The following is a 287936-nucleotide window of genomic DNA, read 5'->3' as shown; positions in this document are numbered from 1 at the left end:
GTTTTTTGTATCCATTTATTTTCTCTCAGATTGTACCTATTCATTTATTCATTAATTCATTGATTGCTTTCCGGGCACCTTCTAGAGAACTACCACTGTAGCTTCCCAGAACCACAGCAATGAATCAACCAAGCAAAATTCCTACACACATGACTTTGCCTTTCATAATTATAAAGTGAACAAATACAAATACTGTGTCATTTTTCTGTGTGTGTCATGTGCAGAAATACCACTTCTTCAGAGCAGTTTGCTTAGGAAGGTTGTCCAGAGAAATCAGAAGACAAAGAACAGAAAGAGAGTCAGTTAAGAAACTGCAGCAGCTGATACACGAGCATGTGTCCTGGTAAAAATCTCTCCGTACCTGTGCCTATGTAGGATTGTGTTATCACAAATCAATGGCAAATATATCTCTTCTCCTCATTCTTCCTGTTCTTCGGTTTTTCCTTACTATGGTCAACTCCACAGACTCTGAAGGTGGCTTGAAATTTAGCAGATGCTGAGGAAGTAGGGGGCATTTCTACGCTCACTTAAGAAATTGTTAAATATATAATTTCTTTGATAATGTGAGGGTAAAAAACAAGATGAAAACATTTCATTATTTGATGGAAATGTTACATATCATAGATGTTTATTAAGATTTTTTTCAACCCCAGATTCAAAGTTCCAAAAGACCAGTCTGGCTTGAAAAAACTGAGAAAAAGTCTTAGGAAAAGAATTCTGACAAGTGACCCCACAAAAGTAGCCGTGACCTTTAGAACTTGCTACAAGGAACATCCGGTTTTGGCAATGTCAATAAGCTGAGATACATTAACCATGGGAAACTACCATTTTAAGATTAATTATAAATTAATAGTTCAACTGTCTTCCACATTTCCCCCAAGTACAAGTCATGGAGGCACAGGAGAAGACAATTAACAGGTTTAATAGAGTAAGAATTTTGAGAATGAATGTTTGACTCAAGGTAAACAAATCAACTTTATAAGTAAAAAAGCCTATTGCTCATTTTTCATCTCTTTGTTTGCCACCTTAATCTTACGCTCAACGTCATCTATAAAAGGCACCAAACTAATGCTTTTATCAATAGGACTACTTCAGTGTTATAAAGACATTGTACTGTATTTACTGTGATTATTTGGCTCTCAAAAAATTTACTCTGGTATACATCACAAACTGCAGTCTCTTCAGAAGCAATAATTTGCCCTAAATGGTACTTTTTTACAATATATTTTTATTTACAAGTAATAATCTTATTTAAATTTGATTTACTAGTTTTAGTAAAAGGAAAAAAAGAAGGAGTGGAGTAATAACTGGGTTTCATTAACTTTTTTTTCCTTTTGAGATGCAATCTCAGCTCACTGCAACCTCCACCTCCTGGGTTTAAGTAATTCTCCTGCCTCAGTCTCCTGAGTAGCTGGGGCTACAGGCTTGTACCTCTATGTCTGTCTAAATTTTGTGTTTTTAGTTGAGACAGGGTTTTGCCATGTTGGCCAGGCTGGTCTCAAACTCCTGACTTCAGGTGATCTGCCTGATCGAGTGACTGATATTCCAGTTACTGATACCCACCTCAGATCCTCACCCTTGTGCTGGCAACCTGTGATGGCACTTCTCTGTGTCACTGATTTTTGTTAGTCTCACTCCCTTCTCAGACCTCTCTTAAAGATTTATTTGTTCACTTTCTCTGTTTCACCTGAACTCTAGTTCCAGCTACAGCTAGGAGACATTGCTCACTCAAATTGAATCCAACCCAGCCAGACTAGCCACAGTCTTTCTGTCACAGCCGTAAACAGAATCAATCTGAATTTTTGCTAGTGTTAACACTGTCACCTTAGTGGGTTATAATTTTCTAAGGCTTCTTGTGAGGACCAGTCAGTATGGCTACCAAAATCTTAAAAACCTACTGACGTCATGATGGTTATCACTATCATGGAAATAAGAGCTATGATGCCCCAAGTGTATTTCAATGAGTACATTTTATAAAAATGTACATAGACAAAATAAACCCCTTCTCCACATGTGTAATATTCAAAAATTTCTTCTCATTTCAGCTTCTTTCTCCCTCCATAACAACCTTTATATTCTATAATGTATTGTAGAATTTTTAATGGAAAAGAGGAAGAGAGTATACTTGCCTATCTGGCTTTTACTTCAATTGTGGAGAGGGACAGAGGAATTCTTGGCACCTTGACAGCTATATTAATTGTTTACATGTAAGAGAAATGTCGAACTTACATACCTTTAATGCAAAGAACATGTTAAAGGATCTGAACTCTAATTCTAATCATCAAAAGACACTCTGAAAACATTCATAAGAAAATTTAAGTAGTCTTTGGAAGATACTCACAGTGAATAAAATACATAAAATGTTAGAAAGTTTTAAGAGGATTTAAGGAGGAAAAGGAAAGAGGAGCTCAGATTCATCTGAGTGTGGAATATCCCACAGCTTTGAAACTTTTGCCTTAAGCTCAGGACAAACACAGCTTAATCCAATTCCAATTGAGCATCGACTGTTTAAGGTTTTCTCAACAAATAATGCTGTGTGTTTGTTTGGCCAAGGGCCCTTCCAGGAGAACGGGAATTGATAGGGACAGGAGGCAGAGAAATTCTAGGCAGAAAGGGGCTGGTGAAAACGCCACCCTCAAGCTAAAAAGCCTGAAACCGTAGCCCAAAGTGAGAACTTGTATCCCTGTTTTCCCACTGGAATGTTGCCTTTCCTTAAACCACCCATGCCCAACTCATACCCCAAACTTTGCCTATAAATACACCAGACCCAGTTAGAGAGGGAAGCAGAGACTATGGCTGGATGTCAGAGAGAAGTGGCTGGGCTTCAGAGGGACAGCTTGACAGCGTAACTTTGGAGAAGAATCAGTTGCCATAGATGGTCGGACTTCAGGGGAAGATTACTCACGCGCCCAATCCCCTTTTCAGCTCCCAATGAGAGCCGCTTTCATTGCCAATAAAATCCCCAGCACTTACCATCCTTCAGTGTGTTGGTGCGACCTCATGTTTCCTCTGCGCCAAACAGGAGCTCAGGAGCCAGGAGTGCAGATGCAGAGGCTGTGACACAGGCCCTTGGCCCTTGCTGTCACAGGGCAGCCGACTCAGGCGAAAAGGCAAAGGGCCCGCTGAGCTGTTAACACTGAAGCCGTCCCTCCGGGGTCAGCAGACTGAAAAGGGTGCTGTGATATGCCCTCTGGGGCTTCAGGCATCGCAGGCACCCCCACCTGGAAAGTGTCGCGGGGCCTGGCAGGAGCGAACTCCCACCACGCCAAAACAGCCGGCTGGTTTAGGCCAGTTCCGGTAGGTCTCCTTTGCCTGCGCGCTCCCTCCTGGGAGGAGTTGAGAGCAGTGGGCTTGGTGAAGGAGGCACACCTGTCCCGAGTCCCGTGAATGGGTCAGGGAAATATCCTGCTTCCGTGTCAGGGCCTGAGTGTGGGCATCTCAGGGCCTCCTCCATTCTCTCTGAGCCCCAGGCTGCTGCCTCCAGTGTCCTGGGCTCCCGATGGAAGAATGCATGTGACACCTGGCAATTTCTATGACTACTTCTGGCTGAATAACTCATCTGTGGAGTCAGGAAGCTCAGCCTATCCATCTTTTTGGAGCTGGTAATAAGTATTTTCACCTGAGCATCTGGGCGGGCAGCTATTGTACACGTGGCTGAGCTATCACCCTAAATTACTAACCCAGAAAAGATCATTAGAGATTACTTAGGCCATGTCCTTACAGAGATGAAAGAACTGAAGCCAAAAGTAGTATAAGGATTCGTTCTCAGCAATCTCGTAAGTTAGTCACACTATGAAACTCACCTCTTCAAAGCTTATTCCACCACATCACTCTGCCTGCCTTATTTTTTCTTTTAAATGATCAGAGCAGGTTTGTTTCTAAAATAAAACTCTTCCACTAGCTGACACTTTAAGAACATGAAAACATTTAAGTAATAAAATATGACTAAAGCCCTCAGTAATGTGGCCTTATTTACACAAGAGCAATAGCCAGCGAAGGGTAATCTCCTCCCACTGCACTATGTTCATAACTTTATTAGACCATTTGTCATGCTCTATATAATAATCTTTCTCCATGTCAGTTTTTCCTCCTGTTAATGCTAGTTTATCAGGGGCATGCCTTATTCAGGCCTAAATTAATAATGTCCAACAGAAAAAAAGTGTAATACATGCATGGCATCTAAATGAATGAATGGATACCTATATGAATACATGGAAAATTTGACGAAGAAAGTTACATATGGAGGTGACTTCATGCTATAAGGAGCAGATAACCAGGACTAGATTTATGTGGACTTGTTATCGGAGTAAGGAATAGAACTTTGAGTTTGTATATGGTCTTGCATGACCATACAACATTGTATAACCTATGAATTTGACAGTCTGTTCTCACAGCTTGATGTGCAGCCAATAAAGTTACATATATCACAAGTTCCTTTTCCATACTGCAGGAAAACACCATTTTCATTTTCCATGTCTCCCCAATAAACATTCAAATGTCAACTAAGTCCAAGATGATGTGTTTTGTTTTTTAAATGTGAATGGGGACAGAGGACATGAACAAAGTAAAGATTGTGGGAAATTTCAGGATGACAGAGCGTTACTGTGGTGTGATTTATGGATGACTGTTGTGGAGAAAGTCACAGCTATCACAAGGAGAGAGGTCCTGAGGAGAGGTTGGAGTCATTTTTCCCAGTTCTGTCCTTAGATTCAGAAGATTTAAAAAGTGAGTTTTGGGAGTAGGTAGTAATGGAAGTGATTGATTGCGATACTGTCTATCACATCCTTCAAACCACTCCTCAAACCAACAAACACACATGAAATATATGGACTTTTGATTTCAGCCCAAAGTTGAGAAAACCTTCCACAAAAACACAGTGACCTTTTGGAAGTGGATGAATCTTGCAGAGTAGGTTTTGGTGTCCTAGAATAGGATCCTCCTCTGTGGCACTAGCGGTGGTATGCCACACTATAACGGTGACTGCTGGCTGAGCTTGTGGTATATATATATCTTCTTCTTCATGCAGAGGCAAGGAAGAGTGGGAGAAAAAGAGCAAAACAAAACTATCTATGAGATTAACGTTTCAATATTAATGAAGAGGTGGGAAAAATTCTCAGAAAGAAAGTGTATGACCAATTTACTCAACCAAGTCATGTGGCCCTATAGCAAATAATGATAATTTAGGGAGGAAAATAGAACTTAACTAAACCTTTATGAGTGTTCTATAGGAGAATCAAGATGCTCCTGCACTAATATCAGAACAACTTACATTGAGAAAGAGGCAATGCAGGGACTTCATAGTATTGATATAAGTCAACATAATTGAAAATCAACATAAAGTAAGGAAAAAGATTAGAATTTTCTCAGAACATGGTTAAAAAAAGAGATATGAAAAATTTTGGGAAAAAAAAAAAAGGCAAACAGAATCAGTCCAAAGGACCAACATCTCTCTACTAGTACATCCAGAAAAAGAGGACAAAAAAATTATATGGAGATTAATTGTAGCACACAAACAAAAATATGCTTTTTAGACTGAACAGAACCATTGAGTACTGAGAAATTACTTACTGATTATGATGTACATTATTTGGGTGATGTAGACACTAAAAGCCAAGACTTTATCACTACACAATATATGCATGTAACAAAATTGCCCTTGTACCCCCTACATTTATATAAATAAAAAAATGAAAAACAGCTGATACATGATGTTGAAATCAAAGTTCAAAATACCATGTATGACACTGCCATTTACTTACCATATTTGAAAACAGAATGAAGTCATTTACTTATCTCTCCTTCTTACTCAGAAGAAATTGAATTTGTTCAGATATCTAATGGGAAACAGTATCTTAAGATAAGTCTAATGCCCTTTCAACCACAGGAGATGAGCGTTAACTTGTTTAATGATGGAATGAACATGTTTGCCCCTTATGGTCAGTTAAATGAAAAAGGAAATCTCGCTACAGGAGATTCTGTGGGAAATATTTTTTTTTTCTGACTAAGAGAAAGAGAAAGGGAAAGAAGAGGAGAAAAAGAGAATGAAAAAGAGGATGAAGAGTAAGAAGGAGGAGGAAGAGGAGGAGGAGGAAGAATATGTTTATAGCCTAGAGGATTTCAGAAGAGTTGGCTCTAAACCCTTAAATACACCTCAGAAGCATCTATGTTTATATTTTGTTTTATGTGAAATGTATAAATACCTTTTATGTTAATTAAATCCTGTATCCTTTACTTGCATCTGTAAAGAACCTAACTACTACAACCAAGGCTAAAAAGAAGCTCCAAAAGTTTTGAAGCTGGAAGGGAGATGACCCCAAAGAAATTAGAATGAGATGAACATGATCCCTTTATTCAAGATCACTGGATATTTAGTGACAAAGAAATAGTATCTCAAAAGTTTTGTAATAAACAGTTTGAAACTGGGATTCTATAACCTATTAAACCATCAAATATGAAATTATGCAAAATTATTCTCTCTCTCATACATTTTTCTTGAAGTAATTATGCAATGCTCTATATCAGCAAAATGAAAAAGGAATCTAAGAAATGAAGATGAAAAATCTAAGTAAATTGGAGAGAAGTGAGAGAGAGAGAGAAAAAAAAAAGATCCCAAATGACAGCTGTGCAGCAGTCATAATAAGCAATCTGTACAAAACTGACCTTTTATCAAGAAGCTGAGTAATCCTAGTGCTGTGATTTTAAAAGCATGAACTTCTTCTCTCATTGAGATAAAGAAAGGCAATTAGAAATTCCAGAAATAACAAAATGTATTAAAAAAATATGATCCAAATAGCAAGCAACATGGCAAGATTTTTATTTGATGATTAAGTTTAAGAAAATGAATTATATTGAATCTTGGTGATTTTAAGATTCTCCTTTGAACAGCATAGAACTTATCACCTAGTATTTCTAAAATATGCCCCTTTTAATTTTCAGGAGAAATGGATTCTGACACTTGGCACTATTGGCATTCTTTGCAATGGGTGAATATCCAGTGTGATACTTGGCAGTCTCTCTGGCCTCTATCAGCTAGATGCCTTTAGCACGCCCATTGCAATGATCTCAAATGTCTCCAGTCATTGCCAAATTTCCCTTTGCAGTGGGGGCCTGGGAGTCAGAATTGCTCCCAATGGAGAATTGATTGCTACAGAAAAAAAAAAAAAGGACATCTTTTTAAAATCTGAAAAGATGATATAAATGTTCTAAATTTTGATACATAAAAGTAGGATCACAATTGAGAGAAGGTGAGTGATGATGTGTGAGCAAATAAGTAGAAGGAAGTAAAGGATACATTGTTTCTTCTTCCATAGAAGAAAGATGAGACACTGAAGTTCTTGCACTGATATAAATATCAAGATAATTCTTGAATTTCTAGACAATCATCAACAGACTAAAAATAACTATGTAAAATTTAAAAAGTCATTGGAGGAAGTAGATATAATTATAGGAAATGATAGGAGTTAAGTATTTTTCATAACAGATAATATAGGTGAAGAGTTTAAAATAAAGAAGTAACTGTTTTTGCATCTATTATAGAGTAATTACTACCCAAAGCACTAAATGTAAAAAGCCAAGTAAGTTTTCTCTACAGAAGAAAAGGTTTGACTTTCTACATTTTTGCTGTCTCTATTTATGTATGTATTTACATATACATACATTATTATAATTTAAAATTTCTTCTAAACAATAAATTTTATTTGCCTTTAAATATATCTCAGTATATGACCCTCAGGGACTAACTATTATAGTTTTCATGGTAAAGAAAGTGTTAATAGCCATGCACGGGATAATTTTCAAATCAATTTCTGGTACTTTTCCCTTTCCAGATTACCTGTGCAACATTTTTCTAAAATGTTTATTGAACATTGTGATTCAATTTCTTCTTGCCTGTTTGACCCGGATAACGTGTGATCTCTTTTTCTACCCATTTAGCCTGGCTTGACTTCCTGTCAATCAATTTCCAGGTGTCCGTGAGATAACCAAAACTTGGGGCACTAAAGAGCTCTTAAGCAACCCTGCGTGCTCATTTGACCCTCATATTAGGGGTCAGCAGTTCAGTTTAGAGTGAACAGGATCTAAGAGCTCAAATGAATAGGATATAGCAACAGTCCTTGGGCGGTCATTCTCTAATCTTTGCTGGCAGAGCCTTTAAAGACTGCTAGGAGAGTTAATTATGCAAATTAAATTGGTTGAATCTATTTACAGAAAGGCAGTACTGGACAGAGCCCTGGGCATAAACATTTGCTTGGCATCCCCTCCCACAAGCAACATGAGACCACTACAGACCCTCTGTGATCTGGATATGTTTGTCCTGTAATTAATAAAGGACAAGAAAGTTTATCTTGAATATGAATCACAGATAACTTAAAACACTAGACAGAATCAAAAAACAGTAAACCAGCTTTGTAATATTTAGTGTTTAGTGAATGCCAGAAACATTTCTGAAGCTCTGAAATACTTTCATAAAATATATATACACATAAAGGCATGCACAAACGCAAAACACAAACATACACTCACATTTGAGCTCATTAGACACAATTCAAAATAGACATATATTTGTATATATGTGAACTAACATGTATGTATATGTATACACGTTGTGTCAGCATTTATGATATATGCATATGTAGAGAAAGAGAGAAAGCACACGTTGGTGTTAGTATAAATTTTTCAGTTGTAACATCTCAATTCTTTTTTTAATACATAATAGCATATCTGTACATATTTTGGGGGTACGTATAATTTAACACATTGATATAAATTTTAAAGATGTAATCAGTATAACTGGGATGCTCATTACCTTAAATATCTGTCTCTTTTTTTATGCTAGAAACATTTGAATTATTCTCTTCTAGCTATTTTAACATTTATATTAGATTACTGCAAACTATAGTCACCCTACTGATCTAACAAACATGGGGTCTTATTTCTTCTATCTGTTTATTTATACCCATTTATCAAACTCTCTTCATCCCCCCTCCCAGTGTTAGCAAAAGTTAATCAATAGATTATCTAGTAGACGGCATGAAGTCATTCAGAGACTTTTTAAATGCTTATTTATTTTTGTAGTGTGTTCGCACTTCTAGAATTCTATCTTACAGAAATAGATTATCTACAGGTAGTTATGCATCAATATTCATCATTATTCTATTTGAAATTTTTAATGTTAGTGCCCATAATTTGAAAAAGGATAAAGAAGTCATAGTATATTCATAAACATAATAGAATGTAGTGTGTGTGTGTGTGTGTGTGTGTGTAATCATGTGGGAAAGTTTTATAGCATAAATTAAATAAAAGGTTATAGAAATATTAATTCTCATATACCCCAGCACACATCGACATGTATATACACACACACATAAATAGGGGGAAAAGAATCTGCTTTAAATATTAGCAGAAGATTAATGGTTGCTTTTATTTTTCTACAATTATTTTTTCCCAATTATTATACAATAAGCATATATCACTTGTGTAATCAGAACAACCATTATTATTTATGAAATAAGACTAAAAAACTAGTGTCTTTCTGAAGTATTTGGAGTTTTTTGTTTGCTTGCTTGCTTATTTACAACATGAAATATTTTTTAAAGAAGAATAAAATGGGAAATGTTTCCTATGAGCCACGAATACACATATTAAAGTAAATAAAAGCATGAAGTTTTGAATAGCTATTGGCAGTATTTTAGCAATTTAATCATCTTGTTTTTTTAGCCAGTTATTTTTTCCTTTGTGATGGCTCAGAAATTAAATGACCTTTTCTAACTAAACATACTCAGACATAATCACAGGTAATGATGGTATTATGTAAGTTCAGTATCTACAGTATACCTTCAAACGTGCATTCTATCAACTAGCAATTTTCCCAATCAGCTTTTCATTTGACTGTGCCACACTCCTTTAAAACCCCAATCGTGGAGGTGGCTCTTGAGAAAAAAACTTCTGTTGGAACTCAGTAGGGAATGGATGTTCCAGGACTGAATGTGCTTTCTGCTCTCAGTAGCACAGTGTGCTTTCACTGTTTTGCAGTCATTTTCTTCAATTCGATGCAAATACTTGTAATTTCTCCCAGAAATAAATGCTATTAAATGCCCCATTTCTCTCCTATATGTCAGAAATATTATAGCCCACAATAGGCTGTATTTTTGTCAAAACTAAATATCTACATTGTAAGCCACGGATAGACCCTGGATAACCAAAGTTGTGAGCCAGGAATAAATAAAACTTCCAGCATGCAGCAGATAAATTAGTAATGACAAGTAGACATTTTTGTATGGCAGCTACCATCCCCTTTCATCTCCACTGCTGTATCTGGTTATTTGAATTTTTTATGTAGATAAATAGCTTACCAGTAATCACCAATAGGAATCTAATGGAAACAAGTAGTATGATCACTTTCTAATTTTAATCTTCTCTAATTTGTGACAGCTTGTTCTAACTGCGTATACGAAAGTAGAAAATACAGCTTCATCTGTAAAGGACTATTGCTTGGATTTCCTCTATTTCAGATTGAGTGAAAATTGCATAGTGATTACTGGAGGCCATTGATGTGCCTTGGGATTTTTTTTTTGCCCCCCCCCACCCCTTTTATTGTTTTGTTTTTGTTTTGTTTTGAGACAGAGTTTCACTCTTGTTTCCCAGGCTGGAGTACAATGGCACTCTCAGCTCACTGCAACCTCTGCCTCCCAGGTTCAAGCAATTCTCCTACCTCAGCCTCCTGAGTAGCTGGGTTTATAGGTATGCACCACCACGCCTGGCTACTTTTTTGTATTTTTGGTAGAGATGGGGTTTCACCATGTTGGCCAGGCTGGTTTCGAACTTCTGACCTCAGGTGATCCACCTGCCTCAACCTCCCAAAGTGCTGGGATTACAGGCGTGAGCCACTATACCCGGCGGGACTTTTTTAGAGAGTATGAATCTATATTAGTTTGGGTGTTAACTGAATTAATACGTAGAGAAAGTCAAGAAAGAATAGATTGAGAAACTGATCCTAAATTAGAAATAATTACTTTTACAGTTATTTTACAGTTTTTATTACTCTTCAGAAATGAATGTAGTGTGACATTCTGAGCTTAGAGAAGATCATACACATTTATACACATAGCACATACAGGACTGGCAACTCCAAGGTGAATGATCTTTCTAACCAATGTATAGTAGATTTAGAAACCACAATCTAGTTAGGAAGTTCCATATCCCAGATAATAAAACCACTAGGTTGTTCCTACTCCTGATTTCAAGAGACAATAAAATGAATGAATGAAGAAAGACTTTTTTAAATGTCACTTTGATACAAGCACTTTAAATGCTTTGCAAATGTTAACTTATTTAATCTTTGTAACAACTTTCTATTAAAGATGAGGAAACCAAGACATAAAGAAGCTTAATAACTTAGGTGGTGTCAAGGTTAGAAAATAGCAAAGCTGGAATTCAAAACTAGGCAATTTGGGGTCCAAAGAGCCTAGCCTTTCTCCCCACCTCTGCACCACGCCACCTCCTTCACACTGCCTGATGGTTTCTATGTAGTTTCAGGGATCCCCAGCAGCTGGGGTTCTGTCTTGGAATATTGCTTTCATTTGCTTTAGGTAATTCCTTCATTAAATAAAGCACATACAATGGTGTAAAGTATTGAAAATCATTATTTTACAAAAGTTATTTCTTTTTGAGAAACCCAAAACCCTACATTGCATGCATTAATTCTCACTCTAGCGAGGTATTTAGAAGCACTACTAAATGTAGGCTTTTGGCTGACTCTAGGAAGATGGGAGGAGTGAAGAAGAGTGGAGGGATCTGAAATACCCTTTCATGATAGAATGCTCTTTTGTCCTTCAGATTGTTTTTGCAATTTTTTTTATAGTGGTGCGGTTGAGGTATTTGAGGTTAGGAGAGCTAAGGGAAGCTGGAAGACACTTGTATTTACGGGCTCTGCAGCCAAATGTCAGGCACTCGGTGTTGAGTCTGTGCAATGTCTCCCCACTGACACCAACACGAATCTCGATGAAGATAAAATAGGAAGGAGAGGCTGTGTACGCTCCATCCTTTTACATCTGCTCTTGGATTTTCATTCTCACTACTTAATTTCTTTGAGGTTTTGGCAGACTACCCATGTTTTACTTTTAGGCTGAATACAGAACTTTCTTAATCTATAGATTATGTGAATTCAAAGAAAATGTGCTTAATATTTGTCATGTACACAAACATATTTACATAAAATCTAGCTTTAGACCTTAGTGAGGCTCCCAAGTAAAATGTGACCTTAATATATGACATTCTTTATCTAACAGCCAGGCCTGAAAGTGGTTCATTTATATTATCATAGTAAACACTGTGTTGGACATACTCCAGAGTTGTCCAAATGGTTGTACAGAGAATGAGTGTTAATTTGTTTAAGGAAAAAAAAAAGTTGATTCAAAATAGACTGTTTTGTAATTGCATATAAACAGAACTGTACACTCACTTTCCAGATGTGATTTCTTTTTCCTGTCACCAGAATCATAAATAAACCACTACTTTAATATTCTGTTCAAGTTCAAATTATTTGTTTCACTGCTAGATAACATAATATTTCCCTTATGGTGCCCAATTTACTTCTAAAGAATAGATTGCCAGCTAATTTTTATTCCCATCGAGTCTAAAATGTACAGGGATGTTTATGGTTTTGAATCAGTGCCATTCTGTCCAGGGTTGTATTTCTGATGGGATGTTGGTAAAGGCGGTCACTGCAAGTTCTTGAGACTATTCCACAATGCCAAATTTAACACTTAATACAGACATACTGTTCTGCAATTACAGACGATAACTATATGGTAAGTAACAAACACATGAATCATCAAGTTAACATGCAGTAAACATATGACGCAGAAAAGAATAGAAGGTTATCACAGAAAAGGGTGAATTAATTATATTCACAAAACTTAAATTAACAAGAAGCCAGCAGATAACATGTGCAAAGATAATACATGCAACTGCTTACAGAAATGGCTCATTAAATGTTGAAAATGAAAGGAAGGTATCTGATTTAACTTGAAGTACCAATATATCCATCTGGTACAGGGGAAGAATGCCATGAACCACTGCATAAATATGTCAATTGAAACAAAACAGCTGCAGGGCAAGTTAAAGCCCAAAATATGTACCTCCTTATTGTAGTGCTCACTGTCCTTCCATGAATAGAATTTCCCACTAGCAAAGGAAAAAATGCCAGCCACGTTTCTTAAACTGCAGAACCTTTGAAAATAATCTTAAAATACAGTGGTTACAGTCGTCATCCAGTCTTGACAATATTTTTGCTGAAAATATGTTTAGCCTGTGTAGCTTATTATAGCAAGTGCTACAATTAGGATGGCATTAAAATAATAGCTATCTATTTGGGAGAATTATGTAATGATGCTCAAAGTACGAGAACATGACAACCGTCCTACTGGCTCTTGACCAAGATAGATCATAACACATACTGATAACGCAACGACCGTCTTGCTTTTCCCTGCATTGTGTATTTAAATGCTCAGAGAGAGCAAATAATCATCTCTCTGGCACCACTGGCTAATAAAGTCTTAAACTTAAGCAAGTTTCCCAGCCAAGCCGTGTATATATAATTCTTTAAGCCTTGATATTTGTCTGTTTAAAAATTATATTCACTTTTATTAAAATTTTCTCAGGTACATTTCCTATTTTCATGAAATTTTTATTATTATATTGTCTCACATTATACTCACACTTTTAGAAACTACTTATTTGGGGTAAAATAAAAACATTTCAGCCAGATTCTAAGGACTTCAGTGTATTATAGTGTCATAATTAAAATAGTTGGTAATATGATAACTGAATTATCAAGAAAATATTAAATTACAACATAGGCAATCTTGTTAAGGAGCCATATAGTATATAATTCATGTTAGAAAAGGCAAATATATTTTAGTAGCCTTTCTGATTTTTTTCTTTCTACTGGTGGGTATTCAGTCATCACTGTTCCCTGCTGACAGAGCCCCAATATCCAATAGGTCCTCCCATTGTTCTGATGTTCAACTTCAACTCTTCCAAGGAAGAACTGTTTCATGGGTCTAAAATAAGATTATTAAAGTGACATAATCATTAGTTGTTCTATAGTCTTTCCCATGGGGGAAGTTATACAAACAGAAAACACTAACTTTGCTTCCATTCTCAGTGGCCTTCTCGTTGCTTTTGGCATTTTAGAAATGTTTGGAAGGTGAGGTGAGTGGAAGCCTGCACAGTTACAATCACAATTATTAATCCAGGTCACGGCAGTGCCTCCGCTTTAGACACTCTGCTAGCTATATTATTGAAGAGGCATAGTACAAGACAATGAGGATATATGCTCAAGAACATATCTAAAACTGTTGATTTTAGAAATGTAAATTTGTAGATTGACATGATTGTAAGTAAGTTTAAGAGTCAGGACAAGAATTCAGACAGTATTAAGGGGCGAAGTACCTGAATGGCCAGGTCAACTGTTCCAGGTCCCTTATATAGCAGAGGCAAGAAGCATTTTGAGAAATTAAATACAAACCCTAATTTACAAAACAAACTATACTACAATTCTCAAAACTTACTGTCCCATAACATGCACAAAACCATAATATGCAACAAAATTATCTAAGCTCAGATTCATGTTCCCCAAGATAAGATTGGAGACAAACTCTGAATGACCTCATGTGCTCCAAAGTAAGACTACTGGCTATTCCAACGACTCGCTGAGTTTACAAATTCTGACTTTTCATGCCTAGACGGCACTTACTAGTTTCCATTCTACAAAAGTTTCTGTAATTAATCCCAATTCCCAAACCTTAGGTAGATCCCTTTCTGACTTCTTCTTTTGAGATATATTGAGTTCATCAAGATGGTGTTCTTCTTGCTCATACAGATTTACAGATTTCAGGTTTGTGTGATCAACAGAACCCTTGGTAGCCTCTAAGGTCTTTGACTCTTCATTCATTGATTCCTTTATTTAACTCTGTTGTATGAGATAAAGACTGAAAACAACGGTTCGATATTGCCACATAGATCTGATCAAGAAACTTGACAAGCAGTTTCATGGACTAGTGGGGAAATAGCCTCATTTTAATGGACTTAAGAGAGAATAAATAGTGAGAAATTGGAGAAAATGACCACAAACTATTTCAAAACACTTTGCTACAAAATGAAGTAAACAAAACAAAACAAAAAAAATTAGGGCAGAACTTGGGCAGGGGCATGTAATTTAGCATGTTAGTGTGGTGACAGAAGAAATTTAAAGAGAAAAAGTGGAAAATGCAAGAGAGAAAGGGGGAAATCTGAGAAGCAAAATATTTAAGGAGTTGAGAGAGACAAGGGTCAAATTGAGGTATAACCTCCCTTACAAAGGAGTATGAATTGTTCCCAGAATATATGGTTATAAATGCAGACAGGTTGGTTGCTTTGGTGCATGACCAGAAATTTCCCTTCCAGACTCTTTTTCTGATTTGTCATATAAAGAAAAAATTGTGAGTAAGAAATGGAGGAAAAATAACTAGGAACAGAATGATGTAGTGGAAAGATTGGGGGCCATGGTTCGAAATTTAGGTTCAAAGCAGTATATGAAGAATATACCTGTACTCCCTGTGCATGTTTCCTGCAGCACTACTCACAATGGCAAAGATACAGGATCATCCTAAATGTCCATCAACAGACTAATGGATAAAGAATATGTCGTATGTATACATAATGTGACACTATTCAGCCATAAAAAATAAAATCCTTTCATTTGCAGCAACGTGGCTGGGACTGAGGTCACTATGTTAAGTGAAATAAGCCAAGCACAGAAAGACGGTTCTCACTCATGCATAGGAGCTAAAAAAAGTTGATGTCGTTGACCTGGAGAGTAGAATAGTGGATCCTAGAGGCTGGGAAACAGGTGGGAAGGAGAATGAAGACAGGTGAATACAACACACGCTTAGATAGAAGGAGTAAGGTCTAGTGTCCCACAGCAGAGTAGAATGACTGTACAACTATGTTGTATTATATATTTCAAAGCAGCTAGAAGAAGGCCAGGTGTGGTGGCTCACATCTGTAATCCCAGTATTTTGGGAGGCCAAAGCGGGCATATCACTTGAGATCGAAAGTTTGAGACAGCCTGGCAAACATGGTGAAACCCATCTCTACTAAAAATACAAGAATTGGTGGATGTGGTGGGCACCCATAATCCCAGCTACTCGGGAGGCTGAGGGAGGAGAATCACTTGAAACCAGGAGGCAGAGGTTGCAGTGAGTCAAAATCAATTGCACCACTGCATTCCAGCCGGGGCAACAGAGCAAGACTCCGTCTCTCAAAAACAAAACAAATATTAGCCAAATGTATATAATATTTACCTTGTGCCAGGCACTGTTCAAAACATTATATATAAATGTATTCATGCCTCAGAACAAACCTATTGAACAAGAACTATAAGCATCTTCACTTTAGAATAAAGAGAACTGGCCGGGTATGGTGGCTCATGTCTGTAACATCAGCACTTTGGGAGGCCGAGGCAGGCAGATAATTTGAGGTCAGGAGTTCAAAACCGGCATGACCAACATGGTGAAACCCTGTCTCTACTATATATACAAAAATTAGCAGGGCATGGTGGCGGGTGCCTGTAAGCCCAGCTACTTGGGAGGCTGAGGCAGGAGAATCACTTAAGCCCAGGAAGCAGAGTTTGCAGTGAGCTGAGATCATGCCATTGCACTCCAGCCTGGGTAACAGAGCAAGACTCCGTCTCAAATAAAAGAAAAGAAAAGAAAGAAGAGAACTGAAGCAAGAGAAAAGTAGTGTGAAAATGTGATATACATACATATACAGTGGAATACTACTCAGCCATAAAGAAGAAAGAAATTGTGTCTTTGCAACAACATAGAAAGAACTGGAGGTCATTATTTTAAGTGAAATAACTTAGAAACAGATAGTTGAATACCATCCAGTCTCACTTATAAGTGAGAGCCAAATAATGTGTACACATGGACAGTGACATTAGAGACTTAGAAGGGTAGGAGGGTGGAAGGGAGTGAGGGAGGAGAAATTACAATGTACATGATTCAGGTGATGGATACACTAAAAGCCCCAACTTCACCACTATGCAATGTATCCATGGGACAAACTGTAGACTTCCCGATTCACTTATTATTTTGGAAAAAAAAGTAAAGAAAATGTTTGTGTTTTCAATTGTAGACTAGAAAGAAGGTAATAACTTTAAAAAGTGTTAATTTTAGTATACATGAATGGGGATATTCTCCTCCTCTTAGTCACTCAGGGACTTTGGGAGATGGAGGATCCAACTTGAGCCAAGCTTCCAGGATGACCACAGCAAGAAATGTCAATAATCATGCACACTCTCAAACGTAAAACATGACACCTCTGCTCACATTGTTTCAGCAAAATCCAATCATATTGTAAAGGGAAGCAAAAGAGTAAAAGCCTCCTATGTGCCAGACTGGAGAAGCTGCACAGTATTTGCAAACAGCTATAAGGACTACAAGACAAGGATTATAACCTGGTTCTGAACCACACAGCTGGCCCCCTGTCCCACTCGGATTCCAGCATGCCTTTCTGTGATGCTCTGACTCTACAAAACCAAGAGAGATGACAGCCTGTGACTTTACCTCCCAAACATTATTTTCTTCTTCGGAAAAATCTTAAAACATTTTTCATTTATTTATTATAGCTAATATGTTTTAGCCAGTGTTTTTAAAAACTGTGGATTCAGCAATAAATAAGATTAAATCCCTGCCTTGGGAGCTTGAAAGCTTAGAGGGAGAACACATAATTAACTAATAATTAGAATAAGGAGTCAAAACATTATTATGGATGAGAGCCTGGTACGCTGGCTGCCACTGCTGCTCTCAGTATCTCTGACCCAGTCTCCCTTTAGCCTCCCTTGTCTAGTTTCTAATGACTTCTAGGCAACTATAAAATTGAACATCATGTTAAATTTTTAAAATAAATCTATAGCTCAGTAGGCTGTGAATGAAAACCTGAGGGCCTCCCAGTGAATAAATTAAAACATTCCTCTTTTTTCTTACTTGCTTCTTCTTGGACAATTTTAGAAGATGCGACGTTACAGAAAAGGGGTCTCAATGCAACTCCAAGAGAGGGTTTTGGATCTCCTTCAAGAAAGACTTCAGGGTGAATCCATAAAGTGAAAGCAAGCTTATTAGGAGAGTAAAGGAATAAAAGAATGGCTACTCCATAGGCAGAGCCCCTGGGGCTGCTGTTTGCCCTTTTTTATGGTTATTTCCTAATGATATGCTAAACAAAGGTGGATCATCTATGCTTCCCCTTTTTAGACCATGTAGGGTAACTGTCTGATGTTGCCATGGCATTTATAAACTGTCATGGTGCTGGTGGGGAGTATAGCAGTGAGGGCAACCAGAGATCACTCTCGTGGCCATCTTGGTTTTGGTGGGTTTTAGCTGGCTTCTTTAATGCAACCTGTTTTATCAAGGTTTTTATGACTTGTATTTTGTGCCGACCTCCTGTCTCATCCTGTGACTTAGAACACCTTAACCACCTGGGAATGCAGCCTCATTTTACCGGGCTCCGACTTACGATGGAGTTATTCTGGTTCACCTGCCTCTGATAGCAGTATCTTTAACAAAAATGTCCTTGTGTAAGAGAAGTATTAGTATGCTTGTTTAAATCGTGTCCATTTATGCTTTGTCTATGGAGAATGAAATGCAGACTTGAGGACTAATTAGCTGGTTTGATGTAGATAACCAGTGGGGTTCCTTTACGTGCTAGGACAAAAATGTTTTACTCACATTTTCCACATTGGTTTTCTGCACCGAACAAAGGGATAACCAAGATATCTCTTTAGTTGGTGACAGACGTCTGTGTATTCAGAAATTCATTTAATTTGCCAGTTACTACTGTGAAAGAATGATATATCTAAAAAAAGGAGGTAAAACAAGCATCCTGAAGATATTTTTCAGTCATTGCCTGGGTGATTTTCCTTCTCAGCTAATGTGCTATTTACAGTGAGATGAAATTATTCAGTGTCGGTGGTCTGGATTTTCAAACCAGTACTGTTTCTTGCTCTGGAAATGGATTGATCTTTTCTGATTGTTTACTTTCTTTCCTGCCAACCACAGGTGGTGTGGGGGGTAATGTTTTAATCCTGCTAATGTTCTAATCCTTTCAAAAGAAAATTAGTCTTAGCTCAAAAGAAAATCATGTAGGGACATGGATGAATCTGGAGAACATCATCCTCAGCAAACTGACACAAGAACAGAAAATGAAACACCGCATATTCTCACTCATAGGTGGGTGATGAAAAATGAGAACACATGGACACAGAAAGGGGAGTACTAAACACTGGGGTCTATTGGGGGGAAAGGGGGAGGGCCAGTGGGAGGGGGAGGTGGGGAGGGATAGCCTGGGGAAATATACCAAATGTGGGTGAAGGGGAGAAGCAAAGCAAAGCACACTGCCATGTGTGTTCCTACGCAACTGTCTTGCATGCTCTGCTCATGTACCCCAAAACCTAAAATCCAATAAAAAATTAAAAAAAAAAAAGAAAATCATAAAAGTGAAAGGACTAGAGGCATGGCAGAGGCTCTCACATTTTGATTCTACAATGGTTATCAAGACCCAGATTCTCCTGTGCTTGTCTTCACCAGGCTTCCACTTGCACCAGTGACCCCTGGGACTGCACTCGGGTGCCTGAGCTGCCTCTTTGCACGTTTCCTTACGTCTTAGAACTCCTTAGTCTCCTTACCTCCTTAGTCTCTCATGCCCAGTCTCCCAAACCCAGTCTTCTCAGACTCAGGGGGAAAGGTAATGATAAAAGAATTCTTGCAAAACAGATAGCCACAGGTACACAGGAGCACAGGGTGGAAATCTACAAAATAGCACTCCTATCATTCCCATTTTATATAGCAAGTTTATAAAACAAACTATGCAATATTTTCAGTAGTGACTCTGAGTGACAATGACACATGACAAGCTCATGAACTCTTTAATGAGTTTTAAGTGCTGGTGGTGGTAAGGAATTTAGGACTAGAATGATGGTAGTGAAGAAAAAAGGAGAGTGTAAAACCCTTAATATTGACCTGACTTCTTCATTTATTTGGTTAGACAGTCAAGAATTCATTTGAAGAACAATTTGATGAAGATATTAGATGCTGGATGTTCAGTCTAGATGCCTTAATTTTCTCCTTTAACCTATCATCAATACACTTTATCATACAAACTCTCTTCAAATTGTCAAAAGCGATTTGCTATGTGAAGTATATTAATGGATTATAGAAAGTGAAAAAAAATTTTCTCTCTGTTGAAATTCAAAAGAGAAAAATTAGCTTCCTAGCTTTCCTGGAAATGAGAAATGGACTGAATAATAATTCTACATGATGACTTGTGTTCTTATTCCTTGATGTTAAAATAAACCTTTCATTTTGTGACAATTGTAGGTTCACATACAGTTGTAAAAAACAATACATTGATAATCAATTTACAGCATGACAGTGTGAGAAACTTCCCTGACCTGCTCCCCAGTGAAACTGGTGAATATCAGTCTAAAAGGCAACCTTCTAAAGCTCTTGAAACGGACGTAAGGGCAAACAAAAAACAAAAAAACTCCATTCAAGAAAACCTATGAAAAGTATTTCAAAAAGGCAAAAGTCTGCAGTATTTGAACCAAGACCACTCCTGCCCTTTCCTTTCCAGTTCAGTGTGATTGAAGCAACCAAGAACACAGGACTCACTAGCCCCACAGAGTTCAGTCCTCTGAAATGCACCTTTGACTATCATCTCAAGAGGAATAGGACTTTCACATTTTTCATCCTGCCTTCAGCTACTTGTCGCTTTAGCCAATGACGTCAAAAGTTGAGGGCTCTCTTCTTCCATCCAGCTCCCATTTGTGAAAGGGAGGTTCTGCCTGGTATCATATGCCTTGAGTACACTGGGATCTGAATTCACATTGTCTCAGTTTGGCATGTGGAAGTTCCATACTAAAGGAGGCGACTCAGAGACCTTTGGCTGCTGCCTCTCCCAACACTGAGTGATCAATCCTTTGAGTAGGGATGTCACTCAGACATCAGTTATCATACAACAAAAGCTTGCCATTGTCTTCCTCACCAGCCCCAGAGCTCAGCTCACAGATTTTTTACCTTGGAAAAGAAGACACTCCTAAAATGGATAGCTTTGACTCCTTCCCAAAGGAAATTAATTTATTTACAGTAGAGCATAAAGTTTAAACTTAGGAACACAATCAAATACAGTGGAGGTTATGGTGAAAGACAAAAGAAGGAGATTGGTGGATTTAGAGAAGATACATCTTAGACCTTAAGTGGACTATCAACAAAGGAGTCCTCTGTGGTCACAACAAATATCAAACTCTGACCTTAGAAACAGTTCCTTCAAAGTAGCCACAAGTTGATAGGATTTGTTTGTAGAGCTACTCATACTCCATGGCATTGTTGAAAATAATACAGCAATCAGCAAGCAATTAGTGGAGTTAAAAAGCTGTATGTAGCTAAGAAAAGAGAGTAAGAGAGCCTTACCAATACTATTGTCATCCCATAGAAACTGTTGACACACTAAGAACAATGTCCACCTAAATAACAACACCAGTGGCTGAACACTGTGTATATATTGGGCAGTGGTTGGGGCGGAGGGATAGAATTTACTAAAATGATCCAGCTGTCGCTAAATAAATAAACAAGCAAATAACAATAACAATTCCTGGAAGAGAGGGAGAAGGCTCCATAGTTGTTACAAATATATTGTCTAAGAGGTCTTAGAAAATTGTGAGGCATGAAGAGAAATGAAAACATAACCTGTGTGCCAGAAGAAGAAAGAAATTTAAAAATCAGACAACAGAAACTGCTTGTGAACATGACCAGATATCAGATTTAACAGAAAATGACATGAAAATAGCCAACATAAATGTGTTTACAGACTAAAGAAAAACATAATTAAAGAAGTAAAAGAAGTGATGGTGACGATGCCACATCAAATGGGGAATATCAGTAAAGGAATAAAAATGATCAAAAAGAACCAAACGAAAACTCTGAAGTTGAAAATATAATAATTAAAACTAAAAAATTACTACTAGAAGGAGATCAACAGTAGATTTGAACAAGCAGAAGAAAGAATCAGCAACCTGAAGGTACACACATAGGGATTTTGCAAGTTGAAGGGCAGAGAGAAAAAAGAATGATAAAAAAGGAACATAGTCTCAGATAAATATGGAACACCAACATATACATAATAGTAAGAGGGAGACAAGTAGAAAAAATATTTCAGGAAATAATGACAGAAAAACTCCCATATTTACAAAAAAAGAAACAAGAGTAAGCATTGAGGACTCTACAATCTACAAGTATGATAAATCCACAGATCTTCAATCAGAAAAATAATAGTAAAACTTTGATTATCAAAGATGAGAAATTCTTGAATGAGGCAAGAGATAAATGACTCATACGTTACTGAGAGGAGACAGGAAGAAACCAGTCAGGCAGGCAGTTAGGGTGGGTCCTTGGTTGAATTCTTTCAAAGCAAAGAATAGCTGGCTTTGAAAGAATTCAAAGTGGGGGGAGGGCTAAGATATGCCTACAGCCACACAGATAAGAAAGGCTACACAGATGATTTGCCCAGACATGCCCACTATGGAAAATCTGTCCCCTGACACATACACATTAAGAGGAACAGGGCAATATGGAGTAGCTCAAGCTAAGGGCCCACATATTCATTAGGAGGATGGGGTGGAGCTATCAGAAATTTGCACCTTATGCAAATGAGATGCCCAGCCTTCATCAGTTTCGTATAAAAGCCTTTGCATTCAACTGTAAAACAGCAACCCTCCTTTAGGCCCCCTCTTCACCCCAGGGAGCTTTCTTCTTTCACATTGAACTTTTGCTCCAGCCTCACCCTTTGTATTCATGTTCTTTAATTCTCCTGGTTGTGAGACAAAGAACTCTGGGTGATACCACTCAATGAAAGACTGCTACATCGTAGTAACATTGGCAAATCTGTAACATTACAAAGGAATCTCAGTAAGATTAACATTTGGCTTCTCAGAAGAAACAATGAAACCCAGAAAGCAGGAGGATAACATACCAAAAGTGCTCAAAAAAAGAAACTTTCAATGAAGAATCCTATACACAGCAAAGCTTTTTCTTTTTCTTTCTCTTTCTTTCTTTCTTTCTTTCTTTCTTTCTTTCTTTCTTTCTTTTTCTTTCTTCCTTTCTTTCTTTCTCTTTCTTTTTCTTTCTTTCTTTCTCTTTCTTTCTTTCCTTTCTTTTTCTTTTCTTTCTCTTTCTTTTTCTTTCTTTCTTTTTTTTCTTTCTTTTTCTTCTTTCTTTCTTTAATTGTACTTTGGGCTTTGGGGTACATGTGCACATCCCGCATTGTACAGGATTTTTACATAGGTACATACATGCCACGGTGGTTTGCTGTCTCCATCCCCCCAACCCCTCCTCACCTACATCAGGCATTTCTCCAGGTGTTATCCCTCCTCATCCTCCCTGCCCCCCCTGCTGTTCTCCCCTCCCCTCCACCACCGCACCTAGCCCAGTGAGTGTTGTTCCCTTCCCTGTGCCCAAGTGTTCTCATTGTTCATCACCCTCCTATGGGTGAAAACATGCAGTGTTTGGTTTTCTGTTCTTGTGTCAGTTTGCTGAGAATGATGGTTTCTAGATTCATCCATGTCTTTACAAAGGACATGAAGTCATTGTTTTTTATGGCTGCATAATGTTCCAGGGTATATATGTGCCACATTTTCTTTGTCCAGTCTATCTTTGGTGGGCATTTGGGTTGGTTCCAGGTCTTTGCTATTGTAAACAGCGCTGCAACAAACATACGTGTTTGTGTGTCCTTATAATAGAATGATTTATAGTCCTTTTGGTATATACCCAGTAATGGGATTGCTGTTGTCAAATGGAATTTCTATTTCTAGATCCTTCGGGAATCACCACACTGTCTTCCATAATGGTTGTACCAATTTACACTCCCACCAACGGTGTAAACGTCTTCCTTTTTCTTTCCTTCAATAATAAAGGTAGAGCAAAGACTTTTCCAAATAAACAAAAACTGAGAGAACTGGTTGCTGGAAGATCTACCCTATGAGAAGCACTAAAGGAAATTCTATAGGCTGGAAGTATTTAGTCCTTGTTCCAAATGGCAATCTGAATTCAAATAAAAAAATGAACAATACTGTAAAAGGTAATCATGTAATTATAAAAGACAGTAGAAATGCACATTTTTCCTTTCTTTTTAATAGATTTTAAAAAGCAATTGTAGGCCAGGTGCACTGGCTTATACCTGTAATCCCAGCACTTTGGGAGGTCAAAGCAGATGGATTGCCAGAGATCAGGAGTTTGAGACCAGCCTGACCAACATGGTGAAACCCAGCCCGCCAAAAATACAAAAATTAGCCAGATGTGGTGGCATGCTGGGGTTCAGGGGAGCCCTCAGCTTCCCTGAGTGGATGTTTCTTCAGGTTCTTGGTCTATCACTCCCCAAGAATGGGAGAGGAGACCATGGCGCAGTGCGCAGTAAGTGCTGGACTCAAAAGTGTTTGTGTTTTATTTAGGTAGAGAGAGAAAAAGGAGAAGGAGAAAGAAACCGCTAACTCTCATACTGAATGAGAGAAAAGACAAGCTGCTCTCACATTAAGTGAGAAGGGTTCCCAGAGGGAGAAAACCAGAGAAGGAAAACACCCCTCAAACTGAGTGAGAGAATCCAGAAAGACAGAATCCAGGAGAGGAAAGACAGCTTCCACATTGAGTGGAAGAGACTTGAAAGAGAGATGGAGTTTAGGAGGGGAAGACAGGCTTCCAGGAGAAAGTGTGGAAGGGGACTTCAGAGGGGAAATCCAGGAGAGAGAAAGATGGCTTCCATGAAGGGAGTGTTCCTGGAAAGAGACCCAAACATGGAGTCCGAAGGGGTGTGGAAGAAGGGGACTTTTCTTCCACACCCCTTCTCCAAGTTCTCTGGCCAATGAAAGGAGTTCCTTAGAACTTCTACTGGAGTGATTGACTTTTTGATTCTTCCCACGTCCCCCGAAAATTAAAACAGAAACTGTTATTTCTCCCAGATGGAGAGAGATGGGAGGGGGGGCATGCTGCTGGGAAGTTCTTGCCCTTAAAACTACACCCCCTTGTGGACCCGGAAACAGAACACATTCCCTCAGTCCCACCTTCTCAGGAGGGTGAGGTGAGAGAATTGCTTGAACCCAGAAGGCAAAGATTGCAATGAGCCAAGATTATGCCACAGCCCTGCAACCTAGGTGACAGAGCAAGACTCCATCTTAAAAATAGCATCCGGGTCAGGTACAATGGCTCATGCCTGTACGTCCAGCACTTTGGAAGGCCGAGTCGGGAGGATCACCAGAGGTCTCACCTCGTCTCTACTAAAAATACAAAAATTAGTTGGGCGTGGTGGCAGGCACCTGTAGTCCCAGCTACTGGGGAGGCTGAGGCAGGAGAATTGCTTGAACCCAGAGTGGCAGAGGTTGCAGTGAGCCAAGATTGCACCAATGCACTCCAGCCTGGACGACAGAGTTAGATTCTGTCTAAAAAAATAACAAAAACAAAAGCAAAAAAAAAACTAATATAAGCGAAGGGAGAAATTGGGAATTCCACAATAGTAGTTGGAGACTTTAACACTGCATTGTCAATAATAGAACAATAGAGAAAAGATCAGCAAGAAAACAATTCTTGAGCAACACTACAAAACAACAAATTACACAACTTAGATGAAATTGACAATTCCTACAGACACAAACTACTACCTTAAAAAGAAATAAATACTCTGAATAGAGTTGTAACAAGTGAAGAGATTAAAATAGTAATTTTAAAAGCCTACTCACTAAGAAAAGCCTAATGTAGAGAACTTCACAAATAAATTCTACCAAACATTTGAATAACGAACACCAAGTTTTCTCAGACTTTTCCAAAAAGCAGAAGAGGTAAAATCACCTTAATTTATTTTATGAGATCAATATTACTCTGTTACCAAAACCAGACAAAACATCACAGTAAGAGAAAACTACAAACCAGTATCTCTTATAAATATGTACACAAAAATCCTAATCAAAATACTAGCAAACGAAATCCAGTGACATAAAAATAGTTGCACACCATGACTAGGCTATGAAGTCAAATTTATCTAATATCAATATCAACACTCCTGCTTCTTTTGACTATTGTCTGCATGATATATTATTTTTCTTTTCAACATACCTTTATTTTTGAGGTGAGTTTCTTGTAGACAGCAGAGTCTTTGGTGCTTTTTAAAATCCATTCTCCCAATTGCTATATTTTAATGGATAAATAAACTATTCAAATAATATACTTATTGATATAGGGCTTAAGTCTTTCATTTTATTTTTTGTCTTCTGTTTGTTTTCTTCATTTTTAGCTTTTTGTTGTTGTTTCCCTTTTGCTGCTTTCCTGTGTATTTCTTGGATACATTGTATAATGCATTCTGAATTATCTAAAGTGTCTTTGAGTGTATCTTTTTGCCTCTTTTCTTTTTTTGAAGGGGGGGGTGGCATGTAGAACCAAGTCAGACTATATTATATTTTTTGCTTCAAACATCAATAATTATGTAGAAAATTTAGGAAAAGAAAAATTGTACTATATTTACCCATATTTTTACTATTTCTATTCTTTCTTTTTGATGTTCAAAGAATCTTTATGGTGTCCTTTTTGTTGACAGGAGTTCCATTAACTAATCTTTTAGAGTAGGTCAGTTTGTGGCAAATTTTCTTCATTTCCTTTTCATCCGAGCGTATCTTCATTTTCCTGGATTACTCAAGGATCAAGGGAATGGGCGGCAACCTTGGTAACTGCCTAGTAGGGGTAGGGGTTCAGCTCCTCCACTCAGCCTCCCCTGGTACCCAATGAAGATCATATTACTGCTTGGTGGTAGAGGTTTAGGGGAGTACCTTATCTCCTGGTGATGGTGAAAGCCTCATGTTTCTGGCATTGCCACAGCCAAGATATGTACGAAAGGTGGTACCTTTTACAGCAGAGAAAGAGAGAAGAAGTTCAGGCTTCCCTCCATCTGGTATCAACTGACAAAAGGAGATCCTGGAAAGTCACTGCCATCCAGGGATGCAAGACCTTCCCCCTGCTCAGCAACAGGTGTGGTAGGGTGCCTTGGTACAGATTCATTGTGCCAGAAATCTAAGTTCCTCACTCAGCCTTTGCTGGGAGTGTTGGTAGTAAGGCTAGTTTTTCTACGGTATTTGACTGAAGCAGATTCGTTATCCTCTAAACGTTTTCTATTTGGCTAGGCTACCCCTCTTCTGGCCCTTTTCCTAGAGAGAGAAGGCTTTTTTAGGACTGTTTTAGTCTGCACCTGTTGGCTTTTTCAGATTGCTGGCTTCTTCAGCTCCAAGTCTGAAATATATTAGGCAAGAGGTTAAACCCAAGGAACTCATAACTATTTTATTACTTGAGTCCTGAAGTCCCTGGCTGACCTATCATCTTCTTTAACCATATTCTTATGTTTATTTTCCTAATGTCCAGGTTTCTTAGTTATGTTGATAAGAAGCAGAAGTCTACCTTATACTTTCTTTAAAAAAAATAACCTTACTACTTTGCTTAAATACCCTTAATATCTTTTGAGTTTTCCCAGAATAAAGACCAATGAAATTGAATGCTTTCTAGATCTGGTCAGTGCTTAATTTTACAGTCTCATTTCTTCACTCTACCCTTTATATTCTATGCTCCAATAACACTATATGCTCTCTTTCTCCCTTAGGCTGGTTCCTCCATCTGAAATGTTTCTCTCACCCACTCTTAACTTGAAGATTATCCTGGTTTCTGCCTAGTCACAGATCCTCCTTGATACATAAACCCAACCTCTCCAGCATGCCTCCGTAACGTTCCGTTCTTACGTTTCTCAAAGGCCTTTGCACTTACTGTGTCCCCTGCTCAAAGTGCTCTTTCCATGGCATTCTTGTTTGTGTCATTCAAGGATCAGCTAAAAAATGACCTCTTATTGAGTTCTTGTCTGAATTTTAAAACTAACACAGACACCCAAATGGCCAGTTATTAGGACATCAAACCATTTTGCAACCTCAGTTAAAAAATCTAAGTTTTTAGATTTTATTTTATTGTTGAAGACTATCTGAGCCAATGTCTACCTCAGTCTCTAGAATGTCAACTGCATGAAGAAAGAGTCTATTATGTTCGTTGTTATGTTTCTAGTGACTATAAAAATGCTTGGCTCTCAGTAGTAGACACCCATTTTTATTTATTAATGTCATGTTAATTGAGTTTTCATTATATGATAGGTGCTTGGGATGCATCAGTCAACAAAAATAGACAAATATCCCTGCTAATGTTGAGTTTACAGTCTGATTTTATATTTGAGGATGTTATATTCATAATATTCTTACATTTTACCATGACAAGTAAATTATATTGTATATTAAAAGATGATAAAATGCTTTGCAAAAACAAAAATAGAGCGGATGACATCAGGAGTCTTATGTTGGGTGATATTAAATATGGAGAATTTCTGTGTGTGCTGCTGTAAGAAAATATCACAGCCTTTGTAAATTATAAATAATGTAAATTTATTCATGCCTGTTCTGGAGGCTGGAAAGCCAAAGACCAAGATGTCAGCAGGTTCAGTTTCCAGTGAGCACTGTTCTTCACCTGCATCCAAGATGGCACCTCATTTCTACAGTCTCCAAGGGGACAAATGTTGGCAGAAGGGACAGAAAGGAGCAACTGACTCCCTCATATCCTTTTATAAGGGCATTAATCCCATTCAAGAGGATTCTGCCTTCCTGACTTATTCACCTCCTAAAGCCCTCACCTCAATATTAACACATTGGCCATTAAGTTTCAACAGATGAATTTTGGGGAAGACATTCAGACTATGACAGAGAGCAACGTTTAATAAAAAATATTTTCATTTAACTTTGTCACTTAAACTATTTCATTTCAACAAAATAATTTAGCCATGCAGAGTTGAATAAATGTAGATGAATTAATAATGCAAAACATGTTTTATTTGTATTTGATAAAGATTTATTTCTCAACTTCTTTAAATAAATGCTATTATAATTGTTTTCAAATTTCTTTTCCATTTATAAATAACTTTTCATATTGGTTCAAAATAAATTAATTTGATTTAATTGGCTATATAACACACTAAGACACTAATATTGAATCTTTGAACAAGAATCATAATATCTGGAAAAACTATTTTCCAATATAATTAAAATACCTTATTATGTTCTATTAAATTATTTTTGACTTCTGTTATTATTCAATTTTCATCTCAGTGAGAGAATCTGACAGCATAGGTCAGAAACAATTACTCAAGAAACCTGACTTCATTTTTTTCTAATTATGGAAGTGAAAAATAAAAACACAAAAGAAAAATTATCATTTAGGCACAGATGTCTCAGTCCTTTTTTTTCTTATATGATTACAGAGGTTGAGAAGAAAAAGATACGACACAGAAATTCTTAAATAATTGCTATGCAGATTTTGAAAAGTGCATCTGAGGAAATCATGAGATTTTTGGTATTAAATTATAAAAACCAGCTGTACAGTTATTTAACACAAGCTGGAAGAAAACCAGGAATTAGAACATCGTCATATTTGGGGACCATATCCAGCTTACCTCACTGACAATAATACTGTATAATATTTTCCCCTGTAATGAGGTATCAGGCATGGCAAATTCCAGAATCTGGAACTGCCAACAAAACAACACTAAGAACCGTTAATATCCAACCGAAGCAACTTCCAGAAGGAATGGTGTTGGCCGGCGGGCATCTGGAAAAACGCTTACAGCAATCAGTTTTTTCATAAGACATAGGACTATGTTCAAACATATAGGAATGCAGTAAGCTAAAAATGTGATACGGCCGGGCGCGGTGGCTCAAGCCTGTAATCCCAGCACTTTGGGAGGCCGAGGCGGGTGGATCACGAGGTCAAGAGATCGAGACCATCCTGGTCAACATGGTGAAACCCCGTCTCTACTAAAAATACAAAAAAAATTAGCTGGGCATGGTGGCGCGTGCCTGTAATCCCAGCTACTCGGGAGGCTGAGGCAGGAGAATTGCCTGAACCCAGGAGGCGGAGGTTGTGGTGAGCCGAGATAGCGCCATTGCACTCCAGCCAGGGTAACAAGAGCGAAACTCAGTCTCAAAAAAAAAAAAAAAAAAAAAAAAAATGATACAATTCAGGAGACTCTGGGAGTAATCATCAAGGCAGAATAAAAAAACGTAATCTAAAATCTTAATAATGACGGCTTCAAGAATCACAAGAATCATGCACTATTGTCAGAAAAGGTAATCTAGGAAAGACATCGTAAACTGTAAAATTACCTTTAGTGTAAGCAGTAAATCAGGAATTAACATCTTTCTTTAAATCCATGTTCTTTAAACAAGGGAAATGAAGGGGGGATCTATTACTACAAAAAAACTGCATGACTTAACAGTAGCTGCTAAAATCATAAATAGATGGAAGAAATTTAAACAGCAATAGGTAACAAACGCACCACAGAAGTAACATTTTTATCAATGGGAATCTAGAATGAAGAAAAGACCAACTTTGAGATTGCCTTTTTTCCTAAATTTTATACAAATAAAAATAACTCAGAAGCTCAATCTATATATGCCCACTGGTTAATAAAACTTACTGAGTTTATTCTAATTCCTAAGGCAATACAAATTCATTGTACAAGTTTTGAAAAAATACAAAAAGGCATGAAAAAGTTATACCATCAACCAGAATTAATAAATGCTCCTATTCATATTGGATTAATTAACTGTATTAGTTCCCTATTGCTGCTATAAAAAGTTACCACAAACTTAGTGACTTAAAATAACACAAATTTACTCCCTTATAGTTTTGGGGGTCAGAAGTCTGAAATGGGTTTCACTGGGTGAAAGTCAAGGTGTCAGCACGGCTGGGTCCTTCTAGAGGCTCCGAGTGGTGAATCCACTTACTTTTTTCAGCTTCTCGCAGATGCCAGTCTTCCTCGGCTGTGGCCCCTTTTCACCTTCAAAGCACATCGCTCCAATCTCCGCCTCTGCCAACACATCACCTTCTTCTCTGACTCTGACCCTTCATGTATCCTTCTTATAAAGATCCCTATAATTATATTGAGCCCACATGAATAATCCAGGATAATCATTCTACCTCAAAATCCTTCATTTGATTGTATAACATCCTCCTTGCCATATAACGTAACATTCACCCGTTCCAGGGATTAGAACATGGTCATATTTGGGCGCTATATCCAGCCTACCTCACTGACAATAATACTCTATAATATTCTACCCTGTAATAATGTACCAGGAATGGGGAATTCCAGAAAGAATTCCAAAAAAAATTTGGGAATTCCAAAATTCTCTGCCAACAAAATAACACTAAAACCATTAATATCCAAGAAATGAAGACATGCTTATGAGATTGGTATAGTTCTTACATTTCTGAAAGAAGTAAGCAGATAATAAGTAACAACTAAGAGACTTATAAAGGCTTTTCAACTTGGAAGTTTGCTCCATCTCTGTTAATTCTCAGTGTTGTGTGTGTGTGTGTGTGTGTGTGTCTGTGTGTATGCCTGTGTGTAAATTCTTTTAATATTCTTTTAATGAACTCAGTGTTATTGAAGTTGTGGTTAGCACTTTGTTTTCTTAAGTATTTTAGACAAAAAGTAGGAATATTTGCATCAAGGATTATTTGCCAAACGATAATTTACCCCACATTTCTCTTGAAGCTGTTATTATTTCCTAAATAATTGGGTTTGTTCTGACCTTTAGAGTTTGAAAATTATTTCCCTTAAGAGCAATGTTGTAAACATGGTAGCTGTCCGTTATCATCATCTTTCCTTGTTGTCATTAACTTACACTAGTTTGCTTAAGCCCTGGACATATCACAACCCAGTTTGTTTTTTCTGTTTGCTTTGTTTTTCTCCAAATACAACTAAAGACACCTTTTACTGATTTTTACAACTCCTCATAAGCCAAAATACCAATGATTATACCTAAAAAGTATAATCTTTATCTATCTGTAAACAGATCAAGCAAATAAAGTGAATTATTGATTGTAGCCTTCTTCATAGTCCTTTCTTATATATTTTAATTTGCTCTTACTTTTAATATAATTAATATTAACTACTTAGTAATGGCTTGGAGCCATGTTTTGTGGGGTCTATAAAATTAACTTTACTTCCTATAAATCCTTCGACACTCAAACTTATCAGCGCTCTCCTTGTGCTGCCATAATAGATTTATGTGTGTACGTATTCATATTTATTTACTTAACACAATATGCATCTTTTGAGCATTATGACTGGGAATTCTTACATTTCTTTTATCTTAAATTCTTGTTGAGTGATATTATTTCTAGTCTAGTCATGAGCCTATTATATTTTCCAATAGCAAATTTTTAGTCTTTTTTTTAATGAGGGTTAGCCTCTATATCTAACATTGTTTTCCCTTTCTAACTATACTAACAAGATGGTACAGTCATTCCACTTGGCCATCATGAACCTAAATAAATACAAATCTCTCTGTTATTTTTTTTTCTGATTTGTGTGAGAAAAATTACCAAAACAAGTTCACAGTGAATCAAATGTTTTCCTTTTAGTGGAATGAACTTTCTTACCAATGTGAAAATTTTTGAAAGTCAAAACAAAGCCTGATATGCTCTTTAAGGAGGTCAATTATAGTCTAAACCAGAGTCCCTCCTTCAAAATTTTCATTTGGATCAACAGTCTGTGGAACACTTCCATGATGATATCGATCCCAAATCCCTTCCCCGAACTAGTCCTTTCTTTTTGAGTTCTTTGAAATTGCAACCTGGAATCCCAGAGTCCATAAACAGATATGTTCTCCTTAAATGCACTGTCTGAAATCTCAGTGCTCATCTACATTTTCCTTCTGCTTGTTGTGAGTTATCTTGTTGCTCTACTGAGTTGTTGAGACCTCTTCTTATTTGCAAAATCTGGACTTTCATTTGATTTTGGATGGATTCTAGTTTGTGACCATTCCTTGCTCCAATCTCACCACTGCTTGATCCTTGTTTCAAAGAATAATAGACTATGAGAGTTCATTGGAACCAGGAATTATCTGATGCAACTACAGTAGCCCATGGAAACTGTCCCCAATGTTTAGAAAAAAAAAAAATAATTCTTATAACACAAAAAAATGTTAACATAGATGCTAAGATTCTAAATGTTTTCATAATCAGAAAAGTTTCTCTAACAGCCCAAATAAATAGTGTAGAAATGGCTTATAAAAAGATGAGGATTGGACAATACCACCGAAACCTTCCTCTCTTGTTCATCTTAACTGCTTGCTTCTGACACTTTCTTTTGATGCCAACCACTGCTGCAGAAGGCAGCTGTCAGTGCCAGAAATACCCTGTGGTCTGAAGTCCATCCAAGAGCAGACTTTGCCACTTCCTTTTTTTAAGTTTGTAGTGGAAAAAACTATTACTTCACATTTTTATGCTGAACTCTGAGCAATAAGAAATGACCAGCCAGAATAGAATTGGTTCCTGCATGCATGTCTTCAAGTTTGTCTCTTACTTCTTTCTTTTTCCGTATGTTGTACCCTAGACACATTGCCCTTCTTTTCTTCACTCAAATATTGCGATTCTTTTTTTCCTGGCTCAGAGCATTTGTTCTAACTCTTCCTGTTCCTGAAGTGCAATGCCTGTTCTATACTATTACACAGGTTCAAACTCACCTCCTCCCTTAGACCCTGTCAGGCTACCCTATCTAAAGTAGTTTTTCACCTCAGTGACCCCCAATTTTAAGGCCTACTTTGAAAATTTTAAGCCTGTGTTTGCTTGCTTATTCTGTCTATGATTGTGAGCAAATAAGAGCAACAAAGGCCTGAATCTTATCTCGTTTGTCCAACATTGAGACTGTAGTGCTAGAATAGTACCTGGTACAAAGTTACCTACTCAGTAATGTTTGTAGAAGAAATATAGAGCCACCGGCACATACAGGACCATGAATAGGAATGATAGTCTTTCATATACATTTTTTAATGCCATTGGTTTCTTTCCTGCTGAACTATAAATTGCAGAAATGTTTCTCATCATTTCTCCTTTAAAAAGAAAGTATGAGATTTCTGTGATATGTTGCCTGTGTGTTTCTTTTATTTTGGTTCACTTATCACAGTTTCTTCTGAGAAACAAATTTCTTTCTACCATGCTGTCCATGTTTGATCTGACTCTCATATTTCAAGCCTCCACTGTTTAATTTCTTTTTCCTAAGGCAACAGGCTATTTGCTTGATCCAATAACAGTAATGCCACCTGTGACTTCTTTTTTTTTTTAAGCACACTGAGTGGACACCAGGTTTCCAAGATGAACTCAAAGTGTTACAGCTGGAGCTCAAAATGTTGATTTAATTGAGTCTCAGTGCTATATGCTGGGAAGCCAATGCCTGCCTGCAGATGTAACTGTTAGTGTCTGCTGCACCAAGAGGCAGGATACTACCCAAAGTCATGGAAAATAGATGCCTTGCAATGAATTGCTAATTAATGGTTTCAGTTTAGCTACACTATTAATTTGTTCTTTAGGAGTCTGAGAAAGAGCAGAATGCTGACACGTGAAGATTTCCTAGGCTCAGCAACAAAGACCTCATCTTGTGGTTTGGAATAATATGGAACTGTTAGGAAAAAGGAAGCAGTCTTCATTACTGCATCTTTTACAAGCATTGCCTTCTCAAGACTTTGTAATTAAAAATCAGTGCTAACACACTTATTTGTCTTACATAACCCACATCTGCCTATTTAACCCACCTTTAACCTAACCCAGGTAGGGTGTCATCTTCCCACAGAACTCCTTCCACATCAATATTCATTTCTACTCAGATGCCCATATATTGCCGTAACACCCACTCTTTTCTGCAACAAAGCTTGTTGGCATAATGCTCCCATAGGATGCTTATACGTTACAGATAATAATCAAAAAGCTAAAAGTAGCACTCTTATATTAATGACAGATTATAATTAAATATGCTCCCATTTCCATAAAGCTTAAAGGCATTTTGACAAAGACATTTAATGTGTCTTAATTCAAAGCCTTGATCACTGTGACCAAATAAGCTTGGTCCGGAAGATGCTTTGGAGAAGAAAGACACTCCTCTCTTCCTCAAGTCAGGCAATGGCGAGATTATCAGCATTTTACTAAATCTCTTGAAGAGAACAGGGAACTCTCACTACTTAATTTTAAATATTTCAAACATTGACATAATATTTTCTGTCCCCACCTCCCACTAGCCACTTTGCAAGTAGCACTTACGTAATATTAAAAATACACTCACACCATATGATTTCAAGTTTCCTAAAACCTTTCTTCATGACTTTCCTTCTGCCGGTAAACCCCTCTTGATTCCCTTTCCAAGGCCCTTTATTTTGGATCCACTCAGTTTATCAGCTCAGTCCTCTCATTTAGGTCTCCTCCCTCAGTTGTTCTACGTCAAATTGCACAGACATTGACTATAACAGCCATCAGGTTGATTAAAATGATGCGTTTACACACACGCCCATATACCTGACAAGATGGAACGCAATCGTTATAGGAGAGTGTCCTTACTTTATCCATCTCTATAGCCTTTACAATTTGAAGAGTGTTGGGAAGATATAGTCTGTAGAGATTTATAGAACTTCTTTGGGTTTATCCTGTTTGCTCAGCTTCTTGAATCTTTAGGTTTTGGGGATATCCCCCCCTAAATTTGGTGATATTTTAGTTCTTATTTCTTCATGTGAACTAGAAATCCCATCCTGTTGGCTTTCTCCTTCCGGGACTGATGATGTAAATGTTAGCCTGCACGTATAGTCTCACAGGTCCCCAAGATTCTTATTTCTGCTCTGTCTTCTCTCTGTTGCTCAAGTTGGGTAATTCCTATTTTTCCTGTTCTTTATTATTTATGTATTTATTTTTTTTGAGAGGGGGTCTTGCTCTTTCACCCAGGCTGGAGTGCAGTGGTGCCAATCTCGCCTCACTGCAATCTCTGCCTCCCAGGTTCAAGTGATTCTTGTGCCTCAACCTCCTGAGTAACTGGAATTACAGGCACATGCTGCCATGTCTGGGTAATTTTTGTACTTTTAGTAGAGATGGCATTTCACCATGTTGGCCATGCTGGTCTCAAACTCTTGACCTCAAGTGATCTGCCTATTTCCGCTTCCCAAAATACTGGGGTTACAGGCATGAACCACAATGCTAGTTTTTGTTTTTTTTTTTTAATTAATTTTTTTTTTTTGAGACTGAGTTTCGTGTTCTTGTTGCCCAGGCTGGCGTGTATTTTCAGTAGAGATGGGGTTTCACCATGTTGGCCAGGCTGATCTCAAACACCTGACCTCAGGTGATCTACTTCCCTTAGCCTCCCAAAGGGCTTGGATTACAGGATTAAGCCACCGCGCCTGGCCTTCCTATTTTTATACCTACAAGTTTACTGATTCTTTTCTCTGCTCCTTCTATTCTTGTACTGAGGTCATTATCCACTGACCTTTTAAATTTCAGTTACTGTACTTTTCAATTCTAAAATTTCCATTTGATCCTTCTTTAAATCTTCTATTTCTTTACTGAGTCTTTCTGCTTTCTCAGTTGTTTCAAGCATGTTCATGATTACCCATGGAAACACTTTTATAAAGGCTCACTTACCATCATTTCCAGATAATCCCAACATCCCTGTCACTTCAATGTTGAAATCTGTTGATTGTCTTGTTTTATTCAAGGTGAGATTTTTCCAATTATTAGTATAATAAATATTTTTTTCTTTAAACCTAATTATTTTGAATATTACATTATGAGACTCAGGACCTTATATAACCTTAAGTTGGCCGGGTGCGGTGGCTCACGCCTGTAATCCCAGCACTTTGGGAGGCCGAGGCGGGTGGATCACAAGGTCAAGAGATCAAGACCACCCTGGTCAACATGGTGAAACCCCATCTCTACTAAAAATACAAAAAATTAGCTGGGCATGGTGGCGTGTGCCTGTAATCCCAGCTACTCAGGAGGCTGAGGCAGGAGAATTGCCCGGACCCTGGAGGCAGAGGTTTCGGTGAGCCGAGATCTCAAAAAAAAAAAAAAAAACCTTAAGTTTTAGCTGATTTTGGGGGGACACTGGTCTGTCAGGAAAAGTATTACTGCCAGGTAGAGGTAGAAGTTCAGGTTCTCTACGGCAACTCTATCGACCCACGGCAGAGGAGCTCTTCATTACTTTTAAGCAGATGTGTGAGTTCTGATTCCCCCGTAGGCCTCTGATAATTTTCTGACTGAGAGGAGCAGAAGTACTTCACTACTTCACCTGATGTGGTCTCCACTGACACCACAGCACTGAACAGGCCTCATTATCTCTGGGCTCAGGTCAAAGTCTAACTCCTCACTTCTGACACCAACCCAGTGGGGAGTGTGAGGAGTGCCTAGTTACTGGCAGCTTGGTCTGGAAGTCCGGGCTCACTAAATGGTGTCTCCTGACACTGCACACTGGTTGGTGGAGGCATTCATTACTACCTGGCAGGGATAAAATCCCAGGTTCCATACTTCTCTGATACCACCCTGGTGGGAGGAGTCACTGCCTTGATACAGCCTCAGAGGGCAAAAGTCTAGGCTGTCTGCTTGACCAGTGCTGACATTGTGAAGGAAGAGCTGCAGTTGTTTTCAGTGGCAAATATTTGAAGTAGAAGGTTAATGTCTAAAAGTTCTATGTGTTGCTAGGCTACCTTTTTCCTGCCCTTTATACAGCAGAGTTTTATTGATTTTTTTTTTTTTATCAGCATCCATTGGCCTTTTTGGGTTTCTGGTTTCTTCATCCCCAATTATGGGATATAAGAGGCAAAAATAAAGCCCAAGGAAAGGGCCACCATGTTGTTTCACAGATCCTGTAACCACGGACCAATCTAGCTTTTTACATTTTCTTATGTTCATTTAAATATAATATCCAGGGGTTTTAGTAGTTCTGAATGGGAAAAATAGGGAAAAGTATGTTCCCAGACACAGGCCTTCCTGGCAAGTCTTTACAAATAAATAAAACACTTTAATTCTCAATATTACTAAAGTTTTAGACTATAATTCATTAAAAAAAATAGTTGTTTATTTTTATTTCCCTCTGCATTTATAATGACAATAAGAGAGTTCTTCAAGCCTGTAATTCCAGCACTTTGGGAGGCCAAGGCAGGTGGATCACGAGGTCAAGAGATCGAGACCATCCTGGTCAACATGGTGAAACCCCGTCTTTACTAAAATACAAAAAACTAGCTGGGCATGGTGGCGCGTGCCTGTAATCCCAGCTGCTCAGGAGGCTGAGGCAGGAGAATTGCCTGAACCCAGGAGGCAGAGGTTGCCTTGAGCCGAGATTGCACCATTGCACTCCAGCCCGGGTAACAAGAGCGAAACTCTGTCTCAAAAAAAAAAAAAAAAGAGAGTTTTTAATGTACTAACAATAATTTTCAAAGATCGGGGCCATTAATGATTATTAAGGCTGCTTTTTAGGGTATCAGCTTAGAAAGACATTTTTATGGTTCTATATAACATTCAAAATGAATACTCCCTGTGTATATTGCTGGAATTAAATTTGCCTGAAATCAATCAACCAAATTTTGTGAATTTATGTTACCTTCTTATGCACTTCTCATTTACACAATAATAAAGAACTAAAAATTACTTCAGAGAAAATTAGTCACACTTGGATTAAGTAATTCAAAAGTCAAATTAGGTTGTCCTGACATGAGTTTTTGAATAACTCCTTGTAATGTTGAAATCTTATTTCTCAAGTTTTCTGCATTTTCTTGCAAATAGTTTTGCACAAAACAAGATTTCTGTGTGAAATCTTTCACACAGAAACAACTCCTTAGATGACAAAAATTACATATTATTTGGTAGACATCAATTTGCACTCCTTACATTTCATGAGGAGATGCTTCATACAGCCAAAAATACTAAATATGAATTGTTAAAGCTATTCCTGAAGTTGACGATTTTCTGAAGAAGACACTTTTATCGGTATATTAAAAAACTAAAATATCAAATACAACAATTTTGAAGTCATAATTTCCTGATTTTCCTGTTCACATTATACAAATTAACTTTATTTTCAATTTTATTCTGCAGTCTCAACCTGAATGTCCTCATCATGGATGGTATTATAATTTTAATGAGTTTTTCCCATAAATGTAAATTATAATGTTTTGAACTTTTTCTGGCCTGTAGTAAATAATTACTTTAGAAAAAGGCAAAAAAAAAAAAAAAAAAAAAAAACAGGAAAAGAGAGCATGATTTAAAGATAATCAGATGGATGGCTCAGAAGTGTTTTTATTTCGAGACAGAGGTTATATAGTAACAAGATCCAGTGTGACACATTAATAAATTTCTAGGAGGTGGGTTGGGAGAACAAGCTTCTGTACAGAGGAGTGAATGCCCCTATACTAGGGAGGGAATGGGTTTGCATGAGTGGAGTGAAAGTAAAATTGATGGAATGGAATTAAAGGAATTAATAATAATTATTTGTAAAATAAAATTAAAGTGTCTCATGGACTAATGAGAGTGTCCACAAATTGACACATTTGATTGATCAAGCCAATCCAATTTTGAAAACATGAAGTGAAAGAGAAAGAGAAGAAAGGTAAGGAAGAGCAGATGGACTTAAGGAAGAAGAAAGGAATAAACTATGGAAGGAATAAAGGAGGAAGGGAGGAAAATCGCTCAACCTCTTTGCTCTACAGTTGAAGTCAATGGACTCGGTAAAGTTAGACAATTGCTTGGGAAGATGGTTCTCAAACTTTTGGGTGCATCAGGATCACCAGGAAGGCTTGTTAAACCAAGATGCTGATCTTCATGATCAGAATTTCTACTTCAGTAGGTCTAGGATAGGCTACAGAGTTTACCTTTCTAACAGATTCCCAGGTGATGCCAATGCTACCAGTCTGGTACCACTTTTACTACAATTGGTCATAAATAAATGGCAGAACTGCACTAGCAATCCTGTGTGGTGACAGTTAGTATATCTTAATTGTCCGCTTATCCTTTTATTTGAGTTATGATTAAACTTCCTAAACGTTCACATCAATTCACAATTTTAAGACTTGATCTCTATTTGTGTGTACTACATTCAAAAATATATTAAATATCATAATACTGAATTTTTCTTATTGTAAGAATTCTAATGGTTTCTTCCTGCATCCCAGTGGATTGATTACCTTGCATACAACCTTGACACGTATTATATTTTGGAACAAATCTCTGTAGTAGAGGTACACCCATTTTGTTTTATTCATCTTGATCACTGCTAAACAGTAATCTACAATTATTTTTAAGGTAGAAAAAATGACTAACTGGATGAACAATTGTATCACATTAAGAGATGAAATACAGGGCGCGGTGGCTCACGCCTGTAATCCCAGCACTTTGGGAGGCTGAGGCGGGTGGATCACGAGGTCAACAGATCGAGACCATCCTGGTCAACATGGTGAAACCCCGTCTCTACTAAATACAAAAAAATTTAGCCGGGCATGGTGGCGCGTGCCTGTAATCACAGCTACTTGGGAGGCTGAGACAGGAGAATCATTTGAACCCAGGAGGCGGAGGTTATGGTGAGCCGAGAATGCGCCATTGCACTGCAGCCTGGGTAACAAGAGCGAAACTCCGCCTCAAAAAAAGAGAGAGATGAAATACAATAAGAATAATTATATTTTGTTATCTAAGTAATTGTTTCCGTGTGAAAGATTACTTGCAAAACTATTTGTAAGAAAATACAGAAAACTTGAGGAATAAGTTTCATTACAAATAATTATTCAAAAACTCATGTCAGCACAACTTATTTTGACTTTCGAGTTACTTAATCCATGTGTGAATAATTTTCTCTGAAATAATTTTTAGTTATTTGTTATTGTGTAAATGAGAAATGTATAAGTGGGTAACACAAACTCAAAACATTTGATTGATTGATTTCAGGCAAATAATAGTATTTATTTTAGCCATTTCATATGCCAGAGACTACGTCGAGCATTCATTCATTGATTTATTTATCCATTTAATTATTACAAGATCATGTGAGGTAGCTACCACAGATGCTTTTGCAGATGAGAAAACCTAGTCATGCAAAGGTTAAATAAATTGACAAAAAACATTCATCTAGTAAGAAGGGGAATCTGGATTTGAACAGAAACATCTCAATTAGAGTCCTTATGCTCAACTGCCTGATTTTCTATGTTAAATTACATCTCTCTAAAATCTTGCTTCAGGTTACACACCTCATAGGTGACAGAACAGGGATTTAAACCAGAGCTGTCCGAATGAAGCGGCCATGCCACCAACTGTTACATTGTTTGTTGCTGAAGTAGAGGTTGTTCTGCAGTTTATTAGACAATATAGAATTTTCTAACAAATAAATATAAGGAATGATTTGAATATGGCAATTTTTTTAAATTTCAAAATTTTGTATTTTCAAAATTATGTAATACGTTGCTCTTAGAACATATATTTGGCTGGGCGTGGTGGCTCATGCCTCTAATCCTAGCACTTTGGGAGGCCAAAATGGGGAGGAGAATTACTTGAATCCGGGAGGAGGAGGCTGCAGTGAGCTGAGATCTTGCCATTGCACACCATCCTGGGCAATGGAGTGGGACTCTGTCTCAAAAACAAAAATAAAAAAACACACAGACATAGAGAGAGAGAGAGAGAGAGAGAGAGAGAGAGAGAGAGAGAGAGAGAACATATATTCCTCTAATTTGGTAGTCACAGTATGTCTACAGTTTTAATTGTGTACAAAATCAAGCAGGGTCTTCAGTTAATTAGAGAAAAGAAATGTAACAATCTCAGTGTTATCTTAATCCTTGTCTAACATGAGTTTTTGCATGTGATGCTAATTTCACCTAGAAGGTACATTTTTAAAGGAATACATGTGTTTCTTAGACATAATAACAAACTAACCTCATTTTATAGCAGTCACGTAAATTGGTGAAAAGCTTATTCAGGAGGAAGCAACATGGTCTGTTTCTTTAAAATTGATTGAGGAAGGAAGGTCAGGCTTTAAGTGACTGACAGCTCCTTCCTTGAGCTTGCTACCACTCAGGCTCTTTAAATTTGCATGACCAGACTGTAACTCACATATTAAATGCTCCTGAATATCCCCTAATACCTGCTTCCTTCCATGGGTACCAAGAGAATTGCAGTGAGTCCATATTCAGAACTTGGTCTTGTTTTGTTGTTCTCCACAGGGAGTAATGTCATTATTTCTGTGCAAACTCTAGTCAAAAACAAAATGTTTTGCATTTAGTGCATTTCCCTGGTGTCTGATCATGAAGTTTTTATTCCTAAAGAAATTAGAATATCTTGTAACTTCTAACTTTAACTCAAGAATATCGTAGAATCTATGACAGTAAAGATACAGACACATCCACAGGTTCCTGCTGAACTCCCTCAAAAGGCTTTTTAAAATATAATTTTTATAAAGCAGGGTTTTCAAAGTTAATATTTTTAAGTCCTCAAGATGAGATGTGAGTTTGCACTTGCTTTGTAGCACTAAGATTTATTTACAAGCCTGCAAGCCTGCAAAAGTAGCTATGAATGACTTATCTATTGTTGCTCATTATAAAATGACTTACATCACCTAAAATATTTATTATATTATATGAATATTAAAAAATATAAGCTTCGTAGTGAATCTGGGGAATTTGTTAAATAATATGCATATTGAGAATTTTGTTCTATGAGATAAAATGACTCTCAGGATTTGGTTAAACGTGCTATCGCTTATTCCATTTGGGCTGCTATAACAGAATACCATAGGCTGCTTATTTAATAAACAACAGAAACTTATTTCTCACAGTTCTGGAGGCTGGGAAGTCCAAAAGCAAGATGCTGACAGATTTTGTGTCTGGAGAAGACCCACTTCCTGGCTCATAGACAGCTGTCTTCTTGTTATGACCTCACAAGTCAGAAAAGAGGGAGGGAGTTATCTAGGGTCTCTTTTTCAAGGGGACTGATCTCATCATGACTTAATCACCTCCCAGAAGTCCCCACTTCCTCATATCATCACATTGGAATCAGGATTTCAACACACAAGTTTTGGGGACACATAAACATTCCATCTATGGCACTTATTTTGTAACTTAAGTTTAGAATAGGTAGTTCACTCAGGGATTCAAAGAAAAAAAGTACAAAAAGAGAAATAATGAAACTCTTTCTCCCATCCTTGTCCCCAAGTGTCAAGTCCTTGCATTGCCCCCAACCCCAAACACATGTAACAACTCTCTTGGTCCTTATGTGTTCTTAAAGTTCATCATGTAGTATTTCAGAGTTTCTCTATGCATATTCCCAAAAAAATAGTTACATAGCTTCTCACTTTTTCCTCTTTACTATCTAACAGTTTTATTCCTATAGGTTTCGGTAATTTCTTTTCAGTTTATTTCTATTCTATCCTTTTTGTTAATGTGTAAAATGAGTTTCCTCTTCCATCAGATGTTCTACTCAGATGTTATTTTATACGTGAATGCTACTGATTTCTGTACATCAATTCCCTACCTTACTAATTCTTTTTTTAAATAGGTAAGTGATTTTCTTGACTGTTCCCCGTACAATGACCATATTCTATACAAACAATATTTTGCCTTCATTTTTTAATTTTCTATACCCTTAATTTTTTCTTCTGCCAAATTGCATTAGCAATACCTATACCACATGAAATAGTAAGGATCGTGATTTTGTTGTTTATTTAAGTGTAAATGCATCTAATATTTCTCTTAAAAACATAATTCTAGATCTTGGGGTGAATCTGATGTATTTTTATTATGTTTAGGAGGTTTTTTTTGAAATATGAGTATTGAATTTTTCAAATTTTTTAAATTCATAGGTCTATTAACATAATGCATTAGTGTATTAGGTTTTCTAATATTAAATAATTCATAGCAGTAGAATAAACTCCATTTTATAAGTTAAATTTTGTCCCCCCCAAATTCCTATGCTGATGTCCTTACCTCCAGTACCTCTGACTGTGACACAATTTGGAAATAGGGTCATTTCACATATAATTAGTTAATATAAGGTCATAAACTAAGTAGGGAGAACCCCTAATCCAATGTGATGGATGTCCTTATAAAAAGGGGAAATTTCAGCACAGACATTCACAAAGAGAGAGCAGCATGTGAACATGAAGTCAGAGATTGGAATCATGCACTGACAATCAAAGGGATGCCACAGATTATCAGCAACCCACCAGAAGCTGGGACAGAGGCATGCAATCGATTCTCCATGACAGCCTCAGAAGGAATCCACTTTTGCCACACTTTGATCTCAAACTTCTAACTTCTAAAGCTGTAAGACCATAAATTGCTGTTGATTAAGCCACGCAGTTTGTGTTACCTGGTTATAGCTGCTCTAGGAAACGAACATACAATAATTGATCATTGTATGATTAGTATGGTATTTGCATTATGTTGCCTGATACTTTTTAAGGAGTTTTCACCAATATTCTTGCATACATTGAGTATGCAATTTGCTTGATTTATTTTGATGTTTTCCACTTCACAGTCTCATTGTATCCTTATGTATATGTGTCCTGTGGTGCCTTTTCAGTTCTGCCACCCCTGGGTCAGTGCTGTGTCCATTCTCCCCATAGCAGCTACTGTCCTGGTCCTTGTCTGCCATGTTGGCCATTGTATGTCACAAAAGATATTTGTCTCTTAGATTTGCTGAATTGTGAGGTTTTTTTTTTTTTTTTTTTTTTTTGTATTAACTTAAAAGAAATGATATCTGAGAGAAAGAGGAAGTTGTTATCTTATACAGCTATTTTCATTCTGGTCATACTAGCCCAAACTTTTAAGCCTTTAAGATGATTATTTTTTTCTGATAGAGAAAATCCTCCTAATCACCAAATCTACCACTTAATGATGTTAGTGGGCCATGCAAGATGATAGCTAACAGCGTAGGCCCTAATGTCAACTTGCCTTGGTTCATATCACAGCCTTCTACCATATATGTGTCCAGTGACTTTGCAGAAGTTATTTAAGCTCTCTTAACAAATTTTCCCCTTCTAAGGAAAAAAAAAATCATGCCCATCTGACAAACAGTCACCATCCCCCTACTCTCTTCATCAGATAGTTGTGAGGAACAAAGTACCTAAGGTGGGTGAGAAGCTTAGAATAGTGCCAGGGCCAAAGCGTGTGCTTCATAATTCATATTTGTCATTATCATCCTTTGTCTGTGTCACTGTGCTATGAGATTGATTACTGCTGCTGGAGCTTACCATGCGCTCATGTCACAATAGAAGACTGGGATCTTGTGTGCCTGGGACATGGGAATGTTTCTGAATTTCTAAACCTTTCTCTTGATCTTTCAAGTACAGTCAGATGACTGATGTGAGGGCTCAATTTAAAAAAATGTTTATAAGAAACTGACTTGGGTATTTACTTTCATTATGATGATGACCCATTATAATTTTTCATGTTGATGACTCTGCATGGAAGACTCACATAGCTGCAACACTTTTACTTTTCAAGACCCAACTCAAATAGCACGTTCTATGTGAAACCCATTTTTGTACAGTCACAGTTTGCCCCAGTAGTGGTCTCCTGGTATTTCAGCTGCATGCCATTCTGTTAATAGTATACTGAGTTGTCCAAATGACTTCCCTGCCCACCAAAAAGTAAGTTGCTTGTGGGACAGGGCTAAGCCCACTGGATCAACTTCCAGGATCAATTTTGAATGAGTGAAGCAGGGTGATAGCAACCTAGAGTTGCATTATATTCAATGTTGTTTGAAAGCTTGTTTTTTAGCTTAAGTTTACACAAATTAAAAAAGAAAACATGTTGGCTATCAAGTCCACAGACTCTGTTAGGGAGGACCAGTGAGTGGAAGTTTGTAAACTAAACAAAAATTAAATAGTTGCTAGGATTTATGTTACATATTTTATGACCATGGCAAAACATTGCATAAAACACTGGGTGAGTCTATTTTCCTGAGAGTTGTACTTAAATAGTAAAAGTAACAGATTAAGTATTCCTCATATAACACTTTTAGTGGTTCTCCAATGTAGATGGCAAGTTGATGGCCAAGTTTTCAAAACACAGTCTGGCCTACTTTTAATGTGTAAAACACCCAAATAGGAAAAATAAAATCTCCAAGGCAGTTTTTCTCAGTTTGTTCTATGAAAAACCATGATCTTGTGATGTCTTCAGAAGAACAGGTGGTCATTGGAGGTTAACAACATAATTTACGTGTTAATTATAGCATGAAGCCCTGACATAATGCAATGGGTTTAATTTTGTTAAACTTTAAATTTTCCAGACTTGTTTAACTATGAAACTTATTTTCCTTGTGGCACCTCATCATGTCTCATAGAACTAGAATTTTAGTAAAATCACTTTGGGAAACATTCTACAATGGGATTGAATACAGCTTCTTGACACTAGGAGCACCACAGTTTGATGACAGTTGCAAGAAACGTCTACCCAGTTCAATTATTTTTCTTTGATAAAGATAATATAAAAGATCAGTAGAGAACTCTTAGTAATAAACAACCCCAAACCAGTACATAAGTAGTGAATTGAGGCATTTACACACACACTTGCATATATAAACTATGTATATGAGAATGGGCAACATGGCAAAACAAAGAATACAAAACATTGGCTGGGCATGGTGATACGCACCTGTGGTCCCAGCTACTTAGGAAGCTGAGGCAGAAGGATCACTTGAGCTCAGGAGGTGGAGGTTGCAGTGAACCAAGATCGTGCCACTGCAACTCAAGCCTGGGCAACAGAGCCAGACCCTGTCTCAAAAATAAATAAATTAATTAATTTAAAAAACTATACCCATGCAACAAGTATATGCACATACATCTACAAACCTTCAAATACTACACAGAATTACTCTTACTTCTGGTTTTTCCTCACCACACAGATAGTTTTTCAACACCTCACCCTATTAGGAAAACAGACTGTTCTTATCCTTTTGAGATTATTCTTTTTGTAGACAGCAGTGTAGTGAAAAATTCCTGAAGAAAATTTCTGGATTAAAATTCTAGCTGTAACACTTGCATGTTGTATGACCTCAGACCAACCACTTAATATCTCTGTCCCTGAAGTCTCTTATCTAATGTAGCAGTGCCTATGATAGAGATTTTTGACGTATATGGGTACATTTAAATGTATAATTTCACCTGGCATCTAGTAAGTGTTATAAGAGTTTGCTGTTACTGTTTTCTTTCTTTGTAGTTTGCTTCTACATTGTCTACTAGCCACTTTCAGTATTATCCACACCAGGATTTGCTCTTCCTTCTTACCAAGATTTTTACTTTATTTGTAGAAAATTATCAGTATCTCCTTGGAATTGTTTATTCAATGTCTGCTATGGACCGGTAACTATGACTAGTTCTTGGGATACATATTATGGTGAACAAAAATGGCCTTAATAGAGTGTGCAGTCTGGCAAAGGATACAAACAGGTATGCAGATAACTCTCTTATGAAAGTCTTCATCAACTATGTGTATAGCTCTGGCCATCCATGTTCTTCATTCAAACTGGACCAATGTATTTCTAAAAACACAGAAAGGAGTTTCAGTCTCTTTCATCTACAAATTCCTTGATGCCACAGCCTATCACCTGGAAATGACTTTTTTATTTTTTTGCAGTGGGGATGACGTATGTAAACTGACTTAGTTTTGGAGAAGAAATACAGCTTCTAGGTTGTCATATCTGAAAAGGTCTTTCCACCTCTGAAGAAACTGTCACTTTGCTGGCTACTCCATGAAGTATAGCAGAATGAAGTTTTATGATAAAAAGAGATTTTAACCATTTGATGCCCACATGGTGTCAGACATTACTGGCACATGGAGTTTTCAGTAGTCCACCTTACATTTTGTCTTTATGAACTCCTTTCTGTGCCTCAATAATACCAGCACACTAGACTCTCTATTATATCTTAAAATTGAATAATCTTTAAAAACTTCTATTTTTTTTCTTTCCTAGTTGGTGATTGCATTGTTCTGCTTTTCATTTTATTTTTTATTCCCACTAGGATACGAGTAAACCCAAATTTCTTTTTTTTTCTATTAAATCACTCAGAATAAAAGTAAAGTCTGATTTAAAATGAGATTTACATGCACTGGAATGAGGTAGCCCTTGTATCTTTAAAGAGAAAAAAAAGACCTCATAGCTTTTCATATAAAATAGCATTACAGCAAAGAAAAATATGTTGATTATCATTTCCACAGCTCAAATGCAAATTTCTGATTGTAAACAATGTCTTCTCTTTTGGTGCTTAGAGGGAAATTAAATTTTGAAACTGGGTCAGGGAAAGCCATGTTTTTGTATTCATAGGAGACAGCAATTTTTGCAGCAGAGAAACAGAAGACAACAAGTACTACAAAGGGGCCAGCATAATCAGGTAGTTCAACACTGCCATGACAGGGGAGCACTTAGAATGCTCCTGCGGCCCAAGGGCATGTTTTAGGGGTGTATTTGTAGAAAAAAAAACATGGCTTGGGGGCTAAAAATTGAGGCTGTGAGGTTACGAAGTCTGTGCAAAATAATGAGGATGAAATAGATGCTGATTGCCCAAGTTTGTTAATTCTACAATAAAATTGGACATCAAGTAAAATATTGACCCGGATCACCAGCTACCAGAAATGTCTGCCACAGGCACTATTACATTAGATAAACACAACTACCTTTGTATTTACCTTTAACTTTTATGATGGATTCACTTGTAGGTTCATTGTTTGATGAGGGACAACTCAATGAGAGTTTCATTTGGGAATATGAAATTATAGAACAAGGAAGAGACTGTGGCAGAAAGAGAAGTCGAAGCACAGATTTGGGAACCATCTGCTTGGTGATGATAGATGAAGCATGTTATTCTCCAGGGAGTGAAGACATTGAGGGCTAACCCTTCAGCAACTGCAGGGAGCATCATCAAGGAAAAGAAAAGATAAATAAAAGAAGAAATCAGCAGAAGACCAGATTTTTAAAATTATTTCTGTCTTTGCTCTTAATTTAGTATATAAATAATTTATATTTATCTTTTTAAACAAGTATTTTTTGTTGTTTATCATCTAATATTTCTCTAATATGTTCCTATTAGATAGTGTCTTGAATAATCTAGTACAATAGAACTGTGTAAAATAATTTCCTAGAAAAAGATTGTTGTTATTTTACTGCTTAGTAAACCTGGGCAGAAACTTGTGGAATGTGCTAAAAGACATATAATTTTCTTAGAATTACTTTGTATAGAATTATGTTTTCAATTGAGTTAATTAGCTTTTATGATTGGAAAGAGACTTGAATAAGTCTTTCAACACTTTATATAAAGCTCTATATTCTGGAAGTTCTCTGTAATCTATGGTATATAACAAAAGCTCATTTGCTTCTATGTTAATTTAGTGGTGTAAACTATAAGCTGGGAGATTTTAAAAGGCTAAACTACAGATACCCCAGGGTTTCTTTTAAATGTAGATAAGTGCACAATAAATCTCGGCCATTTAAATGTTCTGATGTTTTTATTCAAAATAAATAGTTCACTTTAAATCTTATGTTACAAAGCTTACTTATGGTGAATTAGATAATCTCAAGACAATTATACTGGTCCAATTACTGCTGTGTGTGCTGCTTTTGAATTGTTATTTAGAGACTGGAGATCAGACAAGGACCATTGCTTTGTATGACAAGAACTAAACCATTATCCAATAAAAATTTATCTTCTGATTTCCTATTTACTTAGCCTAGAATTATTACTTATACCAAGCCACTCATCTCTTTTTTGAGTGTAAATGTAATTAGGTGACTATTGAAATATATAAAGAAGCATCCACAGGTCTAGTTATCTCAGCTGAAAATTCAGATCTATACACTAGGGAGAAAGACAATTCTGAAAATCCCCAGAGCAAATGACCTATACTACTGAAGAAAGCAAAGTGGAACTGGGCATGTGACTGTCATCAGTCCAGAAAGCTGTTTCACAATGGAAAGATTATTTAAGCTTTTGGTTTCTGTTTTTTGAAAAATAACCACTTTTCTTTTATCCACCTTATAGAACTATAACAATTATTTTAAGTGAGAAAATGAGTTATAGTCTATAAAACAGACAAGGAGAAACAACCTTGAGTGGATCCATCTTACAAATACTCATGTTTCCTTTATGCAACACTCCACAGGAGACCCAGCGGAGATAGAGTTAAGTAAAGTATTCCTTACTGTTATATTTCAAATCCAAACCAAAATTTAGTTTGAGACACACAGAGGGCAAAAATACTGATCCACTGGTCCAGGACAGACAGATTATGTTTGTTGTCCCTGCTCTTTTATTAGGACGACCCCCATTACACTCTCTCCTGTGCCCTGGTTTGGCTGATGAATCAGCACCCAAACACTTCTATGGCAATGAGGAATTGCTCTCAGGCTCTTTCCCTTTCCCCAGCAAATACTTCTGCTGCTTATCTTCTACAGCAAAGATTTGCAAACCTGGGTGCAAGCTGGCATTACCCGCTGAGGTTTTGTGTTTAGATTCCAGCAACTAAGATTCCCATTGAATTAGTTGTAGGTGGGGACTTGTCAGCATGACTTTTTTCTTCTTGTTAAGCTTGCCAATGATTCAGATGTGTAGTCAGGACTGAGATCCATTCTGATCCATTCTTTGTGGGGAAGTAGCCCAGAAAGATGGACAAGCAGAAGCTTCAGAGTTAGAAAATCTGCAGGGAACACTGAGAGCTTCCATTGGGCTGCTCTGTGGCTTCAAGCTGATTCTGGAACAGTGAGCCTCAGTTGTCTGAACTGTCTGTTGAGTGACAATGGGAATATCTTTCCTCCGGACTCTTCTTAGGTTTAAAGTAATATGTGTATGATTGGTGGGAAATAGGGAACATCAATAAATCCCAGAACCATCCTAGATGGGAGCCTGGCCCTATACAGGGAAGGGATAAAGCTCCTGTGGTCAGAGAATACTCCGGAATGTGACTCACATGTCACTAATCCACAAAAAAGTCTTCTTTTTCCTGTAAAATGACTTTTCTTGATACTCTTGACCTGGAAAGTGAGTTTGCATGTATCTGACTGCCTCAATTATTCAGAATGTCAGAGAAGAGGGAGTGTATTAGTTTGTTCTCATGCTGCTATTACATACATACCTAAGACTGGGTAATTTATAAAGGAAAGAATTTTAATGGACTCATAGTTCCACATGGCTTAGGAGGCCTCATAGTCATGATGAAAGATGAAGGAAGAACAAAGGGACGTCTTACATGGTGGCAGGCAAGACAGAGCTTGAGTAGAGGAACTCCCCTTTATAAAACCATCAGATTTTGTGAGACCCATTCACTATCACGAGAATGGCATGGGAAATACCTGCCCTGTGATTCAGTTACCTCCCACCTCCCATTCAATGACCTCTCCTGCGACACACGGGAATTATGGGAGTTACTATTCAAGATGAGATTTGAGTGGGAAAACAACCAAACAGTATCAAGGAGATTAACTTATGTTTTCCAGATATAAAGATTAGTCATCGCTTGTCAACAATTATTGAGCATGAGTGCATGATTAGACGATAAGAGACAGAGATTTTATCTCTAACAAGTAATAGAACTTTGAGACATTGAACTCTTCTCTGCATTCGTTTTCTCATCAAACTTAAGAGCCATATATTTTTTCTTTCTGGAGCTATATTTAAGTTTTTCTATGTACTCATTGCTATGTACTACAAAGAAAAATAGGAATAACACCCTCTGCAGACAAGAAATTAAAACTAAGACACCTTAAGGAGCTATAGCAATAGGTAAAATAATGACACTAGTAATAGAAATATGCTCTAGTAGAATTCACAACATAGAATTGGTCTTTAGGGAAAATGACAAGTCCACACTTGGTTTTGATGGATTTCCAGTTTCAGCTACTGGATAGGCTACAATCACTTATTTATTGTGATTTTGGGGGTACACTTTGTTGCCCTTGGCGACTTGCTTTAGTCTGTAGATTATTAAGCAACTTAAGGCAGAGTATAGAAAATGCATTTGCTGTTCCCTAGTGTAGACAATTTCCTATTCATTGAAATTCCACTTACCTCGTTTTTAGAGGTTTTCTGCTTTCTTGATTAACTTCTTATATAAGGATTTCACAAACAAGCTGCATTTGAGAAAGTAATATGATGTGAGATAATTCATCCAGAATGACTCATTTTAGAAATGTAACCTTAGGATCATATTAGCATGCTTTCTTATTTAATCACATTTTATCTTTTAATACTGCACTTTGGGACATATAGACGGGGCTAGAGGGGAGACTGAAAAGATGAAGAACATTAAATCCAGAATAGGGAACCCTCTGTTAGGAACCTTGTCTCACCCTTCCTCTCCCACTGTTGTGTGTTGTTTCCACACAGCCAGATTGAAAAAGCAAAACAATCGCCTCTTCTCGAAAGTGTTAGAGCACGTGAACAGGAAGGATAGCCAAGCTGAAGCAAAGGATACTGTTTATTGCAGTTCTGTTTTATTGCAGTTATTAAACCATTAACAATTAGATAAATATTATAAGTGAGATGCCATTCCTAAGTGTCACAGCTGTCATTTACTCTAGGTTCATAAAATAGACTAATATTTCATTTATTGCATACATCTAGAAGCACACCACAAACACCTACCCATTTTATTCACTTTAGGTATTAACCTAATAGAAACCATTAGTAAAAGCAACAAAAAAATTTCTTCTTGAAATAAATAGAAGAATCCTTTTATAGTCTAAATTAAATGTCACTAAATTGAGTGGATCAGATTATAAAAGGAAATGAATGAAAAAGCCAGGTTTTCTTAAGAGTCATAAAAGTGTGTCTCAAAAGCTCATTTTCTTAAAAGAGATAGCTTCAAAACATCCAAAAATAAATAATTATTGAGAAAAAATATATTGTAGGTTTGTTGATTTTAAAAGATGGTCAGGATTATGAAAAGAGAATGAAATTATTTGAGAGTAAACTGGGCTTCACTTCTGCAAGAGATAGTGAAGATAGTTATTCTGTACGGGAGGGCTTCCTATTGCAAAGAATAACCATTCCTCAAAAGGCTAATTACACCAAACCACGAAGCAGTCTCACCAAGGTGACCAGTAGCATCTTAGCAATCAATTCACTCTCTTCCTCCTCCACAGCTCCTCCTTCATTTAGAGCTCAGTTTTGTGTCATAATGGGTTTATGTAGGCTTTACGTTTAGTTCAGAACAATTAGATATTCCTTCCCTCCTTCAAACTATATTGATTTTCTAAGAAAATATATGAGAAAAAGTTTAGCTCCATTTTACTAATAAATGGACTGACATTGAGACAGAATAAATCACTCCTCCAGCAACTCATGCCAAAAGTTAATAGAAGTGGCAGTAGAACTAATATACTAATAGGCTTTGGAGTCCTCATACACCTTCTATTCCCACTTTTTGTTCCTTGGTTAATCAGTACTCCATTTCTTTTAAGTGGTGAGACCCAACTAACAATGGTTTAACAGAAGACAAAACCGAAATAAATCAACCAACACAAGGATAATGCACTGAATCACCTTCAGAGAAAGGGCAGATAGAGGAGCTGCTCTCGGGCTCAGATGGTTCCAGAAACTCAGCTGCTGTCTCCAATTCTCTCTTCCTCTTCATCTTGATCTCCATCATACATCACTACCTCTGTCTATCTCTCTCCATCTCTTCTTCTTTGTATACTGTTTCCAGGCTCTTCACTGAATATGGAGACCATTTCTTATACTAAAGACTTCATTGGTGCCGGGCACAGTGGCTCAAGCCTGTAATCCCAGCACTTTGGGAGGCTGAGGCGGGTGGATCACGAGGTCAAGAGATCGAGACCATCCTGGTTAACATAGTAAAACCCCGTCTCTACTAAAAATACAAAAAAATTAGCTGGGCATGGTGGTGCACGCCTGTAATCCCAGCTACTCAGGAGGCTGAGGCAGGAGAATTGCCTGAACCCAGGAGGCGGAGGTTGCGGTGAGCCGAGATCGCACCATTGCACTCCAGCCTGGGTAACAAGAGCGAAACTCCGTCTCAAAAAAAAAAAAAAAAGACTTCATTGTTTCCTCTATAAAGTAGGAAATAGGGCTATCTGCAGCTTTAACTGTAAATAATCTGAGTCTGGAAGCTTCAGATGACAGGGGAAAGGTCACTTTTACTACGTATAAATTTTAGGGAATGACTCTTCCAACTTGAGTCAAAAGCCCACATCTTGGTCTAATCATTAAGACCAAGGGTTACCTACTCTTCTCTATGTTGAACTGGTGGGCTTGGGTGAGTTTCTAGAGCTTGAAAGGGGGAAGAGCGAATTTCTTTTTAAGAAAAAGATAAATTGAGAAGGTAGAAAAGAACAGTTGTTGACCTCAGCCCTTGACTTTGTTTTCATTTTCGTTTTTTTTTTCCACCTATTCCAGGAAAAGACAGACTTTGTTTTTAAAAAGTAACTATTAGATATACTTTCTAAGTCCAAGAACCATGTTCGCATTTTTCACTGGCACAATCAAATATATAGCAATAATCCAGAGAATACAGTAAAGGAAATGTACTTAATGGCTTCCCACTCTACAATAAAACTAGAGTTTTGCCTAAACTCTGCTGAGTGGGAATCCTTCTTTACCACTGTGTAGCATTTTTATTTTTCAGACCTGTGTTAAGAATGCAAAAATTAATTACCAGAGGTTGAAATTCCTACTATAAAAAGGGAGTATTTGGTTACTTGCAGGAAATGCAAGAGTAGGAGTGAGTGGAGAATGATGCACCTATCCTTTCAGATAAAGAGGTTTGGTTAATGACCGTATTAGCTACTTTTATTGCTCATTATCCCAATCATTCATCCTTCCCATTGTACCCTCTGTCCTTTTCTATTTCTCTGGATATATTTTTTCTCTGCTCACCAAATAGTCTGTTCTTTTCTTCATCCTATGACATCTAAATTGCTTTACCCAGCTCATGTGCTTTATCTTGGCTAAGGATAAAGTCTGTGCCACTATGAATGACATCACAAACTTTCACTGGAATGGAAATCTAGATTCCAAAAGAAACCTTTATAATTATCACACTTCTAAGAAGGAACAAAATGTATTTTGTATGTAGACAAATGCTTATTTGTTATATTTTGTTGTTTTGATGCTTCTCACATTCAAAGGGGCTAATTTAAAAGGAGGAAAACAAGGAGTGAAATGATTTTGGAAAACAATAAAAGTCTGACCCTGTACAGAAGGATCAAGTCTAGTGTTTTCTTTAAGGGAAAAGAACAGAAGTTAATAGACATGTCTCCTACAGGAGAACCTCATGTACTTATGAGTCACCATGCTGATTCAAAAATACCATAGATCATGTTTGTCATAAATGGAAAACAAATGTAATAGGGAAAATGTAATTTTGTTAATAGGCAAATTAGTATCACTGAATTGTTTGTTAGTTGAATGTATTATTCTATAAAGCCAATATTTCTCTTTTAAAGTATTTCTAAAAGCCATTTGTACTGGTGGGGGAAATAGGGAGGCAGAGAGCAACTTACAATTATCCCAGGGAGCATACTACACATCTTTCGTTTTTCTGGTTCTTATTTCAAAATACATTCTTATTAAGGGATTCATGATAATCCACCCTGGCTGCAGAATGATTCTCTGTCTCTTGGCAACTTCCAAGTTTCTCTTATTAATTGTATTTTTGATAGAGTATTCCCTAACAATAACTCACCAACTAAGCCTATTTGTTGCTACTTTTGCTCAAGTATGCCCTCCCATTCAACATTTGCCAGATGCTTTTTTTTTTTTTTCAGTTAAAGCAATGGCCTCTGAGCCAACAAGTTTAATGATATAATCTTCGATCAGTGCTGATATCTTCTCAATTTTCTAATTTCAAGAATTCAACTCATGCCATTAACAACTTTTTAATTTTCAGAGTTACAAATAAGAAAATATTAATGGCCACAAAACATATTTCTTATTGTGAACCAAGAAAGTAGTGGAAATGCCTGATATGATAATCAACTCGATGTAAGCATAGGTGACACTGTGGAGAAAAGGGATGGATTTACATCTTTACCTCCCAACACCATACTTCCATACTGACATTTAAAAAGTGACAGACATTACTAAGATTACTAAATTAGAATAATCTATCAGCTAGAAAGAGCTCTGTGCTATTTAACCTCATATCTAGATTTTCTTAAAAGAGAGCCACGTATACAAAAATGTGGTTTTTTTATAAACAATGCCAAATAGTGTCCCCAAATACTGTCTCTTTATAAACAATGCTAAATAATTTAAAATAAAATTATTTAGTTATAAAACCAAATTAACATTAGTTCTGAAAACTGAATTGATTTACTCTTGATCATTATTCATTTCTCTGCCTGTTGGGGCTTAATTTGTGCTAAGTGATGAAATAGTGATCTCTCTTTTCTTGGTATTGATTACAATTTATTACGTTGCTGTTTTTTTTAACAGCTTCCACTTTCAAGAACATCTTAACATTTAGTGTAGAAAAAAAGATTTTCGTATCTATATTTCATAATCCAATTCAGTAACTTTCCATTAGAAATTATTTTGCTTGACTAATGTGTGTTGGTGTGTATTTCCAAAGAACTCCTCAAATATTGCAATTTCAGTGAAGACAATTGAAAGCATTATATTTGACACTTTAGCAAATTATAAATATTAAAAGCATTTTAACAGTATTAGTTTCCATATTTTAATGTTATCTATGAAAAGATAGCTCAGAGCTGAGAAAGAAAGAAGTTTTAGGTCACACTGGGAAGAGGCACTGAAAATTATTAAAACAGAAGAGAGGGATTCTGGGATTTGGTACAGAGTGCAAATTACATTCCCCATGCAAAGTCATTAATAACTGAGTGATTGCACCACACAGCTGGTATACTAGATACTAACGTCACATTTACATGGACCGTTCTATTTGGAGCTGTTGAGGTTTGTTGCTTTCAGTCCTCAGGGCTAGCAATTTAGCCTAATCTTTTCTTACTGCAGTCTGTAACCTAACGAAGCACATATGCTTTCCACCTGAGAATTGGAAGGCTCCATGAAGTGGGTGCATACACCTTCCCTTCATTTCACAGCTTTGCAACTTTGATCTCTATATAAACCATTGCTAGATTTAGTCACCCGTTCTCTTCCCTCATACAATTAATTAAAAGACGTTTATAAATCTTTGTCTTCTGTAAATCCTTGAAATAAATCTTACGCTTCTGTTTCCTTTTGTCATGAATAAGAATTAAATAGTACTACCAGAGCAGGTATCTCATGTAAAAAGAAAACAAGCTTTTATCCACAAGCAGGGATTTTATTATAAAAGGCTTTGAAGCTAGTTTTACTACAAATAATTTGAAAATCTTAAAATAAAATTTGGTACAGTAAAAAAAAATCATGTTTTCATCATGTTTTTAAATGAGATGTAAACTTATTTTAATGTAAGATAGCTATAAAATGTTATGATTCTGTATATCTTGTAAGCATGCTTCACTTAAATAATCAAAATTTTGTTAGATGCTATTACTCTCAAGTTATAGAGGAGAAACCCAAGGGATAGTAAATTTAACAAACAGGACAGTAATACATGTTTACTATACATGCCATAAACTAGACTTTGTCCATTCCAACTGACTTTATGGAAATAAGCCCTTGGTATCTTAACAAATAAATTTTTTTGGTTATTCAAAAGATATTGGCACCCTTTAGAAAATCAACTGTTTTCCTGAAAGTCAAAACATTTCATCAACTAAAGTAAACATAACATCCTTATGCATAATGACATTAAATCCATCTTCAGAAAAGGACAATTTCTCTTATTGCAGATGAACTCTTTTGGCTTTTCAAACATGTACTCTACCTCCTCCCAAACAGAACCAGTAAACTCTGCCTTTCAATGTGTATAACCAAATTTATACTTTCTCATAAAAAAAGATGCTTCAAAAGAAATATACAAAACATCAATGTAACATTTCTCTTCTAGAGAAGCTGAGGTGCTTTATTACATTGGGCTGCATCAAAAATTTACATCTTGGCAACAAGCATGAACCACTGTGCCTGGCCTTACTTTCCTGCTGGCACCAGGCTGTGACAAGACATGGCAGAAGTCACATTTGCTATAGCCAACTTGAACTTAACTCAAGGAATCCCTTCTTGAAAAGTGACACCATTGATCTGGAACCACTGTTACAGGGTCGAAGAATAAGAAAATGCATTAACTCAATGAAAAATCAGAATATATTTTATCTGTCATGTTCTTAAAGAGTTTCAGGGAGCTTTACTTACTAGGCAGGAGTAGCTAATTCTAGGATACATACAGATAAAGTATTTTCCTTTCCTCTCTTCTCCCCCTTCTCTTTCCCTCTCCCCTTTTCTCTTTTTCATAAGAAGCAGTACTATTTGTAACATTTTCTATATTTTCTCCAAAATGAATATGGAAACCATTGCGATCAGAACAACTCAAATTACCACCGAAAAGCACAACTACATACTCCACGCAACCCAACTAAATGTTTGTTTTATTTTCATTTGTATCCCTAAATTACAACTCAGAAAACATACCATAAACCTGTCGGAGTTCTCAAGTAGCTCTTTATGTCATGCACTGGAGGCGCTATGCTCTGAATATGTCTCTTAGAATTCATGTGTTGAAAATTTACTCCCCAGTGCTACACTGTTGGGAAGTGGGACCTCATGGCAGGTATTTAGATGATGAAAGCCGGGCCCTCATGAATGGATTAATGTTGCAGGTTCAAGTCACCATCTTGGAAGCAGAGACTCCAGGTTGTAACCTTCTAGCACCTTAGTCTTGAATTTCCCAGCCTCCAGAACTGTGAGAAATAAATTTGTGTTATTTATACATTACTCAGTATCAGGTACTCTGTGATGGCAGCACAAAACAAAAACGGGTGAGATTGGAGATTTTTTTAATGACCTTATTTTCATGAAAAATAATGAAAAGTATTATCTAGGAGATGAAAATTCATTTTAAATAATCTCGAGCAATGCAGATCATGAATGCTGTAGAACTTACTGGATCAAAGAGTCATCAGTGAGGCCAGGCACATTGGTTCGTGCTTGCAATCCCAATACTTTGCGAGGCCAAGGTGGGAAGGTTTTTAAGCCCAGGAGTTTGAGACAAGTCTGGATGACAAAGTAGACCCATCTCTACAAAAATTTAAGAAACAATTAGCCCAGCGTGATGGTGTGTACCTGTGGTCCTAGCTACTTGGGAGGCTGAGGCAGAAGGATCACTTGATTCTTTGAGTCTGAGGCTACAGTGAGACATGATCATGCCACTGCAAAGAAGGTTGGGTGACAGAATAAGACCCTGTCCCAAGAAACAAACAAACAAGCAAACAAACAAACAAACAAAAAAAAAAAGACAGAAGAAAAGGAGTTATCAGTGAAACAAAAATACAAGAAATACAATAGAGATGTGATTATTTCCAGGAATATGGCTCATAATGAAAGTGCTCCATAATATTGTGAATGTCAGCTTTACATAGTTAAAAAGCCTAATATATTTTTGTTTCTCTGTTTTGTGGAGATTAAGAGTATGGAATAAAAAGAATAAAAGAAAAAATCTTCCAATGCTATGTAATGGATTCTTCAGGCATAAGATAGACCTATTAGTGACAGTGTCACACATAGAATGCATCATGCATTAAAAAATGTATCTCCAAGAGTTTGAATAAAAAACAAAAATAAGGTTTTCTGTAAGCTATTTGATGATTCAAATAATGGTTCCAATGACAACTAAGAAACTTATTTTGAAATTACAAGTGAAGAGTTCGAAACAAGCTATTTCACAAAATACGAGAGAAGAAAGTGGCATTTCTAAATATTTTATTTTATATGATTTATAAAATTATTGACAGGTAAATTCATAAATTAAACACCGTAAGTAAATGCTTTTCAATTTTGTCTGTGTGATTTATATTCTAGTTGGTCAAAACAATTCTTTTCTAACAGGGAAAAATAGAGTTTTAGATTGTATTTAAGATTGTCATGTGTTTGGATCTATGTAATATTTTGGTCATATGTTTTTGAATACCTTTTTTTGCTAAATTGAGTTGGTAGACTGAGAATAATAATTGTTATAGTAGATATTATTTTATAAATGAAAGACTTTAAATTTAAACAATAATTAAAATTCTTAAGTTGATACAATTAGCAAGATTTGAATTTAGCACTACTGGCTTTAGTATTCATGTAAAATAATTAATATGTATTTTCTTGCCTTCTTGAGAAATTAACATCTACTGAGGTGGTAAAACACTTTACATATGACAAAATATGAACTCAGTAAATATCAAATGGATGAAAAAATTTAAGCTCATTACATGAAAATTCACAAGCAAAAGAAGCTATTTTAGGTTGGGGTCTGCCAACATGAAGTAAATAGATGGAGAGACAAATCTCCAAGCAAATGGTTTATTCGGGAATAAAGCATAAAAATTGCAGTTCAGAACACATACACATAGACCAGAGAGGCTGCTGATACGTCTGAAGAACAAAGGTAAATGTTGGCTTTTTACTGGGGGCGAGTGGAAGGCTGTGTAAGCTACGTTGTTTGGACAGAAAGTTGGTGCCAGTAGTGTCTTGCAGGAGGTAGAGTTTTGATTGATGAGTGGCAGCAGTTACTAGGTAAAACTTGCAATCTTAAAGTCCTAGCAGGCCATTTTGGTTTTGGATTGGGTTTGCATGACAGTTCCTGGAGTAGGTGTTTGTACTTCAGTGCTTTTCCCTATGCCCCTACAACTATTTCAGTTAAGTAGGAGGGAAAAAAAATGACTCCATTTTGTATAATCAATTTTCAAGGTTATCGACAAAGATGGAAGAGGCCCAACTGTCCTGATTTACCTACGACCCAGAAGTTTTCCCTATGCAAAAATTTCAGTCCTAAAACTAGGAATGTGTTGGGAAAACTGGGATAAGTTGTTGACTACAGAGAGGTGGAATCCAGCAGGGTGGTGATTCAGTCAACAAGAATTTGAACATTGTTTTAAGGGAAAGAGCAGAGAAATCTGTGTCATAATTGGGAAACTAAGAAAAGGATCTCATTCTTTGATGGTGTGTGCAATTGTTAGGAGAAATTTCATTGCTTTTGGATCAGAAGGAATAAAACAATTGAGGACACCCAGATTTCACTATGGGAAGCAGGGTCGATACACACACATAAATAACACACGTTAATAAGCCGGCTACCAGGACTGGCTTTAATGACAAATATTTGGTGATTGCTTTAGAAACACTGTGAACAGTTAACCTCCATAGCTTTATCATATGTTATAGATAAATACTGTGTCCCTTTTGTAAATAGAGCTTTTATTTTGCTTTCACTGGTTTTCTCTACTTAAAGAAAATTTATGTTCACACGAAAACTCTAGCAGTTGGGCTTGTTCATTATGCTCTGGATATCGTCCTTTCAGAAGCTCTTAAAGACAGTTTCCTGCACTGAGAAGAAGGAATAAAATTTATCCTTATAGAACTCTTTTATTGTGTTTTATAAATACCACCACACGTAATGCTCATAACAACAAAAGGAATCAAATACTATAAATATGTCAATTTGCCAAATGAAGAAACTGAGTCACAGAATGGTTAAGTTTCTCTTGCCTATGGCCATTTTCTTAGAAAGAGGTAAAGATAGGATTTGAATCCAGTTATTCCAATTATAGAGACCATGCATGTAGACACCATATCATGTCAAGTACCTGGGGGAAAAAATGAATGAATTTAAAACATTACATGAGAAATAATTCATAAAAGATGTGGAAGTGTGTGACTCCTGAGGACAAATGTGTATCTATGTGTTAAAACCTCAAAATTATTTCTTGAATTAATTAAAAATTCAAAGCTCATTCTATGATATGATTTTCCCTGGTTGTATGCTGCTGCCTACACAGCGGGAGAAGGCTTTTCCGGAACAGTTTGGAAGAGGAGACAATCCAGACAATCCAGGGCTGAACTGCTCTTGCAGCTCTGAGCTCCTAAAATTTGCTCTTCTCTCTGCCTAAATTCACTAATAACTGCAAATATCTATTCTACTTTGTTCTCCACTGATACATTGCAATGATTCAACTCAAATAAGCCTTAACCTTCTTGAATAAATCACATTTTATTAACATTTTGAGAAACATTCTTACCCTCTCTGAAAAAGTAAAAAGCAAAGCAACATATAGTCTTACATTTATTTACACAGATTTCTATATCAATCCTACAAAGAAGGTACTATTACTATATTTTCCATTTTAGAAATGAATAAATTGATGTACAGAAATAAAGCATTGTGGCCAAAATCATATACCTCCAATAAGTGGCAAAAGTTGAATTCAAACCTAGGCAATCTGGCTCTAGAATTTGTGTCCTTATCACTCTACTATAGAGCCCATATCATCCACTTTAAAAGTCATTTGATCAGTCAGTATGTTCTTAATCAATCAACTGGAAACTAAAGGCAAATCACTGAGCAGTAATTGAATCTGTTATGTGTCAGGTATCGTGCATTTCATTCTGAAATACCATTTTATTTGATACTGTAAGTAAACGAGATCCATTTCATTTAACATTTATTTATTTCCTTAGAAACTTATATAATCCACTTTTAAAGAATGCTGATCCAGATAAATCAAGACCTACCATTGGTAAGAAGAAGGATTTTCTCTAAATAATAACATTATGCCTTTTCTTTTTCAAGAACGGCCTGATTTTAAAAATTAGGTAACATGTTCCAGCCTAAAATGGCATCTGACTAGCAGCTCTTTTGCAAGCTCTCTTAAATTTCCACAAAATTTATGTCAGAAAAAAAGAGATTTCATAAAAAATGTTGCTATTTTGCAGATATAACTGTTGCTGTATCACCAGAATACAGAAGGATAGAATTTCCACTGAGTTCAAATATAATGCAACATGGATTATAAAATAAAATTGATGTTATACTAATGATTGCTTTAGGAATCATGCAAACTTGTTCCTTAATAATCAATAGGAAGGTCTGTTGACCATCTTCATTATCCACTTCCTTTTTCAAAATTAGTATGAATTATCTACATTAGTATATATTCAAATCCACTAGGAAAGTGGTCTTCTGCACATATACTATCTCTACTTTTTGAGACCACCAAATATTTCTTGGTCTTCCGATGGTACTTACTTCCACTTTAGATCTAGGAAGATACCACAACTTGTGGAAGAGAGTAGTCAAAGGAAAGTTAATTTTGTGCTGTAAAATGTCTCCAGATTGGAATAGAAAAGAGATGTGCTAAGATAAGTAGTCTGTATTCGGAATAGAAGCCTTGCTACTGCGTGGATCATCAGAACGGGGTGACTGGGTAAACAAATTTTCCATCTTGGGGCCAGCAGATCCTCACTCAATGGTAAGTACATATAATGCTGATAGCAAGTAACATTTATGGAGCATAAATATGTGCTCATCCTTGTTGCAAGCACTCTACATTTGTTAGCTCACTTCATCTTTGCAATAATGGCTCTCACTAGCTGTATCCTGTTAGATGTTGGGAACTGACAAAGGAGATGCCCAACCCAGCCTTCCATCTGGAGTAATTAGTAATTGGTCAACACCTAAAAGGATAGAGAAGGAAACAAATGAAATTTGGGGCCAAACCATAAAAATGAAGGAAGGTATCAGTGATAAAGAATAGATAGCATGGAAAAGGGGATTGGCAGAAGAATTTGGTTTATAATAAACACATGACATTATCAATCAGTATGAAAATGACGAACTAATTTATTATTTTCCAGTTATAATAACAGTACTGGTTTCCTATTTTGTAAAAGAGAAAGAGTTAGATGGTCACTAAATAATGCATGCTTAAATGAGCCCCAAATAGGTTGGAATTATATCTAATGATGATAATGAGGCAAAACGTACACATTGTATATTTTATTTTGATCGCTTTTGTAAGTGCTTTATGTATAAAAATGCTTTGGTCCTCATAACAAGCCTATGAAGTAGGAACAATTACTTCACTCTTTTACAGATGAGAAAACCAAGTTATGTGGAAATTCAGTAACATTATCCAAGGTCACACAGCTTGTAAGTGTTTTTATGGCCATCTCAGACTTAACATGTGAATTCCTAATCTTCTCCCTAAAAACATATTCCAACTCCTGTCTTCTCCATCTTACAATACTCAGAGTCATCCACATGCTCACATCAAAAATCTCATAGCTATCCATAACTCCTCTTATAGCCTGCATACAAACGTTTTGGAAAATTCAATTCAATCTATTTTCAGACTAGATCTTGAATCCATCTCTACCTTGTACAAACTGGTCAACACCATATTTCCTGGCTTGTTTCAGTCACCTCTTAACTGTTCTCTCTGCTTCTACCTTTGCTTCTCTCCACCTATCCTCAGTAGAGCAGCAAGAACAATACTTTAAAACATAAATCAGCTCAGCCCACTCCTCTACCTGGAACACTGTTCACCAGAGAATCAACATAGCCAGTTCTCTAACCTCCAAGTTCTTACTTAAATGTCTCCAGATTAAGGAAGACTCCCCTGAAAACTGGTTAAAATTGCAACCCACCATCAATATCTGTTCCTATCAGCATTTGCAGTCTCCATACCTGTTCCTTTAATTGTCCTTTAACATAGTATGTAATTAACTTATTTATTATATTTATTATCTTTGTCTGTCTTCTTCAAAATATCAGTATCTTATCTGTTTTGCTCACAGATGTATGTGAAGCACTTAGCAAAATGCTTTGTACTCCATAAATGATTTAAACACAGACTCCATAAGCATTTGTTGAATGAATGTTGAGACTGGGATTTTACATTTAGATAACATGATTCCAGGGGCCATGAAATGAATGACTAAGCAATTACCTTAAACACGAAATCATTTTTTAAAAGCTTGAAAAGAAAATAAGTGAATATGGGAGGAAAAAAGATATCAGGAGCATTCAAGTCCTAAAAGAAATTATCAGGGAAAATTTGATAATGTTTGTAAGAATGAAAACACTTTAAAACTAATAATGTTACCTCTAAATTTAACAATCAACAAAAACTGAGAAATACCTTCCATAAATATGGGAATATACTAATGTTCAAATATTAAGAGTTATTATAAACCAAATGGGGTAAAGCAACAAAACCCTCATAAGTATTGAAAAGTATATAAACTCACAAAAGGAAACAAGTAGCAAAGCATGCAAAATATAAAAGTCACTGTTTCTAGTAACAGAGCTCGTTAGTTGAGATAGCCTTTTTTTTCAAGTAGGAAGTCTGCTAATGTAAAAAAAGAAAAGGGACCTTCAGTATGCCCCATATTGATGAAGGTTCAATGCAATAAGCTCCCTATACCTAGAGAATGTACTCATGGCTGTATTACTAGGAATCTATTTGGACATAATCAGAGATAGAGACAAAAATGTATGTAATGGCTTTCAACAAAAGTTGAATAGTTTTAATAGTTTAAAACAATGACATTTTCAAGACCTGAAAAATATTTAAGTATTTCATAGAAATATACAGCAATTCATTAAAATTAACATTTCTGAATAGAATTTTCATAACTTAGAAAATGCTAAATTTAAAAAAATAGGCAAATAAAAAGTTGTGTATAAGGCATGGTCAAATAGGTTAGATCGAAGCCTCATTACCCTGATGACAAACTAGAGGATTCAAAAACCGGGAGCAGGAGCCAAGGTCCAAATGTTAAGCAGAGGTAGAGGCCCTTCAGTGAGTCTGGGTAAGCCCTTGAGCAATATGAAGTAAAGTCCTGGTCACAAAGGTAGAAGACAGGTCACATGGGCATCAAAGACAATGATAACCTATTTCTTAATTTATCCTAGGATCAGAAAGGCCATTATCATCCACTTCATGATGGCATCATACACAGATGCATTACTGGCACATAAAATGCTGATGGTGACACGTGTGCATGAATAAATTCTCCAAATACTTGTCTCTGTGACTTTGTCTCTATGTCCGAAGTATAACAGTTTGGAACAAAGTGTTTCATACATGTTACATATCAATTCTTAAACAGAACAATAACCTTTAGGAGTAAATTGAAAACTGTATTCCTAAAACAATGGTAATCCCAAATCTACAGTATACATTAGCTATAAATAGACATTACAGAGAATTGTTTTACTGCTATCATTTCTTTTTTCTTCTTTTTTTTTTTTTGAGATGGAGTTTCGCTCCTGTTACCCAGGCTGGAGTGCAATGGCGTAATTTCGGCTCACTGCGACCTCCGCCTCCTGGGTTCAGGCAATTCTCCTGCCTCAGCCTCCTGAGTAGCTGGGATTACAGGCACGCACCACCATGCCCAGCTAATTTTTTGTATTTTTATTAGAGACGGGGTTTCACCATGCTGACCAGAATGGTCTCGATCTCTTGACCTCATGATCCACCCGCGTCGGCCTCCCAAAGTGCTGGGATTACAGGCGTGAGCCACCGCGCCCGGCCTACTGCTATCATTTCTTAGGTCACTTGTCTTTTGCTAATTTTGAAACAAGAGTGCTCTCGTCTTTAATAAGGTACTAAAAATAAATTTCAGATAGCATATAACAGTTTATTGTAAATTTATTTGACTTCAATGAATTGCATTTTATGTGGAGTCCAGGTTTGTGGAATGCTGCCAAACTCGTATGTTTAAATTGTTAGAAATAAACTCTGGATTGCTGATGACTGTAGTATATGCAATTCACCAGACTGTTTAAACAAATTTCTAATAATTTTCCTGTAATTGCTAATCATTTTGTAGGAGACATGAGACCAGCAATCAATAATCACATGAAACTGTGGAAAAGGAGGCTCTGTGATCAATACAAATTCTCCTTTCCGTGGGAACAGCCTGCTTCGATGGCTGACTTACATAATGCTGTCCTTGATGTTCTTTTCTATTATGTATTTATTGCAGTTTCATAGGCATCTTTTATGGGAAAACATTATGAATTAGGGGAAATTGGTAAAATATCTCTTCACTGACATCATGACGGAGATAACATTTGCTATAAAGAACAAATCCTTAGAGGCGCAGGAGCATTTAATTTGGTACAGATGCTAAGGTTGCAAAGTAAAGTTCATAATTTCTAAACAATGGGCAAGTTTGTCACTGATCAGCTTTTCTTTTGCATGTATTTTAAAATGCATTAAAAAGACCTATACTCATCACAGTATGTGGAATTCTATCTACCAAGGGTTTTTCTCAAAGATATAAACTCAAACACAATATGTAACGTTGTTTTTTAGGCTGAGAAGAAACACTGTCAATAATACTTATAGTTACATTAAATAACATAGAATTCCACATATATATATATATAGTCCCCCCTCCCTTATTAGAAAGTGGACTTGAATTTATTATGAAGTTATTACCTTGCCTACTGACAGATGCATTTTGCATATTTTTAAAAGCCATCATTTAATGTAAGGAAAAATAAAGAACTGTTTAAACATGTCAATGTATTCTTCTTGCAACAAAGAGTAAAAAGAGATTTGGGGAAGGAAAAAAGCCTTTGTTGGTCTCGCCTTTTTTTTACTGCAGAGGCATTGTAGGAACCAGGCTTATCTCAATGTACTTCAGTATTTTGGGAAGGACTAGAGGTAGTGCTCCCAGAAATTTAGAATAGGGGTCTAGCTGAGCTTGGAATAAACCCATAGAGGAACAGTTAGGCAGGGAGAAAGATAAATTAACAAATAAGTAAAGTGACTTAAAAGAAAAAAAAAGCAGCACGCATAGTCACCCCAGTGTGATCTCTGGTAATATCCTCTTTACTCATTTGAGATTTACAAAAACCTCAACTCATGTGAACTATGAAGTGGGTAAGGGAAGATAAAAAAGGAAATTCTTTAATTCTGTGCTTTAGAGTCTGAATATGGATGCCAGTTTGTTGGTTTATATTCCTTGGGAATATTCCATGGGAAGAAACTGGTCCTCCTTGTAGTCGGCACAGCACAGCGTCCCAGCTGTAACAACGCGACTGGGACAGGGGTAAACCGTTGCTCCTTATCTGTTGCACAAACTGGAGGCTGGATCAGGCATCTGGTGGGATTCAATCAGAGACTAGCAGCTAACCTCAAGGCTTTCAGAAAATAAAGGAAATCAGATAGAAACAGAGTCTCGAGGAGGGTAATCGCCTCAAGGGCTCCACTCTCTGTCTTACACATGAACTCTCTTTCTCTGGGTCATGGGGTCACAAGCAGCCAAGCCTCCAAGCTGGGAATTACCGTATTGCACTTACAGCAAGAGTTATTGCCAACTTTGCCAACAGTGCGTGTGTATGTGTGGTGTGTGTGCGTATTCCTCTCTGCACTTTAATCTTATTTTCATATGTGAACACCAAAGAGATTGGCCAAGAGATAACCTTTATCTTGAATCTCAATCTCAGTAAGCTGGTACTAGTAATACACACACACACACACACACACACACACACACTCGCACACTCGCACATCACCTGCAGCTGCCAGAACCTTGCACCCTTAGGCTGGCTCGCGTCTTAGGATTTTGTATATTCGGTGAAAACTTGCTGATTTCCTATGCCTTTTGGAAAGACCAAGCTAGGGGTGGGGGGGAGGTTGAAACGCGGTGGCTCATCATTTATTCATTGCGACTGTTTCGATTGTTGACACTAGTGGCAAGCCGCATCCTCCAGCTCTTGCAGGGGAAGTCTGACACCTTGAGGACAGGAAAGAGGGTGCCAGGCGCCAAGAGAAACCGGAGTGGGAGAAGCTTTGAGAGTTGCAGGGGTCTACTTTTTTCCAGTCGGGCGGTTGGCCGCATGGGAGCTTGTTTACCGGGCTGGGAGCAGGGCATTCATTCAAAAGCTGGGTGTCAGAGCGCACTGAAGACCAACACGCCTGCATAGCTCTCCCGAAGCCTGGAGGTGTGTCTGGCTTGCATCCAGGACCACAGGGTGGATTCTCGCCACCGACTTGGCTGGATGACGGCTGGCTGGTGGTGAGCTCCCCTACCCACTGGCTGACCTCAAGCAGTTGGCCCGGTAGGTGGAAGCTCTTCGAGGGTAGCCGAGCCGGGGACCGAGCGTTAGCTCTTGCCCGCGCGCGGGTCCCCTCCACCTCCAAGCAGTGTGGTGCGTGGGACGCGCATCTTCCCGGACTATCCCTTTCCAGCGAGGTCTGTGCGGACCCCGAGCCAGGCAGCCGCTGGGGACGGAGGGCGGGCTGCCTTTCTCTGGGCTCATCCGCTGTCAGCCGTGGGAACTCTTAACTTTATCCAGAGGGATCTGCCCGGGCGGGGGTGGGAGAGGTTCTCCTCCCCTGGCGTTCACCTCCCCCTCCCGGCCCACCCCTCCCCCGCCTCCCATGGCTTCGCTTTCAGAGCATCCTCACTCCGCCCAGTTCGGTGCCAGCTGCGTGGGCTCCAGCTTCATGCGTTTTCCTTGGAATGCTCCAAAACTCGGCAGCGACTAAGGGAATTCCACCGGAATTTGCCGGGCGTGCTCTTACCCCGCACAGCACCCGCGCGGTCCATCCTCGGATCCCATCACTTCAGCCCGAAGATTGCAACTTTGCAGGTAAAGAGGATGTCGCCTCGGAGCTCCGTTCGACCGGAGCTGCACCTCGCCTTCTTTCTGGGATCTCGGTTAAGTTTCCTAAGCTGCCTGGGAAGCCGGCTCTCTTCTGGGAGACGGGCATTCCTGGGGGATTATGAGTTCAAAAGGTTCTGACTGCATGGTTTCTCTTCGAGGCTCAGGAAAAAATTCTGTGAAGCTTTCGGTGCTTGACTCGGGCTGAGAGGGAGTTTGGGGGTTCTCCTCAGTCTTCCACCGCACCCGGTTTTAAAGCAGGGGGGAGGGCGAGGAGTGAACCCCCGGTGTGACTTATATGGTAAACAAAGGAGCTGTAGCCACGTCGTGGTGCTGGGGAATGTGGCCGGTTTTAGCCTTTTATGCATTTGGGGAAAATGGAGATCTCGGGGTCACCTGGGTGCATAGAAGTGAGATCTTGGCTCTCCGGCTCGTAAAGTGGGAGAACGAAGGAAGGAAAGAGATCAATATTCTACCGATCGATACATTCTGCGTCATTTTCATTCGCTGTCAAGAAACAGAAACACTTTTTCCGTGTTGCTCGACCCAGGCTAGTGATTCTTAGTGTTCCTGGCTACCGAGATTCCAATTAAGCCAATGACCCTGTTTGCTACTTGGGTAAATCACTAGGGTTCACTGCACAACTTGTTCCAGCTGTGAACTCAGCTGCGTTTTGTGACTAGAAAAAGAGAATACTGGAAAGGCATTGAGGGTTTGGGAGAGCTGAGGAAAGGGATCTGTTATCTTGTCTGCCTGCATTCACTATGGTGTATCCACTATGGTGTATCCCGGTTCACATGGTTTCTTAGGGAGGCCCTTCCCAGTGAAATTCCATAGCTATAAAATGCAGCAAGTTGCTTAAAGAGTAAGCACCAAGCCAAAGGAGTGGGAGGAGACAGAAGGAAGCTTTAGCTGTTTTATTAAGAAAAAAAAAAGACAAACTTGTAAAACTTTTTCAGTTTTAATAAAACACCGCCTCTTAAGACTCATATAATTCCTGCCTTTCACAGTACATAATCACAACACAAAGAATTTAAGAAAAGAGACTACTGGAGAGTGTTTTGGGTTTGGGGGTATTTTTGGTAAAGCTCTGAATTAGATATTGAGAGTAAGAGTGGGTGGAGATGTTAAAATGTTGAAATCTTCATCACTGTGCTGGGTTTGCTATTTAAACTTACATTTGTAATCCCACCTTTATTCACCTGGACACTGTTGTCCAGAAAATATCCTCCTTAAATGTTTAAGGGGGGAAAAAAGCAACAAGATCAATTTCAATTTACCAGATATATGAGAGGAATAGATTTCCATTACTTAGAAGCTTTACAATTTTGTAATTTTTATATTTTATTTTTCTGTGACACTTGTTTCCAAAAGGTCAATATAAAAATGCATAAATTTATGACAAGTTAAAGTTCTATATGAATTTTTAGCCATTTTAGTTATTAAACTAGTAAGAGACCAAATAACTTTCCTTATAAAATAACCTTAATTCTTACTTTGTATTAATAGGAAATAACAAGCAATGCTTGTATTCTTTTTCATTAGAGGAAATTTTAATGTCTTATTCTATACATACATTTCAAACTTTCTTTCTAACTTATGCTCCATGGAGAACTACAGCCATCTATAGGACTGAAAAGTTACCTGTTTTAACATCCTCATTAAAAAAAAAAACCAAAGCTAAATACATTTTAAAAAAACAACGACTATGTTTATAAACTATTACATCATTTTAATTGGTAAGGAATCTGGAAGTTAGATTGTCTATTTTTCAAATATTTGGTTGGCTGTGTCTATCAATAGTTTTGTGAACTAGATGTTATTAAAAACTTCACTGTAATAACTAAGCTTAGAAAAATTGCTGTTTCTGAACTGTAGGTGAAAGATAGAAACAATGAAAATCATTATTTTAATTTTTCTTTTATGATTTCAAAGTAATAAACATATCTGATCATTTAGTCAAATGCTATCAGCATACCCTATTATAAACACGATTACATTTATATTGAAATATAATAACTCCTTTAAGATGCCCTGATTTTAACCCCACTGAATTAAAAATACTTTCAAACATATATTTTTGGAAATATATTTTTATACCTGCATGTTTAATTGCCAGAATTATTTATGGCAATACAGATGATCAACATTATATTTAGCAGCTGAAAACTGAAATTGCATCTCTTTTCTGATCGATGCATGTGTTGGCACAAAAATAAAGATATGCACACATTTGTTCAATAGTAAATATTTTAATTATCAATGCTTAAAGTTAATATAGATCTATAAGTAAATATAGATATATGAGAAGTACTAAGCAGTAGCTCAGACTATAAAATCAGGGACTGGTTATTTTATGAAAATATGATTGTTGTGTTTTTTAAAATAATGTTAGGTTAAGGGAAAATATAATAAACTATTAAATTACCTTTTTTCCAAAACCATTATTGCCACATATTTTATGAAATCAAATTTTAATGCACACTTTGACTTTATAAATTGAATTGCTGGGACTCAGCTGAAACCAGTGTTTCTAGCCTCTCATACCTATGGAGACCCCACCATGATTATTTGGTTCTCATTAAAAATGAGGTTGAGGAGACAATTCAAAATAAAAAATTAGCCTTTTCACCCAATTTATACCCTATCTCCCCCACTAAAATAAACACTAAAACTGGTTTGATTCAACCCAAGTTTAATTGGAAATTTGTTTCTATCTAGTTACGATGAAGAGTTGTCTTAGAACTGTCTTCCTCCTCATGTTTTCTATTTCTAACCCTTTCAGGGGCATTGACACCTCAATAGTTAAAGAGATTTGAGAATATTTTGATCAGGGATATAATATCATGGCTGTGTCTCTTTAATCAGCACAAATATAGACCTAACTTTTGAGAACATAAGTATTACCAAAATAACTTTGTGATGCAAAAAATACATTTAGGAAAAGAAACCATTTATTTGGGAAACTGAAAATTAAGGACATGCACATTGAAATGTATTAATTCAAAACCATGTTGTTTCACGAACTATTTATCAAATTAAGTGATGTATTTAAACGTTTAAAAAAATCTAAATTACCCCCATGAAATTTGTTTAATTTTAGTAGGATAAGAAAGAAATGGTTTCAGAACTTGATCTACTATTGTAACTAAACTGTATGTGATATCCCTTAATATTAGTGCATGTTTTCGCTCTCTTTTAAAAAATATAGCCAGAGAATAATGGCTTCTTTAGAGACACCAGATGACACAGGGGCACAGTGTTACATACAAAATTAGACAGGTTAAAATATTATTTTAAAAACATGCCTTGATAGCTTTATCTAGGACACTGCATTCTTTTAATGGCAGTGCAATAAATGAATCAGATATTTATGAATTATATTCTGTCTGTAGTTTGCTGTTAGATTTTGAAATATGTTGAATAAGTCGCCATAAGTAATAACTTTGAACAAATGCTATCGAGAGCTGATTTACCTGAAAGAGGACCTATTGTGAAAAAAGAAAAGAGGGAAAATGGGTCAGTATTTATAAGAACTTAATGTACACTTAGCATTATGCAAGAAACTTTGAAAAAGAAAGGTATTTTTCATTGTTGTCTTCACATCTACCATGAAACTGAAGTATTATTATCACATTTTAACAACTCGAGAAAGATGAAATTTATGAAAATCACAAAATTGCTTTGTGGTAAAGCAGGATTTGAAGTATATCAAATTTCTTTACTATTAGTACTACGTCTACCTGATAGTCAGAAAACATGAGGAGAAAGATAGTTCTAAATCAATTCTTCATTGTATCTAGATAGAAACGAATTCCCAATTAAATTTGGGTTGAATCGAGCTATGTCTACATGATAGTAAAGCCTATTCTCTTTTTCACTTAAATCCTTTGGCTTCTAAAATAAAATAAATATTCTTTTAACGAGGTTCATAGATTTGTTGTATTCTTCAGCTATTTATTTCTTGAATTTTAAAAATATTATGACATTGGGACATAAACAACAGTTCCCATCATGCGGATAGAATTTGAAACACTAGTCTGTTAAAGTTCCATCAGTTTTGAAGCAGAGCCAAAGATAAGCTACTTATCTTGAGCAGGATGATCTCAAAATGACTTCCTTTTTCATTCTTAAATATAAATCTAATATATGTAAAAAAAAAAAAGGTTTTCATGAACAAAGTTCAAGATTATATATAGTTTTTAGAAATACTCATGAGCTTATAATTTATAAATAAAAAGTTGTCATTCCAAGGTTTACAACATCTGCAAGCTGGTAATAGAATGTCTTTGTTTATTAGATAAAAGTCATGCTAAGACATATTAGGCTTATACTGCATCTTACCACTGTTATGTAACATTTCTAGACAAGTGTATTTATTTTAGTTTTATCTGAAATTCTAATTTTCTAATTATTTTAATGTCCCTTGGTATTTGAGAAGAGCTCTCATTCATGCATCCCAAAAGTCATCTATTAGCTGGTGCCGAATCTTAACAAATTTGTCATGATAATTACTAAACATATATATATGCATTTGAACTGACAGGATTGTGTTTAAAACCTATTGACGTTGAGGTTGAGGGAATAATTTCTTTGAATATATGTCATATCATCAAAAAATTATCACTAAAATCTTATCCATTTAGTAGATATTTGTTAAATATTGGTAAACAGATCATTGAATGAACAGATGAATGGCACATGGGTAAGCTTTTCATTTTCGTTGCATATTCTGGCAAAACTCACTCTGTGTAGAATAACTTCTACCTTTTTGTTTCTGTAAAAATGTTCTTCAGACACTAAAGCCTGGTTAGTGCCTAGTTAAAGCCAATATGACCGTCTCCTTGAAAGTTTCCTTCATTTCTCCAGATGTCCCAAATAGAAATACAAGCAAAGAGCACATTATATTCTGTCTTGCAGGTGGGTACAGGTCTGTCTCCAAATCTTGACAGTAAACTTTTTATAGAAAGCCAGAGGATTTTTTAAACTGTGTGAGTTTGTAACTGAATTTGAGTGCCATAAATACTATGCATCATAATTGATATAGTTAATGTATTTTATACTTTCATAATACTATACTTGGCTAAATTTTTAGCATATTTACTTGTTTATATAATGATGCCAGTTGTGATAATGTTACACTTATACACTATATTGAATACCATATTATTTCTTATGTTACAAAAATAATTTACCCGGCTGGGCGCAGCGGCTCAAGCCTGTAATCCCAGCACTTTGGGAGGCCGAGGCGGGTGGATCGCGAGGTCAAGAGATTGAGACCATCCTGGTCAACATGGTGAAACCCCGTCTCTACTAAAAATCAAAAAATTAGCTGGACATGGTGGCTCGTGCCTTTAATCCCAGCTACTCAGGAGGCTGAGGCGGGAGAATTGCTTGAACCCAGGAGGCAAAGGTTGCGGTGAGCCGAGATCGCGCCATTGTACTCCAGCCTGGGTAACGAGCAAAACTCTGTCTCAAAAATAATAATAATAATAATAATAATAATAATAATAATAATAATTTACCCACCATTATCCAATAAACATAACTTTTAGCCAACTACTTACTCTATAATGCTCATTTTTATAGGATTTATATAACCAGTTATTAACGTGTTTCAGTTTAAGTGGTTCTGTGCCAGAATTCTTAAAGAAGGGCTTTTGTTCCATTACACTGTGAGAAGAGTAGTTGGAGTTGAAAGAGGACAGATACAAGTGTTTCTCAGGAATGCTTACTGAACTAAAGAAAGCCAGAGACTTCTTTGGAGTGGTGATATTTGGAAAGTAAGCTGACAGTGCGTTTCAAAGACTTGACAGTACCTGATGTCCCATTGTGGGTGGCAAGAGGATTTTCTTTTAATTCTTTTCATTCTGCTTCATTGAGAATACAGTTTTTACAAATCAAGATTATGAAGAGTGTTCCGATACTCTGCTACATTTTTAGTACATTTCACCTCTAAATAACAGTGGAGAAACAACACAATATGTATACCAGGATCATAGTTCATAATACATAGCATTGTGATTTTTATTTTCACAGAATTAGTATAGTAGTGCTGACTATGTGCGTTGTGAATAGGTGAGTGAAATAAATGAATGCATAGATGATTGAATCGGTCAGTCAGTTGCTATGCTCAACCTCTTTAATTTAATACACTGGTCATTCAAGTCGTTGATCATACACCAATATGAATCCCCAGAAACACAGTGGAGGGATGAGAAGATGGGCATAGAGTACATTACGTGAAGAATACATAATCTATCATGCCTTATGTACAATCATCTTCAATATTTGTGACAGCAAGAGTATCTTTTTATGAAAAGATCCCTTTCATTGTAAGGTAGAGTGAAACTGCACACCCTGAATCACATTGAGGCCACACTTTAAATGAATGCCCTTTTGTGGTAGTTGTAGTTTGACAAGCAGAGTTGGGCCTTCTTTAATTTCATCTTGAGCCCAATATGTATAGGGATATAATATATATGTATATACAACACACATGTATGTATGTATTTGTAAACACAGATACATATATGTAATCACAATAGATAACAAGTAATAAAGAGGGGGACTGCTCCTGAGTGTGAGACACAAACTGTTATCAAATAGTGTAGAGTAACCCATGAAGGACAACAGGATTATGTCAGTGTCCCTATAAAATGGTTAGATTTGCAATGAATGACTTGGAAGGTCATCTTATTTAAAAGTATGTTTCTAAGTAGGCCCCCTCAATCTTGCTATATGATCATGCAGTCATACGTCAAATATGTCCTGAGAAATATATCATTAGGCAATTTCATCATTGGATGAACACCATGGAGTGCACTTACACAAACCTAGGTGGTATAGCCTACTACATACCTAGGCTATATGGAATAGCCTATTGCTCCTAGGCTACAAACCTGTATAGCGTGCTACTGCAGTGAATACTGTGGGCAATTGTAAATATACAATGGTAGGTATTTGTATATTTAAACATAGCCAAAATGCAGTAAAAATGCAGCATTATAATCTTATGGGCCCACCATCATATATACAGTTCGTTGTTGACCAAAAGGTTGTTATGTGATGAATGACTGTATTTCTGTCTACACACACACACACATACACAAGCACACACTTTACTGAGGCCTTAATACATAACAGTCACTCTGCTAGATGCTGAGGATACAGAGATGAATAATACACATCGTTTTCTTTAATATTTCAAGAAAAAGTTTTTATAAGCCTCTTATCATACTCCAGTGTCCTATGTTATCAAAAAGACATTTGGCAAACTTATTTTCCCTTGATCCTTTCCCATGACAACCATGAGGTCATTAAATAAACAATATCAATTATATTACAATGAGTACAGTCTATACTTGATATTTAAAAGATAAAACAAAACAAAACAAAAACTTTGGGCCATGGCGGAAGAGATCTAAACACATCATTTTTGCCACTAATTATTGTTTTCCATAACAGTAAGACTAAAGTTTTTTGACTATAAATCCATGTTAAATTTAAATAGCATTATTGACACTATTAAAGATAATGTTTTCAGGCCGGCACGATGGCTCATGCCTGTAATCCCATCACTTGGGGAGGCTGAGACAGGCGGATCACAAGGTCAGGAGATAGCCACCATTCTGGCCAACATGGTGAAACCCCATCTCTACTAAAATACAAATGTATATATATATATTAGCTGGGTGTGGTATTGCACACCTGTAGTCCCTCCTACTCAGGAGGCTGAGGCAAGAGACATGCTTGAACTTGGGAGGCGGAGGTTGTAGTAAGCCGAGATCGTGCCATTGCACTCCAGCCTGGCTACAGAGCAAGATTCCATCTCAAAAAAAACAAAACAAAACAGTGTTTAACTTTTATACATAGATATTATAGAATTACCATTCAGGGGCTATGTATTTTAAGAAGTAAGTTGTTTTCCAAAGTCTGGTTGGATTTTTGGTGGTATAGCCACATGTTGCCCCATCCCCCATAGACCAATGAAGCAAACCTAAGAAGCCACTTTTAGAGTTAGGGATATAATGACCTAGATTCTCACCACTGTAGCCCTTTCTCTTGAGGCAGCAGAGACCTGGGCTCAAGAGAGTCTTAGAAGGTCAGATCAATTTTACAGAAATCTAGAAGTTCTCAGGGACCACTGTTAGTGTTTTCTCCTGGGCTCCTCTGTCTACAGCTAAGTCTATTGAAAACCTAGAAATGGACCACCTTTCTCATGGTCTTTAATCTTGAAAACAAAAAAGGGATTGGACTAGATATATTCATCTTTTTAAAAAAGCCATTATTGGAACCTGCATTCCTAGGACTACTAACGGTGCCAGAATTTTTTGCTTTCTGAAGGTTATCACACAAAATAATGAGAGTGCTTACCTCTAAGCATCTGAGAGCCTCTAGAATGAAGAAGAAAGAATATTTAAAGATACGTCCCTCTGCATGTGCTGTATAAAAAGAAATGTTGGCAGTCGGCAAAGTGTTCTTTGCTTATCTGGTTCATTTTAACCTCACAGCTTAACATTTTGATTTGTAATGTGCAAGCTACTTGGAGCTGAACTGCACATTTTTATTTAACACTCCAGCACGTTCTTGGAACAAAGAGAACCAGCAAATGATTTTGCCCTTTCATGAATAAAAGAAGCTTTAATAAAAAATTTCATTATAATAGTATTTATGATAAATATTTTTCCATCATATAAAAATGTCAACAATTTTAACCTGAAGACTCAGAACTGCTTTGCATTCTATTGTAGTTAGTAATGAAACACTAAAATCAGAACTTAAAGCAGAACTTGCTGAAATATTTAAGTACTTTCTTAATAGTTACTACATTGCTGTAATCGAAATATTGTATATACTTAAATAGTGATAATTGCCCTTTTTAGAGTAATAGTTAACGACAATAATTATTGGCAACATTAAATGCAAATTTTTTAAAAAATTGTAACAGTTTAGCTTGTTTTTAAAAAAAATATATAAATATCTATGAAGTCAATATGCAACCCAATTAAGAAAAAGCAAACAAATTGAGCACTTGGAATGACCAATTTTTGAATAACCTAATATATCTGAAGCATATAGCCTAATTATTTCAATTTATCTTAATAAAGTTTTTAAAAGATAAGCTACTTTCTTTTAATGCTTCTGTTTTTGAGAATCAAAATGAGATCTCATCTTTGATATATAAAAGGATTATTATCAAATACTTAATGTAATGAACGAGACTCTCTAATAAAATACACTGGAATTCAGTTGATTTTAGAAGTGTTTCCGAGTCTGCCAGATATTTATCTTGATTATTTTAAATACAGTGAAATAGATACATACGTAAACCGAAGACCTGGACTGCTCAAAGAGTTTCACATACCCTTTGTTACTTCAGCACTATATACTGCTTGCACTCCATCAGTCCTACAAATGGGAATTTTCAGTTGTCTAATTGGATCTGGGACTAAGGCTGCTCCCTCATGGATTGGAGGCTTATGGCAGAGGAGCTGCTGTATATGAATTCACATTCCCTGCTGCCTCAACCACAGCAGGGAATTTCAATATGTAGGTGGAGCATATGATGAACATCCATATTTATGAACATTTATAAAATTGTGGTAAGATCATGTTTTTATGGTTAAATGAAATTACAACCTTGATTAAATTATACCTTCTGAAATTCTGTTGCTGATATCTTTGTTCTCCATAGGTTGGACATAGACATTTCTCCCTAGTCTATTTAAGAAAATTTTATATGAGGAAAGGCTTAAACAAAAAGATTTTAAGAAAGGAGATTTCAGATTATTACATTGTTCCTTTGTGTACAGGAGAAGACACATCGACATTAGTCTATTGTGCTTAAAAAAATGATCTATTATTCCCTCTAGGGCATTATGAAGGTAATATTATTACATGGTTGGTGGTAGGGTTGAGTGTTTTATACTAAAATGAGTGCTCAATATAATCCTAAGGAAAAATACTAAAAATATTCACCATACGAATAATTTCAAATGTCCTGTCTAAAATAGGAAAAGACTTTACATATTACTGAAGTTGTTAATCATAGTTAATTGTTTATTTTTAAAAGTTTGACATTTTAATTTTAATTTATGCCATAAGTATGTTCAGTTCATTTCTCTAAAGTCTTAGCAGCATGGTGTTTTGAAAGTGTTTGCTAGTTGCCAGAAATACAAGTGTAAGACAAAACAATGCAAAATATTTATCTGTATGTTTGATGAGCTATTTTTGTCTTTACTTCTTACCCTAAAGTAAGTTGAAATAAGTTGGAGGATAGTATGTTTATCTTTTAAACATGTGCATGGGGGTGGGGGTGGGGAGCCTGAGCTGGATAGATGATTTTTTTATTTTTTTCAGAAATAATGATTAATATGTTTTAGTTTCTATTTTAGTTTTATTTTAATTTTTATAATCACAGATATCACAGGTGTTTCTTTTAGATGACATCTATTCCCTTTAGGAGCACCATGTATCTTGACAGATTGAGTTCTCTTTAGTACATGATTCAGGGTCTGTTGACAATGAATTTATTTTTCTATGATTAAAATGTTTTTGTTTAACCTCACTTTTAAAGTTACTTTCATTAGTTAGAGTATTCCAGGTTGGAAATTCATCTTCTTTCAGTACTTTCAATGTGCTGTTCAATTGACTTTCAACTTCCACCATTTCTGTGGAGAAGTTGCCTGTGAGTCTGATGATGTTCTTTGAGGGTGATGAGTGTTTTCTTTTTGCTTGGTTTTATGTTTCCTCTTACTCCTTTATTTTCATTGGTCATACAATCATGTATCCTATTATTTCTACTGTTTGATATTTGGGCCATTTTAAAAGCATGGCTTCCTCTCTTTCATTTGTTTTAGAAAAATGTTGGTCATTATCTCTTTAGATACAGCTTTGACCTTCATTTTTTCCCTTCTTCAACCCTCCAAATAAAGATACGTTTTTATACTATGTCATGTTCTGGTATACTTTACTTATTCTTTTAATGCTTTTTCCATTTATTTTTGTTCTCTGCACTGCAATCTGTATATTTTATTTCAGCCCTTTCTTCCTATTTATGAATCCTTTTTTCCCACCATGTCCTATTTGTAGTTAAACTATTTATTCATTTTGTATTTTTGTATTTTTAATTTTTTGTGTATATAGTAGGTGTATGTATTCATGGGATATGTAAGATATTTTGATGCAGGCATGCAATGAGTAATAATTGCATCCTGGAAAATGGGGTATCTGTTCACTGGACCATTTATCTTTTGTGTTACAAACCATCCATTTATGCTCTTTTAGTTATTTTTATATGTAGAATTAAATTACTTTGACTATAGCCACCCTGTTGTGCTATCAAATACTACATACTATTCATTCATTCAAACTATTTTTTGTATTCATTAATCTTCCCTGTCCCCTCTCAATCCCCACTACCCATATCAGTGTCTGGTAACCATCCTTCTACTCTTTTATCTGCATGTGTTCAATTGTTTTGATTTTTTATATCCCACTAAGAAGTGAGAACAGGTGATGTGACTCGCTTTGTTTTTCTGTGCTTTCTGTGCTTTCACTTAACATAATGACCTCCAGTTCCGTCCATGTTGTTGCAAATAACAGGATCTCATTCTTTTATGACTGAATAGTATTCCATTGTTTATATGTACCACATTCTCTTTACCCTTTCATCTGTTGAGGGGCACTTAGGTTGCTTACAAATTTTGACTACTGTGAAAGTACTAAAACAAACATGGGAGTGGAGATACCTCTTCAATATACTGACACCTTTATTTTGGATATATGCCCTGCAGTGGGATTGCAGGAATTGCTGGATCATACAGCAGCTCCATTTTTAGGTTTTTGAGGAATCTCCACACTGTTCTTCCTAGTAGTTGTATTAATGTACATTCCCACCAACAATGTATGAGGGTGCCCTCTTCTCCATATCCTCTCTAGCATTTGGTTTTGCCTGACTTTTGAATAAAAGCCATTTTAATTGTGGTGAGGTGGTATCTCATTATAGTTTTGATTTGTATTTCTCTGATGTTCAGTAATGTTGGGCATCTTTTCATTTGCCTGTTTTCCAATTGTGTGTCTTCTTCTGAGAAATATCTATTTAAATCTTTTGCTCATTTTTGATCAGATTATTAGATTTTACCTATAGTTGCTTGAACTTCTTATATATTCCAGTTATTGATCCCTTGTCAGATGGGTAGTTTGCAGATACTTTCTCCCATTCTTTGGGTTGACTCTTTACTGTGTTGTTTCCTTTGCTGTGCAGAAGCTTCTTAACTTGATGTGATCCCATTTGCCCATTTCTGTTTTGGTTGTGTGTGCTTATGGGGTATTGCTCAAAACATTTTTTCCCAGACAAATATTGTGAAGAATTTCTTCAAAATTTTCTTGAAGTGGTTTCAAAGTTTGAGGTCTTAGATTTAAATTTTTAATCCACATTGATTTGATTTTTGTATATCATGAGAGATAAAGATCTAGTTTCATTCTGCATATGGATAGCCAGTTTCCCAGTATTATTTATTGAAGAGACTGTCCTTTCACCAATGAATGTTCTTGGCAGCTTTGTTGGAAATTAGTTTGCTGTGGGTGTGTAGATTTGTTACTGGGATCTCTATTCTCTTCCATTTGTTTAAGTTGCTGTTTTTATGCCGGTATCATGTTGTTTTGGTTGCTACAGCATTATAGTATAATTCAAAGTCAGTAATGTGATTCCTCCAGTTTTGTTCTTTTTGCTTGGGATAGCTTTGGCAATTCTGGGTCTGTGTGGTTGCATGTACATTTTAGATTTGTTTCTTTTTCTGTGAAAAATGTCATTGGTATTTTGAAAGAGACTGCATTGAATCTCTAGATTTCTTTGGGTAATATAAAAATTTTAACCATATTGATTGTTCCAACCCATTAAAATGAAATGTCTGTCCACTTTTTGGTGTCCTTTTTAATTTCTTTAATCAGTATTTTATAGTTTTAATTGTACAGATATTTCACTTCCTTGGTTGTGTCATATATATTTAATTTTATGTGTGGCTATTGTAAATGAGATTACATTTTTATTTCTTTGTCAGATTGTTCACTGTTGGCATATGGAAATGCTACTGATTTGTGTATGTTAATTTTGTATTCTGCAAGTATATTGTATTTGTTTATCAATTCTAATATTTTTATGGTGGAGTCTTTAGGTACTATGTTCAATAACAGTTATGAAAGTGGGCATGTTCCAGATCTTAGTCGAAACACTTTTAATTCTTCCCCATTTTTATGATACTAGCTATGGGTCTGTCATATATGTCTTTTATTATGTGAAGGCATATTGCTTCTATGCCCAATTTTTTGAGTTTTTATTATGAAAGATGTTGAATTTTATCAAATACTTTTTCAGAATCCATTGAAATGATCATATGGTTTTTGTCCTTTAGGCTGTTGATACGATGTATCATACTGATTGATTTGTGCATGTTGAATCATCCTTGCATTGCAGGGATAAATCCAACATAGTCATGATGAATGACTGTTCTAATGTATTGTTTAATTCAGTTCACTCATATTTTATTGAGGATTTTTGTCTTAATATTCATCAGAAATAATGGCGTGCAGTTTTCTTTTTTTAAATGTGTCTTTGTCTAGTTTTGTATCAGGGTAATACTAACCTTGTAGAATGAGTTTGGAGGTATTCTCTCCTCCTCAGTTTTTTGGAATAGTTTGAGTAATATGGGTGTTAGTTCTTTATTAAATGTTTGGTAGAATTCAACAGCGAAGCCATCAGATCCTGGGCTTTCCTTTACTGGGAGACTTTATTACAGTTTTGATCTCATTACTTGTTATTGGATGTTCAGGTTTTAGATTTGCTCGTGGTTCAATTTTGGTAGGTTGTATGTATCCAGGAAATTGACCATTTCTTCTAGATTTTAGAATTTATTGGCATATACTTGTTTATAACAGCCACTGATGATCCCTTGGATTTCTGCAATATCAATTGTAATGTCTTCTTTTCCATTTCTAAATATATTTATTTGGATCTTCTCTCTTAGTCTGGCTAGAGGTTTGTCAATTTTGTATATCTTTTCAAAAAACAAATGTTTAATTTCACTGATCTTTTGTATTTTTGTCTTTATTTCAGTTTCATTTTCTTCTCTGATCTTTGTTATTTCTTTTTTTCTACTAATTTTGAGTTTTGTTTGCTATTGGTTTTCTAGTTTTATAAGAAGCATCCTTAAATCATTTATTTGACATTTTTCCTCTTTTTGAGGTAGGCATTTACAGCTATAAATTTTCCTCTTAGTGCTGCTTTTGCTGTATACCATAAGGTTTTGGTATATTGTGTTTTCATTTTAATTTGTTTCAAGATATTTTTAAATTTTGTTTTTAATTTCTTTATTGACACACTAGTCATTCAGGAGAACATTATTTAATTTCCATGTGTTTGTATCATTTCCAAAATTCCTCCTGTTATTGATTTGCAGTTTTATTCCACTGTGATGAAAGAAGATGTTTGATGTTACTTCAATTTTTTGAATGTTTTAAGACTAGTTTTGTGACTTAACATATGGTCTGTTGCTGAAAATGATCCATGGGCTGAAGGAAGGAATGTGCATTCTGCAGATTTGGGATGAAATGTTCTACAAATATCTATTAAGTATATTTGTCTGATAGCACAGATTAAGTTCAATTTTTTTTATTGATATTCTGTCTGGGAGATCTGTCCAATGCTAAAAGTGGGGTGTTGAAGTCTTCAGCTATGATTGTATGGAGGTCTATTCACTCTTTAGCTCTAATAGCATATGCTTTTTCTATCTGGGTGGTCTAGAATTAGGTGGATATATATATATATATGTACAATCATTGTACCCTATTGCTGGATTGATTCCTTTAATATTATATAATGACCTTCTTTATATCTTCTTATAGTTTTTTTCTTGAAATCTATATTGTTAGATATATGTATAGCCACTCCTGCTTGTTTTATAAAAGTTTCCATTGGCATGTAATTTTTTTTTCATCCCTTTATTTTCAGTCTATGTGTATCTTTATAGGTGAAGTGTATTTCTTGTAGGCAGCAGATCATAGGGTTTTATTTTTTTATCCATTCAGCCATTCTGTGTCTTTTGATTGGAAAGCTATTCCATTTACATTCAAGGTTATTATTGATAAATAGAGACTAACTCTACATCCATATCACCCTGAATGTACCTGATCTCATCTAATTCTAGAAGCTAAACAGGGTCAGACTTGGTTAACACCTGGATGAGAGACTTACTCCTGCCACTCTGTTATTTGTTTTCTGATTGTTTTGTGGTATTCTCTTCCTTTTTTACTGTCTTCTTTCCATGAAGGTAATTTCCTGTGGTGTTATGATTTAAGTTTTTGCTTTGTATTCTGGGGTTGTATGTTGTGTGATTTTCAATTTGAAATTACCATGAGGCTTGCAAATACTATCTTATAATCTAGGATTTTAAATTGATTACAACTTAACACTGATTGCATAAACAAACCCACAAAAGAAAAACTAATAAAAACTCTACACTTAACTTCATCCCTCTGCTTTTTACCTTTCTGTTGTTTCTCTTTATATTATACCATCTATGTCTTATAAAATTTGTCATAGTTACTATTTTTGAATATTTCATTATTTGTGTTTCTACTTAAAGAGACCTTTACACATCAAGATTGCAGTGTTATCATATTCCATGTTTTCCTGTGTGCTTACTATTACCAATGAGTTTTGACTCTCTGGAAGTCATGATTTTTTTCTTTCTCATTAACACCTTTTTATTTTAGATTATTTAACATTTCTTGTAGGATAGGTCTGGTGTTGATAAAATCCCTCAGCTTTTGTTTGTCTGGGAAAGTCTTTACTTATTATTTATGTTTGAAGGATAGTTTTGCTGGATATACTATTCTAGGATAGTTTCTTTTCCTTCAGTACTGTAAATATGTCATGTCACTTTTTCTTGGCATTTAAGGTTTTCACTGAAAAGTCTGCTGCCAGACATACTGAGACTTACATGTATGTTATTTGTTTCTTTTCTCTTGCGTCTCTTGAGATAATTTCTTTATCCTTGACTTTTGGGAATTTGATTATTAAATGTTTTAAAGTAGTTGTCTTTGGGTTAAATCTGTTTGATGTTCCATAACCTTCTTTTACTTGAATGTTAATATCTTTCTTGAGGATTGGGAAATTCTTTGATATAATCCCTTTGAATATACTTTCTATCCCTATCTCTTTCTCTATCTCCTTTTTAAGCCCAATATCTATTAGATTTATCATTTTGAAGCTATTTTTAAGATCTTTTAGGCATATTTGACTTATTTATTATTTTTCCTTTTATCTTTGCTGTGTATTTTCAAATAGCCTGTTCTTAACCTCACCATCTGCTTGATCAATTCTGCTCTTAAGTTACTCTGATACATTCTTCAGCATGTCAATTACTTTTCAACTCTAGAATTTCTGCTTGATTCTTTTTAATTACTTCAATCTCTTTGTTAAATTTATATGACTGAATTCTGAATTACCTCTCTGTCTTATCTGGAATTTCTCTGAGTTTCTTCATAACAACTATGTTGAGTCCTCTGTATGAAGGGTCACATGTTTCTGTTTCTCCAGCATTGGTCCCCAGTGACTTATTTATTTCATTTGTTGAGATCATTTATTTTCCTGGATATTGTTGATGCTTACAGATGCTCTTTGCTGTCTGGCCATTGAACAGTTAGGTGTTTATTGTAGTCTTCACAGTCCAGACTTGTTTGTGCCTATCCTTCTTGAGAAGGCTTTCCAGCTATCAATAGGAACTTGGACCACAAGTCCAATATCACTGAGATTCTTTGCAGACTTGTAGAGGTCCTGCCTTAGAGGTCTTTAATAAGATCTGGAATAATTCTCTGGATTGCCAGGAAGAGACTGTTATTCTTTTCCCCTACTTTCTACTAAACAAATAGAGTCTCTGTCTGAGCTGAGCCAGCTAGAACTGGGGGTATGGTTATAAAGACATTTCTGTGGCCAACAGCACTGGCCTGTGTTAAATCAGACCTGAAACCAGCACAGCACTGGGTCTTGCCCAAGACCTGCTGTAACTGCCACCTGGATACCACCTTTGTTCACTCAATGCCCCAGGCCTCCATAATGAGCAGCTGATGAAGGCAGCCAGGTTTGTGTTCTTCTCTTCAGTGCAGTGAGATTCCCCAGGCCCTCAGCAACTCCAGAGATGCTTTCTGGGAGTCAGAGATTGAAGTCAAAACTCTTAGAAATTTGTCTGATGCTCCATTCTACTGCAGCTAAGCTGGAAGTCAGATCACAATATCAAACCCATCCCACTCTTCCTTCCCCTTTTCACAAGACTCTATGTATGACCTGTTCCTATTTTGTAGTACCTGTGAGGCCCGTGGGCCATGACCATTTAATAAGGTCTTTTCTTCCTGAAGAGTCTAGAATAATGAATTTTATTTTCTCATTTTTGTGTGTGAGACTGATGAATATTCTGCTGTAATTTTTAGCAGCTTTCTGATAAGTGTTTTACTTCTTTCTCTGCAAACTATAACATTTTAACAAATGCCTTGATGTGGCGCATACTTTTATCTGTATCCCTTTTCACAAGGACATGGGAAATATGTGTTTTGGTTGCCTTGACAAATGCCTTGGGAGCAAATATGGCTTCTGTAAGGTCAATTCATTTCTGAGTCGTTTCCCTCTATCTGGGATATTGGTTCTGCAAGTCCTAGTTAGCTTTGCTACTCTTGTTTACGCAAAGTTAATTTATTTTCATATTTATTTATATTTACTCAGATTCTCTAATTGTTTTCAGAAGGAGTGTTAATTCACTACATGTAATTTCATCATAGTCAAAAGCATAAGCTCTTCTTTTATGTCTTTTTATGTTGAAACATTTAGTCAAAATGTTTAAAAGAAAAAATTATATTCATATGGCACAGTAGAGATATGTAATTGTGCTCATAGAGAGATAAATATAGCAAAAACAAAACTGTTTTAGGATCTTTAGTCAGTGATTTTTATTGTCACAGAAGTAACATTATTCTTGCAAAATTACTCTCTTTCACATCAGGAATTAACCATTTAAAGCTATTTTGTATAAAATAATAAATTACAGATAAAACTATTAATCTGGCACAAATTACTTATAACTGAGTTCCAACTCAAATAGCTTTTTTTTTATTTAATAGCAAACACATTATTAACCGAACAAGAAGTAGAGGCAGTAGCAATTTGACCTCTTCCTCACTGAGCTGACAGTTTTTAGGCCTGTGGTTTTCTGAGTAATCCCCATTCCTATTATTTGATGTCCATTATGAAAGGATTGGAAGGCGCTGCAGCTCACTACTGCACGTGTTACAGTTTTCACTGTTTTTGCTAAAATTTCTTATGAATCTTGATAGCATATATTTTATTAAAGATGCTCTGCCGATGTTGCAAACACTTTATTAGACTCAGATCATATGATTTAAGATAACATCTGAAACTGCCTATGAGACATTGTTTCTGATTTGACCATCAATATCATTGCAGCTTATGGTTAATATATCTGATGGTTTTCACATAATCCAAATTAGACCTTATTTACTCTGTGAGATGTGGATTATTTGCCTTCTGTGTTTGTTTTTAATGTACACTGTAATTTTAATCTGTGCAGGAGGATGCAGGAGTGAAGGAGAGAAATGCCATCTTCCCACCACAGATGACCATGATGGGCTCCCAACTCAGCATGATCTCAGCTCTAGCCTGATTAAAGTAAAAGTTCGGTTGTTAGTGCTGAACATTCTGAGTCTGGAGAATCCAACTTTTTGTTTTTGTTTTGTTTTTCCCCACAATGTCTTCCAGTTTAAGATCTGTTTTAGGCACAATGAGACCCTGGTACATGGTCTGAGTGAAAATTCATTTGTGTTTGTTCAGAAATTAATGTGGATTTAGATGAAATTCTAGACTCAGTGGCTGGTTGGTCATGTCCAAGAAGGGCAGTTTCCATTTGTATTTTGGGCTTATCCTGTCCCTCAACCCAAAGTCTGATGCCATGGTCATTAGTATTCCTCAACACTACATCTACCACCATGGAAAGGAGTTTATTGCACGGTCAAAAACAAGCTTCAGGAGAAGCCACCTTATAGCCAGGCATCCTTTCCATTGGAATATCTTAGACACAAGCACTGAGATTCATCCAAGTTGTTGTTTGTATCAGTAACTTATTCTTGTTTACTGCTCAGTAGTATTTCATGGTGTGGGTGAATCACATTTTCCATGTCAGTTGGGACAATGACATGGATGAGTTAGAAGGCATAGTAATCCAGAATCACTTCATCTCTGAACTGCCTTTCCCAGGAAGCTCAGAGATTTCATCTAACTCTGGAAATCTAGGTCCCATTACATCTAGAGAAAAAGATAATCAAGCTTGCTTATAAGTTGTAGGGTACCATCTGCAGGACTTTAGCATATTATCTATACCCAAGATAGTTTTTGATGAAAGAGCAGATGTTGATAATATTCAGCCTCAAAAGATCACCTCATTTCTACTCCATAGACTTATAAAAGCACTTTAGTTCTTAATTAATTCTTTCAGACTTTAGTGCTTTATTTATTCTCCACATACCTTTATAGACAGAAAGGCATTATGCCACTTTTCTTTCTTGATACTGATGACCAAGACCACCTTCTCATAGACTTCCTTGGTCTGCTTGAAGTTGCTCTTGGATAAGAATTTCAGTAACCTTTCAGTCATCTCCTAACTAGGCTTATCTTTCTCCAGGTGATGGGACAAGGGGGTGTGTGTGTGTGTGTGCGTGTGTGTGTGTTGTGTTTGTGTAATGTTGGAGAGACCTACTCTGCTCTGATTTTGGTCTTCTCAGTGGAAACTTTAAGGCCTGCTCACTTCTGTCTGCATCTTGATTTGCCCTCTACCAAGACCATGTGCTCTTACAGGCATCAAGAATAATTATGAACAAAGAAATGAGTCAGGAATCTGAATTCCTTCTCCTCCAGTTTTCCTTCACTGCCTGCTATCTCTTTTTGCCATAATGCTCTATGGATCATTCTGTGATAGCAGGTTGCATACAATGGTTTTATATTAAAGTTTTTGATTGACAAAAAGATACATTATATATTTTTACTACTAATAATTTTTGATTGACAAATCATAACTGTATGCATTTAAGGTAATGTGATGTCTTGATATATGTATACAATGTATAATGTCTAAGTCAAGCCAATTAATATATTCATCAGCATATTTATCTATCTTCTTTATGATGAAACATTTGAAATGTACTGTCTTCATTACAGATGCTCCTCAGCTTATGATGGTTTGTATCCTGGCAAACACATCAGAAGTTGAACATATTATAAGTCTAAAAGGCAATAAACTCATGTAAAGTTAAAAAATCATAATTCAAACCATTGTAAGTTGGAGACCATCTGTACTTTTAAATATACCGTACATTATTATTAAGTATAATCACTCTTATGTGCAAGAGATCTCAAAACCTTACATCCTGTCCTAACCTTACAACAGTACAAAAAGTGTAATTTTGTACTGTTTGATCACCAGCTCCCCATTTCCTTCATCTTCCTTGCTCATCCTCTGGTAACCATCATTCTACTCTACTTCTGTGAGTTCAACTATATGAGTCCACTATATATATTTGTGGACTTCATAAGGTCCACTTTATCCACCTGTAAGTGAGATCATGCAGTATTTGTCTGTCTTTGCTTGGCTTATTTCACTTAGCAAATGTTCTCCATGTTGTTGCAGATCTCCACTTCCTCTTTTTAAGTCTTATTTTCATTAATCATTGAGACAGAATTGTACATATTCATGGGGTGCACTGTGATGTTTTGATACATCTATAAATTGTATATGATCAAATTAGGAAAATGAGAGTATCATCGACTTAGGACTGCCTTTGCTCCATTCCATAAAGTTTGGCATGTTGTGTTTTCATTTTAATTTGTCTCAAGGTATATTTAAATTTCCTTTATTGTTTATACTCATGACCTATCAGATATTTAGGAGCATGTTCTTCAATTTCCAAATACTTTGTATTTTCCTAGATTTTTCCTATTAGTGATTTCTAACTTTATTATCCGTATGCTCTGAAAAATCACTTGATATAATTTCAGTTCTCTTAAATTTGTTAAGGTTTGTTTTGTGGCATAATATGTGATCTATCCTAGAGAATGTGCCATGTGCACTTGAGAAGAATGTGAATCCTGTTTGTATTGAGTAGAATCTTCTAGATATTTCTGTCAAGTACATTTGATCAAAAGTATAATTCAAGTCCATGTTTCCTTATGGATTTTCTGTCTAGGTGCTCTCTTGTTTAAAGTGGAATATTGAGGTCCTTTACTATTATAGTATTGTAGTCTACCTCTCCCTTTAGATAATTTAATAATTGCTTTATGTATTTATGTTCTCAGATGTAGGGTGTATATATATATTTACAATTGTTATCTCTTCCTGGTGAATTAATTTCTTTATTATTATGTAATAACCTTTTTGTCTTTTCAAAATAATACTTGACTTAAAGTCTATTTTGTCCAAGTATAATTGCTCTTTTTCTCTTGGTTTCCATTTGTGTGAAATAGTTTTTTGCAATCATGTGTATTTCACTTTTAATCTATGTGTATGTGTACTAGTAAAGTGAATCTCTTACAAGAAGGTACGGTTGGATCTTGTTTTTTAATTCATTCATTCAACCAATCTATGTCTTTTTATTGAAGAATTTAATCCATTTACACTTAATTACTGGTACATAAAAATCTGTTGCTGGCATTTTGTAATTTGTTTTTTGATTCATCTTTTATTCCTCTCTTTCCATTTTCATTTGTGGTTTGATGGTTTTTTTTTTTGGCAGTATGAATCCTTTCTTTGAATCCTTTCTTTGAATATTTTGTGCAACTACTGTGGGTTTTTGCTAAGTGCTTACCAGAAAGTATCCTGTAACTGACTACTTCAAGCTGATAACAACTTGCTTTTAATTCCATACGAAGACTATTACTTTCAAACGTCACCCATAATTTTTATGAATTTGATGCCAAAACTTATATTTATTTTTGTAATTTGTATTTCTTGGCAATTTATTGTCACTACAGTTATTTTTAAAAGCTTTGTCTTTAATACTCCTACTAGAGATAAAGTTGATTTACATATCACTCTTACTGTATTAGAGAATTCTGAGTATGACCATATATTACTTATACCATTGTGATTTTTTAATTTTAAATTTTTAAAAATAATTAATTAGCAGCCTTTTATCTCACCTTAAAGAACTACTTTTAGTAATTCCTATAAAGCAGGCCTAGTGCTGATGTATGCTCTTAGCTTTCATTTGTCAGGAAAGTTTTTATTTCTTTCTCATTTCTGAAACATAGCTTTATTTGGTAAAGTATTCTTGTTTGGCAGTTTCTTTTTATTCCTTCAGCACTATTAATATATCATTCTACTCTCTTCTGGCCTGAAAGGTGTCTGCTGAGAAATCTGCTGAAAGACATATTTTGCCTCTACTAAATGTGATATGTTTCTTATCTCTTGCTGCTTTTAATATTATTTCTTTGCCTTTGATTTTTGATAATTTGATTATATAGTATCTTGGTGATGTCCTCTATGGATTGAATATGATTGGCAAACTGTGACTGAGATGCCTGTACCTGGATATTGTCTTTCCCCAGATTTGGGACATTTTTATCTATTATTTTCTTAAATATGCTTATTAGGCCTTTTATTCTTTCTTTTTCTTCATGAATTCCTACTGTGCAAAAGTTAGTTTGCTTTATGGTACTCCATAATTCCTGTAGAACTTCTTCATTCTTTTGTTGTTGTTCCTCTGATTGGATAATCAGAGCTCTCTGATCTGCTTGATCAACTCAGCAGTTGAAGCTTTCTATTTAGTTTTTTAGTTCATTTTTGTATTATTTATCTCCAGAATTTTTGTATTTTTTTGTTTTTTATTACTTCTGTTTCTTTGCAAACTTCTCATTTTGTTAATAAATTTTTCCTAATTTTTATTTGGATTTTCTACCTATACTTTCTTAGAATTTCCTGAATTTCTTTAAGAGTATTGTTCTGAATTTGTTATTCATTTTATGGCTCTCCATTTCTTCTGGGTGCATTAGTGGAGCTTTATTAACTTCTTTTGGTGGTGCCATACTTTCCTAAATTTTTATCATCCTCATGTCCTTATATTAATGCCTGCACATTTAAGGAGATGGCTACCTCTTCTAACCTAGTCTAGCTTAAAAATTCTAGATGAGACAGCTTATAGCAACCCCAAACACACAGACCTTAAGGTTGGGTTATCTAAATAGACTGGGTGGATTCCTGTGCTCTGAAGTTGAATGGTATTTCTAGCTGTTCTCTGTGGTTCAGTGAGACTACTATCTGGACTCTGCCATCACGTAGAGCTGCTGGCTGGGTTCTGCAGTCATCTCTGATCAGGCAGGTTTGCAGGTTGTCTTCCATGGCTGAGTGGTACTGCTATTTGGAAACTGTAATTGGGCAGGGTCATGTGCTGAGACCCAAGGCTGGTGAAGTATCTAGGATTGCTGCTAGGTCACAGAAGTAGGCAGGGCCAGAGGCTATGCTTTACAGATGTGCATGGACTTAGGCTTTCCTGCTGGCTTAATGTGAGCTGAAGAAGAGTATCATGGTTTGGTGGAGTCACTGTGCTGTACCTGGGTTTGAGCAGTACCAGATGACCTATTCAGAGGTAATCACTGACCTGCATTTGCCTCTCACCTAGGAAAAATTTAATGAGAGTATCTTGGCTTGGTGGAGAAGCTGGCTAGGGATTCAAGCCTGAAAGATCCATGAACTGGCAGGATGCAGTGGCTCACACCTGTAATCCCAGCACTTTGGCAGGCCAAGGCAGGTGGATAACCTGAGGTCAGGAGTTCAAAACCAGCCTCACCAACATGGTGAAATCCTGTCTCTACTAAAAATACAAAAATAAGCTGGGTATGGTGGCACATGCCTGTAATCTCAGCTACATTGGAGGCTGAGGAAGGAGAATCACTTGAAACTGGGAGGCAGCAGAGGCTGTGGTGAGCCAAGATTGCAATACTGCACTCCAACTTGGGTGACAGAGCAAGACTCTGTCTCAAAAATGAAAGGGAAGGGAAGAGGGAAGAGAATGAAAAATGAAAGGGAAGGGAAAGGAGGGAAGGGGAAGGAAAGGGGGGGAGGGGAGGTGAGGGGGAGGAGGGGAAGGGAATGGAAAGGAAGGGAAGGGAAAAAGGAAGGGAGAAAGACCTGTGAACCATGTTTCCTGTAGTGTGATGTAGTGTGATTCTGTCAGCTAGGGTCTCTACTTTGACACCATTATCAGCCTAAATGTAGCGTAACTACCAAGTTCTGCAAGCTGGTCACTGTGAGCCCTACCCCTGTTATTTGTTTCTAACTAAACGCAGGTAATCTAGCCATGCTGGTATTTCCAGTATTTCCCATGGGATGAGACAGATATCAGTCTTCTAAAAGGGTTCCAAAATTGTAGGGAAAATTAATGTCTGCTTCCAATTTATTTATCCTACTGTAGAAACTGGTGGGTTCAGGAAAAATCTTAGTGTGTGTTCCTGTGTCAGCTTGGGAGAGGAGTAGCACAGTCAAGGAGAATCATTCATCTTACCATTGGGATCAAGCTTTTCTCAGTTCTTTGGTCCAAAGGTGTGTCCTTGACTCACTTTCAAGGTCTGGGATATTCAGAATTATCTTCTTACCTTTGGACAATTGCTGGTTAGATTTCTGTGGTAGGTAGGAGAGAATGAAGCTGGAGAACTCCTATTCTTCTGCCTTGCTGACATCACTACTGTGTGTGTGTGTGTGTGTGTGTGTATGTGCGTGTGTGTGTATGTGCGTGTGTGTGTGCGCGTGTGTGCGCGCGCGTGTGTGTGTGTTTTACCAAACATCAATTGAAGACATAGTTCTGTAACACTATACCTGGACAGCCTCAGGACTAAACTCTTTGTGACATTAAGTAGCTGATATTTTACCTCTACTGAGTCCAATTTCCTTAAGTACTTTGTAAAGAATCCCATACCCAATATAAAATCTTTTCTGCAAACCTTCTTCTAGTCTCTAGCTTTGTGTTACTGCATTGAAACTTAAAGTCACATTACAATCCCCAAAATACACAATTGTCATACTAAGTAGCTAAATGACTTTTAATGATTCTGTAATTCCAAACAGTTGAAAGCATGTGAAGTTCAAGAAGCTCGAATAGTGATTGCAACGAGGTTTTTTGACAGACTTTCAGTAACATAATTCATACGAAAACAAAAACCCAGTGGGCAAAGTTTTGATTCTTTAATGTATAAGGTAGCAAACTTCATTAACTAAAAACAAAATAGTCAAAATCGATTGAAGATACATCCAACTTAAAATATTCAAAAACAACACATACTTTAGGTTAGGAAACAATTAGAATTTGGAAGGATGGGTAAGAGTGAAAAAATTAAATGTTTTGTCAATATTGCATTCAGATCTTGAAAACAAGGTAGCTATATAGAGCATATATAAACCATGATTATGTTTTAAATGAAATATGTGCTGAAATGTATGTAATATGTGGGACATATAGACTATTGGCATGAACTCATATTGCAGTATCAGCATATTTCACCTAAATGAACTAAATTTATGTGGGAAATGCAAATATAGCATGAAGATAAATAGTATTCCAGTGAATAAAAAATATTAAGTATCATGATTTATGAACTCAGTTACAGAAAATCTAAGCATAACCACTACACTTAGTAGCAATTTCTTGTTTGAAGATAAAATCAGTCAGACTAAAATACAAATAGAATAAAAACATTTAAGAACTATAAACTTCATTTTTTGTTAAAATTAGAGAACAGCTAAGATCCTAGAAGGCCAAACTGATGAAAGATTTCGTGGAGACTGAGTACTTTGCATTGAGAAAAGGCCCTACAACCACAGATCTTATGAGAGTCCAGCTAAATTACGCCTCTGCCAGCTTAGGCACAAAACCCTGAGATGCCAGAAATATCTTATTTCTTACCGTACTATTAGGTTTGCAGGTGCATCTGCAGGTGTCAGCTGATGTCTTAGACCCAAAGGCAAGACTAAGTAAAGAACCACTCACAGGAAGCACAGCCTGTCTCTTTGACAGGGGAGGAGGAGAGGATCTTTTCATTTTGAAAATTCTTAGCTGCCCTTCTTTACTAGTAGGAAAGATGTTAACAACTAAGTGAATTAATGGGCAAAACCCTGTATCATAAGAATATGTCCAGATGGTTGTGAAAGTCACTGTGGTACTTTTCTTTCAGGTGAATACCATATTAAATAGCTTGTCCAAGCGAAACTATCAGTTAAGAAGGAACCAGTACAGAAGCTTTAGAAATGTAGTGCAGGAAAATAATCAGGAATAATGGCAAAAAATAAAATAGGAGATGAAGAATTCATGCCAGAAACATAGAATGAGAAGCAGGAGAAAATGTCATTCTACTATGAATTTTAAATCTTCGTGAAGCAAAAGCACCAAATCAGTCATGAAAGAGCTTTGGAAGAGATAAGTAAAAAGTACTATGAGCTGCAAAGTGCAGCAAGGAAATGAAGGAAATAAAATGAACCCAGGGAAAGAAAGAAATTAAGAGGAGCAGGGACAGATAGTGCTGAAAACAAAGTGATAGACACAGTAGGATAAATAGAAACACATCTAACATGAAAATAGTTTAGCATAAAGGTTTTAAAGGGCTTAGATGCAAATCAATGGATCTATACTCTAGTTTTCTATTGAATAGAGTTAGCATGCTGTGCCCTCTTTACCTTTTTGCTTTTAACTGCTGCCTTTACATTTAAAGCACACATCTTTTGTAAGCAGTATGTAGTTCGATCTTATTTTTCATTCAATAGAAACATCTCTATCTTTTCCTTGGGTGTTCATACTTTTAAATATTTGTAATTATTGATTTTAATCTGTCTTCTTAGATTTAATTCAATCATCTAGCTATTCAATTCCTGTTGGTTTCATGTGTTCTTTATTTTTAATTTTTTTGTTTTTGTTTTGTTTTAAAATTTTTAAAAATTATATTTTAAGTTCTGGGATACATGTGTAGAACGTGGGGGTTTGTTGCATAGACATACACGTGTCACGTGGTTTGCTGCATTCATCACTCTGTCATCTAGATTAGGTATTTTTCCAATGCTATTCCTCCACTAGTCCCCCATCCCCCTGCTATCCCTCCTTTAGCCCTCCCCAACCCCCGACAGACCCCAGTGTGTGACCTTTGTGCATGTGTTCTCATCGTTCAACACCCATTTATGAGTGAGAACATGTGGTGTTTTGTTTTCTGTTCTTGTGTCAGTTTGCTGAGAACGATGGTTTCCAGCTTCATCCACGTACCTGAAAAGGACATGAACTCATCCTTTTTATGGCTGCATAGTATTCCATGGTGTATATGTACCACATTTTTTAAATCCAGTCTATCATTGATGGGCATTTGGGTTGGTTCAAAGTCTTTGCTATTGTGAAAGGTGCTGCAATAAACATACATGTGCATGTGTCTTTATAATAGAATGATTTATAATCCTTTGGGTATATACCCACTAATGGGATTGCTGTATCAAATGGTATTTCTAGTTCTAGATCCTTGAGGAATCACCACACTGTCTTCCACAAGGGTTAAACTAGTTTACAGTCCCACAACAGTGTAAAACTGTTCCTATTCCTCTACATCCTCTGCAGCATCTGTTGTCTCCTGATTTTTTTATGATCACCATTCTAACTGGCATCAGATGGTATCTCACTGTGGTTTTTATTTTCATTTCTCTAATAATCAGTGATGGTGAGCTTTTTTTCATATGTTTGTTGGCCACATAAATGTCTTCTTTTAGGAAGTGTCTGTTCACGTCCTTCTCTCCCTTTTTGATTGGGTTGTTTTTATCTTGTAAATTTGTTTAAGTTCTTTGTAGATTCTGGATATTAGCCCTGTTTTGTTGTTGTTTGTTTGCTTTTTGAGATGGAGCTTCACTCTTATTGTTCAGGCTGTAGTGTAAGGGTGGGATCTTGGCTAACTGCAACCTCTGCTTCGAGAGTTGAAGTGATTCTCAGGCCTCAGCCTCCAGAGAAGCTAAAATTACAGACATGTGCCACCACGCCTGGCTAATTTTATATTTTTAGTAGAGACAGGATTTCATCATGTTGGTCAGGCTGGTCTCAAACTCTTAACCTTAGGTGATTTGCCCTTCTCTGCCTTCCCATGGAATAGGCCTTAGTATGTGTTGTCCCCCTCTATGTGCCCATGTGTTCCTATCATTTAGCTCCCATTTATAATTGAGAACATGCAGAATTTGGTTTCCTGCTCCTGTTAGCTTGCTAAAGATAATGGCCTCCAGCCCCATCAAAGTGCATGCAAAGGATTGATCTTGTTCTTTTCATGGCTACATAGTATTCCAAGGTGTATATGTATCACATAGGAACTAATTGAAATATGTTATTCTAAGGGAATTGTAGTTGACATGAGGTCAGTTAACATTACTGACTTGCTATCATGATGTTGACTGTAAAACATAAAGTACAAGGCCCTTGACAATAAATTTTAAGTCATAGGCTTTATAATGATGGATGTATTTTGTAATTTCCAGACTGTTTTACCTCCCAACTAAAAAAGCATATTCTTACAAATAGTGTGAAACATACCCTACAAATGAAGAAACCTCAGGGTCAGATAATATCAAGAGAAAAGTTTCTCTCCAACCAGGCACTAAGACACCACGCCTTCTGAAACCATCCTCTATGTAAGCATTCTTCTTGTAAATGGAAAAGAAAATTATGAATTTATATTTAAAAGAGCAGGTTACTAGTTCAAGACTTCCACAGTGAAGTGTTCCCAGAAAGGGGACAGGGTGTGTATATAATGTGGAAGCAGCACTAAAGATACGCTTTCTTTACTGTGTACACAGTCATGTAATTAATCATTGATAGCAATAAGCTGTCTGTGGCATATCTGCATTGCAAAAATTTGTATCATTAAATTATACACTATCCCAAAATAATACTTACTGCCTGCAAAACAGAAAGTATTGCTCTGTAATAGTCATTACATCATATAAGAAAATAATATGAAACATTCTCAGCAGTAGTTATGTTGGGAATCTGAGTTCTTTCACACACAGAATATTCTGAGGAGGTTAAAGGAAAAGGTCAGTATGTTACCTTCCAGATCTGAAATTTTATCATTGATTTATGACATATTTATAATTATGCATATAAAAATAAAATAACCATTTGATAATATCAAGGCAATTTTTGTTAATTAAGAATTAAATGTCATTAACTTTTCATTCACAGTTTGTGAATACAGTTTTTAGTTGTTAAGACATGTCCTTATGGAAATATTTTAATTATCTTTTATGTGACTTTATGTGTGAAATTACTTGGACATATTACTCCCCAATCTGTTTCCTCACCTCGAAAATGGATATACTGTACTTCCTCCTTGTGTTACAAGAAAGAGTCACACATTTGAAAACACTTTAAAAGCATAAAGCATTATGTACATGTTAGAATTCTGTATGTGTTTGTTATTGACTTTGTCTGTAATTAGCTTCTTAAAATTACCAAATATAATCTTATTTACTTCTAAGTACTTAAACACTTTGTTATTATAGATTCACAAAGTGAAATATGAAAATGCTCTCCAATCTATAAAATAAAACAAAAACCTTTGTAGTTAACACTATTTCTCTATAAAAGTAGCACCTCTTTATAAATCAGACATAATTTCTGTTTTTCTTCTTTTTATAAGAGCTGACATCTACTTTCCATAGTTCTTCTCATTTCAGATTAAAAATCAAAACAGAGTGGGAAGGAAGCATGCCTTAAGTGATATGAACTTGCCTTAAGTGATATGAACTAAGGCCATCTGGAGTCTGGAGCCAGATTGCCTTAGTTCATGTCACTTAATAGTTATCTGAATTCAGGAAAATATCTTAATCTGTCAGTGCTTCAGTTTCCTCAACGAAAAAGTACTTACAATAATGTTATATTCTCCTGGAGTTGTGGGAATAAAATGACACAACATAGAAAAAGAAAATGGCGGCATGCCTAGGACATACCATGTACCTAGGAGATGTCAGCTTTCATTACTGTGATCCTTCTCTGGAAGTTCTGAACCAATTCCCTCCTTCAATATTGTGCCTACTGTGTAATACATGAAGTGTTACTTAAAGATACAGACTGCCAGAAGACTTATTATGTGCATTTAACTTTCCAAACAGTTTTGATTTTGTGGCTTCTAGGCTGCTGTCCTCAGTCGCCACAATTCAATTAGCTAGAAAATCTTAAATCCAACATAATCAGGGTATATATATTGAAGGACTTTTTAATGCCTCACAACACACATACTCAGCTATTGCTCCAGCAACACTGACCTTTATTTTGAACCTAGAATGGATCAAGCCAAGTTCCTTCCAGCCTTGGAGCCTTGACTCTACCTCCTCCTTTGCCTGCACGGCTGTGCCTTCACATCTTTTCATGGCTCACTCCTTTTGGCATTCAGATCCCTGTTCACCAGCCCCCAACCTCCAATACAGCAGTGGATCTTCATAGTTGTCTATCTATAAATTTCTTCTGTTTCTGTGTCCCATCATGAGATATTAATATAACTTTCATAAAAGCAGTGACCATATCTGACTTAGTCCCTAACTATATGATTCTCAGCATATTACAGTGTCTGATATCTACTATTTAATACATATTTACTGAATGGATAAATGAAAACATGAATTGTTTACATGTTTACCCTTCACCCTGTAGTGCTAGGGTGGAGTTTTAAATATGAGTAATTTTGTGAGTATAAGAGTGTGTGTGTGTACAAATAGATGGAAAAACATGAATGTATCTATATATGTGGGTGAGTATGCATGGATATTTTTCTTGGCTCGGCCACTGTCTGCCTAGTCAGTGACATTCCAGTAGTAGCAAGCACACTTGTTATCCAGATATTGATTCCTAAATACCATGCTTTATTAAAAGGAAGTTGGTCTCCCTTGAAAAAAGATTGCTTCTAGGACTGGAGCAGGGGAAATATAAGATGAGCCTGGAGCCTCTTGTAGTGACAGAAAGTGGTTACATGCTTAAGAAAATAAAAAATAAAGAGGACGAGAGCATGCCAAAAGAACCCATGTGCCAACCAGAAAAAGCTCCCAATGGACAAAGCTGAGACAGTTTAAGCAACAAAAGAAATAATAATAGTATCAGGTTATATCTCAAAAAAAATAAGTATCTATAAGTTCATGATGACATTAAGAAATGATTTGGATAAATAAATAAATGGACATAGAAGAGGACAATTTTTACTTTTTACTTGAGAAATCAAAGTAATATTTTTTTTTTTTTGAGATGGAGTTTTGCTCTTGTTGCCCAGGCTGGAGTGCAATGGCATGATCTCGGCTCACTGCAACCTCTGCCTTCTGAGTTCAGGCAATTCTCCTGCCTCAGCCTCCCAAGTAGCTGGGACTACAGGTGCGCACCACCATGCCCAGCTAATTTTTGTATTTTTAGTAGAGACGAGGTTTCACCATGTTGACCAGGATGGTCTCGATCTCTTGACCTCGTGATTCACCCGCCTCGGCCTCCCAAAGTGCTGGGATTATAGGCGTGAGCCACTGCACCCGGCCCAAAGTAATAATTTTAGAAGGAATGAGGGAAATTAAAAAATTACCCTTAGAATACCACAGTAAGAAATGCTGCATGCAAGACCGCTGATGAATACCGAAATCAGTGGGCAAAACTGTAAGGAGAAAAAGGACTATTTGTATGCCTCCACATTATCTTTCCAAAACTTTTATGCATTATTTTGGTGGTTCTGACATATGTCTAAAAACTTTTTAATGAATTTCTCCTAGTAAGTGAAAGTTAATTCCTCTCATATTGAGTATGAGCTGGATTTACTGATTTGCTTCTATTAGATGAAAGATCATGGCAAAGCTGGCAGACATAATCTTAACCAAGTGATCAAGGTTAATGTCACCAGTGTTAAGTTATGTTGTTATCATGCAGTAATATACTGAAATGGCCACATCACTTCTGTGGGACTGTCTCCAAATCTATAACCTCAGTTTAATCATGAGAAAAGTCAGACAGACCGAAGGTGAGGGACATTCTATAAAATATCTGACCAGTAATACTCGAAAGTATCAAGGCCATGAAAGATGAGAAAAAACTCTGACACGGTTCACAGAATAGGAGACTATTAAGGAGACATGATGATTAAATGCAATGTGGTATCCTGAGATGGATCTTGAAAGAGAATTAGAAATATTAGACAAAAATAAGGTGAAATCCTAATCAAGTCTGTAGTTCAGTTAGCAGTATTTACCAAAGTTAATTTCCTATTTTTTTAAAAAGTAACCATGTTTATGTAAGATATTAGCATTAGCAGAAGCTAAACAGCATAAGGGAACTCTTTGTACTGTTTTTGCAACAGCTTTGTCAGTCTGAAATCGTTTTAAAATAAAATGTTAATGAAAATATTCTTTTTACATAGCTATAGAATTATCTTCATTGATTTATAAGTAAGTCTAGAACTTCCCTCCACTCAAACCATCTCCATTAACTGTACATGCAGTTTTCAGGGTTCTATTCTTTTGTTGATTCTCTCTTCCATGACGTTCTATTTTTGTTCTTTAGCTGATATATTTTCCATCCTTGAAAATCCAGCTCAAATGTTACCTATCTATGAACCTTTGTGAGTGTCTATAAATCTTTCTAAATGTCCTTACTTTAGTATTGATGATATTATGCTCAATCCTTCTGTGCTTTTCCTGCAACCTGAAAACAGGAACATCTTAAAGGGAAAAGCAATATCTCTACATTTCTTAATACTCACTTAGTGCCCAAAGACAGTAGGAGTTCAGTGAAGATTGAACTCATAGATTAATAACTGACAGAAGGAATTACTAATTATTCTAAGTATTTGAGTTGGTTACTATATTCAGTTATGTGATATTGGAATAAAAGATTTATTACCTGTTTCTTAACTCTCCCATATCAGTAACAAAGGTTTATTTCATATATGCAAGTTTATTTCATAATTGCCCTCACATGCAATTTAAACAGGTTGCTTAATGCTGTACAGTTATGATTCCCAGCTGTACCTAGAGTAGAGTGAAGAAGTAGAGTGAAGGATGATGCAGGAGAACAGTTTGTTTCATTAATTCTGTCTATTTTGTAATGTTACACTGTCTTTCAAGATTACTTAGATTCTCTGCCAGAGAAGAGGGATGCTCACTTTTAAAAATATTTGCCATAATGAAATTATTTTCCTTATTTAGGAAAAATAATTTTAGAAAATTTTTATGATACATTCCACAGTTACAATAAAATATGTTTACATTTTGGGCATACTGTTTTGTTTATGGCAAAAACAAGATATAGACTGACTTCATGCTTTGATAAATATTCATTCAAATATTTCCTGTCAAAAGAAGCACAACAAAATGCTTATTTGAAACATTTAAAAATCAATGGCTTACTACTGTATATGTGATTTGTTAGTATTTATTATTCTTCATAAATTTAAAATATTGAAAATGTTTATTTTTTAAAAATAATTTACTAACTTTTAGCTAAAAACCCAAACCATTAAATATGAGGGAAATACTCTTGTGGGGCTTTTTACTTGAAATATGTACTCTGATAAAATTCATATTAATTTGTATCACAAAGTCTATAGTATCAATATCCTATCATAATTTTATGTTTATATCAGTTTATATTTTAGCTATTATTTTTATTCAGTGTCCTGTTGCTCCTATTCTATTCATATATTAATTAGGTGATTGGTAAAAATGCATTTCTATACACAAGCATATATTTTATCTTTAGAAGCTCATATAGCTATCTACATATACCTATATATTACATTTTGGAGAATATTTCTAGAATCAGTAATATATTCATATTTTCATTAATTTTATGAAAAATCATACTCCTTCAATCTTATAAAACTAAAGCTGAAACAACTAAATATTAAATGCATATGATGGGGGTAGATTATCAGAAATTAGTCCTCTTGTAAACTATGAACCTAGTTGATCAATACCTCTCCAATAGTCTGGAAATGAATTTTATAAAATAAATGTAGATATTTCTTGCATTAACAATAAAACTGTAAGTCAGGTGCAGGGGTGTACACCTGTATTTCCAGCTACTCAGGAAGCTGAGGCAGAAGGATCACCTGAACCCGGGAGTTCAAGGCTGTGGTGCCCCATAATTAATCATGTGACTAGTCACTGCACTCTAGCCTGGGCAACATAGCAAGACCTTTCTCTAAATAAATAAATAAGACTGTCAATTATCATTACATTTTAATTATATCTATCACAGAATATGTGTCAGTTTACGTTTTGTCTTAATCACCCAATTTAGACAACATTTTTACAAATTATTTATATGTGCTTACGTCTAAAAATGCAGTGATATGCAAAGAAAGTATCACCATTGTTTGAATACGTACACATTAACCACTCTGTACACATTATATCACATTTGCACATCAACAACCCTGCCTGTGGACATAATTATCTACTTTGACAGAGAGAAAGACTCTGAGGAAGTCACTAGCCAGACACTAAGTAGCAGAAGATTTCAAAAACACAATAATTTTGGCTCCAACAACCAAAACACTTTCATTGTCCGTTTTGATGCTGGGAATGGTAAACATTTAGTATTTTATCCTTACGTAGTTTAAAATCACCTGAAGTCTTCAGAGTGAACCTTCATGGATTGTGCATTTTAGTTATTGGATTACAATGTGATTGCAGTAAATTTAGGATTACTTCCAAAGTTACAGGACTCAAAAGGTCAGGGCTTTTTAAATAAAATAGTATTTGCTTTGTGTCTTCTGGGACTCAAGTGCCGTGGTCCATTTACTTTTTGTTTTTTGTATTTTTTGTTTTGAGACATAGTTTCGTTCTTGTTACCCAGGCTGGAGTGCAATGGCATCTCGGCTCACTGCAACCTCCGCCTCATGGGTTCAAGCAATTCTCCTGCCTCAGCCTGCAGAGTAGCTGGGACTATAGGCGCGCGCCATCATGCCTGGCTAATTTTTGTATTTTTAGTAGAGACGGGGTTTCACCTTGTTGACCAGGATGGTCTCGATCTCTTGACCTTGTGATCCACCCGCCTCGGCCTCCCAAAGTGCTGGGATTACAGGCGTGAGCGCAGCGCGCCCAGCCCCATGGTCCATTTAATACATTGCATCTTCATTCTTTCATACAAGATTCTGAAATAGTCAGCATTATCCCTATTTTGCACATGAAAAATCAACCCAGAGTTAAGTAATTCTGCTCAACCACAAAGGTAACAAAGTTGGGGTTCAAATAAGTTTTTGCTGACTATACGTCTTATGTTGTTTAAAAATGCAAAATGTAGACACAAGAGCATTTCTAGAATTTGACACAAGAAGAGCCAGTGGAAGGAACGAGAACAGAAAAGTACTATCAACAAGAAAAATAAGATCATTCTTGAGAAAATTAGTGAAGGGCGAGTTGGGCTCTACGTACATTGCTAGAGGCCCAGAGCACAGCATTGGCCAGATATTGCTGTGAAGGATCACTTCTCTGTACTTAGGTGGTCTCTCCCTACAATCTCTCATTATCAAATACCTAAAGAAGATATATTAAAAATAAATTTTCACTAAGATATATTTATAGTATAGTATTTCTTACCTTCAGGACATCAAAAATGTTTATGGAGAATGTAGAATTTGCATAACCCTTTTACTTCCAACCACTTTTATAATTGGTTTCAGTAGGTTGCAATAAAAATATGCCAAGGATCTTGTTTAAAGTAAGAAAATAAAATATTTATAGACATCCCAATGTCTGATACTATGTAGACAAAATATTTGATTGATATTTGGAAGTATTTTTTTCACTTTTCATCTAAATGTTCCATCATCACATACTGTGAGCCTCTGAGGTTATTAGTATCACAACACTTCGGGATTCTAATTTTGAATGGAAAACGGAAAACTCACAAGTAAAATATCAACTTCCAGCTTCCCCTGGGGAATAAATAACTTTATGATAATTTTAATAAATCAGTAATTGTTTAGGAAGTTAATAAACTATTTTTTCTGAGGTGGTGTAGGATAATAACTGTTAGAGTAGATTTGGGTAATTTAATTCCTCAATTTTCCTGAAGGCAGCTGGATTCTCAGAAGCAGAGAAATAGCCAAGCTCTAGGAGCCAGAATGAGAAAGAATGATTCTATGTAACTCATAGCTCTTTTTTATTTCTTAAACCAATACTTTAAATTACTTTATGTCAACTTCTAGAATAAGAGGAAAACTTGAATTAAAGGACACTAGTTTCATTTAGTTAAAGCTTAAATGAAGATCTGATGGAAAACACACTATGCTATTTATGTGAATAATCCTATTATATCTGCTAAACACCCCAAGGCATAGAGGTAATTAAATTTAAAAAACAAAACGCTATCACGCCTGTTGATAAAAAGTGCTTTAAATGTAGTCTTAACTATCTAAGTGCCAATAGACTAAAGAAATGAATACCTGGGATGAGTATTTAAAAATCACAATATAGCTTTATGTCATTAAAAATGATTACTGTGTCATAGGATTGATGACTACACATCAAAATTCTCTGGACAGCAGTCCATCATAAACTTGGAAAATAACCGAATAACCTGTGAAAATTCCTTTGCAAAAAAAGTCTAGTCTTTTAAGTTGCTATGGTAATTACTACATTTGTGGAGTTATTTAGGAGAGGCCAAATTCCTTGTACATAATGAACCTTTATAAAGAATATATTCTAAGCATTCTGATTTTTTAAGTTGCTTTTGATTTGCATAATTGATGTTTGAATTCAGTGTAGAAATAAACTTGACTGGTAAATTCAAAGGACATGAGATTATTGAGGAAAAAATTAAAAGTTCAAGACAAAAGGAAGGAATTGCCTTTTATATTTATACCTTCTATTTGCTAGTGTTTTCAGGATGTTAAATACTTGGTCTGAATTGCTCTTCAGATAACAGCAAAGAATTGTCATGCAGAACAATCACGCTGAGTTGAAGCCTCCTGGTTTATTACTGAGAATTATCATTGTAACACCTCATGTGAGCAGAGGACTAAATTATGCTACCATTCATTAGTTTCATCCATAGTCAGTTGAACTACATTTGTTCACTGTCTGTAACTGGGGAGTTGGCATGAGAACAGATTAGATACCTATAACCTGCCATGTGTCTATTTTATTTTTATTTTTAATTAATTTATTTTTTAAGACAGGGACTAGAATGCAGTGATAGGATCACAGCTCATTGCAATCTGGACCTTCTGGACATTCCTCCTGTGTCAGCCTCTCGAAATGCAGGGAATACAAGCATAAGCCCCTCATGCCCGGCCAATTCTTATTCTTATTTTTATTTTATTGTAGAGATGGAGTTTTGCTATGTGGTCCAGACTGGTCTCGAACTCCTGTCTCAAGGAATACTTCAGTCTTGGCCTCCCAAAGTGTTGGGATTACAGGCATGAGCCACTGACCCAGCCCTTAAATCTTTTTTAGATACAAGTGAGCAGACAATTATGAGCCTGGAAATATTCCATAAGGAGGAGGAGAGCCAATGGGAGAGTGACAAATAGAGCTGACTCCATTACCTTGAATATTACAATCAACATTGCAGCCAGGCTTCAATTTTCAAAGAAGCTTCAGATCTGAGATACTAATGTTTAGGGGAGCTCCAGGAATACCGGTGAGGACTCTAAAGAACTCCCTGAGAGCTGGTAATGAGAAAATAGGTTCAGAATCAGAAGACCCACTGCTTGGGTAATTCTATCACTGGAGAATTGCAGAACATAGCCACTGGGAAACTGAATGGACATTCAGTAACAGAGTAAAAGGCTAAATGTGTAATACAGGGTAATAAGGAAAACTGAACATCAGTTAGGGAACATATTTTCAAAGCCCATGTGACTTTCATCCAATAAATTAACCTCTGTATTTGTGCATGGGAAACTAATAATAGTACTTACCCCAGAAAATTTGCCTAAGGATTCATAGAGTTCATACAGGTAAAAATTAGAACAGTGCTTGACATAACAAGTTTTCTGAAAATTTTTTTTTGTTGTTGCTTTTTTTTTTTTTTTTTTTGAGATGGAGTTTCGCTCTTGTTACCCAGGCAGGAGTGCGATGGCGCGATCTCGGCTCACCGCAACCTCCGCCTCCTGGGTTCAGGCAATTCTCCTGCCTCAGCCTCCTGAGTAGCTGGGATTACAGGCACACGCCACCATGCCCAGCTAATTTTTTGTATTTTTAGTAGAGACGGGGTTTCACCATGTTCACCAGGATGGTCTCAATCTCTTGACCTCGTGATCCACCCGTCTCGGCCTCCCAAAGTGCTGGGATTATAGGCGTGAGCCACCGCGCCCGGCCTTTGTTGTTGTTGTTTTTGTTACAGGTGCCTGAAGTTAAAGTCAAGTCTTAAACTCCAGTTATCTAAGCAATAAAGGCAAGAACAAAATGCCAAGACAAGCCTCACTCAGGAGCGTCTCTGATAGAACTCTTGCTCTTGCCTGCCATTACAAAAATTGTCAGGAAATGTGGGTCGAATTTAGCCTCGAGGGTTTTACCACATCTGACACTGATTTCTCACTGAAACCATCACCATTTTCATTGGTAATATTTTGCTGAATCTTCTGGATGCAATATTTAGTAACTGTATGACCTTGAGGGAGTTATTAAACTTATCTGAGTCACAGAAACTTACTACCATCTCTTCTGACTGCATAGTGCTTCCCATATTCCCAAATGTCTGTAATCACCAGAAAGTTCACCATTTGCTCAAAAATAATGAGGGTCACTAAGTAAATTAGAAGACGATTAGATGAGGTAGCAAAACTTTTTAAAAGATACAGCAGGAAAGTTGTTATGTATTGGTAGGACTGGTTATAAAAAAAAAAAGCAGTTATTTTAGAAACAGAAACTACAATAAAATGGGAAACTCTTTTGCATCTCCATTACGTTAAGAATCCTGCTTCCACCTCCTAGAATTCCTTGCTTTCATATAGTCATTGGGTAAAACATCTGCTTATTGTTAAACACTTAGGTGAAGCTCCACCTCCTCCAGCAAGCATTTCTCCGCTCCCCCCGCCCATGCCCGATTTCCCCCCCACTGCCGGGTAGAGCTTGCTGCTTTCTTTTCTGAATCCTCCAGAAACGTGGCTCATGTCTAAACTGAAAACCTTGCCACCAGGTATTTATCTTTGACTGTCAACAAGGCTCCTCCTCCACTTCATAATGTCCTCTCTTTGGTCAGGGTTTGATGGTAGTGGTGGTTGTATTTGAGGTATAATTTACATATACAACAAAATTGACCCATTGGGATTGTGTTTTCTGTGCTTTATATCCTCAGCCTGCAAAATCATCCTGATCCAACACATAATATGCAAGGACAAACCATTTTTGATGAATTTATTTTATAACAAATAAAAATACATGTGTGAATTTGTAAAATTGTATTCCTAATAAGAAATTCTAAATCCAGCTTAATTGAATATATATGTTTATTTAAAAAATATATATTATCTAAAGAAAGATTATATTTTATATAAAAATAGTTATTTTTAGAAGTAAAAATAACCAAATTAATTGCATCATACAAAACACATTTAGACTGAGGGCTACCATAGAAAATTCTAACTGTATGATGTTTAAAAACTTCTTTTTTTAGTTATAAAATAAATACATTTAAGGGCTGGGCGCGGTGGCTCAAGCCTGTAATCCCAGCACTTTAGGAGGCCGAGGCGGGTGGATCATGAGAGATCGAGACCATCCCGGTCAATATGGTGAAACCCCGTCTCTACTAAAAATACAAAAAATTAGCTGGGCATGGTGGCGCGTGCCTGTAATCCCAGCTACTCAGGAGGCTGAGGCAGGAGAATTGCCTGAACCCAGGAGGCGGAGGTTGCAGTGAGCCGAGATTGCGCCATCGCACTACAGCCTGGGTAACAAGAGCGAAACTCCGTCTCAAAAAAAAAAAAAAAAAAAAAAAAAAATTTGAAACAATTTGTCTTAATTGTATTTATCTGAACAGTTACAGTATCTGGAAATAGTTTCTTTGGAAACCTCATGGGACATACTGATGAGACATACTGATGAGATACCCAGTCTATGACGAAGAGTAGGAAAATCATGTATCAAAGTATAACACTAGTATTTTTAAAATTAAGTAAAAAATTATAACTTGATTGAAGCATGCAGGTTATTTAATAAAACTAATGGAAAAATACAAGAGTGCAAAGTTAGTAACGTGTTCAGGTCACATGGTTTGTTGACAGAGATAATGACAAAAGCAGAGACAAACAGAATCACAGTGTTAATATTCACAGATTATCCAGTTTAGCTACCCATCTGGTTATTGAATTCTCTCCACCACTTTCCTTTCAAGTTTCGATGTTTGAATGTTGCCGGCAAAAGGAAGTTTCCTAGCCTCTGAGATAAAGTATTTAATTTTTAGATAAGTCTTATTATAGTATTAAAAATTCACATTTTGATGAGCTTTTCTTTATAATTTCTACCTACTAGTATTGGTGTTAGTTTTTAAAGTCATCAAAAACAAGTCAAATACCTTCTAAATCTGAGAGACCTGCTAGTTATTAAGGACAGCTGAGTGTTCCTTTTAACAAAATAAACTTTTATTTTGTGATGAGTGTTTATTTTTTATCAAGATGTATTATGTTACCATTATTAAACAATAAAAGATCACTAATTACTCATATGTAACATGTCTTAATTATTACCATAGTTGCCTCTTTAGCATAAGTTCTTTCATCATTACAGATGCATTCTTCTGTTTTAAAATTTTAACCATGACTACCATTTATCATAGTATGATTATTTTCCTGTGACAGTAAAATGTATTATGTATTATTTTAATACCTGAAAATTTTTGTTAAATAAATATTCAGAACTTCATTGAACTAACTGTCCATTATTGGCTTTTGAGTTTCTCTATTTTTTTTTTCCAAAGAATGAATAGCAGAGTTATGTTTACTTTTGTGCATATATTACCTGTCTTTTACCACACAACTCTAGAGTGGATTCCTGGAAAAAGGTATTCCTAGGGTAAATGACTTGAACCTTTCAAAAGAATGACCACATACTTCCAATTTCCCTGCAGTTTAACCGCCACCAGCAATTTATGAAGAAATTCTTTAACGCCATCATTTCTAGTACTGGGTTTTCTTTTTTCTGTAATCTGATCACATTTGGCACACAATAGCTTTTATTTTGTTGGTAGATTTCTCAGCTTTTAGAGGTCATCAGAGTTGAATGCTTCGTCAAATATTTTCTACTTATATTTCCTTTTCTCTGAGGGGACTGTTCATTATACTCTGTGAATCTTAGTGATTTTTTCTTTTATACTGAGTAAACTTAAGTATTTTGAATAATTCCCCTAGTTATTTTGTGTTTTAATTTTATGTGCTAGGTTGTAGTACTAAGAACTTTTAAATGCTATGTATGCATATGGTGAGTCTTCCACAAAGTCGTTTCTTAACTGTTTTAATTTAGGAAAACTCTTCTCCTTTAAAAGGATAGACTAATATTTATTTATATTTTCTTATCATTTTACAAGCTTTAATATTTAACTTTAAAATCTACTTAGAAACCATTCTCATGGTGCTACAAAATAATTATTTTCAAAACTTCTAAGCAGTGGTCTCCGCGTCACTTATTTTTTTTCCATTCCTGACTAATTTGTCGTGCTTCCCTGCTTACACTACTCTGCAGTATGTGTTCAATTATTTCTGTCTCTGGCTTTTTCCCTCACATAGACACACACACCACCACCAGCACCACCACCACTGCCACTGCCACTGCCACCACCACCACCACCACCGCCACCACCACCAGCACCACCACCACCACCACCGCCACCGCCACCAGCACCACCACCACCACCACCAGCACCGCCACCACCACCGCCGCCACCACCAGCACCACCACCACCGCCACCACCACCAGCACCACCAGCACCACCACCACCACCACCAGCACCACCACCACTGCCACCACCACCACCACAACAACAAAACAACAGCAATGCTTAAGCCACAGAGTTTCTTTCCTTATATTTGCAATAATCTCCTAATTGGTCTAAGTGATTTTTTTTAAATAGAAGGATCATATATTTATCAAAAATTCTATATGTGCTTCCAAATTTAAGCATTTTATTTCTTTTTTTTCGTTTGCACATCCACATCCACATCCACATACACATACACATACACACACATACACAAATTTAGAAACTAGAGGTCAGTTACAGGCCACAGGATCTGATTGTGGTGGGACAGATTGAAAATATTTTGCTGTTGGCCGGGTATAGTGGCTCAAGCCTATAATCCCAGCACTTTGGGAGGCCAAGGTGGGTGGATCACCAGGTCAAGAGATCGAGACCATCCTGGTCAACAAGGTGAAAACCTGTCTCTACTAAAAATACAAAAATTAGCTGGGCATGGTGGTGGGTGCCTGTAGTCCCAGCTACTCAGGAGGCTGAGGCAGGAGAATTGCTTGAACCCAGGAGGCGGAGGCTGCAATGAGCCAAGATCGTGCCATTGCACTCCAGTCTGGGTAACAACAGCGAAACTCCGTCTCAAAAAAAAAAAAAAGAAAATATTTTGCTGTTAAATAAGTTGTTTGTGTAACAGATTATTTTGCCTTTCTTTGTCTAATCTTATTAATGCTTATTTGTAAAATGTATTGCCCCTCCACACACGTTTCTTCTTGTTTTTCTTATGACAAATTATGCTTTTGTTGTAAACAAAACAAGTAGTGAGTCTTTAACATGATGAAATAAGTACAAGTGTTTCTGATGTAATAACATTTATGAATGTGCTCTTGTTTTTACATTTTATATGCATCTAAATACATTCCTTAAAAACTTCAAATTCTACAAACTATGTAAAATAATAGGGGTTAAGATAAATAAGGATTAGAGCAAGATTACTCAAAATATATTAAATCAGAGCACTAATAAAAACATTAATAAGCTAAAAAAATGTGACATTTAAATCCCCATGAATATTGGGGATTTAGTCATCAGAGTCTGTCATTATGGCATCTTAATCTTAGGGGCTAATATGTTAAGGTGTCCACTTTCCTTGTAGACACTTGATGAAACTCACTGGTTTATTGGCAGATGGTCTCCTAGCTTCCACTCTTGTATAATTCCTAATCAATCAGCAGTGAGAGTGATCTTTAAAAACAGAGATCAGATTAAGTCACTCTTACACAAAGCCCTTCTGTAACTTCCTATTATACTTAGAATAAATTTCAAAGTCTTTGCCCTGAATCCTTTGGCTACAGTCGAGTTCTGCAGACTCATCTCTTCCACTTTTTCCATTAGTCATTCTCCCACCAACTGGCCTTCTGTCATTCCTTACAATGCATCCTGTTCCTCTTACCTCAAAGTTTTTCTGGTTCCTTTAACATCAGGATCTTTTCTGCACCTTTTCACATAGCTAACATTTTATCATTTCTCATGTTTCAGAGAGACTAGCCCTGTTCATCTGACCTCATGTGGCTCTTCAGCACTTTTCCTCCTGCAAATTTCCCCCATCTCATCAAATCTCTTGACTATTTATATAATAGAAAACTTTTTATCTTTATCTTTTTTTTTTTTTTTTTTTTGATACAGAGTCTTGCTGTGTCTCCCAGGCTGGAGTGCAGTGGTGTGATCTCACCTGAAACCTCTACCTCCCGAGTTCAAGCAATTCTCCTGCCTCAGCCTCCCAAGTAGCTAGGACTACAGGTGCCCTCCACCACACATGATTAAATTTCTTTTTTTTTTTTTTTTTTAGTAGTGACAGGGTTTCACTATGTTGACCAGGCTGGTCTTGAACTCCTGACCTCGTGATCTGCCAACCTTGGTCTCCCAAAGTGCAGGGATAATTGGCATGAGCCACCGTTCCCAGCCTGTTTTATCTTTATACTTTCCTTATAGTGTACTTCTAAGTCCAAACATGTTCTTTGAGGAAAAACATTGGGGTCATATATATGAGACTAATTTTTTTTATTCTTTCCTGCACTTAAATAATTTTAGTAAGATATAAAATTAGAGCTTCTGTTTTTTCTTCCCTATTTTCAAAAGCAATACCTCTTTATTTTATTGCCTCCACATTTACTGTTAAGAGGTATGATATTAACCTGATTCTTTATATATTGAACTTCCCAAATCATACAAGCGTCTACTAAAGCAAAGCTAAGTTCATTTGAACTCAAAACAGTAAAGAAGAATGTCACCTTGACTAAATTTTACCATGTCACCAAAGGGGGTAGGGTATAGAGTTTTCCGGTCTGTGCTCAGTTGGTTTCAGGTTGATCTTTCAAGGTGGGAAAATGTTAGGATGAGGCAATTTTTGTGACCTAATAGTTTATGATTGTTGGATTTGGCAGAAAGCTACCTCTGAAGAGAGTCTTGATAGGTAACTTTACTTAGGGCAAAATATAATCTCAGCTAAAGAGACATGCAGAGATTTATTGATGTAAATAGTGATTACATGTAAATAGTGGTGATTGGTTTACAGTCTTTTCTGGGCAAAATTTTTAGGGAATAAACAGCTAATTAATGTTGACATTGCTATTCTTAATAAATTGCAAGGTTGCCGTCTCATAGGGGATATGCTCTTTTTCCTCCTCATTGAGGATATTTTCTGTCTGTAAGGGAGTTGTTCTTACGTATTCAGTGTGGCACTACGGATTCTTTCTGATGTCTTATGTATCTTTTCATAACTACGAAAGTTGTTGGTCATTACTAATCAAAGTAGTCCCTATATTCTATTATTTCATTTTCACTTTCTGCAACTACTCTTTTATAAATATTGGCCCTTGTATTTCTATTCTCTATTTCTATTAATGTTTATATTTGACATAGAGTTTCATGGCCAGTTCACTGGTTAATTCTAGCATTGTTCTACCAGCACCTGTGATCATTCCTTCTTCATTTTTTTTATTCCTAAGCTTATCTCCTATCCTTTTTTATAATTTTGTGGAGATTAATATGCATGTTTTAGTCTCTTGTTATCTGATACATTAATTCTACTTCTTCTATTCTAAGATACTCAAATTGTTTTCTAAGATGTCTTGACTTTTTCCCTCTGTGCTTCTATTCTCCTGTAAATGTCAGCAAATTACTAAAGTCTTGAGCCATTCTGAAGACCTTAGACAGTAAAAGTGAGAAACATGTTTCTGAGCCATGAGATATTCATGTGTTGATTTATACATTACAGTTGTATTTTCTCCAGCTGTCAAAAGTTTAGTAGTAAAATGCACAGAAAAGAAAAATAGATTAAAGAAAGTATTTTGCACAGATGGTTTGATAGCTTATTAGCTATTGACTGGAATTGCTAAAACAATTTTAGGCAAGTGGTCAAGATAATTTGACCCTATTTATTTAATCTAAAATGGCAGAGGAATAACTCAGACTATAATCATTAATTCACTGATTCACCAAAAAATTTTGAACGCTGATGCAGAACTGTTTAAGTCACAACTCTTGTATACACACCAGCAAGAAATGTTCTGAATGTAAAAGATTCACAGGGTTATAAAGTTGCATAAAAAGGGCCATATAACTGTGCCTCGAGAGGAAGAAACATCATCAGAGGCCATGATGCTTCAGAAAGGTTTTAAAACCCCACAGGAGTTGCTAAGTGCTCAAGGGAAGAAAAGGCACTGAGACTGTAAAGAGCAGTATAAGAGGCTTAGAGTTACAGTAGCCAAGTAGTTTAGTATTTTGGACAGTATAAAAGAAGCTTGCCTGGGACATACTTGGAAGCCAGATCATGGAGGGATCAGTATTCCATAATAAGTTTGTGTTTTACCTGTGAATGGTTATCAGCCTTTCAGAGACAATAAGTGAGAAAGTAATTTGATCAGATTTGCATCTTAGGAAGATTAGGCATGTGGCATTGTGGAGGATAAACAAGAAGCATGAAAGACTAAAATTAGTAAGATTATTTGGAAAGAGATTGCTGCAGCCTGTGTAAAAGATAACGAAGATACAAAGTACATCAACATTGTAGTGAGGGAATGCTACTGAGCAGTTGAAATCTGCCCAGTAAGACATAGAAATGATTGTTAATATTATTTAACTATAGTTAATTTATATTTAAATAGGCACATGTGACTAATGGCTACCATCTTGGACAGGAGAGTCCAGATGTTAAAGGAGATGTGGGGTCTGGCAACATAGATTTTATAAGCTATTTTAAAACATATGTGTGGTCTTCATGGAACGTTTTAAACAGCAAGTGATGGATAAGAATCGGGAGAGGGACCGATGAAGGAACACGCCACAAGAAGGGGTTATATCAATATTTCAGCTTTGGACAGAAGAAAAAGAGTCCATGGCAACTACTGAGAGAGGGTGATGTTGAGGTAGGAGGTGGCACATTAGGAAAGGGTGGCACAGAGCCCAAGGCAGGACCAGTTTCATTTCAGCAGGCCTGTCACTAGCGGCTACCGAAAACTCGTAGCATTGAGAAGAGCCAAATGTATTTGGCAACTGGAAGGACATGATTAAGAAAAATAAAATTTATTCCTGATGAGGATAAGCACCATGTTAGAGAGAATAAATGAGTAAGTGGAAGATGAGCTTAAAGTTTATAAAATCGAGAAAATCTGAGCTAGGACAGAGAGAATTACCAAAGATAATTACAATTAAAAATAATGAAAATTAAGTAGATTTGTGATGTGAGGAGAAGACGGTTTGCAGAAAGAGGCTTCAGGTATGAAACAGGGTGAAGGTTGGTGTTAAATATAGAGAAATGGGAATGGATGGAAGCTCAGACATCAAGATTAGCTGCTGGAAGGAGGAAATAACATGTTTTCCTTTGAATTCAGAGGAAAAAAGAGTAATGGATTGATGCATATTTTCTAAATCTCAGGGTAGAGTTTCAGACTTTGACTATTACGTATTATTTTTTTGAACATATGTTTTCTAAATCCCATGAGGTAAAAATCCAGCTAAAGAACATTTTTTGTTTTTGCCCTGCCTATACCATTTCCCTCAATATGTGTATTTTAAAAATGGGAATATACCCTCACAAAGAAGATGAGAAAAATAAAATTTAAAAGAAATTAAAATGGAGATAGAGTTTAGATTTTTAGGTGGCACTTGTTAAATCCAAGGGGCTTGAATTTTGAAAATAAGTATAATCTTGATTTTCATCTTTAAAATCCTAGGATAAAATGTCAAAATATTTTAGTAAAGTACTTTTGTTGTTGTTGAGTAATATAAACTGATCTTCATGGTTTACAGAAATGTCTCTAAAACTTTTCAAAGAAATTTAGTAGTTCATTGTGCTTTGACCACATCAAAACAAGAGAAAATGTTTTGTTAAATTTTGACTGGACTAAATACTAAATCATTTCAGTCAATATGCTATACGTTTTATGTAAAGCTTGCAGGTACTGAAACATATGTATTGTTTCTTGCCTAAGGAAATTAGGAAAGGGTCTGGAATTCAGAGTCATAGCAAAAATCAGAGCATTATGCTTTTATATGGAGTATATTATGTGAAAGATTATTGAGATCATACATACAACATCAAGAAAAAATTCGAATTGGATGGAGTGTGTATGCACTATTTGGGAAAACAGTATTTCACATTAGATTCCAGACAAAGTACAGATGCAACTTACATATGTGTGACAGTATCTTAATAACAAATAGGAATTGTTTCTTACTGTGTCATGGGGTCACACCTGTAAATATGTATCTTTGCACAGTCAACTAGGGAAGAAAAGAAAATGTTCTTTGGGGAAATTCATTTCCCCTTTAGTAATATATACTAAGAAATGGAGATCTCTATATATTAAATAATTCCTTTCCTTTGTGTTCTTTGGAATTCAAAATCACTGCTCTATCCACTGTACAACTAAACTTGTCCTTTAGGCACTATGCCTTCCGATTCATATAAATAACTAACATTTTTTGTTGTATATCTTTATGTTGCTTAGAAAACTGTAGTTTTCAGATTTTGTGACAATTTTGATTTCTTTTTGGATCAATGTCAAGTTGTAGCTGTCTCTACATTCTTCTATTTTTGTTTTTAATCCTCAACACACTGAGGGGAAATAAATTTTAGTTCATTTAAAAAGCCACATCTCAGAAGTTGAGTTTTTACCCCCCTAACTCCTCATCTCTTTTCCAAATCTTCTAAATATAATTTGACAGATCAGTCATTTCACTTCTGGTGTTATACAGGAGACATTGAAATGAAAGGATTCTTAAAATTCTGCAATCTCATGGAAGGAGAAATCATTTCCCCTCCAAAATTCATTCTAAAAGTGGAGGACCAGGAACAATCTTTTATTTTGACATTATAGATCAACATATTTGCAATACTTGGTCTCACGTTCTTTAACAGCCTTTCTATCAAGTAGCAATTCCATAGCTGATAAGTGTGTCAGCAAAAGACTCCATCAGCCTTATCAGCGCCTGCCACTTGCTATTGCATTCATATAGCACAGTTTAAAATGTTAAACTTGATTTTTTTGTCCTTCAGTTAGTACCCTTGCATCCCAAGTAATCAACAAGGACAAATCTATGTGCTGAAAAATTATATAATCTTTTATGCTAAGGTTTTAACCATCGAAGTCTGCCCATTTCTCTCTCTCTCTTTTTCTCTCCTCTGTCTGTGTGTGTGCATGTGTGTGTTTCTCCCTGTGTTTTAAGATTCAATTGTAAATATTTAAATTTTACTTATTTAAAGTATTACATTTTAAATGTACTTAAAATATGTATAGACTTCCTAAAATAAATTCTTACATTTTTTTCCAAATCAAAGAGACTGAAAGATATTAACTTTTATTCATAAAAGTTAATAAAATATCTTTCTCAGCACTAATGCTTTCATTCTTATCTTCTTGCCTGTTTTTTTGGTAAGTGTTGATTTCATTACTTTATGGATAAAGAAATAGATTACCTAATGCAAATATCTCATATGCCCTTCATCTCTTAGGTATAGTGTTGACTAAAATATATCTCTCTTTTTTATGTAGTGTCACTCTTTTTACAATGAACTTATGTGGTTCACATTTATAGCAGTTATCTGGATTAAATGAAATAGATACTAATAAGCTTAATTTATTTTTTTCTTCCCTTTTCCTCCAAGTTCTCCAGTAGCTTCTGTTTTGTCCACTAGTCCCTATTGTCATTGACATTCTGTACTTTGACAATGAGAAATAAAATGCTGTTCTCCACCTAATGTTTTATTTGGTAGCATTATTAACAAAATTAACTCAATAAAAACAAAATATTTTTTATTCTCTAGCATGATTCTTAATTGTGATTGAAGCATAATTCACATGCAGAACTAATGTGTGCGTGCATGTGTGTAAATGGTGTGTATTTTCATTTTAAACTGCATTTTGGGTGAGCTACATTCAAACACTGGTCTCAAGCTAAAAATATTATTGGTAGGAAAACTTAAATTCAACTCCAAAATAAAAGTTCATATATTTTTCCAAGAGTTATGGATAATAAAGAAGTGAGATTATAAAGAGTATGTGTAATGCTGAAAATGAATATAAATACCTGTCATTATCATTATGAAGCATTTAGGCATTAGTCTTGATAAAATTACAATGTGAAGGTCATGGCATTGATCCTACCCATTGTTACAGACTCTGCCCTGGGACTCAGAAAAAAGGTGCCGAGGAAGGGAGTGTCAGCCACCTTTCTCCAAGGTCAACATTGTAATGGCATCACTGATGCAGAAAATGGCATTGGGGTTCAGAGAATCACAAGGACATAGATAGAATCATAGTCACATTGATTTACTCAAGTTTTAGTGATATTGGAGGAATATTCAATTGTCCTTGTTATTCTATAATATAAATGCTATTCCTGTTGTTCTAGAGCGAGTTAAAGCATCCCCAAAATACTGAGGTTACAATCAGGCTTCGAGTAAGTCATTGGCATCTAAAACTAATCCATATGGAACACGCACTTTTCGCTCGGTCTGTGACGGTATCTTTCCAAAATGCTGTGTGTAACATGCCAGAGAGATACAAATGATAAAATAATAGTTTTTCTTATTAGTTCGTACACCTAGATATCTGAGAAATTATGATAAATTATCTGGATGTCAAAGGGTAAAACTTAATTCCTTGATAATTAAAATTATTAATAAATTGAGGTAATTTACAAATAATGTAAAATTTCCCAAAATGACAATATTATTAAATATAATCATGTTTGTTAATGTCATTCATGTTTAATCTATGGTTAAAACGTTATTCAAGTCAAATTAATTTGCTCATAAAATGATTAGGGTTAAAAAGATCAATTAAAAAGAATATGCATGTTTAAGTACTTAGAATACCCTAAGTATTTGAATTTCATTTTCATTTTGCAGAGCAAATATATGCAAATAAATATGTGAGTTCAATTTAAATAACATAGAAAAATAATTTAGATAATAAGTATGTATGAGGAACTAACAGCAATGAATAAATCATACTCAAGGAGTAATACTTTTTTCTATAAATCTCTATCACTAGGATGATACTAGATCAACATACTTTCCAGCACCTTTGTTAATTTATTGTAAGATGAGCTTTCATTTATCTGAATTAATTTTCTCATATTCAACTATGTTCTTACTCTAACTTTCAAATAATAAATTTTATAATAAATACATTCCTGCCTTGTGGTTTATTGTTATTTTATAAAGGCAGTAGAATGAAAACAATAGCATTTTTATGATAAATTATCTCTCCATTTAATCCTTTCCAATTATTCTTTTGGAAATTGAATTGCTGAGACTCATCTTGATGATTAATATTATCAGTATGCGTTTTTCCCCGTCAATGAACTTACGGAGAGAAAAAAAATACTATGTTCATTGGGCTCAGTATTTGACATTAATGTTGTTAATTTACATTAATTTTGATGTCAGTACGTATTAGCATTAAGTATAGGGGGCAGGCACAGTGGCTTATGCTCCTAATTCTGGCACTTTGGGAGGCCAAGGCAGATGGATCTCTCGAGCCCAGGAGTTCAAGATCAGCCTGGGCATCATGGCAAAACTCTGACTCTACCAAAAAAAAAAAGACAAATTAACAATATTTTGCAAATATAATGGTATTACATAATCTCAATAGCATTTTCACAATTAGCAAAATTGACAATGAATGATATATTTGAATATCCTTGGTCTAGTTTTGAGATCTCAAAAATATGGCCTCTGATTTTCAAAGTGATTGTCTGAAAAGTATATACAGTTATTATAAACTTTGTAAATAATTTCCAAAACTCTAAATGCATTCTCAGATAAAATTCACTTTTAGAATAACTTTTATAATAGTTTACCAAATGTTAACCTCTTTTCGTTTATCTTAGAAGAATTTGTTTCAATATAATTAATAGCTATTTAGCATTTCTATTGTTTAAGAAAAAACTTTAACACTTAATAGTTACTAATAATGGTATTGTTATTGATATCACTGTGAGATGGAAAAGAAGTATGATGCTTAACAATTTTAAAAGCAAATTAACATTAATCTTCGTGTTTTGTGTTTCTACTTTCAGAGACAAAGAAATAGCATGGCATGAAACATGGCTCAATTCTATTACAAAAGAAATGTTAATGCTCCCTATAGAGATCGCATTCCACTAAGGATAGTAAGAGCAGAATCCGAACTCTCACCATCAGAGAAAGCCTACTTGAATGCTGTGGAAAAGGGAGATTATGCCAGTGTCAAGAAATCGCTAGAGGAAGCTGAAATTTATTTTAAAATCAATATTAATTGCATTGATCCTCTCGGAAGAACTGCTCTCCTCATTGCCATTGAAAATGAGAACTTGGAGCTCATCGAACTACTCTTGAGCTTCAATGTGTATGTTGGAGATGCTCTGTTACATGCTATCAGAAAAGAAGTCGTCGGAGCTGTTGAGCTGTTGTTGAACCACAAAAAACCTAGTGGAGAAAAACAGGTACCTGCAAAAATTTATTTTATCTGCAGAAGGGTTTTTTGTTTGTTTGTTTTTACATTTGCAAATGCCCTGAAAAGTTAAGAAATATAAGATTCAAAATCTGAATTACGTTATAGCAGAAAACTACTCTTACGTAAACCCTTCATGTCCTATGATAGTTACATCCACTTGCATTTTCTGCCCTGGAGAATCATAAGTAATTGTGAGAGCTAAAGCAAAATTAAGTAACCTGAGTAGACTTCTCATAAATTGGAAACGTTTCCGTGTGATGCTCAACATAGCTTGCTTGTAACTTTATGTGTATGTGTGGGTGTTTTTCCTCTTGTCTTTCATTTTCTCACATTCTACACTATCAGACGGTGAATTTGTTTTGTTATTTTCTTATTTAACCTGCTTGCCTGTTCTGGGCTTCTGCAGCTTACTACAAAAGTGAGTTGTATCATCCAAATTTGATATTATCCTTTAACAAACTTTAGTAGATTATTTTAAATTGAGAGTTGAACGAAAAGGGTTACTATGAGAGCTGAACTCTGGATATAGACTTAACTATATCAAATTTACTAATGGTGCAAATGTGCCTATACCTTATGGTTATCAACAGAAAATAAACTAAAATGGCACACAATTATAAATACAATGCGGTTTTTTTTCTATCTCTCTGTCTCTTACCACTAAGGAAGTAGAGACATCATAGACTGGAATGAATAAGGAGTCTGTTTTTGTCTATCTGCATTCTTCCCTTTGTAACTGCCTTGTGTCTGAATTATCTATTTGATCCTTTTTCCTTTCACACTGAACTGGTCACTTCCTTGCATTGAGACTAATGGACTAATTGCAAAGACATTGCAGATTCTGCAGGGGTTCAAAAATCTGTCTTTTAAAGTAAAATCTTATAAAATGGATGTTATTTCAGCTCTAGCAAATTCTACCCTATTTGATAATATACACATCTCTGTCTCTGCAAATGCTAGACTGTTAGGAGGAGTGACATTCTTTTACAAGCAAGCTCTTCTTGCTTTCCTGAAGGATTTTTATCAGAATCTTGGCCATGATTGGGAAAATAACTTTATAGCAGAATGTCCCTGTCTGCCGGGAAAAGGCTATGTTTTTATGGTCCCTTTATATGTTTCACCCCCATTCACTCCTTTCCCTTACCTGAACTAAAACTTTGATAAAACAACACTCCATAGCAACAATACCTTTCTGCCTTTGCTTTGTGGGCATTTTGCTGTTTCTTTCATAAACAGTTATTTGTGGATTACTCTCATTATATTGGTAAATTTTTCCTGCTCTGAGGATGTGCTTGTTTCTTGTATCCTTTCAAATGTGAACTAACCTTAATTGGGATAGACAGGTAATGGTAATATCCAAAGACATATTTCATGTTATATCCCAGTCTTTCACCACTAAGGAGGTACAGAACACAGACAGGAATGACTGGGAGTGTTTTTAATCTGTGTAGGTTTAGGTGCTGCCACTTGAGTCTCCTTGTGATTCTGAAATTCTTTCCACAGCTGCACCTCTAACATATTTGCATTTTCTAATAGAAATGATATTATATGGTACACTCTCTTAATTTATGATCAGATAGGCAACCATAAGACAGATGTTTCAGCTATGATGCAAATCATTCAAGATTGCAGCAAGTCTATAGAATAAAACTGCCACTGAACATGTTTTTCATGTTTATTACTAAAGAACCTTCTTAGTTCTATTTTCTAGAGAACACTGGCCATAAATTTCAGTGTCTCTTTAGTCAATGACCTTTGTACTGACCAGAATAATTTTGTGTCTGGAGAAGATGTCTGGTATTATGAGAGTGTTTGTTGGAAGATGTTCAACTTCTGCACTAAACTCTAGCCTCATAAGTAGGTGTTGGCTCCTTAGAGGCATTTGATCTGGATCCTGATTATTAATAAAAGGCAGTAAAGGTTTGCAATCTGCCAGGAGTCTGAAATTTCCCAGGCTATGTGTTTCTGGAAGATTTCTCTTGTATCAGACTGCTAGCCAAGAATTCCTTTTCTATTTGTACATTCTAGAATTCCTCTTCAGTGAAAGCACTGAGAATAAACAAAAATTGTATTATTTTGTTTGAACTTTATAAATTTGAAAGAGTAATTTCAGTCTACTTCAGAATTCTTGGTATCTTGCACAATGAAAACAGAAGTTTTAGCAGCATCAAAATGGGCTGTATCAAATCCCATTAGAGCCTGGCTGTTTATTTGTGATTTTCTTAGGTAATTCATTTCCTAAGGAAGATCAACATCTTTTGGAATGACAGTTTCCATAAATCATTGTGTTATAAGTAGCAAATACATTCTTGATAGGTCTTTTTTTCTCTCCTAAGGAGTAATTCCTTAGATTATTATTGTGATCATTGAAAGCCATTTGTGTTTTATTTTAATTCACCTAATTTTCATACTCAGGGTATCTCCAAAGACTCTGGGACACGTTGTCATTCATTTTGTTGAGGTCATTGAAGCTGATTGATAAAGCCTGAAAACAATGATCCAACTGGACAAAATAAATGTAACATCCTAAAATGAATAAAGAAAGAGGTTCTAATTAAAAATTCCAAATCTGATTTTTAGAACACTTAGTAGTTTCTAAAAATGTGAGAAGTGTGTATTCAAAATAGACTCTTAGAAAGTTGTCACATATTAACTTATTTCTCTGGAAAAAAGATCCCATAAGACTTCCTCAGATCATGGGGGCTGTGAGATTTCAGATGAATTTGTCTACGCTTAAGGACATTCACTGGGGAACAATTTCCAAATGCCTGCTCTGCCAGGCCTTGTGCTGGGCATTGAGGAGGAAACATTTTCCTGTTCTCAAGAGTCTTAAGGTCCAAAGACGGAAAAGAAAAGTATCATGGGAAAATGAATAAAGGCTGTCAGAATTAAAAAGATGAAAAGAAAATGGATCCTCAGAAAATTATGAAGTCGAATCAGTTGGATTTGGCAAATACGAAAAGTTAATAGGTAGAGGGCAGAAGGGCTTGAAGAAAAAGGGGAAGAATGTCGAAGCGTTGATACCTTGAAAAAAACGAACACCATTAACTGAGATAAAGCCTATGAGAAAAGACTTATGGGACCAAATTGGACATATATACTTTTTTGATTTATTGGTTTTAGTATCTAGAGTTAATTAGAAATGTTGGATTTAAGAAAGGGATCTGGAATTGTTATGTAGATGGTAAAGAGGACACTGAAGCAAATAAAATCACTTTGTTTTCCTGCAGTTCTGACACTGATTTTTTTTTTCTTCTTGACCTTATACATGGTTTAAAGATTTGTGATTTTTAGTATATTAAATGATTTTCTTACTGCAGCACCTAATGAAAAGATCTAGGTCTTGCCAGACAAATAGATGGGCATAGATCATTAAATATTTTCTTCCATATTTACTGTAGACCTTCATAAATCAGGGTATTAAATTTTGTTTTGTTTTTTAATGAGAAGAGTAATAGCTTATTTCTTTCCCATAGGAGACAGCACAGAGAACATCTGGTTCTCTATGCTAAGGAGGAATCATTGCACTGATAGTCTCTGATGACTTTACTGAACTTGGCTTTAACCTTCTTAATACCTTATTTCTCTAGTGGGAATAACTGAGAATGACTCCTTAACCCTCCTTTCTGTCAATTGATTGGTAACTTGACTTTTAATTATCTTTAGCAGAGCTTAGATGTCTTCTAAGGCCAGATTTAATTTCAGTTTCAGCTGCTTCAGTAAATGTTTATCAGAAGCAGACAATGCTTTTCCATTTTTTTCGCTTAGACCCATGGTTGTCAATCTTTAGCAATATCACTGGAAGGGCTTGTTATAACACAGACTACTGGAACCTGCCTGCAGAGGTTCTGACACAGCAGGTCTGAAGTGAGGCCTTGGGATTTCTATTTCTAATGAGTACCCCAGGTGATGTTAATGCTGCCCGTCTAGCAACAGCACTTTGAGAACCACTGATCAGAGGATGTTGCAAGTTTTAGAAAACCTGCAGTTGTATATTTTATGCTAGATGTCTTGTACTATATTATGCTAACCTGGTTTCCAGGAAATTTTGATTTATTCCCTTAAATAGTAACTATTAAGCAGTATTTAAAGTATGACAGTTTCTCAATTTCAGTAACATCGTTTTTCTGTATTCCCACTTTGGAAAAAATGACTTTGCTATATATTATGCATTATAATTCAACAGCTACGATTCTAGAGTGTTTAGCTGAAGAAATTTTGGTTTTAAATTTCAACTAAAAATAATGCACAGTATTTTATAATTTGGAGGATTCTTGGAGATAAACCTGATCAATCACCTCATTTTAAAAAGGAAGGACAGGAAAGAGGACTCAATGGTGCAGGGGCCTGGCCTGACTGAAAGGACCTATAAATTAATAGCTAGCAACCAACCTTGATATAGTCTGAATAATAGTAATCATATAACAAACAGTGACAACAGTAATAATACTAGATGATATTCATTGGGTTTGTCACCATACCAGTAACTGTGGTTAGAATTTTACTTGCATTATCTCACTGAATCTTTGTATTATCCAATGAAGGTAGGTGCTATTGCTGTCTCCGCTTACAAATGGGGGAATCAAGGCATTGAAAGGCATAAGTGACAGAGTGACATGCCCCAGATGACAAAGCTAGGAAATACCAGTGCTGGAACCCAAGAGTTTCTGAAGATAGCCACTATGCGGTCTGCCTTTAGCCACGACATCAATTGGAATGGGTGTCATTTAAATCATTAATTACGTATTTTAATTTAGGAGATGACTTAGACAAATTTTAAGAAGTCTCTAGATGTGCACATTCAGACTGTCTGCATCTTGAATATTATAATACCTTTTATAATTTCATTGCCTAATAAATATTAACTGTCACCCCAGACAGCCCTTACCATAGCATTGCACTAAGAAATAACGGTCATTAGAAGCTGTAAAGTGCTGGGAAAGAGCACAGAGGGAAGTGAAGTGACAGAGATGCTGGCTTCCGGTCCAGTTCACCACTTGCTAATTGAACAAGTCTCTGAATCTCTCTGAGCCTTGGTTTTTTTCTTGGCTGTTAATCAGGCTTGCAGTCTGAATCTTACCTACCTCTCAAAGTCCAGTGATGTTCAAATTCTGTAAAAGTGTTTTGAAAAGGTAACATGTAATAATAGTATTGTGATTATTACTGTATTTTGCCATTATTTCTGTCTTCCTATTATAGTAATACTAATTAGTATACTTTCTATTATACTAATACTAATTATACAAATATACTAACATAAAATATGAAAAGATTTAGCATCAGCAATTTACCCTCTAGAGTTCAAGACCTTTTCTTTCATTTGAAAAATACCATCACTGTTGATATGACATGGCTCTGTGTCCCCAGTCAAATCTCATGTGGAATTTAATCCCCAATATTAGAGGTGGGGGCCGGTAGAAGGTGACTGGATGGATCATGAGGTGATTTCTAATGGCTTAGCACCATCTCCCTAGTGCTGTTCTGTGATAGCGTTCTCGCAAGATCTGGTTGTTTGAAAGTACGTAGCACCTCCCACTTCACTCTCTTTCTTTCTCCTGCTGCCATGTGAAGACATGCTTGCTTCCCCTTCACTCTTCTGCCATGATCATAAGTTTCCTGAGGCCTCCACAGCCACGCATCCTGTATAGCCTGTGGAACTGTGAGTCAATTAAACCTCTCTTCTTTATAAATTACCCAGTCTCAGGTAGTTCTTCATATCAATGTGAGAATGGACTAATAAATTGGAGACGGAAATCCCAATTCAGGGAGAGCAAAAGAGAATATAATTAAGCTTACCTATTTATTTCCACCTATATGAATATTGAAGATTTTTTTTTGACACATGTAGTTTCAGTAGATTTGTCAATACAACTGTGGCTTTAGAAACATTGCCTGTTATGTGATCAGAAAATCAAACAGTCTGAAGTAAGATATTGGTACTAGCATGTTAATGCAAATATATAACCCAAAACATACACCATAGAATAAAAATATAGAAGATTTTTTTAGTTGATATCAATACCAATAAATATATTCTTGTCTACAGGACATAGAAATATGCTCTTTACTGTAATCCCAACACTTTGGGAGGCCGAGGCAGGAGGCTCATGAGGCCAGGAGTTCAAGAAGTATGTTCTTTAGGCAAATCTCAATATTTTGGAATGAATCCATTTACTTTCTGCTTCAGGACTCAGTTACCCTGAAATAACTTCGCTTTTAACTCTTGCATTTGTTGGGTTTTCCACATCGCACTTTGGAGCAAGTCTACAGTCTCATGAACTTTATATGGCAATTATTAAATGATACCATATAGCAAGACAGTCTATAAACTCTAATTCATAGAGCCACCACCTAAAGAATGAAAACATTTTAACTTCTTTGTGGCTATCCCAACTGAAGTTACTTCTTTCTATTTGTTCTTATTATACCCTGTTTGAAGTCAAATCCTTGATATTGACAATAAATGAGCCTCAATGTAAGTGAGCCTAACCATTACTTAGGTAACATCAAAATTCAGAGAGAGAGAGAGAGAGAGAGAGAGCGCTAAAGAGAGCAAAAGAATAAGAGTTATAGTACAGTATTAAAGATGTTCATTTCTCCCCATAAAATACATATCCCATATTGAGACAGCTAGATGAATGATCAATTACCGTTTTTTAATATTGATTTAAGTTATCAATAGAAAAGTTGTTTACAATATTTTTTATTCTGCCATTAGGATTAAAAATCTGAAAATGATGCCCAAATTTGGTATTTTCAATGTAGTCAATATAAACAAGTATACTGAATGTCAAAAACATAAATTGAGTCTTATGATTCCACAGCAGGGAGTTGAAAAGCTGCTGTAGAGCATAGACTGTGTTTAGTCAGCTGGTAAATGGCAGTCATAAGAGACCTGGATAATTCTCTCCTGAAAAGAAGAATTCTTAAAAGATGGACCATGTTGCACTATTAGTATGATGAAGTGGTTTCAGCCACCTGGCTATTCTGACTTGTATTAATACGTCATTTAACCTCCTTAGTCTCATGGATTTTTATTCCACAATTGATATGGTTTTTGTCTTGAAGACCAGCAAATTATAGATAAATAATCCCTCTAAGCATATTCTGTTGCTTTTTCCTCTCAGCACAACATACTATAAAAGCAAATATATCTGGAACACACAGGAGTGAAAGGCATTGACCATTCTCAAAGAAAATCAGATAAAACAAAACAAATGAGCCTCAAGTGATAAAACAATTCTCTAGGTGTTTAGGGATTTTTATTCCACGACGAAATATAGGAATGGGACTCTTCTCTATATTTAGGTAAAGAAACTGAGTCATGTAGGTTCTTTAGGATAGAGGGAGTGAGAAATAATAGAGAGCTTAGAGAGGGAAATGTTTAGATATTAATCTTGTCTTATAATCTCAGAAAAAAATAGTCATTTGAGCCTTGACTTTCTGATAATGGATGCTGGGCGAATACCGAGGTGAGGGGTGAGCTGTGTAGCAAACGCCATGGCACACATTTACCTGTGCAACAAACCTGCGCATGTACCCCTGAACTTAAAGGCTGGAAATCAAAAACGAACAAATAAGTAGAATAAATAACTAAACAAAATCAAAACAAAAGAAAATAAGGGAATCACAGCTCCCACTTCTGAGGTTCTATTCCTACCATGGAAAGAACATGGTCAATAGAAAACTCTGATAGCATTTGAAAGTAATTATATTCTTACCCCCAAGCACTTTATATTAGTATATTTGATTAAATTAATAATTCATATGTGCATTGAAGAGGCTAAATATTCCTCAAAGCAAATACCCTGTGAAGTTTTAGTGTTAGTATAAAGACTGAGTTCACATTCAAATAAGAAGAAGACAAATGAATCTTTCATATGTGGGTTTTGTCGAAAAGCTTTTGTGGGGCCATTTTTATTAGATCCCTCTAATCCATTATTGATGTGATTAAATCAAAAGTTAATAGCATTATGTTTCAGTAAGCAGTAACTTAATTGAATTTCATCATTAACCATAATACTGAAATATTAATCATTTAGGAATAATCATAAGTCACATAAAAATGTAATTACTTGAATACATAAGGTGTTAATATAATTGGGAGTTATGAAAATATATGTTATGATTAGAACGCTCAGTAACTGTTTTCAACATGCCCTTTCTTTCTGCCTGCTATATTCACTTATTCTCTTATTAAAGGCAAAATGAGCAGTTTTCTGGAATTAGTATCAAAACACAAGCAAACAAGGATATAGGTAATGTAGAATTTTAAATGTTCTTTTTTCACGTAGAGCAAAAACGACACACACTGGGACTTATCAGAGGGTGGAGGGTGAGAGGAGGAACAAGATCAGGAAAAATAATCAATAGGTACTTGGCCTAATACCTGGGTAGTAAAATAATCTACACAATACCTGGGTAATAAAATAATCTACACAATACACCCCCATGACACAAGTTTACCTATGTAACAAACCTGCACTTGTACCCCAGAACTTAAAAGTTAAAAAAAAATAAAATAAATGTTCTTTTCAGGAATGAGTTCTTCAAGCCTCTAAGAAGAATGTTCTTATTTTCATTATCACAATTTATGCTTTATACGTTTATTTTTAATCGATTTCTAAGTATGTCAATGTTCCAAGTCACTATTGTTTGAGTCATTTATGAGATACGCTTGACAATAATTTTGTACTGCAAGCGTTGAGTATGTGAGCACTGACTTATAGAATACAGCTTTCTGAGGGAATGCTAAAACCCGCCCAGAAGGAGTGGGTAAGAGAAATTGATAGCTGTCAATTTATTTACCTGACGTTTAATCTCTTCCCTTAAAAAAGGTGATGATAGATAAGTACAGTAGGCTTAACTTTGCCCAATACTCATATCCTTAATTGCAACATCCCTTCTTGATTTCTGGAGTCTCTGAGGGAAGGTATATAGATTCATTTGACATGGAGATATAAGATTGATCACTAAGCAACACTAGCACCATTATATATAAACGTGAATTTTTGACACATTAATATCAGGATGAGTAAAGTATATAGTAGAAATAATTACACATTTATTTGGACTTTATATTTTTTATATTTCCCACTCTCCAATACATCAGAGAATTCTCAATTAGCAATATATTAAATAATTTTCTTCAAAACAATACATAATTTCAAAAAGCAAATAGGTTGAAGTAAATTGTAAATATATTTCAATATTGTAACCTAGGCATCTTGGGTCACAATAATAAAAATTACTAACAAAAGTTCAGTATTACAGTATATCAAGCATTCTCATAAGATCATTTCAGATTATCTTATTTAAACCTCAAAACTACCCTTGTGATAAGTTCTTTCATTATTGTCATTTTAAAAAGAGAGGTGGACTTCTCCCCAAAGCCACTCTAAGTAAGTAAGTACTTACACTGCCGTCTTTCTCCCTCCAGCAAGCACCATGTGGACACTACTAAGGAGTTGCAGAGTTCATTCTTGTTGACCCTAGTTGCAGCCTTCGAATCTTCATTGAAGACTTGTTTAAGCGGTCACTACTAAATAATAGGGGTTCAATAAGTGAGGAATAAATGCATGTGCATGAGTAGGGAATACAGAAAACATTTTCTTTGACTGCTTGGTATGTATTTTCACATTTACTTGGTAGATTCCTTCCACATATATTGAACTGTTATAAAGAAATTGAGGTTCAGAGAGGTTAACTTGCTCAAGTGATGTTTGAGTGTAGGTTTCTGTTTTCCTGTCTTTTATTCTTTTGCCAAATTGCCTGATTATTTTAACCCTGACATGTCTAGCAACTTAAGCTCTTTTGAACAGGCTTAGAAATAAAGCTTGGTCATCAAGCATAGAAAATTCTTTCCATGATTTCCATGCTCTTTTCCATGATAGAGCAAAAGTGTCCTGAAATTCCTTCAGCCAGAGGCCCCTGAGTGAATCTAAAGTGCATTAAAACTACTGATTTCACAAAACTGATTATCTGATTTTCTCATTTCCTCTTAGACTGTTGGAGGAAGAGACTGGCAGTAATAAGGGAGACACTGCTGGCACACTGAGAAATTTCTGGGAAGAGGGAGGCGAGAACAGCACATTCACAAGAGTGTAGGAGATTTAATGTCAAGCAATGCACATTTCAATATTACCCTGTTGGGCAGCCTGATGCCGCAAGTTGAGAGACTCTGGGAGGGGCTCGTTTCTAAACTAAAACCTGGCAGCTGAGACTCTGCAGAAATAGATCCCACCATCCACGCTGGAGGCAGTTATTTCACAGATAATGTGAACCCATTCTTAATATAAATTATAAAATGTGATACGGTATAAATTTTGAAACACTGATAAACGTCCCTCTTCTTTACTACTATTATAATCGTATCCCATACGCCTCCACTTACTCTTAGAATATTATGTTGAAAATGTTTTACTTTCCCCCACTTTGTGAGCTTCACAATACCAGAGAATATGTGCATATACACAAATATATTAATATATGTACCCACATGCAGACACACATGAATATGTATGTATCGTGCTGATATATCCATCTGCACTGGCATAGATCTGATTCAGAGTCAATCCTGCATTTCCCCTCCCTATCCTCTCTTTGACATTTGTTCATTGGGGTAGTCCTGTTACGCTTTGCTTGTTCATTCTTTCCCCAAATTCTCTTTAACATTTGTTTATTGGGGTGGTCCTCTTAAGTTTTGTTTGGACATATTTTCCTTCCCACTCTTAGGTAATAGATGTAGTAGCCTCAATTCAAAGTTTTATCTTTTCCTTTCCACATAGTAACTGTGTGTGTGAGAGAGAGAGGTATATGGGAAGTGAACAGAATCCAGTCAGAGGATTAGGGGGAAAGAGCATATGTCAAGCATGGAGTTACCAATTGCTGTTGTAGCTTTCCAGAAGTCCATGGTCCTGGTAAAGCCACTAGGCTTGATTTGAGGTGCCTGGACAGACAGTAATCTCTCACTTCTCCTTGGGAACACAGGTGCCCCCTAGTCCAATTTCAGTTGTCTACAAAGAAATCCTCCCCACAAATCCACCCTTATCTCAATTGTCTCCGTGGGACATATTCCTGAAGTAGATGAGAGACCTCTAAATGAGGGGTCCAAGCACTGTGAACTCTGGAATCTGTCATCAGTTGTATCTGGTACCTGCAAGAATTTCAACTTTCACATCCTGTTATCGATATAAGGAGCTCTCACCTCTTTAACAAATGTTGGTTTTCTTTTCTTCTTTTAAATATACCCAACAGAGTTTCTGATTTATGGCATGTGTTTAATAAATATTGGCTAAATTTAATAAGAAGGACTTGAGACTCCACAAACAGCTGCTGATGGTCTATTATTAATTTTTCTATTTCTTATGTTATAAAATGAATCTTACCAACCAAAACTTGTTTTTTATATCTGCTTTCTGTATTACACACATGCATGCACACACACACAGACACACACACTCATGCACACTTTACCTTCATAAAAAAAATAATGAAAAAATAAACTGCTTTTCCTAAAATCATAAATAGTTTCTAAAGTTTGGAGGAGATTCTAAAGGTTATCTGGCTCAACTGCAAATGCAGTGTCTATTATTCATGCTAAGCATTCGTGATATATTAATAGAATCACTCTCTTCTGTTCCTTCTTCAACTTCGCTATAGCTGAGCAGCAAGGGAACAACTCAAAAAGAGGAAAGAAATAGGAAAGTGAAGACAACCGTTTTAGTTAGCAAAGTTTCAATAAAGGATCGTGTATTTTCTCATTTCTTCTTTTTTGTTATAACTTTAAAATTTCCTTGGTTGCCTACTGTAATGAAAATCTCGTTAAAACATACTTACGAATGAGCCCCTGACCCCCTAATTAGCAATCAATTGCAGTTTTAGGGTAAATATATGTAGTTATGTTTAACATGCATCCTCACTTTTTCCTGTTTTCTATACAGTATTGGTTTCTCATTTGTATTCACATCTATTTTTTTGTGCGTGAGAGCAGGCTAATAGCACCTAATACCTAGCAAATAGCCATATCAAATTTTTTAAGACACAAAATTAAAATAATTCAACATCGATAAAAGAAAATATAGACAAGTACCACTGTGTTTCTGTGAAGATGGTGAAATGGCATTAAAAATAAACTATGTAGTGTTTGGGGGAAAGTGTAATAGATTGGCTATTAAACAGATAGTCCATTACAGAATATGATACACTCTTCACCCTGAATGGAATCAATAGGATATATCTTTATTATGCACACATATAACTATTAGTTCCATCAATAAAATGCTTAAACTTTAAAGTGTGTATTTGATAAATTCATGTTAAATGTTGCAAATTCATATTTGTCTTGCATACTTTATTCTAGAACATCTGAACTCATTAATCCTTTATCACCCGAAGAGCTTTTGATTCTTCTGAACTGACCTTAAATTACCAGGCTTAGGAAGGTATAGATCAAGCTTATTCCATTTGGTGATTTTAGGATAAATTTAATGCTTGGCTTGGTGGTAATGTGCATTAAATCACGGATTTCAGAAATACCTGTTTTGGATGAATTTTCTCTTTACTGTATCATGTTCTATTTAATCCCAACTTAGTCTGCCTGATTCTCTCCATCGAAAAGCAGAATCAGTGCCTAACCTTAAAATCAGAGAGAATTAAAGCGCGCTTAGACATCCCTTAGTGTGACGTCACCACACGTTCCCCGGAAAGTAACTCCAGGAGTCATCACCTTTTACAGGAGGAGAAAAGTGAAGCGTCGAGAAGTTGAGGAAATTTCCCACGGACTACTGAGATTTTTACTCCTTGAGTCAAGCCTGAAATTCAGTCATATTTATCATATAAATATTCAGTCCTACTTGTCATATTTATTACTTTAGCCACAATCGTAAAGACTTTACAGAACAAGAAAAAATATAAATCAAACTAAATATTTTGAAGTTTGTGACCTCAGAGGAAATATTTCATGGTTGAAAAGGATCAGGTTTGGAATCTAGAAAAATATTGGTTCAAATTCTAGCTCCACGACTGACTACGTGTGTAACCTATTTAATCTGAAACCGAAAATGGCTGTATTCCACAATTATTGTGAGAATTAGACATTAGAGAAAATTCATGTAAAGTGCCTAGTATGTTTACAGTTGGTTTAATGTTATTGTCATGTTTATTAATTTCAGAATGAAGTGTGCCAGTTTGATCTATGTCTAAAGATTCGCATTTGTGTCACGCTTTCAGGTTGTTAGGATCCCGTTTCAAATATGCTGATGTAGAATACAAGAGACAAACCTTTGCATTCTGGTGATGAAATCTCTGAGTAAAGATTTCTAGATACCGGCATAGTGGTTAGGAGAGTGTGAGTGAATCTACGAGAGGTTCCACGGAGCCAGGAAGCTTAACCACGAGCTCAGAGTTGTCTAAAAGTCAGGTAAAAGGAAATTCACCAGGATTATAAGACCCAGAAAAGTTTAAATAAATGTAACCTAAACATATAAATCACCAGTCAAAATGTAGCCTTTCTCTTAATAGAGAAAGAGAAGGGAAAAGTAATGATAAAGGAAAATAATCAGAGATAACCCCATAGAATAATATACAGGTTTCCTTAGAGATATTTTAGGAAGCGTATTTTCACAAAAGGCAGAGCATCGAAATTCAGTGTTGTCAATGTAAGTGTGGGATCCCTGTTCACCTATTGTCCTATCTTTTTTTAATAAATTAGGGAAAGCAGATCGGGTTTTTTTGACCACACTTAAGGAAAAGACTGCCACCTTGTGAATACTTGAGGCTTTTGAAAATACATGTATTAGTTTCAAATATCTGGCATAAACTTAAAAGTAATAATCAAATTTTCAAAATTATTTTTCTTTAGTTTTCAATGGATTATAGTTTTTTTTACTGTGCAATACTAGCAGACGTTTTGTTAAAACGCTATCAATAAAATTACAAGTTTCCATGAAATTCTTCACAATTTTGTTATCTGCATCTTTTATAGGTCACTTAATTCATATTAAAAGTTACCCAAAAAATAGGAAACAAAAATTTATGAACAACCATGATCTATAATTCTTTGGGTGTCCTTTTTGCTTAATTGTCACTTAAATAATTTTTTAAATGACATGATAGGATGACAATAATGCTAATAAATTCCATTCATTGTATATCTGATCCAAAAAGCAGAAAGTAGGCAAAGGTGATTTTTCAATGTACTGGCCCTCTAGTGGGAGTCTGCTTTTCCCTAGGATTTAGCTCCTTCAGTGTATTTTATGTGGAGCATGAGGTGAGAAATTAGTTTCTAATTTTTTTTCTTCTAGTAAAATGTTGCCCCCCACCACCTATCCTGATATGTGTGTATGTATGTGCACGTGTGCATGTGTTCATGTGTGCATATTTGCAAATTAAAATAGAAGTTAACAAGTCTCTTAACGTCTTAGCCGGTTGCTGTAGAACTCATAAATTACTAAAAAATATTTCATTCTTGACTCTAAACATTTGAGTTCAAGAGAGGAAAAAAATCCTCTACTTTCTCGTCCCATGCATTTCTCAACCTCAAATCAAAAATTCATATGATATTTTCTTTAGCTGTGAACGAAGGAAAGCCATCATTCCATCAGGAAGAGTAAGAATGTCCATCCATCAGTTTTCTCTTGCCTAGAAAGTCCTGCCACATAGTGACCTGGTTTTCCACATCTGTTTTTAATTAGCTTCACACTGCTAATTCCTACAATTTTTCCAAGTGTTATTTCAATTATTTTTGTACAATCTTAGAAGAACTTTTAAAAGCAACTTACTGTGGTAGCACCCCTTAGTTTTACAGCCATATTTTTAATCCTGAAGACTAAGTTTCTGTGGCCTCACCTCCCCTGAGATGCTTACCAATCAGTACATTATCTGACGTTGGCAGTTTATATTGTTACCCTCATTTACCTTAATTTGTTTATTCTTCTTATTGGAGTTTTTCTAACTTTAATTTGTTCCCTCCTATGATTACTTATATTCAAAATAGTAAAACTCTTATTAGTTCTTGATGTGGCATTTGGGTGTTTTGAAATAAACCTGTTTTTCAGTCCATTGAACGGTGATGGTCTTTTTAGGTTCAATTTCTTTGCAAACTTATGAATACTTATCTATTCATTAGGCATAAATTACACTGAAAACCAAATCTTAGTCCTTTCTGTTTTCTTCCACTGATTACATAATTCTACGTACATCCTAGGTACAAAGTAATAGTTTCAGAAATGGATAGGTAGATGGATGAATACGGTAGATTTTAAAAACCTTATAATTATTCATGAAAGTAAAACCTGGTAAAGTACCATTCTGGCAAGATTAAGTCAAACATCAAAGATCTTAAAAGCTTGAGTTAAGGTAACAGTTCTGATTTGGGATCACTTCCAGAATGAAAAGTTTATTAATACCTTTATTAAGAAATTATGTGGCAATATATTTTTTTTCTTCAGTGTGGCCTCTACTATATGACAATGCTGCCCAGGATTTTAAGTGGAGCCAGGGGTTCTGAGCAGCCTTGCACACCTTGAAAAGTTAGCCCTACATATAGCATGCAGTCTTCTTTGCAGAGATTGCAATACCTCCATACAAGCCTGTATTTGATATATATAGACTTGTCCCCAATTTTCTCTACAAAATACAGACATATGTTCATATATGTATGTATGTATATGCTGAATGTGTATCTCTGGGCAGTGTGCTTTAGAGTGAATTTTATTTTCTCCTTTGTTACTTTGGACAGTTAAAAAAATGTTTAAGCAATAGAATATGCAGCTTTTTACCAGGATAAAGTCAATGCTGTCTCAAGGACCATACTACTTGGATGCACCATAAAAACAGAAGGCAATGGATGAGAAGGAAATTATTAAATATACTGGCAGATTAGATGTAAATATAGATTTATTTCTTGGAAAATCATTAATCATGCAATATTCAACTAAAGAGACATAAAATATAGAAACCCTACACCGACTCAACAGACTAGTTTTTTCAGTATTCATAATCTAAAACTTTATTTAATATTCTGAAATTTAATTTCTCATTAATAGAAAAATAAAAATAATCACAATTGTTTTTTGTATCTTTATTTTTAATATCATAAGAGTAAAGCTTACTTTCTCCTCCTTATGTTTATAAGTCACTCTGCCACTGTCTAAGCACTTTTATCCTATTAAGGACACTTAGTCCTGTGAGTAGACAGGCAGTGCTGTTTTCTCTAAAAGTGAAGGTGGCAAATGATGTGGTCAAGGTCATGTGGCTAGTTCGTGTTTGACCCAACATCATCTCACTCCTCAATTGAGTTTTATCTCAATTCCTTTTGAAAAAGCTGAGCCAGCCACACATCTACTGTTAGCCAATCATAACAGCCAGACATTCAGATTCCTACCCTACACATGTATCCCTGACTTTGCTGTTCCTCATTCATGAACCGTTTTAGTTCCCATCCTAGCATTTTGGACCAGCACATTTTGTCAACATATATTATCCACGTAATTCCTCTGCATTTCTCACTCCCCAAAACAGTCCATAGGATGTTTTTGATTATTTTCTCTGTTTAATCGGCATGATGATTGGGAAAAGCCTTGAAAGCCAATTTTCCAGGTTCAGTATAGATTTGTTTTTAAAAGTTTGTGTTAATTTTGTATGCAACAGTATATCACCATAAAGAATTACTGAGGCCTCATTCTCTGTACATCCACATTCTCCTTATTCTGAGTGTTCCTCATTAAAAGTGGGTTAAGCTATGAGGATCCATATAATTCATTCCTACCATCCTGCTCCATACAATTTAGAGTATTCTCTTGTAATGTATTTACCACAATTCTAAAAGTCTCAGGCCATTTGAAAAATTACAGGCAAGCTTGATAGTATTTGTTTAAATTTAATACATACTAAGATATATTTCACTGCATGTAGGCTTCATTAGAAACTTAAATCACAGGACTTAACATAATTATATCAACTTTCATTCATTAATGTAAATCTACATTAATTCATGTGCTGCATGCTTTAAACAAACCTAATGAAGAAAAATGGAAAATGGAAAATATGATTCATCTTGGTGTGGTTTTTAATCTTTAAAAGATTTGTTTTTACTTCAAAGTAAACTGTGGAATTATTAAAGAGTACATGTTTGTTTGTGAATTTTGAAGTAAAATAATCAAATATATCTAGCAAAGAAAAATGTACGAAGCATATAATAAAACTAATCAAAATAATTCTGTTTAACACTGAATGATAAATCAGCAAGGGACAATCAGGCACTTACACAATCTTCTATATTTAATACAGATGAACAAACACCCTTCATTTATATTGGAACTAAATTGTTTTGGAAAGCAATTTAGCAATGATTAGTAAAAGCAAAACCAAAGGAGAAATTTACTTATATTCATACACTTATTCTGTCACACATTCAAAATACAGGCGATATTAATATACACTCTAAAATTCTAGGTGGTAATTAGCTAAATTACTGTGTATTTTAATTAAAACATTGTGTAACCATTATAATGATGTTCAAAAGACTTTAACTGTATCAGGGGAGAAATACATATCAACTAACAGCTGAATTCCATATGGGTTAAAAGAGGTCACATTATAATCATTTTAACATGTTGGTGAACAGTATATCTTGTCCTTCTTCCCAGACATCTACCTTTAACTCCCTCTTGCCTTAGTCACCTCCTACAACAGCGACACTTGGATTTGGTATTATCATTAATTATTCTACCTCCAATGTCACAGTTTCTTCCCTTCTCACTCTGTCTAGTACCCATCCACACTCTAAAATGTTCTGACCCTCATCCCTTATGATATTACTTCCCTGATTTAACATTCAAGGGTTCCTCCTTGTAGTTTCCCATCTGAAGACAAGCTGACCTCTCTCCTATTGTAATATCATCTGGTAAAATTACATTGTTGGTTTAGTCCAATCCCTGCCTATTGTATGCTTAGACTCAGGTGGCCAGAGAGGGCTAAGGAAAGTACATAACCATTTCAGCTAGTTTCACTCTAAAGGCATGACCACTAATTTCAAGTGGGTGCTCCAGCGGTGCCCAGCAATCTAAGTTGCCTGGATACCCTCCCACTTGCTTGGAAGATTCATTCATTTTTCTCTCTCTCTTTCCTTCCACAAGTTCCCCAACTCTTCTCTCCTCTTTCTCAGGTGATGCCTTGTTTTCTATTTTACTAAGAAAATAGAATAAATTATGGGAAAACTTTCATATGCTTCCACCCATAGCTACCAACCTGCCTCAATATGTGTCTTAGTACTTCCGATTTCACACTCTCTTGATTTTTCGCCTACTTCACTGTCTATTTTCTTAATATCCTTCACCGGTCCTTCCTCATCTTCTCCATCTCTCAATTTTGAAATGTCAGACAGTTCAAATGTGTAACTCCTCCTTTCTGTCTACACACATTTCTCACTTGCTAAGTGACATTCAGGCTTTAAATACTATTGGTATGCTGATGACTGTCAAATGTGTATATCCAGATTTCTAATGCTGTCCCAAATTTAACATGCAAAAGCCAAATCCTAATCTTCAATGTGTTCAAAACATCTTCTCTGCGTGTTCTCAGTGTTGCAACTGCACCTGTCCTTGCCAAGATGTTCAGCCATCTTTGACATTTTTTACAAATTAATCTTAAATTTCTAGCCAATATTCAATTCATTAGCAAATCCTGTTGGCTCTACCATCAAAATATATACAACATAGACCACTTTGTCACAAACTCTCCACTGCAGTCTCAACTACCTGGAACTCTTGCCTCAATCACTGTCATACTCCTCATTAGCTTGTCCTACTTCCACTCTGTTCCTGTTAGTCTATTCTCAACACAGGAGCCATAATAGTTCTGTTAAAGATGTTCAGATAGTGTTATCCTTTTGCTCAAAGTGTTCTCATTCCTTTTCCTCTTCCTAAGAAGAGCTTGCTTAAATCCTTAAAATGAATTAAAATGCATTTGCTGCCCCACCTGCTACTTATTTTTTTTAACCTTGCCTTCTATGACTTTTCTACTTGCTGACTGTACTCCTGTCAAATCAGCCCAAACCCAAAGCATGATAGTGTCTCAAGATCTTTGTAACTGTTGTTCCCTATTCCAGGAATTCTCTGCCTTTAGATATAAAGTTTAGGTTGATTCTTCAAATTTTTCAATCTTCTAGTCAAATGTCACTGTATCAGTAAGACATGTGGCAAACCTATATAGTGTAGCAGTCTCTCCTTGGCTCTGGTGCTCTGTTTTCTCTTCCTCCACGATATTGTCTGAATGAAATTTAACATTCTTTTACTCATTGACTTATTCATTCAGTCATTCGCTCCTGTTATGTGTCTTTTTCTCTCCTCTCCCTCTAGAAGATACATTGAATGAAAGCAAGGATTTTGTCTGTTGTGTAGATTACTGTAGTCCCAAAACTGTGAAGGGTGGCCTAAAATGGGCACTCAAAGGGTGCCTGGAAGGATAAAAGTGAGCACCTAGAGGCTATAATCAGCATAAGGAGAACAGCTAAAGTTGTGCCGAAATACAGATAATACTGTGTTTAGAATGAGAACACTAGACTTAAGTTAGAATTCTGGGAAGGAACAGTGTTGAAGGGATGAATAGAAAGGGTCCCAGTGAGACAAAGAGTCAGCAGAAAAATGGTTTTGTGATAGCAATGATAATAATAATGATCATCATAAGAGATTATGTTTTATCAAATGTTATGTACAGAACACCCTTATATTCATCTATACTTTTAATGTTGGAAAGAACCCTAAGAGTTAAAGACCATAATTATCTCTACTTTACAGATAAGAACATTGAAGTTGGGGGTGGTGGTTAAATAATACTCCCAAAGCTATATGTGATGAGTGACACAACTAATATTTGTGCTTCTGTAATACTATCCAGAGCAAATAGTCATGAACTCAAGACTGGTGAGTTTCAAAAAAGGAGACAGTAATAAGCATTGTCAAATGAAACAAAAAAACAGAATCATTGACCAGAAATAATGTGTAATTCGTAGTTCATATGAAATTGTTTAAACTTGGTCCATTAGCCATATTTTCAACAAACTTAACACTTTATTTAAATGTCATTTAGATTTCCCTTCAGTATAATATATACATGTATATATCATACAGTTTTTAACAAGAAAAGAGAAGTCTGTGAACTGACCAGTCTAAGAGTTAGTGATGATAACCCTCACGTTCCTTTAGTGCTTCATCCTAGTCCAGCCTGGTGGTGATTTGAAGTTGCTATTTGTTTGATGCCTTCTTAAGATTTGTAATATATTTCTCCAGTATTTACATATGATACAAATAATATTTAATTGTTATTTATGATGTACATATAGCAGTACAGGATAAAGAAGCAGATGCCATTTCAGGAGATGCACAGCTTACATTTTCAGCAAGAAAAAGTATGCATTTTAAACCTTGACATCTACACTTACAAAATTGGCCCACCAGGAAATTATTGTTCTACCTTTCAGATGAATCAAGCACTACAATTGGAACTGTGTTTATATGAGGAGAAACAAAAGAATCTGGTCAAATTGAACAAGACAGTTTTCTTGTCTTGTTCCCAACAGTTCTAGGACTGTCACATAACACTAGGACCTCCATGTTATTTAGTGATTTACAGATTACAACATGCTTTCACATCTAATCTTCACCACAGCTCTGTGGGAATTAACTTTGAGAAGACTTTGATGTACGTTTCTTTAGCTCTTGTTCCATGACGAGAAATATCTTGAATAAATGCCCACATTTGGAAATGAGAAAATCGAAATGTGGAGAAGTTCACTGCCTTTGTCACTTTCACACAGCTAGAAATGGTTGAGGTAGGATTTAATGAACATCTTCCTACTCTTGCTACCTGAGCTGTTCCCATGATGTTGCCGCTGCCTTACCTAGAAGACATACCATCTACTGATGAGAATTTAGATTCTGGAGTCAGGCTGCATGGATTTCTGTATGGCCATGAGCAAGTTACTAAACTTCTCCAAGACCTGTCATTCTCTTTTGTATAAAGAGGATGATAATAGTACATCTAAACATTATTTTGAGGATTGACTTAGATGAGGTATAACAAGCTCCCCACACAGGGCATGGCACATGGCAAGTGTTTCATGTAGATTAGCTATTGCTTATGTTATCATCATTAGACCCCAAGAATATTTGCGTTTATAACATCAATTAGTTGAAGTGGTGTTAGCCAGATCCTTGTTCATTTGTATCAATGCATTTCCTTTTCCTAAGATAAATCTGTCATCCAGTCATAGGATTATATTTACTATGTGCCCTATATACCTTTTCAAATCAACGCTATAAGTCTTTGCTGGTATTTTTAATTCAAAGTAGACTGAAAATAGCCTTCCAATAAAGAACAGTCTGTGCAATTTCAAATGATCATTTGCTTTACAAAAAGTAAAAATAGTTATTGATATTAAGTTATTCTTTTTTTTTTGGAGGAACGCAGGAAGGGAGGGAAGGAGGACGGTAGGGAGGAAGGAAGAGATGAAGGAAGGAAGGAAAGGAAGAAGTGGGGAGGGAGGGAGGAAGGGAGGGAAGGGAAGGAAGGAAATCAAGCAATGAGAGAGACATTGCCGACCTGGATCTAGAGGTTTACAAGTTGATTTCTTTTTTTGAGAGAAGCAAAGAAAAAAAAAAATAAGTAAAGGAGAGGAAGAAAGAGGAAGAGAAAGAGGGAGAGTAAATGGAAATATTGCTTTATTCTGAAAAAAATTGGGTATTAATAATGGCCAATCAATGTTTCATTTAAACTTATGAGTAGGTGTGATGTGGTATTGACAAGAATGTGTATTTTGTGTATTTGAAGTGGGAGCTCTATAAATATTTATTAAGTTTACTTGTTCCAGATCTGAGTTCGAGTCCTTGATATCCTTATTAATTTTCTGTCTCATTGAGTCTAAGTCTTTATGTATCTGGGTGTTAGGATTGTTAGCTCTTGTTGTTTTATTGATCCTTTTACCACTGTATCTTTGTTGCTTTAAAATCTATTTTATCCGATATGAGATTTGCACTCCTGCTTTTTATTTATTTATTATTTATTTTTGCTCTCCATTTGGTTGGTAAATCTCCATCCCTTTGTTTTGAGTCTTTGTGTATCCTTGCATGTGAAAGAGGTCTGGATGTAACATACCGTTGGGTTTTGGCTGTGTCTTTTGATTGGGGGATTTAGTTGATTTAAATTTAGGATTACTGCCATTTGATGTTAACTGGCTGTTTTATCCATTCATTGGTGTAAATTCTTCTTTATGTTGGTGCTCTTTACTTTTTGATATATTTTTAGAAAGGCTAATACTGGTTGTTTCTTTCTGTGTGTAATGCCTCTTTCAGAAGCTCTTGTAAAGCAGGCCTGGTGGTAATAAAATCTCTGAGTTCTTGCTTGTTCATAAAAGATTTTATTTTTCCTTCAGTTGTGAAGTTTAGTTTGGCTGGATATGAAATTCTGGGCTGAAGATTCTGTTCTTTGAGGATGTTGAATATTGGCCCCCACTCTCTTCTGGCTTGTAGAGTTTCTGCTGAGAGATCTGCTGTAAGTCTGATAGGCTTGCCTTTGTGGGTAACCTGACCTTTCTCTCTGGCTGCCCTTAGTATTTTCTCCTTCATTTCAACCCTGGTGAATCTAACGATTATGTGCCTTGGGGTTGCTCTTCTTGAGGAATATCTTTGTGGTGTTCTCTGTATTACCTGGGGTTGAATATTGACCTGCTTTGCTAGTTTAGGAAAATTTTCCTGAATGATTTCCTGAAGGGTATTTTCCAGCTTGGATTCATTCTCTGCGTCGCATTCAGGTACACCTATCAAACGTAAATTTGGTCTTTTCACATAGTCCCACATTTCTTGGAGACTTTACTCATTCCTTTTTATCCTTTTTTTCTCTAATCTTTTCTTCACGTTTTATTTCATTAAGTTGGACTTTGACCTCTGATATCCCTTCTTCTGCTTGAACAATTCGAGCGTTTAAACCTGTGCATACTTCTCGGAGTTCCTGTATTGTATTCTTCAGTTCCATTAATTCACTCATACTCCTCTCTAAGTTGTCTATTCTCAATAGGATTTCATCAAGCCTTTTGTCAAAGTTCCTAGTTTCTTTATGTTGGGTTACAACATGTTCTTTTAACTCACTGAAGTTTATTATCCATTCCTTGAAGAGTGATTCTGTCATCAGGATGTACTCGTTCTCCATCAAGCCTTGTTCCATTGTTGATGTGGAACTGTGATCATCTTTAGAGGGAGAGGCGTTCTGACTTTGAGTATTCTCAGCTTTTTTACGCTGGTTTCTTCCCGTCATTGTAAGTTTATCCTCCTGTGGTCTTTGCAATTACCAACTTTCAGATTAGGTCTCTTGAGTGGGCATCCAGGTTGTTAGTTCCCAGGGCCAGAGCAGCTGCGTTAAAACTGATGGTGCTTTTCTGCCCAGGATTCTCCTGTCGGGCTTCCTTCTTGTGTCCGTAGTAGGTGACTCTGCCTTCCCGGGGCTCCAAACCTCGGTCAGAAGGGGAACCGGTCTCATTTACTCTGTGCCGAGCGCTGCAGCACTGAGGTGCCATCACAGCCGCTGAGCTGGGCTCTGGTGTCGTGCTGGGGGCCCGAGTGGGTCCTCCAAACCTGTTTACTCTGCTCCGAGAGCTGCCGCGTGGAGGTGCTGGCGGAACTGCTGTGCCAGCCATGAGAGTCATGCTGGCGACCCATGTGTTTCCTCCACTGGGGAATCTTCTGCTCCATAAGCGACCAGAATTTGTCTGAAAGTGTGGCGTCCTCTAGTTCTCCGTGCCTTCCCTGAGAGCTGCAGTCCCTGGATGTTAGCGATCGGCCATCTTGGATCGTCTCAATATTAAGTTATTCTTATTTATACTGGATGCATCACTAACCAAAGCAGGGGTGTCTACTTTTTTGGCTTCCTTGGGCCACACTGGAAGAAGAATGTCTTGGACCACATACAAAATACACTCACAGTAACAATAGCTGATGAGATTTTCTTTTTAATCACAAAAAAGTTTTCATGTTTTAAGAAAGTTTACGCATTGGTGTTGGGCTGCATTCAAAGCTGTCCTGGGCACCATACGGCCTGTGGGCCATGGACTTGTACTAAAGCTTGGGTAAAGTTAGATGTATCTTGTAATAAGAGCCTTCAATAGAAATGGGGGAATCTGTAATTGTGGAGTATGTACTCATCCTCCTCACTGTTCTTAGAAACTCCTTTTTTGAAAATGGGTTTCTCTTGCCTTGCATAAAACTTATAATACCTTCCCTTCTCCCTTTCTACATTAAAGGCAAAAAAGCAGCCCATTGACAGTTCAATTTTACAAAAGGACATCATAAAAATTATAATACTTAAGGTGTGTTCTGAGTGACAGAATTGGATAAGTGAGAGGGGAAAGGCAAACACCAATTTATAAAGCTGTATGGAAAGTTTGATGGTGAAATGCTCAGGCCATAGGAAGCATACTGAAATGTGGTGCACAGTAGATTTTAATATACGAGATTGACCTAATTACAGAGGATTTGCACATCAAATACAGTAGTTCAGATAGACAAAATAACAAGGACAATGTGTGATAGAAATAGAATCTCAACTAATGTTTAAAGAGCCTAAAATAAGGAAACTGTATATACACAGTTATTCTACAACTCTCCGGCATGACAAAATGAAACTTCAGGAGCGTCTCTGTGGAATGACACACACAACATTCCTGCTAACTCAGATGTTCAATGGCATCATAATACCTCATACGAGAATATGTTTGTACAATCTGTTCCAACTTCTGAAAAACATTGAGGTGATGTCCAAATTTCTATCAGGACAAAAAGTAATAAAATAAATATAAAGAAATATTCTCATTGTCCCTCCTCTTCTGTAGGAAGCATTTCCTGAGGTAAGACTTCTTGAAATTTGTATAAACACTACATAGTCTCCAACAGAGCTGTAATAATTTTATCCCTCTAGCTTTCAATGAATGGGGGAGCCTGTCTCCATAGCTTTTTAAACTTGCCCATCTGATGGACAAATATTTGTATTTCATTATTGTATTTATTTGCTTTTCCTCAACTATTGAGAAAAATCATTTCTTATATGTCTGACCCTTTGATTTTCTTCTGTAAAACATCTGCTTATAACTATTCCTTCATCCATTGTTTTTTTTTTGTAAAATTTTTTTTGATTCATGTTTTTTCTGTGTGTGATTAAGTATGTTTTCTGTGTTCACTGTAGTTTAAGAGCTCATTTTTTTACTTTTGTATGTAAGATATCTTTGCTATTTTTTATACTTTATGTATGTAAGTTATCTTTGGCCATTCCACTTTATAATTGCACAATAAAATATGAGGTTTTTCATTCTGTGCTTGCAATTTGCTTTAAGAGTGCTCAATCTCAGGGCAATCATTCTTCCTTTCTAAAATTTTGTTACTCTTTGTTTTTTACATTTAAATTTTTAACCCATCTCAAATTAATTGTTATGAAGTGAGATGAATAGCCTAACTTTGCTTGGATAGAAGATTGCTTTAGCAAATTAACTGCTTCCGAATAAATAAACATTTCATTTTTCACATATAACCTTTAAATATATAATCAGAAGTCATCCTGGTCAAAATTCTGTTCAAGTGATTCATATCTCTCACTATGTTCTTGGATAGTCTCAATTTTATAATTTTTTAGCCATTCTTGGATATTCTTTCATATCAATATAATAATTTAATCACGTTCTAAATAAAACAATATAAAGAAAAATATTCTAATGAAATGGTACTAAATGTATATTTTATTGTAAGAAAAATCAGCATGATTCTGATATGAGGTCTTTTCCATGAATAAAGGAATTTTCCTATATTTTCTATTTTATTTTATACCCTATAAGCTGTTATGTTTTCTATAATCTATTCCCATTATATCCATTGTCACTTAATAACGTCTAACATTTTTCATTCTGTCTATAATCATTTCTGTTCATAACTTGTGTTAGTAATATAGAAAAAAGCATAGATTTTTGTATTGCATATGCATGTTCTATTAAGCTTTATTCATGCTGCTAAGCTTGCAGTCTGTGAGTTTTTGAAAATATATGACCATGTAATCTGCCAAACAAGAACAGGTTGTCTTGTTTCTTAGTATTTCATTTTCTAATCTTATTTCCTTATGTAGAAACTCCAAAATAATGATGAGTAAATGTGATAAGAATGAACATTTCTGTCTTATTTCTAATTTTAATGAAAAAAAAATTTTCACTCTTTATTATGAGTTTTGCTACTGGTTTTTGGTAAATAACCCTTATAATTTCTAGGACTAGTGATGAAACTCTTGAAACACTTTTTCACAGACAGTATCATCACATTGAAAAATATTATTTGCCATAATGAATGATAGCTAAAAATATAATAATTATAAAAATAATTTTTATTTTTGAAATAAGCTCTACTTTATTCCTTTCATACATTGTTGGATTTAACATACTAACAATTATTTTAGTGGTCTTACCAGATAACTTTACATTTTATTTTCATTTTTCTTTGATCTTTGTCTATGTAGAATAGGATTTCTTACTTTGTGAGCAACTAAGACTTTTGTTTATTGCTCATTTAAAATACAAAACTAAAGCAGTAAGCTGTAACAAAGAAAAGTAGTTATATATACAATAATTTTTAAATAATATGGAAGTGAAAAGTCACTAACTTATGTGACTAGGCTGATTACCTCTAACTGAAATATAGAGGACACATAGCGAGTAAATTAAGGAAGATCTATGTTGTACCTAAGAGACTCAGTAAAATAAAGTGCTATTTTAAAAAAATTTTCCAACTTTGAACCCTACCCACTAATTTCTAGGTTTCAATGAAATTGTTTAGAACTGAATTCCAAACTATCAGATGTTCTCTCTGCTTCAAGAAAAAATATGTCTCTTCTGTTTCAAATATTGTTAGTTATCACTTATATTACTAAACTCCAGGCAAAATACAAATAAACATTTCAGACTACATATTGCATAATTTATTGCTGAACTTTTTTCTCCTTTCCCCTCATCCATTTAGAGTGATTCAAAAATATTTAGTTACAGTAACTTCTGAAATAGTTGCTTCTATAATACATAAGCATGATGTACTTTCTGAATGTTAGCATAAACACAGATAATGTTTTAAAACTTAAGAGAAGAAAAACTTATCTAGATATAGAATTACTGAAATTCTTGAGTCATATTTTTTTTTTTTTAACTGACAAGTGGCTACACGTACAATTGCAACTATCTTGCAGAGCTTCAATGGGGACATATAAAAAGTTTGATGTTAGTCGCATTTCCATTGTTATTCATTCTATTAACCAAATACCTAGCAAATACTCTCAGTGCACAGACTCACCATGTTCTTAGAGTAAGAAATTTCTCTTGTTTATGCCTCACTTTTGACTTTTCTCCAGGTGTTCTTTATATTAAGTAATTTTTATTTACAGTTTAGATCTTCTGGATCTTTCCCCAGATCTCCAGAATTTTTTCACATGAAGTAAATATTTGTGTGTGTGGGTGCTGTGAGCTATTTCTTCTACTTGATACTCTAGAACATCTATGATTATAGAACACTGTTTTTTAGTAAATATATATGCAATTTAAAAAATTTTCAAATATCATCCTTTCCAGAAAGTCTCCCTAACTTTCCAACTACTTCGAAAAAACAACTATCTGCTTGGTGCTTTCTAGTTAAAAATTGTATTTGTCTTCCAAGTCTAATTTAATTATACTTAAACAGCTTCTTAACTTAGGGATGTCCTAGATACACTTCAAAGATACCTATGAAATAAGATGAGAAGAATTATATCTTTAGTTTTACTAACTTCTAAATGGAACACGTAATTTCCTTCAGTTATGAATGTAGACCAAAAATCAATTTTGCCAGCATTGCCTGTGTCTTTGTCAATAGTAGAAATCGTAGATATTTTCCTATTATATCACTATTACACTATATATCTGGTATATTTTATAGGTTTATTATTTAAAAAGTAGTCTAATTACCTTTCAGTATAACTTTTTATTTAATATACTAATAGAGAGGTATGTATGTTACCATATTGCGTATTTGTATTTTAATATATTTTAAATATACTTAAATATATTTTTAAGTATAATACTATGGATTTTCTTTAGAAATAGTATTCTTTCTTAATTAGGGTCCACTGGCTGCTTCATATGTCCAAAGAAGCCCATGACACACAAAAATTTTTAAACTCCTGATTTACAGCCATATGTATGTAATTGTGCCAAATTTCTTTTAAGCTGTTTATTATAATTATTTTCTGGATCAATGTTTCATCAGACATCAAATCAAACTTAGTGTGTTTAGGCCAGATGTGGTGGCCCATGCCTAATCCCAGCACCTAGGGAGGGAGATCACCTGAGGTCAGGAGTTCGAGACCATCCTGGCCAACATGGTGAAACCCCTTCTCTACTAAAAATACAAAAAATTAGCTGTGTGGTGGCACGCACCTATAATCCCAGCTACTTGGAATGTTGAGGAAGGAGAATCCCTTGAACCCAGGAGGCAGATGTTGCAGTGAGCCAAGATCACACCATTGCACTCCAACCTGGGTGACAGAGCAAGGCTCCATCTCAGGGAAAAAAAAAAAACCTATTAGGGTATTTAAAGTTGCAACCACTTTGAAGAAGTAAAAAGCACACGAGTCTTTGCTCTCAGCCACCAGTCATGAACATGCTGGTAAATTATTAGCCTGAGGCTCAGACTAAGAAACAATTTTTTGTTTGTGTAAGTGCAAATTTGAATTCTGTTTAGTCTTTTAAGGCAGAAGTTTCAGCCTAAAGTAACACTTTTGATTTCATTTAGATAAGACTGTAACCTAACTTATTGATCCATCCATCCATCCATCCATCCATTCATCTATCCATTTCTTCATTCACAAGACAGCCACTTGCTTTTGTGCAAGTAGTTTGTGTTCATGTGTATATATGTATGGGTATGTGTGCTCACATGCAAATGTATACACATACATGTATATAAATTCAGGTTCCCAATTACTGTAATCAAATTTTTAAATATAACTTTATATAAAATTTCAAATGTAACTTTAAGTTGAAATTTCTTATATTGATTTGAATTAGAAATCCAACAGTCTGTGTGTATGAGAGAGATAAATTTTATACTTATCATCTAGGTTTTTTAAGTGTTGCTTTTGATATATTAGAATAAAAGAGAAGTGGGGGACGCTGAAGAATTCAGCACATTTTTATTGAAGCCCTTGAAAAAAGAAGCACCTTTTTAGTAAAGTTTCTATTATTATACTATCAACCAGAGATTTTAAAAAAGATTTGAGCCATGGAAATTTCATGTTACAGGGAACATTCATTTATAACAAATGCCCCTTAGTATCTTTAAGAGACTTTCTAAGATTATATAGCTAATTTAAAATAGAACCAGGTGATTGTAGATTAAATGAAAGGCATTAAAATGACTTGATTTATTGTTGTAAGATTTAGTAAAGTTATTTTCTTTATTTTCTTTTTGGTTTGACCACCAGAAAACCTGTAATCCTGGGATATAACAGCTAAATGTACCAGCAATCTAGGGAAAAATACTGGAGAATTTATGTCTCTATATACACCAAAGACCATCTGTATACAAATGAAAGGCTGTTACATTAGGACATTCTGAAAGGAAAGCCAGGAAAATTTAGCAAAGTAAAAGGGTGTGGGAGAGGGAGGGGGGCAGAAGTGGTATTTTGGTCTTTCTAGAGAGGTATTATTTCCTGAAAGCAAAATCTTGAGGAGTTGACTTTAGTGTTCATTGTTTCACTGGCTGTGATTGGCTCTTCCTTGCCGTGTGAGATTGACTCAGTTTCCAACTGGATGGCTTGGAAATCTGATTTAATGGCTTCACCCTACAGTAATGGTAATCCTCTGCAAGCAGAATAAATCAATAGGTCATGTATGGAACACCATCTATCTGCTAGGCACTCTGCTAAGTATAAAAAGAATGACAGCTCAACTGTTCTAACACTTCCAAACGAACAGTTTGAATCTGTAGTTTTCTGTTCCAAGTATATCAATTATTTGCTTCTTGCTAAGGAAAGTAAAATGTTGCACAGTGCCATATTCTTGTTAATACTGAACAAAAAAACTATAGTTAGCAAATAATTTCTATATTCTAGGGCTCATAGCAGAGTTTTACAGTTTTAATTGTATTCTAACTCTACCAGTCCAATATAAGATATATAAAGCAGAAAAACTACCCTGAGATTCCGGAAAGTAGTTGGCAAATTTTCAGAACTGAAAGTTTCAGATTAAAATGTGGTCATCATCTGATGTGACACTGCAGATCTTCGTTTCTTATATTTTGTGTTTTTTCATGATACCAACCATGATGGTGGATTTGAAGTAAATAAACATTTGATTCAATTTGCTTGGGAGATACAGGAAATCTGTGTTCCAGTTTTCTCTCAAATACAACAGTCATCTCCGTGAGGATATGAACTGCTTCATCTTCATTTTTCTTAATTCTCTATGTCTAATGCAGCGCCAGACAAGAGACTCAGTAAATATTTGTTGACTCAATACATGAATAAATTATTGAATCAATCAAAGTAATTGTAAGCCATTTTAAGAAAGGAAATCGCCTGAAGAGGTTTCTATATTGGAAAAATCACATTTGCAGTAGTGGAGGGAAAGAAGTGACGATCTCGAAGATCCGTCTATTTCTTTAGAATGGTTTATATTTTATATTAATAATTTTATAGTAACCATAGGGTCCCCGTTTCCTTTATTAAAGCTTCTATTCTATTAGCTGGCTAACCATAAAGTTGTTTAGCAGACCCTTCTTTTTCTTTCTCTCTCTCTCTCTCTCATTGTTTCCTCATTTTCAAAACAGAAATAAAATGTACATTTTCCTAGATTTGTGTATATTTTGAATAGCATCTTTGAAAGTAAAAGCAAAGGAAGCAGGATTGAGAAGTGAAAGCCATTAGATCTGATGCAGAACTGAAGAATGTTCCTGCCACTGTAAAGAGGAACTCCAGAGAAATTGGCTGCCTAGTGAGCCACGTCCTGTGCTGGGTGGAAATAGCTGGGCCCCGTCCATCCACTCTGCTTGCTCCTCCCTTGTCCTGTGCTTTAAAACTGAGGAAGAACCTGAAGCGGTTAGCAGGTGAAGGCTGCTGGTAGACTACACTCTTCATAGCTGGACAGCAAGTCCATTCTTGAAGGGTGCTATGAATGCCACATCTCTGTTTTCTACAGGAGGAAAGCATTCTTATTCTTTTTTTTTTTTTTTTTTTGGAGACAGAGTCTCATTCTGTCCCCCAGGCTGGAGTGCAGTGGTGTCATCTCAGCTCATTGCAACCTCCTCCTGGGTTCAAGTGATTCTCCTGTCTCAGCCTCCCCAGTAATTGGGATTACAGGTGCCTGCCACCATGCCAGGCTATTTTTGTATTATTAGTAGAGTCGGGGTTTCACCATGTTGGTCAGGCTGGTCTCAAATTCCTGACCTCATGATCTGCCCACCACAGCCTCCCAAAGTGCTGGAATTATAGGCATGAGATTCTTATTCTTTAAGTGAAGAAAGCTTCACATTTATACCAAAACCCGATAAAGACAGTACAGTGACGTTTAGAAATTCATCTCACTTAGGAAAATAGATTCCAAACTATTTAAATAAAAATATTGCCAAAATAAAAACATTATGCATTTGACCATGTGGGATTAACTTCAGGAAAGCCAGAATGTTTCAATATTCAGGAATCCATTAATCTAATTTGCCATACCTTTAGGACTAAGGAAGACAATTATATGATTATATTCATAGAAACAGAAAAGGCATTGGACAAAATTCAACACTGATTTTTAACAACAAATAATAAAAAGTTATTTATAAGTGGCATAAATATAATAAATAAATAAAACCAAGTATAATTGCTGGTGGGCATACAAGTTGATATATGGGCTTAAGAAAACTGTGTGACACAAAAATTCCATTCCTAGATACAAGATCAACATATACATACATTATCTCCTCATTTTCAAAACAGAAATAAAATGTACATAGGAGCAATATTCTTAATGGCCCCAGACTGGAAACCACAAAAATGTAATCAACAATGGAATGAAATAAAATAGAAATTGAAATATTATGCAGAACTGAAAAAACAGTTTGTGCTACTAATAATAGGAATGTATTTCAAAGAGCTAAAATTGAACAAAGAAAGCTAGACATAAAGAGTACATATTTTGTGATTCTATTTATATAAAGTTGAAAAAGTATGTGAAAGGAATTTATACTGAAACCCTTGTAATTTGTGATTATATCTGAGAAAAGTACTAACTGAGAAGGGTAACAAGAAGGAGGCTTGTGGGGTGCATTAACTCTGCTAGGTTTTAAACCAGATTGTGTCACCTAAGCATGTTCAGATTTTTAAAAGTCATCAGGCTGTGTATTAATATTTATCCATTTTACTATATGTATAATTCAATAGCAAGTATAAAATGAATAGGGATAGTGAATCATAATATATTAAATAAAATTCATGGGGTAATAGCAATACCCAACAACAGAAAGGAGAAGAGGGAGAAGTTTCATACACAGAAGAATGCAAGATAATAAGTGTAGAAGTGATGAGAGAATAAGAAAACCTCAGACTTTCAAACACCATGTAATAATTGATATAGGCATATAGTTAGTACTCCATAACAGTCAAATTATTTTTTTAAAACACTTTGGTTTTGTTTTAATTGTTTTCACACAATTGGAGAAGATCCAAATCTGTCTCCTGAGACCTAGGTAAACTCTAATGTTTTGCCTGTCTCACTGAGTGAGGATCCCAGCAGAGTCACACATGTAGTTCAGCTAAGACAATCAGTCCCTGATGTCAAACAATCTATGACCAGCTGGGTGCCAGGCAATTAATGGTAAAGACAACATATCATGTTGAATTTCAAATACATTTTAGAGTAAGAGTAAGCTCTAATATAATTATAATTATGTAATGTAAAACTAGTTATTTACTGTATTAGTCCATTTTCACACTTCTGTAAAGATACCACCTGAGACTGGGTAATTTATAAAGGAAAGAGGCATCATTAACTCACAGTTCCATGTGGCTGGGGAGGCTTCAAGAAACTGATTACCATGGCTGAAGGCAAAGAGGAAGCAAGGCACATATTACATGGCAGCAAGAGAGAGAGAGAGCAAGAAGGGGGATGCACCAGACACTCATCAAATAGCCATATCTCGTGAGAACTCTCTATTACAAGAACAGCATGGGGGAAACCATCCACATAATTCAATCACGGCTCACCAAATATCTCCCTCCATACATTAGGAGTGCAATTCAAGATGAGATTTGGGTGGGGACACAAAGCCAAACCATATCATTTACTGACCAATGAATTGTTATTAGTGGACCTATAGGTGAGTTCCATTCAAAAATCATTTTAAATAATAAAGTTCAATAATTTATAACAATTGGTTATAAATGTTTATATATTTTTTAAAAATTATAATATGCAATGGTTTATTATTAAAACTCAAGCAGTATATTTATTCTTGGTATATTCTTACATATTTTAATAAACATCATATCTCCCTTTAATATTTTTACACTGTTTTTTTAAATATGTATGTTATTAAGTAGGGTCATATTATACCTATTTTTAAAATAAAATTTCCTGCAATATTTTACAAAGATATATTTTATGGTTAATAAATTTTAAATTCTTGATGGCTTAAAAAGCATAGAAATCCAAGATGAAATTGTATTGAATCCAGAAAATGTCTTCCAATTACATCAGTCACTAAAATATACATCTAATATAGAAAATTAGTAATATTGTTTTGTCTTCCCTCATTGTCTGCCACAGAAAACACTAAAAGTACAGTAGTCCCCTCATATCCAAGGTTTCACTGTCAGCAGTTTTACTTATCAACTTTCAACTGTGATCTGAAAATACTAAATTGAAAATTTCAGCAATAATACATAAGTTGTAAATTTTGCACCACTCTGAACAGCACAATGAAATCTCGAGTTGACTTACTCGGTCTCACCTGGAACGTGAATTCTCACTTTGTCAGACAGATGCACACTGCATCCACATCCCAAACCTTAATCACTTAGAAGCCATCTTGGTTATCAGATTTACTGTCATGGGATTGCTGTGCTTGTGACCAAGGAACCTTTATTTACCTTCATAATGGCCCCAAAGCACACAAATGTAAAACACTATCTTAACAGGCAGTATGGTCACCTTGGTATTCATAAGTGCATTTAAAAAGGTGTTTATTACAATCTTCGGTGTTAAATAATTGCATACCTCTGTAAAGGACCTTTTAAATAGATAATTTCATTCCTATTAGCTTTGGTATTATTCGTATATACAAATGTACCTATATTTAAAAGTAGCATTAATGAAGTGTCATCATAAGTGTTTTTTTTCTCCACGTGGTTGTTTTCCTCTGACCCTCTTGTGATTTCCTTCATTTTTCCAGCAGCATATTTCAATGTGACATGCATCATCATTTTTTTCTGCCATGCCTGTTTAACTGTCCTTAGGTAGTATTTATTTTTCATAAACGCCTCTGTGGCTCTGTGCCAGCAAAAATAAATATTAAACCAAAATTTTGCTACAGCAACATAGTGCAGTGTATAATTCACTCAGGCTTGGGTGTCAGACAGGTGAATCTGTGTTTATTATATAAGGTCTCTAAAGTATGTGGAAGCTGCAGGTCAAATTGCACGTCTTCCACTTACTCACTGAGGAACCACATCTGTAAAATGTGAATAATAAAGAGTGAGGTTAAGCAGATGCTTACCAAATAGCAGCCATTATTATTTTCATCATTGCCATCCCTAGAGTATAACCCAAAGGAAATCATGCATAAACACATTGGTGGCCTGATTCTTGAATTCACACTGCTGACTTGACTCAATGCTTGTTTATTTCTGATAAAACACTAATGCTAGCAATGAAGCACTTCTTGTCATCTGGAAAATATACCAGAAATGCATGAATGAAAAGGAAGTATGAGGCCAGCCCACTTCTTTTTGCTGCCACCTTTAGTCACTAGGCTGAATGATAGGAAAGCAGAAGCTAAAACACAGTAAAATCAAACAAAAGACAAAACCTACATGAGGAATTAAGAGACTTCTACTGAAAAGAAAGAGCTTGGGTTTAAAACAAATCATTAGCTATTTTTGAGTGTATTTCTTGATTATTTAGCATGTCAACATCTCTGAGAAAGCAAAGCAAAGATTGTCAGCTAGAAAACAAGTTAGGCTTATTTAAAAGAAACAAAGACTTTCATCAAGTAAAGAGTTTCCATAACCACCTATTTTAAGATGCTGTAAAATGTCATAATTCATATTAAAGAAAGAATAATGTATCATATTGGAGAGGTTTTTTTCCAATTTTGTCTTTTTTTTTTTTGTAGGGAAAAGGTCATATTTTCCTGCAAGAAAAAAAAAACTGGCCAAAGACATATGAACCCTGTTCCACATTGCTATAGCATGGTGCATGAGATACACAGGCTTGAACAAATGAATAAATATTCATCACCTCTACCTTTTTCTTTTTTAGGTGCCTCCTATACTCCTTGATAAGCAGTTCTCTGAATTCACTCCAGACATTACACCAATCATTTTGGCAGCCCATACAAATAATTATGAGATAATAAAACTCTTGGTTCAGAAAGGGGTCTCAGTGCCTCGACCCCATGAAGTCCGCTGTAACTGTGTGGAATGTGTGTCCAGTTCAGATGTGGACAGCCTCCGTCACTCACGCTCCAGACTCAACATCTACAAGGCCTTGGCCAGCCCCTCTCTCATTGCACTGTCAAGTGAAGATCCTTTTCTCACAGCCTTTCAGTTAAGCTGGGAGCTGCAGGAACTGAGCAAGGTGGAAAATGAATTCAAGTCAGAGTATGAAGAGCTGTCACGGCAGTGCAAACAATTTGCTAAGGACCTACTGGATCAGACGAGAAGTTCCAGAGAACTGGAAATCATTCTTAATTACCGAGATGACAATAGTCTGATAGAAGAACAAAGTGGAAATGATCTTGCAAGACTAAAATTGGCCATTAAATACCGTCAAAAAGAGGTGAGTGTTGCCAGACTTGATCCATCAAAATGCCATAGAATTTAATCACACTGAAGCAAACTGCTACTTGCAAAATTAGTTTTGGGTTTTAGAGCATTTTCTATTCAGCTGTAAGTAGATGACATTTATTGTCTGCCAGATTAATAATTATGAGTCACCCTGAAGAGTGGAAATAAATGGTTTAACAATTGATATTTTTGGCATCTGTATTAAAATGTACACATTGACAATGGTATCATGAAAAAACTAATGAATTTTAAATATCTCCAGACTGAGATTTCTGGTTCTGCTGTTTATAAGTCCTGTAACTTTAGAGGGTCACAGATACATTTCTTTAAGCTTTAGTATTCTCATCTGCTTAATGGATTTAATATTAATATTTGATATATATATATATATATATATATATATATATATATAATCAGCCTCTATGAGTTTAGATTTATATAAACTCATAAACTCTGTATCTGCAGGTTCTGCATCCTTGGATTCAATCAACTGTGGATGGAAAATGCAGTATTCCTAGGATGTGGAACCTGCAGATATGGAAGGCTGATTTTTCCTATCCATGAGTCCCATAGGGCTAACTGCTGCAGGGCTAGGGCAGCTGTGAATTTTGGTAGCCACATGAGATCCTGAAACCAATGCCCCACATACTTGGGAACAACTGTATTTATATAGATAACATTTTTCTCCTAAGTTTTTAGGAAGTGTAAAATATGTAGATGTGTGTGAAGACACTCAGTAAATTATATGGTATTGTTTTATTTATATCAATAACATACATTATTATAAATTATTAATAAAAGAAAAGCCTTTAGTACAATAGCAGATATAAATACTAAAAGTTTTCTCATGTCTTGCTCAGTGTTTTGATTTGTCAGGAATAAGAAATCAAAGAAGTTCATCACAAGGGATTAATAAATTTCTTGTAAAATTCCCATAAATTAAGAATGCTCTATTAAATAACAGAATCTCATATCTCTTACCCTCAATCACCCAGCATAATTGAATTGTGTCTGAGTGGGTTCTCAAAAGACTGTTTTCTTCTCTCTGAAGAAAATATTGGTTCTCTATTCACCCTTAAATAATAGTAATTATCTATTCCAGAACAATACTTGCAAATACTATGTTAAAATGAAAAAAAGAGAAAAAGCAAAAGACTTCTGAATTGTAAAATCTACCCAGTTTCTTTTGAATTTGGCCTTGATGACGGATCCTACATAAGTCCTGGTTGCTTTGTCTGCTTCTACTCCCTAACTACTCAAGGTTTAAGATAACTGAATTTGCTTTCTTGATTTTTTTCCCTGTAGTTCTGTGATTAGATAAGCTAATCTAGTTGTGATGGGAGCCTGAAACAAGGTGACGTGAACAGCTTCTTTTGTATCCATTCCCTCTAACTCTACTAATTTTCTTAGGTTTTTATGTTTTGGACTCAAAGATCTAATACTTTTAAGGAACTAGAATAATTTTCCCACCCAACAATAAAATACATTGATAAAAAACTTCACATGATCACAGATGTGCAAAGTGGTAAATGTGAACATAAGAAGTCATTTCAGGCTTTAGTCTTGATAAGATATTGAGATATTGATGTGGTCCAAATCTTCTTAAAGGTCCAATTGTAGTATGCTTTGCTTTCTTTTTCTTTGGAGAGGGGGCTTTAAATAATTGAAAGGATGACTGCAAAGATCTTCTCTTATGCTATAGCCGTTTAGTTTTAATGTTGTCCTACAAATGTTGAATGGAATACATTTCCCAAGATGTTCCATTCACAAGATGAAAGAACACAGAAGCAGCTGCTCTGCTCACCTGCTGCTCTTTAGGTCTCTCTGCAGCCAGTGAATGAACTCAGCTTTATTTTTTGCCTGCCCTCATTTTGGTCATGCCGTCAGAGCTGATTGAACATCATCTTTGGCCACAGTAATTTTTGTGAAAGCCTAGGAACCAGATACTCATGAACTCCTTTGCCATACATCCTCATTACAGAATGTTATCAATGATACTGCGCTAACTGCAGCTGCCAAATTCCAGTCAGAGTTGTTCGAGATAGAAATTGTAATCTGAATTTCTTGCATATTTATGTTTCTATTTTTACCTACAAATCATTTAATACCCTTTGGTCATGCATTCATTTCTTCATTTAATAACTCTTTCAACATATATTTCACAGAGCACATTCCAGGCAATGCCCAGGGCTCTTGAGATTCCATGATGTCAGATGTCTGCTCTCACAGAGCTTATAGACTATTAGGAGAGACAGTAAAACATTGAATAGGTGTTTTCCATTTTGTTCCTGAACTGCCAAAAATGTTCTTCCTCACTAAACATTTTTTTCATTGTGTATGTTCCTTTTCATATTTATAACATGTTTATATTTATAACATATTTATATGTTATAAATATGAAAAGTGGATTCAATGTCAAAATCTATGAAAAAGCCACTACTCTAGTCTGGTCTTTAGTATGTAAGAAGTAAAGCAATGAAATGCATTTGATAATTTCTAACACTTCTCTCAAAATGTTTGTACTCTTGCTAATATGAGGATATGGGAGGGTGATAGAGGCTAATAATACAAGATAAAAGATAGCCAAAAAACATACAGCATGTAACAAGAAAATAAGAATTAGTGCTATTTTTTAAAAGATATTTTTTTGTAGATACGGGGTCTTCTTATGTTGCCCAGGCTGATCTCAAACTCCTGGGTCCAAGTAATCCTTCCAAAAAGATACAGTCTTAAAAGACATTGTATTGGCATTTTTTCCTTTCAAAATGTTTTGAGATTTCAATGGAGAAAATAATTAAAATTAATTCTTACACAGTTGTTCTGGAATATTTACTATCAAAGAGCATATTTTTCTCAGATTGACAATTTTTCCAAAGTGAAGTAACATTGGATAGCTGATAGCACTATTTTTAAAATACAAGAATAATATTTTACTTTCATATATATCCTTTAAAATCATAGGTTGTGTTTTACAACATGTATTCTTAGGTTAGTCCGAAATTATTGAATTCAAATATTAAAGATTTTCTAGTAAGATCATGTGCCTTAAATAAAACTCTGCTTTAGCATGTCTTACTTCATATCTTTCTTACCAAAAGTTTTCCTTGGTTTGGTCTAAACAAGTTTGAGGTTTGTCGTTAGTCCAACTCTCAGGATTTGGAATGCCTTCTCATTAACCTTAATTCACATGGATAAGTCCTGCACCCTCTTTAAAGATCATCTCACGTCTGGTCTCATCCCTGGAGCATTCTATGAAGCAAGCCCCTCCATAGACTGTTTGATAAATGCCCTTATTATACATACGCTGTATTGCATTATGTTATTACATTTCCAACTCCTCCTGTAGGCGGTGTCAGGAACATATCCATCTTATTCACTAGTCATACCGTAGCCCCTGACATACAGAAGGTACTCAGTAATGAATACACTTGAATGAAGTCACAGACGATCTTAGATCTGGATGGTTCCCTGCATGTTTCTTTGCCTGAATAAACTGCAGTGTTTAGGTTAATCTCCTAATAATAGCTTACTTATGAGTCAAAATGTTAAAACAATTCAAGTTGCCAGGATTTGATTGCAGATTCATTCTAGTACTTCCCTTATCTCATTCAAAGAGAAAAGCCTGTGTTAACTGCATGCCATAGATGTTTTTACATTTTCATTTTATATATTCTTCCTAAGCAGCAGCCTTATAGAAAGAATAATTTTCTTATTTCTATTAATTCCAGGCTAATGATGCTGTAATTTTATTGATCATATATTAGTAGAGGAAACATCTTGTATCAATTCAAATGAATGTATGTTAGCAACTGGGTTGTTACATGATTTATTATATTAAACCTCCAAACACACTGCTTAAGTATGAACTATTTATGGGGTTTCTTTTCGTGAAAAAATCTGAGTCACAGAAGGTTATATAATGTGCAGTGTGATTCTATTAAATATTGTAATTAGATCTTAACTACAAAAACTTTGCTCTAACCATCAAACCATATTGCCTCCACCTGGACAACATCCTGCTGGAGGCAATATTGGGTAAACCTGAGAAAACTAAAGCTGCTATCCTAGTTTTCTTGAGCACATGAATTTATTTTATGACTCAGCTCCCCTGTAATGAAAGCCTTGCATTTCAACTTGAAGTTGCCTTTGTTTTCACATCGTGATGAAGCATTTGATTTCTCCAGAGGGTAAAGCCTACTTTTCCTTTCTTTCTTACTCCACTTTTACATTTCTGTGTCAAACAATAATCTTTCAAGTATCATTCTGCAGTGGGACAGGTTTAAGGTTTAAGGTTGCTCCCTTGACCAACCACTTCCATCCCAATGTCAGTCAATCATCTAAATGAATAGTATCAAAGGAAGCTGGAAAAAAATAACACGTAGTCATACCCTTAAAACTGATTCTTCCCCTGAGTGTAACATAAAGGTGAGGTATGACTGAGGACATGTCTTAGGCAAAGAAATTGTCCCTTCGTTTCTGGTATTATTTTTGCAGATTCAGAGTCTGCGACAGTTAAAATTACTTCAATGCAGTCATTCCTCTTGCCTAGTATTTGTGAGATCACTAAATGTGAATAGGGAGCGTAATGTATTTGTTAACTATATTTTTAGAGCAAAGACCTTCCCTAGTTTTAGTTACCTGATTGACAATATTGTGAGGTGACTAATTAAAAGGCAGAGTGGCCTAGATGTTGAATAACAACAAAAAGCAAGGAAATACATTATTCTGTGTAAAAACATTACAATTCAAACTCTCTACAGCTTTTCAAATTAAAGTGAAAAGTAATCTCTACATAGCAAATAGCATAAGATACACACACACTCACACACACACACACGTATATTTAATTTAAACATAGAAGAAACATACGGGAAAAGGATATGGTAAATTGTATTGAATCTCATTCAGATAACCCAGTGTGTTAAATAAGAACACCAAACTAAGGAAAAGACATTACCAACTTCACTTATATAAATGACTCAGCTATGAAGGGAACACCATATACACTATGATGCTTAATTATGTACTATGGTAATTAATTAAGCATAAGATATATAAAATTATATAATTTATATAAATATATATTAAGCATAATATATATAACATATACATGTTATTTATCTATTATATCCTGCTCATAATATACATTATATAATACATAATACATATATATTATATATAATTTGCCTTTCCCTTTCATGAATGTATTTCAGCAGCTTTGCAACATTAGCTTAAACCTTGGGCCTAATCTGGGTTTTGTCCTATACATTAATGGGATTGTTAAAGAAGGAGAAAAATCAACTTTGACCAGCCCTCTGCTCTAACCTGCTTGTCCAGTCTTGGGGGAATGGAGGAAATATGAAGACTTCCTGTGAATCAGATACTACCCATGGCATGGTAAACTAAATTAATTCTTAATGTTCCAGAATTACAGCTCTTTAAAGCTCTCTTACAACTCTCAAGATTGTTGGTTGTGTTTCCTGATTTATTTAAAACCCCTTGATATGGGAGCAAAAAAACAAGACTGTTGTCAGAAAGGAGACGTGGGAGGCGGGGACAATGTAGGGACAGAGTAAACACAAAAGGTGCAGCCTTAATACAACCAAGGGACTACTTGGGTAAGAGCTGGGGTATGTTGCAAGACTGCTAGAGCAGAAAATAACAGATAGAGCAGACATGCAGACTGCGTTTTCTCAAAACTTCCTAGAACCATACTTGTCTGTATATCATGGACTTTATTTTATAAACTCTATTGATAAGTTTATCAATAAGTTTATTGATAACATTTTAAATTCAGATTTTATTTGGAAAAGGCAATAAGTCATATAAATCCAATCTTACTAAACTATGAACTTCAATATTAAACAACAATCAGCAGAGTAAAACACCACTCATGTTCTTTATCTACCTGATCTACGTACCTGAGATCTATAGTAAGATGTCATTTTGCGCTTTTGTTAGTAGTTGAGGGAAAATAACATCTCTCTCTACATATCTTTTATTTTGAAATTACTAACCCACAAGGTTGTATCCTACCCATCTTTAGAAGGGAATCACACAGATATATTAATGATAATGTTGCATCCTTGCTGTCACATAAGGACCTGGGGTTGGTGTTGGGAAACCATGACTCTCTCCTCTTAGATCCTGTGGATTTTGGTGCCTGGTCAGCAGCCATGCTATACCTTTGCATTTGCTACAAATTTGACACCATAGCTGTCCATTGTTAACCACTGACTGTCTTAGACTCTTTTGTTTTTCTCCTTTTTCACTCTTGTTTAATCTGGGATATCTAAAAACATACCTTTTATATGTTATTGTGCCTGTAAATGACATACCAGAGTATACATAATTTGGGGAAAAATATCTCATGCTATTAAAATTTTTTAAAATAAGTTTTAAAAATCTCATGCAATGGAGACTTATTCTCATGGACACCAAACAACTTGAAAGAAGGAGGGCAAAGAGAGTACTTCTAGGGAGAAACATGAGAGAAAACACCATAGTGTATACAGCGTTACCTTTCACAGCTGAGTCATTTGTGCAAGTTAAGTTGGTAATGCCTTTTCCTTAGTTTGGTTTTCTCATTTAACTGAATGAGATGCAATAAAATGTACCATGTCCTTTTCCCTTATGTTTCTTCTATGTTTAAACTGCTTTGAAAAGATTCATGTCCTCCGATGTCTTCTCAAATACCACTTTCTCTGAGAAAGCTTCCCTTAAATTATATCCAGGTTAAAATTAGTTATTGTTTTCCCTTTTGTATGGTGGAAACATTCCTTTATTGCAAATGTGGATTTTTCTTTTTATATTTGCTTTCAGATTTTGCTTCTTCAATTGAACACCTTGCCTTTAATATAATATTAACCTCCTCTAAAACGTTGCTCACAACACTACTAAAGGTTTTTTGTTTGGTTTTATTTTTTGGAAAGGCAAATCTAGGAAAAAGATTTTCCAGCTATACAATTGAAAATCCCATGCTCAGGGGAAACCCCCAGTTTGGTCATCATGAATTTGAGCACTAGAGCTCTGTGTTAAGCATTGTAATATGTCCCATAAAGTCCAACTGCCGCAGCACTCTTAGGTGGACTCTGCCCAAATCTTCAGTTTTACCTTTCTTAATACCCACCATCACTGCTTAGAGTCTATATTTAAGCCAAGTGGAAACATTCTTAATATTGTTGCAATATTTCCTCTTATAGGACCTTATATTAAGAATCCCTTGACATCTGCCCTATTTCTTTGTTCATCTATTGCAATGGGTTTTATCTGGATTGTATTAGAATCACCTGGGAAATTTTTAAACACTACATTGGTGTGTATATCCCACTTTCAAACCAGTTAAATCAGAACATCTGGGATGTTCACCAAACTCTCCAGATAATTCCAAAGTGTAGTAAAGGTTAAGCACTACTTAAAATTATTGACTATAATTTCGCCTGTGACTCCAAGCTTCTGGAGATTTCCTTGACTTTTTCAGGTACAGAAGAAAATGGTCCCCAAATGTTCTGGTTATCAAAGTCACCTGGCAACTTTTATTTCTGAATAGCACCCTGCATGCAGAAATCTGGCTTCAGTGAGTCCTTGCATTCATGGCATCCCATGGAACTCACTTCAAATGTTGCCCATCTTTCTCCTTGCCTCATTGTCCACCCTAGCATTTCCTTATTCTATTATGGCTTCCCAGAACCAGAAGCCATCTTCTCTACCTGCTGTACATCCTGCTCATTTCTCAGGACTCTCAGAGCTTCCATTTCTTTATTTCCTCTTTCTGAAAAACAGAAGAGTCTGGTAGGAAATCAATCTCCTATTTAAAAGGGAGGAGTAGACCTGGGGAATGGAAAGACAACCAGGCAAGGAATGACTGATGGCTGTTTATTGTACATAGAAGGAGGGGCTCATATATTAACATTTTCCCTTTCCTGGGATAAGTGGCCTAGGGCATAGAGAAATGAGATCTTTCCATCCCTAGTGCATATACCATAGGCATATCTTCTCCCATGTAAGTTTCTGATCATCTACGGGTATAAGAACTGTGGGAAAGGTGTTTTGTTGGTGGGTGGTAACTCATCTCTCTGTGGTTGAAATAAAATATTATATTAAAAGCACGCCTGTAATCCCAGCACTTTGGGAGGCCGAGGTGGGTGGATCACGAGGTCAAGAGATTGAGACCATCCTGGTCAACATGGTGAATCCCTTTCTCTACTAAAAATACAAAAAATTAGCTGGGCATGGTGGCATGTGCCTGTAGTCCCAGCTACTCAGGAGGCTGAGGTGGGAGGATCACCTGAAGCCAGGCAGGTTGAAGCTGCAGTGAGCCAAGATTGTATTAGTGCAATCCAGCCTGAGTGACAGGATGAGACCCTGTCAAATAATTAGATAGATAGATAGATAGATAGATAGATAGATAGATAGATAGATAGATGATAGATAGATAGATAGATAAATAGATACATAGATAGATACATAGATATATGACAGATAGATACATAGATAGATAGATAGATACATGACAGATGGATAGATAGATAGATAGATAGATAGATGACAGATAGATACATAGATAGATACATACATACATACATGACAGATAGATAGATAGATACATAGATAGATACATAGATAGATACATAGATAGATAGATACACGACAGATAGATAGATAGATAGATACATAGATAGATACATAGATAGATACATAGATAGATAGATACACGACAGATAGATAGATAGATAGATACATAGATAGATGACAGATAGATACATAGATAGATAGATAGATACATACATACATACATACATACACGACAGATAGATAGATAGATAGATAGATACATAGATAGATAGATACACGACAGATAGATAGATAGATAGATAGATAGATAGATAGATAGATAGATAGAGTCTACGGATTGGATAGAATGCTCTTTCCTGCTCCTAACCAAGGATGTAATGTTGGACATATTATCGTTGGCACTTCTATTTTCTCTTCCCTAAAACAGGTTGCCTTGCAAAGATGAAACATAATAATGCAAGAACAGAGATTACCATATTTCCTGGCATATTTGCTCATGAAAGAGTAGCTATTATTATTGGTTATTATTATTATTACTATTTTTTGTCTGTTCCTAGGCCCCCAATATAAAAGGCCAAGCATATGCTGCAAAATACATGATTCCACTATATATTATGCCGCAGAAAGTATAAGGAAAGGGTTGGCTTCATAATTGAACGTTTTAATCTTTGTTGTAAACATTTATCTGTTTCTTGTGGGTTACATTACCAATTTGAATATCAAAAAGAAGTTTGGGCTGGGTGTGGTGGTTTACATCTGTAATCCCAGCACTCTGGGAGGCCAAGGGAGGCAGATTGCTTGAGCTCAGGAATTTGAGACCAGCCTGGGTAACACAGTGCAAGCTTGTCTCTACAAAAAAGATACAAAAATTAGCCAAGCATGGTGGTGTGTGTCTATAGTCCCAGCTACTCAGGAGCCTGAGATGGGAGGATCACTTGAGCCCAGGAGGTTTAGGCTGCAGTGAGCCGTGATCGAGACACTATGCTCCAGTCTGGGTGACAGTGAGACCTTGTCTCTTTAAAAAAAAAAAAGAAAAAAAAAAGTTTGTTCCTCTTAAGTCTATTGGTATAATCACTACTCCAAAGTATTTATATTTAGATATACATTGTCACCAAAAAAGTATACTATATAAATTTATCCCAGCCCCCTAGTAATTTGGCCCATTATAGGCTTTCAAAGCAGCTTACGTTGTATAGTGTAGAGTTAATATTAACTTGCCCATCTGAATTGCATTTTAAAATATATTCTAGGCATTGGTTATACATGCCCTTTGAACCTGACTGCTACACCTCAGAATCTCAGCTATACTCATAGAAAGGATTTGCATACATGAGACTATACTGAGCGATATGAGTAATTGTGAGACCTGTAGAAAAGAGATATAAAGCAGAATTCCTGTAGCTTAGTTTTCTCTCCTGCTGTTCTGTAGGGCATGCTCAATGACCAGTTGCTGAGCCTCTGCCTCTCTCTTCTCCATGCTTGTGCACACACTTGCTGTTGCTAGGCACAGGCAGCATGGATCATAAAATCCCTAATGCTCCACCCCAGCCCCCTCCTAGGGACCAAACCTTTCAGTGCCTGCCACTCTGTAATGGCAGATGCAAATGTCTGTTGAGGACTTGTCAGACTGGCTCACGAACCTATAGCAAGTCATTACGCATTTAATTTCACACTAGGTTTTTCGAGCTTGGAATTCAATCCCCGTGAGTTTCTTTACAGCTAATTAAGTTACATGTAACCACTGTCTTCTAATTCATATCTGAAAGTGTTTTTTTTCCCCACAGTTAAATTTGAAATTGTGTGTGTCCAAAACATTGCAGAAATTTATCCTTTTACACAGCACTGTTTAAGAAGTGACAAGTGTGCCTTATAAAACATAAAACAGCAAATTTGGCTTTAAATTAGATATAAAATTTTTCTTTGATATTGCTTTAAATAAATATTTTTAAAATTTATTTTCAAGGAAGTGTACTCTTCTATTCACCTGAGAAAATGTGTATAAGCAGCTCTTTATATGCAGCATTCATTTGGCACAAACAAGAATAAAAAACACTAGGCTAATGATAATATCTTTGATAAACGGCATTATGTATTGGATACCTTCCCTTGGCCCTCAAATGAATTGCTTTTCGGTATAAAACTGATACTTTTGACTATGATGATTGACAAGAAAGTGCTAGCAATAAGATCATCAGGTTTCCATTATTCAGACACAATCATGTAGTTTGTCAATGATGGAGAACACTTTCTCTTGTTTCTGTTGTACAAATGTTCACATTTATACTTCAGGGTTATTTGATCTTAGGTTATTTAGTTACCCATATTTTCTCTGTCACTCAGCACAAAAGACAATTAAGAATTGCCAGCTTTTAAAGTTATGGGCTTAACAGCTTATTCCATTCAACACGTTTCCTGGAAAAAGATAGAAAGCCAATAGATTGTGTTTTGGAAATGTATGAACCTGAAACGTTACAGTTCTCAAGAAACTTTTGTTATCATTTGTTGGTTCTGAGACATAGATCCATGCTTCAGTTTATCCTCCTCATAAATTTTGCATATGGGGGGGAACATTTTTACTTATTCTTCACCCTCATTAATCTTTGACCCTGTTAGGCACAGTCATGATTTTTCTACACAGAGGTTAATTATTTTATGTTTGAATTTTTAGAAACAAAGACATACAGTAAACCTCTCTAGAATTGATAATGCCTGTGCTATAATTTGGCAATTCTTGATTCTGAAGCTGTGTGTTTACAGGTGGCTTCCAGGTGAGATAGAACAGGGAAAGCAATCACAGAGCTTTATGGTTTTCGTATCACACCCTATTCCCTTTCTCCTTCTGAGCATTAGGGAACATGGAGTGGCATGCTGTCTGCATGCACAGAAAGAGCAAATTAAGCCCATCCTCCATGGTTCCTTGCTGGCTCCCTTCTTGTTTGTAAAAGCCTGCTTAAAAAAAATTCTTCACAACACTGATACAGTGTGAAATGAGGGATGTTGCTGTTGTTATTTTTCACAGCACTGATATAGTGTCAAATGATGGACGTTGTTATTTTTTTCCATGCCCTTATCTATGAACACTGATTTTCTCAGGCAGCTCTGGGACATGTAGCCCTGAAACCGCTTTTTACCCTTTTCTTGATTCTCCTCTTTTTATCTTGTTAATTGCCAATTAACAATTGTACTTATTCCTGGGGTACATAGTGATATTTTGACACATAGGATGTATAGTGATCAGCTCAGGCTAATCAGCATATCCATCATTTCAACATCTGGTCCTTCTTTTTGACCACTGGAGTGAAGTTGGAAATCTTGTTGGCAGCTAAGACAGAGAGCTGTGAGGAGGCTAACAGAGGAGATTGAAGCTCCTGCCACAGAGATCTTCTCTCTGTCTCTAAATGCAATTCCACAAACCATGTCCTTTTGGTGCCATAGACTGAGAATAGCAAAATGAGAAGAGAGCAAGCCCTAGGCTAAGTTGGAATTTCTTTCGGAAGTTTCCTAAAACCTGGAATTTTGCTCTTGCTTAGATAATAAAATATAATTTCTGAGAGCCACCTCATTGCAGCCCAGGAAAATATTTCTAACTGTGCCTGAGATTTTATGGAAGACTTTCTGGAATAAAAACACCTTAATTGAGTTTCAGTGGAAAATTAGGATTTATTAAGGCAAAGAAGTTAGAAAAAGGCATATGGGGAAGAAATACTCTGTGCAGATTCATTGAGGCAAAGAAGAGCATGGAACATGGAGACACCTTCAGTGACCTTTCTGTTCTCATTCCACCCCATGACCCTCTACCCTAGCTTTCTCTCTGCTGGGCAAGTGGGAATGGCTCCTCTGTTGGGTCTCAGCTCATGTTATCACCTTCTCAGTGAAGACTTCCAGAACACCCAATCTCATTAGTATCCTTTTCTCTCATCCATTATTCTCTTTTATATCATAGTTTTATTATCTTTGTGGCCTTTATCAAAATCCAAAATAATTTTATTTATGTGTGTGTTTATCTATTTTCCTCCACCTGTATCTAAGTGTCACCTTATCTGATTTATTAGTGCAATTTCAGTGCCTAAAACAGCGCTTAGAATATAGTAAGTGCAAAATAAATAATCATAAATTAGGGTAGCCAGAAGCTAAAATTAGGAAAAAAACCACAAAGAGTAGGTCATAAAGACCTAGGATCAGCAATACCAAGGAACCTGGTTTTTATAAAACGCTGTGATATTTAATCATTATTAAATATGTAGATCAATATTATCATTATTATTTTTCAAAACTCCTATTCTTCAAAGAGGAAGTCATTGTCTTTCTCTTTAAGTCTGGTCCGTCTATCATCTCTGTTAAAGTAAAAGGCACTCCTAGTTACTTGTGTTAGAAATCTGAGAGTCATCCTTGATCATTTCATATCCATCATCTCCAAAAGCCTGATGGGGTAGATGAGAAATGGATGCAAATAGAGAGGTGCTGGCTAATTTCCTTTCTCTTGAATCAGAGCCTGCCTTGGCTACTTGCCTGACCCACAGAATGCAACAGAAGTGACTTTATTCTTAGGCTCACTGTTTTAGGAACAGGGTCTCACTGTCTGCAAGCTGGACTGCAGTGGTGCAGTCTGGGTTCATTACAAGCTCCACCTCCTGGGCTCAAGTGATCCTCCCACCTCAGCCTCCCAAGTAGCTGGAACCACAGGTACACACAACCACACCCTGCTAATTTTTATATATTTATAAAGACAGGGTTTTGCCATGTTGCCCAGGCTGGTCTGAAACTCCTGAGCTCAAGCAATCTACCCACCTTGGCCTCCCAAAATGTTGGGAATACAACGTGATGATCTTATTGCTAGCAATTTCTTGTCAATCATGATAGTCAGAAGTATCAGTATCACACTGAAAAGCAATTCATTTGAGGGCCAAGGGAAGCTTGCTTTAACTATTTGAGCCGTATTTTTTTTGTTTGTTTCCCATGAATTTTACAATTGCCTTTTCTAATTTTGTGAAAAATGACTTTAGTAATTGAATTTGTAGTTGCTTCAAGCAATATGGTCATTTTTAATGATATTAATTCCTCTGATCTATGAATATGGCATGTTTTTCTGTGTGTTTATGCCACGTACTATTTATTTCATCAGTGTTTTGTAGTTTTCCTTGTGAAAATCTTTCATCTCCATGGTTAAATATATTCCTAGGTAGTTTTTTTTTTGTACCTTTTGAAATGAAATGGACTTCTTGATTTTGTTCTCAGCTAGACTGTTACTGGTGTATAGAAGTGCTACTGATTTTTGTATGCCGGTTTTGTATATTCTGAAACTTCATTGAATTTATTTATTCAAATCTAAGAGGATTTTTTGGTGGAGCCTTTACAGTTTTCTAGCTTTAAGACATGTCATCAGTGAACAGAGTTTCACTGGAAACCTGAATAGTCCCAGGGGGTTAGCTAGCTGTCTTTTCTCTGTCATAGTCTTTCTGAGTGTGCTCAGACTACTCTGACTACTGTGCTTTTGTTTTGTTTTTAATTTTTGTGTTGTGGTGAAATATACAAAATATAAAATTGACTATCTTAGCTATTTTATTTGTATAGTTCAGTGACATTAATTACATTCATATTGTGCAACCATCACCATCATCCACTCTAGAACTGTTTTCTTCTTGCAAAACTGGAGGGAAGGGAAACTGAGAACTTAGTATTCAGCCTCTAGAATACTAGAAACTACCATTCTTGGTTCTGCCTTTATTATTTTGACTAATTACCTAATATAAATGGAATTATATATTTGCCTTTGTCTGATTGACTTATTTTACTTAGCCTAATGTCTTCAAAGTTCATCTATGTTGTAACAAATGCCAGATTTTTCCTTTTTTTTTTGTAAGGCTAAACAATATTCCATTGTGTGTGTATATGTATCACATTTGCCTATCCCTTCATCCACTGAAGGACACTTAGGTTGGTTGGATCCACATTTCAACTACTGTGATAACACTGCTATCGAAATGTGAATACTAATATTCTTCAACACCCTAATTTCAATGTTTTTGGGCATACCCCCAGAAGTGTAACTTCTGAATCATATGGTAATTGTATTTTTTTAATTTTTGAGAAACCCCCATAAGTGTTTCTCACAGTGGCCATTTTACATTACCACTAACACTGTGTGAGGGTTCCAGTTTCTCCACATCCTCACCTATAATTGTCCTCTATTTCTTTACTTAAAGGAAAATTATTCTGTTTGTTCTTGGTAGTGTTTATTGAAATCTCTATTATTGTAGAATTTTTTATTTCTACCTGGAATTCTGTCAAAAATTGTTTGATATATTTTCATGAACTATGTCAATGTTTATAATAATTATATCTTTTGTAATAAACCTTTTATTAATATATAATGTACTTTTGCCACCTTTTTTGATTTAGAATCTATTTTGTCTGATATTAGTATCACCACTCTTTCTCCCTTTTGATTACTATTTGCATGTCATCACCTTTTTTATTCTTTCACTTTCAAACTATTTGTGTCTTTGAATTTAAGGTGAGTCTCTTGTAGAAAGCATATAGTTGAATCATGTCTTATTCATTCCGTCAATTCCTGTCTTTTATGTTGGAGAGTTTAATCCATTTACAATTAAAGTTATTGCTGATAAAGGGATACTTGCTTCTGTCAGTTTGCCATTTGTTTGTGTTTATTTCCTGCATTACTATCTTCTTTTATATATAGCTGGGTTTTTTTTTTTTGTAATTACGTTCTCATTTTCTTTTGTGTTTATTCCATAGTTATATTCTTTATGGTTACCATGGGGATTACATTTCATGTTCTAATGTTATAACATTCTAATTTGAATTCATACCATCTTAACTTCAATATCATACAAAAATACAGTTTCTTTTTAGCTCCATCTCCATGCTTTTCAGTGGTTGATGTCACAAAATTATATCTTTATACATTATATGTGAAATATAAATGAATGATTTTTAAATTCATTTGTCTCTTAAATTATGCAGAAAACAAAATGTGGAGTTATAAACCAAATAACAATAATACTAACTTTGTAGTTATCTACATATGCACTTTTACTGTGATCTTTATTTTCTCATACAGCTTTGTGCTACCGTCTAATGTCCTTTCATTTCAAACTGCAGAACTCAATTTAGCACTTCTTGCAGAGCTGGTCTAGAATGTATTTCTCTCTCACTTTCTAAGTACAATTTTGCTAGATACAGGAGTCTTTTTTATCTAAACTGCTTTCTTGAGGTATGATTGACATGTACAAAGCCATATATATATATATATATATATATATATATATATATATATATATTTAATGTATATAACTCAATGATTGTTGGTGAGTTTTTTTGTTTCAGCCCCAGAATTTCTTTTTTGTTTCTTTTTAAAGTTTTTTTAATACTTTAAACTGTCAGCTTTCTGCCTTCTGGCATCTAAAGTTTCTGATGAGAAATCTGTTGATAATCTTATTCAGGATTCCTTGTATGTAATGAGTCTCTTCTTTCATACTGCCTTCAAGATTCTCTCTGTCTTTGTCTTTTGATAATTGTATTATAATGTGTCTTGGTGGGGATCTCTTTGAGATTATAATACTTGGAGCTCATTGAGCTTCTTAGATGTTTATAGTAATTTTCATCAACTTTGGGGAAATGTTGGCCATTATTTCCTCAAATATTCTCTCTGTCTCCTTCTCACTTCTTCTGAACTACTTAGACTGTGTTCACCATTGTTCTTTTTTTATTTCTTCTGTTCCTCAGACTAGACAATTTCAACTGTCCTATCTTCAAGTTCACTAATTTTTTTCTCTGTATGCCCAAATCTGCTTTTGAATCTGCTGAGTGTTTTTCATTTCAGCTCTAGAATTTTACTTTTGTTTCTAAGTGTTTAAATTCTTTATTGATACTTCCTTTTTGTTCATACATAATTTTCTTGAATTTCTCCTTTAGTTCTTTAAGCACCTTCAAGACAATTGTTTTAAACTCTTCAGGATATCTGCCATCAAGTATTTCTCAGGGACAATTTCTACTGGTTTACAGTTAATGTTTTAACCATCTATAACTCATTCATTCAGGCATTCACCAATCCAGCCTTTCAAGTACTTATTCAATAAGAAATTATTCAACAAGAAATTATTGAATGCTTCTATATTCTAGACATTATCAAATTAACTTTGTTTGAAAAAGTAAAGCCTCGGCTGGAATTTTGGGCCTTGCCAGAAATGTGTGAAAGGACCTCTTGGAACAAATACATGATCACTTTATACTCACAATAATGTTACCGACTATTAAGATGGTTTTGCCTAATAAAATCCTCATTATGGATGTGGAGGACTAAAGAAAACAACAAAAACCATTTACATAGTGTTTTTCTGATTTCAGGAAATATTTACTAATCCTTCTTCCGTAGAACTTCATAATTACAATAAAAAATCATCATAATATAATAATGTAAATACTTGAGAATTACAGGAGACCTAACTACAAGCTCCATGTATACAATTAAAATAATTTAAATGCATGAAATAATAAAAATTATAGACTCTTTTTACCACTTCTAATTCATTCCTCAAGTTGGGAATTAATGTTGAATGTATTAGGGGAAATAGTCTCAGATATTTGCCTATGTACACCTCCAGAAACCCATATCCCCATCCACATTCACAAAAAACACACCTACACACTTATGGACCCACACACTCATTGTCACACCCACAGTTTTAAATTGTATATATAAATAAAATTATTTTATATATATGGCTGTGTTATTTTTTTCTTTTGAAAAATATGTCCTAGAGATTTTTAAAATACCAATAATTACATATTTACTTTATTATTTGAAGTAATATATGGAATTCATAAATAATGGATGAATCATTATTTATATAACTAATCCCTAATTTGTGGACATTTAAGTTTTCCCAATTTTTCCAGTCACAAATGAGGCTTCAGTAAACTTTCTTGTAAAAGCCTCTTTGCATTTATAAGCCAGTTTGTCTGCAGGATAGATTTTTTAGAATGGAATAGTTGCATCGAAATAGGTATGTTTTATAAAATTTTATAGTCCTAATTTTTTCCATATTAAAAAGATAATAGCCAGGTGTGGTGGCTCACATCTGTAATCCCAGTACTTTGGGAGCCTGAGATGGAGGATCACTTGAGCTTAGGGGTTCAAGACCAGCCTGGGCAACATAGCAAGATCTCATCTTCTCTACAAAGGAATTTTTAAAAATTAGCTGGGCATCATAGTGTGTGCCTGTAGTCCCAGCTACTCTGAAGGCTGAGGCAGAGGCTAGCTTAAGCTCAAGAGATAAAAGCTGCAGTGAGCTGTGATAGCACCACCGTACTCCATCTGGAAAACAGAGTAACTCTGAAAAAAACAAAAACTCAGTAATTTACATCCCCACCAACAGTGGGTATCAACAGTATCCAGTTTTCTTCACATCTATCAGAATAGTAATTTTTAAAAAAAAATTTACCGATCTAATAAGAGGAACAAAATATTAGCTTAATGAATAACATAATATATATTTTTTTCATTAGCCATTTGGAGTTTTGAGTTGCTTTGTATGATCATATCTTTTGTCTATTTTTCTATTGGATTAGGTGTTTTTCTCATTGTTTTGTAGACAACCCTTATATAGTATGAGTATCAATACTTTGCTTATGTATTATAGATTTTTTGTATTTTTTTTCTTTGGGTGTACAACATTGTACACTTTTCTGTGTTCAAACCTATTAATCATATGCTTTTGTTATTTTTAAATATCTCTCTTTTTTATAAAGGGCCTCCCTAAAGACAAGATTATAAAGATGTTCTCCTATATTTCCCTGTGTGTGTACATATATGCATTTGTGTGTTTATATGTTTGAGAGAGGGAAAGAGCACGAATCTTGCCACTATGTGCTTTTATGGGATTTATTTGGTACTAACTCAAGTGTCATAGCTCCCATTAAGTACTAGTCAACCCTTCCTCCCCACCCCCTGTATAAATATCCCTTCTATGTACACCCATATTACCCTGTGCTTATCTTTGTGATTCTCCATCCAAATATTTCACATTTACTGATTTGCATTTTTACTCCCTCAGTGCAAGATTCTTGAGTATAGGGATCCTATCTTAGTCATGTTTATCTTTTTTCTCATGCAATAATTGCAATAATAGTAAGTGCATATTTACAATTTAACATTCAAATTAAAAAAATACTTGTTACTTGATCTTAATTCATGTATTTATTGCTTATGTGTGTAGAAATAAACTAAGTATTTTGAAACCTAAATGCTACATCCCCCTTTCCTCGGGTACTGTCTGAAATGAACAGAAACATCTTGTCTATGAAAGCATTATAGAAAACAAGATATTTGATACCCCTGAGAGTTAAAACTTAAAAATAATTCAAGTGTTTATTCTTCTAGTATGGTGTTAAAAAGGCTGACCATTCAACAGCTGGATTAAATGGACCTTTCAAATACTGCATAAGGGATGTTTACCAGTATGGAGTCAGTGAACACAACAAATTTGAATGCTCCGATTACATCCCATTTAACCTAATCAAACCTTTTTTTTTCCTGCCAAATTATAGAATTAATCAAACCACTGGTGTAAGAAGTCTGTTTTAAAAACTTTTTTTTATACTTTAAGTTCTGGGGTATGTGGGCAGAACGTGCAGGTTTGTTACATAGGTATACATGTGCCATGGTGGTTTGCTGCACCCACCAGCCCATCATCTACATTAAATATATCTCCTAATGCTATCCCTCCCCTAGCCCCCAACCCTCTTCTATCCCTCTCCTAGTCTCTCAGCCTCCGACAGGCTCTGGTGTGTGATGTTCCCCTCCCTGCGTCCATGTGTTCTCATTGTTCTACACCCACTTATGAGAAAGAATGTGTGGCATTTGGTTTTGTGTTCTTGTGTCAGTTTGCTGAGAAGTATGGTTTCCAACTTTATCCATGACCTTGCAAAGGACATTAATTCATCCTTTTTTATGGTTGCATAGTATTCCATAGTGTATATGTGCCACATTTTCTTTATCCAGTCTATCACTGATGGACATTTGAGTTGGTTCCAAGTCTTTGCTATTGTGAACAGTGCTACAATAAACTTAAGTGTGCATATGTCTTTATAATAGAATGATTTATAATCCTTTGGTTATATACCCAGTAATGGGATTGCTGGGCCAAATGGTATTTCTAGTTCTAGATCCTAGAGGAATCATCACAGTCTTCTTTTTCATATGTGATGGATTTGACTCCAGTCTGTCAAACCATTGAACACCCAGGCTGATTGGGCTGATGTGGCTAGCTAGTCAGGGAAGAGTAAAATATAATAGAAAGTATCCCAACAGCAAAACATACCTGGGTCTAAATCACTTATCTGAGAGTTATTGCTGTGTAACTTTGAACAAAATATTTAACCTTCCTCAGTTTGTACCTCTTTATGTGTTAAATAGACATTTTATTCTTACCTTTTACATACATCCACATGTGCCTTCTGAAATTGTTACATCAAAGAATTAATCCACAATCTTTTACCACAATATCTGAATAAAAGCTAATATAATAATGATAATTATTGAATAATATTTTTCTGCCTGAAGAGGGATGAATTAAAATAGGCCACAGGTGTGGTGGCTCGTACCTGTAATATCAGCATTTTGGGACACCAAGATGGGAGGATCATATGACCAGCGGGAGCAGGACTTCAAGACCAGCGGGAGCAGCATAGCGAAACTCCATGTATATACCTATAAAAATATTTTTAAATCAAAAACCGTTAAATTAAATAGCCTATAAACCGCACTGCTCTTACAGTAGGAGACTGAAATATAAAATGAGAAAATAAAATTTATTTAAATAAAATTCATTGGAAAAGTCTGCATTCTGTGTTATTTATAAAAATGAATCAGTTTAAAGATAAAGTTAAATAATCTTTGAACATTTAGTTCCATTTCTCAAAGGTAAAATTACAAGGTTTGCAATGTTCAGCCATATCTAACTATCTGATTGGCTCCTTATTCTAGACTGCTTTATAATATTCATGGATACGTAGTAGGGCCAAGTACAATGGGCAGAAACTCCTTTGCAATATTCTACTAAAAATGACATAGAATAAACCCCAAGATAGCCTCTTTGAAAGCCCTAGATTTTAACACTGATGCTGAAATATATTTTGAATGTCACTTCACAACATCCCTTGGGAATACTTTTATTAACAATCTTTTGAATTTCAAGAAATGACTTACTGGACAAGTATTTTGAAATTAAAAATATGATAAATAATAAAATAAATTGAGCTTACTACTGTATTTGCTAACTTTTTCAAGACGTTACTGGAGAAAAGAACTTAGCGAAACTAGAGGGTTTCTCTTTTCAATCTTTTAGCAGTGGACGACTATTTTCTAAATAAGCACCTTATGAAAAATGGAAAGGTGCAAGGCTATAAATGAAGAAGGTCCTTCTCCTCTCTTTACTGTAATGGAGCTATTCACAGGCTGACTCTTGGGAAGCTTTGTGTATAGTCTGTGAGGTTAGGAAGCAGCAGCTATTTGTTTAGAACATGTCTCCTAATAGTCCTTTTCTTCAAATTCTTCCAAGTACTCATAATAAACATTTTGCCAGGCAGTGGCAAACATTTTTACACCAGCCTATGAGTCTGTTATCACTGACACACCGTGTGTTTAAAGATCAGACTCCACCAATTGTTGAGCTGCATAACTACCCTGAGCTATGTCTCTGTATATTATTAAATATGCACCCCTAAATAATTGAAAATGAAGTATATTCAGAATGTACCCATGTAAAACTCCTGCTAACAAAATAGGAAATATGTGTTCAAATGAAAAATAAAAAATATATATACTCGAGTAAAAATCGTATAGTAGTACAAGTGCAAAAGATGAGTTTTGTTAATATTTAGGTGTATCTGTCATTATCTGAGGTATTGAGAAATAAATATTTATTTGTAAAACCCTTAAATACTGATTATCTTTAAATTTGTAAACTTTATGCTGCTAGCTTTTTATATATCTAGTACAAAAATAAAATAAAATGACTATTTAAAATGTTCTCATCAAATAATTCAGAACACCAATTTCAATGTAGAAAAAAATAATTCTAGTAAAAAGCGAAATAATAATAATAACCTAATTGCTCAGATTCTCATGTCCAAAACACTGACTGACTCAGGCTTCCCATTACTAGAAATGGCAAGCATCAGGCATTCTCTTTTGTTCTAGGATGTGCACTAGATAGCTATACCATTTTGCCTTATATTTTAGTGGTTGCTATCACAATTTCAATATAACATTTATTAGTTTTCCTTGCTGCTGTAACAGACTTTTGCATAGTGGCTCAAAACAACACAATTTAATTATTCTATAGGTCAGTATGCCAAAAATATAATGCATAAGTCTCAGTGAGCTAAAATTGAGATCTTGGCATGGTCGCATTTCTTCTGGAAGCTCAGGGGAGAATCATTTTCCTTTTCTTTCCATCTTCTCCTCTTTCTCCTTTTTTTTTTTTTTTTTTTTTTTTTTCCTTGAGACGGAGTTTCGCTCTTGTTACCCAGGCTGGAGTGCAATGGCGCGATCTCAGCTCACGGCAACCACCGCCTCTGGGGTTCAGGCAATTCTCCTGCCTCAGCCTCCTGAGTAGCTGGGACTACAGGCACGCGCCACCACGCCCAGCTAATTTTTTGTATTTTTAGTAGAGACGGAGTTTCACCATGGTGACTAGGATGGTCTCGATCTCTTGACCTCGTGATCCACCCGCCTCGGCCTCCCAAAGTGCTGGGATTACAGGCTTGAGCCACCGCGCCCGGCCCTCTTTCTCCATTTTTAAAGCTAGCAATAGTAGCCGATTGAGTCCTACTCAGCAGCATCATCTTAGCCTCCTCCTGCCTCCTTCTTCCATTTTTTAAGAAGGCTTCTGACTACACTGAGTAGTATAGATAATCCAGAATAATTTTTCTATTTTTATGTTAGCTAATTAGCAATCTTAATTCCATCTGCAACCTTCATTCCCACTTGCCATGTAACATAACATATCCACATAAACATCTTCAGGGGAGAGCATTATTCTGTCTGCCACAATACCCTCAATTTTTCACAGTCTACCTGGAGTTCATATTGTGTACTTCATGTAATATGTAGAAGCTTTGCCACAGAAAAGGCCTCTTTACCCCACCTTGCTGTTCTTTATGCTGTAGTTGAAATATACATTCCATACACTATAAATATCACAATATAATATCTTAATTTTTGCTTTACACATTGATATGTATATAAATAACAGAAAAAATGTTTTTAAATCATAGAAAAAATTATGCTTTATTTACCTATGTATTTGCCTTTTCTAATGTTCTACATTCCTTCCTGATCTGAGGTTTTTTTTTGTTCCATTATCATTGCCTTTAAATGAGAAGAGACCTCTTTAGCATGTCTTGTAGTACATGTCTGTTGGCAACAAATACTTTTAGTGTGCTTTTATCTGAAAATGTCTTTGTTTTACCTTCATTCGTTTTTTTCTTCTTTTTATGAGACATGGTCTCACTTTGTTGCCCATGGCTAGAGAGGAGTAGTGTGATCACAGCTCACTGCAGCCTCAACCTCCCAGACTCAGGTGATTCTCCCACCTCAGCCTCCAAAGTAGCTGGGACTACAGGCATGTGCCATTCATCTCCATTCTTGAAGAATGTTTTCCTTCAGTATAAAATTCTGATTGACAGTTTTTTGTCTTTCACTATCAGTCTTTTAAAGATATTGCCCATTCCCTGCTGGGAGCTATATTTCTGATGAAATGTCAGCAATGATTTTAATTTGTGTTCTCCTGCATGTAATATGCCATTTTCTCAGACTGCTTTATAATTTTTTCTTTTTTGCTTGTTTAGAAGTTTGACTATCATGTGTTCTGGCATCGTTTTCTTCACTGTTCTTCTGTTTGAGGTTTTCCTGAGCTTCTGGAATCTGTAAATTTATATATTTCACCAATTCGGAGGAAACTTTATGCCATTATCTTTTCAAATATTCTTTTCCTGACTCATTTTCTTTCTGTTATTCTTCTGAGACTTCAAATACACCTTTTGATATTATTCCACAGAAACTTAAGGTTCTATTAGCTTATCTTAATATTTCTTTCTCTTTCACTTAGATTGGATAATTTCTGCTGATCAGTGTTTGGCTTGACTTCCTCTATCCTCTGTCATATCCATTCTGCTGTTAAGCTCATTCAGCAAATTGGACTTTCCAATTTGCTCTTTTATAGTTTCTATTGCTCTTATATGAGACTTATGTTTTCATTTATTATGACCATGTTATTTTTTTCTTTGCCTTCTTGAACTTAGAATAACTGCTCTAAAGTCTATCTGCTAAATCCATTATCTGGGTCATCTTGGAGTCAGTCTTCATTGATTGTCTTTTCTCTTGAGAATAGATCAATTTTTCTGCTTCTTTCTAGAAGGAGAAATTTTGCATTGTATCTTGGATGTTTGACGTTGTGGAGACTAAATTCTGAGTGTGTGTTGTAGTTTAAAGCCAGTATATCTCAGTTCAGTTCTTCTCTAAATCCCCTTTTGCTAGACTGTCCGCAGTCTGCTCTACATATGCATGGTTTAGGGTTCTGCACAGAATTTGGAAGTCTTTTCCCTCACTGTCTCTTTTATGGAATTATCTCTTCATTTTCCAGAAGTTGTGGTTGCCCTGAATACTGTCATATATTTTTGTACACCATTATTATTTATATTTTCAGAGTTCTTGCCTCTCCACACTGTACCACAGTGGTAGCCTGTCCTCAGGCTAATAGCCATATACAAACAAGCAAATAAGTAAATAAGAATCTCAGGCCGGGCGCGGTGGTTGAAGCCTGTAATCCCAGGACTTTGGGAGGCCGAGATGGGTAGATCACGAGGTCGAGAGATCGAGACTATTCTCGTCAACATGGTGAAACCCCGTCTCCACTAAAAATACAAAAAATTAGCTGGGCATGGTGGCACGTGCCTGTAATTCCAGCTACTCAGGAGGCTGAGGCAGGAGAATTGCCTGAACCCAGGAGGCAGAGGTTGCAGTGAGCCGAGATGACGCCATTGCACTCCAGCCTGGGTAACAAGAGCGAAACTCCGTCTCAAAAAAAAAAGAATCTCATTGGCCTGGTCCTTCCTTCCAAGGTTTTACTCTTTTCCAGAATCTGCCTGTTCTTATTCATTTCCCTTATTAAGGGGTAGTTTTTCATTGTATTTTCTTCAAAGTTACAGTTGTTCTTTTCAGGAGGGGTTGGTCTATATGCTAGTTCCCTGAGGCTTCCATAAGAAGGTAACACAGACTGAGTAGCTTAAGCAACAGAAAATTTTTTTTCTCACAGCTCTAGAGGCTAGAAGACTGCGAGCAACACATAGACAGGAGTGGATTTTTCTGAGCCCTCTCTCTCTGGCTTAGAGATAACCGTCTTCATTCTGTGTTTACCCCTGGTCTTCCCTCTATATTTCATTTTAACTTAATTACCTCTTAAAGATTTTATCTCTAAATATTGTCACATTCTGAGGTTCTGGGGTTAGGACTTAAACATACTAATCTTGAATAAAGGACACAATTGAGACGATAACAGTTCATAAAGAAATGTTCCAGCCACACCACAGCTGACAGAGACATCAGACAGGCCTATTCAGTATACACTCTAGACCCACATTGCTAATAAACTCATGTTGGTGTGTCAAATACAACCTAGTCCATTCCTCTTACTAATAAGTAGCCAATAGCATTTAAAATGTAGACTTAAAAACTATAAATTTCTAAAGTAGAAATAGTGCTCTATTCTAAAACTATTTTCTGGTATCACCATCTATTAGCTATTCAGTCTTTGTGAAAAGCTTTGGTATAAATCTCTAAATCAATATAATTCTCTGAGAATTAAACTACTAATTTTTGAAATTGTTCTTGTACCTACTTCTCTCCCTCATAGCTCCCTGTAAAATGTTGTGGGTGCTGTCATAAAAATAAGTTACTATGTTCTGGGCAGCCTCACGTCAGATGTTTTTGTTTTCCACCTGCATGCGTTATTACACTCTTACTGTAGGTCTCCAGATCAAAGAGTGTGTGTTTGGTTATATAAACATGTCTTCAGTCTATGCTACTTTACCACCATCCCCTCCACACTTCTCTCTTAGTCTCCTGTATCAAACATGATTTAAAAAATACTTTAAGAACTCAGATGTACCCAAGAGAAGCAGCTATGAGGAAAATAAACTCACAAAGGACAATTTAAAAATAAAAATGTTTTTTTCCAGCTTCCTGGTTTAAAAATACCATGCTCGTTGAGACTTGTAATGATTAAAAATAACCCTTAAGTAGAGAGAGAGCTTTTTTAAGATCTGTTTATCTGAAATTTTGTGTTAAAAATATTTAAGAATCAACATTCATATTTCAGCAGTAATGTCTTTTATGTCCTCAGAGTGACCTCCCCTCCCACCACATACACAAAGTACTAACCACTTCCTCAAGATACTATGGTAGATTCCAAGTTCAACTTTATTTTGAAAAATAACTCAGTCTAGAAGTTTTCTTATACAAAACTTGACTAGAAATTCAAAGCCAGTGCTCTGTTCATGAGCTACCCCATATTGGCAAGTGTATGGTAAACAAACCATTGCTAATGAAATGCTGGTATGAAATAGAAGTGCAAATTCACGTGAATAGTTTTAAAGTTAATTTACTTATAATGGGAGGATTCAAAATTCTCTTCTAAAAGAAGGTACCTCATCTTTAATGAATTTGTTCATCTTCCTATAATTCCTTTATATTTTAGTACTTAGAACGTTTTTAGAACTTGAAGGTAAGATGATTGCCAAAGCATTACTCCATCTAAGAAACTATACAGGAGGTCATGCCAACACGTAACAAATTAAGGTATGTTTTAAACAATATTTTATCTCTGCTTTTGATTTGCAGCAAGGAGAAAAAAATTCATGTTTCTCTTAGTCTGTATAAAAGGCAAACACTCAAAAACAACATTAAATTCTAACACAGTTGTATCAGGTCTTGAGGATCTTAAAAGGGCATGCGAAATGCTCATGTGTAAAAAATTAGTAGAAAGCCTTAGATATGCCTTGGCTCCTAAAATGGAGTGGGGCACCGAGGCACATTCCCACGGTTTCTCTGAGTCACTTTGTTGTATCTGTCATAGGTTGGCAGGGACAGTTCCTAGCAAGCAATTCGAACCTCCATATACAGTTACAAGAGGAGAGAGATAGACAGTTTTTAATACATGCCAATTTCAGATGATGACCAAGATCACATTTCAATTGGCGGATTTCCCAAGTGTCTTATCTGACCAAACAACCTATGATGTTATGATCTAGTGAAGAATAATTCCTTATGAGGTTATGACTGAACTTTGTGAACCCACTTCTCTCACTGTGGTTGCAAGTAGATATAGCAATATTTGCAAATTGCATTAAGCTGTGTAATATCTTCAATGCAAGTATGTGCACTGGGATGGGAGGGCAGGAAAAGGAAAGAACTAATAATATTTTTGCACCTGGTACTGTGATAAGCTCTTGACATACTTTATCTCATTTTATTCTTCCCCAGAAGGCAGCTAATTTTACAATCTGCATTTTATTATTTATTTATTTATTTATTTATTTATTTATTTATTTATTTGCGACGGAGTTTCGCTCTTGTTACCCAGGCTGGAGTGCAATGGCGCCATCTCGGCTCACTGCAACCTCCGCCTCCTGGGTTCAGGCAATTCTCCTGCCTCAGCGTCCTGAGTAGCTGGGATTACAGGCACGCGCCACCATGCCCAGCTAACTTTTTTTGAATTTTTAGTAGACACGGGGTTTTACCACATTGACCAGGATGGTCTCGATCTCTTGACCTCATGATCCACCCGCCTCGGCCTCCCAAAGTGCTGGGATTACAGGCTTGAGCCACAGCGCCCGGCCACAATCTGCATTTTAAAGACAGGTCTTTCCGACTCTGGAATCTGGATACTTCATACAATACATGCTTTCTCTGTAAAACACGAGAGTCCCTTATTTATTTACTACCATTCAATCTAAGCAAAGATGCATTACTTTGTTGATGTCCCTGGTTTCCTACAGGTCTATATGTTGACACAGAGATATGCATGTCTGGTCTGCAAGTGGCACGTTGCTCTTGGCTTAAGCAACATCAGGTGGCTCATACTATGCCTCCCAGCCATATCCAGCCTAAGATTCCAGGAATAAGAAAGGTGGACAAGTCTGGAAGGTGGGCCTAGACAAGTGCTTTCAGCTCTCTTTAGACCATGAGACTCCTGCAGATTCTTGGGAACACTCTGAACTAGTCTAAGAAAGGTGAAATAAGTATCTCATTGCTTTCATTAATTTATTTATGCACACGCATAGGCATGCATTCCTTTATTCTTCATTAAACAAATATTACTGTGCACCTATATGTATTAGGAATTGTTAGGGACTGGTAATGCTGAGGTGAATAAGTAGAGTTCTTGCCCTTGTGTAACTAGCGGTCAAGTGGGAGAGATTAATATAAAAAATAATGGCTCAAATTAAAGTATGAGTGCAGTCTTTGGAAAGCATCATGAAGAATATATGGAGCAACGTAACAATGCCAGAGGGAATCCGAACTAGGAAGACTGAAGAGGAGAAAAAAGGAAGTAAAGGGGTGTGAGGGTTTACAAATAGTATTATAGACAAAGGAAGCATCGCCTGGTGATACTTCAATGGCAGAAATCGGTGATACTGGAGCACAGAGAGCAAGGCCAGTGGATGAGCTAGAGAGTGGTAGGCAGAGGTGAGACCGAGTGTGTCCTCTTTAAGAATTTTAGTTTTTATCCTAAATGCCTGAAGAAACTTTTAAAAGATTTTTTTTTTTTTTTTGAGACGGAGTTTCGCTCTTGTTACCCAGGCTGGAGTGCAATGGCGCGATCTTGGCTCACCGCAACCTCTGCCTCCTGGGTTCAGGCAATTTTCCTGCCTCAGCCTCCTGAGTAGCTGGGATTACAGGCACGCGCCACCGTGCCCAGCTAATTTTTTGTATTTTTAGTAGAGACGGGGTTTCACCATGTTGACCAGGATGGTCTCGATCTCTTGACCTCGAGGCGGGCGGCTTTTAAAAGATTTTATGCAGCTAAGTGTCATAATTAAGTCTGTGTTTTGAGAAGACCAGTTTAGGTGCTATGTTTAGAATAGCATGGGGCAAGTAACTGAAAGGTGTCAGATAAGAAATAGGCCCAGCACAGTGGCTCACACCTGTAATCTCAGCACTGTCGGGGGCCGAGGTGAATGGATCACCGGAAGTCAGGAGTTCAAGACCAATCTGTCCAACATGATGAAACCCTATCTCTACTAAAAGTATAAAAATTAGCTGGATATGGTGGCGCGTGCCTGTAGTCCCAACTACTCAGAAGTCTGAGGCAGAAGAATCGCTTCAACCCAGGAGGCAGAGGTTGCAGTGAGCCAAGATTATACCACTGCACTCCAGCCTGGATGACACAGCAAGACAGGAAAGAAAGGGAGAAAGAGACAGAAGAAGAGAGCGAGAGAGAGAAAAAAGAAAGAAAGAAAAAGAAAGAGAGAGAGAGAAAGAAAAATGATGGTAGCTTGTGTGGCAGTAATGAGAATAGAGAGAGAAATAGAGGAAAAGTCATGTGAAATAAAGGAAGGGAATGCATAGGGATAAACCTAGGCACGTCCTATATAAAAGGTGAAATAGAAGCAAAGAACACACAGATTCTTACTAAAAAGATGGCCACTTCGTGGTCACTATGTGCATGGCCTCCTCTTCCTTCTCTTACAGCAGGGAACATTGCTTTATTAGTCCTTAGGATCAATAAGTGATTCCTTTACTTGACCCTCTAGATTAAAAACTAAACTACAAAACAAAACATCCACGGATTTTTTGAGGGAGGTAGGAGTACGCCTCCTCCTTTTCTTTTCCATTATGTGTATTCTGATCACTATTCCGATCCTATGTAAAATTACTCTTGTTCCTCAGTTTTTTTAACACTGAGACATTCTTTCAATTCCCTTTACAAAACACCAACTAAGACATGGAAGACAAGAGAGTGGAAATACTTATCTCTCTTCGAACGGACTATGTTGGTTACTCAGATAATGAGATTCTGTGTACAACTGTGAGTTCCAGGAACTCCATAAGATCAGGAGAAAGAAAAGAAAGGCTGTTAAGTAAAGAAGCCAGTACTTTAGAACTGGAAGTTTAGCTTTTATTTCATGCAACCTTTAGAGGCTGATGAAACCAGAATTAGTTATTTTATGCCTTTTATTATCTATATAAAAGAATGCAAAATGGTATGTGGTCATGTAACTAAGACAGCTCATTTCCAAACCTGTAATTACTGAATTAGAATTATAGTTATACAATCTTTAAATAATTGTGGGGTTGACTTCATCCCAAAACTCCTCTCCCTCACTCAGGAAGGCCCAATCAGTACCATATGTATGAGGAGCAAACTCTGCTTCTGCTGCTAGTTTTGTGTCCCTGCAAACTCATCTGACCTCCATGGTCTTCAATTTCCTTGTTGCAAAATGAAAAGGTGATGCTTGATGATTTTTGAAGTGCTTTGTACTTCTAACTTTCTAAGAACAGCAAATCTTGGTTAGCCTGAAGTAGAGGTGCTTGTGTGAGCATGCGTATGTTTTATTTATCCAACTTTTTCCAGTCATGTGCATCTTCAATGTTGGAGGTAAACCTCACGCATTTCTTTCTCTTTTGAGGAACAAATACAAATACATAACAAGCAAATCATTTGCAGTGTTAAGATCTCAGGCACATGAGATGTTTGCTAATATGTAGGCTATATTTTTGCCCCTCCCCCCCGCCCTGCCATCTATTTCTGCGTCTCACCCTTCTCTAGACATGCTTTTTCCAGGTCATTAAGTTTTACAAAGCTCCTTTGGCAGAACCTCTCTCAAGCCAACCCACTAGTGAAATGCTCCCACATAAAAACTGACCAATTCTCCCATGCTCTTAAAGATAATATTAGCAAGGACGAAAGTAATCAGATTTCCTTTTCAAAAATATGTCATACAGAGATGTTACTGACTGATAAACTGAACTACTTCAGTCCTATCTACTTTTCAAAATAGAAACTATTAACACCAGTGATAGCTTATTGATAGCGTGACAGTGAAAAAATGCATGGAACTAGGTATCATTGTCTAGGCAGGATTATCTGCTTCCAAAGTTCATCCCTGGAACAGAAATCTGTGACGGGACATCCCATTTCTAAAGTATTCCATATCCCCATTACTTCATCTTCTTTTGGCACTTTAAAGGGGACCACATAAGTGGGAGAAAGGATGCAAATCCCTTTCTATGTAGCATTGGGAAGTAGTGAAAGGCAGTGTGGGATCATCAGTTGACTTCCTGCTTGTCAATCTTTGGAGAGAAGGACAGTCAAGGACATAACTACGATCACTCTCTTCTGGAATAGACCTGTTACTAACAGCCACTGAAAGAACAAAATTATTGTTCCCCACATTCAGTACTCAGTAACCCTCTTGAGAGTTCTTTTGAAATTTCTAAGGATATCCATCATCTATGACTTGAACAACACTTGGACTGCCTTTTTTAATACAGTAGCCACTGGCCACATGAGGCAGTTGAGCACTCGAAATATAGTTTGTCAAAACGGAACTATGCTTAAAGCGTAAAATACACACCACATTTCCAAGGCTTGGTACGAAAAGGAAAGGAAAAGAATGCTGACTATCTCATTAATAAATGTTTATGTTGCTTATATCCTATAAGATGATTTTAGATATGTTAAAATCCATTATTAAAATTAATTATCAAAAGTAACCTGTTTCAATCTTCTATTCTGAAATATGTCTATTAGAACATTTAAAATGGCAAATATGGCTTGCATTTTATTTTGGAGGACAGCACTGTATTAGACTCATATATTAAATGTCTGTAGTTTACTGGTCAAGGTAAATAAGAAGTATTAAAGTAAAAAATTTTGTAAAGAAATATAGGAAATGATTCACTTTAAATCTCTTCATAGATGACCACATTTTTTTCTTAGATATCTTTGCTATAGCTAACAGAGACATATCTTGAATGGTGGTGAAGATGGTCAAAGTGGACTTTGAATTTATTCACATTTGGGTGATTCATTTATTTTGGAACATGGGGAAAAAAGATTAAATGTAACAGAATACAGGAATCTTTAAACTAGAATCATGGATTTGTATATTCCATAACTAATTAATAAATTACTTAACAATGAATACAGTTAAGATCTGATTGTTGCAATATTTGTATCATACTTTTTTATTATACTTTAAGTTCTGGGGTACATGTGCAGACCGTGCAGGTTTGTTACATAGGTATACACGTGTCATGGTGGTGGTTTGCTGCATCCATCGCCCTGTTGTCTACATTAGGCATTTCTCCTAATGTTATCCCTCCCCAATCCCCCCACCCTCTGCTATTCATCCTCTAGCCTCCCACCCCCCAGGCCACAGTGTGTGATGTTCCCCTTCCTACATCCAGTATTCTGATTATTCAACACCCACTTATGAGTGAGAACATGTGGTGTTTGGCTTTCTGTTCTTGTGTCAGTTTGCTGAGAATGATGGTTTCCAGTTTCATCTATGCCCATGCAAAGCATATGAACTCATCTTTTTTAATGGCTGCATAGTATTCCATGGTCTCTATGTGCCACATTTTCTTTATCCAGTCTATCATTGATGGGCATTTGGATTGGTTTCAAGTCTTTGCTATTGTGAAAGTGCTGCAATAAACATACATGTGCATGTGTCTTTATAAGAGACTGATTTACAATCCTTTGGGTATATACCCGATATGGGATTGCTGGGTCATTTTCAAGGTACTATTGCTTATAGCATAAACCTTTAGAAAGTGTTGCAGAGAAGTTCTGTTTGAAATGACGAATTCTTTTTTTTTTTTTTTCATTTTAAATATACCTTTATTTCTCAAACTCAAAGCTTTATTTTATCAAGAAATGACCATTTCTATGATCATCTACTTAATATGATGTTAAAATAATTCATGGGATATATTATCCTTATACTCTGTTCCAAAAAGTTATTTGTGAATTTGTACAATGCAAACAAACGGAAGCTTCAAAATGGACAGCAATAATAGAGCTCTAGTACAAAAACACAAATATTTTAACAAAAAGATACGTAGCGCTATTTTATCTAAACACATTCTATGTGACCTTTTAGAACATTGACTTAAGAATTAATATATTCACAACAGCAAACTTTGTTTGCTGGTTACTTTGTGAAGGTTTTTTAATGAAATTTCATTTTGAAGTACAAAATCAACCTTTGCCTGGTATAAGAGAGAATACATAATTACAAGTTTTACAGCATCATATAGGCCCTAGAAGCTTATTTCTCAATTTCCTTTATATAAAAGCAATCATGTTTCTATTCAAAAAATCTTTGCTTTCATTTACTTTTCCGTTCTTAACTGAAAATCTATAACTGATAAAATCCATGGCCAGTTATCTCATCATACAGATTTTATACCTTAGAGACATTTAAGACCAATAAACAAGATCCGTCATCAGCTAACAGTTTTTTAACAGAATAAGGGACATATAATGTATTTGGAAGTAGAAAGTTTGCACGTAGTAATGTATTTTTGCTAGGAAACAATCAAGTGATACTTTATATTAATATTTCTAAGCTACATCTTTCTCTTTAATGCAAAACCAACAATTTCCATACCAAAGTTATAAAATGTATTCAGCCATAATTGAAAAATAAATAGAAATGAGATAATTTCATCAAGTACTTTTTCTATGTGGTGGAGGTAGTAACACCCTCTGAAAAATCTAAAAAATTTAAACAACTCTTTTTAAAACAAAGGACTAGAAACCAAAAATAAATAAAGTTTTGTGCATTTCTCAGTTTACATTATTCTTCATACCCTGCCTATTAAAACACTGGCACAGCCAGTATTTATTTTGTTGCTACTTCAAGCCTTATGCTTAAGCCGGGGATTATTGATTAATCTCTTAATGTTTACATAAACCAAGAGAGGTGAAGTCTGACAATCCAATAAAGATTGTTGCTATTAAACCGAGGATCATTGATTAATCTCTTAATGTTTACATAAACCAAGAGAGGTGAAGTCTGACAATCCAATAAATATTGTTGCTACTTCAAGCCTTATGTTTAAACCGAGGATCATTGATTAATCTCTTAATGTTTACATAAACCAAGAGAGGTGCAGTCTGACAAACAAGGCCGACAGGTCGACAGCTGCCCCTACAGCACCGTGGACCTCTCGACACCCGCGGACACCAGCTGGAGAAGGACCAATTCTGACTCCGCCCTGCACCAGAGCACAATGATGCCCACACAGCCAGAATCCTTTACCAGTGGGTCCCAGGACATGCACCAGAAAAGAGTCTTACTGTTAACAGTCCCAGGAATGGAAGAGAACATGTCAGAGGCAGACAAAAACCTTTCCAAGCAAGCGTGGCATACCAAGAAGACCGGGTGCAGGCCCAAGTCCTGTGAGGTCCCCGGAATCAACATCTTCCCATCCGCCAACCAGGAAAACACTACAGCCCTGATCCCCGCCACCCACAACACTGGGGCTCCCTCCCCGCTCCCGACCCCTCCGGACCCCGAGGAGCCCACCTTCCCCGCGCCGAGCAGCTCCAGCAGCACCGGCAACCTCGCGGCCAACCTGACGCACCTGGGCATCGGCGGCGCTGGCCAGGGATGAGCACACCTGGGCCCTCTCCGCAGCACCGCCCACCGGCGTCAGCCCCCCCGTCCCCGAGCACAGAGGCGAGGCGTCAGCAGGCGTGGCCCACCCTGTCCCCGCTGTCACCCATCACTGCGCTGGAGCAGTTCAGCATGATGGAGAACGCCATCAGCTCCAGCAGCCTGTACAGCCCTGGCTCCACGCTCAACTACTCGCAGGCGGCCACGATGGGCCTCACGGGCAGCCACGGGAGCCTGCCGGACTCGCAGCAGCTGCCCTACGCCAGCCACAGTGGCATCCCCAACATCATCCTCACAGGGACAGGAGAGTCCCACCCCCGCCCAGCCTCTCTAAAGAACTGACCAGCTCTGTGGCCGGGGTCGGCGACGTCAGCTTCGACTCCGACAGCCAGTTTCCCCTGGATGAACTCAAGATCCACCCCCTGACCCTCGACGGACTGCACATGCTCAACGACCCCGGCCCGGTTCTGGCGGACCCAGCCACCTAGGACACCTTCCGGGTAGACCGCCCGTGAGCGGGCACGCGCGGCACCTGCGGCTCAGAGGGGCGTGCATGGTCGCCAGCGCTGTGGGCCGCGGTGCATCTTCCGACTGTTTGTCCAGCTCTCACTGCCTTCCTCGGTTCCCGGTCCCCCAACCCATCCGACACCCCCAGCCAGTGGTCAGACAGACAGTGAGCCCCACACGCCGCCCCAGAGAGGAGGCGCTAGAGCACAGGGCAGACGCAAAGTGGAATAACCACTATTTTGACGGCAAAAAAAAAAAAAAAAAGGAGAAAAATGTTACAAAGCAATAATTAACTTGGAACAGAATTAAAGCAAATAGTTTTTTTTTTTTTTTTCCTGTATTTCACGGTCATGTTTATTTGCTGAGAAAATAGTATTCTTCCTAATGCTTCAGACCGACTATTAAAACCAGTAATATTATGTAATGGGCTTTATATCTTTGACTTCTTTGGCAAAGAATATTTTATGGCTTATGTGTTTTTTTGTTTTATATTTGTTTTGTTTTATTTTGTCATCCGCCCTATGTATAGGCAGAGCCTCTCCTTCCATGGTATGTAGCAGTCTTAAAGCCATAAAATAACATGGGCACAATTTTGATAGCAGTAGGTAAAATTTCTCTACTGTCACTAGTCACATATTTATTCATTTATTCTTAAAATTTTTCTCAAAAATATTCCTTGGGCCAGAAATTCTGAATGGAATTTTAGATGCAGAGATAAATAATATCAAATTGGTATGCCAGTTTACAGAAAAATGTGTAAATAGCTATGATGTTATATAATGTGGTCCATTTCATGATACATTCACATATAAAGAAAACCCATCACTGTGAAGGCTGTTTCCGAGGTCTTGTTCAGAATGAGAGCCACTGGACAAAGAAGAGGGCAGAATGGTGATTGGACTGGTTAAATAAGGAAGGGAAAATGTTGGGGACAAGGGACTACTGGAGTTTTGAATGTGTGCATGAAGGAGGAAAGGTGAGTAATGAAAGAGAATGCCATTTATCATTCCCTATTTGTTTGAAATACAAAATTGTGCCCTTCCCGTTAAATTGGTAGTTCTACAATTATTGTTGATTGTCAGTACTGTTGTTAAATATTAATTCTATATTTTCACTATTACAGTGATATGTTTTATGCTTGGTTAATATCCTTCCAATGTGAATGACAGTTTCTTATGATGTTTTGGATTTTCTTCAATCTGGGTATGGAATAGAAGTCTGAAAGCTGACAACACTTACTACCAGAAGTTATCATTAGCTCTTAAATAATGAGTGTCCCCATCCCTCAACTCAAAAAAAAAATCTCAATCTTTAAAGACTATTTTTTAAGGCTAACACTGCAGTGATATAGTGAGGAGCTGCCTTAAATGTAACTCCTCAAGTTCACACCCAGTGTTTTTCTGCCTCTACACTCTCCTTGGGTGGAAAACTCTGTCTTCTACTTAGCTTCTGTTAGAGGTACACATTTCTTTCTCTGGGAAGACCTATAACTTGTACAGATATGACAGAAGATTATTGTGATAAAAATAAAATAATGAGAATATGTAAATCACAGGAAAGTATGTCATAAAGGATCCTCGAGTCCTTTCTAAATGAGAAACCTATCTTTAACCTGCTGAGAAGGTAGAGATTAGTTAGATGTTGTGTATGTATATGGAGACAGAAAAAGGAAGTATCTTTGACACTTTTTGAAACTTTCACTTTTTTACGTTCAACTAATGGAATACGTGATTTACTGGAAATTAAGATGTTTAACTTAAATTATGTAGCTACATATATATATATATTATTTTAGAATATATACATATATAAATAACTTTAGACCATTGCTCACTGTTCTTAAATTCTAAGGGTAGCTATGTAAACATTCCCTATTGTGACTTTTGCATTCCCTTGAGGTCAGGGAAACAGGTGCCTACAGAAATGTCCAGAATACATATCAAGGTCTTACTGAAATTAGGAAAGCAGAAAATGTTCACACTGTCTTCCGCTTTCAACAATGTTTTCAGTAAAGTAAATTTATCCTGACAGAAATATAAGTAAATATTTTGACTATATTTAGGATACGTATGATACACTAAAAATTGCATTGTAACATTTGGAGGTGGTTAAATAGTTACTCACATTTGGCAATAATATGTCTAGATGATATGAAGCAGATAGGTTCTGCTTGCTATCAAATGGACTTTCCAGCACTAGAGAAGAACTTAGCAAGAAATTCTTGAGCATTTTTAAAACCCCTTATAGCTTTTATTTATTTCCACTGAAAGTCTCGGTACAAAAGGAAAAGAGGCATTTTGTTTAATTAAGATTAAATTTATTATTGCTAAGATTTCAGTTCTATTTACTACCAAGTACGGAGGCCTCTTTTCTGTTTGAACTGAGAAATACAATCTGTATTTTAGGACAAAAAGAGTGCTGGCCTTGAAGTTGGAGGACATGAGGACTGTTAACTTTTCCTCCTCCCCTAGTCAGTACAGGTCAGGTGAGTCAGATCAAAGACATTTAAGAAGATGTCCAAGGTGAGCAGGCACAAATCCTTCAGTTGTGGGACCTAAATCTCTGGCATTCACTGCCTTTTATCATTTCTTAAGGGAAAATAAAAGAGTAAGATGAATCAGTTAGCTGTAATTTTGTATGAATTCTTTCATCTCCTAATCACACCATTCCTAGCTAGTATAAGGAGTTCTAGAAGCATAGTCTTGGTTCCGCCTCAAGGAAAGTACATATGAGATTTTGGGTATCCAAGAATAGCAAGAGGATTAAGAGTCACTGGATTACTGTCTGTCTGTAGGGCTGCCTGAATCATACTCTGGTAGTCATGGTGGTGGTAGGAGGGAGTTGGAATGGATATTGGTACTGACACAGGAAACTTATAAAACTGAACTTTTTCTATATAAGAGGCTTGTTTTAGAATTTGTCTTTGATTTTGTAATCAGATTGTATGTACATAACTAACTACTAAACACCCACTCATGTCTTGCGACTGTCATATTTAAAGGTAATTATTGAAAGCCTTTTAGAGAGTCCCTAAATTACAAACAGATTATATTACAGAAGCTTATAACTTAGTGAAATGGAGTTTGAGGATATATTTACTTCTTGGAACAGAGTGATACTGAGTATTGAGATTTTCTACTGAAAATGTACAAGATACTTTATTCATATATGTTTTATGATAATATGTTCATGGCAGCATAAGAGAATAAAACTTTGAATCTACTTTTGAAGTGTTTCAAATTTCATGTGCGTATTGAATAACACTCTATAGAGGCTAAGAGTTATTTAAAAAATAATAGTTTTATATGTGTATTTTTAACATCAACATATTCCTGCGTAACTCAAATGTTGATATTTCTTCATAGTGTTTAGACATCATTAATAGAATTACATTCAAGGACACAGATTCTTTAATACTGGCTTGTCTCTTTTTAGAAACCACATTTTTTTTCATTAGACATGCATATGTTTGTTTACACAAAAAAAGCATGGTGAGGAAAAATATAATTATTATCTTTTAAACAACATCAAGAGAATTGAAGACTATGGAAGACCAGATTTGCCACTTCCTGGTCTTGCCCTGCTTTTATCAATTCCTGTGGAATAAAAACACATTGCTCTGAAATGTATTTCCTTGGCAACTGTTTAAAATACTCTGACTTTCTGCTACTTGTAAAGACACACTTTCCAAGAAAAACTTGATTTGTAATAGTTTCTAAGCACTGACTTCTAACCCGGACTGGGGCAACCTTCACACCCTACCCTCAAGCCACACGGTGGATCTCCTGGGAAGCTGCCTGGACTATTTCACATTATGATAAGGAGAGGTAGAAGAAGCTAATTATATGTGTCACTTCTAGAAATAGGCACAAGAATATAAAGCGTCCTTCTTATCGTTGAGGTTACTGACTTCAACCAGGGTTTCTGCGGAACTTACGTGAAAAGTGAATGCCTGACTACAGACCCATAAGCCTCTTGCTCTGTTCAGCAGTGAATTCAGTTGCGTAAATAGTCATTGACATCTGAGTGTCAGACACTAGGGCTGGGGATGAAGTGGTTAAAAGTGACAGACCTTCCCGCCTCCGCTCTGTCGCCGCTAACAGCGTTCGCGTCCTCCCAGCTCTGCCTTTGCCTCGACTGCTTTGCGGGCTTGTGCGGCGTCCTCCTAGGTCTGCGGGTTGTGCTTCTGGTGCGAAGGTCGGGGACAAGATGGTGCAGGTGTCTCCGCTCATCAAGCTCGGCCGCTGCTCCTTCTTGTTCCTCGGTATGGCCTACGGAGCCACGCGCTACAGTTGCCTAAAACCTCGGGCAGAAGAGGACAGGAGGATAGCGGCGGAGGAGAAGAAGCAGCAGGATGAACTAAAACGAATTGCCAAAGAATTGGCAGAAGCCCAAGACGACACCGTAGTAAAGTGAGTGACCTTCCCAGCCTCTCTTTGGAGCAGCAGCGGATGAGTAAACCTTCCTGTGTTGTACGATTTAAAAAAAAAAAGTGACAGACCTTCTTTGAACGTCTCATTATAATTCCTAAATATAATGCTGAAGATATAGGGGGTAGGTGCAATTGTAAATGTATGCTTAAGGTACAAAAACAAGGCCGGGCGCGGTGGCTCACGCCTGTAATCCCAGCACTTTGGGAGGCCGAGGCGGGTGGATCACGAGGTCAAGAGATCGAGACCATCCTGGTCAACATGGTGAAACCCTGTCTCTACTAAAATACAAAAATTAGCTGGGCATGGTGGCACATGCCTGTAGTCCCAGCTACTCAGGAGGCTGAGGCAGGAGAATTGCCTGAACCCAGGAGGCGGAGGTTGCGGTGAGCCGAGATCGCACCATTGCACTCCAGCCTGGGTAACAAGAGCGAAACTCTGTCTCAAAAAAAAAAAAAAAAAAAAAAAAAAAAAAAAAAAAAAGGCGGGGGGTACAAAAACAGTACTTAGAACAATTGACTCTGGAAGTAACGAGGGGAATGTGAAGCTGAGTTGAAAGACCAATGGGAACTCATTATGAAAAGTCAGGAGATGGACAATTCCAGGCCAATGTAGCAGTATATTATACACACACCTGTAACAGTAAGGAAGGCCCAGGCATGGTTAAAGCACTTTGAGTGGTTTGTATGCTGGAAGCGTAACCACGCAGGGCTAAGGGAAGGCCGAGAGGGTGTGGTAAAGGAGCTATCTGGAGCTCTTTCCTGGGGACTGTGAAATAGTTCAGAGTTTGAAATGAGAAAATGCAGGTAAATACGCATCCTGGAAGGCCCACCATCTCCGCAGAATGGTGCGTGGGTTAGAAGGAGAGGAACGGAAAGGCTGATTTGAGTTAGACCTAGAGTCATGCATATGATTTTCTTTTCGTAAAAGAGATTTATTTCTTTTTTTAATTAAATAAAAACTGCATACATTTATGGTTTACAATATGATATTTTGAAATATGCATACATTGTGTAATGGCTAAATTGAGCTAATTAACATATGCATTACCTCATATCCTTATTTTTTTGTGGTGATAACACTTAAAATATACTCTCAGTGATCCTGAAGGCTGTAATACACTGTTATTAACTATAGTCACCGCGTTATACAACAAATCTCTTAAACTTATCTAACTGAAATGTCGCACCCTTTGACCAACATCTTCCCCAACCCTGCCCACACCATCCCACCCCTGATCATCATTATTCTACCCTCTGTATCTGCGAATTCACACTTTTAAGATTCTAAGTATTAGTGAGGTCATGCTATAATTGTATTTCTGTATCTGGCTTATTTCACTTAACATAATGTGCTTCAGTTTCATCCATGTTGTCTCCAATGACAGAAATTCCTTCTCTTCATAAGGCTTAATAATATTCTAGTGTGTATCTATGTCATAGTTTCTTTATCCTTTGATAGACACTTAGGTTGACTTCATACCTTGATTACTGTGAACAGTGCTGCAAAAAACACGGAAGTGCAGATCTCTCTTGGACGTAATGGTTTCCTTTCTTACAGATATATGCCCAGTAGTGGGATTGCTGGACCATATGGTAGTTCTATTTTTATTTTTCAGGACCCTCCATACTATTTTCCATAATGACTGTACTAATTTAAACTTCCATGCATCTGATGTTTCGTTATGATGATATTACATGATAACTACGGGGGAATATTGAGGTAAAATAAGGAGATGAACACAAGAGAAAGGTCAGAGGCTGACTTGATAATATTGTAACAGATTGGAGGTTAATTAATCCTCAATGTGCTTGTCATACCAGCAAAATAGGAACAGACTCGTTTTACTTATTTATTATTTGTTTATTTATTTATATTTTGAGACAGAGTTTTGCTCTGTTGCACAGGCTGGAGTGCAGTGGCATGATCTCAGCTCACTGCAACCTCTGCCTCCCAGGTTCAAGCTATTTCCAGCTCTTTTTTTTTTTTTTTTTTTTTTTTTGAGACGGAGTTTTGCTCTTGTTACCCAGGCTGGAGTGCAATGGCGCCATCTCGGCTCACCGCAACCTCCGCCTCCTGGGTTCAGGCAATTCTCCTGCCTCAGCCTCCTGAGTAGCTGGGATTACAGGCACGTGCCACCATGCACAGCTAATTTTTTGTATTTTTAGTAGAGACGGAGTTTCACCATGTTGACCAGGATGGTCTCGATCTGAGATGGGGTCTCACCATGTTGGCCAGGCTGGTCTCAAACTCCTGACCTCAAGTGACCTGCCCGCCTTGGTCTCCCAAAGTGCTGGGATTACAGGTGCGAGCCACCAAGCCCGGCCAGACTTATTTTATAACAACTTTATTGAAGTAAAATTGACATACAGTTAACTTCACATATTCAAAGTGAACACTTTGGTAAGTTTAAGTAAAATTTATATACCTATGAAAACATAACCAAATTAAAATAGAGAACATATCCATCACCTCTACAGGTTACTTTTTGCTCTTTTATAATTCTTCCCTGCATCCTCCCCATTCCCCTGTTCATTTTCTAGAGTTTATGAAAATGGAATTATACAGTTCATGTCCTATTTCACCATTGGCTTCTTTCATTCTGCATAATTTTTAAAATATTCAACCATGTGTGTATATCAGTACAACAGCTCATTCCTTTTCATTGCTGACTAATCCTCTATTATATGAATATACCATATTATGCTTATCCATTCTTGGGTTTTTCCAGTTTGAGTCTATTACAAAAAAGCTCCTATGATATTTGTAATCAAGTCTTTGTATGTAGATATACTCTATTTTCTTTTGGATAAATGCCAAAAATAAGAATAGCGGCATCATTGGTAGATGTATATTTAATTTAAAAACAAAGCAAACAAAACTGCAAACTTTTTTAAAAAGGCTCACTATTTATATTTTGTTGTTTGTATATGAGTGTTTAAGTGTCTGCAAATATGTATCAACATATGTTTTGATTAGTTGTTTTTTAAAATTTTAGACATTCTAATAGGTATGCAGTGATATCTCATTGTGGCTTTGATTTGCATTTCCCTAATGTCCAAAGGATGTTGAGCATCTTTTCTTGTGTCTATTTGCCATCTATATATCTTTTGATGCTGTCTCTTCAAATTTTGGTCCCCATTTTGTATCAGAGTTTTTTTGTTTCCTCTATTATATTTGGATAATTATACTTGGTAGGGGAGAAGTTGAGTTACATAATACAGTATTTTTTGTTTTTGTTTTTTTCTTTTTAATGGCAGGAACTCTCTAAGTCTTATGCTATGAGTGGATGGAGAAGAGTTCATGTTTCATCTATGTAGATGTTAAATGTGGTGCCACATTTCAACACAATGCACACAGATGGGTAAACAGTGTTATGGTCCAAAATGTTAATTAAATTGTGAACTTACTGAATTTTATGTATCTGTGTGGCTTTCAAGTGGCAATTTTCCAAAAGAAGAGATATGTGGATAATTTAACCTTAGGAAAGTGATGAAAGCAGGCACAGCTATACTAGTCACAGTTCTCCTTGTATTGGAGAGTCCGGGTACATGCAAGACCACCTGCCAGACGTTTTCTCTCAGATAATCCTTATACACGTATTTCTTCTGTATCCTTGGAATTCTCTACTAAGGTGACAGTACTGGACTACATCAAAGCCTTATGATCCTTCTTTTTCTCCAGCCTTCAATTTTTTTCATTCCATTGCATAAAAGCCCTACCTTTGCAAGATGACAATCATATACTAGTTGCTTAATTCCTCTTTGGTCTAAGCAATGTAATGTCTTATTCTAGTTAAAATATGCAAGTCTTCAGAAAGCTCTTTGGAAGACTTAATTGTAACAGAAGACGGACATGGGAGATGGTTTTAGATATATGACTTCTTACAGAGCTTTTAGAATTGCCTTTTATATATACAGCTGACTGCCTATGTGTAAGGTTCTCTCATTTCACAACATTATTGATACTTTTCTCTTCTTTATTTCTTTTATTTATTGCCATTTACTATCAATCCTTGTGACATTATTCAAGAGGTAGAGGAAAACGAATAGTTTGGAAGACAGGGATCTAAGGCCCCAATTCACCACTGTAATATTTCTTCAATGATTCTAGAACATTAATTTGGGCTAACAATCATATTTAATAAAATGATGTTAAAAACAAAGTTTTCTAGGTTTTAAAATTATTTATGAACTTGAAATATATTTGGAGCATTTGAAACATCAATTTTTTGTAAACTATAGAGTCAAAAACTAAATACTAGACAACTAATAGAAAATAAGTTACTATGGATGCTGTGCTTTATATTGTATAAAAGATATGCTAATGTCCAAACCCCAAGTGCCTGCCTCAGAACGTGACTTTATTTGGAAATAGATAATTGCACCAGAAATTACTGAAGATGAGGTCATTCTGGGGTGGGACAGACTCTTACTGCAATATGACTGGTTATCTTATAAAAAGAGAAGATGATGTGAAATGAGACATATAGAAAGAATGCCATGTGATGGCAGAGGCAGAGATTGGAATGATCCTGCGTCAGGCCAAGGAATGGCTTGAATTCACAGTCATTTACCAGAAGGTTGCAAAAGGCAAAAGAGATTCCACCCAGAAATCTCAGAGAAAGCCTGGCACTGCCAACACTCTGGTTTTGGAATTCACATTTTCACAACTGGGAGAAAAAATATTATGCTGTTTTAACCCACCTAATTTATGGTACTTTGTTATAACAGCCCTTAGGAACCATCACAATGAACAAATAAAATTTAATAAAATCTCAGATACCGTATGGACATTTAGCTTATATATAAAACCTTTCAATATCCACAACAATAGCAGTACCTTGGGTCAGAAAATAATCAGTGAAGTCCTTATTCATATGCAGATTCTTGGGGTTGCAGGTTGAGTTCCTTTGAACTATTGATGGTTATAGTTCTAAGTTTTCAGGGACTAATTTCTTCATGTACAGTAGTTTCTTCCTTCTTTTCAGGTCCTTTACCCTGCCTCATGATTTGTCCTTACTTACTCGGATGTGCATTTTCTCAGGAAGCTAGCTTGAAGGCCACATAGACCAGGATGGGAGCAAGCAACACTTGCATGTGTGGCAAGTGGAAATGCTGGAAATGACAATGAGGGAGAGGAGATGATACATGCCTCGTTTTTAGGAACATAACTTTGGCTGTTTAAAAAAAGAACGAAAGCTCGTTATTCAATAATCCTTGTAAAAAATAAAGGACCTAGATGAAAGAGGTGGCAGAGGGGCTGGAGAGATAGAAGGTGCAGCCAGGGAGGAACACCCCAAATGTTTGATCAGCCAGAATCAGTGACAATTAGATGAACCCATACAGAATAAAAAATAAAATGACGCCAAAGAATAATTTCCGTTCGACAGATGCTTTACTCCTTACTCCTGCCTGCTTTGTGAAAATGATATGAAAGAGTGACAGAGTTACAGGGAACTAGAACTTCTTTGGCTCTCTTTCTCTTTTTCAGCTCTTTTATGTGTTGGTTTTGTGCAGTTACCCCTCTTTTGCCATACAGGTTGGAGCAGATAGCAAAATCTGAGAGGTCAGTGACTGTGTGGCCTCTGCTATTTCCAAAACATGTAACTTTTTCTCTGTCTATTATAGACTAATTTCATTTCAGCCTCAATTAACAGATCATTAAAAACTGAGTATTATTATTATTATTATTTTTTAAGCCCAGAAAATTTATCAGCCAAGATAGTCTGCAGAGCTTTTGTCAGGGAGACAGAAAAGAGATTAGGGAGCATAAAAGGAAGTGATCTTATTCTTTGCCCTAAGGCTACAGTTTAAAAACTCTGCGGATAGGACTTAACACATTTGAAGCAAAATAATCCTTCACTTATATTATTGATATGTATAAATTAGATGGGTAGAGAAACAACCCCATTCTGTGATATCAACCTTTGATTCTGGAAAGAAGATACGAAAAGAGTGTCCTATTTTACAAGGTCTTGAACGATTTAATTTTCTCTAAAACAACAGGTCTCGATAATATATTAAAAGGAATAGAGAAGGGAAACACAGAGTGCTTACAATAATTTTATTTCATAAGAACAACTGACATTCATTCCCATCTGTGTCTTTCTTCCTTTCTGAATTCTTGTCCTACTGGAAAACGGTAGAGCGGGGCTCAGTCTTCAATAGGAGTCTCTCCAGGAGACTTTGATTAAAAGTGAAAAACCCTTTCTGAACATGCCACTCCTCCGTGTGGAAAATGTCAGTGGCTCATTAGAGACTGGAGAAGCAGGCTGTTCAGAGAAGGCCAGGATCTGAGCCTTCCTCACTGCTCTCCATCCACCATTCTCATCTATTACTCACCTACATGATTCAAAGGTCAAATGCTGGGTTTCTTCAATACTGTATAATTTTCTGCCTCCACACCTCTATTCATTTTTTAAGAAAGCATGTAGGTAGCTACCTAGAAATAACTAGCATTTTTTCATCTATTTTCCATAATAGTTTGGAACAATGTATATGCGTAGATGTGCTCTGAGAAGGGTACTGGTGAATACAGGCAGACTTTATATGAAATCACTAGCCTTTGTGATTTTCAAAGAACAAACATTATTTATTGACTCAACCTTCCTGTCACCTAAATTGATTTTGTTTGCTTGCTGTTTTGTTTGCTAAGTTCAGTGTTGGGTTCATCACCCACACACACATGCTCTGTTTCCTTTGCCTTTGTCATTTTCAACTTTCCATTACTGCCCACTCATCATCTCAGATCAGTTGCCAAACCAATTTTGAATTTAGTCTCAGGAATGCTTTAAGAAGTTTAATCTGCCTCTGTCTCACCAACGTTATCATCACATGAAATTTAGTTATTGTCTTCCCTCCTGGTTATGTGACATCAAATGTGGTGCCCCAGTAATACGCATTTAGCTCTTCCTTGAATCCTGATCCGCAAATCAGAATTTAATATGTATATTAAAGAAAACACATAGGTGATTTTATGACTGGGTAGGAGACTTTCGAAATTGACAGAGCCAGGGCACTTGTTGGCCAAGAGAGTCTGCAAAGAATACACCCTGAAGTTTATCAATTACTCTTGGTTAGTTATTCGTAAGCTTTCTAGCCAGTGTATTCTCAGATTTGATTAAATCTTTATTGATTTTTTTGTCTTTTAACAAGGCTGAAAAAATTCAAATTATTATCTTCTGAATGTAATTTCCTTGCATAAATCTTTTAATTATTACTATTATTATGCTGAAAGTGAATACATATTATATACTTGTGTATATACATCTATAAGTGATTATGTATGTATATGGACATATGTGTATATACTTATATCCTTGTGTGTGTGTAAACATGTGTGTATATGCAATAATGGTGATACCTAATATTTATTGAACATGTGCTATGACCTAGGAACTCATACTTTTCATATATTAATTATTTAATTTTTCAATAACCCTGAGATAAGTATTTCTACTATCCCCATTTTACAAATGGGGAAAAAGGCATAACAATAATTTAATAACTTATTAACACTCACACAATCAGAAACCAAGATTCAAATCCCAATGAGGTTTTTCTAAGGGTTATGTGCTCTTAATCCCTACGATATTCAAATACATAATACAAATCAAAATAGATTTCTCATATGTCTTTAGAGTCATGATGAAGGCATGTGGCGGTGCATAGGCTAAATGTCTGTGAGAAACTTTGGTATTTTATTCCTTTTCTGTCCAGGATCTTCATCACCTACTCATGTTTCTCAAGTCCACTGAATCCCAGTCTGTCTAATACTGGTGTAAGTCTCCTACTGGCATCCATCTTAATGGTGAATTCATCAGCTGTCATCCTCTACCTGCCATTGCATTGTGTTTGGCTTTTCCACCTGCACAAGAGTTCTGTGATTTGATGGGGATTATTGTTGATATTTTTGTGTTTTTTTCTGTAATTAGATATTGTACTAAACTACACCATAGAATATCTGCTTGATGTGTGACTTCTATGCGATTCCTTCAAAGGCATCTTTACTGAGTTAAATTTGCTTGTTGATAACCTTAATAAGAAGGTTTAAGTGAGAAAAGCAAAAAATAGGAAAACAGGAAACATTAGCAAGCACATGTATGTTAATTGTGGCACTGTTTACAATAGCAAAGACCTGGAACCAACCCAAATGCCCATCAATGATAGATGGGACAAAGAAAATGTGGCACATATACACCATGGACTACTATGCAGCCATAAAAAAAAGATGAGTTCATGTCCTTTGTAGGGACATGGATGAATCTGGAAACCATCATTCAGCAAACTGACACAAGAACACTGCATGCTCTCACTCGTAGGTGGGTGCTGAACAATGAGAACACATGGACACATGGAGGGGAGCATCACACACTGGGGTCTGTTGGGGGCTGGGGGATAGAGGAGGTTTAGCAGGGTGGGGAGATTGGGGAGAGAAAACACTGAAAGAAATGCCTGATGTAGGTGACAGGGAAATGGAGGCAGCAAACCACCATGGCATGTGTGTACCTATGCAACAATCCTGCAAGATCTGCACATGAACTTCAGAACTTAAAGTATAATAAAAAAATTTTGATCAAAAAAAAGAAAGAAAAACTAGAAGACAATCCCACATTATTCAAAAATCTTTCTGTAAGGCAGTGATTATTAAAAGTTGGTCCTTGGAGTCACCTTGAGAACTTGACAGAAATGCAGAGTTTAGGGCCTTACCTTGTACCTACTGAATCAGACATGGGGCTCATGTGTTTTATCAGCCTCTAGGTGATCCTGGTGCTTGCTCAATTTTGAGAACCACCACTGTATGGCTCATCCTTGTCACTCAATAACTCATGCACATTCACATACATACACATATACACACAAAGACATTCCCAGGGTTTCAGTCAGCTGTATATTGCTTACTTTAGAGACGTTGGAATATATATTTACACTGAATTAAAACTACTCTTTGAATATTTATCAGATACAATGGGGCTATAGGTAATTTTATTAGACATCAAATCTTTAAGGCAGTGTTTATCAAGTTTTAACATTCATAAGAATCATGCTATGCAGATTTTTATTCAGCAGATTTGAAGTGGAGCCTGATAGTCTCCATCTCTAACAGCCTTCCTGTTGATTTCAATGTTACTGGCTTCAGCCTACAATTTGAGTTGCAACAGTTAGACTCAAGCATGTCCTCAACAAACACTTTCATCCATATCCCAAAATATGGCCACAGTTTTCCTTTACATTTCATCTTTAGTATATCTGCAATTGGTTATAACCTTCTAGCACAAGTGATTTCTCGTCTGAGCATACTTATCTCTAACCCCCTGTTTTTAACATGAAATTCTTTTAATCTAGCATAAAACACATTCATTTACGAAGTTGTGACTGTGGAAATTTATCTGTCGTTTCAGGCTTAACTAACCAATTCCACTTCCTTTCTTAAATTTTCAGTTTATTTCATGTTGGACACACTCTTATATACCTTATATCTCTTTTTTAACAAGTTATATAATACTCTGTATAAAATTATTCAGTTACATAATTAGTCCCAATGTATTTTGAGATCCCAAAGACAAATTTATGTCGTTCTTACAGATCGTGGCATTCCCCACACTTATCTAGCCAATGTCTGACTCGCAGATGATGCTGAATGCTATTGGTTTAATTAACGTTTCACATGTCCTGGAAAGGCAGATGACAATAATGTTTTGATTAGTGAAGTAGGTGGGTCTGATTAATCATGTGATGTGAATATACTCAGAGGGACCAAAAAAATCATTTAATGAGAAAAATGACCAAAGGTATCACCAGGAAGCAGGGAGAGACGCAGACATTTAAAAGCCATTGGTGGCCATGAGGCAATTAGGGGATGAAGTAAAAGATTTTTTAAAAATGGTTTTTCAGCTATGAACAAAATTAATTCCCTGAAGGTCTTCTGCCTGTAAATAATCCTTAGATTCTGCTATCAACATTATAAAATGAGTTTTTGAAAAGCATTTCTGGGCAGAGGAAATAACTCTCCCCCAATACAGATTATTTTTGAATTGCTAAAGAATGAACAGTAATACCCAGAGCACACTGATATGTATATGAATTTGTGGTCCTTTTAGAGGAAAGGACGTACATTGCCCTTATGTACACCAGCCCGAAGTTTCAACTCTCTTTATTATCAGCTGGCGGTCAATTGAGATTCTCATGTGACTCTCTGACACAGTCAAAATGGATAAAGTAGCCAGGATGGTTGTCCCCGAATTTGGATTTTCCTCCTATAGAGAATGACTGGAGTCTGAACTTTGGATACAATTTTTTTTAACTCAAAAAATATGTTGAAAAACTGAAAAGATGAAGAAAGTACAAATACTAAGTAAATCTGTTTCACAGTTTTATTATTTGATTTGTTTTATATATTTTAAATGATTTTCTGTTTACTTTGTTTATATACAACTAATATTTTAGTTCACTTTCCTAGATAGTTGATATGGTTTGGCTGTGTCCTCACCCAAATCTCATCTTGAATTGTAGCTCCTATAATTCCCATATTGTTGTGGGAGGGACCTGGTGGGAGATAATTGAATCATGGGGGCAGATCTTTTCCATGCTATTCTCATGATAGTGAATAAGTCTCATGAGATCTGATGGTTTTAAAAAGGAGAGTTTCCCTGCACAAGCTCTAGTCTCTTGTCTGCTCATATGAGACATGCCTCTTACCTACCACCATGATTGTGAGGCTTCCCCAGTCACATAGAACTGTGAGTCCATTAAAACTCTTCTGTAAATTGCCGAGTTTCAGTTATGTCTTTATCAGTGGCGCAAAAACCAACTAATACAATGTAGTGCAGTTTCTTGTTTATTTGGTTTTGTTCTGTTTTTGTATTTTTTTCCAGTTTTATCCTCCTTTTTGTCATCCTTTTCTTTGTTGCCATTATGGTTTGGAATTTTCATATTTCGAGTAGTTACTTTTAAATCATTGATACTGGATCTATCTTATTCTATTTGTAAAAATGAGATTAGATTCAATAGTTTTCACAGTGTCTTCAATAGTTGGAATCTCATGACTCAGTGAGTCTATAAATAATAATGAGATCAGACTTTTCCAACTTTTTAAAGGTTATTGAAAGAGATGGGAAATCTTTAAAATTGTTTTCACAACATCTTTTATAAATGCATAGCATGAATGTGAATCTGAAAGTTTAAGTGTTTTAATATGAATTTTAATGGGATAGCAGGAGTTGTGCTGGAATTGGCCAACAACTCTAGAGAAAGAAGGGGCTGTAATGAATTGTGTCTAAAAACAAACCTCGCTTCTCCCAGTACCGAAGTGGTGCAGAAGATGGTAGTTCCTCCTATGACTCATGGTGCAGTAGAAAGATGGAGTAGAGGAGGCGGGAGCTATAGGCTCCCAGTACGCTGCAGGCAATGTGATGGTCTACCCGGAGAGGGCATTGCTGGAATGGAGGGTGGCCCCTCTCTACAGGTGTCCTTCAGAGGGGACTGGAGTAAAGCTGAACTTTACTCCTTGTAATCCCGGTAAATAGGGAGGCAGACAGGGAGACGAGGGAGGGAGGGTGGGAGGAAGGAAGGTAGGAAAGAAAAGAAGAAGTGTGGGAAGGAGGGTGGGAGGAACTAAGAGGTAAGAGATAATTGAAGTGATTTAATCTATGTTAGCAAATAAAGACTGAAAAATCCCATTCATACGAAATTTTATTATTTCAATCCTTAATTTGGTAATTGATTTAACCATTAAACCCATTTTTGCATGAAAAATCTATTAATTACTGGGATACAATTTAGGAACTGCTGGTGTAGACAAGTAAAGAACATGTCTGGTAGAAAGGAGACATGAAATTACCCTGAAAATCTGTGAATTTACAATGATTCTCAGGAAACTTTTTTGGGTCGTTTCAGTTGCATGATTGGAGCAAACACATAGCCAGAGAACATCCACATTTGGGGAACCTCGTGTTTTACACACACTCACTCCTGCTCTTCCTAGTCCTCTCCCTATTTTTCATTTCTACAAAAACCTCCCTGTGTCTCTGTTTAATGTAAAATTAGGTACACGGTTCATTTACTAAGCACAGGTATATACTTGCAGTAACTAAAGAAAGAAAAAGTACTTTTAAGAAAAAAAAGCCATAAAAAATTATAGCTAACCTAGCACTTGGTGTTCTATAAGGATTATATTCTTTGCTTCTTTTAGGTAATTTTACAGAATATATATGTGTGTATTCAGTGGCAGAAATATTAATTCAAAGAAACATTAAAATCTCCTAAGAAAGTTTTTTGTGTAATTGTCCTCAGGTGCCCCATGCTGTAGTGAGATTTTGACCAGGAAGGACAGAGTTTGAATCCAAGACCTCGCTTAGACTGTAGTGAACAAAGGACATACCTTTCTTTTAATCTTTCTGCATTACAGAATGAGTCACTTAGTCCCTTAGTGTTTTCTCAGTGTGTGATACTGATAAGATGATGGCACCTGCTTGTTCTATCTTGCATGTTCCAAAGGTTTTCTTAACTCTCTTATATCAAGACTTTTCAGCTGTTCTAAAGTCTAATACTATTAAAAAATATTTTATTCCATGGGGAATAAAAAAGATGACAAACTATGATTTCTTTATCAAATGCTGCTGAGAGGGATTATATGGGTAAAAATAAAACTCTTTCAAATACCTGGCTTTGTCTGAAATAAAATTTAGCTTGACTGTTTATGGAGTCTAAAATTTCCTTAAACGAGTGACATACGAGATAGTGAAGAGGGCCCTCCCTGCTCCAGTTTGTTTGAATTAATATTTCTGCCACTGAATACACACATATATACTCTGTAAAATTACCTAAAAGAAGCAAAGAATTTAATCCTTAAAGCCATGCTATTTTATTTGGTTTTATCTGTATTTACTGAACCCATTATTATAAACTTAATTCAATTTGTTTGCATGTTCACTTGTCCACTATATACATTGATGAGTAGATATACAAGGAAAGATGAAGAGAAACAGTTGCGTGAGAAACCATTGTTCATCTAATCCAAATGGTTGAACACCTCAACTGTTAAATTACTCTTTGAATGTCACCCTTTCTCTTTCTTCATTCCCCAAGCAAAGCAGCCTTTCTTGCTTGCTGACTATCAGAAAAGAGAAAAGAAAAAGTCTTGCCTAAAGGACAGCCATATAGCTTAGAACTAAAGAAGAAAAATGGGAAATGTGGAGTTGGGTGGGGAGTCCTGTGAAAGGAACAAGCACTATGTTTGCTTATAGAGTAAGCCTATTTCATGATGCCAACAGAACTTTCCCAAGTCTCCTCCAAGGAACTTACACTCCTCCTTCAATCAGAACTGACCATGGCGCATCTTTTAATCCCACTGTACACTTTCTCACCAGGCTTGCTCTTGTTCTCCCATGATATCTTGCCATGGATTGCCTTCATCTTCTCTTTCTACTTATACAAATATGCCCAGGTGGAAGCATTCTTGGAATGTTCTATTTGAAAGATGAAATTTCCTCTTAATTCATATATTGCTTAACTGTGAATCCTAATGGGAAAGGTTGAGAAAAAAAGTCTGAGAAATACTGATTAAAAAAAAAAAGAATACTAAGAAAAAAATAAAGAAATATTGAGAAAAAAAATCCTGGACTGGATAGTCAAACATCTCATAATTTGCTAGATATGTAACCCTCCTAACTTACAGTAGGTAGTGTCCATGCTACATCTCAAAGATGTTGCCAGGATAGAATGATGTCATGTCTGTGAAATGTTTCATTTAAGGTAATTAGGTATACTTAGGAAAGGTGTTTGCATTGTTTATACCGAGCTAAGCTATGATGATTAACATTCTGGTGAATATTATATTCTTTCATCTGTTTTTCATATTGCCCCAATCCAATTAACAGTAAATTTAGCTTGTACTCCATAAAGAAAAGTCTGTTTGCTTTCTCTGATAATGAAAGTAACAAATATTTATTATAGAAAACTATTAAAAGTACACACAAATATAAAAATAAAAATTAAGTGTAATGTTGAAACCAAGAAATAACCACTATATCCAAAAAAAGCCATATTTATATACTCTTATATGTGTATATATAGGTGTATACCTTTGTAAACTGCTTTGTTCACTTATCAGCATATCTTTTGTATATTCTTATTCCCCAGTTCTATTTTTGCTTCCTCAAGTGCAGCCATAGTATTTTGATTCAAGTTGTGTCTCACCAAGCATGTAATACCGTGCCTTGGGTAGAATAAGTATTCAATACATTGGCTTTATTTACTTAAAGGCTTTTGATTATTTAAATGTAAAATTACGTGAAACAGAACTTCTGTCTTCAAAGATCACAACTGTGTTCTTACTGATGAACTGAAGCCATTCCATGTAACCGTGACTTACTCTTCTCTTTCCTTTCCCTTCTGTTTAGTTTGTTGCCCAGCCCAATTGTCAACAACTGCTGGCATCTCGCTGGTACGATGAGTTTCCAGGCTGGAGGAGAAGACACTGGGCAGTGAAGATGGTGACATGTTTCATCATCGGACTGCTTTTTCCCGTCTTCTCTGTGTGCTACCTGATAGCTCCCAAAAGCCCACTGGGACTGTTCATCAGAAAGCCATTTATCAAGTTTATCTGCCACACAGCCTCCTATCTGACTTTTTTGTTCCTGCTGCTGCTTGCCTCTCAGCACATCGACAGGTCAGACTTGAACAGGCAAGGTCCACCACCAACCATCGTCGAGTGGATGATATTACCGTGGGTCCTGGGTAAATGTGTTACTATAGAAAATATAATAAAAACATGTTACTGCCATGGAATCTTGCTGCTCAGAAAATATTCACTAATGTTTGGGACCTAGGAATGTTTAGAACAGGTTCTGACTATTGTAGCTCCAAGAACCTAACCCCCAAAGCTAAACAACCATTTTACAAGCTGCAGTGGACCTACTTACAAATGCAACTTAAGAAATGTAACCTTACGTTTTAGAAATACAGATTTTAAGGACTTTATATTCCATGAATGACCCTTTGGGTTTTTTGTTTGTTTGTCTATTAAAACTTTTCAACTATCTCATTGACCATATGTAAATAATCATTCTAATATTCCTAATAGATAAGTCTTCTAAAAGCACATACGATTACTTTGAAGAATTAGCGATTCTATACATAAAGTAACTGCAACCTTTTAAAAAAAATCAATCCATTCAAATTTATCTTTGAAATCTACATTAATTTTAAAAATAGGAAATTAAATAATAGGACATCCTCCAGTCTTTTTGTTTTTGTCATAAAAGTTGTTTGGATCTTGGGAGGCCGAGATGGGTGGATCACAAGGTCAAGAGATCGAGACCATCCTGGTCAACATGGTGAAACCCCGCCTCTACTAAAAATGCAAAAAATTAGCTGGGCATGGTGGCGTGTGCCTGTAATCCCAGCTACTCAGGAGGCTGAGGCAGGAGAATTGCCTGAACCCAGGAGGCAGAGGTTGCGGTGAGCCGAGATCACGCCATTGCACTCCAGCCTGGGTAACAAGAGTGAAACTCCGTCTCAAAAAAAAAAAAAAAAAGTTGTTTGGGTCTGAAGCAAATCACTGTAAAGAAGAAATCCTTAAAGTAGCTAGTGAAAACCTTGTTTTCCTTTCTCCTTGTTATTATAGCCATGGTTAAAATTTACATTTTAATTATCCTCTGCTCTATCATACTATGGTTTGCTGAGAAATCACATTTTCTCAATTTAGCTCATCATGTTAAACCTCTGCTATCATATCCATCTCATCATTTGGCTATCAGAAAATATGTGACAAATTTCATGATCCAAAATCTCAGAATATCAGTTTGGGTTAACTCTCAAAACTGCTGAGGAGACTAAAATGACATCAAGCCAGAAAAAAAAAAAAGACAGCCTATTTGAGATAGATAGGGTTTTCAGTTTTAAAAATTATAAAAAGCATACTTTAAGTATTGTCAATAAGAAAAGTTAATAGGGACCAGATTTGATGTTTTACATACATAACTGAACAAAATCCTTAGGTGAACTTTAAAATAGAGTAGGTTCTCATTAATCTGAAGTGCAAAAAGTATGATCATGTTTAAACTGGAAAAAAAGGCTCAGGCCGGGCAGGTCAGAGTGGCTCATGCCTATAATCCCAGCACTCTTTGGGAGGCCAAAGCAGGTGGATTGCTTGAGATCAGGAGATCGAGTAGTACCCATCTCTACTAAAAATATAAAAATTAGCTGAACATGGTGGCCATAGCCTGTAATCCCAGCTACCTGAGATGCTGAAGCAGGAGAATAGCTTGTACCTGGGAGGCAGAGGTTGCAATGAACCAAGATTGTGCCACTGCACTCCAGCCTGGGCGACAAAGTGAGACTCTCTCTCCCCCCAAAAAAAAAAAAAGAAAAAAGGGTCACATATAAGTGTCCTAAGTGTCCTTTGGAATAAAATAATTATGACATTGCAGTTGGTATTAAGGATAAAATAACCCTGCCTATTTCATGTAAATTAAATATATCTCATTAACAATGTTTTTAAGGGAGTTTTCTTTAGAAAATGTATTTGGAACAATTCTTACAGAAGAGTTTAGGACGTTACATTTTCCATTATGGGTAAGTTATATTAAATGTCTAAAAATTCTAGTGTCTCGAATAAAACGCAGAACATTTCATTTTGAAAAATTCTATAGATACAATAAAATGTAAGCAGATAGAGTATTCCTAATTTCTCCTTGATACCACCAATGAAAATGTGTCAAGTACTTTCCAGGCAGAATGCACAGTGAAGGGTGATAGTGACACAAAAGCAAAGCAACAAACAAAGAGCCCTTCTGCTGGTGAAGCTTAAATTTCACTGGAATAAATGAGTAATAAACAAATAGATTTGTGATATAATGTCATAAAATGCTAAATAATATTTAAAAAATAGGAGGTCCAAACTTCTAATAGCTTGTCCAGTGAAAACAGTCATTGGCTGCCTGCTACACACCAAGCTTCTAACAGAATATTCCATGAATGTTGGCTGGAAGAAACTGCACCCAGCCACAGCTAAGTGATTAAATGAAGTATAGATTGAATTGTGAGTATGATAATTCCAGCTGAGAAAAAAGTATCTGCTATAGGCAACATTTTCTCAACATTTCCTGAATGTAGGGAGTTAACCGAGAATTACAGAATGAAAAGAGATTTCCTAGAATTAAAAAAAATGCATGCAAATGATCATCTTGCTTAGATAACGGGCAGGAGGAAAAAATGTTTATTTATCGAAGAGATCTTTCAGACAGTTACATTGTTCACCGAAGTCTGGTGAATTGTGAGTGCCTTGCATCCGAGACTGAGTTCTCAGTGCCTTGCTAGATCCATGATTATAAGGGGTTGTGCTACGCTGTTGGGCTGCTCTGCAAAAGGCGTTGGACTTAAATCCATGCCCAGGTTCTACCACTCGGAGACTATTAAATTATGGGTGGTCACAAGCTTTCAGGATTTTCAGTACCTTTGTGTACAAAATGAAAGATTTAGAGTAAATGACATCTAAAGTCCTCCTGAATCCCATCATCCTGTCTGCTAAGCTACCATTATTAAGGCAGAGAAAACTGATCTTTTTCGGGAAGGGATGGTGTTGAGGGGGAGAGTCAGGCTAAAGACATCGGGGTAAGAATGCCTTATTCTTTTACAAAAAGTGTGATATATATTTGAAAAGCATGGTCTGATTTGATGACTAGATTAATGAATCCTCTATATCCTCTTGCCCTGTCCTGCTGTCTGATAAAGTAAGTGGCCATGAGTCCTTTACAGAACATTTCAAATTTCATTGTTTGTAAGGTTCTGTCTAGATTTATGACATCAAGGTTGAGTGACATATAAAATCATGTGGCCTATGAGTGTGTCCCCCATCATGTTAATTGTCCCAGTGGTAGACTGGACCTCTGTTTATGTTTTTTTTCTTAAGTCTTCTTGAACTGACTTAGATTTTCAAACACGTCACCTCTGTGAGCTACTTGTACAAAATAATGCTTTTTCATTTGTACTAAATTTACTTCTCTTCCATTTTCAAAAGATCTTCCTCACATTCATGATACTTTGATATATGAGAAATGCCCACTTTAATACCTGTATTTGTTTATCCTAGCAAAACACTTATGACTTGTTATATATATTTGTATCATAAATGTTCACTTTTATCCAGGTAGGAAAGTTCTCTAACTTTAAAGCCTAACCTTTCAAGCCAATTTCTTTTTCTTCTTAAGTCTGGTTTTGCTTGGGAATTTCTGTTCTTTTATATACTTTGAAATGTTTCAGCAATAAGAACTGTATTCAGCCTCACAGAACCAGTTATCGTGTGTTTCATACAATGGCAGAATAAGGTTTCTATATTATTTCAGTTTCTTTCTTCTTGACGTTCAACACTGTTGACTATTTAAGTCTATTGTGTTGTATATCTTTAGAAAGCAGTTCATAATGGCTCTTCTTTCCCTCTGCCATGGTGTCCGTGATAAGTTGGAACTCACCACCCAACAAAGCTGTTAGAATTATTTTTACTTCAGACTTGTTTGTATTGAAGGTTATCGACCTTTCCTTTCTCATATCAAACAACCTCAAGAGATCTTCTTGCACATATTTTCTGTCAGGATGAACTTTACTATATAAGAAAGAAAGTCAAAAAGCTTTACAGGGTCCAAACTGATGATGCTGGTCGTTGTGATACAGTAACTAATGGAGAAAACTAATCATGGATAATTCTGGTGGAACTCTCAGTAGATGAGTACATTCCAGACAGAGGGACACCAGTATCCTTCTCAGACTGTCAAATTACCCACTTAAACTAGAATAAAAAGTAAAACAGGCCAGGCGCGGTGGCTCAAGGCCTGTAATCCCAGCACTTTGGGAGGCTGAGGCGGGTGGATCACGAGGTCAAGAGATCGAGACCATCCTGGTCAACATGGTGAAACCCTGTCTCTACTAAAAATACAAAAAATTAGCTGGGCACGGTGGTGCGTGCCTGTAGTCCCAGCTACTCAGGAGGCTGAGGCAGGAAAATTGCCTGAACCCAGGAGGCGGAGGTTGCGGTGAGCCGAGATCGTGCCATTGCACTCCAGCCTGGGTAACAAGAGTGAAACTCTGTCTCAAAAAAAAAAAAAAAAAAAAAAGAGTAAAACAGTTCTTTGATCAAGCATTCACATGGGTCTGATAAGAGAGCTACACTTTGCAGGTGTCTGGAGAGAAAGTTTCATTGGAAAGCCTGAATGACGAATTAGAAAGAGCCCGAGGCTAGAAGATCAGAGACTTGGGTACTTTCACGTTCTTCTGTTCCATGACTCTGAGGCTCTTAACTTATTCAGGGTTTGATTATTAATATATTATACTGGGAATATGAAATGAATAGAATACAAGAAATTTATTTTTGTAAAAAATGTACATGCAAACTAAAGCATGTTATATGTATAATGTGCATTAAGAGAATTCATCTAAATTATAGCAAGAGTTTAATCTCAAAGACAGGTCATTTGTTTTTGGAGAGAATATGTAGTAAGATACGGGAAAAACAAAAAAAAACTTCTGAATGCCAATTGTCAGGCCTTCCTGAAACCCAGTTTGAATTTTCCCTCAGAATATTTTGTTTCATAACTTACCCCCTTGCGCAAAAAAGTATGGATATATGTAAAATTTCCACATGTAGACTTATGTAATCAGCTTAGTAAAAGAAATTATAAAATGGATAACGCTTTTCATAAAAGAAGTAGAACATTAATGAAGGCAATCATTTGAATAGAGCAGGAAATGCCTTGTTCCCATGAGAAAACAAAATGGCTGCTGAAATGACATGACGTTGTGAGCATGCCCAAGATTAATTTACAGTTAAACAATATGTAGAACTATGCACACTGAGCCTGATGAGAAGGGTGAACTGAGGAAAAGATGTAACATAGGAGGAGGTCTAAGCTCTGGTAAAAATAGCTTCTATTGAATTCCTAGGCATAAAGTAAGAACTGCTCATAATATCCAGATTATACATCTCGCCTATAACACATACTTTATTTAGCCACTTTTTAAACAAGACTGCTTTTTCATTTCCATAATTTATTTTGCATTTTTATGCTTTAAAAGGTCGATATTAACAAGTCTGAACATTTCAACAAGGCCTGCCAAATTGAAGATGTAGAATGAAAAGTTGACGATCACATTTTCATCTAGATAAATATTCATAGGGTCAAATAATACTATGTACAGATATATATGTGGGTATGTATATTTAATATGTTAGGCTGAGAATATGAAATGAGTAGAAAATGATAAATTTAATACATTTATATTTAATATATATACGCATATATGTATAACCAGTTATGTTTTTTCCACATATATGTGTAATCAGTACAGGGTACATATATACATATATGTACATGTATATGCATATATGTGAATATATAATTCTTCCTTTCCTGTGAATCCTGTGGCCATTTTTTTATCTTTTGCCCAATGTCATTAAGATCATATTTTCAGCCTCACCACTGAATTTCCCATCCCCACAAGCAGCCCCAAACAATATTAAGAAATTATAAGAAATAAGCCTATCGCTTTCTCCAGTTCTTCCTTTGGCATGGTGCTCAATAATCTCTCAAACTAGCTTCAGATACATACAGACCCTCAAGCACAAGCTGCAGAATATCCATTTCTTAATTTAAAACGGATATTTTAATTTTCGAGGAAATCAGATAATCAGTACAGTGTGATATATGATCCTAATTTTACTATTTATCTGTGGGAAAAATATTTTAACATCATCCTCATGGAATTATAAAGACTAACATAGTAACATTTCAGACAATGAAATATTTGTGAAGATTTCAGTTATTGTGTGTGCTCCTACTAATGCTGAACATATTTCTTTATTGGAGAGGAACGAACTGTCTTTAGGCCATGACAATGCAGCATAAATTTGATACACCAAAACTGAAATTTACAGGCCTGCAGAGAATATTTGAAAACATGGTTTAGACGGTTCAAGGAAAGAAGACAGGAAAAAAGCTGTAGTTACCAAAAAAGCACTTTGGAGGCCAAGGCGGGTGGATCACGAGGTCGAGATCGAGACCATCCTGGTCAACATGGTGAAACCCCGTCTCTACTAAAAATACAAAAAATTAGCTGGACATGGTGGCGCGTGCCTGTAATCCCAGCTACTCAGGAGGCTGAGGCAGGAGAATTGCCTGAATCCAGGAGGCAGAGGTTGCGGTGAGCCGAGATCGCGGCATTGCACTCCAGCCTGGGTAACAAGAGCGAAACTCCATCTCAAAAAAAGAAAAAGAAAGAAAGAAAGAAAAGAAAAGAAAGGAACAAAGTAAAAAAAAACTAGAGAGATTCTTGAATTAGCCTTCACCAGCACAGAGTAACAATAGTAGTAGTAGTAATCATGGTAATTATAGTAGAAACTGAAAAGTTAGGCACTGTGCTGAGTAATTTAAACGCATTCTTTTGTTTGAACTTCACACCAACTCTGCTCCATTTAATCAGATAAATGTTGTTAATGTCTCATTTCACAAAGAGGAAACAGGGCTTAGAGAGTTTAGATTCCTTGCAGGGATCAAGGGATCACAGAGCTAACAAGTGATAGATTCAAATTCCAGTCAGTGTTAGTCCAGAGCTAGATTCTTTATCCCTTATGAGACACTGACCCAAAAGTGTGAGAGGCAGAATTTTAAAAGGCAAACACAGCTCAGAACTTAAGACTTCTTTGCTTCTATTTGCCGGCTTAGATTTTTACACAGGAGAAATCTGAATGGACCACGGTTTATGCTTCACTAAGGCATAGTGCTCTTTAAGATGCACATTTGACATGATTTGCTATTGAATCATGTTTACTAACATACCAAGCATCACTACCACCACCCTCACATCACCACCAGGATCATCACTGCCTTGTTTCTAATCTAAAACATATTATGTGTGGCTTTCTAGCACTAAAAGAAGCAATCCATTCTGAGAAAGAAAGAAGTCCTTTGATATGATCTAGAGCTGTTTCCTTTTTTGCTTTCCATGTATTAGTTGCTGTGTCCTAGAGTTAAATTTATTTGCTTCAAGGTCATTATTATTTTTAAAAATGTGTCTGTGCGTGTGTATGAGTGTGTGTGTGTGTGTGTGTGTGTGTGTAAGGGGTACTCTGGGAAATCTAAAAATAATATATATTTTCTTTGTGCATATTTATTTTTTAAATGTTCAGAAGTTTTTATTAAGTGGAAGGAGGTAATTTACATAGTGAAAAGATTAATATTCCCTTACTCAAACTACATATTGAGCAACTACTGCTGCTTATTGAAAAGGTAACAAACCAGGAATTGGAGAAATATTTATTCATTGTCTTCTTATCTACATAAGCACTTTATTTCTTAGTTTTCATGGGAATTTTTAAATTAAATTAGAATCCTATAAAAAGAATGCTTCTGTGCTGATAAAATGTCTCACTTGATTTTTAAGTAACTATTTTTAGGTCAGAAGCTATCAGATGATCTGGAATTCTAAAGTTCTACACTTCACTCTGACTCTGAAACTAACATGGCATCCTTTCCTGGTAAACTTAAAAATGTGTACTTCCTTAATTATATATTCCTAGTTTTTTTTTTCTCAAAATGCTAAAATAATGGTGTCAAAACCCATAGTGGTTTAAGCATTTTTAGATGTCTTCCAACTAAGAATATTCAACATTCGCTGTCTCTTGATGTCAGCGTTGTGTGAAGTGTGGTCTGCTGACTAAAATTATTACTGTAGATTCTTATGACAAACTCAGAGTATGGTTGACTGATTTAGAAATTCCAGAAGTATTTAAAACATTAAAGACTGAGAAACAATTCTGAAAGTCAAATAGCATACTCATATCATGGTTTTATTAAGGAGCCTCAACATATTTGAATCTAAACATGAAATGGCTTTACTTCTTTCTATCACTCTCCTTGGCCACCTTATATCAAATATGCTTTCCTCGTTTCCAAATGATACCACTATCAGTTATCATAAATTTTCTGAAATTTCAAGTTATTTAAAAGGAAGCTATGTTCAGTTTAAAACTCAAATCTTATAATCAGCTTAAAGATCTTCTCTTCCCTATAAAGGCCTGGCCCATGGCTTGAAGGATCTGGAATTGTCCATCTTTTGCACATCCTTTAACTCCAACACTGGAATGCAAGGTGGGACACAGACGCTTGATGTTTCCTCATTTCTGTTGCTTTAGGGAAGATGAGTGATGGGAGAAGTTAAATGTCCTGACTTAGCGGACACCCTGGTCAGAGCTCTTCCTTGGTTGGTTGTCCTACCTCTCTGGCTGTTACTGAGCCATCTGTGTGATGCTGACTCTTCTGAGGGGTGCACGGCTGTTCTTTGAGGCCCCAGTTGTGCCTCCACACTCCATAGTTCTCTGAGTCAGAGATTCAACTCTGCCGGGCATCTTCCAGTTCCTCCACTCCTGTACCCAGCAGTCAGTCCCTAATGGGGTCCTGGAGCCCTAACAAATTCCTCTTGGGTCATGGCAAGAAGGCTCAAACCCAGCCTTTTCTTGTAATAGGCACTTACCTCACAACAGCATCGCGGAACCTTATCACCTTAAAAGACAGACGGTCACACTGCCCTTGGCTACCCTATTGCCAGACTCCACTGTTTTTCTATTTTCTGTGATGAGCTGGACCAAGGGGGAGATGAGCAAGCCAACTGCCCAACCAGATGCCCCAGCAGGGGTGAGGTAATGGTTCCTCCTGGTAGAAATTCCCAGAATCGATGAGAGATTTTCTTGGAGTCTTCCTTACTTGACTTAGGGAGGCAGTAGTATTAGTGAGGAAACACCCTTACCTCTCCTTCTGGTATTCCCTTTTAGCACAAAACCTGCACCGTCCTGGCTATCTGGTGAGATTTTTTTTCTACCAGAAAAAAAAAAGATAGCTGGGCTTGGTAGCCTGTGTCTCTAGTCCTTGCTACTCTACCCGGCAGGCTGAGGTGGGAGCATTGCTTGAGCTCAGGAGTTTGGAGATGCAGTGAGCTGTGATGCACCACTACACTGCAGCCTGGGAAACAGGGTGAGACTCTGTCTCTAAAAAATAACCACAAAACCAAAACAAAACCCCTACACTCCCTGACCTCACGGCTCTCTCGCCCTCTGTCCTCCCAGGTCTACCTCAGATCACGGAAGTGGAGGGCTAGGTAGTTGGGAACAGATATGGTTCTGATGCCTCCTAGTAGACCTTGGAAGGAAAAGTTTGGCTACAATTTTCTGTAAGTTCTTTTCAGGAAGTGGATACTTGGGGTCCTTGTCTTCATCTTTGTTTGAGTTTTAAGTTCTACTACTGAGAACAGGAGAGGCCCCTTAACTGAATGCCTCTTAGGGGGTCCCAGAAAAAGTGGGTCTCTAATGAATAAAAGAACCCCTTTACATTTCTCTTTGAACAGAAGCAGAGTTTTGACGAGAGACTACTTTTCTGTTCCCTGATTTGAAAATCTAAAAACAAAACAATACGTAACTCCAGCAGGGAGGAATTTTTTATGTTCTTTTATCTTCATTGATTTGATAACACAGCAGAAAACTCTGTGTTCTATGAAGAGACTTCCAAAGCCAGGTCCCCGACAGGTGTGGGGCTTAAATAACGGACCCCTGGAGGTTGCCACAGGTGAAAAGGTGACTTGCTGTTTGTTTGGGGTTGTTTACTATCCGTGTGAGTACTGACAGCGAGAAGGGGCATGACAAGACATCTGTCTGCAGAGCCACACATTTCTCACATGCAATTGGTGCTGTTAAATGTGGCATCTGAGCACTGCCTACCCGGTCTCGTCCTCACAGCCAGCTTTTCAGGATATGATCAAACACTCAAATAGCCCTGAGTGAAAACTGTTATGGGAAAGGTATAAAAACATAGTCAAAACTTCCGGGCATCTGCAAATATTTTTAAAAGGAAGTTCTCTGACTCATTTGCTCTGTGATCTTTCCTCTGTTGGTCCCCACAGTCCTGACATCAATGCTTGTATTTAGGCCTCCACCACGACTCTGAGAAATCATGTCATCTGTTTATAAACAGCAAAGAGCAATTTTGAAATGTTCCCATTGTGAGAACAGGACAAACATTTTGTGACAGAAACTCTCTGAATCTTCGTTCTCCGCAGGCTTTTTAGTTACCACGGATGGTTTACTATCTCCATTCATTTTTCTTGTAGTTAATAGCATCCTCTAGTTTTTCTAAAGGCTTATTTCTTCAAAAATCCAGTGAATGCCGCTAGAATAAATGAAACTGGCTGTTTTGTTACCATGCTTATGACAAACAGAAGTCCACAGCCATCTGACAAGTACGTGGTGACTAGAGCTGTAAGAAGTGACATTTCAATCTGGAACTTAAAAAAAAAGTAAAAAAGATCCCAACACATTACCCAACAGACATTGATTGGCAGTCTTATCTACAGCTCAAGTTTAAAAAAAATGATGGCATGAATTCCCAGTGTTATCAGGATCTCTGTTTTTCCCACACAATTGTGCCTTTCAAAGATCAGAAGTGAAGATTTTGGGCGGTCAGGAAAATCAGATTTAACGTCTCCTAGTTGAACTCCAGAGGAACTGTAATATATCAGATTTGTAAGTTTTGTTTCTTAGTCTTCTTAGGAAACCTTAGAGGTCATCTAGTCTAAACTTCCAGTTAAGTTTCATCTCTTTAAGTCATCAAATGAGAACAGAGTCTGCTCAGCTATGAAGGAAGTTGAGATAAAATGTTAACTTGTACTGAGCTCATAACTTCTTACACCTCCTTCCCAAGCTTTCATTCTCTCCTCTGAAGCACATAGCTCTGTGCCTTTCTTCCTCTACATAAATACCCACAAAATATTTGAATTTAGCTATTTGGGTGACTGCTGATAATCACATTTGACTTTCCAGTTTAGTAGGTAAAAGATAATGAAGTTTATCCGTAAAACATAATGAAATATGAATGCTCTGGTTAGCAAGTACTTTAAAATGTATTTTATTTCACGAGCCATACAAATTTGAAAGCAACTGAATCACAAATTCATTAAGTTGGAATGAACTTTACAGTCTCTACTTACTGCTAGAATTTCTTGCTTAAAGACAGGATCTGGATTGGAATCTCTATGTCTCAGGGTAATCCATTCCAGTTTTAGAAACTCTAATTGCCAGAATCTTCTTCCTTACGTTTGGCCAGAAGCTGTCTTTCTATACTTTTCTTATCGAAGATCCAATTTCTGCTTTGCAGGGCAGACTAGAGCAAGTCTGTGCCCTCTTGTACAGTTTCTCATCTCTCATGGCAGCGACTGCGATGACTACTTTTAGTAAATTGTCACTATCCTAACAGGAAGAAGCAATCTTTGTCAATGTGTGCAATTAGGATAAAATCATACTTTGTAAAAGTCATGTAATCCAAACCTCTGTTTTTTGAAGTGAACTGAAACCGAGAGAGGCTAAGCTAAGATTCTAAAGCTGATTGACAGTTGAGATGAGCTTGGCCCCTTGCTCACCTAACATGGACTAGCTCTTATCACTATGCCTTCTGGTGAAAAATTAACTTGAAATGCATTTGTTAAATCAACAGTTCCATGCACATATCTTATATCTGGGAATTGGCAGTGTCAAGCAACATTGTAAATTCTCAAGAATGAGAAAATGTTGTCCAAGTACACTGCATTTAGGAGATTCTGATCCAGTCCTGGTTTCTTCATTAACTAGTGACATCACATTATAGTTTACACTGCCCGTTTGGGCCTTAGTTTTCTCATGCAGGCTGTGACTGTGCATTGAATTCTGTTTGTAGCCAGGTAAGTAAGGAGAAAGCACCTTAGGTGTGGAAAAAATGTGTTGGATGCGTCCTTTCTCATTGGATATTTAAAATTCTATGTTTCCCCCCAGCTCTAAAATCCAGTGCAGGCATCATATCTTATTCGGTTCTGATAAACTCCCTTCTCTAATACAGAGGTAGTAAATATTATTTTCCCAATTATGTCCCAATTTTATCTCACCTCTCAATAGAGATTTAATTATGAAAGAAGACTAAAAGGGGAAACTAGGATATAAATACCAAATTTAGAATAAAACAATTCTCTACAGCTAACATAAAAAAATACACTATAGTTAATTCATATGAAATCAGCTCTCATATGGGTTATAAATTTGAATATAACAAAATGTAAAAACAAAATTTCATTGATAATTTTAAAGTCATTAATTTTCACTAATTAATGATAGAATATATCTACTATACTTTTATTTCAAAAATTTTCACATACAGAAAATGCAAAATAAATATATAATTACTCATATATCACCTGTAATCAATGTATTAAAATAACAATTTCAATTATTTCTAAGTATTCCTATATTCATTTCTCACTATCAATTTCACAAATTGTGCTACATTCAAATTAAGTTATAACAGTAACTCTTTCGAGCTGAGTGCAGAGATATAAAATGTTAACAGACACATACAGTCATGTAATCACCACCACAGAAGGCAAACTGTGGTCCTGATATCAGATTGTTTGCCAGTTTTTTAAAATAGTTTCACTGGAACACAATCACGCCCATTTATTAATTACAAAGCCTACATTATTTGTTCTCTGTTCCTTTACAGAACAAGTAGTTAAAAATTTTTATGAATGCCCTTTATCAAATTGAGAAATCTCCCTTTTATTCATACTTTACTGAAAGTTTTTATCAATGGATGTTAAATTTTATCAAATGCTTATACTGCATCTTGAAATGATCACATTTTTTCAGAAATCTGTTGATGGGATAAATGACACTGATTGACTTTAAATATTGAAACAACTTTTCATTCCCTAGAAAAAACATTGCTTGGACATGATTTATTTTTTTTTATATATTGCTAACTTTTATTCACTACTATTTATTGCGGATTTTTGTGCATATTCATAAGGGCTATTTGTGTGTAGTTTTAAAGAGTTTTGTCTGATTATTTATCAGGGTAATACTTGCTTCTTAAATGTTTCTTACTGTTGTATCTTTGTAAGAGTTTGATTAGCACTGGTGTTACTTTTTCTTGAAATGTTTGGTTGAACATACCATGAAATTAACTAGACCTGAATTTCTTTTGTTGTTATTGGCAGGATATTAACTATAAATTCATTTTCTTTAATAAATATAGGACTATTCAGGTGGATTTATGTCCTCTTGAGTGAGCGTGGAAGTTTATGTCTCAGGGAAAAAAAGCTTATTTAAGTTGTGAAATGTATGACCATCCAGTTATTCATTCTAGTTGCTAGTTATTCTTACAATATCTGTAAGATCTGTATTGATGTTTCTTCTTGAATTTCTGATATTGATCATTTATGTCATCCTTTGTTTGTTAATCATTCTGGCTAGCGTTTTATCAATTTTATTAAACACTTCAAAAAATTACATTTTGTTTTCATTGATTTTTCTTTCATTTTATGTTTCAGATTTTATTGTTTTTTTGTTATCTTTGTTATTTTCTTCTTTCTGCTTGTTTTGGTTTAAACTTGCTCTTCTTTTTATAGTGTCTTAACTGAAGGTGAAATCACTGATTTGAACCTCTTATTCTTTTTTAATAAAGCATCTGAAGCTATACATTTCCTCTAAGCACTGCTTTAGAAGCCTCACAAAGAGATTTTGGTTGTATCTTCATTTTCTATCATTTTAAAATATTTTTAAACTAGTCTCTTAAATTCCTATTTCAGCTGGAAGATAATGGAACTATATTGTTTAATTGAAAAATATTTGGGGATTTTATAAATACATTTAATTACTGATTAGTTGTTTATTTGTGTTGTGGTCAGAGAACAAACTTAGTAATTTTAACTAATATAAATGTGTTGAGGTTTGTTTTCCAGCCCATACCATGGTCTATCTTGGTGAATGTTCCCTGTGCACATGAAAGAAATGTGTATTCTGCTGTTGTCATATTGTTGATGGTGTTGTTCAGGTCTGCTAGATCATTACTAAATTTCTGTCTACTGGTTCTGTTGGTTACAGAGAGAGGAATGCTGAAAACTCCAATTAGAGTTGTACTTTTCTTTGCTTTTTATTTCAGTTTTAATAGTTATGGCATCTTGTAGTATAGGGTTATTTTGTTAACTGTAAGCAGATAAAGAATTTTTTAACTTCTCAGCAAATTGGCCTTTGTATCTTTATGTAATATTCCTCTGTGTACCTAGTAACATTGCTTCATCTGAAACACATCTACTTTTAGATTCATGTCGTCACAGGAGCTTTCTTTTAATTATTGTTTTAGTGCTTTTTTCCTGTATGATCATTTCTGTATTATCATTAGTGTGTTTAGATCATACATTTCATTCAGTATAATTATGATATGGGTAAACTGGAAATCTACCCCCATTGCTATTGTTCTTTCCTATTTATTCCATCTATTCTTCATTGCATTTTTCTCTTTTTGCCTGCTATTGAATTAAGTATTTGTATAACATTTACTGTTTACATGTATAGCTCTCTATTCATATATTTAAAAATATTTAAAAGAATATTTTTTGAAGTTAGAATATAATAAAATATTAATAGTAATTTATTACATTCTAACTTTAAAAAATATTATTCTGCTTTGTGCATAGTATAAGAACCTAATGATGGCAGGCTTGTAATTCCCCTCCCTCATCTTCTGTGCTAATATCATTATACATTTTCCTTTTACATATGTTAAAAACTACAATACATTGCTACTGTTTTTACTTAGGCAGTAAATATATGGTAGAAAATTTTTTAATAAAAATAAACATATATTTTTTATTATATATACACACATACACACATTTCTGGAGATAAATCTTCCTTTTTTAAAATAAATGCAACTTTCTATCCAATATTATACACGTTCTGCCTTAAAAATATTTAGTATATCTTATAGTGTGGGTCTGACAGCAGTAAGTTGTCTCAGATTTTGATTGTTTGAAGAAAAATCCTTTTGTAAGTATTTACTAGAGCCATTTGTGCCCTATATAGAATTCTCGGTTAACTTTCATTTTTTCTCTTTCAGCACTTTAAAGATGTTACTTCACTGTCTCGTATATTTTTATAGCAGAAGTTTGCTGTCAGTCTTACGTTTCTTCCATGTCTCTTTCTTTTTCTTGGCTGCTTTCAATACTTTACCTTTTGTTTTTGATGGTTTGAATATGATGCATCATGGTTTGGTGAGTGTCGGTACGAATGTGTGCGTGTGTTTTGCAAAGGTATTCATTCCACCTATGCAGAAGACGAGCAACAGAAGTACACAGCCTTTATGCCTGAAAATGTACATGCCTCTTCTCTTCTATGTTAGTGTAGAGGTTGGAGGCAATACAGTCAGGAGCTGAGCTGGGTGTGGGTTTTGTGCTACACTCAGTTTCAGTGCGTCATATACCTCAGCCTAGGATGGAAAAGAAGATTATTCTCAGTGTTCCTCCTCCATCCACAGCTTTTGACCTTCCCTGTACACCTGTGCCTCAGAGGCACTTCCTCCAGGGGTTGTCAGCTTCTGATTGTTACCTGGTGTTTGTTGGCCTAGTGATCGAGGGCAGGAAAATTCTCTGATGTCCTCATCCAAGGTCAGACTTAGGCAGGCCTATGTCTGAGTGCTAGGGATGAAGCTTTCCCCATGATCTGTGCTTTCCTTTTCATGGCAGTCAAACATTGCAGCTTATGTACTGGAGAGATTTTCTGCCCCTGCTCTAATGGTATTGCTGTAAACGTGAGGCCCAGGAGTGCTTTCTATCTCTTCCACAAGGCTAAAGTTTTGCTCCTTTGGGGAGAGGAGCCTGGATAGGACTCTGTGCTTCTCCCACAGAAGCATCCTCTTTTCTCCCCCAAGCTTGAATTATAATATTTCTCTTGAGCTGTGGATAGGGTCCATGAAGAAGAGCCTGCCAGAGGGTAAAACTTTTCCTTTTAACGGTGGCTCCCAGGGATTCTAGCCTCTCCTGCTACCTCACAGTCAGCCTAGTTTCTCGGATGATGCCAGTGTCTCTTCCTCACTCTGCCGCAGGTGAGCCAAGGTTCACAGCATGGTTCCTTTAGAGGAACAAGCTTATATTTAAAGTTTAGATTCCTTGATTTGTCATCTCCCTGGTGCATGCTTGGAAAGTTATAATGTTTATAGTCAGTGTAGAGATAATACTTTTCCAACTTTCTACATCCTCAGCCGATCTTCAACTCTACGTTTTATGTCTCAGACTATTATCTTAAAGAAGTCTCATTATTTGCTTTTGTTAACATAGTTACGACATCGTAGTCACCCTATTAATATTTATTGAATTTAGATATTTTTATATCTCATCATTAGGCTGTAAATACGGGATTATAAAATTTTAATAGGATCATGAAAATAATAACCTATACTGATATTTTGTAAGTTCTTCATAGAATTTAAAAATAAATAGTTTCCTATTAAAAATTTAAATATATATATTTTTTCTGGATATAGCTTTAAAACTATTGTTAATATAAAGTCTTTTAATGAATTATTGCAAATGCTATTCTTAAGACTAAAGTCCATTATTTCTCAAGACTTAAGTCAGGTCTCTGAAGGCGCTAATTGCTTAAAGAAACACAACAAGATACTCCACTCATTGTCTGAAACCAGTTTTGATTGCTAAATACACTGTTTTTCGTGATCTTTGAGTCATTTTGACTTAGGAGAAAAATAAATGTCAGGATATTTGCTTTTAAGAAAATGTTATTTTCTGATATATATATAGTTAAAAAGGAGTCACAGTATAATTCAAAACTATGTATCCTTATGAATATATCAAATAGATGAAAGGAAATGAGGCTGCCCTAACAACATCTTCTAGAATTAGCTTAGTATCTGAAACTCTTAAAAAACAGCTGGGACTCAGTATTATTACCTATAAAAATAGATGTTGCCTCTAGAGTAACAATGTGGTCTCTTGCATCTTCAAGATCTATAGTTGTTAAATCGTATACTGCTTTTTTAGTGGTTCTTTTGAAATCATACTAATAATGGATCTTTCTATAATTACAGGTTTTATATGGGGAGAAATTAAACAGATGTGGGATGGCGGACTTCAGGATTACATCCATGATTGGTGGAATCTAATGGACTTTGTAATGAACTCCTTATATTTAGCAACAATCTCCTTGAAAATCGTTGCATTTGTAAAGGTAACTATATTTATGTTGTTGGTAAATCATATGTTCCGATTATTAATGATATACTTTCAATTGATATCAATTTTATTAATAAAGTTACCTAGAGCTGTTTCTGGATGTGGTATTCATCAGCTCATGATTATATTGATAGATATATAGGGATAAAAATACATAAACAAATGCATAACCTCAAATCACAAAACAAGTAGAAGTTATCACCCAGTTCTCTTCCATCTACTAAGTAGACTGATGTCTCAAAATTATTCACAGGAACTGCTCTGGTTTCTAATCCTTTATATTTCTAATGAAATTCTACTTCAAACCCTGTTTAACTTTTGACAACCCAAATCTTTTTTTTCAGTTATAACTAATAGATAAAATATCATGGACAGATCAAAATATTACTCTTTCAAGGCATTGAAATTATTATTTCAGTATAAACTAATACATTTTGATACAATTAGAGCAGAATATAATTTCTTTCTCCTCATCCCATTCAACATGACAGTGCCTGAAATCTCACACACTCATTACTCCCCCAGATTTTGTACAACATCAATCTTATCCAACCACATAATTTACATAAAATATTTTTGTCTGTAATGACAATTGGGATTATTTTGTACTTTGTTGGGTTTCTTTCAACTCAAAGGATTATCTTCTCTACTTCACTGACTTTCCCTTTTTTCCCCTTTTTCCTTTTCTCCTTCTTTAAAAAAATTTTTTTAAATGACTAGTTAATTGGTAAAAAAAATAAAGAATGTCTAATTGGGTGTTACATAAATAATACATTCCATTTAATAATCTGAACTAGAAAATGCTGTCATGTAGATTAACTCTTATTTGTTTAGCCTAGTTTTTAAAATAAAGACCTGCGTTTTTGCAGGCAACCTTCAGTTATGACAGAATAAAAATTGTCTGAAGTTGGAAAGGCCATAGTTTTTGGTTAAAATGCTCACCAAAATACTACGGGAGAGTAATTTCTGTCGATATTTGGAAAGCAAATATCTTTTAAAATGAAAACATAATTTGGTAATTTTATCAATGCATTAAGGTTAATGACCTTGAAGAGTTTAAGACAGCAGAAGGTACTCTTTTAACCAAAGGAGATTCCATATCTGTCAGAGGTGGGCAGTCGGTGATTAAGTGCCTAGCTGTCCAATCCCCTTCTTCTGTCATGGTCCTTAGATGTATACATAAAGTTGTTTAGGCCTACCTCTAAAAGTGATATATATAGTATTTTGTGGTCTTATGCCATCATTAAATTCTCAGATTATATCACACAATAGTGGTTCTTTTTCAATTTCCAAGTGGATAAGAATTATGAGAAGGGCTTGCCGAAACTCAGATTCCTTTTCTCCATCACCGGTTTTAAGTTAGGAGTACTAGGACAATGTCCAAATTTGCATTTCTAACAAACTCCCAGTTGATACTGATACATTCGATCTAAGGAAGATACTGTGAAGCACATTGCATTGTACAGACCTGTTCTATAGCTCAGAGACTTGTGAGATTGAATCCAAAAGAAACTGCTGTGATGCATTTATTTAGACAATGTTTAAGCTATATTTGTATGGTGTTTATATATAGTACATATATTTTTTCATATATAAGAACGTAAGAACTCTGGTATGTAGTGAGTATACTTACATAGATTAATTGATTCTTGTGGATGTTTTGCCTCAAGATTTTTAGATTTGGGATTTTTTTTTGTTTTATTTTGTTTTGTTTTGAGATGGAGTCTTGCTTTATCACCTGAGCTGAAGTGCAATGGTACTATCTCGGATCACTGCAACCTTGGCCTCCCAGGTTCAAGTGATTCTCCTGCCTCAGCGTCCTGAGTAGCTGTGATTACACGCACCATGCCCAGCTAGTTTTTTGTATGTTTTTTAGTAGAGAAAGGGTTTCACTATGTTGGCCAGGCTGTTCTCCAACTCCTGACCTTGTGATCCACACACCTCAGCCTCCCGAAGTGCTGGGATTACAGGCGTGAGCCACCAGGGATTTTATTTCATTAAAAAGTTGTAAATTCTACACATACAAAATTGATTTTACCATTAAAATCTAAATATTGTTCTTTAGGTTTAGAATGAAACCCACTTACCCTTGGTGATGAAAAGGAGAGGGCAGAGGGGGAAAATGAGATGTGGAGAAATGCCCAGCAATTACTGCAGATGAAGATGACCTAAGGAATGGGAAGTCTTCAAAAAATACATTGTTTGTTAATATACGGTCATAGGAGTTCAGCTTTAATTGGAAATATAAATTATGAAATGCCCTTTCTTCAGGATTTGCATTTAGCACAATGTGTGTGTTTGAGTTGGGTGCGTGTATTCGTTGGCACACACTGTGGATTTCACATTTCTGTGCTCCTTTCCTCCATCACTTACTAGTTGGGTTGGGTGACCTTCAGCCTGTTTCTTCACTATTTGTCTCATCCATAAAATAAAACTTTCTACCTTATGTTGCTGGCATGAGGAGTAAATGAGTCATTGTATTTGAAGTGCCTGTTACAGAACAAGCACACTAAACTAGATTTTCTTTTTTTCTTTGTCTTTACTTCCTTCCCCATATACTATGAGTCCACTAGACATGCCTTTTGTAAGTTCTTTACTCTGTCTCCTCATTTGCTTTATTTTAGTTTAAAAGGAGTTTGAGCTCTAGATTCATACTTGCCCCCACCATGTTCAATCTATATGGTATGGAGCAAGTTATGGAATGGAAGTCTCAATTATATTCTGAAGTTGATGATAATAATCAAAAGAGTACTTACTGTCGGGGCCTGTGATGTCACTCTGACTTCTTGATTTGTCATTCCTTACCTTACATTTGTTCTATCATTCAATGTTTTCCATGCTAATTTGTAATAACTTAGAAATTATTATTTTCAGAATAGGTATGTTATTTACATAAAAAATAGAGTCTGGTGTAGATACAGCAAACAATGATTATGTGATTCAAGAAGTTAATTAAATCAATAAGCATTTATTGGAGCACACTAAGAAACAGCTTTTGATCTGGTTGCTGATAATGCAAATCTGCCCAAGAGATTTGCCTCCAAGTGGGTCACAGTCAGATAGTGAAAGAGAATTGCATATAAACAAAGATCTTACGATGTAGTAAGGTCTATAACAGGGGCTACTGTAACATCAGAGAAGGAACTGAACTTTTCTGTAATGGCGTGGAATTATACAGAGGGTAGTACAAGCAGATGTGTATCATGATCATGAACACACATGAGCTTCAAGACAGAAAAGACATAATATGCAAAAATCAGAGAGTTTAACAAGCAGAGTTCACTGTCTCTTTTGCATGATTCTGAAAATGTGTGCAGGGGGAAACTGAGAAGGATTTTCCACATCTTACTATCAGACTTGAATTTTACCCTATAAATTATAATGATCCATTTATGACATTATGCAGGGAATGGTTCAAGTGATGATGATTGCCTGAAATACAGCAGTGAACATAGGAGAAGATAATAAAATATTGGACTTGAACAAATTTAGGTAGTAAGACCTGGAAGATACGTGACTTATTAATTATGAAATTAAGGTAGATAAAACCATGCTAATAATTCTTCCTAGTAACACTAGATTTACCTATTTTGCTTCAGACGGGGTTACCAGTGTTAGAACTAGAACCTCTGCTCGTTCATAGGTCGCTTTGGTCAAGTCATTGAACGGGACCAAAAAAACTGTATCATCCTACAAAAAAAAAGGAAACCTTGTTATAATTGTTCTTTTCAGAAAGAGAACCTTTTAGAATACATCTGGCATAGGCGACACCTTGTTTAATTTATCCATTGTATTAGTCACCGAGGCTTGTCTCAGTAGAATACGGTAGACTGGGTGGCTTAAACAACAGAAATTTATTTCTTGCAATTCTGGAGACTGGAAGCCTGAGATCAAGCATGGTTGCTTTCTAGTGAGGTCTCTCTCACTGGCTTGTAGAAGGTTGGTCACATTCACGTGGTGGGGGTAAGGTGTAAGGGGTTGGGAGAGAATGCATACTTTGATGTGTCTCCTTATACGGACACTAATCTCATTATGAAAACCCACCCTCATGACCGCCTCTAAACCTAATGATTTCCCAAAAACACCATCTCCAAATACCATCACACTTCGAGACTCCATTTGGAGAGATGCAATTCAGTTCATGACGTTCATACTTTCGCAATTCATCTACTTGCAGGAAAGATCATTCTTTAAAACACACACAGAACAGCCCTTCTAACAAAGGCCATGGAGCTGCCGTGACTATGACTTATATCACTCCCTCCCTATGTGATTCGGAGCAAGTTATTTAATCTACGCCTCAAATTTCTCTGCTGCAAAACAAAAATAACAGTCAAATACAATAAAATGTTTGTGAAGATTACATCACTAAACATTTAATGCCATAGAATAGAACCTAACATAAAAACTCAGTATTTGCTCTTAATTTTTATATACAATGCAGCAGTATTATAATGTGTAAAGATAGGTCATAAAAATATGTATGACTTCAATTTTATTCATTTTACATGCAAAGTGGTGTGTTATTTTCTTTAATAACCTGATTCATTAGCATTTTAAAGCATGTGGGTTATAATTTTTTTTTAATTTGCTCCTAATCCTCTAGAGGAAAGTTTGTCAATCATTTTCTCTTTTCACTATATATGAAGTATTAATTAATCTGGAGCTGGCTGATGCCTGAGGGCCACAATTATAAAATGTTACTTTAGTTTCATTAGGCCCACTTTTTTTCTAAATATCATCCAGCCCCTTTTCTATATGTAACACTTCTCATGCTTATTGTCAACAGTTTGGCAGAAATGATTAGGTTTTAATACATTTTTCACTGTGTAATTGAAACAATATTTTCAAAAATCAAAATTTTTATGAATAAGAAGATTTGTTTTAACCATCATTGTGCCTTTTCTTTATAGTACCATTCTTCTAAATAGTTCTAACTGCATGTCTCCTAGATTTTGTCTATTATTAACTAGAAAGGGGGAAGATGTTGTTTTCATTTTAAAAATGTTGTAACTTTAGTCTACTCCCCAAAGCGTGGGATTGTCTCAGATATTCTTTAGTTTTATGGCAAAGACCTGTAGTGATTTGAATCTTAGTTGTTTAATCAGCATTATGTACTTGAAGAGAAAATAATATGCCTTCCTGGCCGGGCGTGGTGGCTCAAGCCTGTAATCCCAGCACTTTGGGAGGCCGAGGCAGGTGGATCACGAGGTCAACAGATCGAGACCATCTTGGTCAACATGGTGAAACCCCGTCTCTACTAAAATTACAAAAAATTAGCTGGGCACGGTGGTGTGTGCCTGTAATCCCAGCTGCTCGGGAGGCTGAGGCAGGAGAATTGCCTGAACCCAGGAGGCGGAGGTTGCGGTGAGCCAAGATTGCGCCATTGCACTCCAGCCTGGGTAACAAGAGCGAAACTCCGTCTCAAAAAAAAAAAAATAATAATAATATGCCTTCCTGATATAAACGCTTATCTTTTTGGTCCTTCACTACTTAATTATCTGATAAATTTTTGGAAGGAGAAAAGATTTCACCATGTAAAGCATATATTAAAACCAACATGTGTCTTCTATTAAGTCTCATTGACCAATATTTTAATTTCATATTAATTTAATTTATACTCATTTCTATTTATTACTTGACATTCACAAGCATGCATCAGAGACTATAGAGGATATAAAGATAAACTAACATATTTTCCTACACTCAATAAACTTCTGATCCAATATTATGATTCAGTTCATCTTTCTCTCCTGACACTTCCGCTAAACTCTTCATGACTCGGCAGCAACTCATCTCATCTTCTCATATTCATCTCACTGTTCCCAAGCCCTCTGTGTTACATTTGTGTCAAGATACATTTATAAAAATAATCCATATTCTCTAACCACTTTGTTTTTGAATATGCCTATAATGCTTCTCCCAGAGTGCTTTTTGAGTTCGTATTATATATAAAGCACTCTACTAGATGTCCAGCACCAAAAAATGCCTCAGACAAACCTCCTTGCGTAAGAATCTGACAAGAAATCTGAAGTTACCTTTCTTTTATATCGATCTGCAAAATGAGCAATTCTCTTTAAAATAAATCTGAATAGAAAGAAAGAATTGGGACAAAATCAAACTAGGGTAGGTACAGACTGAAAACAAATAATCTAGAGGAGGAATACAGGAATTAGTGATCTGGAAAACCTATGTGTGTTTAGAGTAGCTCTTGATTTCTTCCTCAAGGATTACTTTATAGCACGGAGCTGCCAGCTTTGATCAGCAGGATCCTTGTGTCCACTCATCAGCAGTCAGAGTAAAGGATTAGCATGGCTTGATTCATGTATGACCTCACCATGTTGTAAGCCCACATGGCATCTTCCTTTGATCATTACCGTGAACCCTGAAGATAGTGCCTGACACAGAGCAGGCACACTCATGTATACTTGATGAATAAATAACAGCTGAAGAATCCAAATAATTAGAATTTAAATTCATTGTAGAAAGAAAGGCACAACGCTCGTGGAAAAGCATTTTGGTAAGAATGTGTGACTAATTTGAAGAATTACCAGTCTTGAAAATTTGAGCCAAAACATTATGTGTCTAATTAGGGTCAAATGGCAGTTAAATCTTTAAAAGATGTCGAAATGCAGAGGCTTTATGTAGCTTGTTGAATAACCAGAAGGTCATCTCAAGGACAATCTTGTGACTGACTTGGTCTGATTGGCTCCTTTAAAGATTCTTTAAAAGAATCACACAGATGATTGAGGAGATAAGGCAGGGAGAACAGTGAGGAGGGTGCTATAGTTATATCTGAGAAATAAGTATTATTTTAAAATAATGAGGGTACTAATGAAAAGAAGGAAGTAACCTACATAAGATTTGGGTTTAGATGATGCTGGGATTTGAGAAAAAGAGCTTCTAGGGTGAACCTCAAATTCTGACTTGGTGACCTATTGCCATTCATCGGATCAGAAGGGGTAAATGGAGAAAGAGTCTGAGGATGCAAAGGTGATGAATTACACTTTTGGTGGGTGAGTTTGAGTTGTCTGTGAGATATAGAAGTGGAAAACTCAACCAGACAGTACAATGCAGAATAGAACTGTTAGGTGAGAAGCCTCGGCTGGAGACGTATAGCTGAGAATAGTCACTGAGAGTTGAAATCCTGGAAAACATCCAGGTAGAATGAGTGGAATGAGAAGAGCGGAGGCTTGAAAAAGTGAGGTCAACTTTGTTTGTGTGTATTTGTTTGTTCATTTGTTCTTTGAGATGGAGTCTTGCTCTGTTGCCGGGCTGGAGTGCAGTGGCATGATCTCAGCTCACTGCAATTTCTGTCTCCCGAATTCAAGCAATTCCCCCTCAGCCTCCCTCCCAAGTAGCTGGGACTGCAGGTGCGTGCCACCACACATGGCTAATTTTTTGTATTTTAGTGGAGACAGGGGTTTCACCATATTGGCTAGGATGGTCTCGATCTCCTGACCTCATGATCCACCTGCCTCGGCCTTCCAAAGTCCTGATTACGGGCATGAGCCACTGCACCCAGCCGAAAAATGAACACAACTTTTAAGGGGCAGATGAGATCGAGGAACTTCCAAAGGAGACTGAGAAGAGGCCACTCAGAGACAAACATGCAAAGATGAAAAGTGAGGGTAGAATTGCTCTTAAATAGCAGAGCCAAAGAAATTTTTAAAATTCAAATCAATATTCTAATTCCTAATAATAGGTGTGGAAAATTCATTGACTGAAGAGTTACAGTTATTCCTTATAAATTCAAATGATGACACAGTTTTAAGAATTATAAAAATCACTTTGTTAAATGATGACTATAGTTAAAAACTGAAGAAAATGTGTATGTGAAGGATGGAATAAAAATTTCAAAAAGCAAAACTTAAAAAGAATGAATTCAGGATATAATTACTTAATACTTAGATCTCTTAATCCCTGACAGGAAATGAGGTTTTTTGGATCAGAGAACAGATAAATTATTTACTTTTATAGCAAACTTAGCATTTGTTCCTCATTCCCTAGTCCCCAACAGGGAACCTAATGGGAGCCAGACTTACCCTGTGTATACATGGGTTTGTACCATAGGAGAGGAGCTTGGAAATTATGTGCCTCAGAACTCATACCGTGCATCTGAGCCAGCTGCCTGCCTTTCCCCTGGAGAAGAAAAGAGAAAGGCTCTAACTTTCTAAAGTAAATAAATTGTCTCTGGGGAGGCAAAGGTCCCTAGGTTTATTATTCTGAGAGTGTAAGCACATAGCTTCTGGGAAGATGATCCTAAGTTTCTCAGGAGGTCTCCATCTTTATCTTCCAAAGGTTGCTGTTCAAACATCCTTTAACACAGATGCCAGCAATGTTTTGCTTAAAGCCTTGACCTTGCATAAAGTAAATATATTCCTGTAGCATTGTTTCCTGGCCATGACTACAAGTGCTAGACTCTGAAATCAACTTGAATAACCATACTGGGGCAGAATCTATAAAAACAGAAAACTTTGCTCTTACAAGTTTTTTTTTTTTTTTTTTTTTTTTTTTCAGTCTCGCTGAGATAATTTACCAAGAAGGGCTCTTTTCACAGTAGGTCCGTAACAGAGCTTGACCCAGTCGTGACGTGATGGTGGATCCACATCCAGAGCTGACCTGGATGTGAAACTTAGAGCAATGCACAGCATCTCTGACAACATATAATCTCTATCCATTCCTGGCCTCAGACACCCCAGACAGAATTAATCACTTCCTCTTCTCTATTCCCACAGCACTTTGTGCTAATCTCTTAGAGCATTTTTATTACCATTTGTGCCTGTCTGCTTCACTGGACTATGAATACTTGACAGGAGAAAAGATTTCTTCAGAACCCACAGTATTCAGGGCATTATGTTAAATGTTGTAAGAAGTTCAAGAAAATGATTGCTTTCTTAAGAATACTTCTTGTTTCATTTTTTGTATGTTTTTGAAATGTAGTCCTAAGCTATATTAGGTTGAAAAAAGAGAAATAGAATAAGCTATGAACATAGGGGGATATTTATCAACTATAAATATTTATGAGCTAATTCTATAGTTGATAAGATTAGCTATCAACTACAGGGGGACAGCTATCAATATTTATGGATTTTAAATATGTGTGTCTTTTAAGAGAGAAGTGAGGAAAGGAAGGAAAATGTGATGATGGTCTTTAAAGGAAAAGGTGACATCATACATAGCAAGACTAAAAGGAGAGAATTAGGTAGTGTTTAGCATCCAAGTTTCACTCTGATATTTGTCATAATGAATGAGAAAAACATCTTAACTTTTTTCAACATCTTCAGTAATTAGCTATTTTATGCGGAAGCTATGTGTGGGAATGTTCAAGAACATTTATCGGGATTTAAAAATAGAAAATAATTTTCTTCTAGTTCAAACTTGATTGTTTTACACTGCCAGTCAAGCAAGAGTCTGAGTTGAATAAGATCAGGAGCCTATAGTGCATTTTCTCCCCAGAGAGATTAAAAAAGTACTATCTATGAGTTTCATGTAGAATTAATTGATTCACATCTGTAAAGGTCTTTGATGTAAAATGTGTTATTAAAAGAATGAAGATATTCGATGGGACTCAGAGTTCCACTAACTTTCTTTCCATTGGAAAAATACCTTAGTCGTCTAGACACATTTTTCAGTGATGTGTAGGAAGAAAATAATTTATTGTTCAGTTCAAATACAGATTTAACTACATATTTTCATACTACAATATTTCAAAGAGCATATTTGACCCTTTTTTAAAAGGATACAAATTTACATCAATAGTACACATTTAAATTTTATTTTGTTCTTTATATGTTTCAATATCAGGATAATTCAAATCTGACATTTTAATTAATCTTCTTGCTTTTTTAAAATAATTGCTTGTCAAAGTTTAAAGTATCAAATTTTTTTTTCTCAAATCACATATTTTACCTACTTAAATAATGTTCAGATAAATGTTATATTTCCTACATATCAAATGTAAAAAATTAGCAATTCAATGACTGCTGGGATGATTTCTAAGTTAGGTTGTATTTACATTTAGGACATAGCAGAAAGGAAGCACTGATGGTTTTTGCCCATATTGGTCATTTCTGTTTCCATAGCAACAGACCACTACTTCTACTCATTCATATGTCATTTGTATCCTACATGTATTCTCCAGAACTGGCAAGTGTGTTCAAAAAAATCATAAACAAGGTCATCGATTATTTTGTTCAAAATTTAATAGTTTCCCTTTATGATGTAGTTTTCTTTGCTATCATATTTATACCTTTCCCCAATATAAACTCAGATAGGGTTTCTTTTTCTGGATATGACATTATCCTTTTCTTTTTGAAAACAGTTCTATTAGAAAATTAAAAGACTCGTATAATTAACATGCTAACAAAAACTACCCTTGATAAGGACAGACCTGGAGGCCACTGGATTACAGTTCATAAGTTATAATTTAGTAAACCCTTATTTTTGTGTGGATTAATATCACTGCTACCGTCATAAACGACATCAGCTTCCTGACAGTAGATGATTGTGCTGGGTCAACCTGGAAAAGCACTCTGACCTTGATATATTTATATGTGTGTGTTTGTTTTACTTTCCATTTGTTTCTGTTCTCTCCAGTACAGTGCCCTTAATCCACGAGAATCATGGGACATGTGGCATCCCACTCTGGTGGCAGAGGCTTTATTTGCTATTGCAAACATCTTCAGTTCTCTGCGTCTGATCTCATTGTTTACTGCAAATTCTCACCTGGGACCTCTGCAAATATCTCTGGGAAGAATGCTCCTGGACATTTTGAAGTTTCTATTCATATACTGCCTTGTGTTGCTAGCATTTGCAAATGGCCTGAATCAGTTGTACTTCTATTATGAAGAAACCAAAGGGTTAACCTGCAAAGGCATACGATGTGAAAAGCAGAACAATGCATTTTCGACGTAAGTCTGATAGACGTTTCTACTGGTAACATTGTACGGTATTTAGAGTGCGCCACATCATGAACTTGAAAAGCCTATGACAAATGGTTGTAAAGAAAATGGGGAATTAAAATTATGCTTAAGGCAGAAAACAGAATTAACGTGGCTTTGAATAGAAATGAAAACTTCTGACAGGAAAAAGAATACCTGGCACATTTATTTTTAATTTTAGTAAAATCATCTTTTCCTCTAAATGACTTCATGAAAAAGAAAGCAAAAGTTACTATTTTTTTAGATGTACAAGAAAAAAGGTAATCTATGTACTATGAAAGCTTACAATTACATTAAAAGATAGAACGTACGTAAAACCACTCATGTTGGAAAATTCAAGTAGGTTTCAATGTTTCCTCATCTGTTTCCCAGGTACCAGGATGCATGAAGTCCATTCATGTATCTCTTTCATTCTCTAGTTGCCTACACAAAAATGTAACCATCTAAAAATAGTGCAAATGGAAATCCAAGATTAATCTAGCCATTATTGTCATGCACACAAAGCTCTCCGTGCCCTTACACCTGAGTGAGCAATAGGTAGTGTCTATTGTCAACTCTCAGTAATATTCATGACGGGTCTGCTAACAGCACAGCTTCATGAGCACTGTGTTTGATGGTCACACAGCTCTCAGGCTATTCCTCTCTATATCTTTCCCTTTTCCTTTTAACTGTGACAAACAGATGGTTAATAAGCAGATGAATTAATAAGAGAAGTGATTTTCCTCCGCACAGTAAGCATGTGTGAATACACTGTCATTTTGTAGATGCCTTTAAAAGTCATACATTATCCATGAGCCATCATAGAATTGTGTATGAGACGACATAATTTCTCAGGTTAGAGAAAATCAATAATCTCACATAAACGAAATCACTTGCAGTTTAAATGCTTTGGTTGTTTTAATTCTACATCTGTTTTATCTTAGCCCCAATATTTAAAGCTTCATTTTAATAATTCTTCATCTTTGCTTTTGCACATAATTTAAAAATCTTAGCCATTGATACCTTATTAGTTTCAGAAATAGATTTTATACAACCGTGGATCTTAAACACAAACTTCTTTTAGCTTCCCTCAATCATTTAATGTTTTTTGGTTTTTTTTTTGTTTTTTGAGACGGAGTCTCGCTCTTGTTACCCAGGCTGGAGTGCAATGGCGCGATCTCGGTTCACCGCAACCTCCACTTCCTGGGTCCAGGCAATTCTCCTGCCTCAGCCTCCCGAGTAGCTGAATCTTTTTTTTTTTTTAAACGAAATCTCGATCTGTTGCCCAGCAGTGCAATGGTGTGCTCTGGGCTCCCTGCAGCCCATTAGCTACCACTCCTGTTTCTCTAATTCCTTCATCCAAGTAACCCTAAATGAAGCTTACACAAGACACCTTGTTTTCTCACCTCTCACTTAGATTTTATCCAATTATAATTTGGCTTCTCTTTCCATCATTCCACTGAAACTGCTCTAAAAATTATCATCTAGAGCCTTCTTATCACTACTACCTATGGACATTTTTCTGCTTACATTTTGCTTATCGTATCTGCCTCATTTTACCCTCTTTTAACACTTCCATTTTGGAAATCCTGTCCCCTTTTAACTTCTGTATTATTATTTTTTTCACCTCAAATCCTAGTTCTCTAGCCTTTCTCACTTCACTCTGATAATTTTTTATTTTTTTATTTTTATTTATTTATTATTTATTTTGAGATGGAGTTTCGCTCTTGTTGGTGCAATGGCAAAATCTCGACTCACCGCAACCTCCGCCTTCTGGGTTCAAGCAATTCTCCTGCCTCAGCCTCCTGAGTAGCTGGGACTACAGGCGTGCACCACCATGCCCAGCTAATTTTTTGTATTTTTAGTAGAGACGGTGTTTCACCTCGTTGACCAGGATGGTCTCGATCTCTTGACCTCGTGATCCATCTGCCTCGACCTCCCAAAGTGCTGGGATTATAGGCGTGAGCCACCACCGCTCCTGGCCTAATTTTTTATTTTTATTACTGCTTTTAAATAGTGGCATGTCTTGGCATACTAACCTAAGACCGTCTTAACAGTACCCCTATGAAAACTCATCTATGCTTTTGGATTTGGCTCTATATGTCTCAGACAAAACTTCCATATTTATCTTACTAGCATCAACTTCTATCCTTGGGTTGCACAATATATTCAACTGTCTACTGGACACCTCTCTCTACATGTCTCCTGAAGACTTAAATTCAATCAAAGAGAATTTAACAGTTTCTCTAAAACATATTCTTCTTCCTGCTTAACTCCTTTTCTTAGTCAACATCACCACAATCCACACAGAAACTTACATGAAAAATGTACATCTTATTCTAGATCTTGTCTTCTCCTCATCCCTTCCATATGTGGTCCGTCAATGTTATCTTGGCATTGTCTTCCCTTGCTTTCCACTCATGCCCAAATCTAGGTATCCCTGCCCCTGGTATCTGCCTTATTTCATATTTCTTCCACTCTGCTTCCTGAATTATCTTTCTAAACCAAATCTGATGCTCCCCCGAAGTGTCAAAATGGTTTCCCATTTCTTACAGGATACTGCCACATTCTTTAGCTTGATATTTTAGGTCCTTCATTGATCTGCCTGTCCCCTGCCTCCTGTCTTAGTCCATTTTTGTTGCTATGAAGAAAAACCTTAGACTGGGTAATTTATAAGGAAAAGAAGTTTATTTGGCTCATCGTTCTGCACACTGCATAAAAAGCACAGCATCAACATCTGCTTCTGGTGAGGGCCTCAGGAAGCTTCCACTCATGTTGCAAGGTGAGGGGAAGCAGGCATCACATGGGGAAAGAGGAAGGAAGCCAGGGTCTTTTCAAAAATAAGCTCTTGTGAGAACTAATAGTGTGCGAACTCTCTAATCACCCCTAGGATGCCACTAAGCCAGCAACCCAAAATCTACCCCCGTTATTCGAACACATCCCTCTGAGGCCCACTTTCAACATCAGGGATGGCATTTCAACATGATATCTGAAGGAGATGAACATCCTCTGTAGCACTTCCTTTTCTTGTTTCATCTTTCAATCCCCCAGAACCACTTTACTCATCAATATTTCCTGATGGATTATAAATATAAATCTCCAAATATGTTATTTCTTTCTCTCATTCCAGAACGTCCTTATTCTGCCCTTCCATTTGGCAATTTTTTTCCCCAAATCCTACCTCGGATATACCTTTTCCAGGAGGCCTTTTCTGGTCTCCTCCCTGGCTGTGAACGCCCAGTGTCAGCCTGTGATCCATGTTCTATGTGTCTTCATACAGTTTCCCTCCAATGAATGGACGTTTCCTCCTTCTCCTTTCCAGTTATTTTCTCATTATCCTGAGAACTATATGCTATTAAAAGACACAAAATGCTTAGTTGTCAAAACTATTCTACATGCAATTTTAAGCTATTAGTCCCTGGTAAATTACTCCCTTCTGAAGAGAAGGGCACAGGTCTTGTGACAGGTTTTGTCTCATTAAGCAAAGCCCTTTTATATTCATTGCAGCTGTATTCCTAATGGTTGGAACTGGCCAGTTGGAGTCATATCTTATTTTAATATTACATTTTTGCTTATAAACTAAAGATAAAATATTCAGCTGAATTTTGTATTAATTTATGTTTGCTCATTGTTTTAGTCCCATGGGATAGAAGAAAACTTCAGCTGGGGAATACATTACTTCTTTACATGTTCAATTTTTCTGGCTGTAAATCTGCAATCAGGGAAACAAGCTAATTTTATAAAGTATCTGTTGAGGAATATATTCAGAGCAACAGACAAAATGTTATCATTAGCAAGGCAGGACCTCAATCCACTCATACAGACCTTCAGGATTTAGTCTTGAACCAAGGTTTTGTCTAAGTGTCAATTAAATTGTGGTGTTATCTTGGAGAGTTTTCAGTTCATATCTTACCACAGAACAAGAAAAATTATTAGTCACACAAAGGCATTCTAAAATGTGATGCTGTAAGTAATGATCCTTCAATTTATGGCCAATGTTGGTATCAATGGATTTGAGAATCGCTAACTATAAAAAACATTTCTGGAAGCAATGGCTTTGAATTGTTAACCTAGATTGACTTTTTAAAAATCCACCTAATATCTGAACAATTCATTGAGAAATACTTTAAGACCAAGGTCTTAATTTCTCTGAGAAGTAAATATATTTTAGTTGAGTGGAACTAGTCTTTAAATCTCACCACTGACTTATTCCACTGAAAGAAGGAAAATTAAAAAAAAGGAAGAACCCATATGTAATCATGAAAAGTCACTTTATCTAGAATTTTCCCCTTTAATTTTTTTAAACATCAATAAATAATTTGCCAAAGTGTTTATTAATGTTTCCTAAAATTAGTAGGTATTATGTAGACAGAAGCAAATATGTACTATTCAAAATAATGAGCCCTTTATTCTGCATCATTGTTTTTATTTGAAAAAGAAACTGTTATGGGGTTTGTGTGGTAACATTTTATATGATTTATTATATAACTTGTAATATTTAACTTATAACTTTCATTAAATTGCTATTCATGTCAGGAAAAGCCAGCTGATTTTTATGTGTATACTCACTGTGAGAATTTACACTAATTGGAAAGAAAGAATACAGTTAATTCACATTAAATCCAAAGGACACTATGATTAATTTTAGAAGTTGTCTTTAAAGTTACTAAAAATAAAGAATTCATGGCCATGGGCCAAATTTACTTTTTCCTGAGAAATTTTAAAAGGGTAGCTCTAGTGGCCTTTGTCTAGGACCAATGAGTCGATTTAATTATCTCTAATGTTGTTGGAATCTGGCATCTGGGTTTTCCTTTAAGAATACGTGATCACTTCCTAGCAGAATGCACAGCATTCTGTTTAAGAATCACAGTCTGGCTAAAGTTGATCAGATCAGTGCCCTTTTACTTCACAACAATCTGTTGTTCCATCGTTCAAAAGCTGTAGAAAATAAACAGTTACATTTCATATCTAAAAATCAGTTGCTCAATTAAAAAATTTTTCTTCACCTTTTTAAAAAAGCAATTTACATTCTGAATGCCAAATAAGGCATATTTAATTAGAATCTCCTGGTTATATGCACAAAAATGCATGGCTTATTTCAAGTAACAGCACTTTGTCATAAAAATTATGCACAGAATTATAGCCCTTCAGTCTTCTGAGTAAGGGTTATCTTTACAAGGGCGGAACTTAGAGCAAGCCCTAGCTTTAGGAAGAGCAGGCTTTGACATAGTGCTGGGCTATGGGATTGTTACTCTGTGTATGAGCATTAAGGTGAGTCAGCTACTTCATCTATATTCTGAGTTTACTTATTGCCTGGCTTATTCATCCTCAATTCTCTGCTTCTTAGTTTGTGCTGTCTCAAACCTGTGGCATCCGATCATTCCAGTGTTTCTGACTTCACGTCATAACCCCTGTCATCTCAGCCCCTTTGGGCAATTATCTGGATATTTTTAAGGCAAACTTCTCTAGAGGGGAATTCTGATCATTTTTGCCACAGGTCACTGGCCTTATATGAATTGTCTCTCCTTGAGTCACTTGACCATGACTGACTTAATCCATGGAGGTATTGGGTAAGGAGCTCCAGAGTCTTACACAAGAACCACCTTTCCGTAAAAGGGCATACAGAGAACAACGTCACTGGGGCTGGGAGTTGCCAGAAACCATAACTGGCTTGGTTCTGCAACACCTTTCCAATAATGCTAATCTCCCTACAGATAGAAACCCTACCTCCTTAGTCATCATGTGCAGTACCAAAAGGTTTTTGTTTTATTTTTGTAATTTAAATACAGTCTCATTTTAACAATTCATCAAGGAGTATGAAAGCTCTATCATCATTTTATTACATTATACTAATGGATTATTATGATCCTTTGAAACAAACAATTCTCCATTTGGGTTTATATACTCCTCAGCTTATTTCATTCTTTGGAGTAAGTTAAGGAGACTACTTGGCAGATCACCTGAGGTCGGGAGTTCAAGACCAGCCTGACCAACATGGTGAAACCCTGTCTCTACTAAAAATACAAAAGTTAGCTGGGTGTTGTGGTGCGCACCTGTAATCCCAGCTACTCAGGAGGCTGAGGCAGGAGAATCAGTTGAACCTGTGAGGCAGAGGTTGCAGTGAGCCAAGATCACACCATTGCACTCCAGCCTGGGCAACAGAGCAAGACTCTGGCTCACAGAAAAAAAGAAAGAAAGAAACAGCCAGTGTGTATTCATTGGCTAGAATAAAGAAAATGTTGCTTGAAATTAAAAAAAAATCAAATGTTATTATCTAAGCATCTGAGACTCTTTGCCATCTTACAAGATGCATTATGTGCAATTTTAGTTGTAAACATGGAAATCTGTAATAAGGATAATCTTAATTTTCCTACAACCAAAGCAAAATCAGTAAAAGAGCAGACTTTTTAAAGCCTAAAATTTGGGATCTGTCATTTATTAGCTGTCACTTAGTGCCCTAGGACACAGATTGACAAACATTCTATGAAAAGGAGCAGATAGTAAATATTTTAGGTTTTCTCAGCCATATGTTCTCTGTTGTAAGTACTTTCTTCTGCCATTGTAGCACAAAAGAAGCCGTAGGGAATGCATAAATGAATGAGAATGGATGTGTTTCAATAAAATTTTATTTATGGATATGGAGATGTGAATTTTACACAGTCTTCATGTCACGAAATATCGCTCTTTTGATTTTGGTCCCAACCATTTGAGAAAGTAAAAACCATTCTTCACTCAGTAGCCATGCAGAAACAGGCTCTGGGCCGCATTTGCTTCTCTCTGCTCTAGGAAACTAAATTTAGCTTCAAAGCTCTTGGGAAATTTAAGTACACATTTTTACTAGTTTGAAAAAAAAAACAATTTTCTTTTACTCCTTTTATTGTTTAATTTTGTCATTGCCCTCAAAGGTTATTTTACTGTTGATAGTAATGTTTATTTATACATACATAATAGTGCCACGCTTTGTTCTTATATCTTATGTATCATGATTCTATTAATAGAGCTATTAGTATCATTTTGTCTTTATTCCAGGTTATTTGAGACACTCCAGTCCCTGTTTTGGTCAATATTTGGGCTCATCAATTTATATGTGACCAATGTTAAAGCACAGCATGAATTTACTGAGTTTGTTGGTGCTACCATGTTTGGGACATATAATGTCATCTCTCTGGTTGTTCTACTCAACATGTTAATAGCTATGATGAATAATTCTTACCAACTGATTGCTGTAAGTTGACCAGCTTTATTTTAATTCAATATTTCCCCTCAAATGTGTTGTTCTTAGCTTTACTCCATCTTCTTATCATAGGAAGTAAAATCTATAATTGGCTATTGATGAGACAGATAAGAATTATAAATGGTTTATTTGACATTTCTGAGCAGTATCACACTACATGTGGCTATAAATTAGTCTAATTTTGTCTTGTTACACATGATTGCCGAGACAAACCAAATCCATCTTGCCAGGCAGTCACTGGCTATGGGAAGTAGCAGGTGAGGTCTGACTTAAAAACAAGCAGCTAATCTCTGTGCAGTGACCAATAGGTTTTGCCTCCTGTCTGTCCATTTAACCTACCATCCTAATATAAACAAAGTCAGGCTATAGGGCAAGACACAAAAGATAACCCTGAGAGGAGTCTGGGAAGGGAAGAAGCCACAGGATTTTCAGTTTCTTAAAGCTCAGGGAAAGCAACATATTAACGGAAGCAATGTTAAATTCTATAGGATATTACACAATACAATACATGCTTTTTTGAAACTTTGGAACCTAAGCAACTTAGCATAAGTTTTTTATTTATTCATTCAACACATACTTACTGGGTATGTATTGTGTTGCCCAGTACTGTTCTGGACACCAGAAATATAGCAACGCACAGGAAACACAAAACTTGAACTGATCTGCTTGAACTTATATACTAGTGATGTACGTCTATGACCACTAGCAATAGCAGCAAAGCAGAGCTCTTAGTGGAATGAAATATAGTTAAGTCTTTCATATCTATACCTTAGACCAATAGCATTTGATAAGCATAATTATAGTTTTCCCATTTTCTTCATAAATAACCACATTTATATTGTACCTTTGAATCTATGCTTAAACCTCTGAAGTGTTACTACTGTATTTTTGGCAAGCAACACTCTGAATTTTACTTCAGCTGTCTTTTGGGACACAAATTTTTCTCATGAGACACTCATCACGGATGAAAAACTGCACAGAACGTGAGAATAGATGGTTTTTATTTATCAAGTCACAGATTAAAGAATTCCAAATGCAGAAATGGTTCCTTTGGAAAATGTAGGTCCTAGAATTTGGGGGTAAATATCCGAATTTATGCATACTTTGATCTTCATTTAAGCATCTTACGATCAGAAATTTTTAGAGTCTCTAAATTTTTGTGTCAGAAGTTCTACATTCTCCTAATAACGAGTTTCCAAAATGTGGGCTCTGTTTTCCAGAATATCAGGAACAACAACAACAAAACATTTAAAAGGCCTCTAATTATCAAGCCAGATACAAGGAAGCTGCCAGCAATTTGGATCTTTTAAAACATTAAATGTTCCAATTTCATCAAGAAGAAAAAACTATTTAAGAATATTATGACATTTTCTTATTGCTTCTTTGTGAGGTGTGCGTTTCTAGGTAACTTCATTACAGAGATGAGAATCATCTTCAAACCTCTATTTCTGCTTAGCCCAAACCCTAAGACTGTGGAGGGAAGAGCAGGCATTGCGAACCTGAGACAGGTGTGGTTCCCAGGACTTCATGCATGAAGTCTCCTTGGGGCATGAACATACCAAGCATTTGCTTTCACCTGTCCCAGAATTCAGAACAGCAGATTTTACTCTGAGGTTTTCCTTTTTCTTTCTTTCTTTCTTTCTTTCTTTCTTTTTCTTTTCTTGCCTTGCTAACTGTAACTCAGAGCCATAGGTAAAGCATGAAAAAAGAAGAACATTTAACTGCTGGAAGGCAGAAGCAGTGATGTAGTCCCTGACTAAAGCCTGCTTTCCATTCACTCATTTGTCCATTGATGAAATATTTATTGCTTGCCTACTATAGACCAGACATATGTTTCATTTTAAGGATACAAAGAATTAAAAAGTCCCTGTTTTCAACAAAAATGATATAGTAGAGATTTTAAAATCGATAAATAATTTCAATATTGAGAAAAGAAATTTGAGGATGTCGTGAAGGTATGGCAGAGGGGACCTTGACTGGGGTTGGAGATAGGAGGCAGCTCAGGACTCACGGGGGCAGAGCAGGCTTCTGAAGAGAGGATCCTTAAGCCGAGTTTCCAATGTTGACTTGGAGTTAGAAGGTGAGCAGTGGAAGATGAATCTAGTCATCAACAGCTTAGAACTTTATCTCCAGATTTCCTAACACCATAGACTATGTGATAGGCCCTCTTGAAATCCTAAATCATGAACAAAGAGAGCACTTTCTTAGTGATTGCAATAAGATAGCATAATCTGTGGCTCCCTGAGAATCAAAGAATAAGAAGGCACTATTCACAGGCCAGTGCTTTATCTAAATGATTACCTTCTTATTTCTTTGAGCCAAATCTACTGAGTCCCATTCTCCATGCCTGCAGGAAACAATATATACAATTCTCTTCACCAAGGCAGCATGGTCAGAAAGAACGTGTAGTCTTGTTTAGAAAGAAAAAGAAAGGAAAGGAGGGAGAAATCAGGAAGGAAAGGAAGAAAAGGGAAAGGGGAAAGGAAACTGAAAAGATTCCGATTTATGTGGATCTATCCATATTATCAAACGTCTGCTTAGCAACCATAAGGCCATGCATTTTCTAGGTACGGTGATTCCTGTTCAAAGCACAATATGTCCAGTATCTGGATTAAAACCCATGTTGTGCAGAATTGCACATCTATCAGCACACAGCAATTTAAGAATATCAAAATGAAGCATAGTTGAAGATTATTCTCCTACTCTAAAATATGAGTTCATGTATGTGATATTAACTGGTTACTATGAACCATTCTGAATTCTTAAAATGAATGTATGTCCAGTTTCTACCACCTCCTCCTTCTCATATCTTCTGCTTAAATCAGATTTATGGCTAAATTAAGAAGAAACTGGCTGCCCCAGATCTAACTGCCACAAATGCTCCACAGCTTCCGCAGGAGATTAATAAAGTGGAGTGAGTAATATGTGATGAAGGGGATAGCCTCAGGCTTGTGGGCAACCACTGGCCATGCTCCTCTCTGTTGAAATATGTCCATAGTTAGGTCAAGAGTCAATGGTGTGTCAGAGACGCCCAATTCTACATTTGTTAGTGGAAATTCTTGCTGAGTTTATCTCTGTTGGCTGAAGGTAGACAATAATATTCACATGAAAACATGTCCAATAAGACTTTTCCTGTCAGCCATGAAGGCTAAGACTCGAGCATCCGTGGAGGCAGCATTAATCTAAGCAGGAGTACAAGGCTTTGTTTAAGACAGAAAGTCTATTTCTGGCCTGAATCGAATGAAACTACACTAACGTGAGCCTACAGTGCAGAAGACGCTGGTTAATCTTCAAGTCATGACTAATTCCTGCAGTCTTCCATAACATGGAATTATTTTAGATGTCTGTTTCATTGAAGAAGCAAGGATGAGAAGTGACACGGGAGCTGGGACTACTCTAGGTTAAGCCATCGTCTGAAATGTTTACATGACTATCTCTGGGAGTCAGTGGTGGTTTTATAAGCAATTTAATCAATGTTCAAGAGCCACTTGATGTCAGGTGATAGGCTCTCTGTGAGGTTTATGGTACCTTGTAATTCAGAAACCTGTCAGCAGTTGTCACGTTCTCCTATTCAGGACCATGCAGATATAGAATGGAAATTTGCACGAACAAAGCTTTGGATGAGTTATTTTGAAGAAGGAGGTACCCTGCCTACTCCCTTCAATGTCATCCCAAGCCCCAAGTCTCTCTGGTACCTGATCAAATGGATCTGGACACACTTGTGCAAGAAAAAGATGAGAAGAAAGCCAGAAAGTTTTGGAACAATAGGGGTAAGCACACAGCATGTTGGTATTACTCTTTGTTAAAAACTGTGTATTTGAATATATTGTATTTTTTATTGAACACGTTCAGATCTTTAGCCTTTCTGTTCTTACCGATTGCATGTCATGAATGTTTATAGCACACCTACCATGACTAAGGCAGTGTCTGCTGAACTAGGACGTCTTCAAAAGTGCATTTCCTGCATTAAGGACAGTCACTGCTCTTTTAATAGAAGTCCTGCTCTTCACACAGCCCTCCCTAAGTTCCACTAGTCCAGGCTGGGGAACTAGCATACTCTGTCTTAGTACCTTCACTTCTAGGTCTTTCCAGAATGTGATAGCAGGTTATTTGTGGCATTTCTTCCTCATGGTCTGTTTCCCGCTCTGGATTGTAAGCTCCACGAGGGCAGGGTGTGTGTATTTGGTGACCTCAAATTCCTCGTGCCTAACATAGGCCTCTGCACAGAGCATTTTATGCTTGATAAGAATTCTCAATTAAATGATTGACTAAATCTTATAACTTAAATATGCTGTGCCAACTGTCAGCTGTGATTGCAGAATATTTTAATTACTCAACATGTCACATCTACTCCCTATCATATTAGATGCCAAGAAGTTAGGCATCTAATACACACACACACACACACACATATATATATATAGAGAGAGACATATATATATATGCATATATATATATATATACTACAGATATTTGACTTTCATGTTAAAAGTTTTAGAATAAATGTAATGGCTTAGATTTAATAAGCAATTACTTCCTGTATTCCCCCTGCCAGTAACTGAGCTAGAATTTGAGGAGTGAGAAGAAGTACAAAGCCATGGGTTCCATCTTTGAGGGCATCAATTTTAATGTGTGAGATACAGAAATAAAAATAGATATGTTATGTAGTATATTTAACATTATAATATATATGTATGTATGTCTATATATATATACATAGATATATATGGAGAAAGAGAGAGAGTGAGTGAGAGTGAGAGAGAGAGAGAGAACTGCTCAGAACCATGCTCCTGGTAAACTGGAAGATGCTATTTCCCCTTCTTTATTTTGGAAATCAAGGTTTCAAGAAATTCCAGCAGAAGATACATCGTGTTAACCTTTTGGTCCAGCCATACCATTGACATAAGACAAGTCATTCTTCACACCTTTCTCACTTTGTGTTCTATTTCTGAAGGTTCTCACAGTGATGTTTTCGGAATTAACACGCTCATATTCATTAGTCACTTCAATCTTCTCAGAGACATTGCTTTGAAAGTATTTAAAAATGTCGTTACATTAGAATCACCAAGTAATACTAGATATTAATTAAAACCCCCAAAATATTAATTTGTTTTCCATTTTCTTTAACGTGGATTGTGACTTCTATGCCCTAAGAGATCCTTCCCACGTTTTAACTTCATTGCCCACCAGGAATTATTATCAGCACCAGATGGAGCTTTCTCCTACTGACAGTGGCATGGATCTCCTTCTCATCTCAGGAACAACTCTAATTCTAAAGAGAAATTGACTGGCAAGTAAATGTTACAAAGAGGTGATTAGGAGATGCCGTTATATTCTCTCCCATTAACTATTACCCATAGATTTGGGGGACTACAGTTTGGGAACATACCTTAGAAACCAAAGTCAGATTATGACAAAGCCTTATCCTGCCATCCTCATACTAATTTATGAACTTTATCACTGACCTTAGAAAGCAGTGAAAGTATTTTACTCCACATATTTGAGTTTCGTGTTAAAATTTTTCAAATAAATGTAATGACTTAGATTTAATAAGCAATTGCTGCCTGTGTTCCCCTTGCTAGTAACAGAGCTCGAATTTGAGGAATGGGAAGAGGTATGAAGGCATGGGTTCCATCTTTGAGGGCACCAATTTTAATGTGAGAGATATAGAAATAAAAATAGATATGTTATGTAGTATATTTAACATTATAATATAGTCACATGCAAGAGGCTATGAGAAAAATGCCGGAAATATTTAATGCTTCCCTTGAGGTAAACAGGACAAGGTTTCAGGGAAGCCAGGCTCCAGCTTACTCTTTTCCAGATCAAATATACTTATCCTTTGTACCATCTCATTCTTAAATTTATAAGCTTTTTTTTTTTTTTTTTTTTGAGACGGAGTTTTGCTCTTGTTACCCAGGCTGGAGTGCAATGGCACGATCTCGGCTCACCGCAACCTCCGTCTCCTGGGTTCAGGCAATTCTCCTGCCTCAGCCTCCTGAGTAGCTGGGATTACAGGCACGCGCCACCGTGCCCAGCTACTTTTTTGTATTTTTAGTAGAGACGGGGTTTCACCATGCTGACCAGGATGGTCTCAATCTCTTGACCTCGTGATCCACCCGCCTCGGCCTCCCAAAGTGCTGAAATTACAGGCGTGAGTGACCACGCCTGGCCTTTATAAGCATTTTTTAATCGATCTCTGAAAAGATAGTCATGATTAATACTGCCATAATATGCTACCTTTTATAAGAGTAGTTTGATTTAAAAGGAGCTTTTGGGCCAAAAAAAAGTACCTTTTCACCAAAGAAATACGTCTTTCATATTTTAATTTTAGGCAATGGCAGAGAGAATCTTGGTTTTTAAGATAACAGGAAATGTGTAACAAGGCACAGGGTCCTGCTCTAAGGTTTTAAGAGATCCATCTGTAATGACAAGAAGAAGAATGGAGAACCCCATAAAAAACTTGACTTTCAACCCTCCCTCCCATCCTCTCACTGTTGACTCATGGGTAGGATTATGTTGCCATCATTTTTTAGAAGCAAAAAGAATCTCTCAGTCAATTGCCTTTTCTATTAAAATAATGATTCATTTCAGAGTTAAATAGTCTTATTTGCTATATATTACTGGTCTCAAAAAAAAACCCCACAGATTTCTTTTATGTGTCTATCTCTAAATTTGATTTTTTTGCTCCAAGCTGATGCACAGCAAGAGAATTTGAAACTAATCAGAATCTCAAACCATTTACTTTTCCTTCACTATGAAAATTTTACTAACATTCAACAATGGGTATTTGGATGCTTTGGGAATACATGCCAAACATAAAAATATTCTGAGTCATGTTTCTCTTTTCCACCAATCCAGAGCCTTGGGCGGGTACCAGCCCAGTCAACATCAGTGCTGTCTCAAGTTACTCTTCCTCCGTACTGCATTTCCAGAATGAAAAGAACATATTATTTTGAGATGCATACTCTTAGTTGAGTTTTATACATTTTAGCTTATATGAAAATAGGTATAATTTGTAAAGAAGCTCTTGCTTATAAAAGTGTGAGATAAATGACATATAAATTAAGACGGTTGTATTATTAAGAGGAGTTAACTGAGAAAATAATGTCAAAAAGTAATTAATTTTTCTGTGAATTTATTTCAACTGGATTAATCCTCCTAATAGTTCATTATGTGAACATACAGAGACAATGAGATACACAAATAACGATTAATTAAAAGGTGACATTTAAGGAACAGTGGCAGTCACTTCGTGAAACTAATGCATGGTTTAGAATATACCATTATCCGCCAAAGGGACCTTGGGTAACATTAGCTTAACCATTTCTTCCCCCCCGCCCCCCCCAGCCCCAGATAACTGTGAGTTGTGTGTTTTTTTAAAAAAATGTATTTATTTTACTTTAGGTGCATACTGTATCTGGCATTTCTCCCCATGTTATCCCTTCCCACCCTCCCCTTCCTCCCCTCTCCCCGCTGTCTCTCCCCTACCCCCTACAACTCCCCCCAGTGTGTGAGGCTGCTCTCCCTGAGCTCAACCATTTCTTTTGAAAGAGAACCTGTTTACTTTGCCCGTTGTCTCAGGGTCTCCTCAAGACAGAGCAGGCGAAAAATACTGTCTTGTGTTTCCCAGTCCAAACTGCTTTCCATTGCCCTCCCTTATTCCCCTGAGAAGTCTGGTAAACATGCAGCAATACCTTCCCTGTGTGTCTTTTGATTGTTCGCAGCAACCTTTGCAGATCCCACCCTCACTGTTTTCAGCTGCCTCTTAGACTCCCTTATTTACCAAGCTACTTTACCTTCTGCTCTTATCCTCAACCTGCTCATCTTTATGCCGCATTTTTTGAAGCAGAAAATTAAAGCTACACTGGAAGTGACTTCATTCTTTGAAGTATTTTCTCTGATCATCCCATTTGTAGTTCACTTACTGACACTCGTCACCCAGCCTTTGCGTAAAGGTCACCCTAGTGCTCATTCCATTCACGTTCCCAGGAAATGCCTGGGAAACCAGTGCTCTTCAGGGTTGCTACACTGGCCGCTCTGTAGGAGCCCATTATTGGCAATCTTATCGTGCTATTTATGGCTTCCCAGTAATACTGATAGCACCAGCTCTGAAAACTCATTAACCCATATTTCTTTGTAACTTTGGACTTCCTTTAATGGGTGATTGGGAGTTCCAGGTAAATTAATCTTTCACTTGACTGCTTTATGGGGAAAACATAAATGAAACTGAAATGCTGTATTATTGAGCACAGCATCTGTAATAGAAAGCATACCCATTTATTGAGAGACCCTTCGTCTCTGAGCTATTATAAAAATCCCACCAAAAAGACACCCTACCCAAATAAGAAACACACTCTAACTTGTGATTTTTCATATTACTTCTTGTCAAATGCTTTGTTTAACCTCATTTTATCAGCAGATGCCCTTCTTGTTATTAAAGCATTTGTTCTTAAATTTTATAGCATACAAGAATCTTCAGGAATCACCATTTTAACAAGCGTTTCCAGTTTGTAACTTTAGCTAGACATTTCTATTCCAGAAAGCACTGGTATCTTCTGCAGTTTGTTTTTTTAGTTTTTTTTATCTTTAATTTGTGTTTTTTCAGGTTTTTTTTTAGTTTTTTTTTTAAATCTTTAATTTGTGTTTTTTTAGTTTTTTTTAAATCTTTAATTTGTGTTTTTTTAGTTTTTTTTAAATCTTTAATTTAATCTTTAATAGTATATCTGAGCTTTTTAATCTAAAACAAAACCATGCTTCATGCTGTTGTTCAAAAAGTCCCGATCCATTTAATTCAAATACGAAGATGCTGTTATAATGTAGTACTTCCCCAAAACATTTAATGAATGTGAAACACTTTTAATGCCACAGACTAGGTTTCTAATCAAAATGTTTACATTTATGTGTTTGTATATAAACCAAAAAAGAAATACTAGTTCTTTCGATTAAAAATTTTAAAAAAGATTCTAACTTCCTTAGTTTTATGTTTTCCACTTTTTAGTTTTCTCTCAAGCACATGGCGAGAAAAACAGGAGGCATGATGATCTCTGGCAGGGCCACTGAGCATCACTCAACCCCGAGATACAGGTGGAATGTTCGATCCTGACTAGTTGCCACAGAAATATGACCAGTTAAGTCACTGCCAATGAATTAGAAGCTGTGAATAGATTAGCAAAGCTATCATCACTAAAGAAAAAATGCTCATAGAACATGCCTCCCAGATTTCATTTATAGTGGCAATTAGTCAAAATGTATTGTTCCCTAATCTTTAGGACACTCAGTAGGCCTAATGACAAATCTTAAACATATGACAGTTTTCATTCGTGAGTGCCCCCGGATTCCTAAATTACTGCTATAAAATTTGTTGGCAGGGCTTTTTGATAAAACTTTATTTCCCCAGTGGGGATATATAGAAATTAATTGCTTGATGTTCTTGGTATTTCAAGAGTGAGTTTCTGAATATTTGGTTTGACAGTACAACTTTTAGGCATTTCACATGAATTATTTTAATATGCTTAGAAAGTGTTTTCATGAAAAACAGTAAGCAGGTGTGTGCTGTAAAGGTGGAGAAAGGCTGTTCATAGAGAACAATATGTAGATTCATCTGCAAAGAAGCCGAACTGCAATTATTTTGTAAAGGAATCACATCCTGGAATGGCCCCCTTGCCTTTTTAGTTTTCGTTAAAGCAGAAGAACACAGTAAGCTGCATGGCTTAAGGAATTCAAGGAGCAAAGCAAAGACTAAAAGGCATAATTCATGGGCTTAAAATTCACTGCTAGACCAAAGCCAGAGTGGAAATGAGAGAAAACGGTACTGAAAATTGACGGCAGGGAACTAGCTACATGAAGTAAACCTGACATTGAGCATACTGGACCTGGAGAGAACTGGAGTGAGGAGTGAGAAACTGTCACAGCTCACTCTCCAGAGACCCCTCTTTTCCAGCTGCAAAATCTTCCCTGCTCTAAAGGAACCTGACACTTCTGTTGAAATCCTGGAGTTTCCTTGCAGTAGCAGCAGTTTCTCAGTAGACGGTCGTTTTTCTTACCACAAGTTCTCTGACCCAAACAGCGCCATTGTCTTGTCCTAACCAAATCAGGAGAAACCTGCAAACTGTGAATTATGCTAAAGTGACACACAGGTATGCCCTCAGCTCCTGCCTTGAAAGCTACCTTGCCAAGGAACATTCCACACACAGTCTAGTGACTTCTGATATAGTTTACAAAGACAATTGCCAACTTAAAGAGCACTTCTTCCAAAATATTTTTCCTAGACACTCAATCAAGGAAGAAAAGTCCTTGATTTGTCATAGGGTCCATTTTTTCTGTCTTAAACACAACTCACAACCAACTTACGTTTTTCAAAAAATTGCTGCAGAATGCAAGTTCCAGAAATTTCTATGTGACATTGTACACATGAGTTCATTTTCTGAGAAATTCTTTATTCCTAGCATAAGTGTACCATGCTATAATTCTACCTAAGTTATTATTTTTAGTAAAAAATAGTGAACACCCGGTCAATGAAGATTACTCTGTCAAAGCTTAACATGCAAATGGCTTGAAAGAAAATTAAATACTCATTTTCTTAGGTATTAAAGCTAAATACTCACATAGGTATTTTTAAATGAAATGGCTTTCATTATATTACTTTCATAAAATATTATTTAGATCCCCTGTTCTTGGTCATTTTCAGTGATAATTGTAAGAAAATATATCTTCTCTTAAGGTAGCAAATCCCTTTGAAGCTCAGCTGATCTTTACCGAATAAAAGGGTATGAATATCCTAAATGTCATTGACTGTGGTTCCACTGCATAATATTTAATGGTGTCACTAACTGCCAAAAATTATTGTGATGTATATCGCAAAGAGTACATATATTATGAAGTGAATTCTGCGCCCTTCAAAAAAGATAGGTTGAACTCCTAACCTCCCCCCATACTTAGATTGTGGCCTTATTTGGGAAAAAGATCTTTGCAGACATACTTAGTTAAGGTGAGATTACACCGGAATAGATTCCTGTAAGAACGTGAGCACGTAAAGACAAAGAGACCCAAGAAAATCACCATGTGAGATTGCAGACAGGCACTTGCAAGCAAAAGAGCTCCAGGAATTGACCGCCGCCATCAGAAGCTAGGAAGCCTCATCGCCAGCTTATGCTGCTGCTAGATGACTATCAGTGAAATTAAACCTTCATCACATGTCACTCAACTAGTCAAAATCCCCAGGTGCCTGTAAACACTGAATTCATGTGCCATCTAAAATGCTACATTAAGAGTCTGTGCTCACTTCTTCCCACTGCAATCTAATCTGTATATTCCCAGTCGTAGAGACTTTGCAACTGTCCTGCCACAAGTCTTCATAATGTGTCTCTCACTTTCTAGCCATAGAAGATTTGCTCATCCTATTCCAATTGTCTAGAACACCTGTGCACCTCCCCTTATCCAAATCCTACGATTCCTTCATATCCCATCTAATACCCCATTCTCTACATGAGGGCTGTTATGGCTTCTTTCCTTAGCACAGTACTACCTTCTTCTTCCCTATACTCAAATAACAGACTTACAGCCCTTCCCATGTTTTCTTTTGCATTTTGCCTTCATGTGTAGTCATTCATGTTCTTGGCAATCCACCTTTTGGACTATAAGCCATTTAAGGGCAAAAGTGTGCTTTATTCATCTCTGGTTTCTTGCACTCCACTGCCATACACATGTAGTCGCTTAATAAATATACCTTAAATTAGCCCTACAAGTTAAGAGAATTCTGTTTTCGAAATGGAGCCTTGAGACAAGCTGGCTTTACTCCCCCACAACCCCATGGAAAACCAAACCCAAATATACAGTGCCAGGATTATCACCAGCAACATCGCAGGACTCAGATATGAGGCAAAGCCCGTTTTAGGGGTTGCAGAGAAATGAAAAGCTTCAAGCACGTGGCAAAAGAATCCCATTTCCATATCCAGGATGCCCTTCCCTTCAATTGCCTGGCACCGAGAATGTAAACAATTTCTCTCAACTCATGGTTTCTGTACTGAAATAACTGAGATCTGAGGTAGATAATCAGCTTCCCCAATATCTTGCATTCCATAGGAGTAGACTTCTCCTTGCCTCAACCCGTGAAAATTATCTGAATCTCTGAAGAGAGAAATATCCCTGAGCTCAGCCAGAGACAAAGGCGAAAGCAAAACTCTCACCCCAAGGCCTGCAGACTCCGCTCTGTAACTCAACCAAAAAAGACACCAAATCAGAGTGGCTCTTCAGTAGCAACACGTTGTGGGAGGTACATTCCACAGGGCAGAAACCCCTAGCCAGCCTTCCCTTTTGCTATGACCTCTGAATTTTCCTTTAAGTTTCTGTATCAATGCTCACATATGGCTGTCTCATTAGGGTCATAGCAAAAATTCAATGTCATTCAGAAAAGTTCATAAAACTTTTGGGCTAACCCAAAAGATGACTGCCTAAAGAGTCTGGGTCACATCTATCCAATTTTACCAGAACTATTCCCTTACTCTGTCACAGTTTCCTACCTCTAAACCCCTCTACTGCCAAAGCTGAAGGCATCTAACGATTTAGCTGAAGGAAATGCTCTTCAGAAGCGTGAATTGCCATCAAAATGATTTAGAGACACAGTTAGATCTAAGTATATTACTTTACTTTCTCAAAGGTAATCATAATATGTGTCCTACTATGCACAAGCTTTGATTATCAGATATTTTAAAAGGGTGTTAAATCATATTATTAATCAAAGGGGAAAAAATGTAGAGGAAACAAACTAACATTAGTTAGCCACAGATGCCATAAATCTCTTAACTCATGTCATCTTCAAAATTACCCATGGAGTTTGTCTTCACCTTGCAAAATAAAAAATCAGGGAAGAAGGAGGGTTTCAGAGTTAAACTCCATGACGAGGCACAGTCAGCTTCAAACCCAGCTGTAACGCCTGGGACCATGTTCTTAATATCACACCACACTTACCCCAGAAAGTAGGAAATGGAGGGCATAATGGTGATGATCAGTAAACAACCTCTTCCGTCATGCTAACCAGGGAAACAGGGATTAAGCAGAAGCGAGCGCTATGACCTGCATAATTTTGCGTTCATCATTTGGTGAGTGCACTGCATTTATTTTTAGGTTTCAGGTTCAGAAGATGGTTAACTTCACCCATTCCTATTTTTCTAGCCAGGATGTTGAAGTTCATTGCCTGATAAAATTTCATAAAACTATAAAATCGTTTTGTGATATTACCACAAAATTTTGGAAAATAATTGGTTGGCAAAAACAATGAATTATATTAACTTAGTCTTAAACCTGGACTATAGAAACTGAATAACACTGAAAGTTACCAGAGTGACCATTTTTAGTGTTTCTCTCTCTTTTTGACAAGCTATTTTGATTTTTTAAATTTTTTTCCCAAGAAAATTGACCTGGAATTATTGTTTAAAATGTAGTCTTTTCACATTTGCATTAAAAATCTTTGACTTCGAATGAGTAAGATTCTACTGAAGGAAAGACAGTTTCTGCTCCTTTTAATACTAAAATATATCATGTTAATTTTCACTTGTTAGTCATAACTTTCTGATTCTGTTATCCCTAATTTTAATTTGATGTTAAAGAAATTTAAAGTTAAATTCTGACTTCTAACTGCTCTTTGTTGAAAATTTCTTTATTGGAATTTAGAAGGATAGGATTCTAAAACACAGTAGTGAAATGCTATAGAACCCCAAAACAATAAAAATTAAGGAGACTAAATTCTTTCTATATTAAATTAAGAGTCTCTAGCTACTTAAAGAATTAAAATCAGATCTCTGATATAGTATTTATGGTGAGAATGTTAAAGAAATTGATGTACGATTCACTTTAGTATTTTAGTTTAAATAAATTTAAGGAGATTCAGAAGACCGTGTGTTTCCTTCTAGAAGCGCTGTTTGTCTTACGTTTCAGCGGGGCTGTGCCTCAATATGAGTCAGACACCTCCATCTGGTGGCCCAGCCATAAAATTCCCATGCTATGCTTTTTTTCAAGACGCTCTAGGTTTGTGTTGTTTCAAATTCCTGAGTTTTTAAATTGATGGTTTAATCTTATTTTAACTGTTTTTCTCAAAATTTATTTCTCATGCAAAAGCGAATGATATTCAAAATAATCAGTGACCTTTAGGTAGGAAGCTAAGCATTGTCTTATCTCTGTTCCTACAAGTCATTACAAACCATGAAAGACAGTTGCATTCTTATGGCCAGTGAGAATAGCATTTTCTTCTATTTCTCTGAAGAGAAGAAAAGAGTTTCTTTTAAATTATTTAATATTTGAAATATCATTTCACAGTGATACAGGCACAGTTCTTTTCAATATTCTATTTTATCAGCCTATGATTATTTATTAAGGAACAAGATCAAAAGCCTCATTTTAAACCCAAGATATATTATTCCTTTTTCTTTCTCACAATTTACCAAATTAATTCCATTATTATAGAGATATTTTTATTTTAGATGATTTTGGCCAGTTTTCTTCCTGAAGAATCAATGCTGATGTTTATTCAACATACATAAATTTGGGGTTATGTCAGGTTTTTTTTCTAATATCTGTAGAATACTTGTGAATCTGAAAATATATAATTTTGAGTCATTTATCATTTTGCTCAACTCATAATGGGATTTTCTTTTTCAGTCATTAAACAACCCATCTCTCTATTCTATACTCCAAAATCACTGCTCTGTGCTTACCCCTCCTCTGCTCTCAGACCATTCTGATGTCTTCAAAACATGCGCTGGGACTCACATTTAATTTTTTAAATGAGTTAATAAATGCAGCATTTCAACAGAAACCTTTATTTATTTATTTTGTTAAATCCAGCCATCTATTTCAACAGGGATCTCCTCTGACTCTATATAGCATTGAAAGGAATATTGGAGAGTTCAGTGACTAATGAGGTCTCTGGTTACCTGTTCATAACCTAACTAGCGTCTTAATCTTGCCATGCTGATATTTATGAAGACTTTAAGTTTTTGTTTAATATATCCTATCGCTTTCTCTTAGCATCATTTCAACTGATTTTGAGTGTATATTAACTCCAATTAACTACTTTTCCATCATCCTGTATCCTGTATGAGAACAACGGTTCCGTCATTGTTAACTTATTCTGTTTTAAATGTCGTTAAGGTTCCACACTCACACCTCAGTGTTGCTGTTCACTTACTCTTTTCATGCATGTGCAGCACGCTTTACCCATTGGCCACTGCATAGTAAAACTCCCACTTTCAGTAAATGAGAATAAAAACATTCTTGACTAAAATAACAAGGAATTATTTTTATAGAATTGCAATATAACCGTATAACCAGAAAGGAAATGTCCTTTTCCTTTTCAGAGGCGAGCTGCTGATAATTTAAGAAGACATCACCAATACCAAGTAAGTTGTCCTTGTATTGTGTCTTGAAATTTTCATTAAAATAAATGCAGTCCCCCCTTCAGAACTGACTCAGGAGAGAAGTTTATTTACACATTGAATATCAATACTCTTGTTCTAAAATGCCCCAGGAAGTTATGAGGAACCTCGTGAAGCGCTACGTTGCTGCAATGATTAGAGATGCTAAAACTGAAGAAGGCCTGACCGAAGAGAACTTTAAGGTAACCGTTTTCATCTTCGTCACAAGAGGCAGATTGTGCAGAATACGGATCCAGATAGAGCACAATTAAAATCAGAGCTGGAATGGAGCCGTGCGTTCCAGCAAGCCTGTGTGCCCTCTGATTTTTCAATTGAAACCCTGCGGAACTGTAAAAAGAGAAGAAAAGCAAGTGGTTAAATTTCTTCTCAAAATAAATTGTTTTCAAACATACAGAGAGAAGCCTAGTGCTTAATGGCATTCTGACTTACCTGATCCCAGAGTGAGCTTCTGTTTCTGGAATTTCAGCCTGATTTTAAAATCTGCAACATTTAGTAAATAACACCTTAACGACGAAAGCTTGCTGCATGTTCTGCAAAACTTTGATAGCGATGAGTTTATAATTTGAGTTTAATTGTAACTAACACACTTATAAACTTTCTCCTTGATAGTTTTTCAATGTGTAAGAGGAAATAAGTAGAATATGTGGGATATTATGTGTTTGAATCACATGTTTAAAATAATTTAGTTATATCATGTGAGTGTTTCCAGATTTTGGAGGAATGATTAAGGTCAATAAGATCCTACAGGCCATAACAAACAAATAAAATCTACAGGAGACAGTTAACATAGAAAGTAGCAGGTTTGAACATGAGAATGAAGTAGTGAGTTAGGTAAGAAGATAGAGAAATTACAACACTTAAAGCACAGGTTGAAAATTGGCTACTAGCCCAGATTTTCATCGCAGCCATAAAGTTCAAATTGTAAAGTTAAATGATTCATGTTGCTTTAGGAGATAGGTTGGGGTAGGAAACTACCAAGAAGGCTGCCAACAGGTTAAGACTGAGAATTCAATTGCCCCAAAAGACAGAGGAAAAGGATGAATCTAAGAAATGTTGTTAGATCGGAAGCAATTTTTAGGATGTAGAGGCTGACCCAGATGTAGGGGGAAGATCCTCTTTAAGAGAATAAGCAACTGAAAGTAGCTATTCAACTCTTAGAAAGTTAGGCTCCACTTAATTTTCAGATATCCCTTTGGACAGAAAACTGTGCCAATATTAAAAATAAAACCTTATAAAATACAACCCAGAGACAGGTAACTTGCCAGCAGATGAATAATTTGGAGAGGAAGTCTTCAAAACCGTAGTCCCAGGGAAACCCAATGTACTCAGCTGCATCTTGGTGGCAAAGATAACTCATGTTTCTTTTTGCATCAATCTTAGGAAGTGTCCTTCCCAACTGCAATAAGGAAATTAGGAGACACCAAAATGACATCAAGTATCCGTGAGAGAACTGGGAATTCTAAATAGAACCACAGTCGAGTAGAATCCTTGTTTTGAAAAGGAGTCAAAACATTTCTGACTCATATATGAGACAAGAAAATGTTTCCAAATGTTTAAGTCATAACCTAATTTTTCATTTTAAATTCTGTATAGGAACTAAAGCAAGACATTTCCAGTTTCCGCTTTGAAGTTCTGGGATTACTAAGAGGAAGCAAACTTTCCACGATACAATCTGCAAATGCCTCGAAGGAGTCTTCAAATTCGGCAGACTCAGATGAAAAGAGTGATAACGAAGGTAATAGCAAGGACAAGAAAAAGAATTTCAGCCTTTTTGATTTAACCACCCTGATTCATCCGAGATCAGCAGCAATTGCCTCTGAAAGACATAACATAAGCAATGGCTCTGCCCTGGTGGTGCAGGAGCCACACAGGGAGAAGCAGAGAAAAGTGAATTTTGTGACCGATATCAAAAACTTTGGTTTATTTCATAGACGATCAAAACAAAATGCTGCTGAGCAAAATGCAAACCAAATCTTCTCTGTTTCAGAAGAAGTTGCTCGCCAACAGGCTGCAGGACCACTTGAGAGAAATATTCAACTGGAATCTCGAGGATTAGCTTCACGGGGTGACCTGAGCATTCCTGGTCTCAGTGAACAGTGTGTGTTAGTAGACCATAGAGAAAGGAATACGGACACACTGGGGTTACAGGTAGGCAAGAGAGTGTGTCCTTTCAAGTCAGAGAAGGTGGTGGTGGAGGACACGGTTCCTATAATACCAAAGGAGAAACATGCAAAAGAAGAGGACTCTAGTGTAGACTCTGATCTAAACCTCCCGGACACAGTCACCCACGAAGATTATGTGACAACAAGATTGTGATACATAAGGGAGGAAGCGTTTACCATACACATACGTATTTTCTGTAGTGCTCTGGATGAGGAAAAACGTTTAAAATTAAATTAGCAAATGCTGACTTACACTTTATAACGTTTATCAATTGTGGCATATTAACCTGTAATGTTTAAATAAGGCAAAGGCAATCAAAAACCTTTTTGTTTTGTAGCCTGCTTTTGCTTTCACAATTTGTTTTACAATTGTTTTTGTTAATAAATAAACGCACCTTGTATTCTTGTACTGTTGCAATAACCCTCAGAAAAATTTTAGCTATCTTTTTCAATTAAAACAAAGGCAATTTATTTCATGTGGTAGCTGACTCCTAAAATAGGTATTTTTATATGCAAAAACCAATGTGGCTGAAATATTAATAGCTTTTCATAATTTTTTAGAGTCTCTAGAGAGGGTTACTCACCAAGGACTTTTCACCTAGTCCTACAGTTTGGCTTTAAAACACAAATATTACCAAATGATTTCTTAAGGACGTGTAAATAAGTAATATACACAATTAAAGCAAGAAAGTCTTCTCATGGGTTCATGTCTAAACCCCCTCAACGTCAGAAATACTTTGCAGAGTTTTCGGTTTCCAGGGTTTCCTTTCAGTAAGTAAAAGAAGTGTTTGTCTTAATACATTCTGATGATTGATGATTTTTAAGGACAACTCGTCAGAAAAAAAAACTCGCTTCTCTAGTTTTTTAAAATTAGCTATTTCAGATTCAACTGCTTATCAGTATAAATATGAGTCTTTATGAATAACTGATTTTCAAAAATATGGCAAAATTTCTGTTATAGAAAAAAGAAACTATAATATTGTAAGCATCTTAAACAAGCAAGATGATTGCATACTAATAATATCCAAATGAAGGTGAATTTCTTCTAACAATCTAAATCGAAGTAAACTTGAATTCCAGTACTTTCAATCAATGCAATGTTGTAATCAATTCAAAAGAAGTATAAAAACCTATGAATCTCCTTTTTTCATCAATAATTGGTATGCATTTCTTTAAAATTAAAATCACTCAAAAATGTATTATTAATTTTGTCAGCAGATATAGATACATTTTGCCTATAGGAACCACATTCTTATTTTTTGTTTCTTTTTTCTATTGTTTGCAAGGCATTTAGCTTATAATAATTCACTGAACTATTATAAGGAAAGTGTTCACAATTTACAAAAAATTGGTACTAGAAACTTAAAATTTAAATTACATTGCTCGTGTCCATTTAAGCCACTGTAGAAAGTTTCTTCACCACTTACAATTAGCATTTATTTCAAATAAATAGAAAAATGCTGAGTTCATTTTATTTCAAAATTACTCTGTGAACCTCAGAAATTGCATACGATTTTTTACTGGCCCCAAACAGCATAATATTATGGCACTCGGTTTCTGATTATCAAAGGTCCAAAATAAGGAATTAACAGCAACAGCAATGCCAGTTTTCGTTCTATTCCTATACACCTATTAACATATAGATACTGCTCTTAACAACACTCTGAAGTAGCTCCTGCTCTTATCCCCATTTACAGGTGATAAAACTGAGACCAGCTCTAACTGGCTAAGGTAACATAGCTAGTGATGGAGCTGTGATGTGTCCATCAGAGCCATTCCCTTCACCACTGCATTGTACTGCCTTTCAGAACACAAAACACCAAGTCATAAAATACACACATACAGGGGTCACCACAGCCGCTTCTGAAGTCCTAGCCATGAGAGAGAATGAGTTTGGTAAGCTTCATAGGTGTCCCTTCTTGAAATGCAAGAGAAATGTGCAAAATATAAAATGTGCTGTTTGAGGTCTGTAAGTGAGTACTTCAAGGGTTTTTATTTCTATTCATATTTCTATCCACAGAAATTTCTAAATGCTACAGAGAAGTTTGAAATCACCTTCATTTACATAAATAATGTTTCTGTTTTTCATGCCCTCTTAATCCTAAAAAATCTATTTTTCTTAAATTTTGTCCCTGAGTTGGGTGAAGGAGTGTGTTGAAAATTCAGTTTAATAGACTAGCAGGTAAGTTTAAAACACTTTGTTAATCACAGATATATTTCAGAAGCCCCATTTATAAGAAAGTATGCTATAAAGATACACCCCATCATTTGTAATAAAGGTTTTCCTTAAAATTTCTGTGGAAATAAATGTATATTAATTTCAGTAAGGAAATTGGCTATATATTTTTAAATGGTGGTGAATTATCTTGTAAAATGAGAAGTAATTTTTCAAAGTGCTAAACATCCTCAGAATGTATCTCTTTCGTGAGCTGGGTATTTGTGTATCGAATATTCTTAAATTAGTTACTCCATTTACTGGGAGGCAATTAAACTAATGCAAAAACATACTCACTTTCTTCCTTGACAGAGACAAAAACTTGAAATACTTTAGTGATCAAACAAACTGATGAAAAGTCAAGGATAGTAGACTTACCATACTATTCTCAAAGAAGCAGAGTCAAATTTCTAGCAAACATGGAGGAAATAGAAGTAACAATGGCATAGGAAAATCTTTTTCTAACATTTGATAATCCTTCGTAACTCTGGGATTTAGTTGAGTAAATGACCATCTAGTCTCACGGCTCTTTATTGAAGAGCAGCCACCAAGTTTTGAAATCCGTCCATTCGTAGGCCTTTTGCATTGTATTTTTAGCTGTCTTTGATGGTCCATACAGCTGTCTTCCATACTCAGTGTCCTTAAAACTCAACCTAGGCCGGGCGTGGTGGCTCACGCCTATAATCCCAGCACTTTGGGAGGCCGAGGCAGGTGGATCACGAGGTCAAGAGATCGAGACCATCCTGGTCAACAAGGTGAAACCCTGTCTCTACTAAAAATACAAAAATTAGCTGGGCATGGTGGTGCGTGCCTGTAGTCCCAGCTACTCGGGAGGCTGAGGCAGGAGAATTGCTTGAACCCAGAAGGCGGAGGTTGTGGTGAGCCGAGATCGTGCCATTGCACTCCAGCCTGGGTAACAAGAGTGAAACTCCGTCTCAAAAAAAAAAAAAAAAAAGAAAAGAAAACTCAACCTAGCAAGAACCATCCATTATGGACCTATAAATATGCTTACAATGACTCAGATTTCAGAAGACCAGAACTCTGAATATACTTCACCATTCTGAAAATTATTTATTCTGTTTTTTATTATATATATTTTTCTTTCCTTGTATTATCCAAAATTTGGACCTAAAACTAAACGTAGAATTTAGAAATTTAATATTGCTGGCATTCCTCTTAAAGTCAACTTCAAAACCATTATTCCAATAATTTTACAATGTCTGAAAAGGCATTTTATTCATACAGTGTTATCACACACCTTTCAAAATTTAAATTTTCGAACCATGTTAAATAAGTTCACCATAGATAACTGGGGAAAGTAAAGCTCAGGGGATTTATGGAAATTATCTCAATTTACCCAGGTATTTGGTGGTCAAATTGGGTCTTATAATCCTCCTCATCTAGATATCTGGATGAGACATCACATTACAAATGCCTTCATTACTGACTTTATTTGGGAAACACTTTGTCTTCTTTGTCCTTGTGGAAGTTGTCCAAACATTCAAGTTAAAATTCAGAATTAATACCATATTATATTTTGTTTTTCTACAAAGTTGTGTTGAGAATTTTTTAAAAGCTGATTTCTTACTGCTTTCAGAGAATACACTGTTCATTTTCCCTGAAAGTGTAGATTTTATAACCTATATGCATATTGGTAATAATAAACTATATTAAATAATATCAAAACTTCTCAACTGAAAAGCGATAGAGACGAGCAATATAAAGCTGAACTAAGATTGGGACAATGGGACCAAGCCTGGGTACAGCCACACCGTTACGAGGCTGACAGCAAAGATCTCTCTGGAAGTGACATTCACCAGTAGCAAAACCATTAATTTCCTTTTGAGCTGCACTGTTCAATAAGGTAGCTCCTAACCACATACGGCTGTTGATCACTTGTAAGTGTGGCAAGTCTGAATTAAGATGTGCTGTAAGTATAAAACATACACCAGATTTCTAAGACAGTATGAAAATAATGTAAACTAGCTCATGAATATTTTATATTGGCTACATATTGAACTGATAGTATTTAGGAAGTGTTGATTTAAAACATACTAAGTCAATGAGTTTTATGTTTCTTTTTCCTTTTTCAATGTGGCTACCAGAAAATTGAAAAATGTGTATGTGGCTTGCATTTGTGCCTTGCAATATATATCTGTTGGACAGTGCTGCTCAGGAACATTTGTATTTGTTTCAGTCAACTCATGTATTTCCATCATCTGAATTACAAAGGTAGAAAATTCTGTATTTAATTACTCAAAAAAACTCTATGTAGCTCTACTAAAGTCTGCAATCTCTCCTTGATTTCTAATCTAATGGAATCACTGGTAATAATTTGCTGTTTTCCATGTTTTTCCTTTGCCTTTACAAATGTATTAATATATAAATATACATGCATATATACAGGTTATGGTTTTGGTATCATTTTTATCAAGAATTTTATCACTCTATACCTATAACTTAGCAAACGTGTTTATCTAACAGTGTATCATGAAATAATTAAATATAGTGGAGTCATTGGAGTCTAGTCAAATAAATTCCTCCACTAGTTATTTTACCTAGTGAAATATCATCACGTGCTATTTTTAAAACCATGATAGAAGACCTGTTTATTGGAGAAAACACAAGGTTTTTAAGTAATGACAAATGCCTGAAAGACAAGGTATGTCAGAAAGGCAAATAAGCTTATTTCTCTCTTTCCTTTACAGTCTTCCAGGGCTTGGTTTCTGGTACCAGCGTCACTTCGCAGTAGCATTCTCTCGCACACTATACTTTAGCCATTCTAAACTTCTTTATTTTATTTATTTTTTAATCATTCTTTTTTTTTTAGGTAGAGTCTCACTCTGTCACCAGGCTGGCATGCAGTGGTTGGCTCACTGCATCTGCTTCCTGGGTTCAAGCAATTCTCCTACCTCAGCCTCCTGAGTAGCTGGGATTACAGGTGCACACCACCATGCCCGGCCAATTTTTGTATTTTTAATAGAAATGGAGTTTCATCATGTTGGCCAGGATGGTCTTGATCTCTTCACCTCATGATCCGCCCTCCTCAGCCTCCCAAAGAGCTGAAATTATAGGCATGAGCCACCCCGCCCAGCTCCCAAGCTAAACTTCTTTTAGCTACTTATGAGTTAGTACTGTTCTTTTCCGTAACATTTGCAAACATTTTTCCTCTGTGCTTGAATAGGACTTGTACCAAAATGTTATTTTAAGTCATAATAATACAGGATTTCAATTAATTCAAATCGACTTATTTTATGATTTCCTTTAGGTCTGATCTAATTGTTTTACCAAAATTTTTTTTAAAGAAAATATCTTCCTGAGAGCGCATGTAAAGAGCCAGGTTATCCCTCTGGAAATGAGGTGTGATCCACATTGACATGTGGATGTACTTCGAGAGGTTTAATAACTCCCAGGAGAGTAAGTACACTGTGCTGCTTCACGATTTAGAATGCAGAATGCTCTGCAGCTCTGGGAAGGCTGAAAACTGATATCTTTTCATAGCTACTGTGAGACCTCAGTTGCTGATATTTGAAATTTCTGGAAGAAAATATCTTACCTATCTAAAAAATATGTAACTATACTAAGTCCCCTTTCTAAAGTTAGAAGTACAAATATGAAAGTAGAAACACAGAAGAATCAATGAAGACACCATAAAATATTCAGTGAATGATTATTTCTCCCATTAAAAAATTAAACTTTAAAAAAGTTTTTTTTAGATTATCATAGATTCATATCCAATTATAAGAAATCATATAAGCACATCTCATGTACCATCTACCCATTTTCCCTCAATGGAAACATCTTTCAAACTGTAATGCAAATATAGAAGGGTTTTGACATGTGTTGCATTATCCACAGATCTTATGCTGATTTCCAAAGATGTACATACACTGTGTGTGTGTGTGTGTGTGTATTTGCATGTTTATTTAGTTCTGTACAGTTTCACGACACATACAGAATTGTATATATACAACCATAGACTAGATACTGAAAATTTCCATCCCCACAAGAATCCTGGAATTGTCCTTTCACAGGAATACCTCAGAAATATTGTAGGTTTAGTTCCAGACCACTGCAATAAGGCAAATATCACAATAAAACAAGTTACACACATTTTTTTGTTTCCCAGTGCATATAAAAGTTATGTTTATACTATATTGTAGTCCACTAAGTGTGTGATAACACTTTTTCTAAAGCACAGTGTACATATCTTAACTGAAAACAGTTTATTGCTAAAAATTGCAAACAGTAACCTGAAACTTCAGCAAGCTGTAATTGCTTTGCTGGTGAAGGGCCTTGCCTCTATGTTGATGGCTGCTGGTTTATCAGATTGCTTGTTTTCTACTTCTGGGGTTGCTATTGCAATTTTTTAACAATACAACATTAAAGTTTGGTGAGTTGATTGACTCTTTCACAAAAAAATGTTCTCTGTAGCATCTGATGCTGTTTGACAGCATTTTACTCACAGAAATTTCAAAATTGGAGTCAGTCCTTTCAAAACCTACTGCTGCTTTAACAATTAAGTTTAAGTAATCTTCTAAATCCTTTGTAGTAGCTTTGAATCTTCACAGCATCTTCAACAGGAGTAGATCTCGTCTAAAAAAAATCACTATCTTTTCTCATCCATAAGAAGCAATTTCTCATCTATATTAGTTTCATCATGAGATTGCAGCAATTCAGTTATATCTTCAGACTCCACTTCTAATTCTAGTTCCTTTGCTATTTCTACCACATGTGCTGTGACTCCCTCCACTAAAATCTTGAAACCTTCAAGTTCATCCATGAGGGCTGGAATCAGCTCTGTCCAAATACTGGTTTATGTTGATATTTTTATCTCTCCTCATGAATCACAAATGTTCTTAATGACATCTACAATGGTGAATCCTTTCCAGAAAGTTTTCAATATACTTTGCCCAAATCCATCAGAGGAATTACTATCTGTGGCAGCTACAGCCTAACAAAATATATTTTTTAAGTAACATGACTTGAAAGTCAAAAATTGTCCTTGATCTATCATGGGCTATGGAATGGATGTTGTGTTAGCACACATGGAAACATCTCTTTGTACCTCTCCATCAGAGTTCTTAGGTGACAAGGCCCACTGTAAATGAACAGTAGTATTGTGAAAAACAAAACTCTTGTTCTGAGCAGTAGTTCTCAACAGGGGGCTTAAAATATTCGGTAAACCATGCAGTAAACGGATGTGTTGTCATCTAGGCTTTGTTGTACCATTGATAGGGCATAGGCCGAGCAGATTTAGCAAGTTTTTAAGGGCCCTGGGATTTTCAGAATGGTAAATGAGCGTGGCCTTCAGTCAACAGTTGCATTATAACCTAACAAGAGAGTCAGCCTAGCCTGTTCTTTGAACCTTTGAAGACAAACATTGGCTTCTCCTCTCTAGCTAGAAAGTCCTAGACAGGACAGTAACTTCTCCCAGTAGAATGCTGCTTTGTCTTTGGATGCTTCACTGCACCTTCTGCATTAACACTTGCTGCTTTACCTTCCACCTTTATGTTATAAAGTTTGCTTCTATTCTTAAACCTTGTGAAACAATCTCTGCCAGTTCCCAACTTTAATTTTCCAGCGTCCTCACCTATCTCAGTCATCACAGAGTTGAAGAGAGTTAGGTTTTTGCTTTAGATTAGACTTGGCTTAAAGAATGTTGTGGCTGGTTTGATCTATCCAGACCACTAAAATTTTCTTCATATTAGCAATAGGTCTGTTCTGCTTTAACATTTGTGTGTTCACTGGAGTCACTCTTTTAATTTTCTTCAAGAACTTTTTTTTATATTCACAGTTTGTCTGTTTGGCACATGAGGCTTAGATTTCTTGGTTTCTGACAAGTTTTCCTCACTAAACTTCATTATATCTAGCTTTTGATTTCAAGTGAGAGATATGCAGCTCTTTCTTTCACTTGCACACTTAGAAGCCTTTGCAAGGTTATTAATTGGCCTAATTTCCATATAGTTGTGTCCAGGGGATAGGCAGGCCAAAGGAAGAGAAGAGAGATGGGTCATACCTGGCTGGTGGAGCTGTCAGAACACACATTTTTGGATTCAGTTCACCATCTTACCTGGGCACAGGTTGTGTTGCCTTCAAACAATGACAATGTTAATATCAAAGATCACTGATCATGGATAATTGTAACAGATATAACCATAATGAAAAAGTTTACTATATTGTAGAATTACCAAAATGTGGCACCAAGGCACAAAGTGAGCACATGTTGTTAAAAGATGTCATCCATAGACTTGCTCAATGCAGGTTCTGACTGTAAAACAATGCAATATCTGTGAAGCACAATGAAGAAAACTGCGGCGAAACAAGGTATACCTGCAGAATATTCCATTTCCCGTCCTCCACCCCCCGCTCATCCCTCACCCCTGACAGCCACTAATTTGCTATCCATTTTTTATTTTGTCATTTTCAAGTCAAAACATTTAGCAGTGTTATATAAATGGAATTATGTACCATGTAACCTTTGGAGGTTAGTGCTTTTTACTCAGCAAAATCCTCAGAAAATTTATTCCAGTTGGTTTTTTTTATATCTATCAATCGTTTGTTTCTTTTTTGTTGCTCAGTTTAATTCCCTGGTGTGGATACAACATTTGTTTAGCACTTCATCCACGAAATGATAGCTACACTGTTCCCAGTGTTTGGCTAATACAAATAAAACTGCTATGAACATTTATGTACAGGTTCTGGTGTGAACTTAAGTTTTGTTTGTCTGGGATAGATCCCCAGAACTACAATAGCTAGGTAGTATCGTAGCTGCATACTTAGGTTTATAAGAGGCATGTGAGCGTGCTGTACTTTTTATACACTTGCTAACAAGGTATGAGTGGTTCCCTTTCTCTCTCTTTTTTTGCTAGCATTTTAGGTGGGTACCAATTTGTATTTTACTCATTCTGATTTCTATATAATGATATCTCATGTGATGTTAATTTGCATGTTCCCGATGGATAATGATTTTAAACACCATTTCTTGTGCTTATTCCTCATCTGTATGCCATGAAGGCATACTAAATCAAATTAGAATAATGAAATTATAATTTTTATGTCTGTTCCTGTCATCTGTACATTTTCTAATTAGACTGCTTGTATGTTTGTTTTTATTGTTTACTCTTTGAGTGCTTTTTTATACTCTTGATACCAGTCATCTGTCAGATGTGCTTTGCAAATATTTTCTCCCAGACTGTAACTTGTCTTTTCGTCTTCTTGAGAGTTTCCAACAAAGCAAAATTTTAAGATTTTAAGTCCAATTTTTCAGTCTTACTTTTTATGAAACTTCTAAGAGCACTCTGCCTAGATCATGAGGATTTTAGTCTACATCTTTTTTTTCTAAAGGTTGTATTCTTTTGTGTTTTATATATAATCAGACTGTTTTTCCCATTTTTTTCAAGTACATTAGGTAGCATACCATATTTGTTCATTTTGCATTGCTATAAAAGAATACCATGCAAGCTGCACAAGCATGGTGCTGGCATCTAACCAGCTTCTGGTGAAAAAGAAGCTTTTACTCTTGGCAGAAGGCAAAGGGGCATCAGGCATGTCCCATAGTGAGAGAGAGAGCACAAGAGAGAGTTGCTCTACTCTTTTATTTTATTTTATTTTTTTGTTATACAATTCTATTTTTATTTTTTTTATTTTTAATTTTTTTAATTTTTTATTGGATTTTAGGTTTTAGGGTACATGAGCAGAGCATGCAAGACAGTTGTGTAGGAACACACATGGCAGTGTGCTTTTCTTTCCTTCTCCCCTTCACCCACATTTGGCATTTCTCCCCAGGCTATCCCTCCCCATCTCCCCCTCCCACTGGCCCTCCCCTTTTCCCCCCAATAGACCCCAGTGTTTAGTACTTCCCTTTCTGTGTCCATGTGTTCTCATTTTTCATCACCCGCCTATGAGTGAGAATATGCGGTGTTTCATTTTCTGCTCTTGTGTCAGTTTGCTGAGGATGACATTCTCCAGATTCATCCATGTCCCTACAAACGACACACACTCATCATTTCTGATTGCTGCATAATATTCCATGGTGTATATGTGCCACATTTTTCCAATCCAGTCTATTATCAATGGGCATTTGGGTTGATTCCAGGTCTTTGCTATTGTAAACAGTGCTGCAATGAACATTCGTGTACATGTGTCCTTATAGTAGAACGATTTACAGTCTTTTGGATATATACCCAGTAATGGGATTGCTGGGTCAAATGAATTTCTATTTCTAAGGCCTTGAGGAATCGCCACACTGTCTTCCACAATGGTTGAACTAATTTACACTCCCACCAACAGTATAAAAGTGTTCCTTTTTCTCCACATCCTCTCCAGCATCTGTTGTCTCCAGATTTTTTAATGATCGCCATTCTAACTGGCGTGAGATGGTATCTCAATGTGGTTTTGATTTGCATCTCTCTGATGACCAGTGACGATGAGCATTTTTTCATATGATTGTTAGCCTCATATATGTCTTCTTTCGTAAAGTGTCTGTTCATATCCTTTGCCCACTTTTGAATGGGCTTGTTTTTTTCCTGTAAATCCGTTTGAGTTCTTTGTAAATTCTGGATATCAGCCCTTTGTCAGATGGGTAAACTGCAAAAATTTTTTCCCATTCTGTTGGTTGCCGATCCACTCTAGTGACTGTTTCTTTTGCCGTGCAGAAGCTGTGGAGTTTCATTAGGTCCCATTTGTCTATTTTGGCTTTTGTTGCCAATGCTTTTGGTGTTTTGTTCATGAAGTCCTTGCCTACTCCTATGTCCTGGATAGTTTTGCCTAGATTTCCTTCTAGGGTTTTTATGGTGCCAGGTCTTAGGTTTAAGTCTTTAATCCATCTGGAGTTAATTTTAGTGTAAGGTGTCAGGAAGGGGTCCAGTTTCTGCTTTCTGCACATGGCTAGCCAGTTTTCCCAACACCATTTGTTAAACAGGGAATCCTTTCCCCCTTGCTTGTTTTTGTCAGGTTTATCAAAGATTGTATAGTTGTAGATATGTTGTGTTGCCTCCAGTGCCTCTGTTTTGTTCCATTGGTCTATATCTCTGTTTTGGTACCAGTACCATGCTGTTTTGATTACTGTAGCCTTGTAGTATAGTTTGAAATCCAGTAGTGTGATGCCCCCCGCTGTGTTCTTTTTGCTTAGAATTGACTTGGCTATGTGGGCTCTCTTTTGGTTCCATATGAAGTTCATGGTGGTTTTTTCCAGTTCTGTGAAGAAAGTCAATAGTAGCTTGATGGGGATAGTGTTGATTCTGTAAATTACTTTGGGCAGTATAGCCATTTTCACGATGTTAATTCTTCCTAACCATGAACATGGAATGTTTCTCCATCTGTTTGTGTCCTCTCTGATTTCGCTGAGCAGTGGTTTGTAGTTCTCCTTGAAGAGGTCCCTTACGTTCCTTGTGAGTTGTATTCCAAGGTATTTTATTCTTTTTGTAGCAATTGTGAATGGCAGTTCGTTCTTGATTTGGCTTTCTTTAAGTCTGTTATTGGTGTAGACGAATGCTTGTGATTTTTGCACATTGATTTTATATCCTGAGACTTTGCTGAAGTTGCTTATCAGTTTCAGGAGTTTTTGTGCTGAGGTGATGGGGTCTTCTAGGTATACTATCATGTTGTCTGCAAATAGAGACAATTTGGCTTCCTCCTTACCTATTTGAATACCCTTTATTTCTTTTTCTTGCCTGATTGCTCTGGCTAGAACTTCCAGTACTATATTGAAGAGGATTGGTGAAAGAGGGCATCCTTGTCTAGTGCCAGATTTCAAAGGGAATGCTTCCAGTTTTTGCCCATTCAGTATGATATTGGCTGTTGGTTTGTCATAAATAGCTTTTATTACTTTGAGATATGTTCCATGGATACCGAGTTTATTGAGGGTTTTTAGCATAAAGGGCTGTTGAATTTTGTCAAATGCCTTCTCTGTGTCAATTGAGATAATCATGTGGTTTTTGTTTTTGGTTCTGTTTATGTGGTGAATTACGTTTATAGACTTGCGTATGTTGAACCAGCCTTGCATCCCCGGGATGAATCCTACTTGATCATGGTGAATAAGTTTTTTGATTTGCTGTTGCATTCGGCTTGCCAATATTTTATTGAAGATTTTTGCATCTATGTTCATCATGGATATTGGCCTGAAGTTTTCTTTTCTTGTTGGGTCTCTGCCGGGTTTTGGTATCAGAATGATGTTGGTCTCGTAAAATGATTTGGGAAGTATTCCCTCTTTTTGGATTGTTTGAAATAGTTTTAGAAGGAATGGTACCAGCTCCTCTTTGTGTGTCTGGTAGAATTCGGCTGTGAACCCGTCTGGACCTGGGCTTTTTTTGTGTGGTAGGCTCTTAATTGCTGCCTCGACTTCTGACCTTGTTATTGGTCTATTCATAGTTTCAGCTTCCTCCTGGTTTAGGCTTGGGAGGATGCAGGAGTCCAGGAATTTATCCATTTCTTCCAGGTTTACTAGTTTATGTGCATAGAGTTGTTTGTAGTATTCTCTGATGATGGTTTGAATTTCTGTGGAATCTGTGGTGATTTCCCCTTTATCATTTTTTATTGCATCTATTTGTTTGTTCTCTCTTTTCTTTTTAATCAATCTGGCTAGTGGTCTGTCTATTTTGTTGATCTTTTCAAAAAACCAGCTCTTGGATTTATTGATTTTTTGAAGGGTTTTTCGTGTCTCAATCTCCTTCAGTTCAGCTCTGATCTTAGTTATTTCTTGTCTTCTGCTGGGTTTTGAGTTTTTTTGATCTTGCTCTACTCTTTTAAACAACCAGCTCTCGTGTGAACTCATTACTACAAGGAGGGCACTAAGCCACTGATGAGAGATCTGCCCCAATGACCCAAACACCTCTCACTAAGCCCCAGCTCCATCACCGGGACCACAACTCAATGTAAGATTTGGAGGGAACACATAAATAAACCATATCACATGCATACAGATTTACAGCAGAAAAGTAAACTTCAGGGATAGGCTCACACATGCATACACAAAGGAAATGATGAGGGGAATGCTGACTGGCAAACACGCAGTTATTAATAGCAGTGAAATGAGGTGATAACAAGAAAGAGGAATTATTTTACGAGATTAAAAACGAACCCAATTAGCCAGAAATTATAGCCAGACTTTTCTGAAGTTTGAAAAAAAATAAAACTCAAGTAATTTTTCAATTCTATTACATTTCTTGCAACTTCCTGAACCAGATGGAGAAAAGAAGCTATAACGATGAGAAAAGTTTCTCTGACGAGACTGGAAGCCAGAAATAAATAAATAAATGAATTTCAAATGCAACCCGCTTCATGAAATCCAGTTGCTGTTAGAAAAAGCATGAGATTGCAGAAATACAGCATGACACCCTGTGTTCTAAAGAATATTCACTAAATTTGAAGCTTGTATGTAACTACCATTGAAACCGCCAATCAGATGTTTCTCTTTAGCTTTGACAGTGAATAATGACAACAGAAGAAAATAGCTTTGGTAAAAAAAAAAAAAAAAAATGTAATTCATTGGCATAAACTAAATCAAATTAGAATAATGAAATTATATATATTTATTTATTTATTTTGAGACGGAGTTTCGCTCTTGTTACCCAGGCTGGAGTGCAATGGTGCAATCTCGGCTCACCGCAACCGCCACCTCCTGGGTTCAGGCAATTCTCCTGCCTCAGCCTCCTGAGTAGCCGGGATTACAGGCACGCGCCACCATGCCCAGCTAATTTTTTTGTATTTTTAATAGAGACGAGGTTTCACCATGTTGACCAGGATGGTCTCGATCTCTTGACCTCGTGATCCACCCGCCTCGGCCTCCCAGAGTGCTGGGATTACAGGCTTGAGCCACCGCACCCGGCCAATGAAATTATAATTTTATAAGACTGTGTGTAAATCGTTAAACATTACAATTTAGTGCCCAGCAAAAAATAACCACTTAATGATAAAGAATGTGGCATGAAATTCCCATGTTAATTAAAATCATTTACAAGGTTTGCACTAGAAAGACAATTATCTTTAACAAATAACCATAATAATATAGACTAGAGTTTTGGCTAAGTCATTATGATATTATAATTGATATCATATGATATTAATATATCACAATATATCCTCTGACAAAAATATAGCAATCAATTAAATTGTTTAATCAATGGAAATAATTGGAATTCTTCTCTCATATAATTTGAAGTTGCCACTTTTTACAAAACTTAAAGTTGGAAATTGTAATTTAGTGTATAAGATAATCTGGATCTCTAATTTGGCCTTCACTTTCTAATATTTCTCATTTTTTCCCCCAAGTTAGCGTTTTGATTCTGTGTTAAAAAATGAAGCATGCTTTCTATAGGAACTCGCAATTTCAAGTCTGGAAAAATCTCACCTGTGTTTTGCATTATAAGATCAGAAACATAGTGCTACTCTCCATATAGGTGATGCTGAACAGTCAGAGTTTGCAGACTACATTTTTTTTCCTCTATCATTCATCAAATCGTGTGAAAAAAGACTGTTTTGTTAAATATGGTATGTAATTTCATTTTCTTTAAGATAAAAATGTAATAAGAAATACAGAAAAGGCAATATTTTTCATCTCACACCTAGAATAAATGTATTGAATTGATGATATATTATTTAGTGCCTTCATATTTTTACTCACCCACATAGTAAATTGCTGTTTGCAACAATTATTACCTTTACCAACGCTAATTAAGCTTACACTTTGTTGCACACTTTGTAATACTGGCTGAGAATAAAATAATAAAACAAAACGTTCTTGAACTAAAAGAATGTCAGTTCTACGGAAATAACAATTAAGTATGATAATGATGGTGTCCCTGGGGAGAATCTAGGAGAGGAATCTAACCCATTATGAGGAACAGAGAATAAGAGATGTCTGTGTTATTTCCTAAAGATGAGTAGCAGTCATTGAGAAGTTGATCTTTATCCTGGGAATAATTGGGTGTCGTTAAATAATTGGGTGTCCTACTTCTTGTAGGAGTTTGTCATGACAAAATTCTCTTTAACTACAGATGGAAGGAGATGAGGAAATAATCATCACATTTGCATGTCAAAATTAAAGAGAAGTGAGTCCTTAAAATTCTGAAAAAAATCTTTTCGGGGATTTCACTCAATGGTGTGGAATAACCTGACTTCCAATCTGCAGAAGATAAATGGGGAATAAATTTTTCTAAAGCAAAACAAGTAACTACAATTCTAACAGGTTTTATATGTTATGTTTTAAAAGTAAATATGTTTTATATTCAATTGTAATGAATTTTCTGGCTGTTCTTAAGCATCTCAGAATTAAATATCTGTTTAAATCACTTTATTGAGATATAATCCACATACTATACAATTTGCCTACTTAAAGTATATAATTCAATGGTTTTAGTGTATTTATAGATGCAGTTATCACCACAGTTCATTTTACATTTTCAACACCTCAGAAAGACACCCTGCACTCTGTCTATCACCACCCTGTGCTCCCACTCCCACCTCCCTCCATCACCATCCCCAAGCTAACACTAAATTTTCTGTCTCTATAGATTTCCTCTTCTGAATTTTTATATAAAAAGAATCATATACATGGTGTTTTGTGACTGGTTTCTTTCAGAACATAATGTTTTCAAGTTTCATCCATGTCATAACCTGTATCAGAACTTCCTTTCTTTTTATGTCCAAGTAATATTCCATTTATGGATATACCACATTTGGTTTATCCATTTGTCCACTGATGGGCATTTGTTACCACCTTTTTCACTCCTATGAATAATGCTGCTGCAAACATCCATATACAAAGTTGTATTGGGAAATATATTCGCATTTGTCTTAAACAAATACCTAGGAATGGTCTTGCTGGGTCATAGACAACTAGACAATTCTGTTTCATCATTTGAGGACATGCCAGACTTTTCTACCGTAGCTGCTCCATTTTACATTCTCATTAGCAATATATGGCAATCCCTGTTTCCCCACATCCTGACCAATGCTTATTTTCTCAGTTTTCGATTTCAGCCATCCTTGTGGGTATGAAGTAGTATCTCAGCTGTGTTTGATTTGCACCTGCCTAATAACAAATTGTGTCAACCGTGTTTTCATGTGCCTATTGGCCATTTTTATAACTTCCATGTAGAAATACCTATTAAGATTCTTTGTTGAATTTTAATTGGGTTATTTGTCTTTTACTATTTTCAAGTTTCATCCATAAAGTGGATGAAACTTTACTTTCATTAAGTAAAAGTTTCATCTTTCGCTATTTTCAAATTCCATCCAATAATGGATTTTAAGAGTTCTTACAAAGTGCAGATACAAATGCATTAGCAGATGCAAGACTCGCAAATATTGCCTCAATTTCTGCAGTTGCCATTTCACTTTCTTGATGATGGTCTATGAAGAATGAATTTTTACAAATTTGATGAAGTCCAATTTAATTTTTTGGTTGTTTATGCTTTGAGTGTCATATCGAAGAATCCTTTGTTAATGTCATAAATATTTATTTACTTTAGTGTTTTCTAAAAGTTTTATAGTTTTGGCTCTTATATTGAGGTATTTGATCTATTTTGAGTTAGTTTTTTAGATTTTCAGTGAGGTAAAGATCCAACTTTATTCTTTTGCATGTGGCTGTTTAGTTGCCTCAACACTATTCTTTTCCCATTGAATGGTCTTGGCACCCTTGTCAAAAATCAGTTGACCCCATCAAAGAATACAAAACTTCAGTTACATGGAAGAAATAAGTTCAAGAGATCTATCCTACCATACGGTGACTCTAGTTAATAACAAAATATTGTACACTTGCAAATTGCTAAGATAGCATATTTTAAGTGTTCTCACTACAAAAAAAATTGGTATGTGATATTATTTAGCTTGATTTAGCCATTCTACAATATGTGCCTATTTTACAACATCATGTTGTGCACCATAAATATATACACTTTTTTTCTCAACTGAAATAAATAATGAGAAGAATACCAAAATGAAGAGAAAAAAGAAAAAAGCAAGTTGACCATAGAGGGATGGATAGATGTTCTTATTTCCGGACTCACGTCTATTTCGTTGATCCATATGTTTATCCTTCAGCTCTTACCACGTTATCTCAATCACTGCTGCTTGATAGTACTGAATTCAGGAAGGGTGAGTCCTCGTGTTTTGTTCTTTGTCAGGACTGTTCTGGCTATTCCGGGTCCCTCGCAATTCCACTGTAGAATAACTTTTCAATTTCTACAAAGAAGTTAGCCATGATTCCAAAAGAAGTTTCATTAAATCTGTATGTCAGTTAGGGGAATATTGCCATTTTAAGAATATTGCTTCTTCTAATCTATAAACATCAGATATTTTCCCATTTGTTTAGATCTTTTTTAATTTCAACAACATTCTGTAATTTTTAGAGTATAAATTTTGTACTTTTGTTGAATATTTGTCTCAATATTTTATTCCTGTTGATGCTACTGTGAGCAAAAAAATTGTAATTGTCTTTTAAGGTCCTCAAAGGCCAGAAATTATTGATGCACAAATACATATACAGAAATCCATCGATGTTACAATTATATTAATCAAAAATTGATAAAGTGAAATTCTGGGCACCTCTTACTTTAGAAGTTTTTGCTAACTAATGATACAATATCAGGGGGAGCCAATGATTTTTATTGCTAAATCCATTTAACTGTTCCAATTGTTTTGAAGGCAGTAGGTATCAATGCCAAGAATAAAATAATGTATTCAAAGATAGAAATCCACATTTATGTTCTGATTTTTACTTAATAGTTGCACATTAATTACCATATATATAGTGTCTATATAACTTTTGCCAATTTAAATTACAGTATGCTACATGTGTTAATAACAAGTTCGTGGTTACAAGAAAACCTAGTATTATTACCCATTTCAGCACAGTGTAATGTATAAACACAAACTTCCTGATGGGGAGGGTTTCTTTCTTTTTTCTCTCTTTTTTTTTTTTTTTTTTTTTTTGAGACAGAGTCTCACTGTTTCACCCACGCAGGAGTGAAATGGTGTGATGTTGACTCACTGCAACCTCTGACCCCTGGGTTCAAGCAAGTCTCCTGCCTCAGCCTCCTGAGTAGCTAGGATTATAGGTGCCTCCCACCATGGCTGGTTAATATTTGTATTTTTTAGTAGAGATGTGGTTTTGCCACATTGGCCAGGCTGGTCTTGAACTCCTGACCTCAGGTGAGAAGAAACTTTTAAACTGTTTTGAATTTTATGTATGTGTATGCTCTAGCTTGTTATACATTAGGTAACCAATATAAGATATCTCACTTATAAATATCTACTTATAACTTCACTGATTGATGTGCAGTAAGGGGTAGGAAGTGGATTTAAATACTTGTTACTATTTTTTATATTCATAATTTTGATCTACTTAGTAATGAATTTTTTACTAATGGATTTTTGACATGACAACCATGCCCCAAAATTTCACCAGCTTTTAGAATCAATGTAATTCATGACTCTTACATACAACAGTAAAAAGAATAAATCTAGCCACTTTGGAGGATTCATGTTCAAATTACTTCCTTACAGCCTAATTGGTTACATTAGTTGAAAACATGAGACAAAAGGGCACAGATGGGCTGGCCTGTGTGGGAAAACTAGGTCCAGGATATTGGCAGATTAAGATTTCACTATGGATGAGAAAAAAAAGCAGAAGGAAGATGTTAATGAGCACAACCCTACATCTACAACCCTTAGGGGGAGTAAGGATGAGAACTGAGCTCCTGACAAGGCCTTACTCATTTGCTCCTTCTTGTCCCTATCAACAGCAATTTAAAGAGAAAGAAATGTTTTTGAAGAAGTCAGGCTAATCACGGATGCAAATATTCTAAATACGTATAATCTCACTAAATGGGCGGGAACTTGGCTGCAATCGTGTTTCATCGATGAAACTAGCCAAAGCCATCTCCAACCCAAATACTTTGGCAGGAATCTTCTGCTTTGACTATTGGACTTGGAAACAAAAAGTTCAATTTCTATCTTTATCCTAGTGTCTCTACTGGCTCATTTATAAAACGGGAAAATAGTTACTTAACTATTTTAGACCAAGAAGCTCAGTTATCATTACGATTTAAAACATGAAGAAATAAAATTATTTTGTCAAGTATAAAGAATTACCTGTGCATGATTCGTTTTTTCATTATACGAGGTTAACACTAAGGAATCCCAAAGATTTTAGGATTAAGTTGTATATAAGTTCCTTCTCATACAACTGGGATCAAATGAAATGGCAAATCACCTTAAGGAAGCAGAATGAGCCACAGGCTCAGTCTGGCCTAATGTATCCATGTAGCTAAACAGTGAAGGTCTGTCAGAATGGAGGGATAACCACAACTGGCAAAAATGCAGTTAGAAAAGGGGAAAGGAGTGTTAGAGAAGTGATGGCATTGTCCACTCAAATGCTTCCTTGGACCGATTCTTAGACAATGGACTTAGATCATTCAGGTCCTATTTCCACAACTGGTTCAGTTGTGGAAATAAATGAAGATAGATTAGCTGGGTGTCACTGATACCAAGACTAAAAACTAATTTTCTGATTCTAATTAAGTCCCGATTATAGCTTTATTCACGGAACAAATGCACTAGTGATGTTGAACATGTATTCTGGTTTGTGTGCTAGCAATAACTATGGGTCTAAGAAGTGGTCATTCTGACTGTAGAAAACAAGCTCCTGCACTTAACAAACTTGAATCTGTAAGAGATGAGGCCATGCTACAGATGCTGACAAAGTTAGATTTCAGAGCCTGCAGGCAAAGAGCCAGACACTGAATTACGGGTCATTCATCAAGGGAGGCCAGTTTGTGAGACCTCCTGGCATGCAACCAGCTGGTATTTCGCAACGGGAATACATCTGTGCATCCCTAGGCACGTTTGCTAGTTAAGAGCCACAGATATTAGTATTATTGCTAAATCTCATTGTGCACATCATATTGCAGACCTACAGAATACTTGAAGCTGTGTGATTTATAAGTAAAATGAATGTATTTCTTACAACTATGGAAGCTGAGAGGTCCAAGGTCAAGGGGTTCCATCTGATGAGAGCCTTTGTGCAGGTGGGGATTCTGAGGCAGTGAAGGTCATCACATGGTGAGAGGGCTGTATGTGGTAGCTCAGGTCACTCTTCCCCTTCTTATAAAGCCACGAGTTCCGTTCCCATGGCAACCCCTTAATTGATAAGTGGATTAACCCAATCATAAGGGCAAAGTCCTCATGATCCAATCACCTCTTAAAGACCTCACCCATCAATACTGCCACACTGGCAATTAAGTTTCAACATGAGTCTTTGGAGAAGACTGTCAGTTCATAGTAGTTACTAAACACACACAAAATTAAGAAGATCACAAACACTATCGTTGTAAGCTTATATCCAATTCTGAAATTTACATGTGCCAATTAAACTTATGCATATTCTACTGCTTGATTTGAAAGACCAACCGAAGCTGATAGTAAAGAAAGATGGAGAACTCAAGAAGGATAATCATGTCTGCAGCCTGGGTGGATACATAGTTCAAGGAGTAATCAATGTGAAAGGAAGTAACCAAACAATCTAAACAGCTGTAGCCAGGGAGATGGTAGGAAATACTGAAACAAGAGAAAGAAAAGTCTTTCAAGAGAAAGTAGCTTACACTGACAGAGCTTTAAGAGGTCAAATAACAGAAGATAAAATTTTGGGGGGAACAACAGAAATAAAGAACAACATAGATTAGAGTAAGTTAATGAGATTCACAGGGTGGAAGAACAATACACTGAACGGTATACTGAAAATATTAAAAGATTCAGCTTCCACTTTCCTGATCTACAGATACATGGAATCTGAACAGTGAACCACAACCACAAATCAGGGCTACATGGGGAGGTGGTTTTCTCAGGAGAGAATCAAGTTTCGGGTATGGAAAACTGTTCAAAATTATTTTCAAAGTAGAGGGTGATTATTTAAAACTACTTTTTCTTACCATGAAATAAGTAAATAAATAGTTGTTTTGGAATTTAAAATGAAAAGATTTTTTAAAAAGAAATCACAGGAGAGAGCCTGGTGGGGTGGCTCACACCTGTAATCCCAGCACTTTGGGAGGCTGAGGCAGCTGGATCACCTGAGGTCAGGAGCGGAGACCAGCCTGGACAACATGGTGAAACCCTGTCTCTACTAAAAATGCGAAAATTAGTCGGGCATGGTGGTGCACACCTGTGATACTAGCTACTAGGGAGGCTGAGATGTGAGAATCGCTTGAACCCAGGAAGCAGAGGTTGCAGTGAAACAAGATCACACCATTGCCCTCCAGCCTGGAATAGAGCACAAGACTGTCTCAGGAGAAAAACAAAGAAAGAAAGAACAATATCACAGGAGGGAATAGATGACTGGAAGAATAACATTGAGGGTAATTAACTATGTAACAAAAACACAAAACAGGATGTCTGGTGTGTTTCAAGGTTTATTAAAATACTTGGCTTCCCAAGTTCTTGGGGCACTTGGGAGGAAGTACAAACATTATTTGTATTACTTTTCTGTGTGGGAAAAATTGGTCTCAATTTTGATTGTGTTTCCGAGGGAAGCTTAACCCAGGTGAGATGGCATGTGATGGGATTTTAATTAGAGATTATGATTCTAACCCAGGCGTTCTAAATGGTGATGGATTTCTTCATTTGCTGAATAAAAATTGTAACTGAAATCAACAGTGCCTTAAGAATTGTTGCTTAAAATGAAGAAAGAAAAAACTGAGATGTGTTAAAATATGAAAAACGTTTATTCAGGAGAAGATAATGAATTTGCTCTAACTTTTATAGAAGGTTGGTAAAGTCAATTTCTAGCTCTCAATTTTTATGATAGTTTTTAAAAATCATCAGACTAACTTTTTTTTTAACCAGAGACTTATGTGTTGTTTCTCTGTGTATTTTCTGCCTCTTTCTCTCTGAAATACTTCTCTAGAAGGGCAGGGGCCCTACCCATCTTGTTTATAATTAATATTTCCAGTGTCTATAAAAGTCCTGGGGCTTTACTCTACACCTAACAAATATTTTTGAATAAATTTTCTGAAATGTTTCTCCTGCTACCACTTCACTTGCCATCCTGATTTCCTCTATTAAGTCAAAGAAGTAGGAATGGTAAAATGTCTATAAATCAATGGTTGCCTAAAATTATAAATTTTATAGAAAATTTAACAAATAAATAAATAAATATATGTTGAACATTTCATTTAACTGAGAGATTTTCAGACATTTTATTTAATGTAACTCATATAGGTTGTTAGTAGTTTACAGTTTCATGGTTTTCTCAGTGAGGAAAAAGGATTGAGACAACTTAGCGTTGTACCCAAAGTCATATGACATGTTATGGAATATGATAGATTTTACTATAAGAATCTCATTTCAAAAAAAAGAGGGAAGAAAAGAAAATAAAAGGCAAAAGGTAATGGAGGTAGGAGGAAGAAGACAGAAGAAAAATTAACTCCTCTTAGAATGAACACTTGACCTCCTTATAATTTTCATAAGAATTCAATCTAATACACTCCATTCTCATTTCATTTAAAATTGTTAGAGAGTTTGCATGATTTTTGCAAGTGACTCACAGCTAAAAGCTAGTGGAGCTGGGATTTGAATTTGGATATTTTACATTCTGAAGCCCATGTTCTTTTGGTTATATCGAAGCCTTTGACAGTAAGAGAGAAAAGAGAGGCAGAAAACTCTGAGCTCCACTGAGAATCGAAGCTAACTTTCTGAACAATATATTTGGGCTGGTTCTTTCAGTCATGGTAAATTGAGAGATACAGTGTTCTTTCTTTTTTATGGCTCCTCATGTTTCAGCTAGCTGGAGATACATTGTTTGCATTTACCTATTAATATTATACTAAAAATAAAATTATGTAGAAATTAGAAATATTAAGCTATTGTACCTTAAACATAAAATTACTATTATAGTTATTTTCTCTCACATTTGAGAACCTGTCAGAGAATCCGTTTGTTTATAAAAACAAACACAAAAGAATATTTTTCTTGTATTGCTTTCTGCCTTTACAGAGCATCTACATGTACAGTCACCATAAAAGTGTAAAGAAATCCACGCTGAAATCAGCTTAGGTAGTTATCTATGGAATAAAAATGGAATATCATGTGACAGTAAGTGCATTTTTCATTAAAGATGC

The 287936-nt window shown here is 36.1% G+C and overlaps 1 protein-coding gene and 2 pseudogenes across 5 annotated transcripts; all 3 read left to right on the top strand.

Moving 5' to 3' along the window:
* The first annotated feature begins 68668 nt into the window (after positions 1-68668).
* Positions 68669-266904, top strand: TRPC4 (transient receptor potential cation channel subfamily C member 4). Of its 5 annotated transcripts, none has more exons than XM_035302519.3 (12): positions 68669-69442; positions 121034-121438; positions 157019-157537; positions 211174-211510; positions 228715-228854; positions 239459-239772; positions 246811-247006; positions 250591-250785; positions 262369-262410; positions 262539-262628; positions 264040-264181; positions 264437-265077. In XM_035302519.3, the coding sequence occupies exons 2-12, from the start codon at positions 121061-121063 to the stop codon at positions 264760-264762; spliced, it is 2679 nt and encodes an 892-aa protein (XP_035158410.1). In that variant the 5' UTR covers positions 68669-69442; positions 121034-121060; the 3' UTR covers positions 264763-265077. The 5 variants fall into 5 exon arrangements, with proteins under 5 accessions (XP_035158410.1, XP_078231449.1, XP_002749029.2 ...); XM_078375323.1 differs by having other exon boundaries at positions 264434-265077; XM_002748983.7 differs by having other exon boundaries at positions 264040-266904.
* LOC128932230 (CREB-regulated transcription coactivator 1 pseudogene) lies at positions 185820-192350 on the top strand (annotated as a pseudogene).
* LOC108591933 (ATP synthase F(0) complex subunit e, mitochondrial pseudogene) lies at positions 195871-197658 on the top strand (annotated as a pseudogene).
* Positions 266905-287936: the final 21032 nt, after the last annotated feature.

Source organism: Callithrix jacchus, chromosome 5 (genome assembly GCF_049354715.1).
Source record: "Callithrix jacchus isolate 240 chromosome 5, calJac240_pri, whole genome shotgun sequence".
NCBI classification, from domain to species: Eukaryota; Metazoa; Chordata; class Mammalia; order Primates; family Cebidae; genus Callithrix; species Callithrix jacchus.
The sequence above is the reverse complement of the archived record's forward strand: the minus strand, read 5'-3'. Positions and strand labels throughout refer to the sequence as shown.

Bases quoted from the DNA above. Each gene is read 5' to 3' on its own strand.
- TRPC4 (XM_002748983.7), top strand. From the start codon at position 121,061: ATGGCTCAATTCTATTACAAAAGAAATGTTAATGCTCCCTATAGAGAT. The intron at 121,439-157,018 runs GTACCTGCAAAA...TTTCTTTTTTAG, and splicing joins AACCTAGTGGAGAAAAACAG to GTGCCTCCTATACTCCTTGA. The intron at 250,786-262,368 runs GTAAGCACACAG...TTTCCTTTTCAG, and splicing joins AAAGTTTTGGAACAATAGGG to AGGCGAGCTGCTGATAATTT.